Source organism: Pisolithus orientalis (genome assembly GCF_024613125.1).
Source record: "Pisolithus orientalis strain OTSU chromosome Unknown F5J12scaffold_51, whole genome shotgun sequence".
Lineage (NCBI taxonomy): Eukaryota > Fungi > Basidiomycota > Agaricomycetes > Boletales > Pisolithaceae > Pisolithus > Pisolithus orientalis.
Window position 1 is genome coordinate 1 of NW_026260832.1, and position 247,491 is coordinate 247,491.

Consider the following 247,491-nt stretch of genomic DNA (forward strand, 5'->3'; position numbering starts at 1 on the left):
GGTATGTTTTTAAGATGTATTTTAGTTGTATTACCAGACATGCAATAGACATAGGAGAGTCAGGGAAAGATAGTTAGTGCACTCTAAACAAGTCGCAGGGTGTCCCAATCAATGTGGACAGGGGCTTCGGTTCTGGATCAATGTTCATTGGTGTGGGTTGCTGTTCTTTGGTGTTCGATGGGGTTCATCCTGCTGTATGGACCTGTGGATGACCCAATTAGGTCGATTGAGGTGGTCCGAGGGGGGACGAACACCACTTCAAGTGATCCGGCATGCTCTGAGGAGGAGTGGTCAGATGGGAACATTGGTATGTTTTAAGATGTATTTTAGTTGTATTACCAGACATGCAATAGACATAGCAGAGTTGGGGAAAGATAGTTAGTGCACTCTACACAAGTTGCAGGGTGTCCAAGTCAATGTGGACAGGGGCTTCAGTTCTGGATCAATGTTCATTGGTGTTTGTTTGTGTTTGTTGCTGTTCGTTGGTGTTTGATGGGGTTCGTGCTGCTGTATGGACCTGTGGATGTCCAAATTAGGTCGATTGCAGTGGTCCTAGGGGGGATGAACACCACTTCAAGGGGTCCAGTGTGCCATGATGGGGAGTGGTCAGACAGGATCATTGGTATGTTATATCATGTATGTAGGTTGTATTACCAGATATGCAATTGACATAGGAGAGTCAGGGAATAATGGTTAGTGCACTCTAAACAAGTCACAGGGTGTCCCAGTCAATGTGGACAGGGGCTTTGGTGCTTGATCAATGTTCATTGGTGTTTGTTCATGTTTGTTGGTGTTCATTGGTGTTCAATGGGGTTCGTCCTGCTGTATGGACCTGTGGATGTCCAAATTAGGTCGATTGAGGTGGTCTGAGGGGGGACGAACACCACTTCAAGTGATCCGGCATGCTCTGAGGAGGAGTGGTCAGATGGGAACATTGGTATGTCTTAAGATGTATTTTAGTTGTATTACCAGACATGCAGACATGCAATAGACATAGGTGAGTCAGGCAAAGATGGTTAGTACACTCAAAACAGGTCTCCGGGTGTCCCTGTCAATGTGGACAGGGGCTTCGGTTCTGGATCAATGTTCATTGGTGTTCGTCAGTGTTCATCAGTGTTCGTCCTGCTGTATGGACCTGTGGATGTCCAAATTAGGTCAGACTTTGGTGGTCCTAGGGGGGACAAACACCACTTCAAGGGTCCAGCATGCCATGATGGGGAGTGGTCAGACAGGATCATTGGTATGTTATATCATGTATGTAGGTTGTATTACAAGACATGCAATTGACATAGGAGAGTCAGGCAAAGATGGTTAGCACACTCTAAACAAGTCACAGGGTGTCCCTAGTCAATGTGGACAGGGGCTTTGGTTCTGGAACAGTGTTCTTCAGGTGTGTGTTGGTGTTCGCCCTGCTGTACAGACCTAGACATGTTCAGAACAGGTCAATTGCAATTGAGCTAGGGGGGATGAACACCACGTCAAGCAGCCCAGCATGCTCCAAGGGGGAGTGGTCAGATGGGAACATCAGAATGTTATAAGATGTATTTTGGTTGTATTACCAGACATGCAATAGACCTAGGAGAGTCTGGGAAAAGTGATTAATGCATTCCACACAAGTCGCAGGGTGTCCCAGTCAATGTGGACAGGGGCATTGCTTCTGGAGTGATGTTCATTGGTGTTCATTGGTGTTCGTCTGGCTGTATGGACCTGTAAATGTCCTAGCAAGGTCAATTGCAATTGATCTAGGAGGGACAAACACCACTTCAAATGGTCCAGCATGCCATGAGGGAGAGTGGTCAGACAGGAACATTGATATGTTATCTGATGTATTTTATTTGTATTACCAGACATGCAATTGACCTAGGGGAGTCTGGAAAAGCTGATTAATGCATTCCAAACAAGTAAACAAGTGCTCCAGTATGTTTACTCAGGGCCATCCATGCTGGACTGATGTTCACAAATGTTTGCCCATGTTCATCAGTGTTTGTCATGGTGGACTGGACCAGGACATGGTACTACAAGACCCATGCAAGTGGGCCTGTATGGATGAACACCATTCCAAGTGGGCCAGCATGCTCCGAGGCAGGGTGGTCCAGTGGGCATACTGGTATACTATCTGATGTAGATTCTCTATTTCATTGTAATACATGCAGTAATATAGACATACAGGAATCTGGGAATGATGATCAATGTGCTTGAACCAGGTCCCAGGGTCTCCCAGCATTTGGACATGGTCTGGATAGGGGCTTTGGTAAGGGGTTGATGTTCGCTGGTGTTCATCTGTGTTGTCTGTCATTCCCCATATTGTATGGACCTGTACCTATCAACCTGAGAGCAGAGGAAGAGGTTTCCATGGTATGAACACCATTTCAAGTGGTGCAGCATGGTCTCAGCAGGGGTGGTCGGGTGGGCACACTGATAGAATATCCAATGTAATTTATTTGGATTACATGAAAGTCGATCGACCTACCAGAGGCTGCAAATGATGTTCCATCTGCTCCAAAATGAGTGACAGGCTGTCACAGTCAATTTGGACAGAGGCCATGGTGCTGGCTCAATGTTTGCTGGTGTTTGCAAACAATTTCCCATTAGCAGCAGACTGACATGGGCCAAATTGTCAAGGACCATCCAACTGCAGCCTTGGTTGATCATGCAGGACTGGAAGTGGTTGGCCCAACTGTCCAGTCTGGGGCCAGTGGTTGGGAAACTTTTTGTTCTGTTTACCTGTCAGCTTTGGATCCAGTTGGATGCAACTTGGCTGAGAGGTTCAGAGGGAAAACCAGAGCCAACATCTTTGGAAGATGCCATTCAGAGTTGGACTCTGAACCAGACCTTTGTTGATATAGATTGTGGTTCCCATTCCTGTGGAACTGAATCCCAGTGTTGCCTAGTGTAGTCTGATCAGGTAGCAACATGTTTGGCATCTTGGGATGATACCTGGCCCAAATGTGAACCCCCCTCTTCAGCTTTGCTCCATCAAAACAATTCCAGATCAATCCAGCTGTCCATACCATGTCTGTGCCACTCGAATGACATGGCAGGACCATTTGGATCACACCAGAAAGGACCCTATGTGTCATTCCCCTCCTCTTATCCTGGGGGTGCTAATCCTGTAAAGTTTAGCAAGCATGAAACCTTGTCAGGAATGGTTGTCCTGGAGGGCCTGAAAGTCACAATGGATGATGACAATGGTTGCAGCATTTCTAGGTGTCAGAATATCCATGTAAGATATGTTACCCTGCCCTCCCCATGTTCACTCCATCAAAACAATTTCAGAGATTGATCTAGCTATCTGAATTATGTCTACCCCATGGGGATGACATTACAAGACCATCAGAATTGTGTTACAAAGGTCCCCATATTTGTTTCATCAACATACCTGATCCCCTCCTCATACCCCAGGGATGGCAATCCAGTAACATCAGGAGGGGTGCCAGCTTGCCAGGGATGGATGTCCTGGGTGTTATCAATGCCACTGAAGACAATGGAAATGATTTCCAGCCTCCCAGAAGTATTTCCAAAGAGATACCACTTTGTGGTCTGACCATCCTTCTACCCCCTGTAGATTTTTTTTCCGACCACCAATTTCATTCAAATTTCACCTGGGACATCCCAATGGACATATCTATCGACTCCCAGCATTATTTCCCCCAAATTATGGTCAGGAGTTTGTAATTATAATTCCCCCAGGGGCTGTATAGCCCCTATTGATGCATGCATGCAACAGCCCCTATTGACGCATGCATGCGACAGCCCCAATTGACGCATGCATGTGACAGCCCCTATTGACACATGCATGCGACAGCCCCTATTGACACATGCATGCGACAGCCCCTATTGACACATGCATGCGACAGCCCCTATTGACACATGCATCCCCTATTGATGCATGCATGCGACAGCCCCTAATGCGCCGGACTCTGCGCAGGGTCCAGGAAGTAGATTATTAGGGTCTCCCAGCATTTGGACATGGTCTGGATAGGGGCTTTGGTAAGGGGTTGATGTTCGCTGGTGTTCATCTGTGTTGTCTGTCATTCCCCATATTGTATGGACCTGTACCTATCAACCTGAGAGCAGGGGAAGAGGTTTCCATGGTATGAACACCATTTCAAGTGGTGCAGCATGGTCTCAGCAGGGGTGGTCGGGTGGGCACACTGATAGAATATCCAATGTAATTTATTTGGATTACATGAAAGTCGATCGACCTACCAGAGGCTGCAAATGACATTCCATCTGCTCCAAAATGAGTGACAGGCTGTCACAGTCAATTTGGACAGGGGCCATGGTGCTGGCTCAATGTTTGCTGGTGTTTGCAGACAATTTCCCATTGGCAGCAGACTGACATGGGCCAAATTGTCAAGGACCATCCAACTGCAGCCTTGGTTGATCATGCAGGACTGGAAGTGGTTGGCCCAACTGTCCAGTCTGGGGCCAGTGGTTGGGAAACTTTTTGTTCTGTTTACCTGTCAGCTTTGGATCCAGTTGGATGCAACTTGGCTGAGAGGTTCAGAGGGAAAACCAGAGCCAACATCTTTGGAAGATGCCATTCAGAGTTGGACTCTGAACCAGACCTTTGTTGATATAGATTGTGGTTCCCATTCCTGTGGAACTGAATCCCAGTGTTGCCTAGTGTAGTCTGATCAGGTAGCAACATGTTTGGCATCTTGGGATGATACCTGGCCCAAATGTGAACCCCCCTCTTCAGCTTTGCTCCATCAAAACAATTCCAGATCAATCCAGCTGTCCATACCATGTCTGTGCCACTCGAATGACATGGCAGGACCATTTGGATCACACCAGAAAGGACCCTATGTGTCATTCCCCTCCTCTTATCCTGGGGGTGCTAATCCTGTAAAGTTTAGCAAGCATGAAACCTTGTCAGGAATGGTTGTCCTGGAGGGCCTGAAAGTCACAATGGATGATGACAATAGTTGCAGCATTTCTAGGTGTCAGAATATCCATGTAAGATATGTTACCCCACCCTCCCCATGTTCACTCCATCAAAACAATTTCAGAGATTGATCTAGCTATCTGAATTATGTCTACCCCATGGGTATGACATTACAAGACCATCAGAATTGTGTTACAAAGGTCCCCATATTTGTTTCATTGACATACCTGATCCCCTCCTCATACCCCAGGGATGGTGATCTAGTAACATCAGGAGGGGGTGCCAGCTTGCCAGGGATGGATGTCCTGGGTGTTATCAATGCCACTGAAGATAATGGAAATGATTTCCAGCCTCCCAGAAGTATTTCCAAAGAGATACCACTTTGTGGTCTGACCATCCTTCTACCCCCTGCAGATTTTTTTTCCGACCGCCAATTTCATTCAAATTTCACCTGGGACATCCCAATGGACATATCTATCAACTCCCAGCATTATTTCCCCCAAATTATGGTTGGGAGTTTGTAATTATAATTCCCCCAGGGGCTGTATAGTTTCCTGCAGTGGCTGTACAAGTTGCCCTCTCAACTTGATAGTTATCTTCCATCCAGATAAGCAACTGGTTGTTTATTTTTGCTAGTCATATTCATCAGGTAGTCAGTAGTCACTACTATGTCTGCTTTTCTGCTAATCACTTGCTAGTCATCTTGTGTCCAGAATAAGCAACTGGTTGCTTATTTTCTCTGCTAACAGTGACTGTGGCTTGTCTTTGCCTGCTATGTGGTTGCCTTTAGTGGCTGTGTAGGTTGCCCTCAGTGGCTGTGAGGTTGCCTGCAGGCAACCTTCCATATAAGGCATGTTGCCCTCAGTGGCTGTGTAGGTTGCCTTCACCTACTATGTGGTTGCCTTCAGTGGCTGTGAGGTTGCCTGCAGGCAACCTTCCATATAAGGCAGGTTGCCCTCAGTGGCTGTGTAGGCTGCCTGCACCTCCTATGTGGTTGCCCTCAGTGGCTGTGAGGTTGCCTTCAGGCAACCTTCCATATAAGGCAGATTGCCCTCAGAGGTGAGGGTGAACTCCAGAAAGTAGAATATTAGGTTCCCTACAGATTCCTCTCTGGGTTTCCCTCTGCAACCCCACAAACATCTTCATGTTGGCCCTGTCCTGTAGCTTAGTCTTGTTACCAGTGTTAGGTTGGCTATAATACTCATATTCCTTCATCAATGCATGCATCTACAGTAGATCATCACAGACAGAATGCATGCCAAAATTTGAAGTCATCTCAAACATTTCACAGTGCATTTACACTTGAAATCTGGTCATTCATCAAATGATAAACTACATTTCAAGTACAGCATTCACAGTCCATTCATCATTAAAAGCAACCTAAAATCTGTGGTGTGAGCAGATGAACAAGAACAAAATTAGGAAATTTCAGCAGCTACAGTATCCAAACCACGGACATCACAAATTGAACTTTACAGTAATCCTAGATAAACATCTGTTACTCCGAGGGTACACAACCACCAGGCCCACGAAACAAACTGGAAAGCTTTCCCAGAGAAGAGCAGCACATCAACGAGGTGGCTGATATCAGCCATTGTAACCATACCCATCGAAAAAACCAGATTCGCGCATGAACGATGTCCATCGCTGGTCAAGTCCTGATTCGTGTGCAACGAGACCGAGTTGGGCGAGTTCGGGCGGGGCAAGTGGTACAGGTTGGGGTTGGTGTGGACGAGGGTGTGTGGGTTGACGTGCGTATTGGTGTGGAGGTTGACGACAAGGAAGCGGTTCCATTGGCTGGTGAGGGTTTGGTTGCGTGTACAGATGTGTGGAGGTGGATGGATAAGCTTGGGGCCCGCTTTGGTGATGATGCGCACTGGTGCTAGCGAGAGGATGATCATAATACGAGGATACAGTAGATGACGTGGAAGGCGTCAAAGGATAATGCGTTTGTTGGTCGTACCGGTGTTGGTGCGGATGATGCCCTTGTGAATGGCCCTGTGCGCCAAGATTGGCCATCGGGTACGGATTGGATGGCTCGGATAACCACGCACGCGAAGATGGTCCCGGGATAGGCCCACCATGCGACGGCATATGAGCAGGAGATATTTGCAGTGATGCTGGTGGTAATTTCATGAGGGCAGACTGGGATGAAGCATCCGGATAAAGCGACCGATCCCAAGTTGGCGTATCTTGCGAGTGCCCAAGACCAGCCGCAGAACCAGGCTGCTGAGCCCATGCGGAACCCAACTGTTCACGACCATACGGCCGTGGCACTGAAGTCTCGACCTGATGTTGCTTTTGCGGCGACACGGGTGGACTAATACTCGACTGCCTGATCGACCCATCGGATTTCGGGGATCGCTCCGACGCCCCACCTGTCGCCTGACTTTTTATTGACACGAACTTCATCCGGCCCGCAAAAATGGCCAATTCATCATTATCCTCATTTTCAGTGACACCCCACTGCTGACCCAACTCGTTCGGCATATCGCTCTGTGCATGGAGTAGAGCATTATGTGCCTTCTCCGTCAATCTGGTGATGATGGGCTACCGCGAAAATGAGTATCCGGGTACAAGCAACAAGACCGACAGCTTACGAGTGCTTTTTGTGCTCTCCGACTATATGACGATGCTTTGGAGAAAAGAATACAAGCATCACGAAGCTCTTTCATCGCTTCGGATGCCATAGGTGACCGCGGACCACGTGTCACGATCGTTCCGAACACGATCTAGCGTAACCATCATGTAAGCATCAAAATGGCAGGAAGACGACAAAAATGTGGCGAACTAACAGCAGCCGAAAAGGCATACGTCCATATAGGCCAAAGCCTAGCAGTGAGTTCCGGATGGAGGTCATATTGTGCCTTGACAGTATGCAAGATCGTCAAGGACGCCCGATACGCTGCAAGGAAAGATGGTGTGTATACACTCTTCAGAGGATTGGTGGGATTCTCGATGATAGCTTGTGCAAAGTAGCTCCGATGGATGTAAAGCAAGACTAACCAGACAGACCCATCATTGTCAACTGAACACACCTTACCAAAAACATGAATGAATGCGACTCACTGACTTCCCGTGCATTGGACATGACGTAACGACCCATAGACTCCATCACACCAATGTCCTTGTCTACGGTTCTCGCTGGGGTAGCGCCAGACGCAGCAGCAACAAACTCTTCAACAACTTCAGTGACGGGGAAATTGCGCACTTTATGGTCGAGCTCGAGGATAGTGGAATAACTTGGGGCATCGCAAGTCAGTGTTCGTGCAGCGACATCTGCAACACAATCTGACGCGAAGCGCAAAGTCCAAGGTCCATCTGTACGAACGCCGACCAATATGAGTGCCAAAGCAGCGAATAAAGAGGGAAACTAACAGAAAGCCTGTTTATCAGAGCCAGTGTGAGGCTTATCATGTGGTGACCCGCCTCCAGGGAACTGGCAATCAATGTATGGAAGAGAGAAAGTTGGAGGTCTCCCAGCTTCGAGAGACTGCAGTAGCACCGCCACAATCAGCCAGTACATAGACGGACAGAGACCCAACTTACGTTCCAAACATCTGCCACAAACAGATCCCAAAACACGATCCGTCGCCTTTCAGTAATCTTAGGCGATAGCCCCCATCTAAGACTATCGCGGTCTTAGAACAACAGAGCCTTGGTCAGCCTGCGGGTCTGTCCCTCATCTCCACCAATACTTACGAAGTCCAAGCTGACCAAATGGTTTGTAAGTATCATGTACAATCAAATCAGAACACTGGCGAACTCACCGTGTGAGCAAGATGCGCAGCCAGGGTCACCAAGGACCAAGACGTCTCCATACTCGTCTCCTTGCCAGCGAACTCATTCCCGCTCAAAGCATTGTATATGCTGAGAAGGTGCAACGCTTGAATCGTCTCCAAAGATGGTTTCTCCATCACAGACTGAAGACAGATTGCAGCATGCGCAACCTGGTGGTAACGAGCTGCCTCCGAGGTCCTAGGTTCCTGGTTTGGATCAAGCAAAGCACCAATCGCAAGAACAAGGAAAAGGAGGCCGAGTAGGTGAGGGTTATTGCCCGCTGTCGTAACATGACGTGCGCCGTTCATATAGTACGCGGGCAGCAGCTCCTCCGATATCTGAGCGTGGGACACGCTCTGAAATAGCCAGCTCGCTTGTTCGAAGTAAGCGTCTCTCAGCACACACGCTCGTTCCCAGGTAGGAAGGCAGTCGTTGACCAGGTCTTCTACGCTCAGAGTCGAATCAGCGGGTTTAAATGGGAAAGCTGGGATGAACATTTCGATTTTATGAGGTAGCTCTGGACTTTTCGAGTCCCTCGCCGAATCAGATGAACCGTCCGTAAAGTCTTGCAAGGGTAAATTATCGCTCTAGAAGGCATCATCACAGATGCGATAGTATAAGCTTGGATCTAGCTCACCATCAATAGACACTACAGAAGTCAACTTTGAGAAAAAGTATACATACGACTTGTAACAATACTTACATGTGAACCCCCCGTGGCTCCAAAGAAGCGAGGTGCACCACTGTCCGAGATGGACAAAGTACCCAATGCTTCCACTAATTCAGGAGCGCGCTCTACGACTGCGGGGTCAGCAGCAGAGGAAAGGCCGAGGTCATCATCATGTTGAGATGCCCCCAAGAGGTCAGGCCGAAGAAGCGGGTGTAGTTCTTTGGAATGCCGGGCCTGGAGCTCACCCAGTGCATCTTCCAGTTGCCGAATTCGTTCGCTCATTTTGGCTATCTGACGGTGGAGGTGTTCCGTCGCCGCAAGGACGAACCTACGGTATGGGCGCTCAGAAGATAATTCGGCGTCAAACAGCAATAGATGGGTCATACCGAGTTCCTTGACCCGTAGAAAGGCTTCCTGTGGACAAAACGACGGATGAAGCCATGGGAGTGGAAGGAAAAGGGACGTACCATTGGGACATAATGCTGCACAACCCCTTCGCTATGAATATGTGTGAAAAGGCGTTAGTGGTTACCGTGGCGCGAGAGTGCCGAGGGACGGAGAAGAAACGAGTGCACTCACCCGACAAGACTGACAAGGAATCTGCTTGTCACACTTGATCTTGAGTCTTCAGATATGCATAGCGGGCCAAGTAGAAGTGGTGTGGAAGTCAGTCAACAAGCTTCACACAGTGTACCCGAGTGACGCGCGATGATCGCACACGCACCTCCTGCATTCAGCACACGAGATCTGTCCACTGTTCCTCTTTTGTTCGATCTCCCGTGCATGGCTACCGTCGAATCCGAGCTCCTCGAGGTCTCTGCGAGTCGACTTGTGCTTTGACTTGGGCTTTGTTGGCACAGGCGGCATGACTGAAACTAGCGAAGATGGGAATTTGTCCGACCTGGGCTCGGATAGGCTCCTTGGGAAAATAACAAAGTTTCAGGTGGACAATTCAATTTCCCTAACTCTCGTATGTACTTAGACGCAACGTGGTGAAAGTACGTGTACATACGACCCTTTCCACAGCAAAACCCTAATATACTGCCAATGAAGACAGGTCGGAATCCACATGCCAATTGACACCTTGGCCGTGTGCCTCCCTGCAAGACTGGAGGCATTCGGTGGCACTTTGCTGCCGCTAGCCCAACATTTGCCAAATCGTTTTCTGATTAGGTGTAAAAACTTATTCCACAGCCAGCGGCCCTGACAGAAAGGCGGTACCGGTGACACGCGGAAAGCCGAAAGTAGCAGGTAGTAATAGCTGTACCGCCCACCTACAAACTGACTTGAAATACAAAGGCGCCAAGAGCCTGAAACAATCACCTGGACGACCCATCCGTGATTGTGCCGTGTTTCCTTGGATGGCAGTATATTAAGTAGCAAGTCATGGTCGTTGGGCCTGCCCCTCATGATTGACTGGCATTACATGTATGTATCGAAGACGCTTACCGTACAGCGCAGGGTTGGTGGATCATGAGAACGTGCAAGGGGAATGGAAGAGAATTCCGTCCTTTTCAGGTCGAGTGCTGCTGATACTTACATTCATGATCTGAGCTACTCGTACACGGTGAGCAATATCAGCGCAACACCATTCCGAGAACGTAAAGCCCCGTGCACATCGACAACATCGTGGAACGCAGGTTACAGCATATACACCATACCGCTGTGGACGGTGAGTCATACTACATGCTGCGGGACCACCGTTCTAATAGGATACCTGTCCACGTGAGTGTACTTCCTGTGCCGCACTTACAGTGGAACCCCTTGAAAGCCGATTCGACATTTAAGCGTTAGGTGGCATGGTAAGGAAGAGGGGAAGCAAAGTCACTTCCCATCTAACTAGAAACAGAACCAAACCCAAGTTATTCCCCAGATTAGCCCGGTCCTCTACCAGAGACTTCTCACTGAGAAGAAAGAGCAGGTTGCTTGATGTCGCGGCTCACCGTATCATCAATTGCAAAGTCAATGACTGTACTAGAGGCATGTCATTGCTAGAATGAAGAAAGGGCATGTCCGCCTGTTAGAAAAGGCTATGCCATACCCTAAATTCGTCCGCCGTCCATATGTCTGTCTTCGATCAATCTAGAAATATGCTCCACTCTGCGGGGATTACATGCCAGACCCACTGGTCAACCGACCGTGATCCAAAAGAAAGTTCTCTCATTGACTCACATATCAATGAACACAGATCTTTGATTGTCAGACGGTGACATCGAGTTCCGAGTTGCAGCGGGTGATTTGGGCATGTCACGTGCACGTGGCCAGCCGTATTTGGCGGTGGCCCCGTTGGACTGGCAAGTCGTTGACGATGGCCCCCTCGAGCTCTCCGCATGTCCCTGGGGTGTTCTCAGCGTCCAAAGCCAATGACATTCCCGACTGCATCAAGCCCTACAAAAACGAGGCCCTCATCCGTCTTCGCAATTCTACCGTTGGCTTGGTCGCGCTGGTCGTGACCACACATATTTTACCTCTTCCTTCGTTGTGGACGGCTGCCAATGTCGTGCGTGATCGTGGACAAAGCGATATAGGGTTTTTGTGGGGAGTTTGCGCTACCGGTATGTGCCCATAATCCACGTCACCTACACTCGACCAAAGTTGATCTACTGCTGTCCAGAATTAGGTTTCTTAGCCCTTCTGATTCTGAACACCGCCCAAGCTGCCTACGCGCTAAGATACCCCCGAAAACCACACTCCACACATGTTTCTCCTGCAAAAGCCCTGCAAGTTACGCCTCAGAGTCAGAAAAAGCGACGTTCAATTTTATCGCCTGCTGTGTGTATCATGCCGTTTTTCTACTTTGGGTATTTGAGGCAATCCTTTGATTGATGAACGCCTTTTATTTTATTTTGTACGCGGGATGGATACACAGTCAAGTATGGGTCCCCGAGCCCCCCAGCGCACATCCTCCTTATACACCTCTTCACCACTCTCGACACCTTCGCGTACGCTCTACTATTCTATGCCCAGCACACCCTCGCCATTCAATGCGTCACTGACCTCCTCAACGAGTTCAATGCCACCGACGCCGTCGCCGTCGTTGGGGGCGTACCATGCGAGACATGGAGATTCGCCAGGGCGTAGGTGTTACTCTGGTAGAATCCTATGTCGGTGTCGGACTAATATTTTCTTGCGTTTGTCCGGGTGTAGAACCGTTCGATGGGCTGACGTTGAGCAAGCTCACGGATGCTCAGAGTGACGAGGAAGATTGAATTGTAGATGATCAAGGGACGAACTGGATGGTTCGTGTCGGATTGTCGCTGTCGTCGATGGCTGCTTTTTTTTTCCTGTTCGTGTTGCTTTTTGTGCATTTACGGGTTCGTGCACTTACTGTAACTAATGGCTATATACACATATGAGCATGTTTCAATATCTGAATGGGTTTACTGTGTGGGGTTTAATCGACCCCCCGACTGAGGGGTGCAGTCACTGCGCAGTCTCTACTACTAATGACTTACCAGCCAGGATGCTGTCGACCAGGCATCTATTCAGATCTGCTCCGGCTCGACCCTCCTCAGCTCCAGGCCCATCCATGTCATCACCCTTGCAACCACCAACATCTGCCAGTCGCAGATCACCCAGCCATGCAGAACAAAGACCGACCTTGCCAGAGCTCGAAGAGGATCTTCCCCCAGCTTATACTCCCGCTGCAGACCCAGCTCTTGGCGAGGAAACAATAGAAGTAGGTCCGCGAAGGCCATTTCAACCACCACCATCCCAGCCATCAAGGCTGCCGCCCCCACTCCCATCTCGTACCATGCCAACACCGATGTCTACTCCAGACATCGTCCTGAGTCCTCCGACGGAACAACCACAATGGTACCAAGCACCCGGTCAAGCTTACCGCTCCGATCCTCCTCGTCCACAATCCCAATCTCGGCCTTACACCCCGCAACACCATACCTGGACCAGCTCTCGGATGCACGCTGTAAAGTACCCACAAGGACAGACACCTGGTAGCAGCAGCAGCGGTGGCGGGCTGATTGGCAACCTTGTCAATACAGTCAGAGATGTCGTCGACGCCCTATCGGGTGCGTACGATGACAGGGTGTTAGCAGCCCAGCAAGTGAATAGGGGTGCGTATGCATCATCATACCCGCCTAATCCCCAGGGTCCCTATGCGCCGTCGTATGCACCTCCTGCGCCTGCACGCGCACCCGGGCCTGTATCTCCCATCAGCCCACCAGCCTCACCGCCATCACGGCTTGACGTACCGGACGACGGGCGTCCGACAAGAGTACCTGTACCAGGCCATCCCTTGTTAAGGGATGGGATGTTGTTGGTCTATCCCAAAAGGCCATGCGTGTTGGAAATGTGCGTCTACTTCTCCTCGATATCCCTCCCTGTTCCTTCGCCAACTGACCCGCGTGTATCAAGGCCATAATACCGGGTATAAAGATTACGACCCATCACATCCCTGTCGAAAGTGTTGGGAAAAGTACGGGAAGCCGTACACGGGTGCACTTGCATATGCACCTTGGCCATTCGTCAGACTCGACTTCCAATAGCAGAATGCAACGGCCCCTCCCGCTTTACCTTACTAACCCAGCCTCGAGTGGTCGCCCTTCGAATGGGATGCATCGTTCCTCCCTCTAATCCAAACTCACCCCACATACAGCCGCCGCGTCCATCTGCACCACACCTCCGCTCCATATCGGAACCGCCCCTCTCACTCCCTCCCTCATCGTCGTATGCGTCAGCAGCCCACACCGCAAGCTAGCGGCCCATCCTACTATATCTACAATCCGTCTCTCGGGATGGGTACATCTCCACCAGTCCCACATGCCCAACCCATCCCACCAGGCGATCCCCGTCTCGGCGGACAAATGTGCTTGAGATGCGGAGGGGCGGGTACGGATGTCTCATTCTTATTTGATCTGACCGCGTGTCAGAGGTGTGGAGGTGTCGGGAGGGTGTGGACCTGAGTCATGTGAGACAAGGGGGTGAGTGCTTGGGGATATTTGATCGTACCTTGTACCTTGGTGGACGGATTCTCGAGTAGTCTATGTGGTTACTATGATTTATGCAGGATGTGATATGGGCGTTGTTATAGCCTGGTACTGTTTGGTGCAACTCACGAGCAGACAGTCCAAGTTCATTAGGAGTCCCAGAGTGTGAAGCATGCGGTGCCGACCGTGGAGACGTATGAGCTTGCAAGCAGAAAGTTGACCCCCTTATCGACCCCTTGTCTTATATTACCGGTGATGCTTCACTCCATACGGAGTCCGAGAATCTGAGCCTTGAAGATATAGCTTACGGCAGACAGGTCCTCAAATACGCGGAACAACTGAATCTGACCTTCCCACAGCGCGTGGTCTCACTATTTCTGCGTCAAGTCATCGAAGGCCTTGACCTACCCATGAGTCGACGATAGTCGACGTTTCGGAGAAGATGTTCCTTCCTATTCGTTTCTCTGGGGATGCGTCGCCATCAGCATTGTTGAAGCCGAAAGGGAGTACATCATAGACACCCAAGAGAGGTCCTAGAGCACGCAGGGAATCATTGTGTGGATATAAATATGAAACATTTACGTTCGCAAGAGTGGCGGCGACTTCATTAAATTTTCACAAGGTTTGAAATACGTACACTATCACCGAAGTTTTCGATTAAGTGCGGTATTGGCGCCACTGACGAGGTCGACAGCGCCCGCGTGTTGATTGGACGCGACAGAAGATCCATGTCGACATTTTCGCCGACCGCAGCTGGTACGGGTTTTGGTGCTGATACATCAGTGCCTTCTAATCTTGTCCAATGCAATCATCCGAAGCCGACCAAAATAACAAGAGATCGTAGATTACATACTTCTCGGGTTGGAGCTCGCTGAAGTTGTTGTCCTTTCCCTTGAGCTCCTGAGTGGTGTTCGTGGCTGCAGTGTCTAGCGGTGACCTGGTTCGAATTCCCCGATGTTCCAGAGCTCGAGAGGTTGCCACGAACGGGAGGTGGGGGGGAGCACTGAGACTGATATCTGCGCATGGATAAATACGATGACTGGTAATGAACCTGTTGCCTGGCAGGTAAAATTAGACGACGTAGACTAAGCTGGATAACTTCAAAAAATTATCCAGAAAAGTTTCGTCGGCTGCTTACTGGTCAATGAGAAGTAAATATTTCCTGCTAGTTCGAGGGCATCAGCGAGGGGACTGAAAGAGTGTTGGAATTGAATGTCATCATGCCAGAGACACGCTGCAACTCGCCGCACGGACAAGCTCGGGTCGATTTGCAATATCATCATCCGCACAGTTTTCGCGGGAGGTCAATCTCGGTACCCCCGGGTTGCTCAAGTTCGCTGGGCAATTGCCTTGAAGCCTAGACGCCCTTGAAGTTTCGAAAGGAGTAGTTCACTCGATTGCCAGCAGAACGAAGTGCCGCTGACGCGGGCTAATGCACATCGGGTACACCGCACCCCTATCCGATTGACCTGACACGTTGGCGGCACGAGCCCTACATCAACAATAACCAGTAGTCACTTGTGCTGCAGGCGATACAAGCCGTCAATTGTATAGTCACCTATAGACACATCCTCGATTGAACGAGTTAGAAACCCAAGGGCGCGGCACGGGCTAGCGAGACGACCACAGCCGGCGCGCGCTTCAAGCTCAAAACCGGGGTATGAAACGAACGGGCTGAAAAATAAGGTCCGCCAGCAACGGGGAATATCGCATGAGCCAAATCCTTCCTCGTCGATAGAAGGCCTCCTGTACATTCCCTACATAGTAGTAGGGGGCCATGCATGAACATCATCGCTCTATGTAGTTGCTGATGTAGGACTGTGGAACAATGCAAAGTAACTGATGGACATTCCAGGTCATCAATGATTCGCTTGGAAGGGAGATGAATTAAGTTACAAGAAGCGGGTACCAACTTCACATCTAACAGCTCAGAAACGAATCGGACAAGAGTCTCACCGATATATCAAGCACGCACTAAGTACTAGCATCCAGAATGCCACTGGTCAGTTCATCAGTAATGGTAAATTCTGCTTCTTACCTAGCCGCCAATACTCTGATCCGCGTCAGGCACTACACCCCACCCTCCGTTGAGCTCCACCAAAACCCTCTTGTGTTCCAAACCATCCACAACAATAGAAAGCCTCCGACGACGTATGCGATGATCCGTGTCTGTCTAACACCCCCTGTGGACGACAAGCCGAAGGCGTGCGCGGCGCGGCGGGAGGAGTGGGAAAGTGAGGCAGTGAAGGAGGAGAAAGTGTCGTTCTGATTTGTCAATGTCATGGACCAGTAAGCAAGGCCGAAGGAAGAATAAGTGGAGATGCAGACGTACGGTATCGTCTAGCATGCGATTCTGTCTCTCTGCATCGTCGTATATGTCGGTCGTGACCTGTGTGTTCAGCGTCGAACGTTGAGATTTAACATATCAGCATCATTCATTGTCTCAGGGCGCACCCCTCGTAGCGTTTGGAGCTTTGAATGTAGCTGGTCGAGTCGTGCGTCATTCTGTGACTCGTAGGTTGACTCTGACACGGAGGAAGCCATCGTGGAGAGAAGCCAACAGTACTGTGGCTGTGCCCCTGAGCCATAATCCTATTTCACGATCAAGGGCACGAACTTGTTATCACCAAAGCAGACACCTGGCATGCACGGTCCCTGTTGTCGTTGCACTCTCCCGGGGCCGAAGACCCGTCAGGAAGATCACTGGTGACATGTACTAGTGCCAGACCAAGACCCTCCAACTAACGAGTCCTAATACGAGGATGATGATTACAATAACAATATGGGATCCCCCCCTAGTTCAGAGCCAATGCAGAATCGAAACGAGTACTTTTCATGCGCTGCTTCCGCTATTCATCGTGTTTTGTCTCGCTCATATCCGTGTCTTAGGCGCACGAAAGGCAAAGGAAATAGACAAGGAAAGTTGGCTCACATTTCTGCCCCCATCGAGTCAAGCGGAAGGCCGACTTGCCAATCAAGATCAGGAGAACCTGGGTGAATGACGCAGGAAATTACCCAAGACAACAAATGGACACGAAACGGAATTGGCGCGGACGCCCGCACCACCTACCCGTCCACATCGCAACTGACAAGCATGGATTGTTGTGCAGTGTCCATCGTTGATCCGGCCGAGCCAAGATGATTTTCGCTAAATCATTGCGCAACAAATCCAAGTCGACTGGGGCCACGTACATAATCATCCTCTCTCGCTGGCATTCCAGCCTCTGCAGACCTTTCCCCATCTCCTGTCCCTCTTCCGCGAGTTTTGGGAGACCCAGTCGGGACCAACATGAAAGGATTGTGTAACACCTATAATACTTTGGACAAGAGGGCAAGGCGCGCACGATGAAGACGGGTTGGGTAGACCACATCAGTTTGGATCTGTTGATGTGCATCTTCCCTTTTCTTTCGATTTTTTTCTTTTCGTCTCTCGTTCTCTACCTCCAGCACCCTAACGAAGCAACGGATTCCCCTGTTTCGGTGATAGGCTTATCCTTACACCCGTGACAGGACGTGGATTTTGTGCACGACCCCGGACCCGTTCTTTCTCCGCCGCCGCCGCCTCCACCCATTTCGAGCCCTCCGCACTTCCGCTCGTTTCAAGTTTCAGCGACTCATCGTACAGCCCTGATGCCCCTGTGTATAGCATCCCCGCGGACATCCACCCCGATCAATCAGCGACACAGCCCCACCTTGACGACGCCCAATAGCAATATTCGTGCTTCGCAATCCACGCCTTTCAGGATCGCGTTTGCAATGTCGGCAGCCGTCACATCACTCTCATTTACCATTCCCACACCGAGGCGGGAAGCGGCGCAGAACGTCCACCAATGTCACCGACGTACACTGATTTTCGCGTCTCCCCCGTTCCTGATGCAGATGACTCGTCTCCCACAGCTCACCAAAATACCCTGTTATCGTAAGGCTGATTGTGCTGCTGATCATACGCAGGGCCGTGACCCAGCTCCTGATCTCTTACCACCCTCTTCCTGCAACAACATCCAAGCTCCGCGGCAGCCCCAACTGAGAACGGCAAATAAGATAGGGGAGGATGTCCGTACTCGAGCTCGATGCATTTAAGGTTTTACGGATAGGAGTACTCACTAAGATGTCGGTGAGAATGCGTAGCTGACTTCGTCATATTTCTGGTAGCCGAATCGTCTGCTTTGGTTTATTCGTTTCGGTGATGAATTGGAGGAATGGCACCCTCCGGCATTGGTAGCCGGGTTTGGACTTGCGAATGTGGACTCCTGTGCTGCTATCTCAGCTCCAATCCCTACCCCAGGGCCACTCCCTGACCGATTACATCCAATTGAAATATATCCGTGACACTACTGTTACACGGAATTGCGTTGAGAGCTCGAACTCTGAAGAATCCCAGCCTCTACGAGAATGCACAGCCTGTGTCACATCGGAATGTTCTATTTTCATCTGTCCGTGTCATTTAGCGGTGGGCACTGGCGATAGTAGCTATGTTCCGTCCACAACACCCAAACCAAAACTGATTTCGCAAGCATTCAGGCGCTTGCTCCTATCCGCAGCTGTCACCCGACATCGATATCCTATTTCGGTGCCCAATCGCATCACGCCCCCATTCATCATTTGGGCACACTGGAACAGTCCCCTCTGCGCGCGTGGCTCGGTCGCTTCGTCGCATCCATACAGATACGCACCCATGGTCGTGGGTCTGACAGTAGTCCCATGTTGGACGATCCTGCCTCCGAAGGCTATCACCTCTAGTTCCGCTCGTCCACACGAATTTGCAACTACATCTGTACCACGACACCGTATTGCGAGTCCGTCACGAATGTGAATGCAGATGCGAGCGGATTTCCATCACCGCCGACGAGCATATATATCACCAGATGCCACAACCAATATCTCAGACTTTGTTCTCCAGGAAGATGGTCCTACTACTATCCGTCCGAGATCGGTGTTGGGAGTCCCTTATTCTTCAACAGCGTTCCACACCGAGTACGTGCCTGGTGATGCCCTACTCTTGGATCCTCGAGGGTGCCACCAGAGTAGCAGTTTTCGCAACGCGCCTCTGGACCCTACTTTTGAAGAAGTCGGTGTTGAAGAGGCACCACTCTTGTAGACTATACCTGGAGCTTATCAGGATCGCAATGGATACAATGTTAGCAGTCGTTCTTCCTCTGATCCAATGTGGAATTTGAGTTGGCGTTTGCACAGGAGAAAAATAATTGCAAGGCTGCCAAAGAGCAGCACTTCGTCGCAAGAGCGGGTGAACCAAGAATGCCACGGGTGCAGTGCCTCTGTGATTGGAGGAGGTACTATCAACGCAGTAGGGTGCGGCTGGTGGACAGGTGACCGTGGACGCTGAAAGGCAACTCAGATCCAGACATGTCCCTGACGATAATAATGGATTCCATTTCTGTCGGATCTGAACGGACGGTGCTCATCAGCCCCTAGGGTATGGGTAAAGCTAAACAGGGGAAAGGAAATAAAGCCGAACCTTCGATTCCTCCATTTCCGATATTTTTACACACAGGAATAGCACTATCCCAACATGCAATGATTATGAAGTCAGTATTTTTATCAAGTGTTTCGCACGTTCTCCCAAGTGTTTTGACTCTTCCTTTTACACTTTCTGACTGTGCCTAGTGCGGAAGGGGACTACGATGCGTGGGTTGTAGATATGGAACTCCCTTTATTCAACTGCTCAGTGGGTTTAGTTATTGTTGGTTCAGCAAATTGAACAGCGGTGGTGAAGGCTGTCTAGCATCTATAACACCGATGACTGGATTCTCTTTGTCGATCGCTCAGATAGTTCCGCGCGCCGTAGATTGCTCACGAGTACTGTACATTGTTCTCTCGGTCGTAGACAGAGCGTGTAGTTAGCATTGCCGTTCGTCCCAAATCAGCAATTATGGTTGAATTCGGTGACAGCCCAATTAGCGCTCGAGCAAAGAGCTTTTTGTTTTGAACGCCGGTACAGAGTATGACTTCGTCCGTTTCCCAAGAGACCAGGGAGTTGCAGTGGGGCAGAGGTAAGTCCATTGTGTCATTCATCGTGGATACTACGTTCTTCGGTGCTGCCGGGACGACTACCACGGTGCGAGGAAGAACTACTGATTGAACGCTTGGCAGTGTTGATCTGTGGAGGGACTGACTGGTACGGGTCATGCTTCTCAGAGAATGCTGCGGATGTACTTAGTTCTTGACGCGGTCTACAGGCCAAAACTTGGTCGCAAAGAACGCGGTGGAAAAGGCGAAGGCAACCCAGACGCGTACGGGCGTCATATCCCTCGTTCGCCGTAGTTATACTTACATAGACTTACGTGCATCGCAGGCCAGACCTCCTCGAACCCCACATCCTCCGCTCGCTCAGCAATGTCAAAATAACTTCCATCCATGGGTCCTGCTGCGCGTGCCATTACATAGTGATTGACATGCACGGCGCAGCATGGATGTTTGGTCGAAACGGACCCCAATGTGCGCTAGGCGTGACTGCGGCGGACTCGATATCCGAGAACGCACCCAGGCGGTTACTTCCGACCGAAATCGGGGCGAAAGCAGGCACGAAGTTCGTGCATGCTGCCTGTGGACGGAGTCATTCGCTGTTGGTGGATAGCACAGGTCAGGCATGGTCGGCTGGTGCGAATAATTTCGGACAAGTGAGAGATATTGATGGCCGTTCCTCTATTCTTCGGTAATGAATGCATTTGGATACAGTGTGGGCACGCCATATCGCCCCAAGTTGCGAGCTTCAAGGCTATTGACGGACCATATCTCGATGGACATCGCCAGCGAGTCGTCAAAGCAGCTGCCGGAATTACCTTTTCGATCCTTTTAACGGAGAGTGGAAGAGGTATGCTTGGGTAATCTATGTTTTTCCTCCTTTCCTAACTAAACACCCAATTATACTCTCAGTGTTTTCTTTTGGAAGTGGTGAAAAAGGACAGCTTGGGAATGGGAGGACGGGTGAACATATCACGACGGGTAACAAGACTGCCTTCGACATCGAAGCGAATCCGAGTTACGCGTCGTTTCTCGTTTGCAGGTTATATTCTTGCTGATGGATTGCGCCTTAGTACCTGTCAAGGGTCTCGACGACAAAGTGATTACGAACATCGCTTCTGGTCCACAACATAGTATTGCTATTGATTCTCAAGGGTCCGTAGGCGGTCACATTATGTCCCGTCTCTCTCTTTTCTGAAGATAAGTCTTCTAGAGTGGTTTATGTGTGGGGTTACAATGGATATTGTCGATTAGGCCTTGGGAACCAGCAAGATGCACTGATTCCCAAGGTTGTCCCTCAAGTATGTCATTCTCACGTAGTGTTTCCAGCACCGACCTTTTTTTCCTCCAAGTTTGCTGGCCCAAATGAGGTAACTATGGGAGCACAAGTGATTGCTGGGCCAACAAATAGTGTCGTTATAGACAAGCAACGGATGTATTGGATGACAGGCAAAGTACGCCCGGTTTTAATGTGAAGGAATTCTGACTGATGGTCGCGGCGAAAGTGGAAAAACAGCGGCGAAGGTAGGGACATTGAGGACACACGTGCTTGCTTGTCGAACAAATTATGGTTTTGTTGCAGGTTCTGCAGGTTCCCCCTACTCCTCGTTCCGTTTTATTCAGGACTTGATGTACGTGGACGTCCTTTTCAAATAGCGTGAACTCACCAGTTCGCTGCAGGGGGTGCAAGATATCGACAGCAAGTTGTGGAGGAGTGACTCACTTTGCACTGACCACGGATGAAGACGGAAATGCTATGACCGTTGCTTACGGCCAAAATGCTGCCAATGGTACGAGAGTCTGAGGTAATGACCCCTTTGTCTTCTCAGGGTACCTCCAGGCGAACTTGGTCTTGGCCCGGACGAACCCAAGAGTGCGACTAAACCCGCTCGCCACCAGCCCCTGTCCGGTATCGAGGTCTTCAGGTTGGTACTTATCTTTGCGTCGCCTTTATTTCCCACTGCACCCCTCTTTCTCCAGCATAGCAGCGGGGCAGCACACCACGCTGTTCTTGGCGAAGCCGAACGATGGCTTTTCCGAGCTTCCTCGGCACCCCATTGAAGTAGATGCTCCAGAACTCTGTTTAGTTTGTGGGAAGGATAATGGCGATGACGATTCGCCTTTGGAGTGCGACAAAGTCAGTGCCTACCATTTTCTGTACCTCCATTCACTGCATCACCTGCCCTCCAGTGCGACCACCCTTACCACCTTGGCTGTCTCAGCCCTCCACTTCAAACTGTTCCAGATGGTGAATGGTTCTGCCCTCAATGCACCAATGAGATAGGTGTCCTTGCAAGTTCTAACCCGAAGGGTGATGAAAGGGTGGGAACAAAACGCAAGGCACCAGCCGCCAAAGAGAGTGGTAAGTTTCATCACTTGGTTTGTCACTTATTGAGCGTCATCTCGTCACTCTAGCACCGAAACGCAAGAAATAATTTTGGACGCCATCCTTTACAAACAGTGTTTTTAGCACCCAATGCACGATGCTTGTCGCGGGAGATATATGTATACATATATAGGTAGTTTATAGCTCAGGATCCCATTTTCGAACGCAGGCCCATTGCTCGTTTTTGTGCAACGCCCTGCCCCCATAAAACTAAGCTTGTAGAGAATAAAATTGCCTCTCAGGCTCGGTAGCAAACCGGGCACCCGAGAATTGCCTCACCGTAATAACGTTAGCTCGGTTACCATACAAACAGAACAAAGCAGGCACGATCAGATATCTCAAGCGGAGATTCATGCGCCGATTCTGACTGAATTAACTTTGTTTACCCAGCGCGGATGATCGATATCTGCTGTCTGGATTTTTGCAACTGTAACATTGTCGCCCCAGCACTTCGTTTCTTTGTCAATTTAAACGCTTACACCTAACAGAATCTGTAACCCGCCACTCTATAAAATGTGTGGTTTATGAGTTGATCCCACTTAAGTAAAAGCGGTGCGTGTCAGTAGCAACTGTGCCCGATCAACCATTTATAACTATAAGTGAGAATGACCGAAATGTTCAACGGCTCAAGCGCCCAGCGCCCAGCCTGTACAGTGCGCACAAGCTCCTACAGGTTTCAGCTCTCCTTCGTCGCGCCAATCAGTCCGGTGTATGTCTGGCATCGTGGGGATGTTCCGACCTTGTGTACGTCCTACTTCGTGATCTTTATCAAACCCAAGCTATGCTGCCGTGACTTTTTTGCAACGTTCTTCCTCCCCAGGTCAAATTTCGTCCAACCAAAATAGTATAGCCTAAATGGCTGTAATGGCTGACATGTGGAGCCAAGGTGCTCCTAGCCGAACAAGCAGTGAAGCCGATCAGCCGCTTCAGTGCCGAGCGCCCCTGTTCCGAAGTCATGAAGTCGTTCGGTTAATGGCGGAGTACTTAAAGTACTTGGGTGAAAAATGATCCCTAGCATCCATTTCACCCGCCGAGGAGCGTTAGTGGCAGGCATCGCACAGTCGTGATGTGGGGGAAAGCTCTGAAGCATACCTCCTTCCTTGCCCTGGCAACTCTCGCCTCGGCGGCCACCAAGGATACAGAGTTCGTGATTAGTAATGCCGTGGTTGCCCCCGACGGCTTCAGCAGAAGGTGCGCGTCGCTGGCAACCGCCACTCTATCCTGCTGAAAATGTCTTCTAAAGTGCCATTGTCATCAATGGTTCTCCGGCCGTTGGACCTCTCGTCGCAGCAAATAAGGTACATTGATAACCAAATTTTCCCTCGAGCGCTCAATTCCACGACACACAGGGCGATAACCTGAGAATCAAAGTTACCAACGATCTCACTGATGAGTCCATGAATAAGAGTACAACTGTGGTATGATTCTTCTTTAGTTTATCCAGGCTTGGATTTAACTGATTCGGTCACAAGCATTGGCATGGAATATTTCAACATCATAGCAACGCTATGGACGGAACGGCTTTTGTGACGCAGTGTCCAATCGCCCCCGAAAAATCTTTCCTTTATAACTTCACCGTGGACAGTCAAGCAGGGACGTTTTGGTACCATTCCCATTTTAATCTTCAATACTGCGAAGGTTTGCGCGGCCCACTGGTTCTCTATGATCCCAACGACCCCTACAGTCACCTGTATGACGTTGACGATGGTAGGCTATTACAACGTGTCCATAGCAAGAGTGCTTATTTATGCACTTCTAGCTTCAACCATCCTCACCTTGATGGACTGGTTAGTCAGCAGAAAGAATTGTATGGCGGTGCCACTAACGTCCGTGCACAGGTATCACGTCAACGCCTATGATGTAGCAGCCGCCGATAACCCCGCTGGCATCCTCATCAACGGGCTCGGACGTTACCCCGGAGGTCCAAATGTGGATCTATCAGTCACGACCGTGCAACAAGGGAAACGGTACCGTATGCGGGTAGTCAACATGGCCTGTAAACCACACATTCTTCTCTCGATCGACATGCACAACATGACTGTCATTGAAGCTGACGGGCAGGAAACGCTTCCGCTCGTCGTTAATCAAATACCTGTTTATGTCGGGCAACGATACTCATTCATTCTGGAGGCCAACCAGCCGGTCGACAACTACTGGATACGTGCTTTGCCGGGAAGTTACCCCTCGAATTTTTCGGATGGACTGAACTCTGGAATTCTGCGATACGAGGGCGCTCCGGCCACAGATCCCGCAAACAGGACTTGGGTTCTCAATAATGTTCTCGACGAGACAAACCTCCATCCGTTAAATACGACGCTCGCCGTACCTGGTCTGCCGTACCCTGGCGGTGCTGACGTTTCCATCAATATCGTTTCCATTATGGACAACACCACTCTCCTTTTCTATATGAATGGTGTCATTTATGAATCACCATCAACTCCGGTTTTGTTGCAGATTCTTAGTGGTGCGGTTACTGCCTCGCAGCTGGCTCCTCATGGTTTGGTATACACGCTGCCGCACAACAAGGTCATCGAGCTATCATTCCCCACAGAATTCCTGAACACACCGGTGGGTACTGTCTCGCTCGTGCCTTGTAGTGTCTGATAATGGTACAGCATCCGTTCCACTTGCATGGCGTAAGTAGAATCTGGTCTTGATTTTTCTGCCCCTGATAGTCCCTTTTAGCATGCCTTCTATGTTGTGAGGAGTGCGAATAGCACAGCCTATAACTACGTCAACCCCGTCGTACGCGACACTGTCAATATTGGTGCCAACACGGACAATGTGACTGTTCGCTTTGTCACGGACAATTCTGGACCGTGGTTCTTGCATTGGTGGGTAGTGCTATAGCTCATCTCAAGCAAAATGCTGATAGTTATTGTAGCCATATTGACTGGCATTTGTACCGGGGCATGGCTGTCGTGTTTGCTGAGGATCCAAACGGAACCACGAAAGCGGATCCCGTAAACTGTATGTTTCCATTCATGGTATGAACTGTACGCAACTGAACTGCTCTGTAGCTGCTTGGCAGAATCTCTGTCCTGTCTATGATTCCCTTGCACCTTCGGACCAGTAGAAAATAGTGCTCTGCCTGCGGTGAAGAAATATTGAGAGCGATGCACAGACTTCTTGCGGGCTTTTCGGATTCTCTTAGCACAACAAGTTCCTAACCCACTCGTTTTTGTCGTTCGCTTTTTTAAGGATTCGCTCAATCTATGTAGTGTCGGACTATTAGTACCCGTAGGAAGTGCTACTGTCGTCGAGTACATAGGTTAAGTAAGTAATTGATTGCTTTGACTTATCAAGGAGAATATGGTTCGACCCGTTCAGACGTTTGCGTGGTAACTATTAGCCTGTGATACATACAACCCAACATATTAGCTCTCAATTCAGTTCTGGCACAACCAGCAAACAACATGTCTACTGGTATGTTCCGTATCCCCTACAGTTAAATCAGGCGCTGGAGGTAATGTAAAATATTGACAGTAACATGGTCGGTCCGCGCATCTCCAGCGGCGCAATGGGAATGACTGAAGCCAAGCCTGCTTTATCTTCGCAGCCCTATCTGTTCGCTGTCTGTTTCAGAACGTGAGATCAACGCGCACATAGACAGCGGATGCTCAGAGCACGTAGTCGGGAAGGACTCGAACTCGAACAACGCTCGGGCTTCCTCGCAGGTTCTCTGCAAGAATGATTCAGCAAGCAAGATTCCACCAATCTTTGTCAAGGGTCGCGAGGCTAAACAGTCTGCTCTAGACACCTCTCCAAAACATGCAGATGTGTCTACGGGAACTAAACGAAAAGTAGGGCCACTCGCTCTGACGCAGCAGTCCCAAGCGAAACGGGTGAGAGCGTTGGAACCCGTCGCACGGGCGGGTGTACCACTTGCGGATAGACTTCGTCCACAAGCCCTGAGCGAGTTTGTTGGACAAAAACATCTCACGAACCCTGGCTCGGTCTTGATGAACTTACTTGGTAGTGGAAATCTTGGCAGCATCATACTTTGGGGACCTCCTGGGTAAGTCTGTCAGTTGTCCAATGATCGTTGATCATGCTGAATACTTCATAAGTTGCGGAAAGACCACGCTTTCTAGACTGCTGGCTCGCGAGGCTGATTGTACATTCAAGGAGCTGAGTGCTACCTCATCAGGGATCAACGATGTTCGCGCGGTGTTCGAGGAGGCAAAGAGGATACTTTCTTTGACAGGAAAGTAGGGTGCATTCCAATGGTCTACCAGAGTTAACATTGACTATTTTCCAGGAAGACGGTATTGTTCTTGGACGAAATCCATCGCTTCAGTAAAGCGCAACAGGTGTGTCTGACTCGTCTCAAAAAAAAAACTCTACGTATGAAGTACGCCCAGGATATCTTTCTACCTTACGTTGAACAGGGCCAAATACAGGTGAGAGTGCCGATGTCCGTATTTGTAAATTCCAGCATGGTCACTCATGCCAAGACAAGTTGATAGGAGCAACTACTGAGAACCCATCATTTAAGCTGACCAGCGCACTTTTAAGTCGATGTCGGTATGTCGTACTATATTGAAACTTCATGTTTATACACCTGCAAAGCTAGCGTGTTGACATTAGGCCGTCTCACCGAGGAAGATATACAAGATATCATCACGAGAGCAATAAGGCGGGTTAATGGCATGCCCAGCACTGGAAAGCCTCACGACGTGGAGCCCTCGAGCTCACAGGACGTAGGTGGAAGCTCCCAAGCATCTAACAACTCGCAAGAGTCTACATGCCCTTCATTTTCCCAGATCACCGAACGGGTGATATCATCTATTGTTTCCCTCTCTTGTGGTGATGCAAGGACTGCATTATCCTTACTTGAACTTGTTCTCTATTCCAAAGACATCCCGGAAGATGATGTAATTGCCTCAATGCGCCACTCGGTGTCCACATCCTATGACCGCACAGGGGACAGTCGCTATGATATGATATCAGCTCTGCATAAGAGCATCCGAGGTAGCCATGGAAGCGCTGCCGTGTATTGGCTAGCACGGATGCTCTGTGCAGGAGAGGATCCTGTGTATATTGCGCGGAGGATGGTTGTCTGTGCCAGCGAGGACGTAGGGCTTGCGGATAACCAAGCTTTGCCCCTGGTGAAGGTGGACTACTTGGCAATGCCACATTTATACTAACCAACAGCTAGGCAATCGCTACCCTTCATGCCTGTCAACAAATCGGAATGCCAGAGTGCCGGATTAACCTGGCTCATCTCGTTGCATACCTTGCGGAGGCTCCAAAGAGTACACGCGCTTACGAGGCATATAAGCGTGCGGAAGAAGCTGCAAAATCAGATACCGGCTTGCCTGTTCCGATGGCAATGCGGAACGCGCCAACAAGTCTCATGAAGGAACTCGGATACTCTGAAGGATACAAGTATAACCCCTGTTATGCGTGAGGACATCATCTCCTCTACAGTGACTATATTGATGTACATCACCATCACAGACATCCGGTCCATAATGAGTACTTACCGTCACCCGTCAAACATAATACAATCTTGAAGGAGGCTGGAGACATGTCGGATAAACTCTGGGATGAAGTCGCGTTGCGACACTGGGAGATACAATGTAACGGCGGCAGTCTCTGGTGTGGTCGTCCCGTCCAATAGCTAGTACCATGGGGGTCGTTGGTCTTGTTGGATTATGTTGCATTTGATGCAGTAAACGGGCTTGTCACCTCCACGGATCGATCGAATAGTTGTCTCAACACCAGGTACGGCAGAGGAGTTTGTCTTGGGCACCAAGAGCACGCTCCTCGACAACCGGAGACACCCTCACAATTCCAGCCTCAGCCTTCAAGCAGCAGTTACCGTCTCGCTTCTAAGCATACGAGAACCTGTTGTATGACCATGAAAGAGTCTACTGCCAGGTGACTGGCGTCCCTGCATATATTATCACAATCTTCCACTGGGTGTGCTCTTCTCCAGCTTCCCCAGAAACACGCTACTCCGTTATGGGATCTGATTCCATCAGAGACGTGGATGATGCAAGGATTTGGTATGACTGATGCTGGCACTGGCAACATGTTGACAGGTTTATGTGACTTTTGGTGTGTCCATCCAAATCCCATCCCTCTGCGTCACTCCTTACACCACCAGCGCTGAAACTTCAGTCCGAAACCATTTTAGATATGTAGCTCTACACCCGTGCGAACCTTTTCTTTCCAGGCTCGGACGCTCATACTATCGTTTATACATGCAGGTAGTTTTCGCAACATCTGAAATGTCCCGTGCTCATTCCCCAGTCATCATTCGTAGCTGTTGGTTTCCCGATCTTAAACCAAGCCTCCCCTTTTCAATGAAGGAGCGCGTACGAAAGGCTTCACCCATGCCACACAATCCGTGGTTTGAAAGATGGGATGATCAAATACCCCTCCGTGAAATGAAGCAGCGCAAATCTTAAAGTGTCTTAAATCCAAGGTGAATTCCTGAACAACGCCAGGGATTGTGTTAGTGGCAGACTACCTGTTCTTCGGAGAGGCACGTGAGGCCGCCTTATGACTGGGCGATGCTTGTAGACATTTCACGTCGTCGCCTTGTGGCCAGTGCTTTTCGGCCACCATCAACAAGCGCTGTCCGATCAAGTTAACCACAGGGGATATTGTTGTTTCTGGCGTGTCCTCTTATCTACCCTTGCAAGGTTCCCGAGGTACTTGTCCGGCTAATCTCATTGGCTTAAATGTACATACTGAGAGTGTGTGCCTTCTCGAAGGCTACGAACATCGTAACAAGCTGTAATCCGCGGACTCACAAACAACTGTAGCATTGCCCAAGAAAGTGATGAATCGCCAGAATCCATGCATGGTTAATCCACTTTGAGCTGCTCGGGCTTGGGTTGTTCTGGCAGACGGACAATCTGTGTTCATCTGAGTCGGTGCCCGTCGCTCAACATCTCCATCCTCTTGGCTTTGTGTTCCGTCGTCCCTGATGCGGATCCAAATGTCAGTTTCAAACTTTCAGGCAGAAGCTGGGTCGGCTATTGAGACCTTCCAGCGTAATCCGTTTTCGGCATTCTCTTCGGCCTCGCGTGGTACCTTTATTGAGAAAGGCGATAACGCTGGCCATATATAAGTATGTCGAGAAATCGCATGCTGAAAAATGGTTTACTATGGTAGTACTCCCTCTCGAAATTCGCTGGCTTGGTATTTCAGCCGCCAGTATCAAGTTAGCCAGAGGTGCCCAACTCACTATCTCAAATGCGTAGTATCACCAGATGGTTACAGCAGAAGGTAAATTTCCGTTACTTACTCCAAACCGTGATCGGGGCATATTTTCAGCGCATTTGTTGTGAACGGAGACACTTCCGGACCAGTCCTTGTTGGAAGAAAGGTACCGTACATTTAATCCTCGGTGTATTCCCGGCACACTCAAACTAGTCAACCAACAGGAGTCTGCATTCAGTGTCATCATCGTCGACTCGCTCACCAATGAATCGATAAATAGGAGCACGTTCATCTTCGGTGCGGTTTTCGTTTTCCAGAAAACAAGGATCTCCTTAGGCTCCATAGCATTGGCATGGCATTTTGCAGCATCACAATAAATGCTATGGATGGCAACGCTTTCATGACTCAGTATTCAATAGCACCTGGTAACTTGTTTCTTTATAACTTTGCGGTTCCCAGTCAGGCAGGGACGTTTTGATCCGCCTACAGTATTGCGAGGGGCTGCGTGACCCATTAATTGTGTATGACTCCCACGATCCGTACTCGAACATGTACGATATGGGTCTCCCCCAATAGACGCCCCTTCGCGACGAACGCAGCAGACATTTCTCCACAGTGTCCACCGCTGTCGCATTTGTTGATTGGTTTGCGTCTCGGTTTCTTGAAACGGAGTTGAAAAGCTCACATTTCACAGGTACCACGTCAACCCTTTCGATGTCACGCCAACGACTACATCGGACAGTCTTTTGATAGATGGTATTGGGCGTCATTTTGGAGGGCCAAACTCTACACTAGCTGTCATCAACGTTGTCCAAGAGAAGTGGTATCGTATTCGACTGTTAAACACAGGGTGCAAACCTTGTGCAACATATGTATACCGCAATTCACCATCATCTGAACAATAAGGGTCTAATCCGTGTTTTTTTCTCTGAACGAATCACAACGTTAAGGAGAGGGGATTTCTTTGTACCAGTAATTATAGTCGCAGGCAGCCTGTCATATGATGTCCAATATGCACAGCATTGAGGCTCCATTTGCGTCGTAGCGAGACACAGGGTGGTTTATAACTCCGGTCTAATCACGGTGTCCACGCAAATGTGATTCATGCTAAGACTACCATCTTGCAGAAATCAATCCATAATGGAAACACGACGTAGGTATCATACGTTATACTAAGTCTCAGCAGGGAAAGAAATTTGCTACTCTCCATACACTTTGAGAACAACATACCCAACGAGGGCGCTGAGACTGATGACAAGGGCAAAGGCACCAACGATATAGGTAGCTAGCTCCCATGGGAGCATATCAGAATCTGATGGTGTCGAAGCCTCGGCCCGCTTTTCTTCCATCTTAATCACTACCGTCCGTTTGTCCGATGGATCGTAAGTGATGCGGTTCCCTTCCAGGATGATAAAGGATGGGTAGTTTTGTTCGCACCACAGTTCAATCTGAACACCAGAGTTGATAACGTGGGGATAAGCAACATAAAGAACCTCATACCTTGCCACACATCACGGATATGCGAAGAAAGTTGGGATCCTGTGGCTTCGCCTTCGCATGAATCTTGCGAGCGTATTCCCGGAATATAAGGGCGACATCCCTAGCGTTTGTAGACCGCATTATAAGCTAGAACACCCATAAGCACTGGCGCGGCGCACAACATCGAGTGGGGAACATACATCGGCAGCTTGCGCTTTTCTAATTTTTATGTTTCGCTGGAACATTTCAGGGTTCATGAAGCAAAGCGCAAGGGTCGCCATAGCCATACACGCCGGCACGGCACAGAATACGAACACGCTCTGATTCTTGAGCAGCCGAAGATAGTCCAAAGAGTCACAAGCATGTCGAAGAGCGTCCACGATCATGCCGCTTTGTATCCACGTTGCGTGTTCCACGTCGCCCTTTTCAAACATATCTTTCATCTCCTCGAACCCGTACTTGGCCCAGATCTCCCTTGGCCAGAAAAACCGCCGCTGCTCGACGTCTTCCCGAAAGTCACGGATGATGTTGGTCTTCTGTAGTAGAAGCCCCATAGAATTGGCGAGTTCCATTTGATCGCAGAGCCATGGGGATTCCTTTCCGGAGGCACCCCATATACGAGTGAGACCTTCACCCACGAGGCCAGCGACATAATGACAATAGAGGTCGTACTCGGCGACTGTCTCGAGGTATACCGAACCTGTAGTGGCAGCCTTATGGGCGTAGTCCGCCATGCCAACCTCCATTTTTTGGCAGATGTCAAGAATGATGGCCTTGTACCTAAGGTACCAGAAGTGAGGCAGTGAATGCATGCATGTGAAAAAATACGTACTGCGGAGCGAGACGGTTCACCTCCTCAACGACGGTATCATATTCGACTAGAAGTTGTCTATCCTTCTCGTCGGGGCCGTTACCAGAGAAGGACCAACCGGGCGTCACGGTCTTTTCGTGAAAAGCCCTAAGCATGGGTTGCTTGATTTCGTCCGCAATAGTCATATCATCCTCAATAGTGTCCAGACCCCGTAAGACCAAGTAGTAAATGCAAATCTGGTAGTAAAAAGAAGAAAAAAATCAGTTAATGGAGTGACCAGAAGCGGCACAATTCTGAAGTATGAAGCTAGCAGCGCCTGCCAGTTAGCGCGTAGAAGTAACTCAACTCACCGTTCGTGCAAGGTCTCCTTCCAATTCCTTTATAACTGCAGCAAAGCTTCTACTTGTCATGTCCAAGAATTCCCAACAGCGACGCATAGATGAGCGATCCCACCCAGAGGTAGGGTGCTCCTGCTTGGCGGTTATGTCGCGCTTCTGCTCGTGATACAAATAGAACTGAACAAGAAGTCTTAAACTCCGAAGGGTGGGTTAGGAGCAATACGAGTAACGAAGCGATCTTGCCCATGGCCGCAGAGAGAGGTAGGGGAGGATGGTGGTCAAGTCTGAAGGCGCTCCCGAGCAAGAAGGCGACGAACGGAACGCTCTGACTAAACCGGGATACCATAAATAGTAGTGACAACGGAGGTTCAGCACTCAGCCTACGAGCCTTAAGCAAGCACACCATGGACGACACCACCCGCCCTCCAGTGCGGTTGCAGGCTATCTCGTCTAAACCATTGTCACTAAAAGACACTCAACGCCACCTAGACGAGTTCCTAAGTGACCTGAAAAGGCGCAACGCGTTCGCAAAAGGCTTAGATTCCACCATTATCTCTCAATTGGAGAAACTCAATAATGCTCTTGGAGAAGAACGAGCTCGAGAACGCAATGACAGGTGATAACCAAGGCAAGTATGACAGCAGTACATTGCGTTTATCGTGTCCCAATGGTTTTTTCCCCCTTAGTCTTACAGGGTGCCAAGGTTCCCAGCGAATCCATAACCTCAGCGGTGTTCCACTGCTGATCGGTGTCGCATGATCCACTTGGAGGCTCGTTCATTGATCTTTGTTCCGGGTCAAGGAGTACTCGTTATTTACAGATACTGTATAACACTCATAGATAGCGAGCGTCACTCGACAATATACCTAATTCCTCTATCGGTGACTCTGGCTTGCTGCTGGTCACCGATCTGGACACGGTAAAGTATGACGTGACCTTCTACAGGCGCTTACTAAAAAAATATTATTGTTAAAAAAACCGGCTGTCAAGGGGTGCGAGGTTTGAACGAAGGGCAGCAAGTTCTTGTAAATCGGACCTGAGCCGAGTTCACCTGCATCTACATATCATAGCTGGACTTACTGTGAGTACTATCTGTCGCACGATAGTACTTCCACGAAAGGTTGAACCGTCTGATAGCGGATATGTAATTATCCCCTACAATTTACGGACGCTGCTTCGCAGCAGGAGTTTAACGTTCTGGAGAAAAAAGTTTTTAATCAGAGAATTTACATATTGTCTATAAATCCTTGCTAATTGGTCGTTAGTTTCAAGTGAATAATCTAGACGCCCAAGTTGACGTTGAATTCTGTAACTTGCGTTCAGGGTAGGCAGAAGCTCCGAAGTAACACGTTCGGCTAGAGCACTATTAAAATACTAGGGGCTCACAACAAGAATGCAAGCGAAAGCTTGTTTATGGCACTCCCACAAGTTCGACGTTGACCAGCGTTGACCTGGAATCCTTCCCTACACCACGTCACCCCTTGGAACGATTTTCCGCCTTTCGTTTTGATCATTCTTGCTGTACCAGTTCAAGGCTTGCAAGCCGCCGGTGATGTCGGGCGCCCTCGCAGAACTTGCTCACAAAATAGCCTATATCTGCATGTACGTTCTAATGAAAATACGTAGGGGCACAGTTGATCGATACCATTTACTAGGTGTTTCCTTAGGGCTGATGGTCGTGGAATTCGCTTGGTTGCTCCGAGACGAATTCAAATTCATTTGGCCGTGAGTTCCGTCAGCCCGAGCATCTGTCAAATGACGGACCACCGTTCACAGGGACGTCCGCTTCCGCAACCCATACGCGCTGGTATACATTCTAACAAGGTATCTAGGTCTGGCTGGACAAGGGTGAGGGACTCATGGACTCATTGCACTCCGTATGATTTGACACTTCGCAAGCTTTAACGTGTATTTCAGCCTGCGGATTGCTTCTGGTGTCGCCACCTCCCCCGCCCTTTGCAAGATGTGGTTCAGATATCAAGCCATGACCATTCAAGTACTTCTAGTTGCCATGGAATGTGCATTGATGCATCGAAGTAGGAATGCTCTCATTTGTGAGATGGCCCCGCTGATCGACGTCTAGTTTATGCTTTATTCCTCAAGAATCGTTGGATATTGGCTATTTTAATCATATTGGGCGCCTCTCAGTTGGCGTCCATGCTCGTTAGTGCACGGTTAGCAATACCCCAAGTACCACACTCAAATACCTGTTACGTCCTTAAGCCTCACGCTTCAACGATATACTTTGGGTGAGTTCTCCGGGCTTGGCCCTCCGCCATCGTTCTAACACAGAAAAACATAAGTGCTACGAGTATGGCGACGAATCTAGCTATTCTTTTCATGATTTCCTGGAGGTATCTGCGTCTACCTGTCACGTGGACGCATACCCCCCTCGGACATATCCTGCTACGTGACTCTACTCTGTCTCTTGTCGCCATCTTAGGTACGTCCCTCGTCCTGCAGCTCCTACTTTTTTTTACGGACTCTGTGATGTAGTTTTGCTTTTTATCATGATAATTTTAAACTCTGGCGTGCTGCAGACACCCATGAGTGGCAACATCCTGTACTAGTGCGTCTACCATAATCTTGTTTTCTGCGGAACCCAATTCTGATATGCCCTGCTCAGTTGGTTTTTTTGTACCATATGGATATCGGTCAGTTTGATTGACCTCCGTTAACTCGCCCTGACGACCGTTGTAGCTTGGAAGGCTAATTGTCAATCACTCCAAGGTTGTCCAAGCAGGCAGCGAAGAAAACTTGTTGACTCAGGTAGAAGTTGGCCAGACGAGCACATATGCGTCAACCGAGTCAAGCACTACTGGGCATAGGCGTACGACAGGCAGCCATGCTATCGACCTTACTGGGGCATTTCATGCTACCGACGCAGCTGAGAAGCAACCCTCGAGCCTGCAAAGTGCGCTGGCGCCTTGTATGGTTGGATCAAAAGTAGAGTCGCTTCAAGTGGGGACCAAGGAGAAACAGATTTCTATATCTTTGACATGCGAGGAGTCACCGCACGTCGAAACCAAGGAGAATTGAATACCCATGTCCCCGGTAGATGAGGTAAAACATGGATGCTCATGTACATAGTTGTCTATGACTAACCCACATTGATGGGCAACACTGAGGCACAATACTTGGAAGACAAGCCCAGGGTTCCCGTAAGAGAGCTTATCATATCCTTCTGATGACCCTGGGGTTGAGGCGTATTCTATTCTGTATTCCTAGCTGGCGGGTGGCTGGACTTGGCTTGAGAACTCAGGACAGCTTATCAACTACTTGAGTAATGTGTGATAGCGGCAGCGGTTTCTAGAGCACCCTGACGCGGTGCATGCACCCGATCCGCTGCAACTCTTTTGACTGCCATTATATTATGTGTCTGTAAGTTGTAGTATGATCTTGTGCAGTTCTCCTGGTGTGGGTGGCCGTAATTTATACCTCCACCCTTCACTCGCTGGAACTCAAGAGTTTTGTCAATTGTTTTTGAGTACATTGTCTTGGAATGTTTAGGGAGTGTTACACCTCCATCAACGCCTGAGCTACTTTTCGCGCATTAACTCTGAGTCCTTCTACCTGTAGTTCCAAGTTGCGAATTTTTTGCCTCGCCTCGCGAAGTTCATCATTAAGCCGGTTGACTTCTTGTTGAAGAGCGGTGTTTATCTGCACGAAGTAGGGGAGTACTTCTAAGCAGTCACGAACGAAAAAAAAAAAAGATTATGACATACTTCATCAGCTGAGGGAACATGTTGAGAATCAGTCGGCAGCGGCTCCGACCGGATAGGGGAGGAAGAGACCACCTGCGGTGCGATGATCGGAGGAAGAGAGGCAGATTTGGCAACGGTGGGAGTCACAGGTGGTGGAGGATTGGTAATGACCGGTTCTGGCACAGGTGCCATTGGAACCAACGTACGCACTATAGCCACAGGTGGAGGCACATGTGAAGGGACGTTGTCGCTAGCAAAGACCGTTCCGTTCTCAAGGCTAACCAAATTTACTGGTGCAGTCTTTCCTGCAAAGAACTCAGCTGCGGTCAAGGATGGTTCTGAGGAAGGCGCAGGAGGATATATATCCGATTGAAAGGAGTCGGACTTGAGAGACAGAGAAGCAGTCAGAATCAACTATGATCTTGAAGTCCAAGAGCCGAACAACTAACCCTTCTGGGCACGATAAATGCGATTGGTTCCACACCGTTATTGGTAACCTTGAAAGCTCGAGCAATCTCGCATTCGGAGACGTCAAGTGCGCGTCTCGGAAGGAAGCACATGCCACGTTGGGGCTCCCCGGTCTTGTGTTCAGCCAGCGCGTAGAGCGTGTCCGACTCATATTCGTAGTACCGGATGTTACCGTCGCTAACAAGGACACATTAGCTTGAAGGTCGAGGGAGGGTGAACAAGGCGAACCCTTTACCAGCTGCAGCACGACACGATCAGTCAGAGACACCTGTAACGTATTGTACCCCCACGTACCAAGGAATAATATTCCGTTATCGCTCCAGAAGGGCATCACGACCCCTGCGCTCTGATCCAGCGTGAGAGTTTTAACACTCCCAAGTCCTCCCGTCTCCCATATTCCAACCTGTCGATCACTCATCTTGCTAAAGCCAGTCGTTGCGATCCGATCCATGTCTCCCATCCAAACGACACGCGCGCCTTTGATCCCACCATGACCATCCGTGACGCGCATCGGCTCAGCACTCGCGCGCGCATCAAACAAACGTAGCTTTCGGTCACGACAAGTAGTGGCAATGATCGACCCTGTCGCATTGAAGGTAAGCGACTGAATCATGTCACCGTGTCCAGTCAACGTAGCCCTAGGTCGAGCTGGATCTGCAAGATCCCATAACTTTACACAATGATCCCCGGACGCAGTCGCGAGGACGTTTGTAGCTGTTGGGTGCCACAGGACTTGGCCTACCTTACGCGGACTCACGTCGACGCGTGCGACAGGTTCGAGATCGCGTGGTTCCCATCCGTCCAAATTCCAGCCATCAAACAAGCCATCGGGTACCTTCCAAAGGAGGCACGTGCCATCTTCAGAGGCAGAAGCGACAAGGGTATCGTTGGCCAAAGACCAAGCCGTATCGAGGACGGGAGCAGTATGTGTGCGTGCAAGTGGGATGATATCAGGGAGCTTGGAAGGCAGATCGTGGAGAGCTTGTCCAAAAGGCGAAGGGAGCGGAAGAATAGCAAATGCACCGCCTCCGGACGCCGACCAGTTGATACTGATGTAGCGCTAGCGAAGAAAACATTGAGCCTGTGGCCCTAACGGCGTGTAACCATACCACCTAAAATGACGCACGGTAGACGCAGAAATGAGGTTTGTATCCCAAGCGCTGTTGGATACTTTCACATTATCGTATCCGTACTCTCTCTTTCCTGCTTGGCCAAAGACGTGGCTAGGTTTTTCACGCAAATATCATTGCAGTCATTTAGTCAAAGATGTGTGAGGGCGGCTTGCGCGATGATGTGGTGATCTGGACATACCGATACTTGGACGCGCGCACGAATCTTGACATTGCCGAAAGATCTATCACGATCGAGTTGATGAGTGGTGTACGGTCTGGTGGTCAAGGACAGACAGTCGTGGAGACGGTTGCAGTGAATATATTGAGGCACCCACGCCGCAGCATCAACAGAGTTGTGATGCCCGATGGCCCGGCGATTATAATAAACCCTTGCAAAGTCAAACCAGTTAGATTGCGTGTGTTAGCTAAATAATCGATGGGTTGTAAATACGAAGGTGAGAGTGATACATCTAAATAAGCTAAATGATACAACAGGTTGCGCGGGTGAAGCAAAAGGCCTCGGGTGCTAAAGGACGACTGGTATATTGAAAGTGGAGACAATATAGCATCGGTTTAGCATTAGCTATGCTGCGTAGCATTGCACAGTTGCCACCAAGCAGCTGAAGTATGGTTCAGTCGTTGAAGTAGCAGGTCTGAAGACGCCGAGGACTCACTTGGGGCTAGTTTACTCTCTTGAATCGCAGCTTCAGAAGGCGCTTCGGCCATGACGACAGCGAAGCCACTGATACAACAATCAAAACGCGAAAGTGCATAATCGAAGGGTCACATACTTATGAAGGTGCCAATCGTTATGACTATTGTGGAAAGCACAATTTAGACCGATACCTAGCAAACAGGATCGACTCACCAGTGGAAGAACCAAGGTCCGGGGTTGTCAGTGACGAAGCGGATTGTCACATTATCGTTGGTTGCCTGGAGGCCGAGCGATACCGTGTCCCTCCGTACGGGATTGACGAAGTTGTATGAGCCATTACCTGCTACACGGATGACATCGAAGGCATGCTGAAAAACATTGGTCAGGCATTAGTGTGGACGCCAACAATGGGAACATGACTCACACCATGAAGATGCATAGCATGCTGAGGCAATGGTCAGTTACGAGCAAATTACATCGTTGAACGTCACTCACCGGACCTCCCAACGCCCCACCTGGCGTCAGATCAGTTGCTGGCATACTAATCTCCACGGTCTTATTGAACGGTAAGACATAAACGCTTCCGTTCGGTAGTAGCTGTGACGGATGGACTGCCCCACTAAGGATCTGCAAGAGTACCGGAAGCGACGGGTCCACAAAAGATACATTATTAATTGTGTACTGGGCTTGTCCACCACGCAGGCCGGGAATGAGATTGAGGTTGATATCCGCTTTTCCAGGTTGAGGGATGCCGGGGGCACCAGCCTTGTGGATCGGATGAAGCGCACTTTCATCGAACGGCAAGATATACGGCCCGTGTTGGGTCGTAGGGTCTTGGTCAGGGGCACCCTCGTACCTGAAGATGGCAGAACTTTGCCCTCCTTCGAAAGTCTGGTTCGGGTGATTGGACAAGGCGCGAATCCAGTAGTTGCCGACTGACTGGTTCGCAGTGATGACAACAGAATACCGCTGTCCAGCATAGACAGGTATCGAGTCGACAACTACTGGCTCAACCAAATTCCCGTCCGCTTCAATGATGGTCATCGGGTGTCCATCGATGGTAAAATTGAACCATGGGTCGCATGATGCACCAACAATCCTGAATCGGTAGCGTTTTCCTTGCGTGACGTTGACGACAGCGAGTGGAGACGCTGGTCCGTTGGGGTAACGCCCAAGGCCATTGATCAGGGTGGCATCCGGGTTGAAAGGACCAGTGTACAATTGGGGCGACAACGGATGGTACCTATAAATCCATAAGATTGAATCCGGAAAAGGAAGGGGAATTTCAGAACCCACCAATCAGAAAGTACGATCACGGTAGATTCTATTACGTACGATGAATCATAGAAATTGAAGAAGGGGGTAGACAACATACCGTCATCGACATCGTACATGTGAGCATAAGGGTCATTCGGGTCGTAGATAACCAGTGGGCCCCTCAACCCATCGCAGTACTGGGCAGAGAGATGCGAGTGGTACCAAAACGTTCCAGCTTGTTCATTGACAACGAACGAGTGTAGGAAGCTTCCGTTAGGCTGAATGGGACATTGGGTTACGAAAGCAGTTCCATCAGCCCAATTAGACTGATGCTGGAAGATGCCGTGCCAATGCTAGAAGACACTCATAAGTAATAGAAGGGACGAGATCTGGCGCGCGTCTACTCACGATACTCGTTGTCGTGTTCATAGAAGTATCGTTGAGCCGGTTGATAACATTGATGCGAAACTGGTCTCCCTGGCGTGCCACGAAGTTCACATAAGATATGATAGCCTGGCCAAAAAATCACCATACCTTTTGTGCAGCGATCAAGGGCCCGGGGAAAGTTCCCCCAGCAAGAACAGTCCTTCAAATTCAACAGCCGATCAGAAGTGTTCTTCGACATGAAAGGCGCTCACAGAAGCACTCACGGACGCGAATAGCCATCGGGCGCAATCACCTTATTCACGACCTCCAGATCTGTCACTGGGCCAAGAACATTTGCAGAAGAGCGACGATGCAGGGGCCCAATGACAGACGCCGCTGTCGACAAGTGGACAAAAAGAGATACAAGCGCGAGACTTGCCAAGGCTCGTAAAGAAACAGCCATGGAGACAATACAGGACTTTTTGGGTCCTGACCATCCCTCTCCCTCCTGCTTTTAACTTCCAAGTGTGCGGGCGGCACGGGGCTAGTGCGAGGACTTATGGCTGTTTCATCCTGAAAGTGTGTACCTCAGTAACCGCGCCGATTTGTCACCTCTGTGAGATGAGGAAAGCTGATTCATAGCAACAAAAGGGGCCCTGCTATGGCTGTTGCACAAATATGTAGCGAGGGAAGATGAAACAGACAGCTGACCAAGTGCGGCAAATACTTGCTTGCGACGCGTGGATGACAGACAGGAGCGCTGAACAGTGTGATACTTTCAGCAAGGTTGGTACAGGTTGATACTATTACCCTGTTATGTGGCGCATGAGGCGCAGAGATAATCGCACTTTAATCCCGTTAGAGTTAGACGGTACAGGCACAGCTTCCGTGCCAAGCCAACTCACAGTGCCAACCTCCACCGACTCAGTGGATGTTCAAAATGGACCCAGTCATGTCGAAATCTGACGAGTTGAAATCATTACCAAAAAGGTACAACTTTCAAAGGCTTTCAAAAACCACCCATGAAAGCTTTCCGAGCACACGGAGGGAATTTTGAGACCAACAAGTTCCCTGGGCGATGAGAGCCAAGACAGTTGTGTATTCTTGTTTGTAGTAGAAACTAAGGCCGACCAATAAGTGCCGCGCACAGCCGCAGCACAGCATGTAAGTCTGTCAAGATAAATATTTATGCAAATCTTTCTAGATGGCCTCCCTGACGTTGCGCGCCGTTAAGCACTGGGATCTCCTTAAAAAGTCGGACACCAACTGTGCCCGTGGCTCGGCAATAAAATGAAAAAGTTCAATAATATTCATGTGTAAAACCGGGTAATACCCCATGACTCGTTGCACGGGACAGAAATAAGCCCGTGCCAAAAGTGAGCGCATAGCTCCACCAGGGAGACGACAAAGGAAGGGAAACAAGATTCTAGACGAGAGCTTCCCCACCAACACATCCAAGCAGCGTAGCATCTACACTGCCGCCCGTCCTCTCTTCGAGCCACGCATCTAATTCCTCGAACAGTTTCATCGCAGGATTACCATCTGCCTCTAACTTTTTCGCAGGCCACATTCGCTTTTCATCAATGCCGATGAAATTGACTTTGAGACCTTGAGGCGATGCATTTGCCATTTGCTCAGGCGAACCCGGCGTCGGGTACTTGATCAGCATGGAGACGCCCCAAGTCTCGGTTCCGTAAAACGACGCTTCCTTGATATGGTGCCGAGCAAACTCGTCAGGTGGGTCATTGTCTAACGTCCACTCGAGAACATGTGCATCGAAGGCGATGACTATCCAGGACGTTTCAGTACCACACCCACACACTGGAAACGGGGACCACGGGAAACAAAGCACAAAGCCGTACCTGTCCAGATGATTCCAGGGTGGTCTATTTTGAGTGTCAATCGTCTTGTACCTGCGATGTCATCGACACTGTCGTTTGTGGCGATTACTGTGAACCGTCGTTCCGCCGGTACGGGAATAACGGGGGCAGGATCAAGTGGTAGATCAATTTTGTAGGGGGAAAGGAACTGTTCCGGAAAAAAAAAATTCCGCGGTGTGCGATTATTGCCACGTGAGTGCCAACCTTCGAGATGGCGGCGGCGGAGCTCACCGTTGAGAAGGGATACAGGATATCCCAATCACCATTATGATCGTCCATAATCACCCTTCTCGGAGGGACACCTTCCACACCGAACCTCTCTGCCATCGCATGGACGAGGGTGTCGAACCCTGGCGCACCATCCGCCGTGGCAATATGGAGGTGTTGATCTCCGGTCATCATCTAAACACCGCATCAGTCAGTCGTGGATGTCAAGTTCACAGCACGTCCGGCAACAAAACCAAAAATATGCTAGAAATATTTATTTGATTATTTGGGTTGCCGATTGCAGAAAAGAAGGCCATCACAAGTGCTGAGCGCTGAGCGCTTGAGCCCCCGTTTCCAGGAACACGCAATGCAATGGAGGGTTCATCAAGCCACGACACAGTGCCCACGGCCCCAAAAGGGAAAAGATAGGGGTGTCCACGATTCGCCATCCATGTGACGCGAGACAGGAGGTGGAAAGTCACCGAAATGTGGGAACAAAAATTGCAGGTGCCTGAAGCACGAAGCCCCAGATCGACCATAAAGGTAACAGGCACCACCACTCCGGACGGGTTTAGTGTAGGCGGAAAATAAAATGAATGAAGCTAAAGGCCATACACTCACATTGTCTTTATGGACCACAAACAACCGCCTCTGATGCATTCGATCGAAAGGATCCTGTACGTAAAAGAACGCCATGACCAAACCGAGGCTCACGATGGACAACCATAGCATTTGCCAAAGGAAACGCGGGCCGAAGCGGTGTGCAAGTGCTGGCGTGAAGGAGACAGAAAACGCACCGAGAATGGAGACGATGGAGGCGATGATGAACTCCGCCGGAGCATCTTTGCCGAAGCGGCCCGTCTATGCGTATGTGCGGTGCGTGAAGTGCATACATAGATGCCCAAGAGATGAAATTGTGAGCGACATTACCGGAGCGCCTGACCGCCTACGGGACGTACCAACGGAACGAACACAACCAGCGTCGCAGCCAACAATTGCACTCCCACCGTTAGAGGTATCAACATCGCAATCACGTATGACCACAGCGACAACTCTTGCCCGGCTGTTCCGGCTTGACCCTTTCGCGGATGGTTTGCAATGGGTTTATCCCCGTTGAGAGACGACAGTCGCGTGCGCGGTGCCAAGGCAGTGTCTATGCACAACGCTACAAAGAATCCGAGTGCGCCTAGGAACAAAGCAGCGCTGGATCCGATATTCAGAATTTGACCAAAAGCGGCTAAGAAAGACTGAAAGAGGAGTAGAGCCATAAAGATCGGACGTTCCATGGAAGGTTTCCCAGGTCCACTAAATGGTAGTTGTGCGATCAACATCCCTATCTCCACCATCAGCAAACTTGTCACGCATGGTCGCACGCGGGAGAAAGTAAGGGGCGAAGAACGCACCGGAAATGGCTGCCGGTGCATAAAGAAGTAGAGGATGATATTCCGCTTTGAACCAGCTCAGAGGTTTCTTCAATACGTACTTCATCAGGAAAGCAACAACGTTTGCTGCCAAAACGGCACCCGCGATCGCTGCAAACACCGCTCCAAACCCTGCTCCGATTTTCTGTACCCGTGCAATACGCCACAGGGCAAGCGACGCAATGAATAACGACACGTACATGATCTTCGCAGTCGTAAAAGAGTACATGAAAAACCAATGAAGACTGGACATGAACACGGTACGGGGGCGAGCATCGAAGCCTTCAGCGAGGCTTGGGATGGGGGAGTCACTGGAGGAGAGGTAGCGGAGGAGAGCGAGGGTGTTGTCAGCCATGTGTTGTGCTACGCCGGGCTGGATGTTCTCGACAAGGTCCTGGTAACAAGGATGACGCCTACGATCGACGGCGATGGAAGGTCAAGGTACGTACCCCTCGCATGTGATACATGTAACTGTTCCCGACCACTGCCATCTGAAAATGAATGTGGATGAGTGAGAATGTCGAGGATAGAGAGGGTAGTACACACGTCCAGACCGGTCACATTGAGGTACTGTTCAAACTGTCGGAAGTCGGTGCTAAACAGTGTCATTAGCCGAGAATGATAATGACCACAGGGCCGAAGTAAACGCACTCTGAGAGAAGAATGCCCGAACTGAATATTTCGTTTGCAAATATGGTGCCGTAGGGTCTGAAAGATAGTTAAAGGCGACACGTAGGGAGGGATGAACCTATCAGACAGACCTAGGGACATGGGAATACGCCTCGATCATCTGCTCCGAGGTAGCTTGGAAGAGCAGTGTGGGACCTGTAGTTCCAGCGGCTACCATGGGATCGCACGATAGATTAGGTCGTATGCAATGCCCCTGGTCGGGGATACGTACCCTCAAGATTAACGGCAGCTCTCACGCTGGGTGGCAATAAGAATAAGACGCCGACATAAATGAGTGAGAATGAAAGACGGACGTGGGTGCCGTTTCGTGCTGAGTCGAATACAGGTGGGAGCCATCTTGGAGAGACTCTTCCGCATTATTGAATACTGTCCAAAGGCATCAATGCAAAGCCACATCAACATCCTAAATATACGGGAGCAAACCCACGAAATATGATGGCATAGGTCGGTTCCCACCCTGGGGTTTCTATCAGTGTTCGTGCACATTCGAGCATGACCCCCACGGCGAGCGCATCGTCTGCTGCGCCGGGGCTTGGTAGGGTGCTGTCGAGATGGGCATTGACGAGGACTGCGTCGGATTTCGAGCGCTCAGTACCGTCAGATATCCGGAGGATGATGTTGGACAGATCGACGTAGGTTTTGTACAAACGTGTTGCCATTATGTCGAACCTAGCATAGTCCAAAGCAGACGAACGAGGACGTGAAGGGGTGGGAGCATTCCAAAGTTCCTGAATAAGTGATTCGTTGCCAAGAAAGACGCAGACTCACCGGTGACTCCCGCTACCCTGTTGTCTCCATACATTGCATTCTAATTTTCTACCAGGCTCTTTTTCTATGGCACGACGACAAAGTTCCTCGACTTCCTGGACTTTATGGTACCACCACGTGTCAGCTTGGGCGTGTTGGCGGGTTCCAGGAGTGCGATAGCCGATATCTTCTGAGAGATATTTGGCATAGGAAAGGATTGTTGATTCCGAGGGGTGGGGGAGAGAAGTGGTAGGGTCGTAACTGGGTGTTGGAAGGTCAGTGCTATGGAATTGGAGACGGGAGAGGGGAGACTTGCGGGTGGATGTTTGGAGTTGGTAATACTAGGGAGATGACGGGTGTCAGCGGTTGACAGGCTTGGGGGTCGCCCGGGAGGGAACTCACAAAACTGATGATAGAGGGTATACAGAGGTGCACCGAGGAGGACGGGGGCCAGAACAAATATGGTCCGTGCAGGACCCCAGCGGCTCACACCCATCAGACGGTCAGTGCGTGGTGGTATCGAGCCTAGTAACAGCTGGGCTTCGAGTGTACCTTTCCCTACGATGATATCAACTATCCAAGGGTAAAACCGGTGTCAGAGTCTGATGATGTCCTGCTAGTCCCGCGCCAACTAGTACTAAGTAGTCCCCACTGCTGCACACACACACACGCACACAACGCCAACGTGGCGTCGAATGATCCTCAATCCACCGTAGTATGATATATGATGAGACGCGCTAACAACAACCAGACATCGACGCCCAAAATCATCATCAGACCCCGCGCAGCCCGTGCCAGAACAACGGGCACGCCATCCACACGTCGCTCTCGCACGCCAGCTGCACCCACACCGCCACCGCTGCAGTCAACTGAACATGACGACGACGATATCCTCATGGAGGACGAGTCGGATGTACGCACAAAACTAGAAGAGCCGGAGGACATGTTGGATGAAGAGGAAGGTGAAGCCGAAGCCGACGACGGAGGTGCTGAGGAGGGAAGCACTGTCGGGGACGACCAGGGCGAGGGTGCGCCATCTCTCCCGCGCGGTAGGGGTAGACCGCGTGGTCGTGCCCGAGGTACCACTGCATCGACTCCCACACGTGCACGCGGTCGAGGGAGGGGCAGGGGCAGGGGCAGGGGTCGGGGAAGGAGTACAACAGGTTACGGCGGAGAAGCCGACGGCGACGGCGATGAGGGTGGCGATGAGGACGGTCGTCCGTGGCGCAAGATTGGAGACAGAATATATTACATTGAAGCAGACGAATTCGTCACAGACTCAGACGAGAAAGGCGACCAAAAGATCGACGCAGACGGGAATTTACTCGGTGGTGAGTGGTAGCTTCAGCTTACCCCCCGTTCGTGCAAGTCTCATTCTCATGCGTTTTACAGGCCGACGGTTCAAATGCAGCACCTTCATCCTTCCAGGTCGACATTCTTCACGGAAATACATGCTCGCCATCGACGCTGCTCGTTCTTCAGGATTCAGAGACTCGTTATACTACTTTCGCAAAAACCCTCTTGCTCTCAAGCTACTTGCCACACAACCCGAAAAAGAGTTTCTCATCCAACTTGGGAAACTCGGCGCCCACTTGAAAACGCGAAGCGTGACCCTCGTCACCGCGCGGAGCGCCTACAAGCTCCATGGTGCCAAGATGATCATCGGTACGTCTCTTTCCTTCTTCAAGACCCCCGTTTTACCCGATTTGTGTGCTGTCTTTGATAGATGGCCGATGGGTAACGGACGATTATTATGAGGACCGCGCCCTTCAAGACATCACCTCCAAAGGTCTCACACCCGGTTCACCCGTGGGCGAACTCCCCGACCCCCTTGCCACTTCCCAAAGCGCCCTCCAATCCGCCGGTACCGTACCTAACCAATTCTCCTCCGGGGTTTCGCACGGCGTCTATCGCGCCGGCGGACCCACGACTCTATTCGGGGGCACAGGGCTAGGGCCGTTCAGCGACGGTCCGCATAGTGCGGTCAGGAAGAGTCTGTTGACGAGGGAGGGCTTGACGGTTGAAAATTGGATGTGGGAAGCTGCAAGACGAGCATGTGACACAACGGAAGAGTATGGCAGGATGAGAAGGGAGGCAAGGGTTCCGTATGGAGGCGTGCTGGAGAATGCGCTTTCCAAGGTGAAAGAGAAAGACAAGGAAAGAGAAGGCAATGTTACGAAGACGGAAACGGAAAGCGGTGACTTTCCATTGGGAGTATATGAACCGCACACGGGCATCGTGCATTGTAAGCTCGTTCCCTTTACTTTCTGCCACTTTGCCAACGACACCCCGTTTGCCGCCCAGACCGTGCGGATACCCAACCTACTCGGTGTCGTTGGGAACAGGTCGAAACACACCGCGTGTTGGGAGGGACAAAAGTGGGAAATGGGGCCTGGGGGTTGGCATGGGTGGACACTTGTTTGGAGTCGCCAGAGTCGGGAAAGAGCACGACATGAACGAGTGCAACGCGTGTCGATTGGAGTTCCTCAAGTGCCAATATTGCTTGTAGCGAATTTTGACATGGGCCACATCCGGGCTCAACCCCCGTGAAAAGTAGACATGCGTCTAGACGCAGGTATGTATTTATATATATGGCAAAGTATGCACATCCACTGTAATAGTGCACCACAGTACTCAGATCATACGGTCCTGTGCTTCTGAGTGATTCAACCAACCACCCAGCAATTACTCCACTGTTAGCACGCCGGCTTACCTGAGTCCAGATAATCAGTATATGCGAAGCCTCAAACTGCCACCTCTGGTATATAGTACACACGCTGAGGAAACGAGGCGATTGTTTTGAGAAGCCACCAACGAAGCTGTGGACGGTCAGTCAGTCCTCGGCTCAGCAACGAAATCCCGCCATGGTGGATGCCAGTCCGAAATGGGCACACAAGCTAAGGCCTCTGGAGCCGCAATAGCGTTTCGACCCTCCTGATATTGAATATCTACTGCGATTGCAATTAGCACACGCACCCCACACCTCGTAATAAACACTCACGGGAGCGTTCCATCAAAGGACCTGTGAACCTAAACGTAATGGAACGTTACAGTACCTGATCGCCAGGTCCGGTATGCCCGATCTCCAACGAACACCTGGTCACTGAGTGGCTGAATCGGACTCACTACAACATCAGAGTATCAAGAGGAAGCGCATGGCTTGTAAGAGTTCACCAGATGTTGTTGAGTCTCGGCTCCATTCAGTGTCCTCCAATGTTCCCGTGTCATGATTCTGCGGTGCTTTTTTTTTTTTTTTGCTTTCCACAAAAGCTGCGATCTACACATGTAGTAGGATGCTTGAAGATGGTGCTGCAATTTGAATTTGATTGCCACTAGGCGTAAACAGAACCGATCAAGATCAAGTTCTTTATGTTATGTAATCTATGAGTCAGACGTCTCGGTACGCTCACTGTCAATACTATCGCTTACCACACAATTTGCCTCCCCAATAGTTGGCCGGTTTTTCAAAATGATGACTTCTTTCCTAACAACACACTTTCTGTTGGGTCACATGTCATGAAATATGTATCCTTAGGTACTACGAAGTTGAATGACATCGATTCACTGAGCATTTGTTGAGATAGCAAAAACAGTGTGACAAGCAGAGGAATCACGCCTGTGATGGCCAGACTTGAAACTTTGGGATGACGATGCGTTACATTCTGTGACATTTTGTGACGGCCAACTAGTGGGGAGGCAAACTGTGTGGTAGGCGATAGTATCCTTCAGTATCCTTGGCAGGCTGGCAGCGTAATCTGCACGCGTCCTAATAAACCCCCCGCGCGTCAGCTTCGGCCAAATTGTTACTCCGAGCCCATAGTACTGACAATGCCGCAGGACTTTAGGAAATTCTGTGCGCTCAAGCCTTGAATTTGACCAGAAAGGCTGTAAACGGTGGAACCTGTCTCGGAGGAGCCCCTCAGGGGTCATCTGGCAAGTGAAATGTCTCCGGGATGGATGGTGCTGGCTGTGCAAGCCCAAGACTCGGCACAAAATTGGAATCAGACTTAATAATCTGGTGACTGATGGTAGGAAAACTCGGTCCGAATCACACTTGCAGCCCCCCAGATAGATACCTCAGTCTGCTCATAGAGTTCGGGGGGAAATTCAGCCGATGGCTACTTTGGTATCTATTATCCTGGCGTTTTCCTGTGACTCGGCGTGTAACAGGCAACCCGTTGGTCCTTGTCTGAGCTGATACTAACTTGGTGTATGTATGCCACGTCTGCGGTGTTGTCTCGCTGCCAAGGACCGCTTAGATCATGACATTCGCCATGCGGCCCGTCTCCAACGTCGCGTTGGTGAGATTAAACGGAGACGGCTCACGCTCTGTCATGCACAGGTTGTTAACCGACACAGTACCCATACATAAGGGTCCTGCAGGACAGAGACCGCTCCTCACCAGCCACCCTTTCCCTCGTTGTGAGTATTTGGTTACGATGTATGCTGCCCTGGCGTTCGTCTTGTCGTCCGTCTTACAGGCGTATGCGGCAGCCATCGTTTCGCGCTCAGGCTGCCGGCCATTACTCCAACGATCAAATGTGATTGACCCAGTTGCGCATCTCAGGATCGTCAACAAATACATTGCGCCTGATGGGTTCAACCGATCGTGCGTGAGTTCTTAACGTGTTTCGCCTCTTAAATCGAACGAATTTACAGAACAACGCTGGCTGGTGGAACATTTCCTGGGCCTCTCATCAAGGCCACCAAAGTACGCATTGAATCCATCTCTTACCGTTAGTCCAATATTTACGCGTTACTTCAGGGAGACCGCTTTTCCCTCAATGTAGTGAACGAACTTACGGATCCAACCCAGTTCCTAAGTACCACCGTTGTAAGCATACACGTTCTACCGGTGGAGCTGCCTCTCATGCCTACTGTAAGCATTGGCACGGGTTGTTTCAGAATGGAACAAATTACGCCGACGGAGTGGCATTTGTTACTCAATGCCCCATTGCGCAGAATAATTCCTTCCTTTACCAGTTCGAAGCACGGAATCAGGCCGGCACTTACTGGTATCACTCTCATTACTCAACCCAAACTTGCGATGGGCTCAGGGGGCCCCTTGTAATATATGACCCTGAGGATCCTATGTCTTATCTATATGATGTAGATGATGGTATGCACTGAGAGTCCTGGCCGCTGCTCAATCTGACCTCCGTGCAGAAACTACGGTCATTACTCTCGCAGATTGGTAAGTTGGATCGATCCTTCTTTGTGCCTGCCTATATATAACGGATCATTTCAGGTACCACCTATACCGCGCCGGTACTCAATCACATTATCGGAGTTAATCCCAACTCGACTCTCATTAATGGCTTAGGGCGCTTTGCTGGGGGACCGCAGTCCGACCTTGCCGTCGTCAACATCGAATATGGGAAGCGCTACCGCTTGCGCTTGGTGGGCATGTCCTGCGACACGCACTTCATTTTCTCCATCGATGGACACACATTTACGGTCATAGAGGCGGATGGCGTCTTGACCGAACCGTTACTGGTTGATTCCATTCAAGTCTTCCCAGGTCAGCGTTATTCCGTTGTGTTAAATGCCGACCAATTGGTGGGTAATTACTGGATACGCGCATTGCCCAACCTCGCAAACGCTACATTTAATGACGGTATGAACTCTGCTATTCTGCGATACCAGGGTGCCCCTGTTGCCGACCCTTCGACCAACCATACGGCGAGTGTGATGCCGATGTTGGAAACCAATTTGCATGCCCTCAACCACCCCGGTACCCCTGGGGTTCCCGGCTACGGCAATGCGGATATCAACCTCAAGCTGTTGGTCAACAACACGGGTGGCGCATACTCGATCAATGGTGTCCATTACAAGCCTCCGAGTGTTCCAGTATTGCTACAGATTTTGAGTGGTGCTCAGACTGCCGTGGACTTAATGCCGAACGGCAGTGTAATAACCCTAGAAGCCAACAAAGTAGTCGAGTTGACGATGACTACGATCGGATTCGGCGGTCCCGTAAGTAGTTCTACACTTAAGTTCCTTAAATCACGCACTGATCGGTACTCCTTCAGCATCCAATTCATTTGCACGGGGTTTGTATATCTCTTCTCTCGCGACCAATTATATTGACGAGTACCCTATAGCACACATTCGATGTCATACAAAGCGCCGAGAATACGTCGTTCTTTAACTACTTGAATCCTGTGCGAAGAGACGTCGTGTCGGCTGGTTCCCAGGGTCAGCAGATGGTAATACGATTCGTGACGGACAATGCAGGTCCTTGGTTCTTGCATTGGTGAGACGATTTTCTTCGGTAAAGGACTTATGCTAACCTACAATCCAGCCATATCGACTGGCATCTTGAAGCGTAAGTTGAACTTTTCTCCGGCACTTACGCACACTGCTGACCTCTTTCCGGCAGTGGCTTTGCTGTTGTCATGGCCGAGAACCCTCCTGGTGTAAGTGGCCACGTCGGTAAACTTCCTAGTAAGTCTATACCGTCGCAATTGGGTCGGCACACGGAATGCTCAAACGTTTACCAGGCGCATGGGACAACCTGTGTCCGAAATACAACTCGTTGACACCATCGCAGGTAGGAGGAACTAACTCATACGAGCAGGCGAAGAATATCTCGACGCTTTTGTTCCCGGACTGAGTATATATCCGTACAGTGGCTCAGAGTATTATTATGGTAAATTGGATGGATGGACAGCTTGGAAGTTGTTATACATATTACCTATAAACAGGTACACGAATTATTTATTTAACATAATTTATCGTTGTAGCTGCACGGTGTACATACCAAAGCCCTCCGGGCGCTCCTGGACGCATTTGGAGGGAGCGTGTGGTGTCCATAGATAGTTATGAAGTCTTGCAAACGACAGCACTACAAGGAGGGAGTGTTACTTATCAATGTAAGAGATCTGTTGTCCATCGTGTGTGTGACGGAACGGGAAGCTGTATGGTAGTGGAGTTTTACGAATGAAACCATTGCGGGGAGGGAAAAGACCTGGAAGATAGGGGTGGGACGCATAATGAAGTTATGTCGCAAATTTATTTGGTCCATTGTCACGTGCCCCCATTGTAAGCAGCATGTAATGGACCACTTGCCATTATAATGGTCAGGGTTTGGCTAGATTATAGCAAATATGTGATATTTTATCTAAGATATAGTGCAAATGTGTAAAATATTATGTACAAATACCCATTTTTGGCAATCTTTCAATGACACATGGGTGGCATTGGCATGGCTTATAACGGAAGTGTGAACAGCCACCCTTAACATGTATTATAAGGTTCTTATCACGTGCCCAAGAAATTTGCGACATTGAGCTGCTGACTTGGCCCCCAAGTGTCCAAATAGCGTCGACGGTACCCACGCGACCCTGCATTTCACACCTCTGGATAGCTCTGACATTTGCAAGTTTTCTCTCTATCGAAGTAGCTGGCAGGTGCAAGACATAGCCCGTCCCCCCCCTCTGCACGTGACCGGAGTTAACGGTCCGGTATGATCGTGAACGACAAAGAGTTTACAGACCTGGGCCTTACGGCATCCAGGAATACCAAGGCACGTGACTCAAAAGATCGCTCCTCGTTGAACGATCCGCGTTGCCAGTATTCTTTCCTCCAATACCTCATGGATAAAACACCAATCACCAACTTTGCTCTGCGCCTGAGCTCGACCAAATCCACCGGCCAACAGAGCGAAAAAGGCTTCCAAGACGTCACGGCCCCCTTTCAATTCCTCACGGGTAATAACCAGGCGTCGAAGTCGCAAGGGTTTCACTTGGCCGGTCCCAGTTTTCTGCGCTCGAGTTTTAATCTAGCTGAGAACCCGAAGACACATGAAAACACGCCAACGAAGGAGTTTAATGCTGAAACCAATTACTCCCCATTCCGATTTCCTGGCCTACGTGCCGGCGGGAATCTCACCTCGACAGGTGAGGAGAAACCTACAGTACAAAGCGTGGTACGTATCGTGCTCTCCCTACACAAGACTTTTAAGTTGCCTTGGGATGTGGATACCGCAGTCTTGCGAGCAAGTGGTTCAAGGTGAGTATATGCGCATAAAATGTTTTGAAATCCTTCCGGAAACGCGTAAAAGGCGCTCACAAGCTCGTTCACGGCTTCTCGGCATTTCGGCATTCCACTTCAGGATTCGATCAAGGCCTTGTGAAGCCCAAGGAAGAGTCCGCGGAGACCTTGCCGACAGGGACTTCTGAACCGGAGGAGGACCTGTTCTTGACGATTACGACTAAGTATCGTCAGGCGCAACGGGAGGCAGCGAGGCAGGTTGGTGTATTTCTGCTGAACTTCAGGGGCGAATGTAAGGTCTCGTGTGCAGCGTGAAATTAGCGCAGAATTGGAAGCGCAACTCACCAAGAAGAGCGAAGAAAATGCAGCACTTTCTATATCCGTTGCAACTCAAAAACAAACGCTTCACAAGGTTACGGAAAAGAATGGATTGTTCCCGAATTTCCTATCCCCATCAACTCATAATCACTCCTACAGGTATTCTGAATTGAAGATTGAACTAGAAAACTTGAAGACAATTTCGACATCATCTGCCGCGTTTCTTACTGAAGCAAAGGAGACAATGCGCGGCTTAGTAGACCTGAGGGATGAGGCACAGTTCGGCCTTAGAGGTACGCTCTCGGTTGCAATGTTGTGGCTATATTAGACAGGCATTTCAGGCCTCGAATCCGCATTTGATGACGATGGAAAGCTTATACTGACTTACGAAACGAGAACCACGGTGGAGGAACTTCGCTTAGAACTCTCGAAAAGTAGGCAATGTCGTTTGGATGACCGGAGGATTATTTGGTGACAACACTCCGCGGCAGCCCAGCAAGTTGCTGATCTTCTACGCGACAAGTTGCATAGTATGGCTTCCGAGTTGGCCGAAGCGCGATCTCGGGTTTTGGAGCTGGAAGGTCTGGTAGCAGGTGATATGCGATCCGTCGAGAATATCACTTTACAGCTTCAGGATTCCAGTGCGTTAACAACTAATTTAAAACAATGCAACACTAACACGCATCTCAGCGAAGCACATATCAACATTGGTAGGTTATTTGCATGAACAGAGAAATGAGTCTGTCCGTGCTGCGGCGGAGGTATATGAAATGCTGCAGCAACTTAATCATGCGAGTGCACGGTACGTCGTGATGCGTTGCAGCAGAAGTCATTAATTTTGTGGCGTAAAGCGTGAAAGAAGTAGAATCCGAACTCGCGACGATGACACGGCGGTACATTCTTCCATTCCATTCCTCGCTTCGTCATGCTCATATGCTACACAGGTTTTCCGAGTGTCGAGACACTGCAGAGGAACAGAAAGTCCAACTGCATTTACTTCGGAACACAGTTGCCTTCCAAGAAAGTAATTTAAAGGATTTGGAAGCGAGGTGAATCGAAACTCGAATGTCACTCTTGTGCTTTTCTAAACTCTGTTCCCTAAACAAGAGCAGAGAAGGCTAGCGAAGATTTGCGCCAGGCGTTGGGTCAGTCACGCGAACTGGAAGTCCGATTGGATGCCGCCAAGGACCGTGAGAAGAATCTCCTTGAACAAAACCAGCTCCTTCTATCAGAAAGGGACACCGCCAACCAAACCTTGAGGGCCTTGCAAAATCAGACTGCCGAGGCGCACATGCGCGAACTATCACTGTCTCGTCAGTCGTCGAAGATCACAACCGAGTTGGACATCGTTGTCGCGAAGAACAAAGATTTGGAGCAAGAGGCAAACTTGTATCGCAGAAAGTGAGGCCACCGTCTCCCAGTGTACTATGTACATTCTGAATGACTCCCACGAGACACGTGGAATCTTCAGGCGCTCTTAAGGCATGAGAAATCACTTTCATCTCGTGCTCTTTAAGCTGAGACTAAAGTAGGCACTCCAAAAGCAATTTGATGAGCAATCCGTCGCGCTTGGAAACCTCCAGGTAAACTACTCGAGGTATCAGATATCTGCGAGCGCACTGACGATCAGTAGGAACAACTCCATTCCGCCGAACTGCGCACATCCGTGAGTTTCTATTCCATCCTGTAAGCCCTTCCAAGTAGATGGTCTTTCCAGGAGGTAGCGAGCGACTTCAAAAGCGAAATTGCCTATCTCCGAGAACAGAAAGGGTCGCTAGAAGCTAGGCTTGACACCGCCTTGCGAGAGGGAAATGCCAAATCAGATATGCTAATAGCTTTGCGGACGGAGGCGTCCCGCAAAGAAGGTGCCATTGAAGCCCTGTTACACGAGGAGAAGCAACGAGGAGATGAAGAACGCCGTCAAATCGTGGAGACCGAATCTAAAGTCCAATCACTTCACAGGGAACTCGACCTAAGGAACAAACGGGTACAGGACATGGAAAAGTGCCTGGCAAAACACGCGGATGAAGTGGCAAAACTCACATCACGTGTCGCGGAGTTGGCTGCGACGGAGCAGGCGTTGTCGATTAGGGCAATGACTATTACTCAACGCTACGCGAAGAATGACTTGGTGAATCCCTTCTATTCCTCGGTTTTCCCAGTGGCAACAACAGGAACGCATTTCCTTGTAGAACGATGACGAGAAAGCTCTGGTGACGACGTTGATGCAGAAGGCTCGTACTCTCCATGATCGGGAAATAGTGGAGAAAAGCAACGAGATTAAACGGGTAGGTTCGGAATAATATAACTTTCCTGAACAACACTACCGCTTGTGTGTACTCGTAGCGCGATAATCTCATCAAGCAATGTGAAGCAAGGATCTCGCAGCTGGAGCGAAACCTTGCGCGGCGCATTCACGAGGTCAGCTGAGTTGTTTGGGACTACATTCTTCCCATACATTTATCACTACACAGCCACAAATATACTCTACCTCGGAAGTCATCGCTACTCACACCCTAGTAGCAGATAGTCCACTGACAGATCCTGAAACGAAATCTGCAACAGGCCTAGAAGACCAACCCGAGGGCCAGCTTACACTCCCGAAGGCTAATCCCTTTCGTGATGTTCGCTCGTCCAAAGTGCCTATCCATCCCACAATCCTATCAACTTCTCCAAAACAGCTACCAAAGTGTCTGGGCTTCTCCAATCTGGCAACAGAAAGCAACGATAATTCCGAGTCGCCCCGTGGCAACCACCTTCTCGACACGCCTGTCCATCCTGTCGCCACACCGACTTCATCGAAACAACTAGCAGGTAGTCTGAGCTTTTCCGAACTAACAACCGAAAACGACAATAGCGCCAGATGTGGCGAAGGATGCCTACCAATGAGCAGCAAGCGTGCTACGTTTGCGGAAGGCGGAATTGAAGCATCGACGTCAAGGCCGGCCCGTCGTCGGGTGAGTAATTCCCACTGCAACGACAGTACCAGCGGATTTGAAACCATGTCTTTCGTTCCTAGAGGTGTTCTAAACCAACTGAAGGTGACAAATCGGTGGACAAGGTTGGCGTGTAGTGCATCCAAACAAGGCAGTTCCACTGTTGATTGTTGGGTTTCTCCCTTTAGGTTCCCCAACCGACGGCGAAGAAAAAGGCCACGAAAAGACGATAAAGCAATTCGCTGTTTATTTTTCCAGCCTATCCCTGACACACGTTACCATCTCTGATCAAGTATGCAGAGACTCCACGTGATGAAAACCTAGTGTGCTCATGGCGACGATAACGATGGATTACAATGTACAACTCTACAGGAATTGCCTCTGCTCTCTTGGAACAATTCTAGGGAATGCGACACGTAGGTAGAAGGCGACATGAAGAGGAAGCACGAGTATTGTATTCTTACATAAGCACCGTATGCGAACCATGGAGTATGTCCTCATAATGAAATTCTGGTGAATGGACTTCATACATCGCTAAATTCGTCGGACAGCTTCACCCAGCGCACGATGCTCGATGACAGACTAAGGAAGGCAACCGCTACTTCGACCGATGAAAATTTGAACACCCCATAAGGACGTCAGGCACTGAGGCACCACGAAACATAAACAACTAAACGCGGGTCATATGTACGTCGTGGATGCTCGTCCCGCGTTATAAAGCAATATGTCGACGAGAGTTAGTAAGAGCTGCTGTCCTCTGATACATGTCATTAGAATTACCAGAGAGTCAACATGGACCGCCTTCCACCCCCACCTTACGTAGTTTCCAAGGAAGTGCTTATTTCTACTGATTAGTACCTACATACACTTAAAACGGTCGACTGTAAGGTGTGTATCGACCTGACCATCCAGCGCGGGTGAGGCAGAGTAATAGTGGCCTCACGTCCGAGGATGATAGCAACTGAACCGCCTGCTTTGGCTGGAGAAGCAGAGATAAGCCGACTCGATACGGTAGAAGAGTGTATACCGTGCGCAGCAACTCGCACGGTTGGCTTTCGACCATGGCAACCCGATAATAGATGACGGTTTTGGTTTTTTTGTTCCTCTCTTTCCTTGCAGTAGTATTTCACCCGAACACGCTCATGTGAAGGCATAGGATCGCTAAACCTGACCGAAAGGTAGCAGTACATCTGATTATCTGGATCTAGGGCCAACGTGTCAGATCATGTAAGAAATCATGTATCTCTACCATTTGCATTAGTGTTACAGAACCGCTGAGGATGGGTTTGGTTCTCCCCTGGCCCATTCCCGTATCGTAAGTGTTGACAAGAACATCTCTGTTGGAAGCCGACGTCCAGACTGTGAGGATCTGTCGTGGTGAGGCCGCTGGTTCCGTTGGACTGATTGGTATCAAAAGGCAGTCAGCAGGACATTCTGCACTAGGTTTCTTCGTCAAGAAAAAAAAGCTGCACCGGACGTCCAGAAGTCAATGGTGTTGGCACGACGTCTTCGAGCCTTCTACTTGGTGGGTAGTACCGCGGCAGCTCCTGCTCTTGGTTGCAGATAATTCTACTGCCACCTGATTGGTTGTTTGGCTGCGTCGCACGTCTGAACATGTTAGATTTGGCCCCGGCGACCGGACGATGCAGTCAATGATAAACCATACGTCGATGCGGTCGAGTCAATGCACTGCGTGTCGCATTATCGCTTGCAAGCACCTCCGAATCATTGGAGCTCATTAGTAGTTTGGTCTATTCCAGACAAAACATGGGAAAGATAGTTAGTTTCCAAAATCCAAGTCGTCAATGTGAGAGTAGGGGAGAATATGTGTGTGAGGATGGCGTCCCAAGTACTCAAGTACTCAAGTCTTTGGCACTAGACCTCCGTTCACCGAGGGGTATTGTTGAGGCCGTAAGCCGAGACCACGCCCGCACAAAGAAATAGAGCAACGCCCGAAGGCGGGGTGGATGCGGCCATATCCCCAAAGGGGAGAAAACTACACATAGCGGGAGCAAGGGCGGACGGGCCCCAACAACGAACAGAGATATCAAATATACGACATAGATAAAAGGTAGCTACCGAACGGGAATAGATCCCCATGAGACAAGTTACCTCGTCGCTCCGCACGGTTGTCTGATTGTATCATTCTCGAGTAACACCACACGCGCCCAGCTCCAGATCTCTGCCTGAAAGAGTCATAGCCAGTTAGCCGCACACCTCGTTCCTAAGAGGTATATATGCATGTAATAAGGCTGGTCTGTCGGCCACGCTCGCTTTCCGTTGAACACTTGCAGCAAAGCTTCAGGTACATTACGTAACCATGTTTTCCCGGAGCTGGCAGACTCATGAGGCACATCGTCTGCATCGAACGTGGGCCTGGATTACTTGAGTATCCGTCGCTCCGGCCACCGTGGGTATGTCAGCGGAAGGTGTCAACCTCCAGGACCCGGTATATGTACCTACTTCGGTCGTGGAGTCCTTGAGCAAGTAAATCCGACTCAGGGTATCAAATTGACTCCCCTGTTATAATCGCCACCGTCAGCCTCTTGGAACGCGTGCGTACTGGCCCCCGTTGAGTCCGCCCCAGAGCAAACCACAATGCTGCAGTCCCCCCCACATCCGGAAATTTACATCGCCTCTCTCATACCTCGCGCGTCCCTGAATATACTTTGGAGACTGCCCTGGCGTCAATGGACTCTTTTGAAGGAGAACTTGTACGGGCTTTAACGTCGCTTTAAACCTAAAATGCCGGAAATTCCCGTTGTGAAACACCCGGTTCAAACCACGTTCTTTCGGAATCAGTAGGTTCATTTGAGAATGATGACTCGCTGTCCCTTCATTTTAGGCTCATCCGCTCCTCTCCTGGCAGTGATATTTCGCACATAAAATCATTGACTTCGGTATACATTCGCCCTAGTAGGAGATGATTCCGTTGGTATTGCCTGCGCATACTATCATTTCCGGTCTGGACGTGGCCCGCGAGGTACCCTGGTAGCTCTGTCTGCTCCTGTCCCACAAGCAACAGGTAGTGTCAACGATCCCGCCCAATCGCTGCACGCAAGTAGCCATCAATCTACTGGTCAGCAATAAGTATTTTCCAACGTGCGACGACACTCACGATGCGGAACGTGTATCTGTGGCTAGTAGGTGCTCGAATTCTTCCAATGAAACTGATTTAAGATTGGATGACTGATGCGCCACAACCCACACTACTGTCATGGTGGTTTGGGAATCTAGCAGAAGGGGCTCTCGACAAACGCTGTTTGTTCTTGTGATCCGACTGACGATACCACACTTCTGATCAGCAGCTGCGCTGCAACGCGAGGAAAATGCTGATCTAGTATTATTTTCCATCTGCAATGTTTGTCAACCGCTTTCCCGTGCCCTCCATGCACCACTCCCAACAAAGGTGTTATCACAAACCTCTTCTCCTAGCGACCCAACTGCGGATTGCAACTGCTATGGTAGTTCTGATAACATCGCAACACATCCCACAACCATTGCAAACGACGAGCATCTAAGCGCGGTTGGTTGGGGGTTTCTACCCTGGTTGATACTTTCGTAAGCCTCCGGGCCGTAAATTCATCTGAACCAACTTTACAAATGGCTGGTACTGCTCCTCGAGTCGTTCTTGATGGCTGACTAGCACGCTGTAGAATGCTGCACTGATAGGTCCAGCCTTGAGTCCTATTCAACGTTGCTGCCAGGCTCTCGGACGCACATCGCGTGGTACCAACCAATGGCGAGTGAGACAGATCGGCGAAGACATTCGTAGGTCAACGAGAGGTTGACTTTGTATGTGACAGCTGATGACCTACCGCAACCAACTGTATTGAAGTCGATCTCGTATCTCAGAATTGACCTTGTGCGAGTAGTCGAATGTGTCACAACGGAGCCCAGGCGGTCTGATTAAGTCCTCTCGCAGTAATGTGGACGTATGAAAATGCGAACCATGTGGTGCAGTCGGTTACGTACCCGCAGGAAACACGAACAGACAGGGGTGGACGTCATGATTGCGACCCCCTCGAGGGATACAGCAACGGCAAGTACATAATGGCGTATTGCGATTGAGATTGATCGGGGGACATAACGCGCGGAAGGAGGTTTTGATTTGATTTTGGTGAGACGAGGGTTTCATTCATGTCAAATTTTAAAGAATTACAAGAAGCCAAGGGGGTGGATCCGGAGGCGAAACGACGGTTGCTTTGGGGCAATTGATCATTGACTTCCAAGCAAGAAACGTAAAGAAACTGAAAAAAGGTGAATCGGGAGCCTTACTTTTGAACTTGTCTCTCTCCAGAAGCCAAAACCCGCAAAGGAACTGCGTTGTGCTTTGCGCCCCCTCGTCCACTCGATACCATGTAAGGGTTGCTCACTCATGTTAGTGGCCCGTCGATTGTCGAAGATTGCATCCATCACCACCATTAGATGGTGCACCCGCAATCCCAAACTTCCACCCCTCGAAGCGGACAACTTAGCTTTCCTTTTGTGACATCCGTGTTGGCATTAGCACAGTGCGCGGCGCAAACCAAATAGCCAACCGTCGTCACGAGTACCGAGTAGGGGATCTTGTGGGATCTTGTCGGACTTCATCTACACATTTATTCTCACCTTCAAACATGTGGCGGAGGGAGCACTGCCATAAATTTGATTTCCTGGGAATACAGCTGGTGCTTGGGCGCAGTATCCTCCCAACCTGCCAGAACAGGGGAAGCTTTCCATATTCGAGCTGATAGGTCCAAATATGGAAGCTCTCATCGCCCCCTGCTCTTCCAGAACTTTATCCAGCGAGAAGACGAAGCATAATGTCGAATCTTATAAGATGAATTTTGGCACTGAATCCATTCATGCGGAACTTAGAGAAACAATCGTTGCGCACAAAATAAGGAAGGCACCTCGTGGCGGCCGAGATGCTGTGAACTAAGTACCCCACGTGTTAAGCCGAAAAGATCGAGAATACCAGAGCGATGGCCATTACTCAACAAGACACGAGGAATAAGTAGGTTTGTCACTCCTATTTCCTGCATGACCAGTGGCGGCAACCTGCGGAACTTATTCCATTTTTGTGTATCGCGATGACAAGAAGGCGCCAGTGGCAACATCGTTACGGAAAGTCCTTCGTGATTGGGAGATAGATAGTGGAAAACAATAGATGACGAATTCTGGTGTATTTAGTGATCATGCTCAAAACCTTACTTGCTGAAAGGCACTTACCACCGGTGTGCTATTCTCATCAGATGCCATGAGGCAAAGATCTCGCAACTTGAAACAGACCACGCTTCGAACATATGAGGTCAGCTGACATGCTTCACAGTCACAAAGCAGATGAGGCTACCCCGGAAGTTAGTACCCCATACGCACCATGTGCATGATCACTGATCAGGCGAAGAAAAGTGTCACAATTAAGACGAGACTCTAATCGCCGATACCCCTTTCAAAATCTGTGTGCTTCCCCTCTTGTTTTCCGAATCCAATTCACAGGATAGACACACCCGGCCACCGAACTCCGCAGCACATCGTGTTCGCTGGACTATCAACCGCAAGACCGGCCCGTTGGTCGACAAGCACACTACCCTGACCATGCTATTTAGAACAACGGATTCCATTCTAGACCCTTTCCCACCGAGCTATTCCACCCCCTGCCGTAAGTACTTGCAAAGCTGATTGACGAGGTTGGCGTGTGATTCATCTTGGCGAGGACGCTTAATGCGGCTTGTTTTAAAGTTTCACGGTACTTAAGACCCCCAGTGGAATCGAGGACAAGAATGTAGGTTAATACAAGCGGCGATATTTCCCAAATCGTAATATTTACTGAGTCTCATCTGGAGCAAAGTTACGAGGCACATGTTTTCTTTGCCCCCACCTTGATCATTTGTTCTGTTCCTGCCACCTTGTACGTTCGTATGAAAAAGGGACTCTTTTTTCTGGAATGACAATGACATGCGCGATCGACTCCCAGTAGTCAGGAGAGCAAATGACCCGGGAGCAAAAGCACCAAGAAAAGCACGGATACGGCACAAGAAATATGCTATTATGGCAATACATGGTACATGGGCTATGAATCATGCAAGGGACGCGGACTGACATCGACATGCCAAACCAGAAGTCCCAGTCAAAGTAAATATATGGCGTGATTCGGCGACACCGGCACCGGTAAAGGCAAGGCTTACGAATGACATGAGCGTAACGTGAGCAGGCGGGAGTGTCCTAGTCGATGAACCAAGAAGACAGCGTACGGGACATGCGAAATAAATAAACAATTATGAATCTGCAAGTCCAATGCATAACAATCAAACGTGATGGATACCAAATAATAATGCATGATCTGAAGAATAAGGAAAGGGAGCAAGCTCTCTAAGCTCTGTCCTCTTCCCCGTCGCACGTACGTCCGTATTACTCATTCAGGAAGACGAAGCATATCGCCTTCGAAGATAATATCTCCTCGGTCATGTAATGCGGCAACGGCCTTGGCGACCTCGGCAGTGTCAAAGTCTTCATGTTTATCGGGCGGCATCGCTGCATTCAGATACGCGAGGAGGGCCGAAATTGTCATTTCGTCTGTTGGCTCATAGGTGGTCGCAAAGAGAAATGCGATGGAAGAATAGACAAAATTGAGACTGTAACGAGGGTGTGGATTTGAGCGAGCAAGCGACAAAAAGCAGCACACCACTCCAAGTAAGAGGAGAAAGAGGGACGTACCGGCCTGGGAGTGAGTCCAAATCCGCGAAACCAAGTGTCAGTCGCCGTGGTAAACGACTCGAGTGAACACCCTCGAGCGTCACGTGCGCCGACTCTGCATTACCTTTCGGACGAGCGGAACGTGTTGGGTGGATTTTGGTCCGTTCGCTGGCATTGCTTGACCCTGCACAACTACCCGCGATCCACGTCGGAGCTTTTGACTTGCGCTTCTCGTCCACATGACTTGGACTTGTTTTGTTACTCTCGGGCAGGCCATCAAGCGCTCTATCAGACTCAAGCTCATCTTCGGCGGAGCCATCAGACTCGATCTCGTCATCCTGTGGATCATCGTTTCCATCCCTCGATTCTGCGAGTTTGGCGGCCTTTTGGACACGTCTCGCGCTGATTTGACCAGTCAGCATCCATCATAAGCACATTCCGCCTCAAAACAGCTCTTTTGCAAGTACATGCACAAAAAAGACACGTACTGTCTAGCCTGACATTTATTCCGGTGTTGTACCCAAGGGTAGGCACAATAGGAACTGTCTTGTCGGAGTTGAACCCATTTCTTGCATAAAGAACAGAATACTCTGTTAGGCTCAACCTGCTCGATAAGTGGATCTGCCCGGAGTGTTGCCGCTCGTTGTTCTGCGTTGCGCCTGCGAGATTCGTGCACGGGAGGGAAATTCGTTGGTGTAAAATCTTTGAATGACGATTCTGGAGAGCTTGGAGGTATGTTGCTCGGCTTGGTCGTTAACGAAGAAGCCACGGGGCTAGGTGGTCTCTCTCTTATGTCTCTCGATTGGAAAACGGATAACTCCCTTTGTCCCGTGAGAGGGGGAACACTAATGTGCTCTGGATTAGCTGCTCTGCCGGTATGGTCGGCGTTGTCAGCGCCCATGATCCAGCATAATTTAAGACTCCGAACTGACCTAAAGCTAGATGAGGATGCTTCGGGTAGGCTAGGAGTCAGTGCTGACGGCCCTGCTGACTTCTGACAGGTTGATCGGTGATGCAGCCATTTTTGCACTGCTTGCATATGGTTTTCCGGACTCACGGCCACCCAGCGGTCGCATCTGTTACACAAAATACGTTCCGCATCGAACTTCCTGACATCAGGGTCTTTGGAAAGCAATGCATTGCGCTCGTCGAGCGCATAAGCATTCTTGGTAGTCCTGTGAGATAGAGTTATAGGATGGGTAGTCGCAGACAAAACCACTTGTTCTACTTACATTTTCTTTGATAAGCAACTCTTGCGGTGCGCATCCCAAGGAATGGAACAGTATGTGGAGTTAGGGCGCAAACGAATCCACTTATCGCATGAAGCGCACAATACGCGGTATGCCTCAAACTGTGCGACATATGGATCGGCACGAAGATAATCGATCCTCTCCTCCTCAGTGCGCTTTGCACGACGCCGTTTGGGGGGCGGATTTGCTAGAGCCTCTGCTGTGCTCTCCGGAGTATAAATGACGGGTTCTGGGACGGTCTGAGTGGTGTTTGCACTGTGGAGAGTTATAAAATCAAACGAAGAATTTGCAGAGGGGGAACCGGGACACACCATTGTTGGCGATGGGCATCCCAGTGTTTCAGGGTGAATCCGCCGCTCGCTTCGTCTCTGAAGGAGACGCCTTCTCCACATACTTCGCAGATGACACGACCTGTCTCGTATTCACCCTTGGGGACCGAAGGTGAACCTGGGACAGGGCCATTTGTGGCACTGGACGCGGCTCCCTCAGGAGGGGCCTTGCGTTTGCGAGCATTCCTGGAATAACGTGGGTGAGTGGGAGGGGGAAAGGGGGACCAACTTACGAGGGTGCTGAGGATGGTTCTGGAGACATGGAATGCCTGGGCACAACGTGGAATCGAGATCAGCCCGATGTACGGACGTGAACAGGACTGACCTCGGGTTGTCGATTTGTATATCGTGAGGCATTACTTATAGCCAAGTAGTGAGATGAAGGAGGGGGGGGGAGGAATGGACAGAGGGAAGGGGGGAGAGGGATTTAATATGCTTAAGCTAGTTCGGGTCCAAAGCGTATTTACAGAAACAGAAGAGAAAAATATGTCACAGATTCGATATTCGAGAAACATAACCCAATTCGCACGGACATATTTTGAAACCCCGACAGGCGTTGCCTAACTTCATAATTCAGGCACTAACGTCCTCGAAACATCCGCCGCTTCTCCGCCCCGCCTCGGCACAAGCTTATTTTCGGTCGGAGAAACAACACCGCTTCTCGCGCGGAGGCAAACTTGAGGGCATATGTTCCCTGTCAGAGGCCTGAGCAGCTGTCGCGCTATACTTGGGTTCCGTATCTATGACCTGTCCTTTGTTGTTTCCGTGATAGATTGACTGACGAGATCACGTTTCAACGCTCAAGTACTACTTGACAGGGTAAAAAGGTGACATGATTCCAGAAAGAGATATCAAATGGGCTGTTCTGTGAGGTGAAATCACATTTCATTCTTGTTTTTGTTGTCATGATGTGATGCGGAGCTAACCTTGCACTGCTATAGATGTGGTCTAGTTCCAGCTAAACAGTATCCGAGACGGTGTTTTCATTTCGCCCTTCTTTTACATATTCGCAATCTCTCGGGTCTAACGCGGAACTCTCTCCTCGCTTCATGTCGCCGCCCTATTCAGAATCACACCCACATGGTGAGTTATGTCAGCTCAGTGGGTCACGACTGCTCGAACTGGCCACTCTCACCATGCTGCCACATCTTATCGCTCCATCTCGATATTTATTAGTTCACTGTATCAGCCTCCGCCGGCATTGGAGGTAAGCGCAACGGTGTCATCTAATTTAGTCCCCATTGGAGTGTGGTTGTCGTGCCCTCCATGGACGTCGCCGTAGTTTCCAACATGGCGTGTGAAAGTGCAGAACGATTTTCTGGACTTGTTCTGAATAATCGTTGCACGGGTCAGGACCCCATTCGGAATTCTGTCTTCCTTGGGTCAACAGTTTCTATTGATCGCCGCTGACAGACAAGGTGAAAGAGAATAAGAAAAAGGACTAATATGGTCTTATCTCTCAGACTCAGCTCCCACATGATGACTGGCGTGTCCTATTCTTTTTTATTTCGCGAAATACCCCTGAGATACACTCTATGTTGTTTGTCCCAAGGGAGCCCCCAACCTTACCGTCGGTTGGAAAAGTTTATCTCCTCAATCGGGTTTTGTCTGTGTACGTACATTCTAGACACACGATACTGGTCGTCGATCGCGATAAGGTACGCGTCCTCGAGGCACGTCCTCAATCGGAAATGCTGGGCTCTGGTGGCGTCTTCTGTCTGACCATCTGATGATAACTACAGACGAGGCTTGAGGTGCGGATGGCACTTTAGGGGCCTGTGCAGCACGAAAGAAAACAAGGTAATGTATGATATATTGGTATCACCTTGGCATAGAAACCCTCTCACCTGCCCTAGCCCCGCACTGGAGGGAAACCTCTTTCCGGTTTCGTATTACATCACCAGCACTGTTCGCAGGTCACGTCGCGATTACGCTCGATAGGATGCGACGTAAATACGCACTTGCGGCGGCCTTCCATTCCGCGGACCTTGAGCAACGTCCCGGCAGTGTAATAAGGGTTCCATTTGTAGAGCAAGCTATGTAAAGTATCTCGCTCGCTCTATTAAACCGTCTTAACATCAAATGTGGTTTTTGACCGATTCGTCCGAAAAAATCATAAGACCATAATTTACTGGGATTCCCCATTCGACGTATACCGAAACCGCTCGGGCTCGTTCGTCAGACCCTTCCATATCCTCCTTCCTCGATAAATACCTTGAGACGTTTCGCGATGACATCCAACCCAGCGAGCCATCTTCTGAGTTCTGAGTCAAACTTTTCTCGGTCGCCACCCTGAGAAATGCGAGCAATGAAGTCTCGGCGGTATGGAACCGCGCGAACTGCGACCTAAAAGAGACCCATCTCAGTGAGCGCACCGATGGTAATCAACGAGCGTTGAAGTCCGGCACTGCCCAAACACGGAGGAAGCCATGACATGTGACGTACAACGGCTAACGAGCGCACGACGAAGGTGTGATGATGCCGCAACACCTCGTCGTAGGAACGTTTGAAACACACGTGTAGTTCGATGGAGGGCTCATTCTGCATGTGTTGCAATGCCTTGCACAAGAACATCAGCCCCCTGGAACGGTTTCGACAAATCGGGGTAAGTTAGTGCGTGAACACGATGCAAGAACAAACGAGGTATTGTCATTCACCGAGTAAGGCGCACAAGACAACCGGTTGCATGACGATGTTGCTCCGTTGACGTTTCGCTTCGGACTAGATTCTCAAGTGTGAGAGAACTGGCGGAAGCGTTCTGATACCGTGACCGAATACCCTGTTTCAATCACAGACAGAGTGAATCGGGAAGAAGAAGTGTCATGTCAGTGTGTGGCAGAGGATGGAAATCCGGATAAGAAAACACATTACCCCAATGTTGCCCCTTATGTCTGCCTGCACGAATCCGAACACACCTGAACCCAGCAGGTCTGCATGTGTGACCGCGCGTGTATGTGAAATCACCAGACATATCCAAGTTTGAGACAAGATGGCTAGATGGGACGTAATCAAGGGAAATGGCGTCGCACCGAATAGCTTGACTAGCCCGTCCGAGGCTTCCAGAAAAGAATGCGTTTCCACACCGTCTTCAGTGATTGGAACGTCCGCAAAGGACTAAGTTGGAAATGTTACATCCCGGCTGCTGCGTGTTGACAGAACGAGTTCATGGAACCTTACTTTGACGGTTTCGAAATACGGTTTCGACTCCATGGTAAGGAGAGGTGAGTTTGGAGGACAGACCAGGGGGTGGGATGCAACGTATTAGTAGGATGGCATACCCTTACTACTACTCGTTGAATCCTCGAGGCAGGGTGGTGATGCCATCGCCATGCGGAAAGCAGCTGGCACAAACACACCGTCGAGGCGATTTCATAAAACATTGTCCGATGGACTCGTCATTCTCACTTATAAACCAGTTGGCTTGTACTATCATGACGAAGACTCACAAAAACAGGTCCCAAGTTGGTGTAGAAGAAATACTGTACAATTAGCCCTACCACAGTGGGTGACCGTGAGACACGACGGATAGTACGAGTGCAGTGTCCCGTAGCCGACCTATTCCGATTCGTTGCAACTTCAAACCCTCGACGACAGTTGTTATCTGTCCCTCACATATTCGTACATGTGACACAGTTCGGAAAAAAAAAAGTCGTACGTGGTAGAGCTGGACGGATGGGCGATGCTGCCCGCGGTGCCCAACGATTACTATGTCCATGGTGGCAGTCGACCAGTACGTGGTTTCTTCTTATACCTTCTTGATCACGCCACTGCTTGGATAGACGTTCGTTTGGATTTCTTTTTCTGTGGCATAGCGATATTTCCAAGGTTCAGTGTCACGGGTCTGCTCGTAAAATTTCCCGTTCAATGCTGGAGCGGTAGCGATGTGTCCACGTCAAAATGAAGAAAGATAAAAGAAATCGCGGTTTTGGGAGTCAGCATCGGATACGTCGAGAAATGAATGGGAGTACGACTTACTGGGGAAGGGGACGTGGCTGGACGAATCTGTTTCCTCTTCTTCGTCTTCGTCAGACTCCCAAGAGTCGGGCCAGTCTTGTCTGCCGTAGGACGCGCTTGCTCGGGTAGCAACCGCCATGACCGTATTCCTTCCATCGTTGCGGTCTAATATCTCGGCATGCGACTCAGGCGCCACGCTGTCGCAGGATTCACCTTCTCCGTGGCTACCGACCGACTCAATGTCCCGTGCAATCGAGCCTGTAGGGCTGGATTCTACTGTGCTCGGAGGTGGCGGAGGCACAGACTCTTCAACATCTGGCAAATGCTGATTTTCGGTGTACTTGGCGACGTGCTGTGATCGACGCTCGGTATTAATCCATGCGAACTATTATGGTTGGGGGTGATACCGTACCTTCAATCTCTCAACGTCCGGACACTTGTTCCTGTGCTTGACCCACAAGCCAGGGTAGTACCGAGACCTTTTATCGAGGCTAATTTGTTTGCCGCAGCCAACGCAAGTGACTCTCGTCACTGTAACATTCGCTGTAAATTCGTCCTCCTCGAGTTCTCTTTTTCGTTGTTCCTCTGTCTTGCGCTTGCGTTCCCATCCCGCTGCTGTTGCCGAGGATGTATTTCTCGTTGGTCCAGAAAATTCCCGCTGGCTATCGTTCCTTTTCGGCATGCTCTGTGGCGTGTCATGAGCTGGCGTGGTGGAAGACACGATCGATGATGTCGAGGGACCGAGGGCTTTGGGTTGTGTCCCCGAGGTCAGTGGCGGTAGCTTTGCGAGCAAAACATGTGGTGATCCCGGACATGCTTCCCAGTGCATGCTCACTAATTTGTTGACCACGCCCCATGGCGCGCGGCTGTCGTGCTGGATCACAGCTTTACATCTGCCGCATGGAATGCAACGTAGTCTGGATTGAGAGCGATGCAGATGGTTAGTGCTACTATTGTCCCATTCGCCTTGCTGCACTGCGAGTCGTGGGGCGTTCCTGTCCGCCGTGGCAAGGGACAACATCCGTATTTTTTTTTTTTGATTCCCTTGATCGTTTGGAAGGTGGGTCGTGGGAGGGTGAGTTTCGAACGAACGGAAAGACGGATGAACGACAGGTTATTAACTTTTCTGCTTGTTTCTCTTCCTTTTGTGTTGTGTTCATTTTTTTTACCACCATTGTTTTTTTGCGGAAGGTGATTCTACGGACCGCGGAGTGGTTGACTGACGTTCTCTCCCGCATTGTTCTCTCGGACCACGGGTAGTGGACATCTCACATCGACAGAATCAGAAGGACGATATGGAAACGATGGTTCAAGGGTATGCTTTCCTTCCGCTCTACTCATTTCATATCATATCAAGTGTTGTCGCTCATTATTGCTATCTGCTGCTCCTCAGCGTTTTGAACAGTTCATTCGGTAGCTGCAGGTAGGTCATCTCCAACGCTTATAAACCAAGCCGCGAGGCTCATCGTCATCCCTCGGAAATAAGTCCGTCGTAACAGGGGCATGCGTGTTGCTAGAGTCCTTTGTAGCAGGTTTCTTACGCCAGAGCTAAAGTGGCTACAAACGTTGAGCTACTAGAACCAACGGCAATTTCATTTCTTCTGTTCAACTCGCTTCATCGCCACGCATGGCCTGCGCTGGGGGTTTGATGTGCTGCGCGCCCGTTCCACGATGGCGTTCCAGAATGGATGAATGAAATGGTAAGTTATCGAGAGAACTTTTTTCTTTTTAATCACAGTCGATTGATGTGGGTCCGGCATGTCCCCGCCGAGCGGAGCACTTCTCTCCGTGTTTCTAGATTGATCGAAGACAAACATATGGACAGCGGATGTATTTGGGGCATGGCATAGCCTCTTCTATCAGACGGGCGTATCCATTCTTCTTTCTAGTAAGTGAATTCTTGTTAATTACATATCTCTGGTAGAGTCGTTTTGCAATTGATACGGTGGGTCATGACGTCAAGCAGTGGGCCCTGTCTTCCCAGGGAGAAGTCTCCGCTGGAGGATCGGGCTAATCTGGGGGAGTAAAGTTTGGTTCAGTTTCTGGTTAGATAGCGACTTTGCGTCCTTTGATGCCCCTCTTCCTTACCTTGCCACCTGACGCTCAAGTACCTAGATGGCGTCCAATTCGGCGTCGGCAGGTTGGACTGTATGTGCATATGTAACTACGGCGTAGGAAGTACACTCACGTGGACAGGTATCCTACAGGATTGTCGTATGACTTACTAGCGGACATGATCATATGGTATGCTTGATGCTGTAACCGGTGCCAAAGCGGGCGTTCCACGATGGTGCCGGTGGACAGGGAGCTTGATATTATCGGGTTGGTATTGTGTTGGCTGTGATGCTCGCCATGTACAGTCACTTACTGAGGTCGTGAATAGTGCAAGTGTCAGCAGCGCTCGACCTGAAAAGCACGGAATGTTCCGTTCCCCTTGCACGTTCCCATGACCCACCCCTGCGCTGCGTGATAAGGGTCAGTGATCCGTACTAGCGGGCAGGCAGGGCAGGTTGCCAATCGACAACGATGAAGATGAAGATCCCGGAATCAAATCAATAACTTAGATATACAGGCAGCCGAGGAAGCACGGCAGTTTCAATCATCGATGGGCAGTCCATCTCAGGCTGGTGTCTATAAGACAAAGTTGGCTTGACGCCAGTGCCACGTGTCACCGGTACCGCGTCAGAGCCGCTGGTTGTGGATTTCACACGTGGCGCCGAGTCAAAAACGGTTAGGCACACAGGCTGGCCTGCGAAGTGCGTACTGGATGTCTCCTGTCTTGCAGGGATGGCATGCTACCAAGGTGCCAATTGGCATGTGGATGACCGATGACCTGTGCTCATTGTTGTACTTGACTTCTGTCGCCCAATATCCCTTACGTCATCATCTCACACACATTCCCATGCGTGTTCTCAAGCAAGCTGGCTACCGCCCGCGGCGGTCCTTCCCGAGTACAAATTGTAAAAAGAATTGAAACGTGATTTCCCCTACTTGAAGGACATCCGAGAAGTCCCATCTTCGCTGGTTTCAGTCATGCTGCCTGTGCCAACAAAGCCCAAGTTGAAGCAGAAGTCGACTCGCAGAGACCTTGAGGAGCTCAAATTCAGCGGTAGCCATGCACGGATGATCGAACGAAGGAGGAACAGTGGACAGATCTCGTGTGCTGAATGCAGAAGGTGCGTGGGCGATCATTGCGTGTTACTCGTCGGCTGACTTCCACACTTCTGCGTGGTCCCCCATGCATATTACTCACAGACTCAGGATTAAGTGTAACAAGCAGATTCCTTGTCAGTCCTGTAGGGTGCGTATATTGTTTTCTTTTCTTCTCTTTCCCTCAGCACTCTTGTACCACGGTAACCACTAACACTTTCACACGCATTCATAGCGAAGGGGTTGCGCAGCACTATGTCCCAATGGTTCGTTCTTTTTCCTTCCATTCTCATGGCTTCATCCGTTGTTTGTCCACAGGAAGCCTTTACACAGGTCAAGGAACTCGGTATGTCCTATCTATCATTGTTTGACGCCCGATTGCCATCTGACCCCCCCTCCCCCCACAATGTAGGTTCGTCCTTGCAGCGACGGAACACCTCCACCGTCGGGTGTCAAGAATGAGCGAACGAATTTGGCAACTGGAAGATGCACTGAGTGAGCTCCAAGCCCGGTATTCCACGGAACCGCACCCGCTTCTTCGGCCTGACCTCCTAGGGGCATCTCAACATGATAACGTCAGTCTCCCCTGTGCTAATAACCCCGAAGTTGCAGAGCCCACCTCTGAGTTGGTGGAATCGTTGGGTACATTGTCTATCTCGGACGGTGGTGCATCTCGCTTCTTTGGACCGACGGGAGGTTCACATGTAAGTATTGCTATAAGTCGTGTATATGTATGCTTTTGCTTAAAGTTGACTTTTGTAGTGTCTATTGATGGTGAGCAAGATCCAAGCTTACTCGGTCGCACCTATAACGATGCCGTCTAGAGCGATAATCTATCATCACAAGAATTTGCCGGCGGTTCGTCTGATTCGGCGAGGGACTCGACGGGTCCAGAGCTACCCCATGCAATTGAAAAATTTACCCTGCCACTCCTATTTAAGCCCTTTCATTCGACTCTCAACGTAGAAAACCTGGTCAGCGACTACTTGCCTACTTGGGAACAAGCACATCGTTTGGTAGAAGCCTACCTCGAAGAAGCCACCTGGCTATTCCATAATGTCTCTAAGGATCAGATCTTGTTTGAGTTGCTGCCTGCGTATTATGTGAACAATATACCTCATGTTGCGCAGGCGGACAGCAACCCCCACAGACTCTGCCTCCTTTTCCTTATTTTTGCGATTGGTGCTTTGCTTGACGCGAGCCAGAAACCTGGGAATGCGGAGGCAGAGCATTATCACCAGGTTGCGCGTGTTGCAATCTGTCTTCAGTCCGTGATGGAGAAGCCATCTTTGGAAACGATTCAAGCACTGTACCTTCTCAGCGCATACAATGTTATGAGCGGCAATGAGTTGGCTGGAAAGGAAACAAGTATGGAGACATCTTGGTCATTAGTGACTTTGGCTGCGCATCTAGCTCACACGGTGAGCTCGCTAGTGTTCAGATTTGACTGTGCATGACGCTTACAAGTTATTTGGGTTAGCTTGGACTTCGTAAGTATTGGCGAAGATGAGAGACAGACAAGCAGGCTAACTAAGGCTCTGTCATTCCAAGACCGAGATAGTCTCAGATGGGGGCTTTCTGCTGATATTATCACGAGGCGACGGGTGGTATTTTGGGATCTATCTGTGGCAGATGTTTGGAACGTAAGTTGGGTCTATTTCTAGTTTACGTACTTGCTGATTGTTGTGGTGCCATTGCAGTGTCTCGAAGCTGGGAGACCTCCAACCTTCTCTCTTCCATACATCGATTGCCAGTTTCCTGGAGGCGGGTCACCACAGTGATAAGGTTCACATCGGCTCCGATAGTCAGGCGTTCTGTTAAGTTCTCTCTTTGTTCACTGTTCTGATACTCATATTGGTTAGCATTCCTAAGATGGATGTTGGCCTTTTCGCTTCGCCTCAGATTGTGTCGCAGATGTCGCTGCACGAACACTGACTTACGATTTCCCAAGTTATTTCACTGTCCTCGAGCTCGACCGTAAAGTGCGCAATTTCCCTGTTACTGAAGCTGCCGAAGAGTTTGTTGCTGCTGCGTCTGGCGCTGTCCCAGCGAAACCCACAGATAGAGGCATTGGCATGATGGAGTCAATGGACCGTTTCGTGATGTCCAATGCACGGGAAGTCAGTGAGTCGTTTTCACTGAAATTTTTCGGTGAGGTTCGTTCAGCTGACAATGATGGTCCGTCTGATTAGTCTTGCTTCACGTCCACCGGAGCTACTTTGCAAAAGCTATCATCGAAAAGTCCCGCCAATCCTTTGAACAGTGCATATACACCATCTTTCCTCGCAGCGTATCGGGCATCCTTGACGGTCTTGCATACAATCAAGGTGCAATACGGGCTCCATCCGAAACTCACTGCCAGATTTTGGCTAATATGGACATTTGCTTTTTCGGCTGCTGTGAGTTTGCCACATTTGTTGTCTTGCCACTTCAATGTCGACGTGATGATGGTGCTAGATCGTGTTCGGAACGGTCGTGACACGTGGGCCACGGTCACCTATGGCATCCGATGCAATGAAAGAGCTTCGCGATGCTTGTATTCTTTTCTCTAAAGCATCATCACATAGTCGGAGGGCACAAAAAGCGCTCGTGAGCTGTCAGTCTTGTGCGCTTATACTCGGAGACTCATCGCGCGATAGCCCATCATCACGAAGTTGACGGAGAAGGCACATAATGCTCTCCTTCATGCGCGGAGCGATATGCCGAACGAGTTGGGTCAGCAGTGGGGCGTCACAAAGAATAAGGGCGATGATGAACTGGCTATTTTTGCGGGCCGGATGAAGTTCGTGTCTATAAGAAGGCAGACAACAGATGGGACGTCGGAGCGATGTACGAATGCCGATAGGTCAGTCGAGTGGTCAAATAGTCCAGCACCCGAGTCGCAGCAAGAACAAAATCAGGTTGAACTTGCATTGCCACAGTCGTATGGTCGTGAGCAGTTGGATCCTGTATGGCCTCACTGGCAGCCTGGCTCTGCGGCTGATCCCAAGCATATGGAAGAGATACCGACTGGGTCTACGCTCATGGAGCTACCTCCAGCGCTACTGCAAATATATCCTGATGTGGCCAGAGGTGTTGTTCTGCCTGGCCTGGAATTGATGCAGTTTCCAATTGAAATTAGGCATGAGCTGCTGGGACCACAGTTCCTTGGAAGTCAGGAGTCTGCTTGAGCACAGAGATGTCTTCTCTTGTGAAGTGCCAAGGCATATGTACTATCTCTTCATGGGTATACATCATGCATGGGGTATGGTTATTGAGTGATTGCACATTAGATTATCTACATGTGTTTGTAGGTTTGATTGTCTTGGCAAATGTGTCTCTTTCATGTAGCACATGCCACAGAGGCTATGCTCTGGCATGGTAAACAAGGTGCCTGCCAGTGCCACCAGCCATGCTCTAGTAATCTATTAGTGCTGGGAATTTACTTATTTGTGTGGGACAAATAAAGTCATGTGCAGGGTGGAGGAGATTCTGTGTCCTGCAACCAAAATTGATTATGTAAGCACTCACATCACACTAGCTTTGATTGTAGTTAGGCCTACCTGATGGCTTCATCTCCTATGCACAGATATGACTCATATACTGTATATATAAGATTCTAGTGGCACATTGTTATGACTATACTATGCTAAGACTGGCAGAAATTTGGTAGACATGAAGGGTTGAGCCAACTATGAGTCTGTTGTGAATAATAGTACCTCATTTTGGAAGTCACCCAGTAAAACTTTCATCATCTTCACTGCACTCTCCAATATGCATCATTATCCCACATATATCTCTTCATGATGTCTAGGACCTCAAAGCACCAAGATCTTGAAAAATGTAAGTCATAAGTCATGTGGTACCAGTATCTTACATGCATTTGTTGTAGTCTTTTCAGTGCTATGTATGTGCAGACAGTGTTTTCATAGCAGGCCTGGAGCAGAACTTGCTTCCAGATGATGCAGAACAGCATGTTGCATTGGCTGGACAGGAGGCAAATATATCTCAGAGAGAAGTGACTGTAAGTGATCCTCCCCATCTCTGCTTATTTTATCATTGACTCTGCATTTATGTAGATTGCTGATTTTTGGCACCTTACTAGTTGTCATAAACAGCTCATTCCCCTGCAGCTCACTTGGGCTGTGTGTTTATACAAGAAGGAGAAAGGGGATCAGAGCACTATTTGCTTTGAAAAGTGTTCAGTGGTGAGTGGTAATCTGTATAACCACAGTCATTGATGGTCACTAAATAAATTTCTAGGTCAGAGGTCTTGGTCTGTGAGATGTTGCTGTACCATTAGCTCAATGGTTGAGCAGAACCCTGATATTGCTGTTGTATGTGTGACTGTCATGTTGACACTGACTGCAAGTCCCCATACAAGAGGGGTAGGGTCCTCATTGATGCAGGTAATGAAGACTTGTGTCCAAGTAACATGCCTTCAGTCATTGTCCCAGCTCCTGGCAAGGAGTGGTATACTGTGGCTCCAGAGCAAAGTACCATCTTTGTCAACAGTGATGGTGAGTGGTGTACATTACATTTAAGCTTATACTAAGACATGATTCTGACCATCCATGGTAGGTGAAATTGAACTGGCTGTTACAGTGACTCAAAAAAGTGTCCCAATGTTGAGTGATTTTGGAAAGAATTGAGATTTATGAGGGAGCCAGTAGGATTCAGTGAAAGTTGCTGCAGGGCCAAAGATAGCACTAACTGTTGCCCTGACAACAAGGGGATGTTCATGTAGTTTGGTTGCTATGGCACTGAGATATAAGCATTTTAAAATGACATGTCATTGGGACACTTTTTTGAGCATGATGTTGTCAGTCATTATTTGGCAAATAACATAAGGAATTGGCAACTTCTGAAGGATTTTGTGCTTCAGCATTGCCTGATTATGTATTGTACATAATCCTGAGCCATAAAAATGGCTTGGGTCCCACTCAGCTAACCCTACTTCACCATGAAATGCATTTTTGCCTCTGCTAGAGCAAATATCTATCTTCTTTCTGAATCTGCCCATTCTGATCATCAAATTTCCTCTAAAACTGGTCTGGGGAGCTCTACTGTGGCCAAGGGTCATCAAAGGGTCACAGCTGGATAAGGAAAACCTCAAACTGGGACATCCTTAGCAACTTTCCTCTGCTGGCAGAAGGAGAATAGTCTCTAGTGTGACCTCTGGAAGCACTGAAAATGCTGTCCAGGCCACCTATACAATAAGAGTGGCCCTTTCCTCTCCTGTCACTTCCCAAACTGTTTGCAGTGTGCTCAATTCTGCATCCCTGAAGGCTGTAGTCAAGCAGGAGAAGCCACTCCTGTCTGGCAAGCATAGGCAACAGGGACTTGCCTTTGCTCTAAAGCACCAAAACTGGACTGTGGTGGTCTGGACTAGGATCATCTGGTCAGTTGAACCCAAGATCAATAGTATTGGGTCAGATGGAAGGAAATATGTGTGGAAAATGTTAGGACAGCCTTTGCAGCATAATTCTCTTGCTCAACTACAGCCTTCAGAGATGCAGAATTGAGCACACTGCAAACAGTTTGGGAAGTGACAGGAGAGGAAAGGGCCACTCTTATTGTATAGGTGGCCTGGACAGCATTTTCAGTGCTTCCAGAGGTCACACTAGAGACTATTCTCCTTCTGCCAGCAGAGGAAAGCTGCTAAGGATGTCCAAGTTTGAGGTTTTCCTTATCCAGCTGTGACCCTTTGATCACCCTTGGCTTCAGTAGAGCTTCCCAGACCAGTTTAAGAGGAAATTTGATGATCAGAATGGGCAGATTCAGAAAGAAGATGGATATTTGCTCTAGCAGAGGCAAAAATGCATTTCATGGTGAAGTAGGGTTAGCTGAGTAGGACCCAAGCCATTTTTATGGCTCAGGATTATGTACAATACATAATCAGGCAATGCTGAAGCACAAAATCCTTCAGAAGTTGCCAATTCCTTATGTTATTTGCCAAATAATGACTGACAACATCATGCTCAAAAAAGTGTCCCAATGACATGTCATTTTAAAATGCTTATATCTCAGTGCCATAGCAACCAAATTACATGAACAACCCCTTGTTGTCAGGGCAATGGTTAGTGCTATCTTTGGTCCTGCAGGAGTTTGCACTGAATCCTACTGGTTCTCTCATAAATCTCAAGTCTTTCCAATATCACTCAACATTGGGGCACTTTTTTGAGTCACTGTATCTGTGGGTGCTCTGGTGGGAACCTTGATGTACTTGAGTATGTGAATGTGGTCATATTAGAGGTTGTCAATGACTGTAAGGGTGTTTGTGTCTGTTGCATGTTACCTGCTATTTCATGGTCCAACTCACCCTTCATTCTAGCCCACCCATGGGGGAGAGATGATCCAGTATGGGTGGAATGCTGGGGCTTGTCCCCTACATGTCTTTGGATTGGTAAAAAATTTGAGGGATAGGAAACTCACAGATAATGAGCATCATGAAAAGAATGGGGCAATCTTGGATATCCTTGCACTGGCAAGGAACCTTCTGATCAGGACTCTGCCAGAGGAAGTGGTAGCTAGTGTTGCTGCAGCTTGGCTCCAAAGGCTGAGTTGCTCAACAACAAGCAGCTTAGTCACCATGACAACTATTACCAAATGTAGCCTTGTGTTGCCACATACCAAATCCACAATAATTATTTTAATACTTAATAATATACAGTGACTTCCAAAATTGATTCAATGTTTGCACATTTTGGGTTGTTTGTTGAATTTATCAAGAACAAAGGCAAATAATACCAAAGTGTAAGTTGATGACATAAGCCATTTGCACAGACTATCCATCAAAAAAAGGATTATGTAATTTGAATTAGTATCCATAAAGGTATATACAATTTAAATTGCCATGTCGTTGAATCAATTTTGGAAGTGTGTATCAGAGATATAGAAACTGATAATTTTAATACTTTGTATGACCTCCCTTGGCTTTTATCACCTGCTTAGACCCTTCTAGGCATACTTTCAATTAAATTCTGACACACCCCTGGGTCTATATTATTCCACACCACTGCCACTTTCTCCCAAACCTCCCAAACTCCCTTTGGCTGTGTTGAATACTTGTTGAGGTCCTGTTTGATGTGATTCCAGAGGTATTCAATGGGGTTCATATCTGGAGACTGTGGAGGCCAGTCTAGAGCATTGATATTGTTGTCCTCCAACCACTTCTTGGCCTTTTTGGAGGTATGTTTTGGGTCATTGTCCTGTTGAAAGATAACATCCTTCAAAGGAATTCCAGAATCTCCCAAGCTAGGAAGTAACTGGCTCTCCAAAATGTCCACATATTGGTTGGCATCCATCTTCCCCTCAATCTCTGCAAGGTGGTCAACACCTCCCCAGCCCATAATGTTTCCTCTTCCATGCTTGACTGTTGCCCTCCACAGTCCATTCTTTGTATTTCAGAGCAAAGGCCAATTACTTCTTCCTGTGAATTATAGGAAGGAGTGGTTTTCTTTGTTACAGCCTTGAATGAATGTTTTCTGAGGACCCTTCTGACTGTTTGTGAGGAGAGTGGATTGGAGATTATGGAATTGATGTTCTTTGTAACCTCAACAGCATTGGTGGCCTTGCCTGTGGTGATTTGTGTAATACAGTAAGTAGCATCCTGAGAGGTGGATGAAAGTTTAGCAGGACATCCAGAAGAAGGTGCTTGTTGATCAGGAAGAAGGTTCTTGAGCACCCTGGAAACTGTAGGCTGGCTGATGCCCAGCCTGGAGGCAATAGTGACCATTCCAGGCCAGAGAAATGATGTTTTCCTTCTGAGCAGAGAAGATGGGGTGCATAGTATAGTTAGGAAGCATTGACAATGTAGACAGTGGTTAAATAAGTTGGACTGAAATGGTTGCTAAGGTACAAGTAACCATAGCAACCATCTTTGATGATTTTTGAAATTGTTTTATGTGATATTGGTTGCATTCTGATGGATCCAATACATTGTTACAAAATTGATTCAATGACATGGTGATTTAAATCAAGTAATATTGCCATGGATACTAATTCAAATTACATAATCATTTTTCTGATGGATAGCCCTGTGCAAATGGTTTATGTCATCAACTTACACTTTGGTCTTATTTGTCTGTGTTCCTGATAAATTCAACAAACAACCCAAAATGTGCAAACATTGAATCAATTTTGGAGGTCACTGTAGATGTAGTATGGCCCTTGGCTTAGGGCAGCTCCCTGAGCCACAGCAACACTAGTGGTAGCACCAACTAAGGCTGCCATTGCTGCCTCAGGCTTGCCACTCCTGGCAAGTAAGTGAAGGTAAGTGGAGACTTTTCCACTTGATATTGTGCTAACTCTGAAACACTTAGAATGTGGTTACTACTTGGACCTCCCTGATGGCCATCTCAACTTTGGAAGTGCTGATCAAGCACCAGCTGGGGCATACATGACTCAGAATTATACTGTGTATGTGGTGCATATTTGTCTCCCACAATGCACATCTGAAATTGGCCAGTCCTATCCTCACAGGTCAGTTGGATGTAACCTATGCAGTCCAATTAGGTCACTGAGCACAGGGTCTGTGACAGCAAGATTGCAAAAACCAGTGCTAGGTCAGGTCAAAGTGGTCACCCAACTGGAGGTAATTATGTAGATGTCTCCCTCTGAGTTATTGTTTGCTGTGCATCTGACCTGCCATGGTAATGTCTCTGCTATTCTCTTATTTTCCTAGCAGTTAATTTATCTTCTAGTGTGTCTGGCCAAAGTTCCAGCTTGGGACAACTTTAGTTCAGCCTGGTTTCTGGCATCAGGGGACAGCCATCAATTTCTCCACACACATCAACACTGCCTATGATGCTGCTGTCCAGGCAGGGGGGGATTGAGTTACTTTGTGGTTGAGTTTGAGGTGGAAAGTTGCTACATAGAAAATTACTTTTCTACTCTCCTGTCTCTTCAAATCACTTGTGCAGCTATGTTTAACTGTCTAGCCTCCCTCCACATCCTGGTCATTACAGTGTATCATAATAGCCCTGTACAGAAGTGACAGCTCCATAAATGATGTTTTTCCTCAACATCAAGCCCACCACTTTCCACTACCTCACCAACAAACTGCCCCTTGCACTCTAGGTTGAGACCATCAGGATTCTTCTGCTCACCAGTGAATTCCACTAAAGAGTTGAGAGGAAGGGGATTATATGGGTGTGACAACTGATGTGCAATTTTCTGCCACCAAAAGCAAGCTCAGATATCTTTACAGTTGGAATGCTGGGAGCAGGACAGAGTGATGAGGAAGGGAGAGCCCAGGTGGAACAGCAGGAATAATGTGCCTCTCCATGTCCAAAGCTTCATGTGCTTTTTGCAGTGATTGAGTAGACTTGAATACATACATAGGCAGTGTGCTTCATCCTCAGTGATAGCTGATAAGAGGTTGAGCACCAAGAAGCAAACATAAGGGGGAACCCACTGTGGAATAATATACTTGCATGCCAATTTGAGCTTAGTGACAGTGGTTGAGGTGAGTAATCACCCAGTTGATACTGTTATCAATCTTCCAGAGTCATGACACCTTCAAGATCACCACAAGGGATGGCAGGTTCCTATCATGGTGAACAGAGCCACTGAAATACAGGATTATCAGTGTAATTCCATGCTGGACTGCTATGTACATGCAGGGTTACTTATACATGATACATACATGATAAAAAGTGCTTGAATTTTCCACCTGAGATTCCTGCAAGTTTAATGGGGTGCTCTTCATCCACACCATCATTCACAACCCCAGATGGAAGTGTGAAGATACTCTCCAGAGTGGGAGAGTGAACAAACAGTGGCCCCTATGAAGGCAAAAGAGAGTATCATCTGCCTGTTATCAGTCTGATCAGCACCAGTGATACCAATGACAATGATCAGATAGCACACCTGAAACACAGTATTACCATCTACATATAAGCTAATACTTTGGGTGCTTCTGTAGCATTGACTGTAGTTGGATCAATGGGCTATCAGTAGGACTATAAGAGATGATGGAGCCTTCAGTCACACCTGTACTTGTCAGCAAGAAACTGATTACATAATTGGCACTGTGGCCTTTCATGCTTGCATCAGTCCTGACTAATCAAGTCCTTACTGCCTGGCACTACAATACTCAAACTGCACCCACTGTCATGGTCCTTCCTAACCACCCTACTAGTAATACAGCACCTTCCACTACCTGGCCTGCTCAAGTACTCCAGGCAGCTGACAAGCTGGCACAGACTATGACTGAGCCAAAAGGGCTTTACAGGCACAGAGTGAGGTTCTCCAGCTCCAATACCACAGTGACCAGATTAACCATGAGGCCATTCCAATCTTACATGCATTGGAGAACATGGAAAACTAAGGAGAAGTCCCACTGGAATGGGTGTTGGAGTGTGCAGCAAGGTCCAGTATTCTACTTCAGGAACTGGAGAGTGCACAACAAGCTGCAACAGGACAGTGAGTACTGAAAAATTACACTTCATACACACTGAACATCACTGCCCACAGTGATTCACTTCCAGTAAGTTACATAAGGTCTGTGGATGTTTTGCACACCCAAAGGCCAGGTCACCCTCACAAGCAGTTGAATATTTGCCATTTTACAGCCTGCTATGGTTCAGGGCATCACATCCCCCTATCCAAACTATCCCATGCTCTTGGAATTTACCAACATACTTTGTACTACTATATGAAGAAGTTTGGCATTGATTGTCAGCATACTCTGATCTTGAATTCTGAGCTTGACACTCCCATCCAACATTTCTGAGCTTCTTGACCCCAATCAAGATTACATTACATCACTGGGTCATTGTGCAAACATGGCTTGCAGATACAGTGAAAGTGAGTTACTGCTTCCCTGCACCTGGTGAATCCTTTAGGCTGTGTCCTTTGACTGTGAACAGCTACTTGCCATCACAAATACAAAGTATCTCACCCAAATGCCCTCTGGCACATGGATGGTCACCACAAGCTTGTGCACTGGGGAATAGTTATCCATGCTATCATTGATGGATACTGCCACACAGTGAGTGAATCCTCTAGGTAGTGCTGTAGCATACTAAAACCTGCTAATCCCCTCAAGGTTGTCAGAATGGAGGCTCATACTAACAACCAATCATCTACTGTGATGGAAACATTCTTAAGTGCAGTCAAAAAGTATGGACTGCCTTCCTATGTGCATGGAGATTGTGGAGGGGAGAATAAAGAGGTTTTGGTGTTCATGATCATGACCAGGGGGCTGAACTTGGGTAGTTTCATGGGGGGAACATGAGTGCATACATTTACATGATTCATTGACTTTACAGCCTGTGTACAGATCCAAGCAGAATAGACACATAGAGCAACCCTGGCATGAAGTTGGCACATGCTTTGCATGACCATGGAGTGCCTTGTTCTATTGATTGGAGTGTGAGCACCATCTTGACTGATTCAGCCACCATCACCTGTGGCTCCTGAATTACCTTTTCCTTCCAGATATCATGGCAGACTGTGCCTCAATTTGTGAGGAATGGAATGCTCACCCAATCTCAGGTGAAGGTCATGACCAGAGCCCAAATGTGAGTGCAGTAATATAACTATGATATGATGTCCACCAAATTTTGACATAAACACTGGAAGGCCATGCATTTCATGGGGCAGCTGGTGCATGGAATATATCTCCAGAATGACATACAGCTCCACCCCAATGTCATTTCTCACTACTATGGCCTGTGACACCAAGGCAATGACTCCAGTCCAGGCCATCTGGCTGATTTAGATGATGAATGGGAGGATGTTGTAGATGACAGTGATGTTGCTACCCAGAATTCTGATCTTCCTTCTGTGATCACAGCTGATCAAGTACCTGAATTTGCCAATGATGGTGTCCCAGTTCCAAAAGGAGTCAGCCCATTTCCCTCACCTGCATGACAAGAATTGTTTCATCTGTCCATGCAGCAAGTACAGGAAATTGGACATATTCCAAGTGGATATGGGATCAGGGATGAGGGGTGGGATGGGGAGGGCTATCCAGAGTTGGAGACCATTCCCTCATGACATTGTGGCCAAAAGGAAATTATAGTCAAGCTTCCAGAATTTATCTGGAGACCATGAGCTCTTAGGTAGTGTCAGGCCATGGAAGTCCTCATCCATGTACTTGAAATTGCTAACTAAATGTCTGTACAGTAGGATGTGTAACTTGCATGCTTATGTTGAGTACTACTGAATTGTTGACTAACATTGCTGCAATCCATTATGTGATGGGAGTATTTGTGAAAACTGACATGTCATCTACAACTACACTCTCCTTCCATCCACTGACAACCAATTTGCCCACTTTTGTTTACTACTACATTCCTTTAATATTCTTTCTCTCCTTTTTTACTATCATGGCCAGAAAGTGGCTCTATAAAAGACCTCCCTCTGCCTCCTCTGAAAGCTCTGTCCAGCCATCCAGCAGTCAGCCACCCTCAGGCTCTGGGTTCACTGCATCTGTGCTACAGAAAGTATTATCTTGCCCAAGCTTCCCTGCTAACACAGCCTCCTCACAGCCAACATATGCCCCAGCCCCACTGCAGCTGGGAATGCCATCCTACAGGCAAGCAGACCTCAAGTCAAACAGAGGACTGAAGGAAAAGTCCAGGGCAGTCAGTGCACAGACAGCACAGACTGAAGGGGTGAGTCCTCTATGCTCTATCAGAATTACTGCACTATAAGCCTACCCTACAAAACTGATGAGGGAAGATGACAAGCCCTGAATTTTCTTAAGCTGAATCATCTTCCTTCCTCATGGCACTGCAGAAGTGAGTGCCTTCCCTCACATTGAGAGTTAATACCTAATGCATGCACAGCCTGAAGTTAGTGGCCATGAAGAGGACTCAGGTTCCACCTCTGGCCCCCTGCTCACACACTGTTTCCCTGTCATTCACTGCTCAAGAGTCCCATCACCTACAGACCTTACTAAACTTGAACCACTTGGGCTGGCCCATGCAAACTTTCAGGATTACTTTCAATTTGATTGTGACTGGTCCTACTCACAGGTAGACAACTAACTTTGTTCATTATTTCCCACTCTTTGCATAGCCTGACTCTCAATCTCAGGTGAGCTGTCCCTCTATCCTCTACCCAGCACTCATCAAAGTAATTGCAGGTCACAGGTAAGGTCCTGTACACATGTTAGCCTACTGAGCCAGACTCTCCCCTACCTGCTATGACTATGACAGCAACCCCTGAGGCAGAGTGTACCCCTTGTCCTCCTAACTCAAGTTCCATCACTATCAATGAGTCCATTGTCAATCCCTGGAAAGCCCATCACACTTTCAAGTTCTGCTCCTGACTTACATATGCTGCCTATCCACCCATTATATCTCTACTGTGATCACCCATTCACCTGCTCACTGTGCTATGGCCCTTGCATGCCATACCCCTGATGATCCTTTTTCATGCTACATACACACAGATTGTATCTTCCTATGAAGGTGCATGTCTATTGTGATGGTAAATACCCTATATAGTGGTCATTTAATATGAGCTTTCAGTGTTAAAAATGGCCTGAGTGTTGCTAACTCCACACATATAGTCAGACATCAGGCAACATACACACAGAGTCCAGAGAAAATTTATGTCAGGGTATATTTGGCTGTGATGTATATACACAAAGGTTGCCCATATGGTCTAGTGGTTAGGTGTGTTGCCATTGTTGCAATACAGTGCAGGACCTGCCATCACATGACTGCAAGCTGTGGTTCAAATCCCCCTAGTATCACAAATGTTGCACACCTTCACTAGACTGCCCTGGCACATTTTGTTGGAACTTTTTTTAATACATTTTTTTGCTTACAGTAAAATGTAACAATTTATTTATGCACTACTAGTGGATTATCTTCATGGGTCACAGGCAATAAACATTTGATGGTATGGTGTAGTGCAATGTGAGTGCTTACATAATCATCTTTGGTTGTGGGACACAAAATCTTGTTTGTCCTGCACATGACCTTGTTTGTCCCACACAAATAAATAATTTCCCAGCACCAATAGATTATTCCCAACATCAAATAATTCTTGTACAAATGCAACACCATAGAGGGGGGAAGATGCACTCATTCAGGAAGGTACTTTCATAGGAGGGGCAGGGTGGGATAGAGTTACGTTTCCTGCAACACTGGGAGAAAATATAGTGTTACATCTGCACAAATATGTATCAAGTGCAGGAAATGTGCATAAAATAGTGCAGGACAAACTTACAGTTGTGCAGGAAATAATGAGTTTGTGGGGGAAACAATCTGTGTGTGCTTATGTAATGATCATGTAATACACCTGTGGACTGAAAATTTTCATAGTGGTATTAGCTTATGTAATATGTTGGCATGCCATGAAAACTTTCATGCATGCAAGCTTGCATGCTAGCACAGACACCTGCCCCACATGAAGGCCAACTGATTAAAGCAATATTACTATGGTATGATGAATATGGGGCCCCAAAAAGGTAGAAGTTCAGTACAGAACAATGTAAGACCATGCTATCATATGAGTATGAGGAATAATAGTAATTATGTGGCAAATTATGGTCACTACCTGGAATTGAATGACAGACTTCATGATGACATGTTGGCAAGTCCTGCACAGCATTGCAGCAGGGGACACATCTTTACTGCTAGACTATATGGACATGTAATATGTATCTTTCTCAAGTAAATATGACCACATTTTGGACCAGTGGTAAATTTTTGTCAACTGATGACACCATGGTTGCTGTTGCACCACCCATACCACAAAGTTTCACACAACTTTTACAAGAAAAGAATGTATTAAATGGTAGTATCAACAAGAAATGGTACATGGGGAGGGGTCATATGTGTCAAGTGTAATGGATGCATCTTCTCTTCTTCTCTTCTCTTCTCTTATCTTATCTTTTCCTTTTTCATTTTATCTCTTGATCTTATCATATAGCTATGATCTAATTGACACAGAGTATGTCTCTTCCCTTTTTGTTTGGACTCATCTGGACTCCTACCATGAGGTATACACATGACTACTCTTGATGTCACTGGTGATGTCATACATACATGTGTAGTACACATGTAGGGATCCTGTAGTCATATATAAACCCTGATGGTAACACCCAGAGTCCTCATTTGAGTTCTCTTTTGGGTTTTTGCTCTAAAGACTTTGTCCTTTTCTCTTGAGTAATAGTAGAGTAGCCCAAAGGTTTTGTCTTTAGGGTTATCTCAACAGGGCAGGGTCATTTAATGGTGGATGGGGGGTTTATTCTACTCACTAGCATTGGGAGTGTGGATGGTTAGAAATGGAATGTATGATTCACCTTCCAACAATCAGTGATGGTGTTGTCTATCACAAAGGAGTTATTCTGCATGAACAGGAGACATGACTGGGGTGGATGGAGCTGTTGGTGGGGCAACTCAGCTGGTGCAGAAGTACCTGCAGATTCTCCCATTTCTGTGTCAGGGCTACTAAGGTCAATGGTGGTGGGGGTCATGGCTGGTGTGGTCAGCATATCATCAGCATCATCTGAATCTTGCTGATGTCAGACTCACATTGCAGGATGGGCTGTCCAACACTTACTAGTAATTTGCAGGCATTTTGCCATATCCATGGGGAACATGGCCAATTTAATGCACATGCTGCAAAGCCTGCCAGAATACTTCTTGCCAATTGGAGGAGGGGAATGGGTCAATTCCTTCTGGAACTGCAGCACCATCTGGTGCAAGTTCAGATGCCTGGTCACCTGCAATTATGGATGGAAGGTCACCATGGTCAACAGTCATGTCACTGTGATCCATGATATCTTCCCATCTATCATCATCACTATCATCACCAGAGGTGGGCTGGTTGGCTGGGTGCTGTAGGCCATAGTAATGGGAGACAAACATCTGGGTTGAGAGATACTTCCAGTTGGTAGAAAAAGGCATGCCAAGGACATGCAAAGGGAGCACCAACCTCATGTCAGAGGTGTTCAATGTGTGTATTCTGCTTTGACCTGCAATCCAATTTGCATAACAGAAATAATGACATAGACTGTAAATACTCATGTTCCCCACATGAAGATCCCCCAATTCAATCCCTTTGTCATAATCATGAATACTGACACCTCTTTATTTTCCCCACCTTGATCCCCACATACACTTGAAGGTCACCCATACTGGTCAACTGCATGGAAAAATGTTTCCATGACAGTGGATGATTGGTTGTCAGTGTGGGCATCTAGTCCAATGACCTTGTTGGTGAAAAATGGGTTAAAGTATGAGTATGCAGGTAATTTGCTTTCACTCACTGTACAGCAATACCCATCATCACTACCATGGATAACAATTCCCCAGTGAACAAGCTTGTGATGGCCATCCATGTGTCATAGAGCATTGGGGTGGGATACATGGTATTTGTGACAGTGAGTTGATTTTTGCAACCTGGGAACATGGCCTAAGGAATCAACATGATGAAGAGATGCTGGAATGTGCCTTCTCTGGATCCATAACCCATGCTTGTGCAATGAGCCAGTAATGTACTGTAAGCCAGACTGAGGATGTGAGGCATGGAAATGCTGGATAAGGTACAAGTTCAGCATCAGAGATAGGTGTATACTGGTAGTCAACTTGAAACTTCTTCAAGTAATAGTGTAATGTGTTGTGATAAATTCCAAGGACATGGGACTGTTTGGATACTGAAATGCTGTGGCCTGAAGGCATAGCAGCTTGCAGAACTTGGATGTTGGGCTGTTTGCAAGTGTGACTTGGTATCTGATTATGCACAACCTCTGCTGACCACCATTTTGGAAATTTCAAGCCTGAGGATGATGTGCCAATCAGTGTTGAACACTTACAAGCTGCAGCAGGGTCACCCACTTTCAGGTGTGCTGTATGATGGTAAGGATTCAGGATGGTCTAAGGCAATCACTTAGTGGATGCTAGACAACTCTGATTCTACCACATCATCTACATCAATTCAAGGACCATTTGCCATCATTTTTCCAGTTTGGGAGGTTGTTTATGATATGCCAAACAGTGTTGATGAACCTTACAAATGGCAGCAAGATCTCCCATTTTTAGGCATGCTGGATAAGGATAACAATTTGGGATGATCTCAGATGATAACCAGATAGATGTCCAACAGGTGTAGATCACATTTTAAGGCATGTAAATACCTGACAAATATGGGCAATTGTGATGTGCCCTGGACTGGAACAGTACTCCCCATACTCCCCATACCTCACTACACATGTATCCATATGTATACCACTACATAGTGACATCCAATGTGCTTGCAGCTTGTGAAATAGGTTCCCTGTGAAATGATACAGGTGTGTGTGGCTGACTTGGTACCCAATACCTGGAATACTGAGTGGGATGAAGTCTTCTAATTATCAATGGAGCAGTCTGAGATGATCTAGATATTGTGCATTATTGAAAACCACTGAGTTCCACTCTGGTGTGCTGATTGCCACTATGAATAGGGGCTATTAGGCTTTACCACATAGTCTACCAGATGCTCTTACCAAAATACCACATTATTCAGTATCACTATAAGGACCATTTGTCTCCATTTTTCCAATGTGGGAGGCTGGCTATGATAGGCAAAACAGTGTCAAACACCTACAAACATGCCCTGGTATTGGATAACTTTGGTCAGCCACAATTCAGAGCAGAGGGACAGGTTTCTGGGGAAGAATCAACATGCCATGTTGATGGAGGTTAGAATACAAGATTGGTTGACCCATGTGGAATCAATGAATATTACATACATACATATTAATTAATTTACCATATATCAGTCAGAATGACTCCATTAGAAGATGTATGGACTCTGGATGCTAAGTAGCCATTGTCTGAACACCATTGAAAATGTATCTGTGGGTGTTTCCATGGTATGGCCATTGTAAGCCCCAAGCCAGATGCTTGTTGTTGGTGTCCATTCTACCTCATTCATGAAGTATTCCACAGCCTTTCCCCTCTCCATCCATATTCCAATGTCCATCCTGCAAAATATGCATATTGATGATTTTCTGCCATCAGCCTGCATCTCCTGTAACACCAGATCTTTCCAGGTCATGACAAAGTCATGGAATTGTTGTTTGCCTTTCATCCAAGTGAGGTTTGTGCCCCCTTTCAGATTGATGATATCTGTTTGCAGGTCATGGAGTGTTTGACTCCCACAATCCATCATATCCCTGTGTTAAAACATGTTCTGTCAACACTACTATGACACCATATATTAGGATAGTTGACCTACTGAATCTCCTCCAGTGTTCAATAGAAGCTGACAAGTGTGGCCACCCATTGCTTCTTCTGCCAGTGTGTATGCATCACTGATAGGATTCTTCTGCCTATAATGAATACCCTCCATTCACCAACATCCACCAGGCTCTCCACAAATTCTTGTGCCATCCAGAATTCATTTGTATTGACATTTCTCTGCAGATATTCCAAAGGCTGGCATGACTTCAGTAGCTGTGGGAAGGATGACATGGATTCCACATTTGCTATGACTGCATTTCAGGACCACATTGGATGGCAATTCATCAAAATCCTCCTCATTCTTGAGGACCTTTGTCCATGGTGCAATAGTCTCCCTGTCATATGCAATGAGTAGCTGATGTTGTATTGTCATTCATTTGTCTCCTGAGTCAGATCTGTTGGTTTGAGGGCCAAAAATGGGCCACTTCTTCCAGCTGGATTTTTCAGTTCTTCCAGAGGACACACTAGAGACTATTCACCTTCTGCCAGTAGAGGAAAGCTGGTAAGGATGTCCCAGTTTGAGGTTTTCCTTATCTGGCTGGGACTCTTTGATGACCCTGGCCACAGTAGAGTGCCCCAGACCAGCTTTAGAGGAGATTTGATGGGCAGAATGGCCAGATATGGCAAGAAGATGGATATTTGCTCTAGCAGAGGCAAAAATGCATTTCATGGTGAAGTAGGGTTAGCTGAGTGGGACCCAAGCCATTTTTATGGCTCAGGATTATGTACATTACATAATCAGGCAATGTTGATGCACAAAATCCTTCAGAAGCTGTCAAATCCTTATGTTATTTGCCAAATAATGACTGACAACATCATGCTCAAAAAAGTGTCCCAATGACATATTATTTTAAAATGCTTATATCTCAGTGCCATAGCAATCAAATTACACAACCAAGCCCTTGTTGTCAAGGCAACAGTTAGTACTATCTTTGATCCTGCAGGAAGTTGCACTGATTCCTACTGGTTCTCTCATAAATCTCAAATCATTCCAAAATCACCCAACATTGGCACACTTTTTTGAGCCATTGTATTTCTGAAGCATCTGATCATCTAGGCCATAGCAATTTCCAGGATGCCTGAAGAATGGGCATGGCCATCAGATGCTGAGCTACATTTCATCTCCCTGTGCTCACCTATAGTTTATTGAGTAATCTATACCTCTGATGATGCAATCCATATCCCTGAGTGTGTTCCACTTCTCTGGCACAGAAGTTGGGTCAAGAAGCACCCCTCAGAATTCCTCCCAACTCATGTAGTTCAGTGAAAACACCTGTCCCTTGTCATATGTGTTCATGCAGTGTTATCCACAGCTACAATTTCAGTTAAGTACCTTGTGCTCATGTTATGAGTTATTGGACCCACCCATTCAGACATCATTACTTTCACACCATGCTTTTGCTTGCCAATCTTGTGTACACAGCCTTTCCAGTGCTCAGTGGCATCAAACTGTGTGTTAGATACCACCCTGTTTATCCATCCCAAATCTCCCTCTGCATCTACAGTGTATAACCTTGAATGACTGAGATCAGGGACAAATAGTATCTTCATCACTCTGTCCTCAGAAGGTACTATCAGATACCATTTCTCAGGATGTGGCAATGCCAATGTCAACCTTGTTTCACTTGGATAGCCTATGGTAAGCCTTGATGAGTGCATGCCACTGGATGATGATGGGGAATGCAATAAGCCAGGTCTTGCTTCAATTTTACAGGTTCCATCAGAGGCAGAGCTGCTGTCAACATCCATTTTGTCATCAACTTCCACTGGATCTGGGCCCCCCATGTTGACATCACCATGTTTGTTAGTTATTGGAAGTGAAAGTCATTTGAGTTCTTTGTTTGCTTCTTCCTCAGACAGATTTTCTTTAATTTCATCAATAGTGGGTTTGTGAGTCCTTTTCTGTGTCAAACCATGAATTGCCTTCCATCCCTTGCAATTCTCATTGAAATCTTGATGCTTGCATACCACCAATGCATGTCTTAGGGGGGTGCTGCCTTCCCTGGGCCATAGTATGTTTCCTTGCAAGTTTCTGCATTGCTTTGGCTGTGTACAGGTGTGGATGCATACTTCATATCCATTCATAGCTTGGTGGTCCATCTTGAAGACACACTGTCTGACATAAAGCAATTGAACTCTAAGGGTGAGCATCCAAGTGTGGATTGCAACTGCCAGTGGTTAGTTGAGGAAACAGAGTTGGGATGACTGTAAACCCAATGTACATTACCTGAGACAAAGAAATAGTTCAAAGTGTTCAGGGGGCAAAGCATATTCAAGCAGGGCATTTCTGATGGAGACATTGTGAGAGACAGTGCAGCAGGGCATTATGTGGTGTATCACACCAAATAGTAGGGAACAAGTGAGTGAGCAGTAGATGAAGAAATAGTCCAAAATGTTCAGGGGGCAAAGTGTATTCAAGCAGGGTGTTTCTGATGGAGATGTTGCAAGAAACAGTGCAGCAGGACACTACATGGTGTAAATAGTAGGGAACAAGTGAGCAAGTGGTCAGGGAACTAAGCAGATCTAAGCAGAGCTTTTCCAACAGAGATTTTGTAAGAGATGGTGCAGTAGGACACTACCTGGTGTAACACAGCCAGTAGAGTAGTGATGAGTGGTAAAGGCAGTAAAGTCATGTCAATCCTCTCTCCACCATGTGAGAGCTGCCAGACTACACATGACTGGTTGTACTTTCTGACTGATCTCATATTTGCATATACCACTTCCACAGCAAAATCTTTAAATATATGAGAATTACACAGATCCAAGTTCCAACTGCATCATAATTCACCCAGCTCTTTACAAAACTCAGGAAGGTGCAATGTCAACTCAATTGTTGCTGATGGAATCTTTTGTCAGATGCAGAATGCCTTTTTGGCTAAATCACCATAAATAAACATACATATTTCATGCCATATGCCATAAATTTCCCTGTGATTTTTGGCTTAATGAACCAGGCATATGTGTTGTGTATGGGCACCAGACACTTGTGACCACAACATTACTCAGACATAGTTGTCACTTTGTGAAGTCTCATGAGCTCACTCCATTACACTTCATCCCTATCAAAGTGTGTTGAACTGGTTGGCTAATCCACCTTGATTCAGTTCAGTTCACCTCATAGAAACACTAGTGTGGATATCAAACAAAGTCGTGCCACATGGCAAGCAACAGTATAAACATGGTGACAAGCTGATGACAGACAACTCAATACAAGTTGGTTTCTGAGCTAAAATATTTTAAAATCCAAGCACATGTGTTGTGGATGCATTTTTGGTGAGTTTCTATTGACCTTGACCTCACCCAAATACCCTAACTACTTGGAGTCTTACACCCAGTAATTGTTTACAGTGGGCTCTGACCATCTATCTGGTGTTTTATACCAGGTAGTGACATGCACTCTTGCAACACCTCTCATCACACATGTGCACTCCATTCCCTAACAAAGAAACTGTTTGTATCAAAATGACTAATTACTTCTGGCCCCACTCTCCTGTAACTGAGACACAACTTGATTATATAATGCAAATCCACTACTTGATCAAATTTGCCAATGAAGGAGTGTTTTCTGTCAATGTCACAAACCTTTATGACCAGGATCTGGTGGAAACACACCACACTTTCATTCCCATCATATATCTTCCTCATTTCTGTTGCTTGTTTTGGAGGCAGTACCTCCTCATAAAACTCTACAGCCACTTCTTAGAAGAAAAGAAGACCCCACTGATCCTTTCCTATATCCCCAAGGCCATTGGCCACCTGGACAATGTGATGGGGGCCATTATTCATCCCTGCTAATGTGATTCCATCAAGCACCTGCATTTGTGGCATTCACAACCCTTCAAAGAGTATCTTGTAGTGGAGTATCTCATCAGCCATCATGGTTGGGATATAATGGAGGATTTCCAGTGGCAGTGTGATAGTGATATTGAGCTGATATGGCTTGACAATTATGAGTTTGGTGAGTGCTCTTCTACTCCTTGCTGGTAGCATTCCAGTTACTGATTCATCCTTTTAGACTGGGAAAAATATGAGTGGCATTTGCCCATGGTACTGTGTGGTTCCTCATATCAGTATGACACTGGTAATATCCCTCTGAATTGTTCTCAAATATCTGGGATGCAGTACTGCAATGTAGAAAGGGCCACAACATTGAATGGAGTGAGTGTCATAGCTCTACTACTGCAGACATCTGACTTCAGCCATTGTTTCTGTTAGTATGTTCTCTTTCTCCAAAAGTGACATCATGCATGGAGTCATCAGAAGAGGCACAGCAGCCAGAAGTCTCAATCTTGACCAATTCCTCCATGCAGATTATGAGTTATTCTCAACTCAACTTTAGGACTTGATTGCTGATGAAGTCATCACCCACACAGGATGAAAACCCTATCCAAAATGAATTGACAGTCATGCATTCCAGCAAGTTTTCTGGTTAGCCTATGTTAACAACATGTGATTATAACCATATTTTCTAGAGGAAAACATAGAGATGGACCCCCCTCCACCCAATCAACTGGCATTGCTGAGGAAGCAACTGATGGAGGAAGTGGATGATGGTCCCCAACCAGGCAAGAGGCAGTCCACCACACCTAGAACTTCTGCCACTGAACCATGTGCCCAGATGCAGCCAAGGGGTTTTATTCCATCTTTACCCAGTCCACACCAGGGACCAAATATCTAGTTTCATAGCAATAGTCATTCAGTATGTGATTGTACTCAATACATATGAATGATCACATGTGGTTTTGTGACATCTCTCATCCTGCACAGATGTTCCACCAAAATATATTCTGCATTTTACCCTTACAATATAATGAGCACAAAATTTCCATTGGATGAAATGTTGTGAGAGGAAGCCACAGCGGACAGTATTCAGAGTCCCAGGTAAGTGCAATGCTCATCATCTGCATAGCTACTGGCAACCTTGGAGGAACCAAGGATGGGGTGGATAGGGGCTTGGACTGAGAGTAAGGACAGGGGTAATGTTGAGACTTCCAGGTCAACATCCATCACATCTGATGGGTCTGGAACTATCCCATATATCCTGAGAAGTTGGCTCTTGGATATATTCAGTGCATACATGAGAGCATCATTGGTCATAGTCTTTTTCCAGCAAACCTCTGGCACATGTTCTATGAAGCACCAATTGTTGCCCAAGTGTATCCAGTACAGAAGGGTGCAGAACCTGCCAGTGAAATTATGCAACAAAAGAACAATGTCATGACTGTGGGTATAAATATGAAGTCCTTAGTGTCACATTTCTGGGGATTGGTTCTTCTCTTCTGGTAACCTTGTTTCATGCAAGGAATAAAATGTGAAACATATGAAGTTTGATTTATACAGATATTATTTACCCTGAATACTATTGATTTAGCCTGAGTTAACCTGAGAGCTATTTACACCAAATACAAATACTTGTGCTGAATACAAAGTATTTACACTAAATGAATGCATTTATGCCAAATGGGAAGTATTTGCACTGAATGGGAAGTATTTATGCTGAATCCATGTATCTGCATGGGTGTGCAATGAAATATGCAAATTCTGTATGGGTAACATGAAAATTGACTTGCTCACACAAATTACAAGAAAATGAATGTATTCAAAGGCTAGTAAATGAGGTATAGGTTTTTATGTAGTGTGTGTGTAAATGTTACCTACAAGATGAAGTGGGCAATTATAATGTATTGATGTAGGGTAGCCATGGTACCATGGAGCAAGTGATGATAATGAAAGGAATGGTGAGATGGAAATGAGCAATGCCAGATAACAAAAGGGGTGACAGGATGGAAATGACAGTGATTAGAATATATGTTCTGCAAAGACAATATATGACACTAGAAATGAAATTCATGATTCACCTTCCATGGGTCAACTGACTCATCCATCTAAATTATCCTGAGAGGGGTGGACAAACAGGGCTAGCTGAAGGACTGGGGGTGGGAGTAGAGGTATCATTGGCAGGAATGTTTGCTGATGCTATAATACCATCTGATGATGGTGTAGGGGGAGACAATAAGGGCAAGAAAACATCTGAACCACTGTTGTGACCAGACTCATCAGAATTGTCAATGAGATCAATGGCTGCTGATGTAGATGGCCCAGCTGCACTGGCAGTATCTATGGTTGTTGTGAGATGGCTGGTTGGTTGTGTTTTGATCAGTGCTGATGACAATCATTTACCCATCATGCATTGCTGTTTAGAGCAATGAGGTACACTGGGTGGCTGATATCTTTTACTATCAATGGATAACTGATGCTCAGTAATGATATTGAGTTCAGAATCTGACTCAGCTCATTGTGAGTCAAATTCCTCAAGATTGTCAGAATCATCAGAAGAAGCTGAGGGTGATATACTGATTGCCTTCCCATTGCCTTTAATACTACCAGCTGTTTGTGCCCAACTAGCAAGGATGGCTTTTGGGATGGGTGTTTGGGTTGCTATCATAACATATCCATGATCAGCAAACTTTATCTGAGCAATGAGTAACAACTCACCCAGGACAATCACTCACTCATCATGTGCTTGTCATTTTCCACCCCTGATTGACATGTAGATGTCTTCTCCAAAGAAGTCCTTGCCATTGACAGGAGAGAAATGGTTGCAATTCTTCTCACACAGCACCAAAGGGGGTAAATACTGCTGGTCATCACAATCTTCCATCACATTGAAGTTCCCATTCAAAATCTAAATGTCAGTTGTCAGCCTTCAAACACAAGTGCAACACTTGCCTAGCTATGGACTCACCTTTGGAAGACCATCCAAATATACAAACAGATGGTTAGGGAGCACCTTGTGAAGGAGGGACTTTTCAAATTGTAAGTAAGTCCAATTTCAGTCAAAGGTATAGCAATGGTGATAGTCTAAGCAGCACAAGCCAAAGGTTTCAAGGCAGTTTAGGTCTCCAGGGTTGAGGTAAGGCTGGTTCAAGGTGGGAAATAAGCACCAAAGATTGGCACTGGTATCAAAGGCTTTGCCACTAACATCATCATCATCTATGGGCTGGAGTTCATACATCATTTACAGACACTCTGCAGGGATATGGTGATTTGAACATATATTCACTGCTTTAATCCCACAGGAAAGAATGATGATTTGTGAGACCTCAAACTTCATGTCCTCTGGTCAACCTTGTGGACCCTAGAAAGCTGAATAAGTAAAACTGAGGAAAATCAGCTGTGAAGCCTTACATCTTTCTGTTGAACACTCTGGTTGGTCATCCTCCCTTTTCCCTTCAGGCCTTTGTTTGTTTCAAGCTTTGTATGAGTAAAGGCATTTGAAAGGCATGTAGAAGCTGTTCAAGAGTGAGTAGAAGGGAGACCTGTGTGACAAGAAGTGCATGGCAAGACTCATTGAGAAGATGATATCAAAGAGCAACATGAGGAAGAGGAGGGAAGAGAGGAACTACTGAGTAGGCTCTGTAAAACTGCATCTACAGCTGAGTTGGATGAACAAGACTGCAGTGCTGGAGAGTATTCATTATCAGAGGATGAAAAGGCTACATTCCTAGGCCTCTTCACCATGATAGGCACCTATTAAAAATGAAAGGATGGGAGGAAGGAGTGTATAGTGTTGGAGGTGTAGACAAGGCAATACAGCAAAGATGAACACAAATTAAGCAAAGTTTACTTCAGTTTCTCACATCCAAGGCCTACTAGACAGCCACAATGCATGATGCCATTTGGCTATATACTTGGTGTCCATGACTATCTCCAATGTGTGATTCAGAACAGCAAGAGCTTGACACCACCTGAGTGCTCATGGATGCCAAATAAAATTTGGTAATTCCACAATAAGCTCCTTTTTACCTTATCACCTGCTGAGGATGACTTCAATCTCTGGGTATCCATCCTCACCCCATTCCTCCTCCAACATACCAAGGCATGAGGGTATATGTTCCATTTCTTGCAGCCTTTCCAAGGCATCTTTAAATATAACTTCAGTCTGAGGGTAGGGAAATGGGTTGTGGTCTTCTGGGACTTGTGCCCATTCATGTAAAATCTGTGCTGCCTGTTCTTCAGCAATGAGTGAGGCCACCATAGTGAGATCTGTGCTCTCCAGTGGGATGTCCTCCCATTCCTGGTCCTCAAGATCTGGGCTTGGGGACATTCATGGGGATTGGGTGGCCAAACCAAGATAGTGTCAAATGTCATTTGGCTTGATAGTCACCTCAGAGTCATGTGTAACATAAAGACCATGTGCTAGTTGTCCTGTGAAGCATACAGTGGCTCACAAAACTGTCCAATGTTTGTGCAATTTTGACTGATGGGAGTGTAGTATGTCAATGACTAAGAACTGGTCCAAGTGGTTAGTGTGGGGGTTGAAACCCATGGTCTGGGCTTTCTAACAAGTCCTAGGTGATGATGGCCAGGTGAAAACTGGTGGAGGTATGACCCATTTGGTGTGGTGACTCATTGGGACAGCCAATATTTATGGAGATTACTCTGAGCAAATGGCCCAGATGGACCAGGAGGATGGTGTCATGAGTTGTGGTAGAAGAGGGAGCCTTAATGGTCCCAAATCATTGTTTGGCATTGTTTGTATTCTGACTAATCCTTGAATAGACCATGTGATATATTATCTAAGCATTAGTAAGCACCCCACAGCATTTTAAACTTTGTTAAACTCAAAACTATGTGGACTGGGTTCAAGCTCAAAAAACTGTCCCAATGAGTCACCACACCAAATGGGTCATACCTCCACCAGTTTTCACCTGGCCATCATCACCTAGGACTTGTTAGAAAGCCCAGACCATGGGCTTCAACCCCCACACTAACCACTTGGACCAGTTCATAGTCATTGACATGCTACACTCCCATCAGTCAAAATTGCACAAACATTGGGACAGTTTTTTGAGCCACTTTAAGTCCAAACTAGACTTTGGTAAAAATACTGATGCCAAAAGGATAGGAGTATCAGGTGACATATTTCACAACATTATTTGGGGTTTACTGATCCCATAGTGCATAGGCAACCCAGGGGAGCAAGTAAACTGTCCAGTGGCCACATATGCCAGGTCAAGTAGGGGTACCAGCAAGGCCTTTTTACTTCTAGGTAGCACAAATATCATGAGTTTTCACTAAGATAATGGTAAAAACAACAAGTGGCACATCACAGATGGCTGATATCAACCTTTGTAGTCACAAGTCACACCCATCAAAAAAGCCAGATTCATGCACAAATGATGTCCTATCAGCTGGTCAAGTCCCTAACTCTTGTGTGATGAGACCAAGTTGGGCGAGTTCAGGCAGAGCAAGCAGCACAGGTTGAAATTGGTATAGAGGTCGATGTTGGCAGGAAAGCGCCCCTATTGGCTGATGTGGGTGCGATTGCACATGTCAATGTGTCGATGTGGATGGATAAGCTTGGGGCCTGGCTTTGGCAGTGACCAATGCCTGGGAGTGTTATTGCGATATGATACAGTGGACAATGTGGAAGATGTCAGAGGATAACATGCTTGTTGGCCATACGGATGCTGGTGCAGATGATACCCTTGAGAGTGGGCCTGCATGCTGGGAGCTAAAAGATCGGCCATCAGGTACGAATCAGACGGCTTGGGTACCACGAACACGTAGATGGTCCCTGGCAGAGGCTCACCATGTGCCAGCACTTGCGACAACACATCCAGTATGTGATTGTCAATTGGCAGATATTGTTGAGGATTCTATCAAGGACAGATTGGAATGTGATGACTGGACAGTGAGTCTTTTGGAGTGTTAAGTCTGGGTCATCACCAGTCCAAAGCCAGTCCAGAGTCTAGTTGGGGGTCAGGGGGGTAGATGAGATACTAGAGGACTATTGGACTTAGCAACTGAAGGCACAGCACTATTCCCTTGTGTGGGCTGTAGTCTGGTCAAGGGGTGGAGGACAGAGAACAGAGGGGACTGGGTTAAGATGAGACTAAGTTGATTTCAGACTGAGGCTAAACAGTTTATCCTATGGCTTAAATATGAAAGGTAAAGTAAGTGTAACATAGCACCAGTACAGCAGTGATTGGTAAACAGATTGGTAAGTAGGATGTTACAAAGAATATTACCAAGCAAAAGTATGGACAAAGGATTTACCAGGAACTGGGGCAGGACCTGTGGCTGGGCCAGGTATTACACCAGTCTGGTACCAACTGAGCAGACAACTTGACTGGGCACTGCCTTGCAGTGCCTCACAAACTAATACATTTCTAGGTTGAAGGGTTAAGGCCAGGGACTAGGGTGAGGGTTGGACAAGACCAGTCAAGACTGGGGTAGAGCCAGTCTAGGGTGGCCTAGACATGGTCATGACATGGAGGCAGATCTTGTGACTTTCCAATGTGATCAACTTTCAGCTGATCAGGTTTCCCACCAGTGACAAAGTGCTGTAAGTGCCAATTGATGATGTCATAAGCTTGCCATGGATCTTCTAACAGGTCATCAACATCAGTTGGCTCAAGTCTGTCCTCCACAGCTGCCAGTTGTGCAAGCATGTGGGTGCCTTGCACTGCTGTGATGAAGATGAATTTCATCACAGCAGATTACATCCTCTGTGCATATCTGAGGCTTACCCTCCAGCTAATGTCCATGGTTAATGTGGGACCTTTGTACTTCAAGCTCACCCTAGCCCTCAACCCAGTACCCCTGAGGTGGAAACCCACCAGATAAGAGGTGATTGGATTGTTGGTCATGATTTACAGTGCCAGATTAACCATCATGGCTTTTTCAGCATTCTCAGTACTGATTAGTTGCAGAATACAGTAGCTCACAAAATTGTCCCAATGTTTGCATGTTTTTCATTAATCATGGTGTAGCAAGTGAACTACCATTATGGAGTCCAAGGAGTTGGTGGATGGATCAAAGCAGCTGGTCTTGGTGCTCAGATGACCCATATTACATAGTATTTGAATAGAAACTGATGACAAAATACCCAAATGAAAATGAGAGCTCATTGGGACAATTATGTAACTTTGTGATATACTGTGGATGTAGTCCTTGGGAGCACATATAAAACATGGTGAGATGCTCACCAATGCTTACATAATGTATCATATGGTCTACTGAATGATTTGTCAACAGACAAATAATGCCAAACAGTGATTTTGCACCACTAAGCCTCCTTGCTTTAACACAAGTCAAGAAATCACCATTCTGGCTCATCAGGCACACTCTCTCAGGGCAATCTCAGCAAATGCTGGGGTACACTATAGTATAATCAATAGAATATGCTATCAGCACCATTGGTCTCTTCAGAATCCTGCTGGCCATCATCTCCTGCACTGTTTCCCCACCAGTGCCCCATGTGTCCTGGAACTAATCAGTATTGTGAGAGCTGAGAATGATGTGGAGGTCCAATCTGGCATTCATCCCATTATAAACAAACCATTCACCCACTAACTACTACATCATAGCTGTAAAAAAGCCTGCCTGAAGGCTCATGTGAAGCACAACCCTCCTGGGCACTCCCAGTATCATGGGAGGGTTGGCTAGACTGTACTCTGAGCTGAACTGTGGATCACTGGGAAGGAGTTATTTGGTCATATAAGACTAAAGGAAATATCCAGTGCCAGATAGAAGGCCAGGAATGTGCAACCTGGCATCACAAAGGTACATAATTGTCTCAATGAGCTCTCATTTTCATTTGGGTATTCTGTCATCAGTTTCTATTCACATATTACGTAATATGGGTCATCAGAGAGCCAAGGCCAGCTGATTTGATCCATCCACCAACACCCTGGACTCAATAATGATAGTTCACTCACTACACCATGATTAATGAAAAACATGCAAACATTGGGACAATTTTGTGAGCCACTGTATGTCAGGTATGGGTGGGGGAAACAGCAAGGAGATAACTAAAAGCAGATTTTCTAAGGGTTTGATTGTGTTGGACATATACCCTGATGACATTACTGTAGTGGACACCAATATTTATAGAGATTACTCTAAGCAAATGGCCCAGATGGACCAGGAGGATGGTATCATGAGTTGGGTAGAAGGTGGAGCCTTGATGGTCCCAATTCATTGTTTGGCATTGTTTGTATGATGACAAATCCTTCAATAGACCATGTGATATATTATGTAAGCATTAGTAATCACCTCACAGCATTTTAAACTTTGTTAAACTCAAAACTATGCAGACTGGGTTCAAACTCAAAAAACCATCCCAATGCATCACCACACCAAATGGATCATACCTCCACTAGTTTTCACCTGGCCAACATCACCTAGGACTTGTTAGAAAGCCCAGACCATGGGCATCACACCCCACACTAACCACTTGGACCAGTTCTTAGTCATTGACATGCTACACTCCCATCAATCAAAACTGCTCAAACATTGGGCCAGTTTTTTGAGCCACTGTACAGTCACTCACAGCCATTGATGCAGAGTCTAATGATGGGCTGACAAGCATGATACTGCTGAATGGTGCTAAGCAATCAGCCCAAACAATGAAAAGACTTGAGGAATACTGGCATGACAAAAGCTATCTTATCATTGATGAGATGTCTATGGTCTCTCAACCTTTGTTGGCCAAAGTGTCCAACACCATATGTCACACATGAACAGGCACAGATGCCATGTCAACCGACCTTCTGTTCAGTGGCCTGAACATAATCCTGGTAGGAGACTTCCATCAATTCCTGCTGGTGGCAACAAAAGTGTCTGCACCATTATTTTGGCTGTGTCATGTGGAAAAGAATACACACAAGGAAATTGTGGGTTGGCATATTTATGAACAGTTTGACATTGTCATGCACCTGAAGACTCAAGTTAGAGTCACTGATGCTGATTGGATTGATCTCCTGCATCATGTCCACAATGGCAGCTGCACCAAACATGAGATAAGGATGCTTCACAGCCTTGTGTTGGAAAGTCCTACATGCCCTCCAACTGACTTTAGTACATCACCTTGGAAAGATTCTGTGTTGGTGACACCACAGCATGCTGTGCAGATGGAGTGGAATTTGATGACAGCAAAGGAACATGCAAGCCTGGAAGGTTTATCACTTGTCTGCTGTCCAGCACTGGACACCATAGCAGGCCACATGCTCACCTTGCCAGAGAGGTTCACTGTGGCTGCAAATCCAAAAAGCAGGCAGGGCCACAACCAACTTGAGAGAGGAGGCCTGTTGGAGGAGGAGGTTCTTGCAATAGGCATGGATGTGATAGTGATGTTCAATGTCACAACCAATATTGACATGGTGAATGGGGCACAAGGCTGCATGGTTGACACTGCTTGACATGAAGGAGTCTGCCAACAGCATGCAGAACAATATGATTCAGCTGGATTATCCTCCTTTGCATGTGCTCAAAGAGATGAAGCATACCAAAGCAAAGGCTCTACCAGGATTGTGTACAGGGGTGCTGCCAGTTACACCTATCTGTAGAATGTTCACCATCACAATGGCTGCTGGCAAGCAATCAACAATATCCCATATGCAGTTGCCAATAACACCTGCCTATGCTTTCATGGATTACCACAACCAAGCACAAACACTGGAACACTGTGTCATCAACATTGGCACACCTCCTAGTGGTCAGCTGACACCATTCAATGCATATGTTGCACTGTCTTGTAGCCAAGGGCAGGACATGATCCACCTTCTAAGAGACTTCAATGATTGACTTTTCACACAGCACCCCAGTGAACACTTGCAAAGGGAAGATGAACATTTGCAGAAAATGGATGAGGACATGGAGCAATGGTGGGAATTGAGAAAGAGGTCAGCAGCTGTATACAGATGGATGGTAACTAGTTCTTGATACATAAATGTACACTTCACATGGCAGTTGATCAATCATTTGACAGAAAAGGCAATTGCCAAGTGGAGTGGATTTTGAGGTGACTGCAGATGTTGAAAAAAGCATCTCATTTTCAGGGTGGGGTGGCCTTGTAAACAAGGTGATTCCCAACATCAAATAATTTTTGTACAAATATCACACCATACCCCTCCACTAGCCACCAGGATGCAGTTCCTTGCTTACCCTCCCCACACAGTACTTCTCACCACAATAGTTGGCCTTATCAGTATGACTCAGACAATATTCCAATGTTCAGGTGCATACCTGCAGGGATCACCCAATGCTAATTACACTCATGCCCCCTAACAAGAACCATTCAGCAACTGCCCTGTCTGCCACTAGTTTGGCATCCATACTGTACACTACCAGTATCAGTGTCAGCAGCCCATCCACCTATTATGACCTTGATGTCAACACTGGCAGTTCAAACTCTTCCCATCCATCTCATTTCCCTCCCTGTCCCTATCCACATTGTTCATCACTGTTATGCCTGAGCATGGTGACTTCTTCAAATGGAATAGGCACGAAGTGCACAAGGGGGAGACTACAGGCTGAACTTGTCATAACCCCTATGGCTCAGTTATTACAGTCATCCAACAATGGTTCCTTCCTTCTGGTGAGTTCTTCTGAGATCACATGGAGGAGGAGACAAGGATGAGAGCAATGGGATGAAGCTGAGTTGCAAGCTATCAAAAAACTGAGGATACAAGGTAAAGTACAAGGGTTTATATACATCTAAACATGAGTACTGTACCAGTCACAACAGGACACATTGCAATGCATATCTGCAGTAATCAACAAAACAATCAGACAAACAGATAAGTCAAAGGGAGTCATATGGTGTCATTTGATGGAGATAGGCAAGGGGATGAAGGCTATACTGGCTGCACAATCAATACATGGCAAGGAGCCAGACACCAGAACTATAGTACAACATGTGAGCAACATAAATGAGTCAGAAATGAGTCACCAGAACTAGAACATAGCATGTTGTCCATCAAAGAGGGTGGTGGTATGCTGGATCAAGGTGGAGGCATGGTCTTGACAGGTATTGGAAATGCTGTGACAGCTGGAGATCTGAGCAAGCCTTGCAACATGCAAACCCCTAAGATAAATGATTATGAGGGATGCAACCAAGCACATGATGCACATGACCATGAGGAGTTGAAAAAGGAAAGACCCCTGACATGGGTGTAACATCACCCCCCCCTCCAAGGTCCTCAGACCCTTGAGGACAAGGCAGGCACATTGGTGGGACAGGAGGAAAGGGGTCTGCGAGTAGTGTAAACATGGGAGCAAGTGTGAGAAGCAATGGGTGACGATGGTGATGGAGTTGGCAGTTCCTCGAGGGCTGGGGTAAAACAGGAGCCACATCTGTTGCAACAAGACCAATGTCCCAGGTAATGGCATTGGAAGCATGCATGCTGATACAGGACATGGTCAGTGGGGACAGGGGACTGCCCTCTGAGGTAAAACTGGAGCTGGTTGAGAGGCATGGAAACAAAGGGAGCTGCAGGGAGGGGATTGGTGGTGTGGACAGCATTATGATAGTGTTTATGAAGTCCTGCCCATGACACATCCTGCAACAACACCTCCCAAGCAGAGTTGTAAGTCCCTGTTCCCAAGTGGGCACCAACCTCTTTATACAAATCACTAGCATCAACATAGCTCAGTTCTAGCACTTTCCACTTGTTCTCCCTTTTTTTGGTTCTCTTCAGCTTCCTTTTTTGATTTGCATGAAGCCAATGGTTCCTCTTGCTTCAGCCAAATACAATCAAGAAGTTGAGAAGCAGATGGAGTGAGGAACTCATCGATCTGCTGATGGAGAAGATGATGGTTTCTTTCCAGCATGTTGATCATGATGACTTCTGACAGGGGTGTGGTACCACTAAGTTTCTGGGTGTGTATCTTCGAGACAGTGGAGTTGATCACATCTGTCACTCTGTAGATTTCAGACAGCAACCCAAAATACTTAACTTGTTCTGGTGAGCACCCATCAATGTGGTCCCCATCATGGAAGATGTCAAGTGCCCTAACAACGTCCAGGTAGTCAGCTGCTGTGATTGGTAATCACAGCTCATCATCCCTGGCAAGGGCTGCCAAGGCAAGGAGGTCAAGGGCTGCATGGTGAGCACCATTGGAATAGGTGGTGTAGGTGGTGTGTAGGTGGGGAGATTGGGGAGCATTGGGGGGACCAGCCTGGGCTGCTCAACTATTGGGGTCATCATCAGCTTGCACCTTACCCTTTCCCTTGCCCTGCTGGTTACTGTCTCCACTGAGGGAGACTCTGGCCTTGGGGGTGGGGACCCTCTTAACCAAGAAGGATGTGTGTGGACATAATCTGAGAGGGTGGGCAAGAGAGGGCAATGTTGCACAAGGCTGTGAGATGGGGGATGAGGGGTACGAGTCAGGAAAGCTGGTGGTGGTCGTTGGGGGTGAGGCTGGGGCATAGATAGTGATGGGAGGGATGAAGAGGTCATCCCAGTCAGCTGCAAGGTCATAAACAGATTCTGTGAGGGGGAGGTCAGCATAGTTGTTCTTGGTATTGACAGAGCAAGGGGAGTCCATTAGTTCCTGAGGTGTCAGGCAAGCTTGTACTGGTCAAGTGCTTCAGAAGCATGATCCTTTATATTCTCCTCCAGTTCCCAGGTATTGGATGAATGAGGGAATCCTTTCCACTTGACCAGATATTTTCATTTACCTCTGTGCCCATCAACCTTGTGATTGATTATTGACTTGACCTCCCATTCAATTTCATCATCCACCAACTCCAGAAGTGGTGCAGGCAGAGCTTTTCTGTACATGTCATTTTCTTGATATGGATAGATTTGAGAGGCATGGAACACAGGGTGTACCTTCCAAGTCAATGGAAGATCCAGTCAGAAGGTGACTGGGGAGACAACCTGAGTCACTTTGAATGGTCTGAGTCTTCTAGGCACAATCTTGTCACACTGGTTCTTGATGTGCAGATGTCCAGTATCCAGGAGCACCTGATCTCCAACTTTGGGTGGCACATAAGACCCTTTTGAGCATGAGCACATCAGGTCCTGTGCTTTCTTATGTGCAAGAATGGCAACATCACAATTTGAGGCCAGCCTTTCTAACCTTTCATCTACTGAGGGGACCATGGTGAGCTGAACTTCTGCATAGGGGGACAGGTCATAACCCAAGAGGAGTGAAAACAGTGTCATTTGATGGACAGAGTGGACATGGGAATTGTGAGCAAATTCTGTGGACAGGAGTTTTGCTGCCCACAAGTTTGGCACCACAGCACAGTACAGCTGAAGGTATCCCTCCACTTCTTGATTGACACATTCGCTCTCTCCATTTGTTTGTGGGTGGTAACCTGTCAAAAGTTTAGGAGTCACCCCTATTGCTTTGTAAAGTTCTTTAGTGAACAAGGATGCAAACTGTGGTCTGCAATCAGAGATTACTGATTCAGGGATGCCAAAATGGGAATAAATGAACTGATGGAAAAGTTGGGTGATCCCAACAGAGTCAATAGTTTTATGGCACAGAACAAACAGGGCAGCTTTTGTTAGACCCTGATCAACAACCATGAGAACCAAGTCATATTTTTGTTCTCCCAAGACCGGGAGATCCATGATGAGATCCATAGATATTTGTTGGAACAGGAATGCTGTTTTAGGGGTTTCATGGGGGATGACTGGCAGGGTAGGGGGGTGAGTCACCACCTTAGTGGTCTGGCAGATGGGACACCCTGCAATGTAAGTTCGTATATCCTTTCCCATACCTTCCCACCAGACTTCCTTTCACATCTTTGCAAACATCACTTTTTGTCCCAGGTGTCCTGCCAACTCGTGATCGTGATATGAGTGCATGCAATGGCAACAGTCTTCAGGGGGAATGTATAGCTGAGTCATTCTGAACCATTTTGTTCCATCTTCTGTGATTGTGACATTATCCTTAGGTTCCAGACCTGTCGAATCCTTTGGCATATCATTCTTGATGCATTCATACAGGTCTGCTGCTATTGCATTAACTCCCCATGCTCCTTTTACAGGTTTCCTCAAAGGGCGAGCATCAGGCAGCCTATTCTCCTTTGATTTCTCCTCAGATGGGTGAGAATACAGCTTTGAGTTATCTTTAGACTGATGTATCCATGCAGGAAGTCATCCTATTCACATTAGGTGGTTAACTTTTAGTTGTTTTTGTAGTTTTGTAATGGAAAAAGTGGGGGAAACAAGATGAATTCAGGAATCCACCCCCTCCAAAAGCCAAAGGTCTGGGGGAAGGACTGTGGCCACAGGGGCAGGCTCCTCCACAGTCCCCTTCCAGGAAAGAGTGTCTGCCAGCACCTGTAGGTGACCAGCCTGCCAGGAGAACCAGATAGGGTAGGATTGGATAGTGGCAGCCCATTGGGCTTGCCATGGAGTGAGCTGTTGAGGCTCCCAGTAGTATTCCAGGTTCTTGTGGTCAGCAAAGACCACAGTAGGTTTGACAGGGGAGAGGAGGTATGGGCAGAAGGCCTTGAGAGTGTGAATGACAGCCAGCATTTCCAAATCATAAACCTGGTAATGCTGTTCAGCTCCAACCAAGGACTGTGAGAGATAGGAACACAGATGCCATTCATTGTTGGCTCCTTTCTGGGCAAGAACAGCCCTAGTACCAAGCTTCAAAGCATCTGTGAACAGGGAAAAGGGCTTCGAGAAGTCTGGAATAGTGAGGACTGGAGAGGAGCATAACAAAAATTTTAACTTTTTGAACACAGCATTGCATTCCTGAGTCCACTGGTAAGACACCCCTTTCTTGGTAAGGTCATGAAGGGGGTGTGTGATGCTTGAGAAGGAGGGGATAAATTCGTGATAGAAATTACAGAATCCAAGGAATCTGTGAAGCCCAGTAAGGTTGTCAGGGGCTTCCCAAGTACTAATAGCATCGGTCTTCATCAGCAAAAGTATACTGTGGCCTTCCTTGGTTTGAAGTCTTCACAAAGTCTAATTTCATGATCTAATCCTGGCTGATGTGCTGGGAGTGGTATATCATCTTCCATGAACACCTTGGTGAACTCCCTGTACATTTCTGGAAGCTTGACCTCCTCTGTGTTTGTTGCCAAGGCTGCTTTGAGTTCTGTAGACAGAGTAGTTTTGTTAATGGACACCTCAGGGATTTCACCTGAGCTCATTTTTATTACTTCCAGGGACAGACTGGGAGGTTCCTTCATACTGTCCATGCCTTTTGGCACCAGCTGTTTTATGAAATAGTCAGATCCTTCAGGACATACATACCCATCATCCCAGCAAGTAATCTTGCCAGTCTCCCAGTTCATTCTTGGTTTGAACTCCTTGAGGAAGGGCATTCTGAGAAGGACATGTTCTTTTCCAATGAGAGGGCCAACATAACACTTGACTTGAACAGTGCACTCCTTGATTTCCATTTTCAGGGTTACCTTGTGGGTGACCCATTCTTCATCTTTTCCAGTAAATGAGGTCATTTTGAACTTCTTCTCCACACAATATGTTGGGATCCGAAGTTTCTGAACCATCCTTTCCAAGATGAGGGAAACTTCTGTGCCTGAGTTGATACAGGCCCATATTCCTGCTTTGTAGTCTGGCAAAATGACAAGTCCAAGAGGGGAATGAATTCACATGTTCAATTCATCATCTATAGAAGTACATTTAGTGGACAACACTGAGATGGGACTGACTGATGCAGGAAGTTCATCAGTCCCCTTCAAAAACCCAACAACTTCTTTTCCTCTGTATTTGCTTCATGATCTCCAACATAGGTGGTCTTTGTTCCATCCTCCAAGAGGATGATGCAGATGTTAGATAGTTGAGTCTTGACCTTCGCCTTACAGTCATGTTTGATGTGACCCTCGGCACCACAGTTGAAACACTTAATTTCTGACCCAGAATGGCAAATGTTCCATTTATGTTTGTCAACATCCATCGCATCAGGATCTTGGGAACCTCCACAGTAATGAATGAATTTGCATTCATACCAAGATTCCTTCCCTTCTAGGATATGCTTTGTCACGCTCATGGTTCAAGCTTCTCCCATGCACTGAATCCATTCTATGACTGTAGATGGGGCATGTCCAGAATTGAGAACCCAGTCATGACACTCCTTATATAATCCTTTTCCAAAGAAAATCCCTGCTTCACGCAACTCTTCTTTAAGTTGAGCCTTGGTTACAAGTCCAGTGAACTCAGTGGTGTATGCTTCTAGTTCTCATTTGCCTTGTTGGATGTCCGAGAGATGTAAGATTGCAAGGGCAGTCTGATCTCCCAACTCAAAGGTGGACTTGAGCCTTTCAATGAACCTTTGAAAGGTGTCAGTGTAGTAGATCAAATCATCGAGCAACTTGTTTTCATTTTGATAGTTCTTGGCAAAGGACACAGCAGCACCCTTGGTCATATATGTGAGCACAAATGAGATCTTGAGTGATTCCGTGTTATAGATGTGTCTGTTCAGGTTCAAATATCCTTCGACCTGCATAATCCAGGTCTGAAGCCTGTTGTGGCTTCTGTTGTATTCTCCAGGATGCCTGACATTAAACTCCCAACCTCTGTTGGGTGGGTGGCTTGAGTAGTCATCATCTTCATCGGCTTTGGCTTTCCCCTTACTGCTACCACCAGTGGATAGCTCTGGGGGTATGGCCTTTCCAAAGTTCCTATGATACCATTCTCACAAAGCCAAGTCAGTAGGCATACCTGTTGGGAATGGGTCACTTGTAGTTGCATGCATAGCCTGGCAGAGCTCCTCCACCATTGTGACTCTTTGTTCTTCCAACCTATGTCTCAGTTCCTCTTCCAAAATGGTCCTTGGGGGCATTTCAGGAACCGACTCTCCATGACCAACAGTCATGGACATTTCTTCTTTATTATGTGCTTCTTGTTCTTCTTTGAGGATTGATCTGAAAGAAGTCTCAGACTTCTGATTGTCTTCTTCTTCTGAACTAAGTGCAATTTCTGAATCCCTAAATTGGGACAGATAAGACAACCAGGGGTTGGTTGCAGTAACCAAGGGACCAAGTCATCCTAGAGGGATGGGTGGTAGAGGAGGGTCCAAGTGGGTTAGGATGAGGAGGGACTGGAGGCCCTGATCTCTGTGGGTTAGACACTTTTATGGATAGTGACAACAAAGGCTGAGGGAGGATTTATTTCTTGAAAGAAACCTGTCAGTGTAGGGTGATTGTGTGTGAGTGACTTTACATGTAGGGAGACACAAGCATCGACTCTAGGGAGGCAATCTATTAAAGCCTAGTGGCTGCCTGTAGAGTGGTGAAACTGATTGAGGGTAGAGGGGTGTTTCTTGATTTTTATTAAGGCTGAGAAATGGGATGGAACTGGTTTGTTGAAGTTCAGTAACCAGGGATGAGTAGACTTTCACAAAGAGGTCAATGAGTCCCAAAAGCTGCACAGAGTTTTTCAATTTTGTTATGCCTGAGTGCAGTGACTTCTTCAAATGGAATAGGCACAAAGCACATGAGGGGGAGACCACAGGCCAAACTTGTCATAACCCCTATGGCTCAGCTATTACAGTTGTCTGACAACAGTTCCTTCCTTCTGGTGAGTTCTTCTGAGATCACACAGAGGAGGAGACAAGGACAAGAACAATGGGACAAAGCTGAGTTGCAAGCTATCAAAAAACTGAGGATACAAGGTAAAGTACAAGGGTTTATATATGTCTAAACATGAGTACCATACCAGTTGCAACAGGACACATCGCAATGCATATCTGTGGTAATCAACAAAACAATCAGACAAACAGATAAGTCAAAGGGAGTCATATGGTGTCATTTGATGGGGATAGGCAAGGGGATGAAGGCTATACTGGCTGCACAATCAATACATGGCAAGGAGCCAGACACTGGAACTATAGTACAACATGTGAGCAACATAAATGAGTCAGAAATGAGTCACCAGAACTAGAACATGGCATGTTGTCCATCAAAGAGGGCAGTGGTACACTGGATCAAGGCAGAGGTGTGGTCTCAACAGGTATTGGAAATACCATGACAGCTGGAGATCCAAGTGAGCCTTGCAACATGTGAACCCCTAAGATGGTGACAATTATGAGGGACACAACCAAGCATGTGATGCACATGACCATGAGGAGTCAAAAAAGGAAAGATTTCTGATGCAGGCATAAACATCACATTGAATGAAACTGTCATAGGGAAGCTAGGAGGCTCCCACATTTGGTTTGGTATAGTGGAGTCAATGAGCCATACCTGGCTTTTGTACAGTCTGTGACCCATGGAACAGGCAACTGTAGAGGAAGTCTTGCATGGTACAAGAGGCTACTGAGTCGATGTGGATAAAGATGCAGCCAAAAAAAGTACGAAGAGGACTAGATGATCATGATAGAGACAAATTCTTCGATTCCCCACCTGCGGCTGCCAACCAGGCTGGAGATATGGGTATCCCGCCCATCAGGGGACGATGGTTACAGATGAATAGTGGAATAGCTGTCGAGCATGTTCAGCGAGCTAAGCCGCATAGGCGAGGCCTCCAAAGGTTAAAGCGTGTTGTGATTGTCTGTCTCATGGTCGAGCCCGCGAGACTTCATTTGCAGCCACCCGATCGCAGTGCGTCCCCATTACGCGGAGGCAATAATAAGTATGGGGAGTGGTACACATATGTATTGAACACGTGGAGAAGATTGATAAGATGTATCTTGGCAATTGAAAGGTGCACAAAACAGAAAAAGAAAGGGTCCATGAGCGTCCATTATTACGGAGATATACCTAGGTATATGTACGCAATGGCACCACCGTGGTCGTCCAAAAACTTTTCAACATCAGGATACGTCTATCTAACTGCGCACGTACCTTACCAATACGAGGACGGGGTGTGCGCGCGCACGGGATGACAAAACTTGTAGCACCAACCTGGGATGGATCCTTGTCGGATTCATCTCTCAAGTGGGAGGTTCATCCAAGTCGTTTATTACCCCTCTTCTTTCTTCCTCCCACTTGCACTTGTGCTGATACCGATACCCAACGGGGAATGCCTTTTCCCCTCTTCGATACATGAGGTTGTGCGGGGTCGTTTCCTCGACGCCGACGTAGGTGACATCATCAATCCCCCGCCACCCACACCACCCCCTCCTATACCCACCCCAGCCTCCCGCTCCGACCCAGACATCCCGCTCGTCGCATTCGTATAGTCGCGTTCAGCGGAGGGAAGGGACAGTTGTAGAGGATGTCCCGAATTTGATGTGCCATGGGAGAGGAAGTCAAGCCAGGATGTGTTGTTCGGCGGTTGCCCTGAATGTGAATGCGCAAAACGACGTACGCCGCGTTTATCAATATGTATACACATGGAAAGGCACGGGGAGATATGGGTACCAGGCCCAACTAGATTGAAAATACATACCTGCTATCGGCTCCTGATGGCCTCCTTCTTGGGGTGGCGTCTGCCGCGGTGCTGCAGTCGCGGGTCCATGAGTCGGCCAATCCATAGCCGTGAAATGCGGTAGTTGGGATGATGACGATAATGGCCGATGATGAGTTGAGTGATGTGCATGGCCGTCAGCGGATTCCAGCATTTCAGGGAAAAAATCACTTGGTTGGGATTGGGATTGAGACTGGTTTGAGTGAGAGTGCTGACCGAGAGAATGACGCATTGAGGGGTGGTGGGGTTGCTGCTGCTGATAAACACTTTGCAGTTGTCCTTGAGGGTCGTGATTGTGTAGAGGTGGGTACGTCGAGGAACGTTGGCTGTACAAGCCGTCCCGAGAGATGGGTACATGCCCGCCTCTCGGCGCTGATGACGAAGAAGGAAAGTCGAACGACGACCCGAGAAGAGAGGAGGCCGGCGATCCTAGATAGGGAGTGTATGATAGTGATTGACCGTTATGGCGATATCCCGATGATGATGCGGACGTAGGCGAGGGGATGTAACTGCTATTGAGAAGGGCTTCGTCGCCCGAGAGTTTGGTGGCGCTGCCTGGTGGCCGGTTCACATTAGTGGCCGAACAGAAGAAAGGCTGAGACTGACCATTGGTAGATAGAGGCAATCGGGAAGAGGTGTGTCTCTCCGTAGATATAGGCAGAGATGGAGCTGTTGGGGCGGATGGAAGCTGGGAATGGGGATGCAGTGGTGGTGCGGGTAGTGCGGCGTGTCGATGTAAACCATGCAAGCTGTAGTCTCCGACCTGTCCAGTAGGATGAGCGTATGGCAAGAGAAAAGTGACATTTGAACCACATACGTCTACGCTACCAAGGTTCGAGTCGGTAGGAGTGGGCGGCACAACTGCCTTTCCATTGTTGTTGTACTCCTGCTTGAGCTTAGGGTTAGATGACTTTTTGACGGTACTGCACGACTCGTGCTCTTCTTCTTCGGGATCTTCCTCCTCGGCGTCAGCGGCGTCGCCTGCCTTGCCGCTGTTGGCGTTGTTGGCAAAGTCGTGGGGGAAACGGGTATCCTTTTCGCCGTCATACTAGTTATAAGGGGGAACCGACATTAATGAATGAGCGAAATGGAGAAAGGCGGAAGGAAGGACATGCCCTGATATGACGTTGAACAATGTCTTGGACGTCTCCTGAGCAGTACTGGTAGAGCTTTACGTGATGTCCTGGGCGCTCCTCTGTAGAATATATCCGACATATGGACGACTCGTGAACTGGAAAGGGAGGCGGCAGAGGAGATGGAACATACCAAATATGATGACGGCAACGTCTACGGAGCATAGGACTCCTAGTTCGTATGCTTTCTTGAAGAGGCCATTCTTTCGCTGTGGGGTAGTAGTGGGCAGGTACGGGACGATAATAATAATTGAGTGCCAAGACTCGCTGAGCAAAAATAGACTCAACAGGTTTACCTTTAAAAAAGTGACTGAGCGATTACGCTCGTGCTATGTTTATGGTGGTCAGAGAGGAGCAGTTTAAAGATGGAAGAAGAACGGCGCAGAAAGAGGGTCAAGTGTAAATATGGCGATGGCGGGTTGGAAAAGCGCAGCGCAGTCAGTCAGTGATTACAGTCATCGCCCTGCAGACAAGACAAACAGCGTGGGTTGACACTCACTGTGATGGGTTGAATTTCGATCTTTCGCCTGCCCATGACTAGTAGCAGGAAGAAGAATTGGATGGGGAGGGAGGAGGAGCAGAGGGGGTCCCGGCGTGTTTCTATCTTAACATTTAGCCCTCTCCTCTCTCCCTTGTAAATTCCGCGAGTCCGGGTGCCGAAGAGCGCTCAGATCCCATCTCTCCGGATTCCATTTCCTTTTTGTGCCCTCAGATTCGAATCGGATTCTTCCTTACTAACCAGGTCTACGGAAGTTGGTTTACCCACACCTCCTCGACAACCAACCACAATAATATTGCTATTCCCCACTTCACACCCTTGTCACCCGTGAGCGGAAGCAACTCAATCGGAGTTATCGGCATGCCAGCGACCACACCAGAAACCTGGATGTGTTTTTTCTTCATGGTCTATCTCTCTTTCCTTCATGGCGCTCGATCGCATCCAATAGCCCGGTGCGCCCTTTTGTTGGAAGCCCTCGCAGTCGTGTGCCGCGATGCCGCAGGGACGGCTCGTCAATTTGTACCTGATCGATTAGTAACCGACGTCATCACCTGTAGTCAGACCGTGCCAGCAACAAATTAAAATATATATAAAAATCTCCCAAAAATAACTCGGTCCCAAAAATAATGTCTGGCATAGAGCTCATACTACTATCATGGCTGCGTACTGCGCAGGTGAGGTTGGGAGACCACATAGACAGAGTCCACATGGGTCTGTCGACGAGGGAACGTTGGTCCTCGTTGGTCTCGGCGGCCTATTATGACATGCCAGTACTCCACGGTTTTTTCCGTGTGACGGCACTGCATTCGAGTGTATTTCGGCGGCCCTTGCATGTATTCCCATTCCTGACCCACGAAGTTCTTCCTCTCCACCTCCCCACGGTGCTATTCCCATTCATCAAGTACCACCGTGTCGAAGAAATGTTCGCCGAATACTTTATACTGTTTTATTTTCGGACGGTGCAGGAGTATTTTCGGCTTGCAAGAATACGCGTGCTGTATTTTTACGCACTCTACGTCGTACATATATTACAACTTACAATAGTCTCCTCTGTCTTGTCCTTTCTTCCCATCATATCAGCCCACACTTCCATCAATGGTCAGTCCCTCGTGGCGCTCAGGTCTCATCTATCCCATCTGTCCATCCATCCGATATCGATATTGTGATATATCGATATTAAATCCCTTCCCTGCGCCCTATTGAGTATCATCAACACGACCCATACATACTACCAAGCAACTGCTTCCGACCATTGATTTCTAACAACATGCATGCTACTAGGGATCGAACATCTTATGGCGAAACAACCTCCAGCATATTTCTCTCCTTCCGAACATGCGGCAGGCCGCTCGGTCCAGGCCTGCATCCGTGTTTCGAGCATTTTTTGCCGTGTTAGGTAGATGTTTACCCACTCCATCGTCAGCCCACAACTATCACAGCCTCGCGTCTTCTCTTCCCATCTTCTGGAACGTCATGCTTCTTCTTTTTATCCCACAGGTGGTGGAACGCTACTTGCGGTCGCTCTTGGCTTGCACACGACCTTCCCCGCCAGTTTATCATCTGTCTCCTCGGACTTCACAGCCCCGAATGCCATGATTCGTCATACATTAGGGTGGTCAATATCACAAGCAAGTCACCCGTGACAGATTAGAGATTCGTTCGGATCCTTGCGGCCTTAATCATGTGTGCACGCTGCGCGTGCTCGATACTTCACAGGAACGCGCGAAAAGGCAAATCAGCCCTTATCTTGGCTTCTTCTGTCCTCGCGTCTTAGGGACACGTCGGTCCTGTTTTGCATATGATCATGTTTCGAGTACTGCTATTGCCACGACGGAACTGAACCCTTGTCTAACACAAGTTGGATGTGTGCGATCAATGCATGCCCCGTGCACATGCATGCAATACCCCGTCCATCTGGCATGTGACATTGGAAGTAGCCATCTTACCCACTCTTGTCAGTCGCCCGCGCATCTCCCCTGTCAAATTCGCCGCACCTTTTTCCCGCAATGGCCGTGGATAAAGCTGGTTCAGCTTCGTCTGTCAGGCGGACCGCGATAGATAACATATACTCGTGTGGTCACTCTTGTCTGATTATCGACCGAGATCAGCAGTGCCATGTACCCTTTCTACGTTGCTTACCGAAATCCGCATCGTGTGCTGGTATCAGACGGATAGAACGGACCACCTAGGGCAACACCGAGGGCCAGGGAAGTAAAATTCCCTCATACACATGTGGTCTTGGCAATCGGCCTCCAACCTTACCGAAACCCCGAAATGCCCACAACGTTCCGTGTGCGGATAACACTGACCCCACCCCATTCACACGCTTCGACATTTCCCAACGGTTGTCATACGAGTTCGTATGACCTCGTCGTGACACGGTTCCTTGCGGCGACGGTCGCTGCCTCTCAAACTCCGCGGTAGTATTTCTCCCTATTTCAAATGCGCCGGAGGGTTGTAAAACGTGCGTACACGCGAACGCCATAGCCCGGGGCGTGGGGTGATAATGTCATCGATATCACCGCGGTTGGGGTCTGGACTGACCATAAGACAAGGACGCAAAACTACCCGTGGGTAAAAACAATAAGAGGTAACAAATTGGTCGATCGTGTGATTACCACTACTCGCCAGGGCTACTGCACTTTTCCTCCTGACCCTGAAATCGGCTAGTTAACCTATCGCACTTTCCTGGAACGGTGGATCCCTTGAGAAGGACGTCTTAAGAAAAAGGAGATATGAAGATGCAGTGTCGGCGGGAAATGCCGAACGTAACAGCTGATCCTGCTGCTTCTCCTGCTCCGCCAGTGGGCCAGTGGCAAGTCGATGCTTATGACGAGATCGGAATGGATGTTTCGCTAAGAAAGGTTAAAGTCGTGGGTGTGGAGCCTTGGCGTGTGCGCATTGCTGGTTGCCACTTGCCCATTGAAACCGTGGTTCAAGTGCGAATCAAGATCGGATAAAAAGACCATCAGAAAAAAAGAGGTCCAGAGGTCAGTAATTACATAATGTGTGTGCTGCAGGAGTCCATCCACCACCAGGGTCGTTATCATGCGCGGCCGTGCGCATGCACCTCCGCATATGGTGAGACTTTGCAACGAAGTATCTGTCACAGACATCCATAATGAAAATATAAGTAAGCGCATACACACGCACCCACACAGCAACAGAGTACATACAGCATCCGCGAAGTAGCGCGTCATGTCATGTGTCACTGATAACCGATCTAATGACTCGCTTGTGTGGTCACGGCGACCGAATGTCTAATGGATTTCGGCAATTTGCTACTCCGCGTCGCCACGGGTTTGTAGACCTCTTGGTTTTATCCGCACATATGCAAGCTCTTCAGTGCCTGTTAGATTCGTTGGACGGAAGTCTGTGGAGGTGGGACGAAGTGAGTTGATGTGCCGCTAAAAACAAGGTTACCGGGTCGTGTTCAAGGTTCCTCGTGTATCTGAATTAATCGTCCTAGGTGCTTCCACCAGCATACTATCTAGAAACCTCGTTGTCAGAGGCAGATGATAGGACATGGCATATCTTTGCACCATAGCTTCGTGGGCACTTCAGGGTTCCCATGGTCCCAAGGTCAGTCATGTGCATTCCGTACGCCCGGTACGTACCAGGTTGGTGCGTGGCAGATGGATGACAATAGCAGGTTCACTACAAGCTATGAGTGTAAATGGGGAGAATGGACATGACGGCGACCTTTCTCCGTGTGTGTTTACGGGATGGCAATGACAGAGAGGGTTCTCCAGGGCTTAATTAAACGAAGCTGCGCGGTGTTGCGAGGGCTCCTAGTGGTAGGTCAGGGCGCAGCCCGAAGACAGGGCTGGTACGATCCATCATCATGGCTTTATGGCCTAGGTCTGCTGTTGTCAGGGATACCACAGGAATCTTGGGAAGAAAGAGTAAGTCCAAGGACGGCGAATGCCTTGTTGTGCACAGTCAGTCAGTCTAGCCCTGCATCTTCGTTATCTCTATGGTTCTCGCAGTGGAATATGCACACTAACACCACTCAATCGACGGATCGGTGGGACACATAGTATGGGCGACCGTCCCCCATTCCACTGCTCCTGCTTCTAAAAACTTTTCAAATCAAGATATTCGGTATACACAATCAAATGTGCGTGTGCGTGTGTGTACAGCACCTTGGTTGAACTGGTTTACGATGGGCACGTGAGAAAGGGAAGCCGAATATCGACGAAGCAGATGTGGTGGTGGAGAAGAGGGAAACCTCCGAACGCGGAATGGATGGTGGTGCACAGGTTCTTGAGATAGATGACCGATCAAGCGGGACTCCATGCGGACTCAGGGGAGAGTCACGTCAGCGTATAGCAGCATAACCGCGGTAGGCAGGGGATCACAGATCCATGGATGGACTCTGAGGGGGGATCAAGCCAGGATTTCTTGTGCATAGCAAGAACGTTCCTTGGGTTTGGAATCCGTCGAGCTGTGTGAGCTGCGAGCACGCTGTAGGGGTGATATCCGTCGGACGATATCCACCTGCCGGCTATTGCAAGCGTTACAACCACACGTTTTAATTGATGTTTGAGCGATTCAATGTAGCATGATTGTGAACTGTAAGTTTGAGCGTGGCGCCTGGCTATGTCGATACTTGATATTGCAAAGTTCTCCCACGGCGGAGAACGGAGGTTTCGAGTGTACTAAGTCCCAGCGAGTAATCTGTTCGTGACGAAGAAATGTTTGTTACCGCAACCCATTCGAACGCATAGCCATGATCGGGCTACCAAGCCGATTCGCCGATTCAGAAAATCCCCAACGGAACAGAGGGCTGAAATGTTAGAATACCGTTCGCACTAGCAGTTCAATCACCAATGTCACGGGCCTCTGTTCAATGAAAACTTTGATAGCCTATGATTCCCGAAAAAAACTGTATTCTGTGAGCGCATTCGCAGTGTATAACGGACAAGAGAGGTATGCACACACCTTTTTTTGTTTTGCATTTTGTTTTGTTTAAATCCTTGTTTACGGTCCTTAAGGGGCTTAGCCCTATGGTAGACCTTACACGCGTGTTGTAAATTGTACGGTATCTAACGACAACCTAAGGGTTGTGAAAGTGGTCTTGGCTATCGGAAGCCGACACGGAGGTCAGCGTTGTGTACACACCTAGTTTGAAGTACACGCTCATGCTCGAGTTGGTGGCACAACCAGATTGAGTGTCTATGAGTTTTACGGCAGTCGGCTAAGGCTTACCCGGAGGAATATTGGTATTCCCTCCCTTCGATGATCATTCATCTTCAATATTCAATCCCCACTACCGCTGTATCACTAGCACCGACATCCCTATCAGATCGGAGGGATCACAGGAACCAAGTACGCTTAGCCTCCCCTCAACCCCTCGAGTTTCAGGCCCCTTCGGAAAGGTCTTCGTGCCGTGCAGTGCAGCCGGCCTCTCCCACCGATCAATCAGCTAGTCTGTGTTCGGTAGTGTCGAACCTCCTTGGTCGGAATCACTTACTCCTATTGGTGTGACTTACTTTTCCTGCTCACACTGGGGACACATCGAATGTTTGGGAATTGGAAGACGGTGCCGATGTGGTTAAGTTGTGTAGAGAAAAGACAAGTCCAGGGAAGGTTGCTACAGAAGTATGTACCATCAAGGTAGACGATGATACTAATCCCGCCGACTCACTTGCAACTTAATTACGTGCTGCGTTTTCCATGTGAAGATGCCATCAGCATCGCATTCGTAGGAATGAGTTACTGGATGTGAGCAAGGGGCACGCATTACTTTATCCGACAGCGGGGGCTACATAAGAGCGTGAATGGAGGATGTACGATAAGCGGGTAATGCATAGGGACTTTTGGTAGTCTCTCAGAACTATTTCAAAGTCTAAGGAAATTCAGTGCTGCGACAACTATATCGATGATACACAGCGTGTGATGACAAGATGGCGCGACGGAACAGTCGGCACGGATGACATGTATACCCCAATGAATCGATACTCGACACGTGTAAGTTGACGATGGTCTACCTTCCTATGTCGCAAGTGCTACTAGAAGCGCTACCGAGTTGTTCCGTCTGGGAGGGTCGATTCCCTCTTGCAGACCTGCGCATTCACGTCAGCGATCGTGGCGGATAAATAACGAAAGAATTGGAAGATGAATTAATTTAAGTCGGATTAGGAAGAGAAGGAAGTGGTGTGGAAGAAGGGGAGGGGGAATCAGATGAACGTACAACGCGTGCCGTAGGTAGAGTAGTTACAACCTGGAAAAATGAGGCCAGGCATCAGTTCCCATTTTTCTCTTCCAGAGAAGAAAAGAAGCGGACGTTGTACATACAGGTTTTGCAAACGGCTCTTCTCCTTCCGGCCGGGCTTCCACATTACGATACTCAGACAGTTGTGCCTTCGTTCCCGCCTGAGGCAGCGGGGTTGAAGGCGATGCGGCAATTGCGGCGGCGGGGCTGTTAATACGAATTGGAGTAGAGTGTGTACTCGCCCATTCAGTAGGCGATTCGGGTCTTTTCGGTGATACTTCACCGACTGAACTGCGAGCAGGCGATTGTCTATAGGAAAAAGGAGCTTCCGATTGTGGAGAATCTTGCGGTCGTGGTCGAGGTTCCTGCTGCCACTGCCTTTCATCACCTGGGGACGTTAACAAGTGTACGTCCGTGGGCTGTCTTTGTCTCCTCGACGTAACGCAGAATATAGCTGCGATGGAAATTCCAATTGTAACTAAAGCGGAGTTTAGTACGTTCCGAATGCGAGATGGGACACTAATATCTTTCGTGCACGGACTGGAAGGGGCGTGGATCACATCAACGACGTGGAATGACGTACTGACTACCACGCCGGGTATCGCCACAAATATGGCGGGGGATTGTTGGGCAACGCTAGGCTGACTAGAAGGCGACACCGTTGGAGGTAGATGTAGCACCACGGTACTGACAATGTAAACGGACTAGTTTTGCAGTCGTCGAATAGGTTGAGTAGCGGGGGGTAAAGTACGGTGGGGGACGGTGACAAGAACCAAGTTCGTGTGCTGTTGGCCATGATAATTATTACAGGAGTGCTTGGCTCGCAGAATGGGGAAGACCGAGTCCGGGCCAAGCATACGGTATGTCAGCAGTATGTCTCGGCGTCCTTCGCACACGTCCATGGCGCCCGTCACGTGACAACATTGCCCGCCACAAGAGATTCTGGGCACCTGAATCGACCGCAAATGTGATAGCCTGAAATAAAAAAGCCGAGTACAATTCCGAGAGTTTCCTGGAACAGGAGACACGTTGTGCGCATACTCTGGCGGCCCTTAACGACCGCGAGCCGGTGGATCTAACGGAAAGCACTTCTTGGAGCTAGGGTACTGACGCATAAAGGACGACAGTAGTACGCGACAAGAAAACGACGACGACTCGTGGCGATCTGCTGACCTATCACATGCAGAAAACGTCGGTTCCATCTAGTTCATTTCCTCTGAATGTTGCTCGGAGTCAGAATGGTCTCCAGGCTGTTTTGCATGTCGTCTCGTGATTGTTCGCCTCTTAAACGGCTCCCCCCGTTCCGCCTCATACTCCTGTACAAGTTCTCTAATATGTCTGCGCCGCTCCATACCAAATTCCTGCGCTTCTTGCTGAGCTTGGGCCAAGTTGGCAGCTGCGCTTCGGTCACGAGTTCTCCCTGGTGACATGGTAGGTGCCAGCAATATGGCAACGCACTTCATGCCAAAGAACGAGTATGAATCTCAGATCTCCGCAGTAATAGATGCACATGGCAGATGGGCGAACTCACCAGCCCTGCTATACACATACCTTTCAGGATAGCACTTATATCATCTGGCGCTGATGTACTGGACGTATCTGAAGGCTTGAGTAAAGTCAATGATATGTGGTTGTAACCCGGCTAGGCCAGAGTGGATGTATACTCGCCTGTGCGTGCATATCGTCAAAATGCATGCTCCCCATACCCATGCCCACACCGCCAGGAGATCTACCGTACTGTCTGGGTCGATGTCTCCGAGCGATCTCAGCTTGAAGCAGATCATCATACGTCCCCGTTCCCGCCCGACGGGGGCGTCGGAGTGCCTCGTAGGCGCGTTGAAAAGCTTGGAAACGGCTCGTGCGCTCGGAGTGCGGAATATTCTGTGCACGAACGGAGTCGGGATGGTATAGTTTGACGAGTTCGTAATCTGTATGAACAAAGGGGTACATGAGGTGTGGGATGATAAATCAGGCTGATGCGACGCTTGAGAGAAAGCGTGGCAGAGGGTGCGACAGCCACACCAAAGAGTAGACGTTGCTTACAGGCCATGATACTCACATCTGGCTTTAATTTGAGCCTGAGAAGCGTTTGAAGGCAGATGGAAGATTTCTTCGGGTGTCGGATTGCGGCGTGTGGGGCAAGGATACTGACCGGTGCAGCTCGTAGAAACCCATCTGGAGTCCAGTAGCGTTCGACGGTTAAATATGACTGAACATTGACGACGACATGTTGGTTGCAATTGCATCGGGCGTCGTGGAGCGTTTAGGTGGTCTAGCGATACGAGTGGTAAAACAGGTGACATCAGTTCGGAGGTGCCGGTCCAAATTTGTCCGCGGGCCGTCCGCTTCAAAGCCTGAAGAGATCTTCCACGAGCTTTTCAGATACATTCACGACAAAGAGCCAATTAGACTGGGACACGCGTTGTCTCGCCAAACGTTTCATCGACCAGTGCCATATATCATCTGGAAAACTGTTCCTCACTTGATGCCCATATTGCAGTGGCTACACTGTCCGGGGGAGGGTCGGCCCTTCAGTTTCAGGTCTGGACACCCTATTAGGCGGCACACCCAGCATCCTTTTTGTACATGTAACCAACTGTTAGGCCCGTCTGACCTGTACCTTCTGCAATTTTCCTCTCTCCGGTATCCTTGAGAAAGGGGAGGAGGATCGGGAAATATCACGACGTCTTCCGGGTTATCTAGGTTTAAAAGCAGCAACTTCTCTGGTACGTATGTCCATCACCTCTCGAGTGCAGAATCCGGTACGGTACCAGACGCTGCGCACGAACCATAATGGATGGTGGGATGTACCACCTTGACGTATCTTTTCCCAACTCATGTACGCTGTCCTTATACTTGGGATCCCTCGCGCCCTGTTATCCCTGGGGAATTATTAGGGTCGCTCAAAGTTGGCGCCTACGCCGCTGCCAACACCTAAGCCTACAGCTCATTTCCTAATTTCATGCTAGGCGTTGGCGTAAGCACCGACTTTGAATTTGAGCGACCTAGTAACTAACATTGTTCTACCATTTGTCAGCACCTTGATTTTGCCCATACCTCTGGGCGCTCCGTCTTGCTTAACCACCAGCAGCAACATTCTTTCAACGCGACTTGCCCCTACTCTCGTTATCTTTTCTTCCAGGTTTGCGGTGCTTTTGGCATCAATGGTGATATTGACTCTTCAGAACCTATTGTGGACGTTGGAAGCTCTCCAAACTGAACTCACCCCCTTCTAGTTCTACATTGAAATCTCTAACTGCGTTGATTTCCTGTAGGCGGCTGGTGTAGCATATCCCTCCAGATAAAAAGTTCGTCTCGCTCTTCTGCTGTCCCATCACACAGCCTTGTTTATTCCCCCACGGGTTGAGGACATCGGAATTGTGATCAAGATCGTTTCTGTACCTACATCTGCTGAAGATAAATGTGGTTTGATGATTCCCCTGGACGAGGAATCCGGGCGTGTGGAGGCGATCGTGAACGCGCACGGACTCATCTTGTATATACATCCTCTAAGGTCCTGGAAATGCTCGTGCACCTATTATAATATAGGCTCTGTCCTCGCAACACGCTTATTTTTCTCGGAACCGCCTGGCTCGTTGGTAGCCTTTGGCGCTGGGAAACAGGTTAAGGCCCATGTGGATCTTCATATCCGTGCATTTCGGTCTATTGAGTGATTTGCGATCGTCAGTCAATCAAAGAATACATGTTTGGAAAACCTGCTGTCTGTGCTTCGAACCGTGCATGGTTAAAATGGACAGGAGATGTGATGGTACTCAAGTCGGTAGGTGTCGGGTTATAAGACATTGCTTTTGTGAGGCATGTGGTGTCCAAGGCAGAGGGTATCAGAGAGATTGTGGAGGATTTCCATGCCTCAGGGTAATTGAGACTTGCCCTGCTTTGGCCTACATGGTTTTTGCAGAAAAGATTATTCAAAGGTATAGCCTTGATGTTATTCGATGCTAGAATCGACTGGTACACAAGCAGCACACCTCTTGCATCACATAGACATTCAAGAGACTTCAGGTTGTTGAGGCAACATGACAAGTCTGAGCTCTCAGGAAGGTGTCACTGACACACCCAGTATCATTGGTGACAATGAGTCTCCCAACTTCAAAGCCTGCATCCACTGATCTGCAACAGCACAGGCCCAGTGGTGGGTGCACTTTTGGGGGGATTGCAATTGGTGAATGGGGTGACTCACTCCTGGGGTATGTTGGGGACAAAAGCCAACCATTTCATCCTTCCTGTACCCCTTGCTTGTATCTTGTCAATGTCAACCAGTCTGTCAATTTGTGTCAATGATGGCTTGTGGCATGATGCAATAATTTAGCTTGTACATAAGGCACTGGCATGAGTGTGTCAGTACACCAAGGATCCATATTGTAGCATAGCTCTTGAAACTGGGATGCACAATCAGCAGGACTATGTGTATGAAGATGGGAACAGGGGATGGTATCCATACAGTTGTCCAATGTCATGTCCCCATTGAAGGCCTATACTGGTCAGGAGAGGGTCACACCGAAATTGCACCAAAAATTGCCAAACTGCTCACCGTTGCCTGCATCATTTGTAATTGACCACCACCAACTCTTCCCAGTCCCCCCATCGAAGCACAACAACATCATGCAATGCTGCTTGCTTTTGTCCCCTTCGCACACTGTGTTCAGGTCCATGGAGATGAGGTATGTCATTCCATTCATGAGGAGAGAATTTGTTGGTGGGAATGGGGACATTGATGCTGCAGTAAAAGCATTCAACGACATGGATCCTATTTCGTGTATTGGTAAAGGTGCTGTTGATGTTGTTGGTTGGGCAGACACCACAGTTATTGAGGCTCAAAATATGAACAATACATTTCTCAAGCCTTTCAAAGTCTTCAACCAAGTCACCACCACTCTTGCCCATGGGAGTGCTTCAGTTTTGCATCATTACAATGATTGCATGAATGTTCCAGGTCCACCCCTATGCCCAGATTGTGCTGGTGGTCTTAACATTTGCTTCTCAGGTGCATTTCAAATTACTACTCTCATTCCTCATCCCACATAGTAGTCTATAGTTATTCATACATCATGCAAATCTAGACAATGCTGTGTCTGGCCTTCTTGATACAGTCCAAAATGTCTATGATTTTCTATCAGAACTAGATACTATTAACCATATTGAAAGCATGAAAGATACCCTTGTGAAGATTGCATGTGTGATAAGCAAGTCTGCACAGTTCATCAAAAACTATTTTGAGATGAAGAGCTTTTGTAGGTCTTATACTCTTTTCAGCTTCAGTTTTTGATGCAATCCTTAGGGTTGTGGGCTGGAAAGAATGTCTTCTCTGAAATGCAAACTGTCATTGATGGTTACATGGGGGCTCTGGCTAACTTGATGCAACAATACTGTGACCATGCAATTCAAGACACTCATATCAACATGTACTGCATATTGGAGGACCTCAGCCTTGATGGCATGGCTTATGCAGATGGAGTGGGCTTCATTATGACAAAGAAGTGCCTTGACAGTACAAGGACAGAGATCTTGCAGGAGATCATCAGCTGGATTAATGATTCTGGCATTGATACTCCTTGCATCTTGTGGCTTCATGGGCAGGCTGGAAGAGGAAAATCAGCCATTGTGCATACAATTGCATCATGGATCACAGATGTTGGGGGACTTGGGTCCTGCTTTTGCTTTGTGCATGACAGGCTCACTGTGGAACCATTGTCCCAAGTTGATGGGGCAATAGTTGGGGATGTTGTCATAGTGATTGATGCCTTGGATGAAAGTGGACCAGACACATTGAGAGAGCACATCCTGTGCCTTCTTGCATCAAAAGAAGCTGCTTGTTTACCCTCCAATTTCTGCATCTTTCTGACATCAAGGTCATTGCCAGACATTGAACATGTCCTCCATGTCACTTCTCATGTGAAGGCAATGTCATTAGACAACATCTCTGCAGTGTCTGTGGAACACAATATCCAACTATATGTTTCCAGTGAACTTGGCAATCTTTGAGAGATGGGTGCTGCAGAAATTCAGATGGTCTATTTGAATGGGCCTGTCTAGCATGCAGGTTCATCCAGCCAAATAGGCTGGGTTGAATGATCCTGGAGTGGTACAATGAGGTCATGTTCCCCTGTTCCAAAGGTGGAAGAATCTTGTTGGGCACCATGTACAGAACAATCCTTGAGGACACTGTACCAGAGGACAGACCATGCTTGCACAGTTTTGCTCCATGATGCAACAGATAATGTCAATTTCTGCACCTCTGTGGCTGGATACCTTGAATGAAATGTGCAGTTGCTTCCCCTTGGAGGAACCATTTCAACATGATTATCATTCTTGAATTCATGGTGCCACTGCTGAGTGGAATATCAGACAGGTGCTCTGTTGTCTGACCTCTCCATGCATCATTCTATGACTTCTTCACTGATCATTCATGGAGTGGGGTGTATTTTATTGGTGGGGTGGGCACTGGCATGCATGGTAGCCTTGCCTTTGCATCATTGCAAACTCTTCACAGTAACCTAAAATTCAACATCTGTGGATTGGAAAGTTCATACATCAGCAATGCTGCCATTGCTGATTTGGAGGAGAGAGTCAAAACAAATATCCTGCTCAATCTCTCCTACTCTTGCCAATACTGGGCTGACCATCTGGAGAAAACTGTGTTTGATGCAACACTTGCATCATTGGTAAAAACCATTGTTGGAAGTGAAAGGTTCCTCTTTTGGGTTGAGACCTTGAGCCTTCTTAGTGGACTTGGACATGCTGCAAAGGCACTTGCCATCACCATAGCATGGCTACAGGTGAGTAAATTACAGTGGTGGTTGATTGTATCTAATATGACTTGCAAGGGCCAAGATAATTTTGAAGATACTTTGGCATTAGCATTGGATGAGAGCAAATTTCTCCAGCATTTTAGCAGTATAATCTTACACAGCACACTGTATCATGGTCATGCCTCAACCCTGGTTGGACTTGGTCTCACACTTGTTCAGTGTGGCCTCAGCCTTGCTAGTCCCTTACCCCAGATGTCCTAGTGCAGTGAACACTGCTTTGCAGTGTGTGTCACTTCGGATAAGTTCTGCCCAGCCTTGTCCCCAGTCTTCCCTGTCCTGGTCTCTGTTACCTTAGTCATACATTACTAATACTTGTCTTACCAATCATCTTAGCAATCTTTGTGAGACTGGCATTACCAGTCTCCTTACTATAGTTGTCTCTGGTATATAAACTCATAGATACCCAGCCTGTACTCTTCAGTCTGAAATCAACAAAGTTACTCTGATAATCTTGCCTTGGCCTCAGACTCAGACTGAGACCCATGCAAGGGAATAGTGCTGTAATCTCAGTCACTAAGTCCAATCAGTCCACCCCCCTGTATCTTTGACCCTCCTCCTGATCCCAACCCCTCAGCCTCACACCCTCTTCGGTCTCTGGTCTGGCCTCAACCTGGACACCATGAACTTGACAGTATTTCAGACTGCCACTTGGTGGGTCTAGCACATCATGGCAACCAAGACTTGTTTCCAACCTCCCTGTGGCCATTCTGCCACCAACCCTGACTCCACCTCAGCCAGTGGAACCCACTGCAAGACAGCACTAGCTGCCTTGGGCACCACTGGGCACTCTCCAGATCCTGTTAGTCCTCTCAGGGGCTTTTCAGCCCAGACATCCAATACTCCCACCCCATGTCATCCCACTACTCCCATCCCTGAGGATGACCCTGGCAATGATGGGCCAGGCAATGGTGGTGACAACAATCCTGATGATGATGACCCCAGCAACAGTCCTGGTGATGATGGGCTTGGTGATGATAATCTGGATGAAAATGATCTGGAGGATGAACTAGACTTCCCAGACCCAGACACTGAACCCACAGTTGCAGTCTTCAACAGTCTCACAAAGGCCATCAAACTATTGGCTCACAATACCCACACTAGCCCCAAGTCCTCAAGCAGGACTAAGCTGCACAAGCCCAATATGTTCGATGGCACTGACCCCAAGAAACTTTGTGCCTTCTTCATTCAGTGTGAGCTGAATTTCCAAGACCATCCTCAGGCTTTCAGGACTGACCATGCCAAGGTCATCTTCACACAATCTTACCTCAAGGGCATGGCTCTTGAATGGTTTGAGCCAGACTTGCTCAGACTTGACAACCCTGATGACCAGCCTCTCTGGATGGACTCCTGGAGGGAGTTCATCCTAGAGCTGCAAACCACCTTTGGCCCTCATGACCCAGTTGCTGATGCCAAGAGCCAACTCGATCATTTACACATGAAGGATGGTCAGTGCATCAATAAATACATAGTGGACTTCAATTGGCTTACTTCACAAGTCTGAGGCTATGGAGATGGTGTGCTATGCCATCACTTCTATTCTGGGCCCCCAGACTGGATTAAGGATGAAGTCTGTCAAGTTGGAAAACCCTGGACTCTTCACAAGCTCTGCCACCTTGCCCAAGAGATAGATGCATGCTATTGGGAGTGCAAGGAAGAAGTCCAACGGGTGAGTAAGCACCAGGGCTTGTCCTCCTCCAATAATGATAAGTCTGGAGGCTCTGGTGACAACAGTTGAGCTGAGACTGGCCAAGATAGGACCAAGCCCAGTAATAACAACAACACTGGCCCCCTGTCCAAGCCAGCTTCATCAAAGCTGGGCAACAGCTCTAGCAACTTGTCCAAGCTTGGGTCTAGCAAACTTGGTAAGGATGGGAAGCTCACCCCAGAAGAACACAAGTGTTGCATAGACAGAAACCTCTGCATGTTCTGCAGAGGGTCCAGTCATTTTGCTGATAAATGCCCCAAGAAAGCTGCAGGAGCCAAGGCTCATACTGTGGCCACCCCCAAAGCTGCACTGGCCTTGGGCTTGGGTCCTACCCCCAAGACAAAAAAATAGGTAGCAGCTCCCAGGACTCTGCACAATCCAGGAGCTGCATTGACTCTGGTTGTGAAAACTTGGAGGCTCATCTCAATGTGTCTGCTCTTTCCAGTCTGAACTCTTTAACCCCCTATGTCACATTAGAAACCCCAGAGTTACCTTGGCTTCATACTTTAGTGGACTCTGGCTCCACTCATTGTTTTATAGATAGTCAATTTGCTAATCAACACTCTTTTACCCCATACTTGGTCTCGCCAATCTGACTCCAGTTCTTCAATGGAATGTCCACCTTTACTATAACCCAAGTGATAGATGTCAATATCCATTTCATGTCCAGAAATGTCACCCCAGTAACCCTGTTTTTAGCCCTGTTGGATTCTGAATGTAGGATGGTTCTTGGACATGACTGGCTCACCTGCTACAATTTGTTGATTGATTGGGTATTGGGCAGTCTAACATTCCAGACTCCTGCACAAGGAATGCTAACCCTGTCAACACCCCCTGTAAGCCCAGTCTCCACCAGCCTCCCTGACTCCAGTCCTAGTGACCAACCCAGCCTTGTGTCATCTGTACTGGCCTCCAACTCCCTGGCTCGCACCCCCCTGAAGGCCCCTCTCATTTCCCTAATCAATGCAGCCACTTTTGTGTGTGCCTGCAAACTTGAAGGGTCTGTCCAGTTCCAACTTCAGCTCTGCCCCTTGGACTCAGCTCAAGCCCAATTGGCCTTGGATTCCTCTCCTCCAGCCTTACCCAATGTACTGGAAGAGTACCATGATTTTGCTGATGTCTTCAGTAAAGCCAAGGCCTCAGCACTCCCACCTTACTGGGAGTATGACCTGAAGATAGAACTCAAGGAAGGAACAACCCTGCCATTAGGCACCATCTACTCACTGTTCCAGGTTGAGCTCCAAGCTCTCTGGACTTTCATTGATGAACACCTCACCACCAGTTTCATTTGCCCAACCTCTTCCCCCTATGCTGTGCTGGTCCTCTTCATTAAGAAGAAGGATGGATCCCTTCAGCTCTGCATAGACTTCCACAGCCTGAATAAAATCACTAAGAAAGACCAATACCCACTACCACTCATCTCCAACCTCTTAGACTCACCAAGCCAAGCCAAGATCTATACCAAGATTGATCTCCAGCATGCCTACCATCTTGTCCAGATTGCCCCAGGTGATGAATGGAAGACCACATTCCAGATTCAGTATGGTTCCTACAAGTGGTTAGTGATGCCCCATCAGTAAACCACTTTGTGTGCCAGCAGTCCTAGGGAATCTGTCCAGTGCTGGACAGCTCTGGACAGCTCTGGCCAGCAAAAGTGATTTACTGATGCCTTTGGCCTCACTAATGCCCCAGCCACTTTCCAACACTTCATGAATACCATCTTCGCAGACATGTTGGATGTCTGTGTAGTTGTCTACCTAGATGACATCCTAATCTACTCTGGAGATAAGGAGTCCCATAAGCAGCATGTCCAAGAGGTACTCTGCCAGCTTTGGCTTCATGGCCTTTATGCAAAGCCAGAAAAATGTGAGTTCCACTCAGACTTGGTCAAATACCTCAGGTTCCACCTCTCCCCTGCCAGCCTCACAATGTCAAAGGAAAAAGTCCAGACCATCTGTGATTGGCCCAAGCCTTGCAAGGTCAAGGATGTACAATCCTTCCTTGGCTTCACAAACTTCTATTGCCATTTTATTTTCAACTACTCAGACATCATTGTACCACTGACTCAGCTTACCCACAAGGGGGCTCCTCAGAACTTCTCTGAGGAGTGCTGCCAGTCATTCAACAACCTCAAGGCTGCCTTTACTACTGCACCAGTCTTAACTCACTTCATCCCTGGGGTCCCCATTACCATGGAGACTGATGCATCAGACTATGCCATTGCTGGCATTCTGTCTATCACCTGTGGCAATGGCCAGATACATCCAGTTGCCTTCTACTCCTGAACTCTAACCACCCTGGAGTTGAACTATGACACCCACAATAATTTTGAATTGCTTGCCATCTTTGAAGCAATCCAGACCTGGCATCACTACCTTGAGGGTTCGGCCTCACCAGTCAATGTTGTCACTGACCATAAGAACCTTGAATACTTCTCTACCTCCAAGGTACTCACCTGCTGCCAAGCTTGCTGGTCAGAGTTCCTCTCTCAGTTCAGTATGGTCATTAGATTCAGACCTGGTAAGCTCAGGGCTAAGCCTGATGCCCTAACTAGATGATGGGACATCTACCCCAAAGAGGGGGATAGCAGCTATGCCTGAGTGAACCTGCAGAACCTGAGACCAGTCTTCACCCAGGAGCAACTAGCAGTCTCCCTCCACACTACTTATCTCGAGTACCCAGTCTTACAAGCAGTCATGCTAATGGACATAGAGAAACTACACAATGATATCCTGACCACACTGCTGGATGACCCAGTCTCACAAATCTGCCTGTTCAACATGTCTGATCCCCAGTGGTCAGTAGATGACACTGGCTTCCTTCAGCTTGATGGAAGGATCTACATGCTGGGCTCAAATGACCTCCACCTTAGGGTCTTGCAGCTTAAGCATGACCACCCTCTGTCTGGCCACTTCAGCCAAAACCAAACTCTAGAGCTCATCTGGCATGAGTATACCTGGCCTGGCCTCAGGACCTTCATCAAAGACTACATCCAGTCTTGCATGGCCTGTGCTCAGGCTAAGGTCCCCCACCATTGGCCTTACAGCCTCCTCAAACAACTCCTAATGCTGGAGAAGCCATGGAATTCCATCTCAATGGATTTTATTGAGCAACTCCCAGCCTCATCCAGCTTCACAGCCATCCTTGTAGTAGTTGACTGGCTTTCCAAGCAGGCCATCTTCATCCCCACCCATGACACCATCACAGCCCCAGAACTCACCAAACTCTTCTTACTCCATGTCTTTTCAAAGCATGGAGTACCAGCCCATGTAACCTCAGACCGAGGCTCAGAGTTTGTCTCACACTTCTTCCAGTCACTCAGCAAGGCCCTAGACATGAAGCTACACTTCACCTTGGGCTACCACCCTGAGGGCAATGGCCAGACCAAAAGGACCAACCAGACACTGGAATAGTATTTCTGAGTCTATTGTAACTATCAACAGGACAACTGGGCCAACCTCTTACCTTTGGCCAAGTTTGCTTACAACAATGCCCCTAGCACCACTACTGGTGTCTCTCCTTTCTTCACTAATAAGGGCTACCATCCCAACATCTCAGTATACCTGGAGCATGACCTTACCTCCACTTGGGCTCATGATTATGCAGTTGACCTGGACTCACTGCACCAGTACCTATGTGAGGAGATGACCCTTGCACAACAGCACTATCAAGGACTGGCCAATGCTAAACACATGCTGGCACTGGACTTTAAGGTCAGTGACCAGGTGTATGTCAAAGCTAAATACTTCCAGTCAGCCTGGCCTTCCAAGAAACTCTCAGAGAAGAACCTTGGGCTGTACCCATTCATAGCTCAGGCTGGCACCCACTTGTTCACCCTGCACCTGCTGGACTCAATGTGTGCAGTACACCTGGTCTTCCATGTTTCCCAACTTGAGCCAGCCTTCCCTAATACCATCCTGAACCAGACTCAACCACCACCCCCACCAGTCAAGGTTGATGGTGAACTAGAGTTCAAGGTAGCAGAAATCCTTGACTCCAAGGTAGACCAGTGTCACCAGTGCTGGCTTCAGTATCTAGTCTGGTGGACTGGCTATGAGGGGACTGATGAAGAAACCACATGGGTACTTGCCATGGAACTAGAAAATGCCTCTGAACTTGTGCAAGAGTTCCACTCCCACTACCCCAGCAAACCCAGCCCATACCAATAAGGACTGGTCTCAACTGGCCTCAACTTCTTTTTCTGTTTTTCCTATTGGTATCTAGTCTTCTCCTGATCTCTTACTTACCTTGTTTTCTTCCTCTTGTTTCTCTTACTTCACTGTATAACACCAGACATGCTGCATTTGCAGAGAGGAGTAACAAAGGCACTACATTATGAACACTACTTGGCCATACCCTCATCTTCCCCTTTGGCTGCCTCCTCCTTGTCTTCACTGTGGTGCTTCAACCAGTCAGCTTCCTCATGCAACTCATCAGAGTTGAGCTCAGATGAGCCCAAGTCCAAGGGGGAGACTGCCATGCCAAAGCTGTAGGACTCATCAAGTATTGACTCAAGGGCATCAGCAATTTGGCCTGGGTTTTTGACTGCAGTCTCATGAAGTTCAAAGAGGCTGGCCAGGTTGTTGGCAATCAGCCCTGCAGCCTTGATCAGTCTTCTAAGCCCAAGTACCTATCTGCACCAGCCTCAGGCTCATCAATGTCCAGCACCTCAACTGGCTTCAATTTCACCTGCTTCTTCTTGCTGGGCCTGGGATTGGGCAACTCTTCATTGGCTTTCCACTTCTTCCCCTTGTCAACCTTGGTAGTGGCCTTGGGACTGACCTCAGTACCCTTCCCATCTCCAGGCCACTGACACTTGCCCTTTGACTGGTTGCACCATATGCAGGCAACCTGCTTCTTATTACCATCCATGAGGAACTTGCAGATGGTCTTCACCCAGGTGCAGCAGGTACAACTAAAAATGGGCTTCAGACAAAACATGCAGAGTAGAAGAGGCTACTTACCTGGGGTCCATGACCACCTTTTTCACCCCACTAGCCTCACTACTACCAGCCCCAGTTTCATCACTCCTCTCAGCCTCAACCTTATGTTTCCTCTTGGCCTTCTTTTCCTCTCCTTCGACTTGGCCTTCATCACTTCTTCCTCATTGTTGGTATCATATCTGCTGGCATCATCTGGCACCTGGGTCCAGTCAACAGCAACCCAGCCTTCACTGTTGTGGTCAGTTGTGCCGATTGGCCTCAATTCAGACATGATAACTAGGATGTGAAAGAAAGATGCAAAGGGCTTAGCAGGCTACAAGTATTGGTTTTTCAAACTCAGCCAAAGTTCAGACTCAGCCTACCACTCTTGCAGGGGTCTCATGGGTTCAACCCCTAAGAGGGGGATACTGTCATGGTCATGCCTTGACCCTGGTCAGACTTGGTCTCACACTCATTCAGTCCAGCCTCAGCTTCACTAGTCCCTTACCCCAGATGTCCTAGCACAGTGAACACGGCTTTGCAGTGCATGTCACTTCAGATAAGTTCTGCCTGGCCTTGTCCCCAGTCCACCCTGTCCTGGTCTCCATTACCTTAGTCATACATTACTAATACTTGTCTTACCAATTGTCTTAGCAATCTTTGCAAGACCAGCATTACCAGTCTCCTTACTATAGTTGTCTCTGGTATATAAACTTGTAGATACCTGGCCTGTACTCTTCAGTCTGAAATCAACAAAGTTACTCTGATAATCCTACCTCAGCCTCAGCCTCAGACTGAGACCCACACAAGGGAATAGCACTGTAATCTCAGTCACTAAGTCCAATCAATCCATCCCCCTGTATCTTCAACCCTCCTCCTGATCCCAACCCCTCAGCCTCATGCCCTCTTCAGTCTCCAGTCCAGCCTCAACCCAGACACCATGAATTTGACACACTGCACCTTTACATTTCTGCACTGCCATTTGCACCAACAACCACAATGCTTTCAAGAATGCTCATGCCAAAATTCTCTCACCTTGCTGGAATGCCTACAGGAGGACTTGAAGGGTGGCCAGCTGCTCAGGTGGCAATGCAAGGGCATACTGATTGGGTTTCATCAGTTTAATTTTCCTCAGATGGAAAGAGGATTGTCTCAGGCTCAAAAGACAAGACTGTGAGGGTCTGGGATACTGAGAGAGCTGTCCAGATTGGCAGCCCTCTGGAGGGGCATACTGATTGGGTCAAGCCAGTTGCATTCTCCTCTAATGGGAAGAGGACTGCCTCAGGGTCAGATGACAAGACTGTAAGGGTGTGGGATGCTGAGGTGTCCAGGTTGGGAGCACCCTTGAGGGGCACACAGATGTGGTCTGGTCAGTTGGATTCTCCCCTGATGGCAAAAGGATTGTCTCAGGCTCTTTTGACAAGACTGTGAGGGTGTGGAATACTGAACAAGGTGTCCAGATTGGAAACCCTCTTGAGGGACACACTGGTCATGTTTGATCAGTTGGATTCTCCTCCAATGGCAAGAGGATTGTCTCAGGTTCTTCTGACCAGACTGTGAGAGTCTGGGATGCTGAGAGAGGAAACCAGATTGGCAGCCCTCTTGAGGGGAATACTGGAGTGGTAACATCAGTTGGATTCTCCATGGATGGCAAGAGGATTGCCTCAGGGTCAGATGACAAGACTGTAAGGGTGTGGGATGCTGAGAGAGGTGTCCAGATTGGCAGCCCTCTTGAAGGACACTCAGCTTTGGTCAGATCAGTTGGATTCTCCTCTGATGGCAGGAGGATTGTCTCAGGCTCAGATGATAAGACTGTGAGGATCTGGGACACTGAGAGAGGACATGTCCAGGTTGGCAACCCTCTTGAGGGGCATACTGATCATGTCTGGTCAGTTGCATTCTCCTCAGATGGAAAGAGGATAGTTTCATGCTCAAGAGACAAGCCATGATGGTCTGGGGTGCTGAGAGAAGTGACCAAAAGGGAAACCCTCTTGAAGGGCATACTATGTGGGTCTTGCAAGCTTGATTCTCTTCTGATGGCAAAATGATTGTGTCAGGCTCAGCTGACAAGACTGTGAGGGTCTGGGATACTGAGAGAGCTGTCCAGATTGGAAACCCTCTTATGGGGCATACTGATAGGGTCTTATCAGTTGGATTCTCCATGGATGGCAAGAGGATCATCTCAGGCTCTTCGGATGGGACTGTGAGGATCTGGGATGCTGAGAGAGGTGTACAAATTGGCAACCCTCTTGAGGGAAACATATTTGTGGTCCACTCAGCTGGATTCTCTTTTGATGGAAAGATGATTGTATCAAGCTCATTTGATTCAGAGAATACTGTAAGGATCTGGGATGCTTGGAGAGGTGTCCAGATTGGCAGCCCTCTTAAGGGGAATACTGATTGGGTGAAATCAGTTGGATTCTCCCCTGATGACAAGAGGATTGTCTCAGGTAGTGTTGATAAGACTTTAAGGGTCTGGGATGTTGAGGGAGGTGTCCAGATTAGTGGCCCTCTTGAGGGGCATACTGCTAAGGTCATGTCAGTTGAATTCTCCTCTGATGGCAAGTGTTATGCCCGAGCACGGTGACTTCTTCAAATGGAATAGTCATGAAACACGCGAGGTGGGAGTCTACAGGCTGAACTTGTCATAACCCCTATGGCTGAGTTATTGAAGTAATCTGACAGAGGTTCTGTCTGCTGGCGAGTCCCTAAGGTTGTTCATGTGGAGAGAGAACAAGGATTAGATCAAAGGGATGAAGCTCAGTTGCAAGCTATTGAAAAACTGCAGATACAGGATGGAGTATGTAGGACTATATACTCCTAAGTATGAGTACTGTACCAGTCGCGAGGGATGCATCGCGACGCATATCTGCAGTAATCAACAAAGTCATCAGTGAAATAGAAAGGAGTCATATGGTGTCATTTGATGGGGGTAGGAAGGATACGAAGGCTATACCGGCTGCGCAATCAATGCACAGCGAGGAGCCTGATGCCGGGTCTATAGTATAACATATAAGCAATATAAACGAGTCAGAGGCAAGGGATTGGAACAAGAAATGAACAAGTCGTCCATCAGTGGGCAGTGGATGTCAGATCACAATGGCAACACGGTCTCAGCTGGTATTGGAAATACCATGACAGCGGGAGATCCCAGCGTTCCATGGAGCATCCGGGCCCCTAGGATGGCAATGATTATTAGGGACACAACGAGGCACGTGACACATGTGACTGCGAAGAGTCGAAAAAGGAAAGGCCCCTGACCAAAGCATAACATCACCCCCCCTCTAAGGTCCTCAGACCCTTGAGGATGGGCCAGAAGTCACATTGGCAGGGCGAGTGGATAGGGGTTGGCGAGTAGTATAGATGCGGGAACACGTTCAAGAGGTGATGGGCAATGAAGGCGATGGAGTCAGCGGTTCCTTGAGGGCCAGAGTAAAGTGGGAGCCATGTCTGTTCTGGCATGACCAATGTCCCAAGTAATGGCATTGGTAGCAGGCATGTTGATAGAGGACATGGTCAGGCAGGATGGGAGACTGTCCTCCGAGGTAAAACCGAAGTTGATCTGCAGGTACGGGGACAAAGGGAGTCAAAGGGAGAGGGTCGGCGGCATGGACGGCATTGAAGTAGTTTTTATGGATTCCTGCCCATGACGCATCCTGTAACAAAACCTCCCAAGTGGAGTTGTGAGTCCCAGTACCGAGGTGTGAGCCAACCTCTTTAAACAGTTCCCCTGAATCAGCGAACCCTAGCTCCATGGCACGCCACTCCTTCTCCTTCTCCTGATCCATGATAGTCTTCTTTAATTTATCTTCCGAAGCCGATGATTCCTCTTGCTTTGGGATGATGTGATCTAGGAGCCAAGTAGCTGGAGGAGTCAGGAACTCACCTATCTGCTGCTGATGTAAATGATGGTAGGCCTCGCCTGTCACTGCTTCGGTAAGATCCAAGGAAGCCTTCTCCAGCATGTCGATCATGATTACTTCAGACAAAGGGGCTGTACCGCTTAATTTCCGAGTGCAGATCTTGGACACAAGTCCATTGATCATGTCTGACGCTCTGTAGATTTTAGACAACATCCCAAAATACTCAACCTGTTCTGGTGAGCACCTGTTAATGTTGTCCCCGTCATTGAAGACGTCAAGCGCCCTAACAATGTCCAAGTAGTCACTTGCTGAGACTGGTAATCACTGCTGGTCAAGCCGGGCAGTGGCAGCAGTTGCGAGGAGGTCAAGGGCTGCGTGTTGAGCGCTGTCGGAGTAGGTGGTAAAGGTGGTGTGAAGGTTGGTAGGTTCAGTAACATGGGTGCCACTGGCAGAGGCAGCTGGACTATCAGGGTCATTGCCAGAGTGTGCCTTTCCCTTTCAGTTACTGTCCTCACTGAGGGGGACTCTGGCCTTTGGGGCTGGGACATGTCTGACCAAGAACCCCTTGAGTGGACGTGGTCCGAGTATCCTGGTGACAGGGGGCGATACTGAACGGGGTTGAGAGACGGGCAAGGAGAACCTGGAGACATGAAAGCTGGTGGGGGATGTTGGAGGTGAGGTTGGGGCATAGACATTGACGGGGGGTACGAGCCCGTCATCGTCAGCGTAGTAAACGGATTCTGAGGCAAAGGGGATGTCGGCATAATCGCTTTCGGTGTTGGTGGAACGAGGGGAGTCCATTTAGTTATGTAGGTGTCGAGCAAGTTTGTACTGGTCGAGGGCTTCCGATGCATGATCTTTTATATGTTCCTCGGGTTCCCACGTGTTGGACAAATGGGGGAACCCTTTCCACTTGATCAGATAGCATCTCTTACCTCTACGACCATCAACCTTGTGATTCAATATTGACTCGACTTCCCACTCAATTTCATCATCCACCAATTCAGGTATAGGAGCTGCAGGCGCAGCTCCATATGTATTATTTTCAATAAATGGGAAGATGCGGGAGGCATGGAACACTGGATGAACCTTCCAAGTCGGGGGGAGATCCAATTGGAAAGCAACAGGTGATATGACATGAGTCACTTTGAATGGTCCGAGTTGTCGGGGCGCAATCTTGTCACACTGGTTTTTGATGCGCAGGTGACTTGTATCCAGGAGAACATTATCTCCAACCTTAGGCACAACATAAGTCCCTTTTGAGCAAGACTTCATCAACTCCTGTGCTTTTCGATGAGCCAAAGCAGCGACATCCCGGCTTGAGGCAAGGCGTTCCAGCCTTTCGTCAACCAAGGGTACTGGTGTTAACTGAACCTTGGGGTACTGGTGTTAACTGAACCTCAGGGTAGGGGGAAGGGTCGTAACCGAGCAGAAGGGAGAAAGGGGTCATTTGATGAACGGAGTGGATCCGGGAGTTATGAGCAAATTTGGCAGAAGGCAATTTCAATGCCCAAGAGTTTGGGAACTCCACACAGTACAAGCGGAGGTATCCTTCCACTTCTTGGTTAACTCGCTTGCTTTCTCCATTAGTTTGAGGATGGTATCCGGACAATAACTTGGTTTTGACCCCTATTGCCTTATACAGCTCCTTGGTAAATGATGACATGAACTGGGGTCCACGATCAGATATTACTGACTCTGGGATTCCATATCGAGAGTATATGAATTGATGGAACAGCCGGGCGAGCCCAACAGAGTCAATAGTTTTATGGCACAGAATGAAGAGCACAGCCTTTGTCAGGCCCTGATCGACAACTGTGAGAATAGAGTCGTATTTTTGATCTCCTGAGACAGGAAGATCAGTGATAAGGTCCATGGATATTTGTTGGAACGGGAATGTGGTTTTCAGGGTTTCATGCAGGATGACCAGTGGCGTTGGGGGGTGTGTCACAACCTTGGTGGTCTGACAGACTGGGCATCCTGCGATGTAAACCTTTATTTCCTTTCCCATACCTTCCCACCACACTTCTTTCCTCATTTTTGCAAACATCACCTTTTGTCCAGGGTGACTGGAGGACTCATGGTCATGATAGGTTCGCATACAATGTTGGCGGTGTTCAGGGGGAATATATAACTGCGTTGTTCCATATCTTTTTGTCCCATCTGTTGCAATGGTAAGATTATTGCAAGGTTCCGGACCCAATGGGGTTTTTGCTGCATCATTTCTGACACGTTCGTACAGGTCGGCAGAAATCACATAAACACCCCTAGCTCCTTTGACGGGTTCCTCAAGTGGGCAAGCATTGGGTAGCCTATTCCCTTTTGACTTTTCCTCAGGTGGGTGGGAATATGGCTTGGCGTTTTTCTGGGACTGCAAAATCTGGGTAGGAACACGATTAATTCTGCAAAGACGGTTTATTTTTAGTTGTTTTTGTATTTTTGTTATTGAAAAAGAGGGTGAAACAAGACGAATTTGGGGAACCACCCCCTCCAAAAGCCAAAGGTCCATGGGAAGGACTGTGGCAACAGGGGCCGGCTCCTCAGCTTCATTCTTGCGAGAGAGAGTATTGGCAGGGACCTGTAGGTGGCCCACCTGCCAAGAGAAACAAATGGGATATGACTGCACAGTGGCAGCCCAACAAGCTTGACGAGGGGTGAGCTGTTGGGGCTCACGATAGTATTCCAAGTTCTTGTGATCCATAAAGACCACAGTTGGTTCAACTGGGGAGAGAAGGTAAGGCCAGAAGGCCTTCAAGGCACAGATCACAGCGAGCATTTCAAGGTTGTAGACCTGGTAACGCTGTTCTGTGCCAACCAGCAACTGCGAGAGGTAGGAACAGGGGTGCCACTCATCATCCGATCCTTTCTGGGTGAGAACCGCACCAGTTCCGAGCTTCGAAGCATCCGTAAATAGCACGAAGGGCTTCAAGAAGTCAGGGATAGTGAGGACCAGAGCCGAGCATAACAAAGACTTTAATTTCTGGAACGTGGAATCGTGTTCCTCGGTCCATTGATAGGAAACCCCTTTTTTGGTTAAGTCATGGAGGGGATGAGCGATGCTTGAGAAGGAAGGGATAAATTTGCAGTAGAAATTGCAGAATCCAAGGAAACGATGGAGCCCAGTTAAATTGTTGGGGGCTTCCCAAGTACTAATGGCATCGGTCTTCATCGGCAAAGTTTCCATACGTCCTTTTCCTATAATCATTCCCAGGAATTCGATTTCTTCGGCCTCGAAGACACATTTGCTAATCTTTAGGCAAAGTCCTTCTTCCTTGAAAATTAAAAGGAACTTGCAGACACAGGCCCTGAGTTCTTCCTTCGTTTTGGCATGGATTGCTACGTCATCCATGTATCCTACCTGTTTGCCACGTTGGCGTGTGAAGGTTTGATCCATATATCTTTGAAAGGAAGGGGGTGAGTTGCATTGTCCGAAGAACATTACCGTGGGTTCGAACAACCCTCTCAGCATTATAAATGCCCCTTTCCATTCATCTCCTTCTTTGACCCACAGGTTAGTAAATCCCCAACGGATATCAAACTTGGCGTAATATTTGGATTTGACCAGCTCATCAAAAAGCGCTTGCGCATTCAGCAGAGGGTGTGCGTCCAGGATGGTGAATGAATTAAGATAGCGATAGTCTTGGATTAATCACTTCTTTCCATCCTTTTTGGCAACAAAGAACACCAGTGCTGCTTGTGGCGATGTAGAGGGTCGAATCTTTTTGCATTTTAAGTTTTCTTCAAGAAATTTGTCTAGAGCCTTGAGTTCATCTGGGGACATCAGGTATACCATTGCCTTCTTTGGTTTGAAGTCGTCCTTCAGTCTGATCTCATGGTCGAGACCAGGGCAATGGCGAGGCAGCAGGATGTCCTCTTCTGAAAACACTTCAGCGAATTCTTGATACTCCTTCGGAAGTAGCACTTCCTCCTTTGTTGAGGATAAGGCAGCCTTGAGTTCTGTGGAAAGAGTAGTTTTGTTAATTCTACTTTCCTGTTCCTTTACAGAACCATCTTCATTAAACTTGACAGCATATCCATCGTAAGAGGGGACCTGTTCCTTAATATAGATGTCGTCAGTTCAGTTCAGTACAAACCCGTCATCCCAACAAGTGATTTTGTTGTGCTCCCAGTCCATTCTTGGCTTGAACTTGCGAAGGAAGGGCATTCCTAGAAGGATATGTTCCTTCCCATTCGACATCTTTACTGGTGAACGAAGTCGTCTTGAACTTGCTCTTGACCCGATACGAAGGGATCCATAGTTTTTGAACAATTCGCTCTGAAATGAGCGAAACCTCTGTGCCCGAGTTGACGCAGACCATTACTCCTGCTGTATAATCCAGCAACCAAGCCCTTCCAAGAGGAGATCCGACTTGCATGAAGGATTCATCATCTATAGAAGTACAGTTGGCAGACAATACAGAAGCAGGACCTGCCTTAGGAGTGTCGGCGGTCCCATTTAAAAATTCAGCCCATACATCCTCATTTCCTCAGTTGTCGCCAACCGATCTCCCATATAGGCCATCTTCATTCCGTCTTGGGAAAGCACGACTCTAATACCAGGAGGCTGAGTTTTAGGCTTTGATTTGCAGTCACGCTTGTAGTGACCCTTTGCTCCACATTCGAAGCATGTAATTTCGGAGTTAGAACGTCTAACGTTCCTTCTTCTTTTGTCAACGTCCATTGCATCAGGATCTCTGGAACCTCTGCGGTAATGAATGAATTTGCGTTCATACCAAGATTCCTTTCCTTCAAGGACATGTTTGGTAGCGATCATGGTTCTTGCTTCTCCCACGCACTGGATCCACTCGATTACCATGGAAGGGGCACGTCCTGAATTGAGAACCCAATCGCAATATTCTTTGTTTAATCCTTTTCCAAAGAAAATCCCTGCTTTGTGTGACTCTTCTTTGAGTTGAGCCTTGTTAACAAGCCCCGTGAACTCGGCAATATATGACTCGAGTTCTCATTTGCCTTGGGAGATATCTGAGAGATGTAGGATAGCCAATGCAGTCTGATCGCTGGATTCGAAAGTAGCTTTGAGACATTTGACGAATCGCTGGAAAGTATCAGTGTACCAGATTGTTCCGTCGAGAAGCTTATTTTCATTTTGGTAATTTTCGGCAAAGGAGACAGCAGCTCCCTTGGTCATGTACGTGAGGGCAAACAAGATCTTGAGCAATTCCATGTTATAGATGTGCTTGTTCAGGTTCAGGTAGCCTTCAACTTGCGTGACCCAAGTCTGAAGCCCATTGTGGCTTCCGTCGTATTCTCCAGGACGCCCAACATTAAACTCCCTTCCTCCATTGGGTGGGTGGACATCATACAAGTCGTCAGGATCTACTGGGGCCTTACCCTTACTGGGCCCACCAATGGGGTCCTCTGGGGGAATTACCTTTCCATAGTTCCTGGCATACCAAACTCGTAGAGCCGAGTCTGTAGGCATTCCTGTTGGAAAGGGGTCACTTGACTGTCCACTGGCTATCTTGCGCCAGTCTTCTGCCAAAGAGCGCTTTTGTTCTTCCAACTTTTCCTTCAGTTCCACTTCGGAGAAAACCTTAGATGGCATCTCAGGGACTGATTCTCCATGACCAAGTGTCATGGACATAACGGGTGATTTGCGCAATTCTTGTTCTTCCTTGAGGACTGATCCGAAAGAAGTATCAGACTTCTGATCATCTTCTTCTTCTGAACTACACGTGACTTCTGATTCCCTAAAACAGGACAGATATGACAACCGGGGATTACTAGCTGTGGCTGACAGCCCTAGTCTTCCTGGTATCAGGGGTAGAGGCAGGTTCCTGCTGAGTCCTAATGGTGTAATTCAGGGAGGGACTGGAGGACCTGACTTCCGAGGGTTAGACACTTTAACGAGAAGTGATAATGAAGGCTGAGGGAGGATTTATTTCTCGAAAGAAACCTGTCAGTGTAGTGAAGTAGTGTGCAAGTGACTTTACACATAGGGAGACATGAGCGTGGAACTCTAGGGAGGCGATCTATTAAAGCCTAGTGGCTGCCTGTAGAGCGGTGGATTTGATTAAGGGTAGAGGGATGCTTCTCAATTTTGTTATTGGTGCTGAATGGAGTCCGAGTTGAGAGGCAGATGGAAAAAGCAAGTTAGTCTTTACACTGAGGGAGACCAACGAGCCTTTGGAGAGTTGAGTTCAGTTTGTTGAAGTTCAGTAACCGAGGGACAAGTAGACTTTCGTGAAGAGGTTGACGAGTCCTGAAAGCTGCGTAGAGTTTTTCGATTTTGTTATGCCCGAGCACGGTGACTTCTTCAAATGGAATAGTCACAAAGCATGTGAGGTGGGAGTCTACGGGCCGAACTTGTCGTAACCCCTATGGCTGAGTTATTGAAGTAATCCAACAGAGGTTCTGTCTGCTGGCAAGTCCCTAAGGTTGTTCACGCGGAGAGAGAACAAGGATTAGATCAAAGGGATGAAGCTCAGTTGCAAGCTATCGAAAAACTGCAGATACAGGATGGAGTACATAGGACTATATACTCCTAAGTACGAGTACCATACCAGTCGTGAGGGACACGTCGCGACGCATATCCGCAGTAATCAACAAAGTCATCAGTGAAATAGAAAGGAGTCATACAGCATCATTTGATGGGGGTAGGAAGGATACAAAGGCTATACTGGCTGCACAATCAATGTGCAGTGAGGAGCCTGATGCTGGGTCTATAGTATAACATATAAGCAATATAAACGAGTCAGAGGTGAGGGATTGGAACAAGAAATGAACAAGTCGTCCATCAGTGGGTGGTGGATGTCAGATCACAATGGTGACGCAGTCTCAGCTGGTATTGGAAATACCATGACAGCGGGAGATCCCAGCGTTCCATGGAGCATCCAGGCCCCTAGGATGGCGACGATTATTAGGGATGCAACGAGGCACGTGACACACATGACTGCGAAGAGTCGAAAAAGGAAAGGCCCCTGACCGAAGCATAACAGCAAGAGGATTGTCTCAAGCTCAGTTGATAAGACTGTGAGGGTCTGGGATATTCATGCCTATGAGGGTTGCATGGCAAGATGGGCTGCCTACCATCCAGACAGTACAAGTGACCCATCTGATATTATCAATGGTGAGAACTGTCCCCCTTGTGATGTGTTGTCTTCAATTAACCAACTTCCATCTACTGCAGCATACTCAATCCACTTTTCATCACTCTCCTCACATGCACTGCATGATGCTCAACAACTGCTTGATGGCCTTCTGGGGGAAGATGTCCATGTGATGTGTGAACCAGTCAAGCTTTTCAATGATGGCCGGATCAGAGGCCCAAAAGGGAAATTGTTGCTTTGGGTCCCTCCAACATTTTGGGAGCCATTTTACTCAATGTGGAACCCAGCAATTATTTCAAGGGGTGGTTGTATAGAACTGGACTTGAGCCAGATGGTTCATGGGGATAAGTGGTATCAATGTTTCACACCAGTCATTTAGCCTTAGTATGACCTACATGACTTTGTATTCTATGATTCATAAGCAATGGTTACTCAATCACACTGTCTGACATTCAGCTTTACATGTCCTCTCAGTACCCCACATCTGCCTCCTGCATCACTGCCTCTCTGCTGCCCACACCACATGTACATACATACATGTCAATCTTCGAGTGGGAAGGTCCAGCACTCACAGGGATGGCTACAGAAACTAGTAACCAATATGAAACTGATTAGCAGAGGTATGGTGGAGCAGTAGTGGATGGAGTGAGCATAACCCATGGATTGGGAGGGGTGTATGTAGGCAACATGTCACTGACTTTACTGTCTGCTTCATGTCTTACTTGTCTGTTAGTCTTTGATGATCAGTTCCCCAGACCAAATTGAGATGATAACATGAATACATGACCATCCTACAGATCATAAGAAAGCAAGTATAGTATGCATGACAACAATGTATGGATGACACCCTATCCACATTTCACTTGACCACTTTCATTCCATGTACTTCGAGAATGTGTTATTCCTGTCATCATGCATACCATCAGTACAGATGATGTGTGCATGCATAGGATACATGACAAGAGTGTCAACTCACGTGAATGCAAATCCGATACAGTTGTTATCTGCATCAAAGACCTGTGCATTGTAACAAGAGATCCATTAAACCCTCCCCCCGAAAATCAGAAGATCAGGAACCACTCACTACATAATACCTCTCCATGAACTTCTGCCCAATAATAAAGTCCAAGCCCTGCCCACTCAATGTTCCCAAATTTGCGACAACGCCATACTGTTTCCCGGCGACACCACCCCATGCCTCATTCTGATCAGTGGGAATGAGTTGAACAGCAACATCCATTGAAAAGATGGTATCGCCAATTGTAAAGTTAAGAGGTTGCATGTAGGGGATGGAACTGGGAGGAATGGTGATGAGACCAGTGAACTTGTCAAGTGTAGCACCAGGGATGGAGGAGCGGTACACATCGAAGGAGTCGTCCGCAAGAAGGACCTCTACAAAGATAGAAGGTGTCTGCATATGTACATGGAAGGAAGGGAAGGGGGCAGACATACGTGTTGTACCAGTGTCGACAATCCCTGCTGTAGATTCAGAAAAGACAATTTTGTTACCGTAGGTTGCAGAGGTGATGTTGATCCCCCAATAGTAAGCAGAAGGAAAGGTCTTCGTCACAGGGGTATATGTCAACTCGCCTTCATATTGTCGCCCTCACATCAACATCATTGAGCATGTTCTTCATAAAGGACGTGTCATAGTGGAGACACCTTACCTGGGACGAGTCGATGCCGCCGTACGTGATTGCTCTATCTGATTGATGATTCGGTGCTCAAAAATGATATAACACGAACGAAGACGGTTGGGCTCACTGGTGTCACTGGAGTTATTTGCAGGCGCAAAGTACATGCCTAAAACTTGATCATAGATCAACCCCTGCGAGACGGCATTGTTCATCACGGTCGGGATGGTTGCGTTGGTATCGGGAGAAAGGGTGCCCTGAGTAAGAATGACAGGTCCCACACCGATGATACCGTCGACGCCTTCAAAATCAGCATAAGAGAGTGCGTCACCAATGGATTGGTTGGTGATGACGAGGTTAGGTGCGAGAGTGACTTGGTCGAGGTCTACAGTCTCGTGCTAGGCATGCACGTGTGCAGGGCGAATATTATGCACGTGCATTCTATGCCAGAGATGTAACCTAGACCGTATGTGACGTTGACAGTCTCACCAGTAGGAATGCTGGTGTTCGTCCGCACGTACTTTATTCCACTCCCACAAAATGTGTTCGAGCTGCCAGTGTCGACGACGAGGTTGTAATTAGTGGGCGGACTGCCGATGCCGACACTGGTAGTATACTGGACGTACGCCAAGTTAGTGGCGGGGACAATGGCTGCGCCAGTCGACACACGGTTCTTCAGGAAGGAAGCGCGGGCACGATCGGCATCGGGCAGTCCCTTGAGATATGCACCTGAGCGTTGAAGTCTTGTGAGAGGTATGCTGACGAAGGCCGGATACCGAGGTAGCGAGAAGCACTATGGCAGAGAGGGTCGCAAGGGATCGCACGCTGGTGGCTAGCTGAGAGAAATCGGTACTCGATGCTCATGGAGAAACATCCATTTATAAAGGTGGACACATGAACGTCGGTACGGGTGATGCATGTACAAGGGGCAAGAGTCACATTGTTGTTCTGGGAGATCTGAACGTTCCGCCTAAGGATGGCGTGTGGGCCGCACTTGTCGTTACGAGGTTCCTGCCACCCCGAACCACTCACCTATCAAGGTCTCAGAGTTCCAGCTTTATATCCAAGTATCATAAATGCCTTGAGATTGCGATATCCAGGGAGGGAGTGACACATACCATACGGCGAAACATCGGTGTGCTCGACTTTCGGAAAAGAGCAACACGGACACCGTCTCTGGTAGGGAGGCCCTCTTATCACTGCCAGAGCACACGACGTTCAGAGCCGTTTTTATACGCAAGCGCTGTAGTGGCAAAATGTCAGTTGCTCAGCCAAGGAAGTCTTTTGGAGTCAATCACCGGACCGGCTATCAGTATTATTGATGGATCGTCGACAGAAGACGGACCCAGTCACAGTCCGCCCTTCTGGTGTGGCAATAAAAAAAAGTCGCTCGACGGCCGACTAGCTCAGTTGGTTAGAGCGTCGTGCTAATAACTCGATCCTGTGGTGGCTCGGCCTGATCATCCTGAGCTGGCCGCAGGGTTGGTACGCGAAGGTCGTGGGTTCGATCCCCCCGTTGGCCATGGCCATTTTTTTGTTATTGTTGCCCCTGACTCCCTTATGTAATCCACACTATAAGGTCGAACGTTGAACATTCGGCTTTCACTCCCAGCTTTCTCCAGTACTTGTCGACGACGATGGCGACCTACTCTGCCTTTTTCTCGTCTGGTCTTCTTGCTCCTGGGATCACTAGACCATCTAGCCCAGTCGATCCAGTCGACCGGGAATCCTTACAGCCACCGATTACACCAACCACACCACACGCGAAGCCTGTCGCGGCGAACGCGGGTGGTGAACGTCCCCACATGCGCAGGCGGCGCTCAAGCATTAATATCGCTGCCAGTCCAATGGCTGCTATTAAGTCCCCCAGCCGAAATGCCACCAGTGCATTCCAACGGGCTGGCATCATGTCTCCTACACGCAGCCGCGCTGGAAGTGTGAACGAGGCATCTGAGAACAATTCTCTCTTTGGGAGAATGAGAAGTGGAAGTGTCACTGTAATGCAATCTGTTCGGTGGGTCCCTTCCTTGCCCATGTGTTGCACGGACTGAGGCATACTGCAGGACGCGTCGCGTCGTTCGTCGCACAGTTCCTACTGCCCCTCCACCGAGCGTGCCACTCCCAGCAGTCCCTCCGCCATCTCCAACATCCAAATGTTCAGGTGGACTTCTTCCTCCACCGACAATCCACCTTCCGATCCCACGCCAACCACTCTCGATTCGCGGCGCTGGGTCATGGACAGATAATACATATTCCACATTACCCTCTCCCACCCTTCTTTCGCCGACGTTGCTCAGTCCGGATTGCCCTCCAAAATTGCCATCGAGGATGATGCCTTCTCGCGCATCCAGCCCTGCCATCCCGGACCACGCCCAATACTTTGATGGTTCTATCGACATAGACATAGACATGAAAGAGCATTAGATCATCGCTGCAATATCCAACTAGACAAGAAATGAATTGACGAGGACTCGATGTCCTCTCCGAAGCTGCTGTACGACGGGTCGTACACGTTCCCCATCACCGCTCTTCTACCGCTTCGATTCATTCTTCCGGAATGCACATGAACGCTGCATTTCATTCACTTCTCACCCCCCTTTCACCCGGTTTGACTCTATTTATAGTAACTACTGTGCTAGACCTAATAACGATCCTCTCGCAACCATTGTTTCCCATACATCTTTTCGTTCTTGTGCTGACTTCTGTCTTGTTCTCAGTTTCAAAGGCCGGCCCTCGTATATCCATGTAACTCTTTCCCTGTGCTCTCTCATGCGTTCCGATCCATGTTTGGAATAAAAAGCTAGACACGTTTCTACAGTCGTGTTGGTCGCCATCGAAACCTGGGACTCGTGGTGATGGATATGTGACATTATGTACATTGTTCCTGCAACGTGTTCCATGTCTCGACGCATGTCCCGGAACGCGTAGTCGATCACGTGATGAATATCAATACATTCTCGGAACTCATGTCGTAATCTCGAGAAGCGTAGAATGAAGAAAAGAGATTGATATACATGATAAACACAAGCATATCATATATACTAGATTATTCCTTTCCCCAACTAACGCCTGAGGTACGTACGCATGCAGTGTACAAAATCAACAATCATAGAACATTATCCATCCGTGTGAGGTCGGCTCGCCCACCCATATACCTACTGCGTCTTATTATGATACGCGAGAAGTACTCCCTCCCTCCCTTCCTCCGCGCTGTTCGACTGAGGATAACAAAGGACAGTCCTAACTGACATTACTCTTCCTCGTCTTCAAACCTCAATATCTGCGCATCCTCATCGACAGGTACATCTCTATACCCTCTTCTGGATCTGAGCCCACCAACAAGGCTGTCGATACTCGAAGAGACATAAGCGTATGCGATACCTGCCAATCCGAGGAGGAACCAAGGTACGGACGCGAGCGTGTCAAAGGCGTTGCCTGAGCTAGTGCCAAGGGAGCCGAGAGGCTGATAATCGGAGGTGGAACTTGGAAGCCGAATCGTTCTGCGCGCGCAAAAGTTTAGTCATCACCGCGGAAAAACGTGACAACACGTACCCTCTGGCAAGTCCACTCTTCTTATACCACCACCACACGACCAATGCCGTCACCGCAATCGGGAACATCAGAATCGTTAGCCAGAAGAATGTACTATGACCTCTCAACCCCGGACAACGATGGCTTGAGCCTCGATCGGGCCTATATCCACCTTCACAGCTGGAATACGGGACTTTGCGGTACGCAGTCCTTTCGTACCAGTACTCGTCATTGCCGCGACATGAGTTGTCCGATTCGAGAGGTGTCATCCCAGAGATAAGGACGCATTTGCCTTCGTCGTTTTTGGCGTAGTTGAACTCACTAGAAAAAGGAGATGAGGAACAAGAAGAGATAATCGTTTGCAGAAGGCACAACGTACCATTCGAAGTCTTCTTCCGTACATGCACAGTTGCGTACGATCTTCTCTTCGACTTTGGAAATCTTGCCCACAACGCAATTTGCGTCACGCTTACGGCGGTGGTAAAGCGTCTATCCGTTGCCGTCGATTAGAGTTCCAACAACGAAAAACGATAAGGTAAGACCGTACCTGACGGCCAAACAGGCAGACTTCTTGTCTCTCCTCGCTCGGGCTCCACAGCTCAAAGTCGTCGTGGCCCGGATTGTCCTCCTTCAGTTCACCTAGCGAATAAAAGCATGTTAGTCAACGGCGACCTCCCACCGAAATCTCGAATATTCACATTGCCGATGGGTGAGCGATGTAAAATCGATATGTACGATCACCGACGATACCGAGGACTGCGGTCTATACCCGATCAGCATAAACTTGCGACTCGTATCTTCCTGCACCGTCACGATTGCCCTGATCCTTAACTTGTCCTTACTAAACTGATACTCTCTCCATGTCAACCCTTCGTCCGTAGTGAACAAGACATGATCTGTCGGCTCTTCGTCGTTCACAAGTAAAATCACCGAGCCAGAATCTCCGAACTCCCAAAGGTGCGCGTCTTTATGCACTTCTTGCCAGGTGAATCCGCCATCTCGAGAGAGGAAGGTATCGCTCTCGGTGTAGGGTGCAAGAATTTCACCAACGTTTCCGACCGCCATGACGACCCCTACGACCGCGGGACTGCTGTACGTCGCACGGGCATCGGTACGTTCGGTGTACCCATGCACGTGGAGAGCACACTTCTGAAAAATGTGTAATTGTCATTCGAAAAGATGCTAGGAGGATCTACGGGATTGAACTCACCGTCGTCGAGCAAGAGTATGGCTGTCCGAGCGAATCCGATTGCGGCGGCGTTAACGGTTTCCAAGTCCCACCTACCATGCGTTTTATGTAAATCCACCACCAAAAGAACCACGCACGAAATGACACTCACCATCATTGTGCGTGATCCTTGTCTGCAAAGCTTTCAATCCCGTTAGGGCCGCCTCTGCAGGGTTCGCAACGACATTTGCGAGCGCGATCCCGTCCAACCCAGCAAACTTCTCGAAATCGACGAACCCATGTTGATCGCGATTCACGTTCTCAACCGACAGGCCGAAGTAGGTCCCGTTAGAATTGGATTTGAGGATGTTGCCCCAGTACGGAGCCGGGTGTTCACTCATGGTCATGTGTAAGAAGATGGCGTCCGTGCTGGATTCGAGGACGGTATATGCCTGTTTCGAGGAGGGCCAAGTGAGATGGATAGTAGTGCGGCGAACGCAAAGGAACGTACGTGGGTGTTGGGGTGCATCCCAGGTGGGAATTGTCCCTCTGCGAACGTCCGACCGTCTAAGGACACCTGAAGATCCAATGCATTCCTTTGGGGAACGTACTACGCACCAAAGTCAATCCCACAGGTCCATAATACATCACAAAACGACGCACCTCTGCGACGATCAAAAATTCAGAAAACTTCGTAAACCCAACGACGTGATCAAATAGCTTGGTCTGCTTCCCATAGTAATCGCGACCAGAGATAAGTTGCAATGGGTTATTCCTTCCAAACATACGCTGGGAACCTTCTTTGTGGAGATACGACTCGCATAGAATCTGCGTCATGTCGATCTTCAGTTCGTCGTCGCGCGCCCATGCACAGTTGACGACGTAGTCATCGATGAAATGCCAAGTCCGTCCGTGATCTCTCGTGTACTGAGCTTCCGCACGACACCGTTCACCAGAACCGTCACATCCGACATCTCCAACCCAAATCAAATAGTCCGAGCGTGGCTGGAAACTCAACACACTCGCGCGGAATGTGTTCGGTCGGGATGGAGCGTTGGCTTCGTGCCAGAATCGTCCACTGCTGGATGTGTAGTAGTATTTGGAGGTGTCCGTGATGAGGTAGGCGCGATCGGATGTGTGAGAGTTCATGTAGAAGGCGAGGAAACGTTCGCCAGGGTATTTTTGTTCCCAGGTGAGGCCTTCATTACTGGATTGCCAAATTGTATGGTCGGAAAGGCGAACCAAAATTGTCTGTGGGGGTACGCACACGTCAGGTATCCAATTAAGATGAACAAGAAACTTACGCTGGAATCCTTAAAGAACTCGTACTGAATGATATCAGCGGAGAATTCATGCTGGGTACGACAAGTCATCTACACCAGGATACGGCAAGAAAAATGCACGCGCTACTCACGATCTGGCTCGTAACCTCCCCTTCTGCAGGTTGGGCTTTACAAGACGAAAAGAGAGGACGTCAGGTGACCTCCCAAATCAGCGACACGTACATAACCAGGAACTCACCTTGCGAACACGACTTCGACACGGGCTCGTCCTTGCGCAACCCACGACCCTTGTCACATTTATCCCCCGCGATCAAGCGATACCCCGACGAACCCATGTAGGTCTCCTCCGGCCGACCTGAGGTGCACATGTTACTCGGAATACGTTCCAATCCTGACGGAATGCATTGGTCGCCACTTCGGATGTAATTGTAGTCGCTGAGATAGAGGGAGTACCAGTGAGTGATGGCCAAGAATGCCCAAGAAGCGCATGTACTAACCACTCGTAGTCGTGATCCTCGCAGGGACATGGTTCGTCATGTACGACAGGATCGATGAACTTATCACCGACATAACAGTCCGCATCGGCCTTGCGCCGCTTATACCATTGCTTCAATCCATCCCTCTTTGGTCAGCCAAGGCGTCGCAAAGCAGCTGGTTGAAAACAACGCACCTTGACGCCTAATAGACACTCGGTCTCTGGCTTCGCACGTGCATACCACTGCTCAAAGTCGTTATCCCCGCATTTGCGCGACCGAATTCCTGCAAAGTCGAGGTGGATGATCGCATACCGACCTTGCCCCGCTTTCTGGTCTTCTCGTGCGATCTGTACGAGGAGTATGAACTTTTGAGAAGTAGCGTCTGAGACGCCGGTAAGACCTCTCGCGCGGACGGACATGCCGAGGTTGTAAGATTTCCTGTTGAAGAGTCAGAACGTACACTACGGTGCGGCGAAATGCGATAAGGTGAAGGTGATATGAGAAGCGTCACGCACCAACTTCTACCGAAATCCAAGGAGTATAGCACCGTGTTTGTTGGGCCCTCGTCGTTCACAAGTACAATGATGCTCCCAGAATCTCCGAATTCGTATATATGCGCATTGCGTTGGATCATTTGCCACGACAGACCTGCATCGGTGCTCAGAAAAGTATCGCATTCCTCGTATGGGGCGAGTTGTTTCCCAATTGAGCCTATCCCGATGGCGAAACCAGGTGCCGACGAGGAGAACACCCGACCAAAGTTGTGTGGGTTAGTTACAGAGTAGAAGTGAAGCGAGCAGGACTCTTCGTCGTTAGGGTTGCAGGATATACCATTTCCATCGACGTCACGAGACGGGGCACGTAGGGGTGCCCACGAGCTCCCTAGGTCAGAGTTGAGTACACACGTTAGATGAAGGAGAGATAGTGGTACCGTCGTTAAGGGTAATCATGGACCTCAGTTTCTTGGGCTGGCCCTTCCTTTCCACATCCAATGAATTGCTCACGACATTCGCAATCCCGACGCCGTCAATGCCATACACGTTCTCATAATCGACATACCCAGCCGGGTTCCTATTCGTATCGCGCAACGACTCGACAAAGTAGGTTCCGTTTGAGTTGCTGACAAACAGAGTGCCGAGGGCGCCTTGGTTCTGGCTTAAGACATCGACGGCGAGAGAGTGTACGGTCGATTCGACAATCGTGTACGCGTTCTCACGTAGACGTGCTTGCGACGCGTGCGGGAACTGGGCTTTGGCCCATTCCTTGGTGTCCACTGTGACGTAGAGCATCATTGCACCGTCTGCACCTGGGGAGAGGTCTTTGAGGGCCACGACGGCAAATTTGGAGACTATGGCGAGTGCGACGACACCCTTGGCGCCACGACCCATGCCAAGGGTTTCGAGAGTGGTAGTGCGGAAGAAATCAGTGCTGGAGTAGAGGCGGCTTGAGGAAATGGAGTGGGATTCGCCTGTGGAACTGGAGTCGAAGCCGACACAGTAGATAAGGTCGGGGTGGGCGTCATGTTTGAAGTCTTTACTGCTATGCGCAAATTGGCAGCGCGTTGTGTCTGAAAGGAGTTCTTTTGCCTCAGATGAGAATCCGTCGGTGGTATAATATGTCTATGAATTGGAAGAGATGTTAGGCTGTAGCATGAGAGCACACGGTCGTATGACGTACGACGTCCGTGCATGACCTTCCCCATCCTGAGAGGGTGCATTCGGTGCCCTGGTAGAGGATATACCCCCATTTGGTAGGGTCCGAATGGAAGGACAGAGGGAGAGGTGTAAAGGCAGGGGCTGAAGGGACGGAGAACGAACGCCACGTCTTACCGCGGTCTTCTGTGCGGTAGTGAGTCGTGCCCTCTGTCAGTACGAATGCCTGGAATTGGTGTGAGTGAACGCAACGAACGGGAGATGGACACAGACGTAGCGCGTATCGAAAGGGTGTGCTATGACCATGAGTGCCTCGCCTCTCGGAATGCCAGACGCCCTATCCCAAGTCTTGCCCTCGTCTTGGGTGATGTAAACGTCGCCGTCGACAGCGTCATAGTAAACCGCTGTCTAAACAGATTGTGTGAGGGGAAGACGAACGTATACCAATGCAACCGGGACACTTACTGGCGTGTCCTCGAAGAAGAAAAGTCTGCCGGGTAAATTGTCAAAGTAAGATATGCTCATCTGTGGGTCCTGGGCCAGTGCGAACCCCATGTAGAGCAGCAAGCTAAGGGCCGCCCATAGAAAAGCAGCTGTCCTGTGAGCTGGGGCCATTATCGACGCACTGCACAGTCGGGTACGCGTATGGGGAGACCCTTGCCCGCAGTTACCACAGTCGCAGTAGTGACACAGCCACAGCCTCGTCTGGACTCTGTACGTCACCACGGCGAGCACAGCATATCTCTTAGCGTCAGACATTGGGCACCACCCTCCATGCAACTCGATCTCAGTAAGTTGTCAGTATGGATGCCATGCAATTACGACTGTGACGACTGGGTAAATAAGGGGATCAACACTGCGTCTCCTCAAGTCCAGATGAAGTAAGAACACGACTCAGGGCCCTATGCTTTGCCTGGCCGTTTCGAACGGCGCTAACATTACTTTATCCATGCCGAATCATGGTCCTACAAACGCGTTCCTGGCCATTCCACTTCATCTGGCACTCCGCTTGGAACATGATGCAAAGGAAACAATGGTTCCTTACAAGTTCACCTTGAGGGATGAAGTTGTAGATGGTAAGTGATTGCTCTGAACTCGAAGCTTGAGGATTGCAGCTCTACGCGGACCGTGTTACGCTATGCATGGTCATCTTGAGGTCTGGAGATGGAGTCCACCAGCGTAAAATAGCCATCATAGAAGCTCTCAAGTTCACTGCAACTTAGTCGATTTGTACAAAACGTTGAATATGTTGCCCCGAGCTCTGCTTTGACTGGTAAACCAATTTCTACTTTGTCTTCCATGTGACCAGATATGGTGCGACTCGCCCTCATTCGGCGCCCAACCCTTACTTGTTTGGCTAGCAGGTAAGCTCCAGTACTCGTTCGAAACCCCAAGGTTAGCAAGTGGAGCGTACTCGCCGGGCTGCCTTGCACCGTTGTGCTCCGGTCAACCTACAACGGACCTGTGAATGCTGACGAGAAAGGGGGGGGTTAGGAGAGGTCGTTGGCTTTATGGGATGATACGCCACAAATTTAATTCGCTGACTTCCTTTATTATCTACCATTCAGGAGTCCCGCGACGAGATAGATTAGACATGTCTCTTGGGAGTATATCTACTGTTGCCCGAGGCACGTAGATCCATTCTCCTCAGGACGTGTACTCTGATGCGGATGCCAATAGCTGTCTAAGCAGACGCCCGTCTCCACTATCTTATAAGATGAGTACTTTGGCTCTGCGTTCGTACCAGTCATGTTCCTTGTCTTCACCGTGGCCCTCTTCAGCACGCTGGCTCTGCCCTCGGCAGGCCAAGGCATCACCCCCCTGACAACCTCTCAAATCGATTACTTCACGCCGTACACCTACTATGTCAGTGCTGCCTTCTGCGACCCGGCTACGGTCCTTGCTTGGAATTGCGGTGGTGCGTCCCCGAAAGTGACCCTTGCGGACCGACGAAGCTCAGTTAACGCACGTTTTGGTTCACAGCCAATTGTCAAGCAAACCCTAACTTTCACCCAGTCGCCTCTGGCGGAGACGGAGATGCCATTCAGTACTGTGAGTAATTGACTTGCTTTGTATGTTGCGGCATACGTGAAGTCGTTCCACTCCAGGGTACGTTGGATACGATCCCATACTAAACACTGTGATCGTTGCGCATCAGGGAACCAATACTTCTAACTTGTAAGTCTCCATCCCCTTTTGAGAGTTGAGCTTTGGAGTTGATGGTGCGTGACGACATTACAGATTACCTATTCTCACTGACCTTGACATTATACTTGTGCCGCTTGCACCGGATATGGAAAGGTTTCCGGGGCTGGATCCGTCCATCATGGTCCACAGTGGCTTCAATAGTGCACAAGCGAGGTAAGACCGTTACCACTTGTCAGATCGGCATCCTCAAGCAGTGATCCGAATTGTGCCTAGAGCCTCCGCGGACGTGCTGGCGGCTGTGCAAGCTGCCTTGCCAAAGTATGGATCTACTTCGGTGACGGTAGTTGGTCACTCCCTTGGTATGTAGCAACCAGAGAGAATAGTGTACCAGAACCTTGATGTTTTCTTGTCTCTAAAGGCGCAGCTATTTCGCTTATAGACTCGATTTACCTGCCATTGCATCTCCCTTCGGGAACGACTTTCCAAACCATTGTCTACGGACTTCCCCGAGTAAGCCACTGATTCCCTTTCCTGGTACGCACTCTCTCACTCCAACCTTCTTTCGCGAACGACCAGGTAGGGAACCAAGCCTTCGCCGACTACGTCGACACCCACCTGTACCTTACCCATATCAACAATAAAGAAGACCCCATCCCGACGCTGCCGCCCATGTTCCTCGGGTATGTCCATCCCTCAGGGGAAGTACACGTCGAGGACTCTGGCGCGTGGATGACTTGTCCCGGACAAGATAATCCAAGTACGGAGTGTATCGTTGGAGATGTCCCGACTGTCTTTCAATGGAATGAAGCGGATCACGATGGACCGTATAATGGGGTTACTATCCGGTGTTCTTCCTAACTATAGGGGAAGGAGCACGGATGGGTTTGACGTGTAAACTGGGGTATAATAACTAGCACATAAATCTACTTCGGAGATCCCGAACACCAATAGTCATGAGAAGTGATGATAAGTGTTTACACTTGTATTTGTGTGGCCATCATCTCTGCGGAGGCTGACTCGCACCGCCGTACGACGGATCGGCGGTCCTTTTCGAATGCACAATATGCCGATCCGATCCCAATCAATTACATAATAAAAATATCCCGTTCCCATGGATGTGAAGATTTCTGACGTGGGCATGCAGCATGAACAAGATTCGTCCAAGTCAGCTTGCATGAATCGGGACTGCTTAGCATGCCTACGCAGATTCCTATGCTCACGCTTCTGAGGAATGTCTGCCATGCGCGTTCACCCAGGTTAGGTTCCGAGGCCCCGAGTCCACCAGGATCCATGGGGTGTCAATGCATGTCCAACATCAAAAATGACCGAAATTGTCGCTCTCCGGTGCTGCGTTGGGATCAAAGAAGTAGCATTGGCCGAGATCCGTCACTTTTTTACCATGTGGACCACGATAGACGTTGCCATCTTCGTGACCTCTGTGGTGCCGTACAGCTTGTTCATATGTTGCCGTGGGTTGGCTGATGACGGGTTAATGATCCGGCAGAACGTTGGGCCTCCCGGTGCGTCTTATGTCGTCACTCCATCCCAGTGGCGGAAGAGGAAGTTAATGACAATAGAAGAATTCAGACTATAAGCTGCATTGCAACTACGTATTCAACAGGGCTCTATAACAATAGGTCAGTAAGTGATCGGGGGAGAGTTCGGTTAAATCCCACTGATATGATTGGATTGATCTATTAGATCTCTTGCGTTTAAAATATGCTGCCGACTTCTTTGATCGATCCTTAAGTGCACGAAACCTGACATAGGGTCCTTTTCCCGCACCTCTTCCTTTTTTTCTCTTCCCTGTTATCAGGGCACCATGTGCCGCGGCCTAACAATGCGCAATGCACGTGTCCCCTCGGCTGATTGTGGGTTACTCGAGGCCAACGCCCCCATAAAGACCCTGACAAGGAAGGAATGGGGCCTCTCGACTAGCACTCCTGGGGCATAAACCACACCGAACATCTACGGGACAGCTAGCAAGCCGTACGATGTCGTGTTTCATTGTTGTTGCTGTCCTTTTGGCCACATTCGCTCGCGCCCTCACCACGCGCCAGACCATCACTGGTCTCACCACATCCCAGATTGATTCCTATACTCCATACACTTACTACGCAAGCACTGGGTACTGCACTGCTGCTCAGACACTCGCCTGGGACTGTGGTGGTATGGCTCACCCATCTTCCACACACGCTGCAACCTAACACGTGTCTTGGCTTGCAGCCGACTGTGAGGCTAATCCCGATTTCATACCTGTTGCCTCTGGGGGTAACGGTGACTCTGTTCAGTATTGTAAGTATCCCGTTTCGTTTTCTCGTTCGGGAGAATCCATGGCCATACACTATTAGGGTACGTCGGATACGATCCTTCGCTCAGCACTGTGATCGTCGCGCACCAAGGAACCGACGTCTCCGAGATGTGTGTTCTCTCGCACTCACCATATTTCTTTTTTGGCGTGACGATTCGTTTCCGAATGTGAAATGAAAGTTTGCCCCTGCTTACCGATCTTGACCTCGTCCTGACGAACCTCGACTCTTCGCTGTTCCCCGGAATCCCCTCAGACATTGAAGTCCACAATGGTTTCATGAGTGCACAGGCATCGTAAGCTCTCCGTCGCCGCCATAATTGTCACTTCTACTCAACACCAATGATATCTCTATCATCGCCCAGGACTGCAACGCAGGTTCTCACGGCTGTGCAGACGACAATGTCCAAGTACGGGGCAACGAAGGTAACCCTGGTTGGCCATTCCCTTGGTGATTTATTGTGGACTGCTTGCCGCGCAATCAGTTTTCTGACATTGTCGTTTTCTGCCCACACTGGCAGGGGCGGCAATCTCCCTCCTGGATTCGGTCTACCTCCCTCTTCACCTCCCTTCAGGCACGAGCTTCCAAACCATTACATATGGTCTTCCTCGGGTATAATTCTCATTCCCAGACTCACTTCGTGACATTCCAAGCTGACGCATAAGCAGGTTGGTAATCAAGCCTTTGCAAACTATGTAGACGCCAATTTGCACCTCACCCATATCAATAACAAGGAGGATCCGGTCCCAATCTTGCCAGGGATGTCCCTCGGCTATGTCCATCCCGCCGGAGAGGTCCATATCGAGGACTCTGGGGAATGGGCTGCATGCCCTGGACAAGACAATCCAAGTACCCAATGCATCGTTGGCGACGTGCCGACGATATTCCAGGGTGATGAATCAGACCACACTGGTCCCTATAATGGAATCGAGATGGGTTGCTAGTCGTGGGTAAACATTTTACCTTGCGAGGGTATGCGGCAGTAGGAGGACAAAAGAGTGAGAACTCGCACATTCGTGACCGTGAGAGAGGGTAAGCGATATCGAGTCAACTCATTGTTATTTATGGGCCATTTTGGTATCTGGTTATGTCGGGCAGGCTACTTCTTGTCTAACATTGTTAGCAAACGAGCGCATGATAATAGGGCTTGTTGTACTGTTATGTAAGTGTTCGAGTGGTACTTTGGGATTTGGTACATACGTCGAGCCGCGACCTCAAAGGGAAGCAGTTTCGAAAGGATCTGTCAGCTGAATCCAGGACTGCTTGTGCTTGGTCTGGAATGTGAGAAATGCAGTCACCGTAGTCACCAGCGCCTCCGCAAAAGGATTTCCGTCCTCGGTGGCCACTAGCGTTTGTTAGAGTTAGCGCCCGCCTGCGCAGCACCAAGCCTTGCATAGGCTCGCTTATTCGGTTCGCGAGCGACGATCCCGGACCGTCAAGATTTCAGTATGTATGTCGTGAAACCATAACATGATTTTTTTTTCTTTTCTTTTCCTCTTCAACGTTTTCACTCATTCTCTAATGATGATCCTCGTTGCGGGGCTTGTCCTCATGCTTGGACTAGTCGAGGTTTGCGCTGCGCCGACCCCGACCCCAACGCCTGTGGATCAGCAGAACATTACGGTCCTTACTTCATCACAAATAAATACTTTCGCTCCTTATACATGGTATACAAGCGCTGCGTATTGTGCACCGGACAAAATTATTTCCTGGGACTGTGGAGGTATGTCACTCTCGTGAAAACGTACAAAGCATAGCCAGTAGTGGCGGGTTTATGCAAGGGAATCTGACGCATTTGTCTTGCATTTGACCGATTATATCTTACAGCCAATTGTGACGCTAACCCCAACTTCAAACCTGTCGCATCGGGTGGGGATGGTGCAGGGGTGCAGTATTGTAAGGCATCCCGTTTCTCTGCGCTTGGGTTTTTTTTTTATGACAGGCAACCCTACATCTCAATGGCAGGGTACGTTGGTTACGATCCCACATTGGACACCGTCATCGTGTCCCATCAGGGTTCGGTTATAGAGCACGTGTAAGTAAACTAAAGTTACATATTCTTGTTGAAACAATTGTAGGGAGATCAGTGGGAAACTGACTCCATTCCTCTCGCCGAAGGGTCCCGGTCATCATAGATATACAATTTTCTTTGGTTCCCCTGGACGACAGCCTTTTCCCTGGTATTGGTGACGATATACTAGTTCACCGTGGATTTAGAAATGAACAAGCGGTGTGCGTGTCGCTGCACACGTGTTACAAGGGGAACTCCCACCTCACCTCCTTTCCACAGGACAGCGAAGGACGTACTCGATGCAGTCACACGAGCCATGTCGGAATATGGCTGCACATCAGTGACGATGGTCGGGCATTCACTCGGTTAGTCAGCCCATTCCCCTTCCGGATAGACAACAATGCTATATGTCATTTGTAGGAGGCGCCATCGCACTGATCGATTCCATTTACCTCCCATTATGGCTTCCCAGCGGGACGTCTTTTCAAACTGTCACATATGGTCTACCCCGTGTAAGCTCCCTCATTCCATGCTTCGCTGAGGACATGACGTGCCCGGAAACGGCTCACTCTGGATTTTTAGGTGGGGAACCCCGCATTCGCAAACTACGTCGACTCCCACACCCGCCTTACCCATATTAACAACCAGCACGACCCCGTTCCGGTTGTTCCCTTCATGTCAATGGATTACGCTCACCCGAGCGGGGAGATACATATCGAAGGAAATAATGATTGGGCTGTTTGTCCTGGTATGACGTTTCGGAAAGCTCGTCTGGTGTTCAAGGACGATGACTTGGACTCCGCAGGACACGACAACCCTAGTAGACGATGTATTGTCGGCGCGGATGATCAAGTTCTGAAAACGACATTAGCAGACCATTGGGGTCCTTATAATGGTGTTATGCTAGGGTGTCCGTATAACCCCGTGTGGGACGCTGCGTAAAGCGCACTCGGGTGTTAGTCCATGTGTCTCGCAAGCCCTCATAATATGTCGGTGGCTGCTACAACTAGGCGTTAACGTAATGGCAGGTGTGAATGCAAGTAACAAGAATATTAGTATCAGGTGAGTATTTCTCACCGTGATCCTAAGTTGGTGGCTCCTATACTGTCGGTTGGAATCTGAGCAACTACTTTGAGCACTCGTACGCGTATCCACACAATCGGAGGCGACTGAACAAAAAGGAAGAAAAAATACCAAGACCTCGTAACGTACAGTCTGCCAGGCACTGGCGGACCCGACGCTTGGTATGGGCAGCGACCGGAGAGATGACAGCGTATGCAGTCGTGACCTCCCCCCCTTCCTTGGCGACTGAGTCTGCGACTTAGCTTGTGTACAATGTGAGGCCTCCCCGGGTCTGCACCAAAAAACTCTCGTGCTGCCGAATGTTGATGGCAAATCACAACGTAATACATAGACAGACGGTATATTGGTACCAATCAACAAACTACATAGCTTTTCGCCTGAACTTCAGGCTTGCACTTATGTACACATTTTTTTGGCGATCGGCCAGCGATACTCGTCAAAGAAACCAAGTCGGACCGGCCAGGGTCGCGTCGTGGTGACTCATAGTAAGCGATGGCTCGAAATTCTCGATAATCGCCGTGGATGTTAATTGACATTCTCAGATGCGGGTCGCAGAGTATCGCATGCGTGTACTGTGTCCCAGTCATTGTAGCTTACTATGACGGTGTCTCACCAAGAAACAGACGGTATCCATAGCTTCCAGTGTGACATTCTCATGTACATTGTAGAAGGGTACGTACCATCACATCCATTATACGTATACACAAGGAGAAGTATACGTTTGACTTTGGGGACATAATATTCCCTCTGCAGGTGCAATGCAACGAAGTGGAACTTCTTGCCGTTAGCGGGAGTTGTTAAATAAAGAGGCAGCAACTTAAGTTCGGGCTAGCGAGTGCCAAGACCGATTTTCGAATAAAATCGTCCCAATTCAGAAGCAAAATTGCCCATTGCCAAGGTATACGTAGCAGTTGTGTTCTTTGAGGAAGCAGGGAGATGATGTAGGAGTAGAGGGTGGTGACGGTGAAGGTATAGGAGGTGGAGCAGTTCTTATAAGTGTTGAACTCGCGGGGAGTGAAGGGAGACATGTTGTACCGTGAACCGATTCGACCTTGGTCACGGCTGCTTAAAGGTTTTAGACCCTTGAAAATTTTGCTACTCATACAGGAACTCACGAGACGTCGATTCCTCGCCAAATATCTGCGAGTGAGGTTCGGGAAGCACAGAATTAGGCACACCCGGCAGAGAATTAAGAGCTTGTGCAATGGCAACTCTATCATGTTCGGTGGAGGCACTTGGTATGACAAATCCGATCACGGGCTCGTTTTCTGATACTTCTTTTAACATGTCGCGGGTGCACTTCATCAGTTGTATGAGTATGTATAATGTGGTATAATTTCATACCTCCTACTGAAACCACGCTACTTGGAGATAGCGCATAAATTTGTTTCACAGATTTAGATGTGCTCTAGTGGAACTTCAGGCACGGATCATCGGATATATGGATTTGCCGCACATGGGGATACCGAGGGTGTCTTGGAGAACTTGTCAGGGAGTATGTCCTTCTGTTCCCGAACCCTTCGTGAGGTTTGTCGGATGAGTTAAGAGTATGTCAGGATATGATTCAGCCTCACGTCTCAAGTTGGAGCTGTATGTTACTACAGTTAGCACTGCAGTCACGGTTTCCATGTCTCCAAAGCAGTTCATGTATGATATCCAAATCGTCCACGCTTGCTTGGATAAAGAGACCAGCTTCCTCCGACGTGGGTGCAGTTTTTGCGAACGGCAACCTATGGCCGTAAGTTCGTCGAAAATCCGATACCGAACCTAGTCCTTTGGTGACCACCACGATTGACTGCGAGCACATCAGAACTTGTGAAATCCTGATCGGATCAGCTCATGATTATTTACTAGTGGCTTATGTAATAATGTTCCTGCTAGTGCAGTTGATCAAAATACAATCTCATCTCGATCAAAATCCGGCTGTAAGGCTCATCACTAGAAAACCCATCGGGTTCACCAATGATGTTTGTTGGTTTTAAGCAAGGACAACACCACCCGATGTAGCTGTCTCACATCGCCATGATATCAATATTGGGAAATAGGCGTTCGAACCATCGCCTAAAAACTACGACCAGGAAGAAAAATCACACGTATGTATAGCGTAGGTCAGTTATATATAAGCACAAGGATGGCAACAGAAGAAGACGGGGAGTCGCATGGGACTGACCAAATAGGTGGTAGCCGATATCCATCGACATATTGTGTATTAGATTGAGTCCGAGTCAACTGGCCGTTGAGAGTGACCCTCATCGGGAAGGTGACGACCACGGGTTACATTACCAAAAAGTGTGACAGCCAATGCAACTCGGTGCGAGCCAGAGCTAAACGTGATATGTATGATTCGAGCCCAATGATAGTCGGATGTTTCGGGACAAGGGCACACTTGCCTTCCATAACAGCTTACCGGACTGTAATTGGCGTGATGGTGGCCAGGGTTTCAGTGCTGAGTGCAGTGTTTTTGACGCTCCAGCGAGGCATCGATCACGCCCTGTGAACGTTCGAACTCCGACAAATGCGACTTGACTGTGGCTGGGGCAGCTTGTAGAGCTATCGAGCTACACGCAGAAATTTTCATTTTTCCGTGTCCGACTACTTAAGTGTGCCATGAAGAACTCCTTGGTACGTGCCGTTTTGTCATGACGATTACTGGACTGTTATGGGCGTATCAATGGAACCTAACTCCCTATCCCACCAGCGATTACTGACGCAGCTAATGTCTGGGTGACTTACAGGATGAACGGTGCTGAACCTCTGACGCTTACAATACCAGACGGAGCCTCCTTCCGATTACGGTATTAAGGTAAGCGCGTCCAAGTGTCCACTCCGGCCGTCCTGAGTAGCTTGGCCCCGCATTCTTAAACACCGTGCGTCGTCGTTCAGTGTTAGGGTCAATTCACCGCCTTAGCTCACCCGCAGCTCTGGCTAACTCCTACCGCATCACCTATGGTCGATGACAATAGGAGATGCAGATGAGCATGGCCAGATCCAGTCACTGTCACGATACGCAAGATGCCATTTCTATGCCTTTTTGCGTGTGGATTTTGCGTTGTTGTATATGATTCAAGTGAACCGTTCCCATCTAGTTGCGAATGCGAGTTCCACACAGATGATTTTTTTCATTGCTTTATGTGATATTCATACTCGTCCCAGGACGAGGCCGGTTTACCCGGATCGTTTTCGCCTGAAAAAAAACTCGCCCTGTAGGTTGTTCTTTCACTGTTTAAATGTAAAGCCAATAAAACATACACTTACCCAGGGGGTCTTTCCAACTTAGGATACCCAGCCTGAAATCTGCTAACCGAGAGAGGTAAGCAAGGACAACACCACCCCACGTGATGTCTTGGTCGGTACAATATCTGGTGCTGCTAAGGTCGTCTCGTATAGCGAGGGGAAATAAGGGCGTTCGTACTTGCTAGGTGCTCATCTCACAACAGTGACAACCAACACGAAAAATCGCACGGATGTACGCATCGCGCATGTCAGTTACACAGAATCCCAACAAAAGACGCACGCCCAGTGAGCAATATTGGCGAGTAGCGGGGTCACTCCCTCCCTCCCCCTCTTAGTGTACCTAACTTCGAACTTCGCTCCAGCCAGGTACATGTCTCAGTCACGATATGGTTCAGGCCAATTCAGGCCATATGAACTCTGCCCTAAGCGCCCAAAGTACACACCCTGACGTTTGCTGTGCCTCATTGCAGGCAAGGGCATACTTATAAGAGGAAAAAGCTCGGCCGTATCAGTGCCGATCCACTCCGTATTATCTTCTCCCTTACATTCTCACTCATCATGCCGGACGACCACGACGAAGACAATAGTACCACTCCCGGACTTCCCAGATGTGCGTGATACTAGACTCACAACTCTCTCCTTCTTATTCGTCATCTATTCTCTGGATTCCTTGGCATTCTGTCAGTCGTATGTCTTGTTTTATTCGGCATGCCATCGTTGGAGGGACTTTTGGACATCATTCTCGCCAATGATAAACGATGGGAAACACAAAGGCAGCTCATGATTGATCGAACCACTAATATTAATACTGTTTCCGCTCTGGTACTACCGTACGTCTGGTTCTCAACTCTGTGGACTATGTATCTCACTCGTTCTTCCGTGCGCAATCGCACTAGTACGGCTGCTGCGTTCTTAACAACTAGCAGTCCAACAGCTATCGTCAATTGGAGTCACACTCTGCCATACGTGTGTTTCTTAGCCGGCGGCGTCTTTGCGACATTGTCTCTTCTGAGTGGTCTTGGTGTCTTAGGGTTCGTCAACACTCTGCAATCCGATGCCGTCAAAGTATGTTTTAATTTCTCATTCCTCATCCTAATGTCGTGCCACTTCCTCAACGTCTTATGCTCTACATACAGGAAATGCTCTACAACAAACGGAAGTTCTTCGAGAGAATTACGCTACTAATGATGCCCTTCCTCTGCTTGTTTATGGCCGGACTGATATTGGTCGTTGGGTTTGTTGGTGCAGTCTGGCTCGGAAACAGCACATGTGCAAAGACGGTCATCACGACCGGGTTCGCATTCTTCATTCTCATGATATTCATGACATTCGATTCACTTTTTGTAAACAAAGTCAATGTACAAGGCTACGAGAATATGGAGAGGTCGCGAGCCACGCAATGAAAGATGGCGCAGGCCACGTATTGTTCATCAGCGCAGGATATCAAGGGTCGGATGTCAGTTGTCCCCGACATATGTACGCTACCAAGGAAAAGGAGAAGCCTGCGTGGGCGTAGGAAACTGAAAGATGAATCGATGATCACGGGTACACCGGAATTTCCCTGTTTTCCCTCTACTGGTGGAGTTACTACACCTGTACAATGATACCCCCCCAAATTGTATGCAACTCTGCAGAATGGTTTACGTACTTACTCAACTTTACAGTGGACTCATGCGTAGGGTAGAGCTGGTGTCGATGCGGGGAAACAGTGTACATTTCGCACGAGCCACTCCTCTTGTACGGAGTGCACAGAAGTATCACTTGTAGCTGGCTCCTTCTGGCATCCCGGTGTTTACATGTATTTGGTACCCCGCTTCGATACACCCAACACACTATGTGAGGATGCTGTCCTGCATACCTTGGAAGGTTGTGGTCGAGTGCTCTGAGCGAAGCTACCCACAGGCCTGTGTACTTATGTAGGTGTTACTGGAGTGGAAGCGATTCTCAGCTGGCAAGAATCTGGATGGAGACGGGATATTCGGATTATCCTCCCTCGACCAAGATTTTTGCTTTCTGGTTGCCGATTCTGCTGAACGAGCAGGGAGCCGCAGCCAACCCCAATCCGGCTATCCAATTCGAATGTCAATATCGGCCCAGGTTATAACCAATGAAAACGCCTCTAACTTTCTCAGAAGATGTCACTGCTCCTGATCCGACAGTCCAGGATGGATGGCTTCGCGAATGTGGAGTCTGTAAACTTTGTTAGCTACCAAACCCAAACCCTGAGCGCCTCTACTCTTAGCGTTACCCAATCATATTCTTCTTTCCGGTTTCCGAATGTCGAACTTCGCTTCAGCTGTCACTCCAATGGCCAATTGCCAAGTCAGGTTATATGAACCCTGTCTTAAGCGCCCATAACACACACCCCTACCATTTTCTGAGCCTCATTGCAAGCAGAAGTATGCATATAAGACGAACAAGCTCTGGAAGCTTCTCTCCTTCCTTCCTTCACCATCCATCCCATCAGTACCGATCCACTCCATATTTCCTAGCCTCTGCACTCTCGCTCATCATGCCGGAGGGCCACAAATCGAGGATCACGTCTGACATCTCTAGGATAGACGGTTTGGACGAAGACAATAGTACCATCCCCAAACTTCGCAGACGTGCGTGATACTAGACTCGCGGCTTTCGCCTTCTTATTTCTCGTCTATTCTCTGGATTCCCTGGCACTTCTGTTAGTTACATTTCTACTTTTACTCGGCACGCCGTCGTTGGAGAGACTTTTGCAGATCATTGAACAGGAAGATGACACGCAATGGAAAGAACTAAAGACGCTTTTGGTCGATCGGACATCTAATATTAATGTTGTCGCCTCTCTGGCAATTGGGTACGTCTAGTTCTCACCCTTGTGACCTACGCATCTCACTCGTTCTTCCGTGCGCAATCGTAGCACATGTGCTTCGTTCTTGGCAAGTAGCGGTCCGACAGATATCGCTAATTGGAGTCACCCCTTTCCATACCTTTGTATCTTAGCCGGCAGCGTCTTTGCGACATTGTCTGTTCTGAGTGGTATTGGTCTCTTAGCGTTCGTCAACACTCTGCGACCTCAAACCGTCAAAGTATGTTATAATTTTTAATTTCTCTTTCCTCATCCTGATGGCTTCTTACGACTATCATATCATTGACGCCGTCGTCTCATGCTTGACGTACAGGACATGCGATCCAGCAATTTGAAGTTCGTACTGACGATTACGCTACTGGCGATGCCCTTCCTCTGCTTGTTTATTTCCGGACTCGCGTCTGTCACTGGATGTCTCGGCGCAGTCTGGTTCGGAAACAGCACATGGGCAAGGACGGGCGTCACGGCCGGGTTCGCATGGTTCATTATCATGATACTCGTAATATTTGGCTCGCTTTATTAGATGACCGTATCGTGAGGTCTTTTTTCCCCTAACATTCCTTGGCATAATATTTTGACGATTACTGACATTGTGGATATGTACTCGACACACGAAGGGGATAATGGACATGAGCATTGGGAGCGCATGATGCTGCGAATAGTGCATTCACCAGAGGTCGTAGCTGACGAGACGTTTGGCGAATTCAGGAACGGATCTCATAGATACTGGTGGCACAGTAAATTTGCCAAAAAAAAATCTTTCAGGCCTGGTTTCGAGCCTGCTAAACTGGTTGTGATCCCATCAATTGAAGTACGTACACGAAGCAGGACTACCAGTTCTCCAGACATGCATTGGCATGTGCAGGGACCGCCACGTATAAGCACCAATCGCGTCGTGTCTGTGTAGCCCTACGTGCTGATCGCTATCCTTTGAGGACAGACGTGTGATTAGTCGGGATCCTTCGGTGTTCCCTCGTTAAGTACGTCAGGGTCCTGAGTGACACTGTCAATTAGGGGTCATAGTCGGCGGGGCTATATGCGATGCCCGTTGACGTTGAGTAACAGGAGCACGTAACACGTTCTGTGATGTGAGCTGCGGAGAAAAGTCATGGGATACCAACTTACACTGGTCATCAACGTACGACACCGAGATAGGAACGGGGGTGCATGCCACGAAATGAAAGACGGCAGAGGCCACGTATCGTTTTATCAACGAAGGATATCGAGAATCAGATGTCAGTAAGGAAATGTCTGCGTGAGGTGTAGGGTACTGGAGGATGAATCGATGACCAACGCCACAGTTTCCCTCTGCCTTCTAAAATGTCAGTGTACTTACAGGATCAGACTACGCCTAGTGCCCAAAAAACGCATGTCAGTTTGCAGAAGGGTTTATGTACTCACTCAACGTTACGGTGGACTTCTGAGTCTGGATGCCTGGAGTAGAACTGGTGCCGATGTGAAGAAACAGTGCAGATTGCGCACGGCATATCTATGGCTCATGCCAGTACTACGGACTGCACCGAAGGATCAATACATCACTTGTGGCAGGCTCCTTTCCCATCGTTGCTGGAGGGCTGTGGGGGACAGCGTCCGTGAGTTGCATGCATTTGGTACAACTACTTCAAACCACATCGTTGCAAGGATAGCGGCTGTTCTGCATACCCTCCAGCAACCCTCCAGCAACCCTCCAGCGAGGATGGGAAGGTTGTGGTCGAGTATCCTTAGCAAAAGCTACCCACAGGCCTGTGTACTTGTGTAAGTGTTGATGCAGTGGATTGAAGTGATTCTCAGCTGGCAAGAATCTGTACCGATGGAGTATGTCGGGACTATCCTCCCTCGACCCAGATTTTTGCCTTCTGGTTGCTAATTCTGCTGAACGAGCGGGGAGCCAACCCCAACCTGGCTATCCAATTCGAATGCCAATATCGGCCCAGATCATAGCCAATGCAGACGCCTCCAACTTTCTCGGAAGAGGTCGCTCCTGATCCGACAGTCCAGTATGGACGACTTCATGAATGTGGAGTCCGTATACTTCGTTAGCTACCAAACCCAAACCCCGAGCGCCCGTACGGACTCCGGCCATCTCTACATAGCGTTGTCCACTCATATTCGGTCCTTGTCATAATTGATACACCCTCGTTGCAACAACTCGCCGAGATCATAAAGCAAGATGTCGATTTCCAATGGTAAGTTCTTATGTAAAGCCAACTTAATCACTTGTATGTCGAATCTCAACATCGTCGCCTCTCTGGCGCTTTCGTATGTGATTCGTTCTTCCATGTGTGCGCTCCGCATGTCTACCGTATACTTTACGCTTACCCAACACCAACTCACCTGCTGTAGGACATGCGCTACCTTCCTGACCAATGTAGCGCCGACATCGACTGCAAATTGGAAACACTCGTTTCCATACATTTCCATCATGATTGGTGCGATATTCTCCACCTTAGCTGTGGAGAGTGGTGGTCTCGTCTTGCTGGTATTCATTAACACTTATTAAGGTCTCAGTCCATCCGAGTCCACGCTCCAATTTTGTTCACACAACAAAGTGATGTATGTACTACGTCACCGGTTTCCCGACCACGAAAATGCACATGACCTTACGCTTTGCTACTTTAGTGTAGTTACCGGTTGCTGGCGTGCATGCTGGGCCACTTCCCAGTGGACGTAGGTGATCTCACATTTTGCAAGAACAAAGAATGATCTCCGACATTCTCGAAGACCACAACTACACTATTGAAAGCAGATCCTTAGCTCTTCCCATTCCAATTCGTCAACGATATTGAGTATGATAGACGCTCTTGGGTCGACCTCTTGATGATACATATGCTGGAGTGAGGAGAACTTTACAATCGGTCTTGCTAATACTGGCACTCCTATTAGCTGGATCTTATCATTAGCCAAACGAGTGATGCGGAGATCTCCGACAAGTCGACAGGCTTGCACTAATAAGTCAGACGCGCCAGGTCAAAGAGGGACATGTCTGCGTCGCTCATCAACACCGTCCGCTCCAGTGCGTATCGCTTTCTACAGACAGACCGAATTATCTACAATAACAACGTCTTACCCCCCAGCATTCCTGCAAGAAATCCGATCCGTCAATCCAGAGGGGAGATGGAAGATCCTCGTCGTCGACGAACATGTCCAAAAGCTGTTGAGCACCGTGCTGAAGCAGTTTGACATCTTAGAAGAGAACGTTACCCGTGAGTGCGCCTACATCTTTCCTTCGGTTTGATGTAAGCGCAGGACGGACCGACGATAACAGTCATCGAGTCAATATCAACGCACCGGGAGCCGCAACAATTTGAAGCGGTCTACATGCTCATGCCCACGACCCAAAATGTCGATAGAATCATTCAGGATTTCTCGAACGGACGTCAACAATACCTCGGAGCGCATCTCTTTTTCTTAGATGGTGTGCACCCTCCCACTCATCGAAGATCATCAAATTGTCGTTGATAGGAGTCTCGTTCTAGGTCTCGCAGAGCCTTTATTCCAACGGCTGACGTCCTCCCCTGCCGAACCGCACCTGAAATCCCTCAAGGAATTGTTTGTCAACTTCTGGGGTAAGTCTCCGCGTCAAAGGAGGGCTTGCCAACTTTTCGTATTAATCAAGTCATATCTGGCCGCAGTGACGGAAGCACAGACCTTCTCCATGAACGCACCTGAGCTTTTCTTCCACATATACAGTCCGCCCAGGAACGAAGCCTCATTTCGAACGGCGCGGTCACGATTGGAGGAAGAACTGCGGTTCGTAAGCAAGCGTGTGGGTGATGCTAACCTGCATTCGAGTTGCGCGTGCTGACGTGTTGTACTAACCGGTTCACTCCGATATGCAGATCGCAGATCTGTGCATCACACTGAACGAGTTCCCGTATATACGGTACTATCTACCGAGTCATCACCACCCACTGGGTCCACTTCAGCCAAATCAGCAAACGAGGGCGCCGCCACCACCAGAGGGAAGCAGTCGATGGAGGACAAATCTGGCAAGAGGCGAAGCGGCGCGGCAGTACGAAACTGCAGACACGGAGTTCGTCACGAAAGTATTGGCGTCCATGGTACAGCAGTGTCTGGAGGAACATAAGAAGGCGAACCCTGATTTTCCTGTGTGATGTCTCTTTTTTCGCGTCTCGTCTCTTGGGAAAACTGATATCGTTGGGTTCTTGGGTTGTATTGTTAGAGTGCTTCGGATCCACCTCGGCCCCGTGGGACTCTCATCATCACCGATCGGGCCATGGATGTCATCGCACCCTTTATTCACGAATTCACTTACCAAGCCATGTGCAATGACCTACTCCCCATCCAAGATGGGTCCAAGTACTCGTGCGTCTCTCTCACTCGTTTCCTGTACTCTCTCGAGCGTTGCACAGGTACAAATTTCAATCGTCAGTGGGTACATATGAAGATAAAGTAGCGACGTTGTCGGATGCGGATTCGGTGTGGACGACCGTCCGGCATATGCATATGCGGGAAGCTATCGATAAGCTTATGGCAGACTTTAACAAATTCATGGAGGATCATGCTGGATTTAAAGGGTGTGTTGCGCTGGCGTACTGACACGTGACCTCAGATGGTTAACTGATCGTTCGTAGCGGAGGTGCTGCGAGTCTGAATGATATGAAAGACATGCTTGCGAGCTTGCCGCAGTACCAAGAGCAGCGGGAAAAGGTGCGAACCCCTTTTCAATCTCGGGGATTTAGGTATCCAAAGAGGATTGATGACAGTTCTCATTGCATCTGAATATGGCGCAAGATTGTATGACAATATTCGAGAAAGACAAACTTCCACTGGTTGCTAACGTCGAGCAAGTGTGTTGTTCTGTTGTGCATTTGTCTTTGGGGTTCGCTGAGGCGTGAATAGTGCTGTGCAACAGGACTCACTGCTGAAGGGAAAACCCCGAAGACGCTTGTCGAAGAGATGGTGCCGCTACTTGACGGCCGGGATGTCAGGTAATGCATCTCCGTCAATGCGTTCGAGTATTTACATGTGCTGAGACTATCTTATTGCGAAGCAACTTCAACAAGGTGCGCATCATCGCACTGTACATCATGCACCGCGATGGCGTACCGGACGAAGATCGGCGACGGCTGTACCAACATGCGAGGTTGAGTATGGTGGAGCAGGATGCAGTGAATGCGTTAGTCCATCTCGGCGTGCGAATCACGAGGGTAGGTAATCTCATTTCTATTTCTTGGACAAGGCTGATGGCCCCTTCCGTGTAGGGTGCTACGGATAAGGACACCAAGAAGAAATTGAAGCAGAAGCCGCATGCAGCTGAGGAATATGAACTTTCAAGATACAAACCATTAATTCGTACCGTGATCGAGGTGTGTGCGGACCGTTGGCATAGATGGCATGACTAAAGCGGGATGCTTTTAGGATCATGTCGGCAACAAACTTGATCAGACACTTTTCCCTTACGTCAAGGATACGCCGTTGGCGGTTACACCTGCAAATGGCGTTCGTCAATCCCCCACACCGACCACGTCTTTGCGCAGTGCAAAACCGAGCTGGCATAAGGCTGTACGACCAACTGCACCGGCCGATAATCGCCAGCGTGTGATCGTATTCGTCGCTGGCGGGATGACATATTCAGAGGTCCGAGAGGCATACACACTCAGCGCATCGCTGAACAAGGACATCTACATCGGTACGTCTTGAGCCTTCTTCGCAGTTGAGGGGTAGGTGTTCAAAGGCGTCGCTAGGGTCGACGCATACTATCACTCCCCGTCAGTTCTTCGACGATCTCAAGGTTCTCGAGTTGTCAGGCGTAGGATCCCGTGCAGTTCCCAATGGCATACCTTTGTCCCAGCCACATAATTCGTACCAAGAGTACTACGACCAGAAGTACTTTATCCCCGACCCAGCACCACCGCGGCGCCCTGAACTCCACGTCCCGAAAGACACGAAGACGAGTGGAAAATTGAGTAAGGCACACTCACCAAGCTCGCCATATGCTGCTAGTTCGACCTCTGTGAATAGTTATGGAACAAATGGACCGGAGAAGGAGGAGAAGAAGAAAAAGAAGAAGGGTCTGTTTCATTTTTGAGATGTGATCTCGGGTGTCCGGGGGCGGCACTACCGTTTCTTTCCCTTCGCTACCCTTGCTTTCCTCTTCGCGCACTTACCTTTTAACCTTCTCTTCCCTGCCACACGTGGTCAGTCAGTCACCTCGGCAGCCGCTTTATTTCTTTTCCGTTTGTCCTTGGTCTGTATACGTAAAGCGCCCGCGCCGTGATTGGTGCACAGTTCTAACTTTTGATACGTGGAGTGTACATATTTTTTATTGCCATAGGGCGCCACTTAATGGACACGCTGGTTTTGCGGACGGGGTGGAAGCTGTGTGGTCGTATATTGCGTTTCTGGGTGACCTTCAAGTAACGACTCCAGGCATCACGAAGCATGCCAGTACAGTACTCTTACCCTTTTCCTGGACAAGCAGTTACCTGTTGCGGACTTGCCTGGAGATAATGGTACGATCGATGCATCGACCAAGGTTGTTCCAATCTTTTTGGATATCGGCTCTCGACGCAAACCCAACCACGTCCTGGCTCCGGGCCATTTAACTGCCGGTCAGTCTACTGTGTCGTGCATGCGCCACGCAGTTTGTAGTTTCATCGACGGCCTTTCAAGCGTTGGAAAACTTGATAAAACATGGCCGGCATCCTATCTGTCTTCTCGTGCCAAGGTACGACGGGCGGCAATCTCACTACTTCCTTGGAAAGCATCTATATGCCCACCCTGTCGTCTATCCCGGATTGGAAATCTAGAAGTCAGCTGTGGGTGAAACAACTTCTACAAAGCCCGAGTGGCGTCAGCTGAAGCACCCAACGGAATAATCACTGCCAGACAGCTAAGTGATATATCGTGAGATGTAGGATACGGAGGTGGGTCACTATCGACCCTTCCGCGTTGGTTGAAACAGTGAGTGGGCTTTCGCTGGCAAGTTCGAAGGATGGCGATGGTCTACTCACCTGACCTTTGATACATTATTGTAGAATCCGAAGTGTATACATTCGCATGATCGGAAAGTAGGATACTATGCATGGTCGCTGCGGGCCAGCAGGGTGACCGTCAGAACTGAGAATGAAAGTGTAATGAATACATACCAGTGTCGGTCAGCATCCCCCAAACTGCGGTGGAGGAGAGGGGGTAAACCGGGACAACCTCCATATGTCCGCATCCACCAGATACTTCCTGTTGGTTACCTTGAAATTATTTTCCCGGTCGTTCTGACGGCTTCTAAGACCCAATATGGAAACACTTCATAAAGCCCGGGTTAGCAATGTCTAGGAATCATGCCGGAATACGGATTGTATTGATCACAGCACTCTCGAGGCCTTGGAGAATGCCCCGCGTGAACCAGCTACCCCAGTACTCAACGAACAACTAGTCTACCGTATCAGAGTATGTCATCGTGAAATCATTATTTGACGAAGAAAAGTACTGAGGATGCACGCTGAGAATGGGAAAACGCATACAGACAACTCAGACATTATACACTGCATCCTGCCAACCGATGCCTACCCATTCTGAAAATATCAAGTGTTCAGCAATGGACAGATTTAAGTACGTACGAGACAAGTCACTATGTGGCAGCATCCGGGAATTGAGTAGTGTTTGAAACACCAAGGGCACGGGATATAAATATGCATCCGGTACTTACCTGGATATAAAGGTGAATGCTAACGGTATGGCGGCCACCTGAAGGGTGGTGGAGATGGAGACTTTCACGTCATCCTCATCATCGCCGGAAGACTTGGGGTCGTGATCACCGGTTCCCAAGGTGATATTAACGACCTGTGGATAGCTAGGGCTAGCGGGATCGTCGGTAGTGATATTGAAAACGGAGGATCAGGAGAAGGATGTGATTGGAGGACAGATATAGACATCTTGGGAGACTGTAGTGGTGGCGTGGGAAAGAATGAGCAGGTGGGGCCAGCAAGGAAAACACCGAGAGAAACGGGGAATGACAGAATCGCGGTCACGACCAGTCAGTGACGGGTTTAAACAGGTCTAAACCATTTTTTCGCTTCCTGATGTAGGGTACAGACGTTTTTCACTTCGGGATGTTCCGAAGACCAGCATCTACCACACTATGGAAAAGCTTGCTCCAGTCCCTAAGTCCCTAAGATCATTTAGCATGCCCGGAGCCACGTTGATGCTGGAACAACCAAAGAGCGAGCACGAGAAACAGGAGCACGAGAAAGTGTGCAAGCATATCCAAACGCATAACCAATGTTGTCGGCTATTCCCTGCCGGTTGTGAAAGCGGTCTAACTATATGTGCATCCGTCTGGCTTCAATTCGGCCGGACGTGATGTCCGGGACTTCATGATCCCTCGAAGGGACCACTTCTCTGGCTAGCGTGCGGTTTTCGTTACATGGCTAACAGTGATCAGGCTACGGAGGTTCCGGGTGCCGGACAGGACGAGTCGACTGCAGAGCTCCTCGCAAGGTATTGACTGTTGTCAATGTGCAGAATTTCTCCGTAACACTTCGGCACCCTTCGTGACGCTGGATACACACGGGTAAATTGCCCCCGATCGCATACATGACCACTTACATAAAGAACAGTTTCTCCAAGCACTTCTCTTCCGAGTCCCTTCTCACTGTCATTCTTTTTCCTGTCGGTCGTTTCTTTGGCTAGGATCCGAGAATGAGGGGACTTCTTTGGTTTCCGCTCTTGGTCGCGGCCGTTCCTCAAGTATTCGCCCAACTACCAGTTGAGAAGATTTACGGCGTTAACCTTGGATCATGGTAAGTGGTTCTTGCTGCTTTCAAGCGATTTTGAATGTGGAATGGTTGCGAAGGCTTGTACTCGAGCCTTGGATGCTTCCACAAGGTGACAGGTCTCTCGACCATAATCGTGACGATACCTGATTCCTTGATTTTTTATATATAGCTTGGACAAATATGGGAGGGCAAATCTGCTCCGACTGCACACAGTGTATCGAATGCGAATTGTGCGCATGCTCTTTTCATGTCCCTCTTTAGTTTCTTATTTGAATAGTGATTTCGCGATGGCATACCCCGACACAGTAGATGAGATATTTGCCGACCACTGGGATAATTGGTTCACACAGAGCGACCTTCAAGACCTTAAGAATGCTGGGATCAATACACTGCGTGTCCCGGTAAAACATCTTTTATCCGAGATACAGCAGGTTCTGACGTGTTTCGACCAGCTTGGGTATTGGATCGTAGAAGCCCTCGTTGAAAGACCAGAAGAAAATTATCCTCGTGGTGGTCTGGAATATTTGGGGAGTGCGAATGTATGTGTGAAGATCTTCCCGACTTACCTCCTCTCCAGCGCCGCGGTTTGGGTTGGATAAGGGATGCTGGAATGCACGCTATCTTGGATCATCACGCCCTTCCTGGAGTGCAAACTCCTGGTCAGATGTTTACCGGACGGTACGTGCCGACTCGCTGGCTCCATTCGAATGTCGTGTTTCTCATTCAATATCTTTAGATGCACAGACGACGTCCAGTTCTATGTTTGTTGTCACACTCCGAGAACTGGCAATTGATAACTCATCCGTTCAATCACAGACGCCGCACAATTATCATCGTGCATTGGTCTGGACAGCTGTCATGACAACTTTATCGCACCTCGACCCCCAGTTTTCAAATGTCTTTGCAATTGAGGCGGTTAATGAACCTATAATGGACGCTGCGCAAACACCCGGATATGGCGATTGTGCGTATTCCTTTACTTGTTGAGTGTTGTAGTTGCAACGATGATGCATTTATGGTGTAGTCCAGAAAAACTTTGTGAAGACTATCCGTGCAATTGAAACCCTTCTTGGTATCCGCGTTCCCATTTACAATCCAAATCTTCCGGGTTCCCTTCCAACTACCAATTTCACTGCGGCTCTCCAACAGGCATGTTCTTTGTCTCTATTCGATGCGGACGTCGTCGATGCGCTCCAAGATGCCATCCCGATCCTTATAGGCATTGGGTCTCAGTATGGGCTTTCCGGCACTCTTACCTCCGAACCCTTCAACAGTCGCCGTTCACCATTGGTTACCAGGTAAGCAAAATTAGTTTTATTGTTAGGAAGTTGTATCACGCGTCTACAGTTTCATGGACGTTAACTGGCAGTACGACAATCCGCCTAATCCGGCAAATGCCGCTATTGGCCCTCAGGGATACGACAACCATCTCTACTATTCGTATGTGTACATCACATATCTCATGTGTCGAATGGCTCATTCCCGCCCACTAGGTTCGGTGTAAGCCTTATTATCATGGAATCTGTGATGAGTGTTCAGCTTTTCCTTTGCCGTGCATAGGGTGTGGCCGCTGCCGATCCCACAGCGTACTATGCAAAGCATTTGCAGTAAGTAGCTCCTCGAACAGTGGAACGAAACCTATATTGACTACGGATCTCTCAGATCTTCAGCGTATTCAGATGATGCTGCGCTTGGCGATTCACCTCTCTGGTTTGGAGAATGGGGTCTTTCCACCCAATTTGTCGCAACCGATAGCTTCTTGAAACAATGGGGTGACGCTCAAAAATGGGCCTATAGCCAGAGCGCCGGATGGATAGTAAGCACTTTAACGACAGAATTCCGTGTAGAATGAATGATTCATTGGGCGTAGTATTGGAACTTCAAGACGGAGGTCTCGGACTTGACAAATGGGACCGAGCTGGCTCGCCAGTGGTACGTGGCATTCTCAAATCTTTTGCCTCGGCCTGGTGATAGACGTCGATATAGGTCTTATCTTGAGGCTCTGAGCATGGGTTTACTTACTCAGAATCCCGCTTCTTACTACGATGACAACGTTTGCCAACCATACATCAACAAGACTAGTTCGAAGAGCAGAAGTGTGCCCGCCGCCGTCCTCGATGCACCTGTTTTAAACCAGTCTGTACCCAATAACCCGCCTTCGCCGAAGTTATCTGCCCATGGGAGAAGGTTCATGAAGAAGCACCATTCTTTCTGAACTTTCTTGGTATAGAGTTTTTGTTCTCCTGGCTGCCGTGATGGGAGTCATCGCGAGACACCCAACATCCAACGTCGCCAAATCACGTTCCTTTCAACTTACGTTCCTTTCTTCGCACTTTCGTTTCCGTTGCCTTTTATTTTAGGGTGTCTGTAATTGAGAATACTCGTAATACAAGGTTTGATTCAACTCTGGTTGTGAGCTCTGGGTAAGCAGTTATCTAAATCACAACTGTTTGGCATCCGGTCATAGGTGAAGGAGGTATACCATTCCAACGGGACAGCTTCGGCCTTCAACTAAGCCTGTAGGTCATGACAATGGCGTCGTCGTACCTGCTCGTGCTGGAACATGCGGCTCTGTGGTTAATCTCGTGAGTCGTTTGGAACCAATCATCTCCGCACCGATATAACTGAAACCCGAGAGCGCTGCGCAAGCAGCAGACGGATCAGACGACATCGAGGGCCACGTCCGCCAGTTTGGCACAAGTTGAAAAGCTCAAATCGGATGGTCGATCACTGCCTTAAGAGACCTCCCATTGCTTTGTCGCATGGGAACAGTGTTGAGATCAGGCGTCCAACCATGTAAACCGGTCCACAGGCAATGACGCTGCATGTAGCGTCATAGGTGACCGGTTGTTCCAACCTTTTTGGACATCGATTCCCAACACAAACCCATTCAAGTCCTGGCTTCGGGCCATTTAGCTGCCGATCATGCGCCGAGCAGTTTACAGATTCATTGACATCAATTAGGCCTGTATGAGGATTATCTGAGCCATGTGGATATTGCCATCAGCCTTCAAGCCATCATGACCAAGTGCACTGCACGTATCATATACTCGGAGGTTTGAACCCTGCAAGCTCTGCCCTACCCACAGGGATATCGTGTCACACATCAAGCCCTTTGTTATCGCGTAGGTCCTCTTCGTGAATCTTCTTCGTCGTCAAACTAGACTAACACAGATTGATGGGTCCTACGGGATGCGATGTCACTTATCGATCGGACCACGTGCGTACGACCGTGGAACAGCTAGAGAAGTGAGCCACTGAGTTTGTCAGATTTATTACTCATTAAGACCAGAACAGATGCCGCCAAGGGGTCAAACTGACCGTCATTATCTACACTCATGGCATAACATATAAACGGATGTAGAGATCGATGTGCAAGAACCCCGATATGTTTGCCAGGTTGCGTGGAGACAGGGCTGCGGAGCGCGTGTGATTGATGTCCACCTTGTGGGATAAGGCGAGAGATGTGAATCTCGTAGAGAGCGGAGTGTCGCATCTAGGAACAAACATCGGAAGCCGCTGATTGGCTGTGGGGCTCGTCACGAAACAATTCAACGAATCCTCGAAATCCGCGTAAGAGATTGTCACAGGCTTCGAAGGAGAAGAAGCGCATTTGGTGCAGAAACAGCTGGTTGATGCAGGAAGGAAATTGAACGAGACAACTGCCGGTAAAGCCCCCTATACGCAATTCCAGAAGCTCCGGCACGGCCAAAAGGAAATAACCAAACAACTGCAGGAAGATACCAAGGCACGAGAAGATCCGGGGTTGGTGAGGCGGCTCGAGGTGGGGCAACGGCACTCGGAAGCCGAAATGCAAAAGACATGGGATGATGTGGACAGACTGAAGATCCCCGGGTCCCCTTTCAGCACCTCTTTCCCAAAATGATCCAGTTGGCGAGTCCTCCGTTGGACCGTTTTTCATCGACAGAGCTCGTGTAAATTCACAGCGGAAGATTGAACTAAGATAGGTTCCAGAATTCTGCAGACTTCTGCGCACCTGTGTTTCCTTCACGCGCTGACTCGTTCTGTAGTCGACTTCGTCTGGGACCAAGCATCTTCTCCACACCAAATCAAACACAATTGAAACCCGAAAGCACAGCAACATCGAAGACCACACCTGCCCGTTTGTTAAGAAGGAACGACACTGATATGGGGCCGGAGATCGGAACCTAAGTTCAGCGGGAGTCAAAAGGATGGTCGCCCGCCTCAAGAGACCTTGTATCGTTCGGTCGCATGGGGAACCATGGGAAATGCCCAAAATACAGGACCACATATAAATGCTGCGTTCACGAGGTGGGCAACGGGTGACAGAACACCGTTTTGGGATCAAGCGCCCTACCTTAGTAGACTGATCTATAGGCAGAGTCAATTGCAAAGGCTCAGAGTTTGACATCTACCTTTATGTGCAATAATGTTATGGTGTCATAGTAAACCATTATGTACGCGTGTCATCATGAAGGACGCACAGAACTAACCCGGTCAACTACAATAGATAGATAAATCCGAAAACCTTACACTACAATATCCCTTCTGATTCCAAGATACTTGCCTTCCTTTTACCACGCTCTCCGCCGTCCTGCCGTCTACTCGTTCGTTGCCCTTCCTCGATAAGGCGCACGCTCTGCACCACTAACAACCCATTTCGACGGCGTTATATGGGCCATCATGGTCTGATTCGTTACCATCGAAGATATTTGGCACGTCGCCAACAATGCACTGAGTGCTCAGATTGTCCTGTCCAGGACACGCAGCCCACTCTCCAGAATCGTCAATATGAATCTCTCCAGCAGGATGGACAAAGCCGAGGGACATTCCTGGACAGATCGGGATTGGATCCTCCTTGTTGTTGATATGGATGAGATGGAGATTGGCATCCACGTAGTCGGCAAAGGCTTGGTTACCGACCTGTCAATGCCTGAGCCAAGCGTTTTGGGAGACAAGAGGAGTGAATGCGAGGCTTACTCGAGGAAGACCATACGTGATAGTCTGGAAAGTCAAGCCTGAGGGGAGGTGAAGCGGAAGATAGACAGAGTCTAGAAGGGATATGGCCGCTCCTGACGAAATGGAAATAAGGCCGTAGCATCAATGAAAACCATCCTGAAGTGCAACATTCGACCATCACTTACCGAGGGAATGACCGACCAAAGTGATGCACGTTGTTCCATACTTTGACAAAGTTGTCTGCACAGCCGCGAGAACGTCTGTCGCAGTCCTGTAATATGATGATATATCGTTGATGTTTGAAGCAGCAGCGATGATGATGGCGGAGAACCTACAACGCCTGTGCGTCGCTGAATCCGTTGTGGACTTTGATGTCAGAGGAAATCCCCGGGAACAACGAGGAATCAAGGTTCGCAAGGAAGAAGTCGGCGTCAGTGATGAGGGGCAAACTACCATTCCACGATCGAAATGAATTGTCACGCCAAGATGAAATGGTATGAGTGTGAGAGAACATACATCTCGGAAGGGTCGGTTCCTTGGTGCGCGACGATCACAGTGCTGAGCAGAGGATCATATCCGACATACCCTAACGGTGCATTCCCATGGACTCTCTCGCACGTGAAAACGAAACTGGATGCTTACAATACTGAATAGCGTCGCCGTTTCCCCCAGAGGCAACAGGTACAAAACCAGGATTAGCCTCACAGTTGGCTGCAAGCCAAGACACGTGTTAGACTGCAGAGGATATCGAAGGTAAGTGAGACATACTGCCACAGTCCCAGGCGAGCGTCTGCGCAGCACTGCAGTACCCAGTGCTGGCGTAATAAGTGTAAGGCGTGTACGAGTCGACTTGGGACGAATCCAGAACAGCAATGGTCTGGCGTGTGGTGAGCGCATGAATGGACGAAGCACCAAAAAGCGCGACTGCGAGCAGATACAACATCATACGACCTCCGATAGTCCACTGAGCGTTGAAAGTACTGCGTGGCCGCCGCGCATTCGAGGCAAGCTCCTGGACATATCCTAAGCCATCTGCCTTTATAGAATCAGTAAGATGAGCATCTGTTCTTGTAGTGCCCAGAAATAACCGGGCACGCGTCCCAAGGATCAAGTGTTCATGCTATAGTACATGATGCCTGACCTATGCAGGAACAGCAAAGCATGAAAGAATCAGCGTCGACCTTTTAAGGACGCGTTTCATCAGGTTTCATCAAGCAGGAAACGATATGGAACTTAGGAGTCCGCGATACATCCATTGATGATCAACGAGCACTGCCCGGATCGCCGATCCAAGACCTTGCTGTGTATGAGGTTTGTAGCGCATCTTGGCCTGTGTGCTTCTGGGAGTTCGTTGCCCCTCACGACTGGCTCAGATTATGAGGCAGGGCATGACACAAGTTGACCTATATTGACCTCGAGGCTGCATGGGAACTTGCTGAAGGGGCTTGCCATTGCAAGGACGCTCCCTCACCTGAGTCTAGATAATAAAGAGCATATATACTGTGCACGGCACCGAAGAGAGGATCTTCAGCACTGCTCCCTTTTGGGTTGTTGGCCATTTTCTCTGCATCAAGAGTTAGCTAAGTCCAAAAAAAGGTCATCGATGACTCAATCGAGTTGTCAAATTACCGAGTGGTTATGAGGCTCGCCCAGATCTAAGTAGTTGGCAGAACCTGACCAAGGACGTTCCATTTCGTATACTCCGCTCTTCGAAGGGTGTGTTTCTCCTCGGCGGCACGTCCTCGCTGCTGCGTTGGTTACCAGAACATTTGGACCGTGCAGACGGCCGAGACTCCCAGGCTGCTAGCGCACTGCAAGCAGTAGTGTGCCATCAACCATGTATTTCACATATACCTGGTGCGTGAGGGATTGACGCGAAAGTCATTCACTGTGATCCGACGAAGAAACAGGGCGGGAAACGAGGTGAGGGAAGACACTATTACACCATACAGGTTCATTGAATGTAATACAAGCAATCTTGACGAACTCCTGTCTCAAGTCTGCCCCAATCCAGAAAATAGATGGTCAGTGTTATTGATATGACATACTAAATGAAAATGCAGGGAAATACTTCCCGTGTGGTCGTCGAGGCTTTCACTCACCTTGTCAGAACAGCATAAGTAGGTGGCCTATACCTAACCACAAGGTACGGCAATCTCGAGGATAACCACATGTTCCTTGAGAAGATTCACACTCACTCTATCCCTGCTCCGTCACGACTGACTAGGAAACAGTATAGTTAGTCATTGGCGACCGCTGAGAGGAGAGTTTCTAGTGGTTAGGAATGCTGAACAAAGCTGGTCAAATGGTCGTCACTATTCTGAACTGATGGGGTACTATTTGAACGAGCACGACCCGCGATCGAGAACTGCTTGTATCAGTCATTTTCCTCTAAACGTTGTACCTCCACCACAATGCCAGGCACGGCCGAACGCCCAGCAATCCGAGACTGTCAGACAGCGTGAACGGATGAATATACCTTGGTCCAGCTTCAAAGACAACACTGGCCCTAGCCCTTGCTGTGCGAGCCGAGCGACTCAGGCCAAGTGCGCTTACAGCTATGTTGACTGTTTCAAGGGTTTGCTGCAGGCACATAATCCCATTGTTCTTAAGCAGAAATGTTTCCGTTCCATCGCTTTCGTCATGAATGTAATGAAAACGAAGGCGTACCAGTGGAGTCAATCGGCAAGCGTTAAGTACGTTCTTTGAAAGTCTTTCCCGATACAGTGATTGCACGCGGACAGATTTCATCTGGCTATTGCTGACCACGAGGCTATGACAGGCTGTAATAGGTGGCAAATGTTGAGACGTTCACCTAGTGTATTCTAAAGCTATTGTAATTTCCTCCAGAGCTTATAGTTGCACCTGTGAACCTGATGCCAAGTTTCGTCAGACACCGTGAACTCAATGAACCCATACTTACTGTGCAGTCGTCGTATTCAGAAAGAACGAACTTGTAGCCACCCACCCAAAGAATGTGCTGCGTTTCGCGTACATCGGGGATTAAACGAACCCACCTGCCGTTCCAAGCCATTCCTTACCAAACAAACAGGCGATCCGCAGCTCTGGTGGAGCTGGTGATGAAATTCCTCGTGTTGGTTCCCGCGTTGGAGTGCATGACGGGAACGATGCCGTGCGGCAGGTGATTCAGGTGAGAGTCGCAGTCATCTTCGGCTTCTGATTTCAATCTCGTAGTCAGAAATGACGCTTAGCCTAGTCGCTCAAACGACGACAAGCATGAAGGCCGTTTAGATAGATAGCTGGGTCTATAAACGAACATAGTTAGTATTGTGAAGTGCAAGGAAGGGTAGCTGTTACTCCCAGACCCACGGACCCACACTACTATCTCGCACCCGCCCCTTGCAATCCACGAGTTCATCACGGATACTCTCCTCGAAGGCTCGACTGCGCCGCCCTGTAGTGGAGACTTGGAGCCATCAGACTGCTTGTCCTCGTGGGAGCTGAGTGCCACAAAAAAGCGAACAAGCGTATTTAGGGCCTGTGCCAAGGGCGCGCCTTATATAATCATTTTCTTGGCGTTTACCATATAAGGCAGGTCCTGTGGTTGGACCAAGCGACGCTGTCAAGGCCAAGTCAAGGTCGGAAAACTTCTTGTTGCCGTTGTGTCGCTCGTTCTTTTGTGTTTCGATTTTTCCCTGTTCCCTTCTCTTATCCCCCCCTGCAGCGGTCTAATCCGTCACTCGTTTTCCGTCCGGTCGGACATTGTCGCAATGAAGATGCGCCTACATCAACTTATCGCTCTCTTAACGTTCGTCAGTGCCGCCAGCGCAACTGAACACCATGCCCGTCTCGCAAGGAAATACATCTACCCCAGGGATACCACGACACCCTCAATGACAGCAAGTACTGGGACGTCCTCGTTGACAATCTCTTCTGGTTCTGCCGCCACATCCGCTGCTACCACGACAGCTACCACCACGACTGGCGCGTCCGCGACGGGCCCTCAGACTAACACTTGGGGAACTACCATTCCCCCATTGAGCCAGATCACGTCGGGCATGCCTTCACAGCCGACTCTACCGCTCACAGCTACATACCCTGCCGGTGCGACGCCCCCGATCTCGGGCGCACCTGCCTTGCCGACACCCTGTAGGTTACTTGACGACCGTTCACACATTTCACGTGCTCACTTACCACAGTCGTCTTCCAGGCCGCTAGCTGGCCACCTCAAGACCAGATTGCCCCCACTGGTTGGTACTCTGTACAGTGAACGTGAAACTGCTACTTATTCTACCTTTATAAACAGATTCAACTGAGGTGGCGGAATGGATGCAGGAACTTGATGGCTTCGATATCCCGGATATTCCTCCCACCGCGGACGGTACTTGCGTCGGGGACCCCGCTGCAGCTGCGGATGCCGCCAGCCGTGGCTGGTGGACTTGCGGTGGTTATACCCGTGATACTGATATTGTAGCTTGCCCCGACAAATTAACCTGGGGTGTTAGGTATGTCCAGTCATGTCATTTATGTTTGTTCGATTCCTGAGCCGTCCGTTCCACAGTTTTGACGACGGTCCAGCATTTTACAGTAAGTTAATTTCGTTCTGATCTGCAGAACCCGTTCACTCATCATTTTTCCCTGCAGCTCAGTATGCAGGACGTTCTCATGGTTCCGTATTCGTTACTAACCAGATTGCAGACAACTACTTGATTATCTATCTTCAATTAACGTTACTTCTACTTTCTTCGTGGTCGGTTCGCGTGTTGTAGAGCGCCCTCAAGTGCTTGTTGAGGAGTACATGACTGGCCACGAGATTGCTGTGCATACTTGGTCGCATAGAGTTGGTTTCAATCTTTTTCATTTCATCCCTCCGTTACTCATGCGTACAATTCTTAGCCGCTCACTATGCTTACTACCGAGCAAGTTGTCGCTGAATTGGGTTGGACACGTAAAGCTATCAAGGAGGTCCTTGGTGTAACTCCAACCCTGATGCGCCCTCCTTACGGAGACATCGACGATCGTGTCCGTGCTATATGTCTCGCTATGGGTATGATTCCCGTCATCTGGACTCGAACTCCATCTGGTGCGACGTTTGATACCAATGGTAAAATAACTCGGCTGTCATCATGCAAGTACATCCCTGAAATGTCCTACAGATTGGAAAGTTGCTGGTGGCGTTGTGAATGGCTCGCAATCCTTTGCCACATTCCAGGCTATCCTAAATAATGCAACTCTCCTCGACACTGGGTAAGTTTGTCTGTCTATCTCAAAGCATGTCACAAACTTCGTCTAGTTTTATTGTCCTGGAGCATGATCTGTACCCTCAAACGGTTGACCTTGCTATCGGCTATACCCTCCCCGCAGCCTTGAACTTCACTCCTCACCTAACGGTAGGTTCAGGTCCTCTTTCAACCCGCTGTCGCTTATTCTTCTTTTGAGATGGACTCTATTGGTTACTGCAATAACATCCCGACTACGAACCTGTACCGTGAGACTAACCAGAACACCAGCTTCCCCTACTCAAACAGCACGAGCGGCGACTCCTCAGTTCCAAGCGGCTCAGGTGGAACGTCTGCTAGCAAGAGTAAGACCAGCGGAAGTATCCCAGCATTGAACATCGATGCAATCCCAATGACGATCATCGGCACTGCAGTAATGGCAGCTGTCGGTGCTCTGTTGTTGCAGGTGTGAAGTGTCGTCTCGATATAACGGCTGCATTGCCTATACCTTTTTTTTCGTATTGATGCTAGTAATGAATCCCTGGACGGACTCTAGGCTATAGTGCTCGCCGAGCGATCGTGTGTGAATATAACTTGAACTTAGCCACGAGTTGGCCTCTGGTAATTCCTTGCGCCCGAACGCACGATCTCAGGCGTAGGTGAATTTTGTGATCGTACGACCGAATTTGATGATTCTTTCCTAGATTTTACTGGGAAGGGGTTGTGGTACTGTAAGATAAATGACAAGAACAAGGCGATCAGCTATCAGCTACCTTTTTTTCTTTATCTTTTTCCCTCCATCTCTACCTCTAAAACGTACATCACCACCACCACCACCACCGCTACCTCCGCCACTACTACCTCCACCGCTATCACCTCCACCACCACCTCTGCCACTACCACCTCCTAAAGCACCAGCCACACCCAGCGGCAACCGTCTGTCTCTCAGAAACGCTAGATCAAGCGCCACCTGCCCCATAATTTAAATTAAGTTGACGGACACCTTTGATTTTTGTTAGTAGACGAAGCTCACCTTTGAGATTATATCTTCGACTTTCTTTGTCAAGAGAATAGCGAACTCTCGCATGCCTCCCGGTGCCACGGGGCAACAATACGGGCAGTTGCGTTGCAAGACAGCTTTTATTGCCTTCTCAGTGTTTGACCGGATCGTTTCAGCACAAGGCTTGTTCTGCAGATCCAAAAAAGTAGAATTCATGTAGTCCTCCCACCATCGAGCAATTGGCTCTTCAAATAGCTTTTTCCCGGACGTTGACTGGGGACATCCGCAAGAGTAGCCACTGGGAGCCATAGCAACCATCCATGGGACCGCGCTCGACTGGCAATATTCTACCGTGATCCAGGACAGATTACGCTTGAGCGTTTGAACGACCTTGCCACATTTTTGATGGTACGATAGTAACGAAAGAAGTTCGGTTGAAGTGACCAGCCTGATCTCCTCGAACCATCCCGGAACCAGAGGTTCCCTGAGGGTGTATTTAGCAGCAAGAATACACTCCTCTGGCATGCGATAGTGACAGGAGATTGCGAAGCAATCCAATGAATTCACCTCTAATATTTTTGGGCTGAACAGCGATTTGCGCACGGTCCGGTTTATCGCATCAAGAGAATACCTTTTGGCCGCCTCGAGAACACTAATGACCTCCCCGAAATCCTTGAGAGAAGGGTCCTCTGCTAGAGTACAAGGATAGCAGAAACGGAGGAGTAAGTCTAGCGTCCTACTGTCTTCTGAGACGCAGATGACTGGGAGTCCGTCGCTGATCTCTGCGGCGATGCTGGTTTCCCCAGACGGTTGGAAATGGTTGAAGAGGGACTCGAAGGCCGGTGATGCAAGGGCAAGGAAAAGTTTGAAGACGCGGAAGTCAACGCCGTCAGATGAGCGCAAGATCGCATCTGCCTTCACGTGGTCGAAGGGCGGTGATGCAGACATAGGTGTGCCGGGTGAGTTGGACATGCTATGTTACAACAGCTAGAGCATTTTGTCAGACTAGATTCATCTGGGTAACGAGTGAAACAAACACGAACCTGAAGTGTGGTGCGAAAACCAGACTACCTTCGTCAGTCACATTAGAGGCCTTTATAGATCAACCAAGGTGCACAGGTGCTTCGATTTTGAGGTGTTCGTCGGAGCGAAGCAGACCTTTCCATCATTCCCTTCACCCTTCCGGTTCCTCTTTTTGCGGGTGCACGTACAGAAGAAAGGACTACTAGATGTGTAAAATTGGTGCATATACCAGATGTACGGTTCATCGATGTCTGCAGGTAAAATTTCAATATGCAGCTTGCCGAATATACCAGGGTGAACGATATCCGGCACGGGTGCCTTCGAAATGAAATAAAAACTTTGAAATGGACTCACCACGGCTAGCCTTTATCCCCAGAATCTCGACTTGTGACCACCTTTTCCCTTTGGGGCCAGGACCAGGGGGGATCTTGATGGACGACGATCCATTTCTGCACTCACATGGGGCAAAAAAACCTGACACTGAGCAAATCAATAAGTCCGGTCAGATAGAGGGCGTAGGAATGCCGATGGCCTCCCGCTGACGTATGTATGTACAAAAAAGACTTGCGGCGCGAGTTCTGGTGTTACCATGGTCATGCGCATCCGAGAGGAACGGCGCGAAGAACGTTTTGATCCTGATGAGAAGGTTATGTGAAATGAACTCACTGCCACATGGGAAAGCAACGGAGAGGGGTCTACGTGCGGTCCTTATTGAAGCTACCGCATGTATTCTTCATGACGAAAAGGAAACCCGGTCACATACCTCCGAATTGCCCTCATTGATGAGCAAATACCTCCCATGTGCAGTAGAGGTTTACCGTCGGTCACAAGTTACAGCGACCCCCGTTCCCCGCTGCTGTGCAGCATACTGGACCATCGCATGCACCATCTCGCATGCGAGATTCTAAAATACTCACTATAGTTGTGCGGTAACCCGTAGGGATGTGAGTGACGAAGAGATCTAGTCAGGAGAGTACATGGAGTGGGAGTTACCTGCGGTGACGCTATCGCCCATGCCTGACTCATCCGGAGAGTGGCCATGGCAGAGGAATAGGAGACGACGAATTCAACAAGTCGATGACTAGCTTTCTCTTTCTCTACGTCCTCATCAACCTTACGAATTGGCGAACTGTCTGTGAATGGGTACGACCTCACTACTGACACCTATTCTGAGCAGGGTACAAGCCTGTATGCTTGCCCAATTAATTTGGGTCTGAATAGTACGGACGAAGTTGCATATTCACAGGTACAGGCAGACTATCCTACACGCTTATCGATTGACATGTTTGGTCCCGTAAGGTAAGGACGAGAATATGCTAACTCTCTGCAGCTAGCAGACTAGGAACCTTTGACAGCAGACAAAAACGTATCTCAGAGATCAGAACTTCAGGTCCAGTTCGACCTAGTGGATAGTTGACAGGTTAAATGACATCCGTGGGTTTCGTTGCAGAAATGCTCACCTTTGAAGTCAGCTCTTCAAGTTTGTTCGTAAGCACGGTGCCCAAATCTCGCATGCCTGCTGGCACCACGGGGGCACAATGCCTGCAGTTACGCTGTCGAACAGCATGTATTGCCTTTTTGACATTTGACTTAATTGTCTCCGCACAAGGCTTATCTCGCAAATCCAGAAAAGTCGAGTCCATGAAGTCCTCCCACCATTGGGCAGTCGAATATCGATCTCCAAATAGATTTCTCTCTAACGATGATCGAGGGCAGCCGCAGTAGCTGCCACCGGAAACCCTAGCAATTACCCATGGGATCGCGTTCCACTGATGATATTCGTTTGTGATCCAAGTGAGGTCGTCCTTAAGCGTCAGGAGTGCGTTACTGCACTTTCGATGGTATGTCAATAACGAAAGGAGTTCCGTGGAAGTAATCAGCTCGATCTCCTGGAACCACCCCGGAACCAGAGGCTCTCGAAGGGTGTACTTAGCAGCAAGGACGCACTCATCTTGCATGCGGGAGTGGCAGGCGATCGCGAAACAGCGCAGCGAGTTCACCTCCAAAATCTGTGGGTTGAATAGAGACTTGCACACCGTCCGCTCGATTCCATCAAGAGAGTACTTTTTGACTGCCTCGAGAACGTCAACGACCTCTCTGAAGTCCTCGAGCTTAGGGTCCTCTGCTAAAGTGCAGGGATAACAGAAGCGAAGGAGTGAGTCCAGGGTCCTGCCATCCTCCGAGACGGGGATGACAGGTAGTCCATCTCTGATCACCACATCTGTGCTGGTCTCCTCGGATGGCTGGGGAAGATCGAAGAGAGTCTCGAAGAACGGCGATGCAAGAGAGAGGAAGAGCTTGAAAACAAGGAAGTCCATGCCATCAGACGAGCGTAGGATCACATCTGCCTTCACATGATCAAAGGGCGGCAGTGCGAAAGTGGGCAAGTCTTGTGAATCAGACATGTTATAGTCCCACAGCTAGAACGTTTCATCCTGTCAGACTGGTTTAGGTAATAGGGGAATTCTTCCACGTACCGGAGATACTGTGCGAAAGCTCGACAACTTTCATCACTCGCTGTAGATGTCACTTTTATAGGTAGACCAACGTGTACGCATGCCCGATTCTGAGGCATGGCCAGAGCGGGAAAGACGATGATACCGTATTCTCCGCTTCCTTCGATTCCGGTTTTCATCATTGCACATCCAAACGGGAAAGCGACGGACGAACAATTTGTATTCGCGGAACCAGGAGTGCGATTCATGGATGACTATGGATGAAAATCAGTTGGTATGTGAAGGCCTCGCGTAGGACATAACACACGGTCAAGGCTAGATCCTAATGCACGCACCTTGGAATTATATCTGCTGCGGATTCCATCAGATTGATACTCTGTAACCAACCATACAGGAAGATGAAGATGCTTTATCCGACAGCCTTTCTGCCCCGACAGATGTCAATTTTGTAACCTCCTCTCCCATCGGGGTACGGCACAGGTTTATCGATAGACGAGGATCCATTTCTTTGAGAGTACGGAGACTCCGCTGCCGACATACGGGGAGCACCCGTGCAGTGGAACAGGAGATCCTGATCGGGATGCTTATATAATCATACATAGAGTCTGCATAGTCGAGAGGGAACGACTTTGTTTTCCGTTGAGTCTTCTTCCAGTGGCTAAACATCCGCCCTTGCTCTATGGACTTGTGATGGAACACGCCTAGTCCCGGGCTGTCATGTTACTGTCATGTTCTTACTTACTCCCCCAGTTTCGACCTTCTAGCTTTCTTCAGGTGTGTCCCTTTGTTGTGTTGGGTACGATACTCTATCTTTCTTCAGCCTCTGTACGTTAAGTCGACGATTTATAAACCTCGTTCCGACGCACCACAGACGGCTGCCGTGACAAGACTCATGGATGGAATAACATCAACTCCGGAGCACTGCTCATGTAGTAAGTGAGATGCATTGCAAAACAAGAGTTTGTTCGGACAGGTACCCTTGGACACTTAATCTTCTGATGAAGTTATAACAAGGAGCACCGACTGATGACGCCACTGGTGATATGAATCACCCCAATCGGGGACCAGGTTTGAGCTTCATGCAGTGCCGTCGCAGCCGCGAGCTCCGGCATGTATGCATGCATAGGTGTGCCAATGGTCCAATGTCATGTTCAATAATCAGACCTAGTTGGCTTGACCGTAGCAGATATTCACTAAGAGACATCCGGAGGCAACGATCGCAGATCGGGTTCTTTCTTACGTAGCCAAAGTAGGCGGAATTTGATGATCACAGATACTGACAGGCTAGCGCGACGAACACGGTATGATTGAACCAGATCAATATTAATATTGTCCTCGTCATTCGCCAAGTCGGTCTAGAGGTGTCGATAATCTCAAGAGGAAGGTATCCAGATTTGCAACCAGCGCGACGGGCGCTTTCGGTCCTCGGTCCTCGGTCCTTGACACCTTCATCGGCCTCGGACATTCCACGCCAGGTCAACCGTACTGCGAAAAATTTTAAAGCACAAATTCACGTTTACAGAACACCAGCGTACTATCTTACACGTTTGTCAGCCAACATGTCAATGATAAGCCCACGAGGTAACGACGAGAGCAGAATTGCATTTTACATGACAAAGCACGCGTATGAGGGAACTTGAATGTATCTGAGACGTCAAAACTTCAAGCCCAACTTAATCTACCATAAAGTTAGCAAGCGGAATGACATCTTCGGACATTGTAGCCGGAAAAGCTCACCTTTGAGGTCACCTCCTCAAGTTTCATCGCAAAGACGATGTTGATTTCTCGCAAGTAGCCTGGTGCTACTTCGCGACAGTTTGCACAGTCGCCTTGTCGAATAGTTTGTATTGCATTTTCAACGTTTAATTGGACCGTTCCTGCGCAGGGCTTGTCCACCAAATCCAGAAAAGTGGTGTCTATGAAACCCTTCCACCATGCAGGGGATCTTAAAGTCCCCCATGCCATTCTGCTCGAGCATTGACAGGGGTTACTCGGTTTAAGTCCGGCTGGGACCCACGAAAGATTACCCTTAAGGGCATAGGCGGCGCTGCTGCACTTTTGATGATATGTCAATAACGAAAGGAGTTCCGCAGAAGTAATTAGCTCAATCTCCTCGAAACACCCCGGAATCAATGCTCCCGGAGAGTGTATTTAGCAGCAAGCTCGCACTTGTCCTGCATGCGGGTGCGACAGGCGATCGCGAAGCAGCGGAGCGAGTTCATTTCCAATATTTTTGGAGTGAATAGAGATTTGCACACTGTCTGCTGGATCGCATCAAGAGAATACTTTTTCGCTGCGTCGAGAACGTTGATGATGCCTCTGAAATCCTCGAGCACAGGATCCTCTGCTAAAATGCAGGGATAACAGAAGCGGAGGAGTGAATCTAATGTCTTTCTGTCCTCTGAGACAGGAATGACAGGGAGTCCGTCTCTGATTTCCATGTCGGTGTTAGTCCCCTCAGATGGTTGGGGAAGATCAAAGAGAGTCTCGAAGAAGGGTGGTGCGAGGGAGAGGAAGAGCTTGAACACGCGGAGGTCTACGCCGTCGGATGAGCGCAAGATCACATCTGCCTTCATATGATCAAAGGGCGATGATGCGCGATCAGGTGAGTGGGACATGTTATAACTTCGCAGCTGACTCAAATCTTCCATTCTGTCAGACTTGTCTGGATAGCGGGATATATACGCGCGCACCTGAGATGTAGTATGAAGGCTCGACGCCTTTCGTCGTTCGCGTTACACGCCGCTTTTATAGGTGGAACAAGGAGTGCCTATGCCCTTATTTTGGGGTATGACCAATGCGAGGCAGATCATATCGACACTCCTCGTTGCGATTCCCACTTTCGTGTGCGCATACAAAGATAAAAGGAAAAGACTAGCGCGATAGGTATTTGCGGCACCAGGAGTACGGTTTATCGATGCCTATGAATGAAATTCAACTGGCACTTGACGACCTCGTGTTAGACATAACGCACATCAAGGCTGGTAGCTGCATGTCCCCCGGAATTATATCTGGCACGGATTTCATCGGTATGAAATTGCCAGCTCTGAAATGGGCCCACCGGACCGCAGAAGGAATGCTCCTACTGCCTTTTTGCCTGAAGCATCCTGGTTTTGTGACCCTTTTTTCTCTTCGAGGCAGGGCCAGGAGGTTTATCGATGGGCGAAGATCCACTGCTGCGCTCGAATGGGTGAAAGTCAGAACATTCGAGCAGGTCGATAAACTTGGACATACGGGGGTTGTATGTGTGCCGCTCCCCCGCCGACACATGTGAGGCAGAAATTTGTGGAGTGAATTCTGCGGTTGCACGGCAATAGGATACATGCGCCCGCGAGAAACGGGAGGTGGAACACGAGCCAGTTGTGATTCTGACAAGAGGAGACCAGGGCGTCGTCACTGGTCACGCACGATGGAGCAAATCTAGAAAACCCGGGGGGACATATATATAGTGGACAAGGGTGAGACCCCAAAATCTGCGATGATCGCCGGGAGACGTAAACGCTCGCACCTTGCACCGAGAAGGATTCTGAGAATTGCAGTGCCATCATTAGGGGCTCGTTGCGAAACCTGCTGGAGGAGGGAGTTCCTCCAATTCAGTGCGGCGAGAAAGGTTTTGCCGCCTTCAGGGTGAATCTTACTCCCTTTTTCTTGGGTCTGTCTAGTACTGTAGGTGATCAATCCCGGGCGGCGGAATCAGAGAACATGAAGCGCCCCACACAGTTGTGAAATAATGAACGCGACTCTCTCTTAATAGCTTCCCAAGAATGACAAACAAAAAAAGACGGTTAGTTTCCGAGATCCCATTTTTCTTAGCCCTGGATTCCGAGCGCTGGAAGTCTCAGCGAAAGAATTTGTAGCTCGCTTCACACAAGCGGATAGAGTTGCGGATGTTGAAAAGACTCAGAAGAGCACAATAAGGCATCCAGAAGTACACAACCACAGATGATGACATACTTGCTAGTCTTTGCATGTACTGTCAGGTAACAAGTTACCATGGGTACACGAGTAAATGGAACTTCGGGGCGGCACAGAAACCTTAAGGATGGTTCTTGTATGCGATTACCCAGGATAGCGTCTGGCAATATCAGTTATCACATCGGTTTATAATCGACACTTCGCGTTTGCTTAGTTGGCTCTTAGTATGCGTCTCAGATGAACCGTGACGCGCTCGACCTCGTCGAGAACGACACCAGTTCAGGCTGAGCCAAACCAGTTGCCGCAACAACAGAAAAAGCAGTTAGATACCTCTAACAGCAGCTCCGACGGAAAGAAAAAAAAAAAAAAAAAAAAAAAAAAAAAAACTTACCAAGGAACGTCGACTTTCGCTTGTCCGAGGGTTGACGATATGTACTCACCTCTCAGAACGCAGTAGTTAGAAATTACATAATATTTGCCGCGTCTTGAAGCTTCAAGACAGATCCACATTCACTCAGAACAAGCGCACTACTAATCTTACACGTTTATCAACTACAAAAATGCTACGAGGTAAGCCGAGAACATAATTTCTCTTATGATTATTTTCTTTTTTACCTGCCAGTGACCAAGCGCATATATGAGGGAACCTGAACATATGTGTCTCGGTCCATTGCATACGGCTACCTCGGACGTCAAAACTTCATGTCCAGCTCAACCTACCATATAGTCAGCGAGCTGAATGACGTCTTGAGTATCGTGAAGTGGGAAAAGTTTACCTTTGACGTCACCTCTTCGACTTTGTTCGTAAAGATGATGTTGACTTCTCGCAGGCGGCCTGGTGCTACTTCGCGACACTTGTCACAGCCGCGCTGCCGAATAGTCTGTATTGTCTTTTCGATATTTGACCGGATCGGTTCTGCACAGGGCTTGTCCCGCAAATCCAGGAAAGTGGAATCTATGAACACCTGCCACCAATCGCCAAGGCCCGGCCGACCTCCATAGGGTGTGCATCCGCAGGAGCCGCCATAACCTTGTTTAAGTTCATTTGGGATCCAATAAAGGACATCTTTAAGAGCCAGGACGGCGCTGCTGCACTTTTGATGGTATGTCAACAACGAAAGGAGTTCCGCAGAAGTAATTAGTTCGATCTCCTCGAACCACCCCGGAATCAATGGCTCCTGGAGAGTGTATTTAGCAGCAAGCTCGCACTCGTCCTGCATGCGGGTGCGGCACGCAATCGCGAAGCAACGCAGCGAATTCGTTTCCAATATTTTTGGAATGAAAAGAGATTTGCGCACCGCCTGCTGGATGGCATCAAGGGAGTATTTTTTCGCTGCGTCGAGAACGTCAATGATCTCTCTGAAATCCTCGAGCACAGGATCCTCTGCCAGGGTGCAGGGGTAGCAGAAGCGGAGGAGTGAATCTAGCGTTTTGCTGTCCTCTGAGACAGGAATAACAGGGAGTCCGTCTTTGATCTCCATGTCGGTGTCAGTCTCCTCAGATGGTTGGGGAAGATCAAAGAGCGTCTCGAAGAAGGGTGATGCGAGGGAAAGGAAGAGCCTGAATACGCGGAAGTCTACGCCGTCAGATGAGCGCAGGATCACGTCTGCCTTCACATGATCGAAGGGCGGTAATGCGAGAGCAGGTGAGTCTTGTGAGTCGGACATGTTATAGTTTTACAGCTAGAGTGTCTGTCAGACGTGTCTGCATAGTGGGGAAATTCATGCACGCACCTGAGATACGGTACGATGAGTCTATGCCTTCCATCGCTCGCTTTACACGTCCCCTTTTATACGTAGGACAAGGTGCACACGTGCCCTGATTTTGGAGTATGGCGGATACGAGAGAGATCGTGTCGGCATTCCTCCTTGTCCTTCCAGTTCCCGCTTTTGTTTGCGCATACAAAAACAAAAGGAAAGGACTAACGCAATAGGTATTTGCGGTACCAGGAGTACGGTTTATCGATGCCTATGAATGAAATTCAACGGGCACTTGACGACCTCGTGTCAGACATAACGCACATCGAAGCTGGCAGCTGCATGTCCCCCAGAATTATATCTGGCACGAATTCGATCGACATGAAATTGCCAACTCCGAGTGGGCGCACCTAGGCCGCAGAGGGAAGTCTCCAACTGCCTTTTTGCCTGAACCATTTTGGTTTTCTGACCCTTTTTTCTCTTCGAGGCAGGGCCGAGAGGTTTATCGATGGGCGAAAGTTGGAAAGTTCGAGCAAGTCGATAAACTTGGGCGTACGGAGGTTGTATGGGTGCCACTCCCTCGACTACACATGTGAGACGGAAATCTGTGGCGTGAATTCTGCCGTTGAAGGACAATGGAAGACGTGCAGGCACGCGTGACGAAAGAAACGGGGGAAGTGGAAGAGGAGCCGTCCCTGATCCTGATGAGAGGAAATTAGGATGAACTTACCAGTCACTCGCGGTGAAAGAGGTCTAGAAAAATCGTTACGGGATGGCGGACAAATACACCAGCGTGAAAACACAGCATCTACAAGGGGTCGCCAGGAGACAGATAAAGGCCACTTATCAACCAAAAGATTCAGTGAGCCGATGCGAGTACCCATCGCATGGTGTCGTCGTTTTCGGCAACTGCACTTCACCAGACGACCTGGAGAAATCGCAGTGCCAGAAATGTTTCGTCAACACCTGCAGGGTGGGTCCTGGTAGCAAATAAGGCTCGTCTATCATCCCTTTTGTACTGGGCCTGCCTAGTATTACAGAGGATCAGTGAACATGTAAGGGTACCCGCAGTTGCGAAGTGATGAACGAGTATTTTTCTTATTGGTTTTCCTAGGCGGAAACGAAGTTCCGAATGAAGAACGACAGCCCTTGCTTGAGATCCCATTCTCCTCAACTCTAAGGTTTCCGAGCGCTGCAAGCGTTAGCATTTTAGCAATACATACATCTACCTGAGAAACACTCGAAGTTCCTCCCTCCCGTACCACATACCTATGATGGTAATCGCAACGGTATCAATGAGTGGTTCAGCGCCAAAAAATATTGATGAGCGCTGAGCAAACAGTTGACAATTCAGGAGAGTCCTCACCAAAAACCATAAGGGTATCCAGTTTTGGATGTTCGAAGAGGACGGTCATTGAAACCATAGATATAATACAGTTGGGCCAAGCTTATAGTGTCAGACCTGATGCGCTCGTTCGATATGGAGATTGTCGCCACAGATGTGCAATAGGAGAAAACTACAAAGTAATGACAACTGGCCCGGTAGTGTATCGGATTGTCCAATGAGGGCTAACCACCCGCGACGACGGCCCAGCTTCGCCGAACACCATGGTCCACATGGTTTAGCACGGTTGCTTTAGGTGTATGTTTAGCCTGGCAGGTCTAATCGGATGATCCGGAGTCCTTGCGTTTCCTTCCTCGTGCAGCTGGGATGACATGCTCGGACGGCTGTGGGATGCGGGTGTAACTAGTATGGTCTCCATGCCTAAATGGCATGATCTTTGCACGCATGGTCGGTCCCGACGGAATGCGGAGGACGCAGAGGTGCTCCCACCCGTGTGTAGATGGAGTTGGACCATGGGTGCGCTGGTCCCATCGATGACTTCAGTGATCTAGACAGGATGGCGTCAGTGGCTGTCAAAAGTGAGATCGTGGAGCCTTGTCAGTTAATTTAGCACTTGCGTCGTTGCGGTCGTCATCGTCATCATCGACGGGAGGCGAGTTTGTCGGACTGGGCAGAGTTCCAAAACGGGCTGAACAGGCGTCCGCACACCTCCAACCGTGTCCACCCCGTCGCCATCGTCCTCAGCGACACGCTACTAACAAATCTGCAAATGGACCGTCCAACTGGGCCACGACACCCGCCAGACAAAAGACACGAAGCATACGAGTCCATCTTCGGGAGACCATCCACCTCGCACCATCTGCTTCCCCAGCAGGGCCAGTACTACCACCCACCGCTACCCGTCCTGTCTATCATCAGCCAGGGTATCAGCCAGCAGACAAGCGCACGTCCCATGCAGCCTCGATTCGCTCGCAGCAGAGCTACTACAGCCAGCCAAGACAGTCTCAACAATACCAACACCCCTCATATCACCATCATCACCCGCAGTACCCTTCCTCAACACCCCGGCCACGCCCTCGTTCCACCTTCAACGCATGGCCGGGCCCCATCCGTCGTCAGTCTCCCCCCACAATGCAGCTGGTATCATCGCTCCAAGGCCAGGCGACCCACCCAACCCCGACCTCGATGCACTCACGAGGGCAGGACTCACCCCTGCACGGGCTTATCTGCGGGCCAAGGTCAATATTCTGCTCTTCCTCCCACAACGGTCCCGCGCAACGGTGCACCCCTCGGAAAAGAGATCGGTCGCTTGGGTCCCAATTTCGCCTCTCAGGGCGACCCTCACGACAGCTTATCGTTTAACGAGCCTCGTATCAAACTCCCGTAGTCACAACTGACTCCAGAACACTCACGTGCATGTGCAATGTCCATCACATCTATATCTGGTTGGCGACGTGATATACTAACAATAACCGAAGGTTGGTTGATGTAACCAGCTCAATCTCCTCAAACCACGCACGAACCAGGGGCTCCCGAAGGGTAGATTTAGCAGCTACAATGCACTCATCGGGCAGGAGATGGTGACACGCGACCACGGGGCGGCGCAACAGATTCACCTCTAATATTTCTGGGCTGAACATAGATCTACACGCAGTCCGCTTGATCGCATCAAGAGAATACTTCTTGGCTGCCTCGAGAACGCCAACGACCTCTTGAAATTCTCGAGCTTGGGATCCTCTGTTACAGTGCAAGGATAACAAAAACGGAGCGGCGAGTCTAGTGTGCTGGAACACCGGCATTGGACACTACGGTCGAGCTAGTCTCCTCAGACAGTCGGGAAGCGTTGATAAGGGTGTCGAAGACCGGTGATGCAAGGGCGAGGAAGAGCCTGAAGCCACGAATGTCAGTGCCGCCAGGTAAGCACAAGATCGCGTCTGCCCTTCACGTAGTTGAAGGGAGTTAGGCGGTCACAGGGGTGTCTGGTGTATCGGACGTGCTATGTTGCGACAGCTAGAGCATTCCGTAGTGTTGTATCCATCTGGGTAATGGGTAAAACAAACACGAACCTGAAGTGTGGTGCGAAAACTTGACTGCCTTCGTTCCTCATATTAGAGGCCTTTATAGATCAATCAAGGTGTACATATGTGCCGATTTCGAGGTGTCGATCCGAACGAAACTGATCCCGCTATCATTCCTTTCATCATTCCGGTTCCTCTTTTCGCAGGTACATGTACAGAAGAAAGGGTTGGATGCGTAAAATTGGTGCATATGATACCAGATGTACGGTTCATCGGTGTTTTGCGAGTGAAAATTCAAAACGCACCTTGCCGAACATACCAGGATGAACGATATCTGGCATGGGTGCCATTGACATAAAATAACAACTTTGAAATGGAGCAGCCACAGCTAGCCTTTATCCCGAGAATCTGGGTGTGTGACCGCCTTTTCCTTTGAGGGCAGGACCAGGAGGATTATTGATGGATGACGATCCGTTCCTGCATTTGAACAGGCAAAAAAAAAAAGACCTGACAGTTTGGGCAAATCACTAGGTCCGGGCGGATGGAGGGTATAGGGATGCCCGTTGACAGCCACGGGCGTCGAGAGGAACGTCCTGAAAGTGGAACAGGAACGTTTTGATCCTGATAGAGGGGTCTGCGCGCGGTCCTTGAGTTAGTGTATGCCCTCCATGATGGAAAGGAAACCGGTCTCATACCTCGGAACTGCAAATAGCCGTGACGAGGCATGTGCAGCAGTGCCACTGTCGAAGGAGAAATCGACTGTCAGTCACAAGTTTAATACATCGACCCCAGCCTCCGCTGTCAAGTGACGTACTTGACCATTGCAAGCACCATCTCGCAAGAGAGATTCTGAAATAATTACTGTAGTTATGTGGTAACCTGCAGGAATATGAGTGACGAGGGAATAAAACCGGAAGAATCCCTGGAGTGAAGGCCAGATCACCCATACTTATGCCTCTGACTCAGTGGCAGAGGAATAAGCAATCAATGAATTCAGGAATAAATCGATGAGCAGCGTTCTCCTTCCCTACAGACTCATTACTGACACCTGTTCTGAGCAAGGTACAATCCCGTATGCTTGCCAATGTGACCCCAACATATTAATTCCGAATAGTAGGGACGAAGTTTATATTCACAGGTACAGGCAGACTAATATCCTGCACGCCTATCGATTGATATGTTTAGTCCAGTGAGGCAGAGCCGAGAATATGCTAACGCTCTGCGGCTGTGTCACAGACTAGGAACCTTCAACAACAGACCAAAGCGCATCTCAGATGTCAGAACTTCAGGTCCAGCTCGACCCGATGCATAGTTGACAGGTTAAATCACATCTTTGGGTATCATTGCAGAGAGGCTCACCATTGAAGTCAGTTCTTCAAAATTATTTGTAAGCAGACTACCGGAATCTCGCATAGTTACTAGTACCATGGGAGCACAGTATCTGTAGGTCGATACGCGGCCGTTGATTTTTGAGGATTTTGGTGATTCTGCAAAAACAGCAATATTGCAGGATGAAATAGACATTATTGCAATGTCGCACGTGTTTCACCACCAACAGCATAGGAGCGAGAATCCTTGTGCAAAATTCCCAGCAAAAACAAAAACGACCAGCAAGAGCTTGCGATGGGGATGACAACGATGACAGCCACTCATCCGGAAACCGGAAATGTCCACGCACTGCTTTTGAAAGCTATACTCCAGCCATGGCAATGTGAAAGCGGGTGAGTCGTGTGAGTCGGACATGTTATAGACCCACAGCTAGAGTGTCACGCCCTGTCAGACTGGGTTAAGTAATGGGGAAATTCCTCCACGTAACAGAGATACTGTGCGAAAGCTCGACAGCTTTCATCACTCGCAGCAGATATCACCTTTATAGGTAGACAAACGTGAACGCGTGCCCCGATTCAGAGCCATGACCAGAGCGGGAAAAACTATGATACCATATTCTCCGCTTCCTTCGATTCCGGTTTTCGTCGTTGCGTGCCTAAACGGGAAAACGACGGACGAACAACGATTTGAATTCGCAAAATAATGGGTGCAGTTCATGGACAACGGATGTCTACGAATAAAAATCAGCTAGTATCTGAAGACCTCGCGTAAGACGTAACACACAGTCGAGGCTAGATCCCAACGCACGCACCCTGGAATTATATCTGCCGCGGGTCCCATCGGCATCAAGATTAGCACTTTGTGACCAACCGAGGGTAGTAAGAAGATGCTGCATCCAACAGCCATTTTTCCTTGACAAATGTCGGTTTGATGACCACTTCTCCAATCGAGGCATGGCCAACAGGTTTATTGATGGACGATGGTCCTTTTCCGAACAGCGACAGGAGAGTTCGAGCAAGCCGGTGGACTGGGGGAGTGCGGAGGCTGGATGAGCACCGTTCCGCTGCCGACATATGGAGTGCACAGACTTTGGGCATGAATTCTTCCGTTGCAGGAAATATACAGAGCACACGTGCAGGAGAGGAAGAGAAGAGGAGCTATTGCTGATCTTGATGAGAGGAAATCAGTTAAGCTGAACTTGCTGGCCACGAAGTACAGTACTTACATATTTGGATGCCGAAGTATGTAGAATTGTCGCACGTGATTATTTTCAGATGCGCTCTGCGTGGGAGGATTGTTATCATCATTGTAGCTCAGCAGAGGGTCAAGAGCACACGCGCCTTGTAATATCTCTATCGAACAAATTGACCATCCTGCACATTTCCCTCTCGTTTCGTTAGATCAACCTAGTGATCGTGGCACTCGAGACCTCACATTAAGTGTGTGACATTGGGATCGTTGCAGGGTGGACTTACTCATCGATTACAGTTACACTATGCGACTTCTTGACGCTGATGCTCTACTCTGCATTGAGACAAGTATCGACAAAGGGGAGAGGGTTGACCCTACAACTAAAATCCTCGCTGAGCTCCATGGCAATGCCCTCATAGAAAAGGGATATGCCATACTGTCGCATTGCTGGGGCGAGGTAGACCAAGAAGTGTCTTTCAAGGAGGTGAAGAAGTTCTTGAGTATGACCCAGGAGAAGAGGAATGAGATCAGGGAGCGCCCTGGATACCAGAAAATCATCCTTACCTGCAGGCAAGCACAAGAGGACGGCTTGAAATGGGTGTGGGTCGACACATGCTGCATCAATAAAGACAGTAGCGCTGAACTGTCAGAAGCAATCAACTCGATGTACCAGTGGTATGAAAGTGCAGAAGTGTGTTATGCCTACCTCCACGACGCTGTTGGGGACTGGATGAACCGAGGAGAATCGATGCTCATTCCAAGGTGGTTCTCGCGAGGCTGGACACTGCAAGAACTTATCGCACCCAAGGTTGTCTACTTCTTCGATCGGAGGTGGGAATGCATAGGTGACAGAGAAAAACTTGCAGACATTCTCAGTGACACTACGCGAATTCCGAAGTACGTCCTGAAGCATGGACTAGATCCAAGGGTTCGTCCCTGTGTAGCCCAGGTTATCTCCTGGGCTGCTGACCGCACGACAACACGTGAAGAGGACCGATCGTACTCGCTATTGGGGCTCCTCAAAGTGCACATGCCGATGTTGTATGGAGAAGGGAAGAATGCGTTTCGTCGTTTGCAGCTCGAAATCATTCGCACATCTAACGATCAGAGCATCTTTGCTTGGGGCCACTCGAGGGAATTTGGATGGTCCAATAACTTCTTGGCGGATGATCCAAGCTACTTCAGTGATTGCGGTGATGTCGAGTTGTTGTCACCCGACGAGATCATCAAGGACCTCGAGGAAGACATCCCTAAAGAAGAACTCAGCAAAACTCCCGCAGAACGATTTCGCACGTTTACCGTGACTAATGACGGCATACAAATGTGGCTACCCACCACATCCTTCGGGCCACTTTCCGAGGTCAAGTTGGCATGCCGCACCAAATACAGCGGGGAGATAACCATACGCCTGGCGCTTTTCGGATCCACCTCTCTCAGAATTTTTGCCATTCCATACATCCGTAGATCTGGGAAGCTAGAACTCAAGCAGCACTTCCTTCCATATAAAGCAGCCGAGTACCCGACTACATACACTTCCGAATTGCGTGAAGAGGCACTTTTCCATTGTGGCTTCGTCCGGGACCGTGTCCTGCCTGATGGCATAGAAGTAAGAGGAAATCAAGTTTCCCTCTCGAAAGACAAGGATTTTGCTGCCATTGCTTACATCTGCAGGAAAGACAAAACTCGCTTTTTAGTCCTTCTCAGATATTGTGCCGGGCGTCACTCTGCATTTGCCACCTTGTGTCCAGAGAATTTGGAATGCAAGATGGCATTCTTGCGGTTTCAAGCCTTGGAGATACTGTTCAACAGTCAGCTGAAGAACCCCAGAAAATTTACCCGGCATATCCACCTTCGTCGATCTATTGAAGATGTCTCTGTTATGGTTAATAATGATTGGAGGGTGGAGGCTTGTTTCGTTGCGATCAATATAACCAATTGTCCTGGCATGCTTGGGTCCCAAGTACATCATGTGAGTGTGCTTTCTGTATTGGGACCCCCCTCTGTGCATTACTTAATAACACATACATTTTTGCAGCCCAATAAACTGACTGATCAACAATGTCTAGAACATGGCGAAGTCATGGAGATGCTCCAGGCGATAATGTAGGTGCAATGCTTGTTCAAGTTGGTAGTGCTGATACTTATATTACCTGATTATGTAGACATAACTTCTCAGTTTTAGTTGGATGGGTAAGTCTCCTATTAATTCCTTTTCACATCTGGTCAGTTTGTGGCTCATGAATGTCTCCTAGACAGAGTTGTATAAGCCAGGGCATTCAAGTGGGGTAGTGACCTGTGGGGCTGCCATTAAATTCTTTTTGGGCATATTTGGTGGCAGTGACTTCAATGATTTTGTGGGCCTTTACTTCCTGTTCATATTGACCTCCTGAGATTCTGACCTTGTTCTATCCACTCAGATTGGGGAGATAGCTTTCTTTAATGAAATACCCTTCACAATGGGGGCAGGAATCTATGGTGAGCCCTGCACAGAAGCAAATGCCATGTGCTCATTTGCAATGAACCCAGAGCCTTTGGGTAGCACCTCTACTGTGGTGCCATGGAAGCTACGCATTCAAGCACTGGTCAATTTCTTGATGCAGTTTGATGATCGGAGGGTTAGATTCAACCTAGGAACAGACTCTGACTCAAAGTTCAGCAACCATCCATCCCTTTGCCATATGAAATTGTGGGAGAAGGCAACAGAGTTGAGGTTGGCACCCTTTTCTGCAGAGGCAAGTCCATTCCTATTCATTAATTTGAGTGACTCTTGTTCATTACAAGGTGCGAAGATTCTTCAGGTCATTGCTACCACCTACAGTGACTGGAAACCTGGGTAAGGATAACATTTATCAACTTACAGTGTAGCTCACTGCCAATTAGCTCTTGCAGGTTGGGCACAAAGTTTGATAGGTCCTCATCATTTACCTTGTTCAGTGGCATACTATGCTGATGACTGACCTTCTTCAGGCAGAAATTTCTCTCTGGGGTAGAACAAGTCTGGACACTCCGAAAGACACTTGATAGAACAATAAATGACTTTGAAAGGCAGGCACTGGTGGAAGATATTGCTGGAAAGGTGGCATTTCAGCAACTGTTGTTGTTGGCTGGCTGGCTGAAGGCATGTGCACATCAGATCTTACTAATATGCTGGCATGGAGTCACTTCTGAAATTGTGCAAGTGTTGAGAGAAGCATGTCAATTCTCTTGTCCCCTGATGCTGGCTGACATTGGTTGGAAGGTTGCTGATCAGTATGTGAAGCAAGGAAAACAGAAGGTTTGAGCCACTCTGCCACAATAACCAAGTTGGTAATCACTTCCACTAGGTTTCCACTTTTGGAAGGGTTTTTAGGGAAGTGACTAATTATGTCCCAGATCATGGTCCAGTGAGCCCACTCCAGCAGTATGTGTTCTCATGTGTTGTAATTATTTGATAGCTCACTGGATTTCTTGCTAATCCAGAATGATGAATGATGCAGCACATGGTATCTCAAAGCATCAGTTATCACTCAATAAACAGGCTGAGTGGCTGGGGGCCACCCAGGATAGCAGGGTTCCCTGGGATATGTTCATTCCCCTCATTCCAAGAACCTTTGGCTGACAAGGGGTAATTCAAGCAAGTGGTTAAACTTGGGTGAAGGGATGTTGTATGTACTACTCCCCTGGTAATACACATGAGATGGAAGTTGGCAGCATGCTACAGGATAACAGGGGATATGTGCACACTGGTGAAACAAGACTGAGGAATGGGATTAGGATAAACTTGCTGGTCATATGTGGTAAAGCAGGTCTAGAAAACCATCACAGCATGATGGACAAATATACTAGGATGAAAACCCACAATCTGAAGACTGAAGGGTCTCCTGCAGACAGACAAAGCCCACATACTTGTCAGCCATAAGTGTTGCAATAAGGATTCAGTGGACCATGGCAGGTCTCCACAACACCCTGTCATCATTTTCAACAAATGTATTTTACATCAGAAGAGTATTACAGAAATCACAGTGCCATCATTCAGATTGTGAAGCTTGGAAAAAGGTGGAATCACTTCAGTTCAGGGTGGTTTGGACAGGATGCAGGAAAGGTTTTTTCAGTGCTGCCAGGGTGAATCTTGAATGCTCAACTCCTAGCCAGAACTGATGTTCTGAACCAAGAATGACAATACTTTCTTGAGAAGGTCTCTATACATCTATTACCCAACAGACAATCAACAGTTCCTCCCTCTTGCACCACATACCTATGATGGAAATGGTATCAATCAATCTTTGGGTGCCAATAGCATGATGAGTGTGAGAAAACAGCAGACACATTAGGGGAGTCCTCACCTATCAACAACTTTAGTTTTGGACATTTGGGGACAGCACCCATAACTGTGTACAAAGCGAAGGCTGATATATTGATGGTTGAGGACCACCACAGATGTGCAGTAGGAGAAAATTATGAAGTAGCAGATCCATTCTAACAACCCACTGTAGTAGTCATTGGAATGTCAAAGGAGGACCAACCACCCACAATGACAGCCCAGCTTTGCAAAACACCATGGCCCACATGGTTTAGCATGGTTGCTTTAGGTGTATGTTTAGCCTCACAGGACTAATTGGATGATATGCTCCAATGACTGTGGGATGTGGGTGTACTGTCACTAGTATGGCCTCCATGCCTAAATGGCATGATCTTTGCATGCATGGTTGGTCCTGACAGAATGCAGAGGATGGAGAGGGTCTCCCACCCATGTGTAGATGGACACTGTAAAAAGTAAAATCACAAAATAAATGTCTAAATCACTTCTATTAAATGTTGGAACAGCTGAAGATCAGTATCTGTCATTGAATTTCAGCATCATAATGTGATGCTGAAGTGCCCATCTGGTCTAGTAAAAAATAGTGTCTTCATCACTGAAAAAAAAATGTCATAAGTACTGAATAACAGTGCCTTGTAGTTGTTTTTCCATGTCGTGACACTGTAATAAGTTGATGCAAGTGCTCATTTTCCACTTCACTAGCACAGATTTTCATGCTTACTTACACATGTCCCACTTGCCATGGAAATAACCAGGCAAATCACAAAATTGCAATTTCAAATGCTACCTGAGGTTACAGAGACACCTACAGCACAGTCATATAACAGGGTATTCCATGAAAGTGTCAGTAATCTGTCACAAGTCCAGCAGGAGCTAACAAGACTGAGCAACACAGTAGTGATAGAAATGAAAACAGTCTGGCAAAAGTGATTGAAATTTGAGGAGGAGCAACTGGCAGTGCAATGATAGCCAAATGAGAGTGGTTGAGCAGCAGCAATTGAAAATGTGTGAGGGAGGAGGATTTAGATGTGGACCTAATGTTTTGATCATGCACTTTGGGGTGCACATCGAGCCTGTGTCTGAATTATGTCAGGATGGACCTTGTTAGCAAGCCAACCAAGAGGTAAGAGAGTGGGTTTACCACCACTGCAGTGTCCCCAGCCTGAGGATCCTGTTCAACTGCCTCAGGGCCTTCTTACTTCACCAGCCATGAGGCTTCTTCCCCAGTACTTGAGAATGACTCATAGTTGTGGTTATGCAAGCACCACTAGTGCTTGCAGTGACCTGGATGGTTGAAATGTGGTGTGTAGTAATTCTGTAGTCAGATTGCTATGTTTCAATGGACCTGAATGGTTTCTTGCTGACCCAAAACACTAGATGTGCAAGGGGCTCCCTCCTTTGGTGGATGAAGCACAAGATGTGGTTTTGGGCAAGCATTTGACTGATCCTATTGCTGTCAGCTCTATGAGATCAAAGTAAAAAATGCATGCCACTTGTGCCCAGAACATCAGTTGTTTTTGCATACTGAAGTGCAACCAGTGCCTTTGCAGCATCATGGATTGTTTGACCCTTGAGGTTTCTCTGTTTAAGAGCAAATGTCATTGCATGTTTGATCTGATTGAGCTCATCATCATCATCATGCTTGGGATTGATCAGTTTGCCAACATTGTTACTTTCTACCATGATATTGTGTGTGGGCATGGTTGACAAAAGGCTGAAGTCTTGAGTGACAAACTGACACATGACATGGGGAATTACAAAGTAGGTTAGGTACTGCAAAAGTGAGAGAGGCTGAAAAGCATCAGTGGACATCATTGGTGGAAATAGCTGGAGTAGTGTGTGCATAACAATTGCAGTGCCTTTCAAACTGTAGCTGTGATGCCATCAGTTTTAAATGTTCTCAAGGCACATAATGCAGACTACTTACTACCCACAGCATGAGTTTTCCCATATTGCTGAAGACATTGGAGGGACATGCATTCAAGAAAACTGTGGTAATGTGTAATGATTCACTTCAGGGTCAGCTTCAAAACAGGTCCAGAGCCAGAGGTTCTCGTGTGCTTCCACATCAAACAAGAGTTTCTCAAGTTCATCGTACATTTCCAAAATGCAAGAGGGAATATTTTTGAACTTGATTTTCATGGCTGGCCAACCTTTTGCCTCTGCATCCTTGAGGGCTTTGAGCTGATGGTGCTCTCATTTGATTAAAATACAGATATCCATCTCCAAATGAATATTGGTCTTCCTTTCCTTGATGAGGCCAATGTAGGTGGACAAGGCAGTCTTGAGCTGGTTGGAAATACTGTCAGGGATTGCATCTTTGCAGTCCATTCCAGGACACATCTTTGGCAGCTGGTGACTTGTGATGGGACAGTCATCAGTGGCAGTGAGGTTGTGATAATCAGTGTCATCCTTGTCCTCATCCTCACTTGGAGGCAATCTCACATTCATGATCTTGATAGAGTGTCCTACAGTGGTCTGTAATGCTGGTGTCAGTACAGGTGTGTCATTAGCCCACATAGAATACCTTTGAATTTGAGGGTGCCTTGGTTGCTCAAGCATTCTGCTTTGGTGAGTATGACTGAACATCAGGTAACACTTCCTACACTGTCATTGAGCTTGCTATACTCATTTGCCTTGGGGCCAGGCTTGGCCATTACTGCCATTTGCTTTTCAGCAATGTCAGCTCACTCCCACTACTGCTTCTGCAGATGAAGTTTGCTATCATCTAGTGAGATGAGAGAGAGAGAGTTAGTGACATATGAGGTCTGATCTGTGAAGCTCACCCAATAGTCACCCAGAGGGCTTGGACATCTTGCTATGCTTAGTGTGTTCCAGTGAGGCTGGTGTGATGGATTTTCTCTTGACTGGTGCCAGATTATCATCTTTGTCACTTTTGCCACCATGCTCATCTTCTGATTCTTCTTTGCACTGTTTTTTTTCAAGGATGACTTGGAACTTCATTATGATCTATTACAATGGTCTGTAGATGATTAGTACATAACAAATCATCTATGCTACTCACCTGATGATCTGCATGTGCCAGACTTGGATATCTTGCTACATACTTCTGAGGCTGGTAGGTTTGTAGACTTTCTCTTGACTGGCACTGTGTTGTTGTCTTCATTGTCATTGTCGCTGTTGTGCCCATCTTCTGATGGGTCTTCACTGATGTCATCGTCACTTGCTTCACTCAGGCTATCTATTTCCAAGCACAGACAATCAAAGTCAATGATGGATGCATCCTCATTAGTGTCCCAAATATCTGACTAACAATGAACTTCTTGCCTTGCAATGCATGGGTGTGGGCCCCAGCCTTCATAGCCCAACATGAATGCTCCAAGTGATCACCTTGAGTACAGGCCACACACTCCATGACAAGATCATTTGACAGTGTCTCCCACTCAAACCCACAGGAAGTGGGCATTGCACCTGCATCAGGCAGGTGTGTAATTTGCATCCCAGCCAACAAACCCTCCTCACCATCTCCAACCACCAAGGACTCCAAAATATCCTGCAAAAATGTGACACTGTTTGCCTTATACCACATGTTGTGAGCAACAAGCCATTCAATTAACGTCTGAACCCTGCCCTTACTCACAAGCACCAGAGGAAATTTGCATAAAGCATCCAAGGTTGGAAGATAAGCACCACCAGCAAACACAACACACATTGCGCCCTAAATCTCAGCAGTGGATGGGGGGAGTATCGTTCACAATGCACTGGGATCCTGCAGTAGTATTGCAACATTTCCTCTATTAAATTGCTGGCTCACCTTCTCTGGAAAACAACCACTGTGTGCACCCTTCATCTGATAATGATGTGTAATCACAGTCACACCAGCCAGCATGGATCTCACCTCCACAGGTAGCTCACTGAGCCCATAGTACTCAAAGTTCACAATTGTGTCTTTTGGCTGCCTCGGATACCATCTGCTCAGCAATCTGCAACAGCAGGGGCACATATGAAGGGCCCCAATGTTGTCCACACAGTGCATGCCATGACAACACAGAATCACACCCTCATATTTGGCAACATTGTATGTATGAGGCCATGTCTCCACAGGCAACCAATCATTGTTGAGGGTCAATAACATCTCCTTACTCAGAATGACATCAACAAGCAACTCAGCAGCAAAAACCTGAGCACAGACAGTGCAAACACCCTCCTGCAAATGGTAAGAGGACATCTCTGCCTGCCACTCTCAAATAATCTTGTGTTTCACAGCAAACAACTGTAGTGGTGGGAATGGGGTAACCAGTGTCACACACCAAAGGTGTTGTGGACATGGTTACAGCTGACTCTGCCTAACTTGTCAATGAGTTGCATGCAATGTCCATGCCATGCAGATGAAGACTAAAGGCCTCATATGTAGAAAGACTGCTGGATGTTAACAGTCATCCTTCACACAAGAACAAGTCATCAGTGCTAAAGAGAAAAGAGGAAGTGAGTTAAGCATGCATTAAAGGTTTTTTAGCACCTGTGTACAGCATTCCAGTTTTCACCATATCTCCACCATTTCCAAAGATATCAACTCTGTTCTCACACTTGCTTGAAGTGCTCAGCCATGCAGTTCTGCCTTCCAAATTTGGAGAGGATCCTTGCACCCTATGCATTTCTACAGCACTCCATCCATCAGATGCTCATTTTGCTAAGTCCATCAATCATGGCCACCTCTTTGTCAATCATCTCACTTGTCTCATTTGCCAGAGACAGTGGCTATGTATATCTGCCAGGCATTCCCACCAGCTTCCATCCTGAAGCCCCTTGGTTCATCCCATTGTTGTCAGCCCCATCTCATCCCATGCAGCTTGGTCAGTGTGTTCTCCTTGTCAGTATGACTTCCAGAAGGACATTCTTTGGTTGCCTCAGGTCTGTCACTTGGTTAGAAAGGTCTTATGTGGTTTTTTTGGTCTCCCTGGTTGATGAAGCATATGGATCATTCCTCCCTGCTCCCTGCACTGTCTTTATTCCAATCTCATCCATCATTCTTCCCACACTGTGACAGCTGCAGCATAGTCTACTGTTCTCCAGCCTCCCTGATCACATTCATGATGAGTATGACATGCATCTTGCCTTCTTACTGCAAGATCCAGCAGAAGATGTCCCCCCTTCTCCTCCTCCTCTGTCAGAGCCCTGTTCATGAAGCTTTTGTTAACTTTGCTGAGAGGATGAAAGGGTGGGAGATGTGATCACTTATGCTCCTATTGCCCCACAGACCCCCAATGCCCTAGCCCCTTTGATGCCTGACTCATGCCCTTCAATTCTGGAATTAATACTTCCCTATCTGGAAACACCATCCATCTGTCATGCCATCTTTGGACCTAGAGATGTCTCTGCCAAGATCTGACTTGCATTGCCACCCCCTAATGTGATATCAGTGCACTTACTCAGTTTCTGACTCCATTTGACTCATTCTATGATATTCTGACTATCCTTGACTTATTTATTGCCAATCTTCTTTGCTTGCTTACTTTTCATTTCTTGCTTACTCATCATGATTACTCAGTCCTTGCTCATTACTTACCAAGCATTTGTGCCTTGTTTGTCACAAGCTGTGCTCCCCCCACAGTATATAAACCCCCTGTACTTAGCTACAAAAAAGCAATAAGAAGAAGTCACCCAGTAATCAATCAGTTCATCTCAGTCCTAACTTGTCATCAACAGTTGAGGCTCATTCAGAAGAGTCTATCTGTCATTATTCATATCCTTGGTAGTTGATGCTCATTCAGAAGGGTCTATCTACCTCTAGTCATCATCAGCAGTGTCATTCATGCTTAGTCAGCAACTCTCACTTAGTCATCCTCTCACTCCTGTGTAACTTGACATTGACTTGTGCTAGGAGCTCATTCTATCCAAGTTCCTTACTGCAGTCAGTGTCCCTCCCACAGAGTACTTTTGGCTGAATACCTTCACTCTGTTCAGCCTCCTTCACCCTCTCATCATTCATTCCCTTTGTCTGGTGTAACTTGTCAACAACTTGTGCCAGGAGCACCTACCTTTGAAATCCCCCTCACATTAGATTTCTTCTGTACTCCAGGTTCCACAAAGGCAAACCACCACTTGCCTATTATTTGTCTCTTGTGTTGGTTTTGGTTGGTTTATACCACCTTTCCACACTTTGACTCACACCAGGGGGGGGGTTCGGCAGCAGTGCCCACCAGAGCCTGACCCTCCAGTGCATTTGCCACTCATCACTGCCATTGCTTCTTAGTGTTTTCCTTCACTTTCATGTAACACTCATTGAAATAAGAGCTGCATGGCTGATGCAGGTTGGGCATGAATATAAAATTCTGCCAAGGATGCTTAAGGACATGAAAAACATACATCACACATGGACAGGATCCTGCACAGTCATGCAAGTGTAGAGCATCTTTACACATCTTCCACTGCAACCTTCCATGCAATGACACACCATGAATCTGCACAATTGCCCTCACATGGGCTACCAAAAAAAAGGGAAACTGTTCAACCAATTCACACATGCTTGAAGGAATGCATATGAGGAAGGGACCTAAGGGATGCTCAGAGAGTCGGTTTATCACACCTGTAACTGGAACACGATCAAAAGAATATTCCTGATGAAGAAATTCATAGGATACAGCATGTGCACTGTCTAAATCCCAAGAGTTAACCACCAAGTGGTGTGCACCACTGTCCTGTCCACATGGACCTAAGATGCTTGCATATCATAGGACATCATTAACACTAGTGCATGCAAAGATCCCCCAAATGCCTCGCCACCCCCATAAATCCCATGCCCTCCCAAAATGGATGACCTGGCATACTGGTCCAGCAAAAACATGGGGGGCAAAACAGTTTTCAGACCTGGACCAGGATGTGTCCAGGAAAAAAAAGGAGAAATGCTGACATGATTTCTCCTATATCTGCCATACCACAAAATCAGAGCACATGCACACCTTGTCCTACATATAAAGGGAACATGTAAAGCAAGCAATGAAAGGCATCAACTCATCATACCTTATCTCAGGTGTGTGCATGAATTTCCCCACTATGCAGACATGCCTGACAGACACTCTAGCTGTGAAACTATAACATGTCTGACTCAAAAGACTCACCTGCTCTCACATCACCACCCTTTGATCATGTGAAGGCAGATGTGATCCTGCACTCATCTGATGGCATAGACTTCCACATCTTCAGGCTCTTCCTTTCCCTTACATCATTTTTCTTCAAGATGCTCTTCAATCTTCCCCAACCATCTGAGGAGACTAACACTGACATGGAGGTCAAAGATGGACTCCCTGTTATTCCTGTCTCAGAGGACAGCAAAATGCCAGACTCACTCCTCTGCTGCTGTTACCCCTGTACCCTGGCAGAGGACCCTGTACTCGAGGATCTCAGAGAGGTCATTGATGTTCTCAACACAGCAAAAAAATATTCTCTTGATGCCATCCAGCAGGCAGTGTGCAAATCTCTTTTCATTCCAAAAATATTGGAAACAAATTTGCTGTGCTGCTTCGCAATTGCCTACCTGCATGCAGGACGAATGTGAGCTTGCTGCTAAATACACCCTCCGTAAGCCATTGATTCTGGGGCGGTTTGAGGAGATCAAGCTAATTACTTCTTTGGAATGCCTTTCATTATTGACATACCATCAAAAGTGTAGCAGCACCATCCTGGCTCTTGAGGGCGACCTTTCTTGGATCCCAAATGAACTTAAACAAGGTCATGGCATCTCTGGCTGATGCCAACACAATGAAGATTGGGGTATGCCAGCCCTTGGTGATTGGTGGCAGGCATTCATAGACTCTACTTTCTTCAGTTTGCAGGACAAGCCCTGCACAGAAACAGTCCAGTTAAACATTGAAAAGACAATACAGGCTATTTGGCAATGCAGCTGTAACAAGTGTTGCAAAGTAGCACCAGGTCACCTGTGAGAAGTCAACATTCTCTTTACTTGCAAAGTTGAAGAGGTGACCTCAAAGGTGAACATTTTCCACTTACAATATCTGAAGACATCATTCAGCTGGCTAACCACAGGGTAGATTGAGCTAGATATGAAGTTTTGATGTCTGGGACACAGTGGATTGAAATACATTCAGGTTTCCTTATACTTCTGCTTGGCCACTGGCAGTTTTTTTAAAAAAAGCAAATGATTATAAGAGCAATTCTGTTCTCACCTTACCTCAAAGCATTTTCATGGCTGATGAATGTGTAAGATAGTGTGCTTGTTCTGTGAATGTGGATCTGTCTTCAGAGCACAGATATGGTGTGGCACTATTACCTATAGTGCTACATTCTGAGAGGTAAGTGTGGGCAGCCTTTGGACAACTGAAAGTCGACATTAGTTCATTAGTTGGGTGTGTAACTTCAATTGTGATTGATGTGCTGTCTTGCAATGGGGTAGGTTTTTACAACACTAAGGTTTTGAATGACAAAAAAAAAAGATCTAATCATGAACAGACCATTATTCATCATGCAGAACTTTGTTTCTGCCTAGGAAAACTAATGGGAAGATCTTATTTGCTAGCAAGATTCACTCTGGGGGTGCTGATGAAACCTTTCCCATACCCCTGTCCAGGTTCCACTGAACCAAAGTAATCCCCTCCTTCTCCAGGCTTCACAATGAAACTTAATGATAGTGCTGCATACTCTTCTGGTGCAAAGTACAGTTTGCTGAAAATGACAACAGCATATGATGGATACTTGCCATAGCTCACTGAATCTTTATTGCAACATTTTTGGCTCATAGGTATGCACTATGGCCTTTATCTGTTTCCTAATGGCCTTTGGGTTTTCATACTGGTATACTTGCCTGCCATACTGCAATGATTTTGATTGTTTCTAGACCTGCTTCACAGCTCATGGCCAGATAGTCCATCCTAATGATCTCCTCGCATCCAGATCAGAGATAGCTCCTGTTCCATATCCCTGTTCTTTCACAGTGCATGTGTGCATGTCTTTAATTACCCTGCAACAGCTGAATTCATGCTACAACTTTCCCCCTCACAGGTATCATTGGGGAAGTGGCACACATACAACCTCTGTACACCCTAAGTTTGTTGGCTCGCTTGGATGTCCCAATAGTTGCCCATTTAAGCTTGGCAGTGGATCTTTCCCCATCGATAAACCTCCTGGCCCTGCCTCCAAAAGAAAAGGGATTGATGAACTGAAAGGCTTCAGACAAAAAGGCAGTTGGAGCCTTTTCTCTGCGGTCCAGGTGAGCCCATCCCAGAGCTGGCAATCTCATGTTGATCAAATTTGTGCCAGATATAATTCTGGGGATGTGCAGCTGCTAGCCTTGATGTGGGTCATGCCTAACATGAGGTCTTCAAGTGCCTGTTGAATTTCATTCATAAGGATCAATAAACCATACTCTGGTGCCTCAAATACCAATCATGTTAGTCTTTTCCTGTTGCTTTTACAGGCACAAACAAAAGTGGGAATTGAAACCAGAAGAACCTCGCATTGGTCATACCCCAAAATTGGGGCACACACACCTTGTCCCACCTATAAAGTCGACATGTAATGTGAGAGATGAAAGACATTGACTCTTCATATTTTACCTCAGATGCGTGCAAAAATTTCTCTGCTATCCAGACAAGTCTGATGAAAGGAAACACTCCAGCCATGGAACTGTGAGATGTCCAACTCAGAAGACTCACACACTTTCGCATTACCCCCTTTGATCATGAAAAAGCTGACATGATTCTGTGCTCATCCAATGGCATAGATTTCCACATCTTCAGGCTCTTTCTCTCCCTTGCATCACCCTTCTTCGAGACTCTCTTCGATCTTCCTCAGCCATCTGAAGAGACTAACACTGACACAGGGATCAGAGACGGACTCCCTGTCATCCCTGTCTCAGAAAGCAGCAAAACACTTGATTCACTCCTCCACTTCTGCTACCCCTGCACCCTGGCAGAGGACCCTGTGCTCAATGATTTCAGAGAGATAGTTGATGTTCTCGACTCAACAAAAAAATATTCTCCTGACACCATCCAGCAGGCAGTGAACAAATCTCTTTTCATTCCAAAAATATTGGAAACAAATTCACTGCACTGCTTCGCAATCACTGGCTGCACCTGCATGCAGGACAAATGTGAGCTTGCTGCTAAATGCACTCTCCAGGAGCCATTGATCCCAGGGTGGTTTGAGGAGGTCGAGCTAATTACTTCTGCAGAACTCCTTTCATTATTGCCATGTGCAGCAGCACCATCCTGGCTCTTAAGGGTGACCTTTCTTGGATCCCAAAAGAACTTAAACAAGGTTATAGCAGCACCTGTGGATGCACACCTGGTTGAGGTTGGATGGGCCTTGGTGATCGGTGGCAGGTCTTCATAGACTCCACTTTCTCTGATTTGCAGGACAAGCCCTGCTCAGAAACAATCCAGTCTAATATCGAAAAGACAATCCGTACTGTTTGGCAATGCAGCTGTGAAGACTGTCATGAAGTAGCACCAGGCTGCCTGCAAGAAGTCAACATTATCTTTACGAACAAAGTCAAAGAGGTGACCTCCAAGGTAAACTTTTCCCACTCACAATACTTGAGATGTCATTCAGCTTGCTAATTATATGGTAGGTTGAGCTGGACATGAAGTTTTGACATCTGAGGTAGTCATGGCCCATACACAGTAGATGGACATGCATTTAAATTCCCTCATACATGTGCTTGGTCACCAGGAGGTAAAAAGCAATTACATAATTGAGAGCAATTCTGTTCTTGCCTTATCCCATACAGTAGCATTTTCACAGTTGACAAACATGTAAGATAGTTTGCTTTTGTTCTATGAATGTGGATTTCTCTTCGAGCTTCAGGATGTGGTAAATATTACCTAATTTCTATCCTGGGAGGCAAGTATCAACAACCTTTTTGTCTGGCAGGTGTTGTGGTCCAGTTGGATGGTCCATTTGCAGATTTGTTAGTGGCATGTTGCTGAGGATGATGGCAACAGTGTGGACACAGTTGGAGGTGTGTGGATGCCTGTTCAGCCTCTTTTGGAACTCTGCCCAGTCTCAATCTTGCCTCTGTTGATGATGATGATGACAATAGCAACAATGCAAGTGCTAAATTAACTGACAAGGCTCCATGATCTCACTTTTGACAGCCACTGATGCCATCCCTGTGTAGATCACTCTACCTGAAGTCATTGATGGGACCAGCACACCCATGGTCCAACTCCCACTGTAGAAAGGAAAATCACTAAAAATCAGTGTCTGTGACACTAAAGTCATGGATGCATCTTTTCAGTGTCATTGATCTGACATTGATTTTAAGTATCGGTGTAAATTGCATGTATGATTTTCAATGTTGGTCAGGAAAATCAGTGTCATAGCATTGAAAAACAGCATCAAGTGTAAAAAAAGCTTGTCTACATCTTCTGTCTCATTCTTGTTCTCCTCTGGGGTGCCCTCTCATGTCCCCATATCCACAAAACCTCATGTGTATGCTGCTGACATTTGATCAATGATACCCCACTGTTTACCTACAGGGACCAGGCCCACCACAGCCTTTAAGCTTTGCATGTCAGTGACAATTGTTGCATGGTGGGACAACAAGTAAGTATTCTCACTCATGGTGTGAGTCAAAGTGTGGTTCAGTGGTGAAAACCAACCAAAACCAACACAAAAGACAATGAGAGTGAGTGGTGGTGTGCCTATGTGGTACCTAGATGGTAGAACCTGTTATCTGGGTGGGTTTTTGTGAGCTACAACACTCAAAGACAAGTGCTGAGGGTTGGGGGTGCTCCTGATGAAGAAGGAGCAGGAATGTGAGCGAATGCAATAGGGTAGACTGCTGTGAGCCCACAGAAGGATGGATGATGACTTAATTCAATGCTCTGAGCTGCACTGAGCTCAGGGAGGACTTGGAGCAAAGTAGATTGATGATAAACAACAATAAGCAAAGTAGACAATAGTTAGACCCTTAATAAAGTCTCAGCTATCAAAGCTGATGGAGGATTTACTGAGTGATGATAAAATGTGAGCAAGAGGGGCTCTCTGACATCTTCTTCCTTTTCTTTTCAGCTATCTAAGTACAGTGATTTATATACAGTACAGGGGCATTGCCTATGGAAAACAAGGTGCAAACACTTGGTAAGTGATTGGTAACTGATGAGTAAGGAATGTAAGTGATGGGTAATTGTCTTAGAAAGCATTGGTGAACATTGGTAAGGATAAGTAAGCCAAAAAGTGAAGAATCAGTAAGCAAGGTCAAAAGATTGGTAAGTATTGGCAATAGGTGTGTCAAAGACAGTCAGAATGTCAAAGTATGAGTCAAGTAATGTCAGAAACTGGGAAAGCGCACTGGAATCACATTAGGGGGAGGTGTGCATGTCACATCTTTAAGGGATTGCTTCTGGGCCAAAGTGGGATGACAGAGAGGCAGCACTGATCTGATGCTGATATAGTACATCCAAAAGCAGACAGGGTGAGTCAGATGTCAACAGGGGTCAAGCTTTGGGGATCTGTGGGGTGACAGGAGCATAGGGGATCACAACCTTCCCCCCCTAACTGTCCTCTCAGTGAAGCAAATAAAAACTTCATGAATGAGGCTCTGTTGGAAGAGAGGACAAAGGGGGAGTGTCTTCTGCTGTATCTTGCAATAAGGAGGCAAGATGTGCATCATACTTGTCATGGATGCAATCAGGGAGAGTGGAGAACAGTAGATTATACTGTAGCTGTCACAATTTTGGAAGAATGATGGATGAGACTGGTATGAAGACATTGCAGGGAGCAGGGAGGAAGGATCCATATGCTTCTTTGACTGGAGAGACTGAAACAACCACATAAGACCTTTCCAAGTGAATGACAGACCTGAGGCAACCAAAGAACATCCTCCTAGAGGTCATACTGACAAAAAGAACATGCTGTCAAAGCTGGATGGGCTGAGAGGGGGCAGACAAGGATGGGATGTACCAGGATGCTTCAGAACAGAAGCTGGTAGGAACTCCTGGTAGATATACATAGCCATGGTTCCTAGCAAAGGGGACAAGTGAAATTATTGATGTGGAGGTGGCCATATCAGAAGAATTAGCAAAATGAGCATCTTTTGGAGGGAGTGCTATAGAAACATGTGGAGTGTGCAAATCCTTTCCAATTTGGAAGGTAGGATCATGTGGCTGAGCACTATAAGTGAGTGTGGCAATGGTGTTGGTATCTGCAGAATTGGTGGAGATATGTCAAAAACTGGAATGCCATACACAGGCACTTAAGAATTTTTATCAGCACTTAACTTGCTTCCTTCCTTTTTCTTTGGCATTGATGACTCATTCTTGTGTGAGGGATGACTGCCAACATTTCTGGCTGTCCTTCACATGAGGGCTATGGTCTTCATCTCCATTCATCAGCTGTATCCATGTCCACCTCACCAAACACCTTTGGCATGTGACAGCAGTGTCCTTTCCTTTGGTATTCCATGGTGTGGTAAGAGCAAGGACAAGTGTCTTGCCACTCAGAGAGGCAAAGAATTTGTTTGGTGGCCAGGTGAGCATGAATAGCTTCTCCAGATCACCATACCTGATAACTTGAACCAAATGATGATGTGCCTCAAGAATTACTTTGTACTGGTCATGTAAGATGTCATTAAACTGACTGTGTAGTATTAGTGATATCAAGCACACCTTGACATAGCAGTTCCTCCTTGCTGGAGCTGCTGGTCTATGTGAGACAGCTGCTGTCCAGAAGAAATTGCCACCTCCATGTATCTGAAGCTTTCCAGCAAATAGGGTTGGGAGTGGCAAATGGATGTTTACCTCGCTCTCTCACTTTCCTAATACCTGAGCCACATATTGAGTGATCTTTTGCTGAAGTGAAGGATCCTGCTGAGTGACCCTCTTGAATGGAGGGCAAATGATATGGTTGGGGTCTGATGTTGGTGGCACTCAGTTACATGTCATGAAACCAGAAATGAGGGGTACTTACATCCCTCAAATACATGTTCAAATGCTGTTGGTCCATCATCTCCACAGTCATCCCACAAAGCAAGTTCAGCCAAAACATCATAGTGCACAGAAAGCTGCTTGAGTATGATGGAGTGCAGTAAAGTGTTGTTCAAGTTGCTCCATGGCTGGCATGGGATTGCATTGATCACTGCAATGTCCCATGGTACCTCTCCATGAAGAAGCTCCACATTGTCCAAGCTGGACCACAGTAATGGATTCCCTCAGCAACATGAAGTAGATTGTGGATGGTGAGTGTGCATGCTGGCAGACATTTGATGCAGTACTGATAATAATACCTGGCAAACAAAAAAGAATTTATGAGTATTGCTGTTGCACTTGACATTGAAGGGAAAAAACAAAACACTAACTTTTCATATTTTTGTACCCATTTTTGTAACCATACTTTGATGTCACCCACTTCTTCCTCTGTCATGTGAAACTGTAACATGAGCTTCATCAACACACTGAGTTCACACACATGTGCATAGTACTTCTGATTCAGAAACCAATTTTCAAGTAAGATGGGTGCAACATACAAGAACCAGAAGCATCACAAATCAGCTGTGAATTGTGAGCAATTCATGGCAATGTTTCCTAGAACTTGTATGAATGCTGTGGGTATATGTTGCACAGCAGCCATCATTTCTTGTGCGATCTCTTCCCACACCTTTGCTGCAATCATAAATTCATCAGTGTTGGATTCAAGACCTTTGAACTGTCCAGTCCATAGATTGATGAGGTTTGGGATAACATTCTCCAACAGGAGGTGAAACCACTCCCAGGGTGCTGAGCATGCATAATCCAGTGAAGCAACTCTACACAGTCCAGGTAAGCCACAAATACCTGTCTTCTTCATGATCCTTCCCCTTGCAGCCTTTGATGGTGCCTCACTGATGTTCTGAAAAGTAGAGATAAAGTCATGGTGGGTGTGCATTGGGAGATGTTCTGGATCCCAGATAAGGGGGTTTGGGGTGTTCTTTGGGGGTTGCAGCATGGTGTAGTGAGTCTTCCCTAAACCATACACTGCCTTTATCTTGCACAGTTGGCATGGAAAGATGGAATTATGGCCTTTGATTTCCAGGAATTTCTGGATTGCAAGGATGTCTCCCAGTTTGAAGATGATGTACACATGTAGGTCAAACAAGACCCTCTTGTCAGCATCAAATGTCAGAACTCCATATGCAAGTTTGGCCAGCTCATCATCAAGAGGTGAGAGGAAAGATGAAAGCTCCTTTGGCTGCCTTGGACTGGGAATGATCCCAACACAGATTAAATGTTCATGATGAGTGTGTCGAGTTGGTGGAATATTATAGTTTGCAGTATAACTGGTGTCACTGTCGGTTTGCCTCAATTACTCTTGTACAACAGATAGCTATCAGTGCAGAGAGCAGGTGCAATGTCATGGTGATCACAAAAGTAATGATGCAAGAGCCTTTTGCCATCCACTTCAATGTATTCCCCTACCAATTTCCTGTAGTGAGTGCCATCAAATACATCTGAGATACTGCCAGGGGTTGACTCATAGCTTGCTCAATAGTCCATCAGGTGGATCATTTGAGGGCTCTGGAAGAGCCCTTGCAGTCATGGGACAAGAGGAAAATATGTGAATTGACAGCAGGGCTTTTAATTAGGTGTGAACCATGGCTGATGACAATGTGGGCAAATGAGGAGCTGTCAGTATTTCCCAGAATAGAGAATACATGATTCAGGGCAACAATCATACTCAGCTGTGGTGACAGCTGCATGGCATGTGATGTGTTTGAAGATAACATATTCAGAGTTAAGGTTGATTTTGTGATGGAACACCCAACACATTTGCTTGAACACAGTTTATGCAATCCTTCCCCTCACAAGCAAATTATATGTTTGGATATTGTCCCTGTCGCTGTCAGAGAGGATGTCATTCCCTATCACAAAATTCATTTACAACAGTTGACAGACCAGACATTTTTTATTTACAAATTTCAAAGAATTCCTCTGCAAACTTTTGTTTCTCAGCACACTCTAGTGTATCCATAAGCTCCTCCATGCTCCAAAGCTCCTTGTCCAAGTCTTGGTCCTCCACCCAATCCCAGGGACCAAACTCCTCATTTTGCACAACCAAGGGCTCCACATGTGAGCTTGAGCTTGAGGATCTATCATTGTTGTCATCAGAGAATTCTGGATTGGGACTTGATGAGTCTGCAATACTGTCACCATTATCTGACAAAGGTATCTGATCAGTTAGCTTGTGAGATGGTTAGGCAATTACAGGAACATGAACCTGAGACTTCAGTTGCAGTGGCATCATGCTCTGCATCCAAGTTTGATGGAATGCTCTCTGACACTTGTATCTGCCCCACAAGGCCATTGTTTACTAGGTCCCTGTAATGCCAGTGCTGCTGCTTGAGGCTAAGAATTTTTCTACATGTTGGGAGACAATGACACCATTTGTGATAGTTTCAACCAGGATGAGTCTTCACCCTGCACTTGTGCTGCATCATGACAGCACCACAGAAGTTGTATGTGCAGTTTAGAGACTTAGAGACTTCACAGAATCTTCATGTTGTCTGAGCACATGACTATCATGTGACCTACCTCATGAGCTGTTTCATGTCTTCCCTTTCCACCCCTAATGGTTGTTAATTCATGATGGTCAAAGCACCCAAACCATATAATGTGAAGCAAGCACTGCAGCTATCAACCATCAGTCAAGTGATTGCTTCACTACAAGAACAATTGGACTCAGTATACTCATAAGTCAGATCTTGTGCTGTGTGCCATCTGAATGATCGATTGCATTTATCTTTGTACATAGGAAACCAGCATGCTGATGACTTGGACTGTCGCAAAAAGAAGACTAATAGAGAACAGGACTCCTTGATAAATGGTAGTAGTCAGGATTTGATTCCCTGACCAAAGGGCTGCCCAGGATGAAGTGATGGAAAGGGCTACAGCATTGTCAAGGCAATGGGCCTCTCAAAGAAGGATTTTTTTTTTTTTTGTTTAGGTAGGAGGAAAACTCATAAGTGAGTACTGGTTGTCAACCCTGGTGATGTCAGGTTAGGCTACCCATGCTGAAACCAGCATTGCGCTCAAGGTGTCAAAGGGGCCCAACTGACTAAAAACCTCCTGGTTAATAACACAGACCCTGACAAGGGGACTGCTAACTGCACAGGGAGCCAATCCAGAGGGGTCAAAACAGCCAGACACCACACTTCCTGGTGCGCCTTTGCCACCCTCTTTGGGGGATCACCTCCGATTTGCATACGAAGGTGTCAGGATTAAGCAGGGTGGCTGACCAAATATCTATGCCAACAGAAACCTCCTGCAGAAGGGCCTAGACCAAACAGCTCCCTCCAGCACCCCAGGCTTGTACCCCCAGCTGTACATACCTCTAAAGGCTCAGTGATTGTTTTTAGTGTTGGCTCAGGGGGGCTTGACACCCATCCTTCCAGATGGAGGGGGTGAACTAGTTTCACTTTGAACACCTGATGGGGATTTCACCCATATAACTCACTTCTTAGGCAGTGGGGCAGCCACCACACCAAGCCTCTGGACCTCATCAAGGTCTAGTGAGGGGAAAGTCCATCTCCCACCAGAGAAAGAAGGAATTCTTTAATCACCTAAAGGTTGTATTCTTTTTCATATGTGACACTGATCTTGCTGATAAAAGTAGTGTGGTATTCGCAAACTTGGAAACCAGAAACTTGATACAAGTCGAATGATAATGCAGCAAAAAAACAAGCTACTCATCAAGAAAGTTATTTTTCAGGTATGTCATTGTCATATATATGCATATATGCATTATAATCTCTATGTAGGTGCAATTAGAATACAAGATATTCCAGAAATACAAGAATGCATGGCCAGTGTGAGATCTATTGGTGCAATATCTGTGCAATAGTTTGCAATTAGAGAAGAAAGCTACATCAAACCATGAGGTGTGTGATGCAATAAATGATTTTATCTGATTCACCAGGACCCATTGCAACTATACAAAACACAGTGCAGGATTGGGAAATGAAAAGCAGAAGAGATTTGTGGTGACAAAGAATCTTTCAGAATTAGAACACAAGAGCAGGGCTCATAGCCTAATGAAGGTATGAGTTCTCAGTGCACACAGTTGTCACTGAGGTGGAAAATAACAGTGTGGAAAATTTATAGTACTGTAATTACTAAGTGGGTTGACATTGGAATTTAATTCTGAATGTTGGGGAGAAATTCCAAGCCCTCTGGGCAAAACTCTGAGACACTACTGTAACTCCAGAACACATACTCAATGGGCTTGGCATAAATGGCCAAGTAATTAAGCTGTAATAAGTTGTAATTAAGTAAAATTAAGATGGCTGTAGTTCTGCTGATGCAAAACATGGTGTTATTGTTTGCAGCACATTTCTGCATAACATCTTAGCAGATAAAAGCAAAGGATGGATCACACATAAAAGGTGAGTGGGACCTTCTCCAGTCCAAACCCCAGGCCACAGCCAGTACTATGTATCATTCATAGATGACCACACTTGTTACACCACCTTATATTTGCAGAAGACAAAGGCTGAGACCTTCAAATCATACAAAGCTTACAAAGCATGGCTGAACACGCAGTTTGACACCAAAGTCAAGTGACTTCACTTGGACTGAGGGGGAGAATACCTTAGTGTGGAATTTTCAGAATATCTGAAATCCCAAGGCACAGAACAATGCATAACCATCCATGATACCCCCAAATGCAATGGAGTTGCAGAATGGCTCAACAGAACACTTGTTGAGCATGTATGAGCAATGATTCATGCCAGCAGCTTACCCAAGAGCCTCTGGGGGGAGGCCATCAAAATTGTCCCAATGTTTGCATGTTTTTCATTAATTGTGGTGTGGTGAGTGAACTATCACTATTGAGTCCAAGGTGTTGGTGGATGGATCAAAGAAGCTGGTCATGGCTCTCTGATGAGCCATATTACATAATATTTGGATAGAAACTGATGACAGAACACCCAAATGAAAATGAGAGCTCATTGGGACAATTATGTAACTTTGTGATATACTGGGGATGTAGTCCTTGGGAACACATATAAAACATGGTGAGATGCTCACCAATGCTTACATAATGTATCATATGGTCTACTGAATGATTGTTCAACAAACAAACAATGCCAAACAGTGATTTTGCACCACTAAGCCTCCTTGTTGTAACACAAGTCAAGAAATCACCATTCTGGCTCATCAGGGACATTCCCTCAGGGCAACCTCAGCAAATTCTGTTGTACACTATAGTATAATCAATAGAATATGCTATCAGCACCATTGATCAATTCAGAAACCTGCTGGCAGTTATCTCCTGCACTGTTTCCCCACCAATGCCCCATATGTCCTGGACCTAATCAGTACTGTGAGAGCTGAGAATGATGTGGAGGTCCAATCTGGCATCCATCCTATCATAAACAAACAAATCACCCATTAACTAGTGCATTTCTGTGAAGGGGAAACTGGTATGGAGGTCAGGGTGAAGCTAAACCCTCTCTCACTCCAGGTACCATGGGGAGGGATATGCTACTGAGCCACCAGGTTGCACATTCCTGGCCTTCTATCTGGCACTGGATATTTCCTTTAGTCTTATATGACCAAATCACTCCTTCCCAGTGATCCCCAGTTCAGCTCAGAGTACAGTCTGGCCAACCCTCCCATGATACTGGGAGTGCCCAGGAGGGTTGTGCTTCACCTGAGCCTTCAGGCAGGGTACAAGTTTGGAATAAAGACAGTGCAGGGAGCAGGGAGGAATGATCCATATGCTTCATCAACTGGGGAGACCAAAACAACCACATAAGACCTTTCTAACCAAGTGACAGACCTGCAGTGACTGAAGAATGTCCTTCTGGAAGTCATACTGACAAGGAGAACATGCTGACCAAGCTGCATGGGATGAGATGGGGCTGACAACAATGGGATGAACCAAGGGGCTTCAGGATGGAAGCTGGTGGGAATGCCTGACAGATATACATAGCCACTGTCTCTGGCAAATGAGACAAGCAAGATGATCAACAAAGAGGCAGCCATGATTGATGGACTTCACAAAATGAGCATCTGGTGGATGGAGTGCTGTAGAAATGTGCAGGGTGTGAGGATCCTCCCCAAATTTGGAAGGCAGAACTGTGTGGCTGAGCACTTTAAGTGAGTGTGAGAATGGAGTCAATATCTTTGGAAATGGTGGAGATATGATGAAAACTGGAATGCTGTACATGGGCACTAAAAACCTTTAATGCATGCTTAACTCACTTCCTCTTTTCTCTTTAGCACTGACAACTCATTCTTGTGTGAAGGATGACTGTTAATGTCCAGCAGTCTTTCTACACATGAGGCCTTTAGTCTTCATGTGCACAGCATGGTGTTGTGTGCAACTCGTCAATGAGTTAGGCAGAGTCAGCTATAACCATGTCCACAACACCTTTGGTGTGTGACAACAGTTTTACCATCCACATCCCAGTCAGATCATTGGGCATGTCTGCTATGTAATCAAACCAATGAATGAGAGTGCATGGGTATGATAAGCCATTGGTGCATGGTAACAAAAAAAAGCAAAGAACCTGGGCTATGTTCATGCCCTCCATCCCATCATGTGTGTCATCCATGTTCACAAACACAGTGTCATAACATTCAGGACCACCATACCAGGATGGTGTTGCTTGAATCTGTTCACAGCATGTGCTCCTGATCCTGCAAGGATCACTTGGCAAGACAAATGTCACACTGGCAGAGTGGAAAACCTTGATATGACCTGTGGGAGTTGCCAAGCACTGAAGCTCAGCATCTGGTGTGTTGAGTTGGTGAGACAAAAACTCCTGAAGGAGGTTGGGAAATGCTGGAACTCTGAGCTCGTTTGCAAGTGAGAGGACTTTGGTGGCATGGTTTCTAGCTGTTACCATTAGTGAGATTAAGACATGTAATAAGACACCAAAGATTGATGAGATACCTGGCACTTGTGCTAGTTTGACAATGGAGTGAACAGTTTCCAACCTTTCATCTGTGATGCCAGGATCATTGACATCATCAAACTGGTTGTGTTCTGGATCCATTTCTCCAAGTATGGGAGCAGAATCAATGTGAAGATCACCTAGCTTTGAATTAGTCCAATGGCTGTGAAGCAGTGAGAAACAAACATATGTAGATAGTGGGAATGGCTTAATGCAATTGAACCCTTCAGTGTTCCACACTTTTTGAAGTCAACAGCTGCTGCTGTGAGTTTGTCTAAATGCTGATTTGTTAGCAGCATTTGACCAAGTGCCTTATACTTGTTGGAATGTCTCCATGGCTCTTTCACTGCCTTGATATGTTTTGATTCTGTGATCAATGTACAGAGGCCATTTGGTGCACCAAATGATCTGATGAGTGCTACATAGTGGACAAGCAAGTGTTGATGGGGAAGAGAGAATCCATCTGGGCAGACACCAGTAGAGCAAAAGATTTCATGATAACAATGGAATCAAGTGAGAGCATCCTGAATCTCCACCAATGTTTCATCAGTGATTGCATCCCTCCAAACAAGGTAGCAGAATTCCAAAAATGCCTGAAAGGTACAAACAATATCATCTGGGACATGGCCTTCAATGGCAGGGAGGCAGACCTTCATGAATGTCAATGCAATGAAAGGAATCCAGCATGTTGGACAAGAAATGAATGTTCATTAGTGCTTTTGAGTCATTTCCTGTCCATTGTGAAAATCCCTGTCCCTCAGGGAAACATCACAGACCTGAAAAGGATGGAACAACTGCAATGCTATTATTCACATATTGGGTTAGTAACAACATCAACTCAGAGTAAAATGTCTTACTGCTGATGGATATCAGCTAGAATTTCCTTTGCTCCAGCATTTCCATGAGTTTGCTCAAGGTACTTGGTCACCCACTCAACCAAATGATCCTTAAATGTCCCTTTGATCAGTTGATGTAGGATGTCAGGTGCTAATAACAAGTAGATGGTGGCTGGAGGGAACTTGTCAGTAAATGGCTGCAATTGCAATGAGTCCAAATCACATCTAAAATCCAAACTTTGTACCTTGATCTCCACATCCATCCCCTGTTCATCCCACAATTCAACAAGTGAGAATGCATGCTTCAGCACATCAGCAAGTAAGTTGGAATGGGGCACACCACCTCCATCCAAGTTATCTGGGGTTGCCATACATCTAGAATGGATCATCAGCCCCATCCAAAATGCCTTGAATTGTGTCTACTCACCAGCCACACCAATTCTGCACAATGCCAGCAAGTAAAACCTGTTCTGGATAGTTGGCAATATGTATAAGGCCCAAGGCCATAAATGATGTGATGAAAGTGGCAATCTGGGCAGCAGAGAACCTCTGGGGTCATCATACCAGTCTTGAGCAGTCAAAGAATTCATGCAAGCACCACATGAAAAGTTTGTTTCTTGCACTTGCAGAAGAGGATATCATCTGAGTGTTTTTTGCTGGCTGCATTCAAATCTCAGATCAGTGTGCAAGGGAGAGAAGTAAATAGTGTAACAACTTTTTGGAATAGGTAAGAAAGCTAATAGGATGACAGCATTGTGATGTGCATGCTGAACATGGTTATGAACATTGCTGATGGAAAGGTAGACAGGCCAGTAGTCATTCTGGCCTGTAGCAACTGATATGGTTGTTTTGTCGCTGCCCAGGATAATCAGGATGAATGTTGCACCATATGCTTGGGGCTCTTTCACAATTTCATCCTGGAAGAATGGTTAGTAATGAAAGCCACCAGTAGTGTCACTAAGGTATGCACTACCTGTTCCCAAGCCCACTTGCTGGACATGAAATCCTTATACCTTTGTGAGTGACTGTCCACTGAAAATTCATGATATGGAGCATAGTCAATTTCTGCATTAAAGTTAGTATTGGAAAGAATATTCTTGATGCCAACTTGGGGGTCCTGGAACCAGACATTGTATGACTTATTCACCCAGGAAGGAACATCTTCTGATGGTTTGTTGCCACTGTACTTGAGCCTGAAGCTCTCCCAAGGTGTGTCACCTGTTGGGGTCGCATCAATGGTTTTATAAAGGTTGGTGTGGTCAGCAAATGGTGGGGTATCTTGATGAGGTGTGAGAGATGATCCCCATAAGTGAAGTAACTGGTCAATTTTACCTGCTGACAATTGTGCTTGAGAAAAGAGGAGTTGAGCAGTCTCAAACTCCAGGCAGTTCCAATATGGTGTCCAGTTGTCTGGACTTTGGGGAGTGTGGAGGGGAGGCAGAGCATCTTGAGGGATGTCCAGACCATTCTCATCACAAATCCTTCCTGTGCAACAAAATTTAAGATGGATGTAAATAGAAATGAGCCAACATACCTGTCAGTTTGTTGTGGTATTCCTGCACAACATTGGGGGGAGGGCATGGTTGAGCATCTTCATGAGCATTGGGTGCATCAATATTGAAGTTATGGGCTGCATGTAGGTGTGTCCTGAGACCAGTGGGTGACATGAGCCAGCAGTGGCAGCTTGAAAACTTGCAGGGAATCCGATGAGCAGTATATGCTTGCTGTGCAGAACACATTCCAGTCACCAGTGGCACCAGTGGCACTGAGTATAAAAATGTTACTTAACATTTCAGCACAAGTTAGAGGAACTATTTCACAGAAATCTATAGCAAGATCTCAGTCAAGTGTGCAGAGTGGCAAATGTCTATATTTGCATTACCTATAGCAAGATCTAAGGTAATCAACGTGAGCGCGAAGTACATGAACATGGGAACAAGACACTATACCCACCTCAGTCGAGTGCGCAAGCGGCAAATGTCTGAGGTGGTGTTACTACAGTAATGAGTTAAATACACTATATGAAACAAAAGGGTGAGACACGGGTGTTGAACCCGGTATTGAAACTACAAGCACGGTCATAGTGCGAGTGCTTGTACCATTAAGTATACATATGAAACATTTGGAGACAATAAACCAAAAATTACCATGCTGTATTGTCAGCACTCGAAACAACTAAGTACAGTGGTCTTGTAGACCCATAAATGGGAAGTGTTTCCCATGGTAAGGAAAAGTAGCATCAATTAGTGAATGAAGGCTACAAGCGACTTGCCAAATCTAACACTCCCCCTCAAGTCGGGCATAGGCTGAGTTCAACTGCGAAATGTTTCACCTTCGGAGACGGTAGCACCTTCATTAGCATATCAGCGATCATGTCTGCAGTCGGGCAATATATGAGGCGAATTTTGCCATTCTCTACGACCCAGCAAATGAAGTGAAAATGGATATTGATGTGTTTGGTGCGTGCGTGATACTGATGGTCTTTAGTGAGCGCGATGGCTGATTGATTATCAGAAAACAACATGGTCAGCTCGATGAATGGCTGAAAAAGCTCTCCGATGAGCGACTGAAGCCACAAGGCCTCCTTGGCCATGTGTGTGGCTGCCATGTACTCGCTCTCAGTTGTTGAGAGTGAGACGATTTCCTGTCTTTTAGAAGACCATGACACTGCTCTGCCATCTATTAGAAAAGCATACCCTGAGACCACTCTGCGGTCTTCTGCCATGCTGCCATCTGCATCTGCATACCCAGTCAATGCACTTGGTGATCCCCCATACATGAGTTGTAAGCCTTTTGTCCCGAGAAGGTACTGATAAATTCTCTTTACAGCTTCCCAATGAGCAACTCCAAGGTTGCCCAAGAAACGTGAGACAGTCATTACGGCATATGAGATGTTGGGACGAGTGGCAAGGGAGGCATACATGAGCAATCCTATGGCTTCATGATAGGGTACATGGCGCATCATAGCGAATTCAGCACCAGTTGACAGCGACTGCCCAGAATGCAGTTTGGTACTGGGTTCCATCAGGTTCAACATGGGCTTGAGCTCATCAAAGCTGAAGTGTCATATGATGGACTTGATGTAGGGGCATTGGCACAGGGAGATGGTACATTCGTCTCTATTTCTGGTTACTTCAATGCCAAGCAGCCAGTGAAGTTCCCCAAGGTTGGTAATCTCAATGTATTTTCTGACATTGCACTTAAGCTCCTCTATCTCGTTTAGGGACATTGTGGCGATGGTGCAATCATCGACATGGATGACAACGATGACAAGCTCACCAGTGGTGCGTCGTCTGAAATAGATGGCCTGGTCGACCGAGCACTGGGTAAGGCCCAGCTCATCGATGAGGATCTCCACTAATCTTTGGTACCAGCGATGGCCACTCTGCTTCAAACCATACAATGTCTTTCAGAGGTGACAGACTTTATTGGGGTGATCAGTGGATTGGAAGCCTGGGGGCTGTCGCATGTGGATTACTTCATCATTGGTAAGTGTACCGTTCAGGTATGTGCCTTTGATATCGATCTGATGGAGTTCCAGGTTTGATTACACTGCCATGGCAAGGACGGTTTGAATGGATGCAAGCATTGTGACTGGGGCGAAGGTATCGAAATAATCGACACCTTCGACTTGAGAGAAGCCTTGAGTGACGAGTCGGGCTTTGTACTGTACCACATTTCCAGCAGCGTCTTTCTTCACATGGAACACCCATTTGGATCTGACTATGTTGGCACCATGAGGTGTGTCAACGAGTTCCCAAGTACCTGCTGCATGTAACGTTGCTAACTCTTCTCTTATCCCAGCCTCCCACTGCGGCCAATCCGGCCGATGATGAGCCTCAGCCAGTGAGGTAGGCTCAAGGGCTTCAGACTCAGTGGTGACTTCGTTCATGGCCATAGCGAGGTCGATATTGCAAAGGGCGTCGTCAGGATCGTCTACGATGGATGCAAGCAAAGCTGTGGCTCTGTCCTCCCCCTCAAGTCTGGTGGGGTCGGCTTCATCTTCGACTGTAGTGGGGAGCTGGACTCCTTTTGGTATATTAGGTATACTGTGACTGTTTGTATTGCCTTTACCGGCGAGGATATCAGCAAGTTGTTGGCTAGGCTTTTGAATTCATTTCGTGACAGGTGGTTCAGCTGGAGGTGATGGGGGCATGGGATGAGCTGGGGTGATGTGTGGAGGCATTGGAATTTCTTTTGTCTTTGGGACAGGAGCTGGAGGTGTTAGCATCGCATTCGGTAAGTAGCTGTCTTCTTCCTCCCCCTCGCGAGGTAATGACTCAGCTGAGGAGGGATTCCAATATACATTCCTTTCAACAGTAACTGACTTCTTTTCAGGCCAGTACACGCGACAGCCATTGGGGCTGTTATCATCGATCCCAACCCATCGGCCCTCTGCAACACACCCTCCAAGTTTGGTTCTACCCTCGATTCATACCCAGATGCTCAAGCCCCATGCACGGGCTTGACTGAGGTCTGGTTTCTTCCCGGTCGTGGCTTCGAGGGGTGTCCCACCGTCAAGCACTCTGGTGGGAGTCCTGTTCTTTAACCAGATGGTGTGGCGCACTGCTTCACCCCATAGAGCGCGAGGCAAGCCGCTCTCGTGCAGCATGGCACGGACATTTTCAAGCAAGGTGCGATTGAGACACTCAGCGACTCCATTGTGCTGTGGGGTATCATGTATGGTGAGCTTCTGTTTCATTCCAGCCGCCTTGAGGTACATCACAAATTCTTTTCTGAGGTACTCACTGCCTCAATCAGAATGGAGGGTCTTCATGCAAGCGTTATGCTGGGTGCGACACCAGGCCTCGAAATCTTTGTAGGCTGTGAAGGCTTCACTCTTCTGGTGAAGGAGATGAATATAGGTGAGTCACATCTTATCGTTGGTGAAGGAAATGTAGTAACACCGTCCACCGAGAGTTTCTACAGGTGTGGGTCCCCAGATGTCACTATGTACTTCTTCAGCAAACTCACAAGCTCATTCTCCAATGCGTTCCTTCGTGACAGGCTTCCTGGTTGCCTTCATGTATACACAGGCTTCACAGAAGGTCAGCTTGTCTTTCGACAAGTTGAACTTCAAACCTGATACAAGTCCCTTTTCAGCTAGGCAATGAGCAATGGATGGAGAAATGTGTCCCATCCTACAGTGAAGTTCCATCACAGTTATTGATTCAGCTGCTGTGTTTGCACTGTCATGATCATCATTGTGGACGATGCGATAGAGCCCGGCTTTAGACTTAGGGATGCGACCAACAACATCATTGGCAGGGTTCCTGATGGTACAGGTACCTTCAGCAAAGGTGATGGAGTAGCCTAGCTGGTCAAGGCAGCCGACGGACATGACGGTGTATCTGACCTCAGGTGAGTATAGTACTTTGGTGAGTCGCAGTTTAGTTACATCGTACCCATTTGGCACCTCTATGACTAACTCCCCCATAGCCATAGTGTCAAAGAGTTGTTTGTTGGCAGCCGAGAATGACTTGGGTGGTATCGTCACCAATGTCTCGAACTTCTCCTTGTAAGGGGAGATGTGTCGAGTGGATCCGGAATCGTAGAGTTCAACGACAGGCATACCAATGTCACACACCAAAGGTGTTTGGTGAGGTGGACATGGATATAGCTGATGAATGGAGGTGAAGACCATAGCCCTCATGCGAAGAAGGACAGCCAGCAATGTCGGCAGTCATCCCTCACATGAGAACAGGTTATCAATAGCAAAGAAAAAGGAGGAGGCAAGTTAAGTGCCAATAAAGTTCTTAAGCGCCTGTGTACAGCATTCTGGTTTTTGACGTATCTCCACCAATTCTGCAGACACCGAAACCATTCCCACACTCACTTGTAGTGCTCAGCCACGCGATCCTACCTTCCAAGATTGGAAAGGATTTGTGCACTCCACACGTTTCTACAGCACTCCCTCCAAAAGATGCTCATTTCGCTAGTTCTTCTGATATGGCTGCCTCCACATCAGTCATTTCGCTTGTCCCCTTTGCTAGGGACCATGGCTACATATATCTACCAGGAGTTCCTACCAGCTTCCGTCCTGAAGCGTCCTGGTACATCCCACTCTCATCTGCCCCCTCTCAGCCCATCCAGCTTGGACAGCATGTTCTTTTTGTCAGTATGACCTCCAGGAGGACATTCTTTGGTCGCCTCAGGTCTGTCTTTTGCTTGGAAAGGTCTTATGTGGTCGTTTCAGTCTCTCCAGTCCAAGAAGCATATGGATCCTTCCTCCCTGCCCCCTGCAACGTCTTTATACCAGTCTCATCCGTCATTCTTCCAAAATTGCGACAGCTACAGTATAATCTGCTGTTCTCCACTCTCCCTGATCGCATCCATGATGAGTATGATGCACATCTTGCCTCCTTGTTGCAAGATACAGCAGAAGACGCTCCCCCTTCATCCTCTCTTCCAACAGAGCCTCATTCATGAAGTTTTTATTTGCTTCACTGAGAGGATGGTTTGGGGGGGAAAGTTGCAATCCCCTATGCTCCTGTCACCCCACAGACCCCCAAAGCTTGACCCCTGTTGACATCTGACTCACCCTGTCCGCTTTTGGATGTACTATATCAGCATCAGATCAGCACTGCCTCTCTGTCATCCCACCTTGGCCTAGAAGTGATCTCTTCAAGATGTGACATGCACAGCCTCCCCCTAATGTGATTCCAGTGCGCTTTCTTGGTTCCTGACATTGCTTGACTCATACTTTGACATTCTGACTGTCTTTGACTCACCTATTGCCAATACTTACCAATCTTTTGACTTTGCTTACTGATTCTTCGCTTTTTGGCTTACTTATCCTTACCAATGCTTACCAATGCTTTCCAAGACGATTACCCATCGCTTACATTCCTTACTCATCAGTTACCAATCACTTACCAAGTGTTTGCACCTTGTTTTCCATAGGCAATGCCCCTGTACTGTATATAAGTCACTGTACTTAGGTAGCAAAAAAGAAGACATCAGAGAGAGCCCCTCTTACTCGCAATTTATCATCTCTCAGTAAATCATTCATCAGCTTCGATAGTTGAGACTTTATTAAGGGTCTAGCTATCATCTACTTCGCTTATCATCATCTATCCTCCATATACTTCACTCCAAGCCCTCCCTGAGCTCAGTACAGCTTAGGACATCGAATTAAGTCACCATCCATCCTTCTGTAGGCTGACAGCAGTCTACCCTATCGCTTTCTATCACATTCTTGCTCCCTCTTCGTCAGGAGCACCCCCAACCCTCAGCACTCATCTTTGAGTGTTGTAGCTCACAAAAAAACCCTCCCAAAGAACAGGTTCTACCATCTAGGTACCGCATAGGCACACCACCACTCGCTTTCATTGTCTTTTGTGTTGGTTTTGGTTGGTTTTCACCACTAAACCTCACTTTGACTCACACTGATGGGGCTGTCATTTACGAGGTTCGCGAACTCTGGGGAGGTGTTAGTGGGCTCAACGTGATTTGAAGCGTCACCATGGGGTGAGTGCTCATCATCCACATCCCCCATCTCGCTGAACCAGTCTTTGTTGGTGGTGATGAAGCAGTGTCGATCAACGTCATCATCGTCTGACAATACACTCAGCAAGTCAGGGAGTGCACCCTCATCATCGAGTTCATCCAGGGTGTGCACCGAGAAGGCACCCTCTTCATCAGAATCGAGTGTTACAGCATGCACAGATCCCTTGGTGGCAGCAGGTAAGCTTTCTTTCTTTGTTTTGTCAGGATCAGGACATTGAGATTTGTAGTGTTCCCTCGACCCACAGTTCCAGCAGGGGCCTCGCTGGCGAGCGTGCCCTCTGGAGCTACCCCCTCGACTATCATTTCTTCCATTTCCTCTCCCCCTTCCGAAAGAATTCCCAGGGGTCAATGACATGGCTTCATTGCCATCGCAATTCTTGGCTTTGGATCGCATGTGCCAAGTCTCTTTGTGACTTCTGTGCTCAGACTCTTCGATGATCAAGGAGATGAGAACGTCGGGGTCAATAGTTTGTGTCAGGCTGTACAGGCGTGCGGTTGCTAGCTGTCCAGACGTGAAGCTGGCGAGGTACTTAGGCAGCGATTGGATGATGGTCAAGCAGTAATCCTTTTCTTTGATCTGTATGCCGATGGCAGCTAACTCGTCTCTCTTTGTACGCAGATTGTCCAAGAACTGGCAGATGTCACTGTCAACAGGGCACTGCAAGTTTAGAAACTTCATGTGAAGGTCGGTCTGTGCATAAGCACCCTTCTCTGTGTATTCACAAACGATTTCATTCCACATAGCTGTGATGCTGTTAAGGCTATGCACCTGGAGTGCAGTGGAATCAGGGATCCATTGGGTAAGTAAGTGTTTCGCCATATTTTCGCTTTTTTGCCACTTAGTGAGTTCGTCAGTGTCGGGAGGGACTACGGTTACAAATCCATCCTGATCAGTGGAGGTCATGCCGACAGGGCAAGGAGAGGTGCCATCGAAATGGGACCACAATTCCTTAGCTTCGACGGCAGTCTGGAAGCGAAGGGAAAAGATTGCCCAGTTCACACCTTTGATGTCAAGTTTCGGGACATTGCCCGGTGTGAGTCAAAGTGTGGTTCAGTGGTGAAAACCAACCAAAACCAACACAAAAGACAATGAAAGCGAGTGGTGGTGTGCCTATGCGGTACCTAGATGGTAGAACCTGTTCTTTGGGAGGGTTTTTTTGTGAGCTACAACACTCAAAGATGAGTGCTGAGGGTTGGGGGTGCTCCTGACGAAGAGGGAGCAAGAATGTGATAGAAAGCGATAGGGTAGACTGCTGTCAGCCTACAGAAGGATGGATGGTGACTTAATTCGATGTCCTAAGCTGTACTGAGCTCAGGGAGGGCTTGGAGTGAAGTATATGGAGGATAGATGATGATAAGCGAAGTAGATGATAGCTAGACCCTTAATAAAGTCTCAACTATCGAAGCTGATGAATGATTTACTGAGAGATGATAAATTGCGAGTAAGAGGGGCTCTCTCTGATGTCTTCTTTTTTGCTACCTAAGTACAGTGACTTATATACAGTACAGGGGCATTGCCTATGGAAAACAAGGTGCAAACACTTGGTAAGTGATTGGTAACTGATGAGTAAGGAATGTAAGCGATGGGTAATCGTCTTGGAAAGCATTGGTAAGCATTGGTAAGGATAAGTAAGCCAAAAAGCGAAGAATCAGTAAGCAAAGTCAAAAGATTGGTAAGTATTGGCAATAGGTGAGTCAAAGACAGTCAGAATGTCAAAGTATGAGTCAAGCAATGTCAGGAACCAAGAAAGCGCACTGGAATCACATTAGGGGGAGGCTGTGCATGTCACATCTTGAAGAGATCACTTCTAGGCCAAGGTGGGATGACAGAGAGGCAGTGCTGATCTGATGCTGATATAGTACATCCAAAAGCGGACAGGGTGAGTCAGATGTCAACAGGGGTCAAGCTTTGGGGGTCTGTGGGGTGACAGGAGCATAGGGGATTGCAACTTTCCCCCCCAAACCATCCTCTCAGTGAAGCAAATAAAAACTTCATGAATGAGGCTCTGTTGGAAGAGAGGATGAAGGGGGAGCGTCTTCTGCTGTATCTTGCAACAAGGAGGCAAGATGTGCATCATACTCATCATGGATGCGATCAGGGAGAGTGGAGAACAGCAGATTATACTGTAGCTGTCGCAATTTTGGAAGAATGACGGATGAGACTGGTATAAAGACGTTGCAGGGGGCAGGGAGGAAGGATCCATATGCTTCTTGGACTGGAGAGACTGAAACGACCACATAAGACCTTTCCAAGCAAAAGACAGACCTGAGGCGACCAAAGAATGTCCTCCTGGAGGTCATACTGACAAAAAGAACATGCTGTCCAAGCTGGATGGGCTGAGAGGGGGCAGATGAGAGTGGGATGTACCAGGACGCTTCAGGACGGAAGCTGGTAGGAACTCCTGGTAGATATATGTAGCCATGGTCCCTAGCAAAGGGGACAAGCGAAATGACTGATGTGGAGGCAGCCATATCAGAAGAACTAGCGAAATGAGCATCTTTTGGAGGGAGTGCTGTAGAAACGTGTGGAGTGCACAAATCCTCTCCAATCTTGGATGGTAGGATCGCGTGGCTGAGCACTACAAGTGAGTGTGGGAATGGTTTCAGTGTCTGCAGAATTGGTGGAGATACGTCAAAAACCAGAATGCTGTACACAGGCGCTTAAGAACTTTATTGGCACTTAACTTGCCTCCTCCTTTTTCTTTGGCATTGACAACCTGTTCTTGTGTGAGGGATGACTGCCAACATTGCTGGCTGTCCTTCTTCGCATGAGGGCTATGGTCTTCACCTCCATTCATCAGCTACATCCATGTCCACCTCACCAAACACCTTTGGTGTGTGACACCGGGAGCATGTTGGTGGTGACAGGGATGGCAGTAGTCATTTGTGGGGGGGGGACAAGGGTCGGTTGGCAGTGAGAATATTGAAAACAATGGTGAGACATCATATACGCTATTAGAGCTTGGGGCTCATAACCTCACAGAAATCTATAGCAAGATCTCAGTCGAGTGCACAAGTGGCAAACGTCTATATTCGCATTACCTATAGCAAGATCTAAGGTAACAACGTGAGTGCAAAGTACACAAACATGGGAACAAGACACTATACCCACCTCAGTCGAGTGCGTGAGCGGCAAACATCTGAGGTGGTGTTACTACAGTAATGAGTTAAATACGCTATATGAAACAAAAGGGTGAGACATGGGTGTTGAACCTGGTATTGAAACTACAAGCATGGTCATAGCGCAAGTGCTTGTACCATTAATTATACATATGAAACATTTGGAGACAATAAACCAAAAATTACCATGCTGTATTGTCAGCGCTTGAAACAACTAAGTACAGTGGTCTTGTAGATCCGTAAATGGGAAGTGCTTCCCACGGTAAGGAAAAGTAGCATCAATTAGTGAATGAAGGCTACGAGCGACTTGCCAAATCTAACACTATTAGCTAAGGATGCTGACAGTGGGTGGGAAAGACTCAGTTGTGGGTTAATAGAACTTGAAGGCACACAGAACCTAAACATTCCCTCATCCCCTCATTCCTACTCAAGGTGCACAAGCATGTCCTCATCAGATGTCATGTCCAGTCACCTGTGCCACGAATGCCAATCAGCACCCAGGCCAAATTATCCTGGACATGACATGAAAGAAGCATACCTTGGAGCAAAAATGTCAAGATGACACTTGCATGGAACAAGAGAAGTATGAAGAGCAAGTTGCAGTGCCATAAAACAGGTCACTGAAGTCATCAATGAAGGAACTGAGGCAGAAAGGAATTTACTGACATCCTGTCAACAGCCCAGGACTCACAGGGCACCTCTATCACTAGGGCAACTTGTTGTAAGCACTTATAAAGTTATTTTGGCTAATAAAACTTACCAAATCCATTTTTCAGCTGCTGTTGGGCAAGATGTTGCCAATGGTGTGGAAGATGTGGAAGAGATGTTTGGTGATGGTCCAACTCAGGAAGAGAGCCTTGGAAACAGCACAGAAGTTGCTGATGAAGCTGTCACAGCAAGGAAGTGGTGTGCACAGAAAATAGGAACATGTGACCTTGTTGAGGCAGCATGAAGGACTTCTTCACATCAACATCCTGGGAACAGCACACCAGAGTTAGTCCTTTCCCATCACTATACTCCACATGCTTTTACTCACCAAAACTGTCCTCTTCTACTGGGACTTCCTTGATGTACAATCTAGCTCTGCAAATGGTGATGTTGCAGGAATTGGAAAGGTAAAGGACTGGGCAGAGAAACCTTTGAGCAGCAAGGCCATCCACTCTCCAAGAGTCAGTGCTTCCAGTGCATCACATTCCCATGCTTCTTCACTTTTGAATGTGATGTCCCTTGGGCTCAAAGGGAGCACAAGGTCTACTCATTCAAGTGCCACTCAACCACTGCCCACACCTGCAAGTGTCAGCAGTAGGGTTGTGCCTGTTTTGTACCTGGGTGAAGACAGCAAATTGGCAGAGTTCAGGAACTACACACAGGAAAGCATCAGTAAGGGAAGCAATGCCAGTACTGGGGTAGGTTGCATCCATAATCATTGGCATAATATCCTGTGCATTGACTCAGTGGAATAGGTATCTGGTGAAGTGATTGACAACATACATACCCTGTCCATCACCCCACCACCCCCATCCCAACCACCCATCATTGCCAAAACTGCAGTGTCAGTGAAGCCTGTGAAGAGTGAGCTATTGATGTACTACAACAGGTTGAGCTCAGATGATGAGGTGATTGAAGTAGATGAGGTGTTGACTCCTGATAGATGGAACCCTTGCAAATGAGCAGCCTGCACAATATGCAAGGTTGATATGGACTGTCTTGACCTGCTAACATGGCATTTGATGGATCCTGATAGACAGAACCCTTCAAAATGAGTGGACTGTGCAAGATGCAAGGCTGACAGCAATTGGTCATCAGATGCAAATGCAAAGCAATATTCTCATTGCACTAACATAGGATCCAAGGTATGCCCATAGGTGGGACATGTGCAAACAAATGGAGTGTGAGATTTGCAAGGTTCAATTCAGGGAAAATGTTGCATTCTGCTATTGCAGGAGCCAATGTATTTGGATAGGCAGAAGTTTGGCAAATGAGCAGATAAATATTCCTCAGCAGACAGAAATGCAACCAAGGGCATTCAGCCAGTCACTAGTGCCCAAGTTCACCCTCTGCAGTGAGCAATAAATATTCTGTTTCCCAACAATGGTGTGTTGCCATTCATCTCAGCCCACAGATGCATGAACCTTTCAAGACAAATGATATACATACCCATGTCAGACCAGACATATCCACAATGGAAATAAAACATGCTGAAGGTGATTGAATGGCTAGCTTGCCACTGGACATCTCCTGTGATGTATCTTCTGACCCACCCATCAGCTACAGGGTGGAATGCAAGGGCAGGGAACAGAAACTGCAGATTCACATTAAGCTAACATTTAACTACAAATCTTTCTCCAGGAAAAACTGAATATCAGTTGCATTCATGGCCTCCCATTTGCATTTGGCATGCTCTGCCACCCTCAAATACATCATCCTCTGCCTCACTGCATAACACTGCACCCCAGGAGCTCCAATAGTGCTGTTTCCCATCTGTATTGTATGCCATTCTTTTGCTCAAAATCTGAAGAAACTTATAGCACATTGAAATTCTGATTTTATGAACTCTTCTTCTTCTTCCTAATGATCTTTGACAGATTTTGCTTGCAGCCAATGAATGTGATAAAGTAATTGAAGCAAATTCATCAACCTTGAAGCACTGTTGAATGGTAAGGTTGACATACATTCAGACATTCAACTCTTTGATTCTGTGTCCCATGGGACATTGATTGACCAAAACCATGGAAGATGGGTTCCACAGTGCTCCTGTGCATTTTGGGAGAAGGCTGCTGTCTGCACAGCCAGGTCTTCTTTATGAAGCTCTTGATAACATCCTAAGATATCTGCACCCACACCAAATGCAACCATGGCATCTCTGCATTGATTATAAATTGTGGCCTGTTTCTTTACTGAGACATTGATAGTGCAGATCATATCCCAGGCCTGAGTTTGTGTAGAATAGCTCTTAGCTGGGTGCACCACCCCCCAAAAGACAGCTGCCTTGTCTGCCAATGTAAGATGGAGGCCATGTAGTGCATCATTAGCTTGACTCGTGTGAAGCTTCAGCTCCATTTCTGCAAGATTTTGAAGCCCTCAAGCTTGACATGCATCAATGCCAAGAGTGGATGGAAGCAGCAATTTGTCCTGCAGTCCTGCCAGGTCCATCTGAAGCAGGCAACTCATCCCCCACATCATCCAGCCAACCATCATCCAAAGCATAATCCTGCTCTGAATTTTTGTCAAGAAATGCAGTCTGCTGTATGGATTTGCTGGCAGAAGTGTCAGAGCCCACTTCAAGGTACAGCTTCAAGTAAATCATGGCATCCATGATAAAACCCAATTGTTCAGATGCAATGCAATCAGCACAGCATGCCATAGCCAATTTTTTCAATTCTGATGCCCATTCCCTGACATCCTTTCTGTCCATGTGAAATGAGGTTATGGCCTCTTCTAAGCATAAACTGTGCACTAGCCAACTAGCTGCTCCATGTAGGCTTCTGCTGGGTCTGGGTTCCTCCAATAATGCTAGTTTGATGGCATGCACTGTTGGTGCTTCTTGTGATATGTACTGTAAGTATTTTGCATTTATCCAAAAAGGCAGATGCCATACCTGCCCTTAATTGAACTTCAAAGATGTCCATGACAAATGGGTTGTTGATGTGATCACACAGCATATGAATCTCTTGCATTCACCAGTTGTTTTGCTGCTCTGCAGACAAAGCTTCATCTAGCTTGATGTATGCCTGCCTCACCAATGGCACTGCTGCTCAAGCTGCTTTGAGCTTCTGTGATAGGCTATCTGCTTAATCTTGGATGCAGGGGTCCTCAGACTAACCAATCCAAATCATCTTCATGAAGTTGGAATCATTCATCTAGAAATCCAGCAGTTCTTGGCAGTGTGGTGAGGTCATCCCACATGCAGATGTGGATGCCCCATTAAGGATGGACCACAACATTTCAATGATTTCTCCATCTACCCATCCAGCCCCCTAATATTCTACTTTCCGGACCCTGCCCCAGGGTCCGCATGAAACCTGCCTTATATGGAAGGTTTCCTGCATGAAACCTGCACAGCCACTGAATGAAACCTCACAGCCACTGAATGAAACCTACACAGCCACTGAATGAAACCTACACAGCCACTGAATGAAACCTCACAGCCACTGCATGCAACCTCTTAGTGAGTGAATGAAACCTACACAGCCACTGAATGAAACCTCACAGCCACTGCATGCAACCTCTTAGTGAGTGAATGAAACCTACACAGCCACTGCATGCAACCTCACAGCCACTGAATGAAACCTCACAGCCACTGAATGAAACCTACACAGCCACTGAATGAAACCTACATAGCCACTGAATGAAACCTCTTAGTGAGTGAATGAAACCTACACAGCCACTGCATGCAACCTCTTAGTGAGTGAATGAAACCTACACAGCCACTGCATGCAACCTCTTAGTGAGTGAATGAAACCTACACAGCCACTGAATGAAACCTCACAGCCACTGAATGAAACCTACACAGCCACTGAATGAAACCTCACAGCCACTGAATGAAACCTACACAGCCACTGAATGAAACCTACACAGCCACTGAATGAAACCTCACAGCCACTGAATGAAACCTACACAGCCACTGAATGAAACCTCACAGCCACTGAATGAAACCTACACAGCCACTGAATGAAACCTACACAGCCACTGCATGCAACCTCTTAGTGAGTGAATGAAACCTCACAGCCACTGAATGAAACCTACACAGCCACTGCATGCAACCACCATATAAGGAAATAAATACACAGGGACCAGAAAGTTGGTGAAGGGAAGCAGCACAGCCACTAAGAATGCAAAAAATAAGCGACCGGTTGCTTATCTGGAGACAAGATGACTAGCAAGTAATTAGCAAAAAAAAGTGGAGTTAGCAATGACCACTGACTACCAAATAGCAAAAAAAAATAGGTGAGCAGTTGCTTATTTGGAACAGTGGACTATGAAAGGATGTAGTAGTGAGCATGCACCTACTGACTACCGACTGACTTGAATATGACTAGCAAAAAATGAGGGACTGGTTGGTTATCTGGACACAAGATGACTAGCAAGTAATTAGCAAAAAAGGGGAGTTAGCAAGAACCACTGACTACTGATGAGGGACTAGGAAAATAAGGGACCGGTTGGTTATTTGGATTGAAGATGAGTAGTGAGTTGATTAGCAAAAAAAGTGGACTAGCTACGAAGGGATGTAGTAGTAACTACTGACTGACTAGGGACTGACTTGAATATGACTAGCAAAAATAAGGGACTGGTTGGTTATCTGGAGTGGTAAGACAGACTAGTAGTTTGTATGATGAGTAGAGATTAGAGATTAGTGAGTTGGTGAGAGAAGTAGGAAAAGTAATGGGGAGTGAACTGGGATGAAAATGGCAGTAGAAAAGCTGGAGATAATGGGCATTAAAAGGCTGGTAAATAAGGCAGAGATAACGGCCATGAAAACCCCAGTAAATAATGTGGAGATAACCCAGGTGAAAACGCTGGTAAATAACCCGTCGATAACCCGCGTGAAAACCCCGGTAAATAACCCGTCGATAACCCGCGTGAAAACCCCGGTAAATAATGTGGAAATAACGCCGTGGACACCCCGCGAGTGAGAATAATGGTAGTGAGGGTAGATTAGTTGGTAATAGGAATAATAGTGTAGTGTGGGATGAAATTGGTGGTAGTAGTGGTGGTGGTGGTGGTATTAAGAGTAATAGTAATGGTAGTGTAGTTGGTAGGAATAGGGTAGTGTGGGATGATTTGAGTAGTAGTAGTAGTAGTAGTGTAAGTAGTGGTAGTGGTGGTGGCAGTAGGAGTGGTAGTAATGGTAGTGGTAATAGGAATAGGGTAGTGTGGTTGGTAATGAGTGGTGGTGGGGGTAATGGTAGTGTAGTGTGGGAAGAAAATTGAGGTAGTAGTGTAAGTAGTGTAGGTAGTGTAGGGTGGGAAGAAAATTGTGGTAGAGAAAGTAGGGTAGTTGGTAATAGGAGTAGTGGTGGTAATGGAAATAAGAATGTGGTGTAGATGGAAAAAAGAAAAGTTGGTAGTAGGAATAGGAATAGAGTAGGGAGTGAAGAAAAGAGAGGTAGTAGTGGTGTTGTAGGTAATAGGAATAGGGTAGTGTGTGAGAATGTAAGTAGTAGTGATAGTAATGGTAGTGTAGTTGGTAATAAGGAAGTGATAATGTGGGAGGAAAAGAGTAGTAGTAGTGGTGGTGGTGGTGGTGGTGTAGGTAGAATTGGTAGGGTAGTTGAGAATAAGAGAGTAGTGTAGTTGGAAATGTGTTGTGTGGTTGGTAGAGTTGGTAGTAGGAATAGGGTAGTGTAGGGGGAAATGGGAGGTGTTGTAAGTAGGGTAAGTAGGGTAGTGTTGGTAGTGATTGATAGTAGTAGTGTAGGTTGTGTAGTTGGTAGGAATGATAGGATAGTGTAGGATTGGGAGAGTAGTAGTAGTAGTGTAAGTGATGTAGGGTAGTTGGTAATAGGAGAATAGAGTATGGAGTAGATGGAAAAAAGAAAAGTTGGTAGTAGGATTAGGAATAGGGTAGAGTAGGTGTTGTAAGTAGGGTAGTGTGTGATAGGTAGGTGGAGTAGTTGGTATGGATGGGAATAGGAATAGGAATAGGAATAGGGTAGTGTAGGTAATAGGAATAGGAATAGGAATAGGGTAGTGTAGGTAATAGGAATAGGAATAGGAATAGGGTAGGTAGTGTAGGTAATAGGAATAGAATTAGGAATAGGGTAGTGTAGGTAATAGGAATAGGAATAGGAGTGATAGTGTAGTAAGATTGGGTGGTAGAGTTGGTAGTAGGAATAGGGTAGGATAAGTGGTAGGAGTAGGGTAGGTAGTAGGGTAGGTAGTGGGATGGGTAGTAGGATAGGTGGTAGGATAGGTAGTAGGATAGGTGGTAGGATAGGTAGTAGGATAGGTGGTAGGATAGGTAGTTGGAGTAGGGTTAGGGGGAATAGGATAGGTAGTTGGAGTAGGGTTAGGGGGAATAGGATAGGTGGTAGGATAGGTAGTTGGAGTAGGATTAGGGGGAATAGGATAGGTGGTAGGATAGGTAGTTGGAGTAGGATTAGGGGGAATAGGATAGGTAGTTGGAGTAGGATTAGGGGGAATAGGATAGGTGGTAGGATAGGTAGTAGGATTAGGATTAGGATAGGTAGTAGGATAGGTAGTAGGATTAGGATTAGGATAGGTAGTAGGATTAGGAGTAGAGGGAGGTAATGTAGTTGTGATAGGATTAGGGGGAGATAAGTGTAGTAGGGGATTATGTAGGAGAGATAGGGGTTGATTATGTAAGATTTGATTATTTATTTAAGAGAAGTTAAGTTAAGAGGGTTAGGTTAGGGTTAGGTTAGGTTAGGTTAGGGTTAGGGTTAGGTTAGGTTAGGGTTAGGTTAGGGTTAGGTTAGGTTAGGGTTAGGTTAGGTTAGGGTTAGGTTAGGTTAGGTTAGGTTAGGTTAGGTTAGGTTAGGTTAGGGTTAGGTTAGGGTTAGGTTAGGGTTAGGTTAGGGTTAG

The 247,491-nt window shown here is 47.9% G+C and overlaps 55 protein-coding genes and 1 non-coding gene across 56 annotated transcripts; 31 read left to right on the forward strand and 25 right to left on the reverse strand.

Annotated features, from left to right (window-relative positions):
- Window positions 1-111: 111 nt before the first annotated feature.
- F5J12DRAFT_786178 (uncharacterized protein) lies at window positions 112-1,538 on the forward strand (the record flags this gene model as incomplete). Its single annotated transcript, XM_051743385.1, has 10 exons — window positions 112-307; window positions 354-377; window positions 404-622; window positions 645-692; window positions 852-937; window positions 981-997; window positions 1,035-1,240; window positions 1,263-1,310; window positions 1,348-1,390; window positions 1,442-1,538. 10 exons carry the CDS (start codon window positions 112-114, stop codon window positions 1,536-1,538), a joined length of 984 nt encoding a protein of 327 aa, XP_051595602.1.
- Window positions 1,539-6,161: 4,623 nt separating this feature from the next.
- F5J12DRAFT_747473 (fungal-specific transcription factor domain-containing protein) lies at window positions 6,162-10,285 on the reverse strand. The gene is made up of 14 exons (XM_051742089.1): window positions 10,066-10,285; window positions 9,921-9,966; window positions 9,809-9,839; window positions 9,728-9,755; window positions 9,375-9,669; window positions 9,309-9,320; window positions 8,662-9,258; window positions 8,594-8,603; window positions 8,441-8,532; window positions 8,270-8,384; window positions 7,961-8,212; window positions 7,687-7,892; window positions 7,492-7,623; window positions 6,162-7,441 (listed from the first exon to the last, which is right to left on the reverse strand). Exons 1-14 carry the CDS (start codon window positions 10,206-10,208, stop codon window positions 6,479-6,481), a joined length of 2,922 nt encoding a protein of 973 aa, XP_051595603.1. The 5' UTR covers window positions 10,209-10,285; the 3' UTR covers window positions 6,162-6,478.
- Window positions 10,286-11,471: 1,186 nt separating this feature from the next.
- On the forward strand, window positions 11,472-12,720 carry F5J12DRAFT_860110 (uncharacterized protein). Its single transcript, XM_051746839.1, has 4 exons — window positions 11,472-11,896; window positions 11,956-12,113; window positions 12,211-12,418; window positions 12,489-12,720. The coding sequence occupies exons 1-4, from the start codon at window positions 11,650-11,652 to the stop codon at window positions 12,548-12,550; spliced, it is 675 nt and encodes a 224-aa protein (XP_051595604.1). The 5' UTR covers window positions 11,472-11,649; the 3' UTR covers window positions 12,551-12,720.
- A 61-nt stretch (window positions 12,721-12,781) lies between these two features.
- F5J12DRAFT_860112 (uncharacterized protein) lies at window positions 12,782-14,429 on the forward strand. The gene is made up of 5 exons (XM_051746840.1): window positions 12,782-13,266; window positions 13,288-13,620; window positions 13,766-13,825; window positions 13,888-14,033; window positions 14,059-14,429. Exons 1-5 carry the CDS (start codon window positions 12,805-12,807, stop codon window positions 14,261-14,263), a joined length of 1,206 nt encoding a protein of 401 aa, XP_051595605.1. The 5' UTR covers window positions 12,782-12,804; the 3' UTR covers window positions 14,264-14,429.
- Window positions 14,430-16,357: 1,928 nt separating this feature from the next.
- Window positions 16,358-16,831, reverse strand: F5J12DRAFT_727051 (uncharacterized protein; the record flags this gene model as incomplete). The annotated part of the gene is made up of 3 exons (XM_051741772.1): window positions 16,358-16,552; window positions 16,620-16,676; window positions 16,742-16,831. 3 exons carry the CDS (start codon window positions 16,829-16,831, stop codon window positions 16,358-16,360), a joined length of 342 nt encoding a protein of 113 aa, XP_051595606.1.
- Window positions 16,832-20,201: 3,370 nt separating this feature from the next.
- On the forward strand, window positions 20,202-22,842 carry F5J12DRAFT_860138 (regulator of chromosome condensation 1/beta-lactamase-inhibitor protein II). Its single transcript, XM_051746841.1, has 16 exons — window positions 20,202-20,298; window positions 20,399-20,423; window positions 20,485-20,538; window positions 20,601-20,925; window positions 20,984-21,119; window positions 21,182-21,286; window positions 21,343-21,424; window positions 21,483-21,570; window positions 21,622-21,723; window positions 21,775-21,793; window positions 21,852-21,900; window positions 21,950-22,059; window positions 22,110-22,194; window positions 22,250-22,406; window positions 22,460-22,631; window positions 22,685-22,842. The coding sequence occupies exons 1-16, from the start codon at window positions 20,250-20,252 to the stop codon at window positions 22,702-22,704; spliced, it is 1,578 nt and encodes a 525-aa protein (XP_051595607.1). The 5' UTR covers window positions 20,202-20,249; the 3' UTR covers window positions 22,705-22,842.
- Window positions 22,843-23,589: 747 nt separating this feature from the next.
- Window positions 23,590-25,971, forward strand: F5J12DRAFT_965547 (laccase). The gene is made up of 10 exons (XM_051749992.1): window positions 23,590-23,846; window positions 23,899-23,953; window positions 24,005-24,073; window positions 24,128-24,362; window positions 24,415-24,442; window positions 24,494-25,223; window positions 25,271-25,291; window positions 25,341-25,489; window positions 25,540-25,625; window positions 25,676-25,971. Exons 1-10 carry the CDS (start codon window positions 23,722-23,724, stop codon window positions 25,729-25,731), a joined length of 1,554 nt encoding a protein of 517 aa, XP_051595608.1. The 5' UTR covers window positions 23,590-23,721; the 3' UTR covers window positions 25,732-25,971.
- A 13-nt stretch (window positions 25,972-25,984) lies between these two features.
- On the forward strand, window positions 25,985-28,342 carry F5J12DRAFT_860158 (uncharacterized protein). The gene is made up of 11 exons (XM_051746842.1): window positions 25,985-26,081; window positions 26,142-26,148; window positions 26,215-26,357; window positions 26,412-26,673; window positions 26,726-26,866; window positions 26,917-26,968; window positions 27,020-27,058; window positions 27,118-27,182; window positions 27,232-27,766; window positions 27,817-28,064; window positions 28,119-28,342. Exons 1-11 carry the CDS (start codon window positions 26,072-26,074, stop codon window positions 28,279-28,281), a joined length of 1,665 nt encoding a protein of 554 aa, XP_051595609.1. The 5' UTR covers window positions 25,985-26,071; the 3' UTR covers window positions 28,282-28,342.
- Window positions 28,343-30,320: 1,978 nt separating this feature from the next.
- F5J12DRAFT_727039 (uncharacterized protein) lies at window positions 30,321-30,739 on the forward strand (the record flags this gene model as incomplete). Its single annotated transcript, XM_051741771.1, has 2 exons — window positions 30,321-30,396; window positions 30,507-30,739. Coding segments are annotated over 2 exons (309 nt in total), but the record flags the coding sequence as incomplete, so codon positions are not given.
- A 65-nt stretch (window positions 30,740-30,804) lies between these two features.
- Window positions 30,805-32,709, reverse strand: F5J12DRAFT_922675 (squalene synthase; the record flags this gene model as incomplete). Its single annotated transcript, XM_051749323.1, has 6 exons — window positions 30,805-31,282; window positions 31,335-31,460; window positions 31,514-32,093; window positions 32,146-32,360; window positions 32,475-32,639; window positions 32,686-32,709. 6 exons carry the CDS (start codon window positions 32,707-32,709, stop codon window positions 31,034-31,036), a joined length of 1,359 nt encoding a protein of 452 aa, XP_051595611.1. The 3' UTR covers window positions 30,805-31,033.
- A 135-nt stretch (window positions 32,710-32,844) lies between these two features.
- On the forward strand, window positions 32,845-33,322 carry F5J12DRAFT_458895 (uncharacterized protein). The gene has a single exon (XM_051739538.1). It carries the CDS (start codon window positions 32,867-32,869, stop codon window positions 33,080-33,082), a length of 216 nt encoding a protein of 71 aa, XP_051595612.1. The 5' UTR covers window positions 32,845-32,866; the 3' UTR covers window positions 33,083-33,322.
- A 467-nt stretch (window positions 33,323-33,789) lies between these two features.
- Window positions 33,790-35,606, forward strand: F5J12DRAFT_860184 (uncharacterized protein). Its single transcript, XM_051746843.1, has 9 exons — window positions 33,790-34,084; window positions 34,118-34,187; window positions 34,239-34,310; window positions 34,362-34,498; window positions 34,546-34,711; window positions 34,766-34,905; window positions 34,959-35,031; window positions 35,089-35,116; window positions 35,163-35,606. Exons 1-9 carry the CDS (start codon window positions 34,015-34,017, stop codon window positions 35,499-35,501), a joined length of 1,095 nt encoding a protein of 364 aa, XP_051595613.1. The 5' UTR covers window positions 33,790-34,014; the 3' UTR covers window positions 35,502-35,606.
- A 230-nt stretch (window positions 35,607-35,836) lies between these two features.
- Window positions 35,837-38,123, reverse strand: F5J12DRAFT_860187 (microtubule binding protein). Its single transcript, XM_051746844.1, has 7 exons — window positions 37,946-38,123; window positions 37,761-37,857; window positions 36,929-37,694; window positions 36,863-36,872; window positions 36,616-36,811; window positions 36,188-36,550; window positions 35,837-36,122 (listed from the first exon to the last, which is right to left on the reverse strand). Exons 1-7 carry the CDS (start codon window positions 37,975-37,977, stop codon window positions 35,979-35,981), a joined length of 1,608 nt encoding a protein of 535 aa, XP_051595614.1. The 5' UTR covers window positions 37,978-38,123; the 3' UTR covers window positions 35,837-35,978.
- Window positions 38,124-38,325: 202 nt separating this feature from the next.
- Window positions 38,326-40,487, reverse strand: F5J12DRAFT_727033 (laccase; the record flags this gene model as incomplete). Its single annotated transcript, XM_051741770.1, has 10 exons — window positions 38,326-38,488; window positions 38,538-38,561; window positions 38,615-38,769; window positions 38,826-38,846; window positions 38,897-39,644; window positions 39,698-39,725; window positions 39,777-40,011; window positions 40,067-40,135; window positions 40,193-40,244; window positions 40,309-40,487. 10 exons carry the CDS (start codon window positions 40,485-40,487, stop codon window positions 38,326-38,328), a joined length of 1,674 nt encoding a protein of 557 aa, XP_051595615.1.
- Window positions 40,488-41,317: 830 nt separating this feature from the next.
- On the reverse strand, window positions 41,318-45,597 carry F5J12DRAFT_860198 (uncharacterized protein). The gene is made up of 16 exons (XM_051746845.1): window positions 45,372-45,597; window positions 45,286-45,310; window positions 44,991-45,230; window positions 44,650-44,891; window positions 44,516-44,588; window positions 44,434-44,459; window positions 44,294-44,372; window positions 44,184-44,240; window positions 44,079-44,127; window positions 43,982-44,023; window positions 43,515-43,926; window positions 43,071-43,444; window positions 42,733-42,972; window positions 42,136-42,306; window positions 41,887-42,052; window positions 41,318-41,812 (listed from the first exon to the last, which is right to left on the reverse strand). Exons 1-16 carry the CDS (start codon window positions 45,463-45,465, stop codon window positions 41,451-41,453), a joined length of 2,652 nt encoding a protein of 883 aa, XP_051595616.1. The 5' UTR covers window positions 45,466-45,597; the 3' UTR covers window positions 41,318-41,450.
- Window positions 45,598-45,864: 267 nt separating this feature from the next.
- F5J12DRAFT_727054 (chromatin remodelling complex Rsc7/Swp82 subunit-domain-containing protein) lies at window positions 45,865-47,425 on the forward strand (the record flags this gene model as incomplete). Its single annotated transcript, XM_051741773.1, has 4 exons — window positions 45,865-46,300; window positions 46,362-46,634; window positions 46,696-47,214; window positions 47,274-47,425. 4 exons carry the CDS (start codon window positions 45,865-45,867, stop codon window positions 47,423-47,425), a joined length of 1,380 nt encoding a protein of 459 aa, XP_051595617.1.
- A 1,983-nt stretch (window positions 47,426-49,408) lies between these two features.
- Window positions 49,409-51,585, forward strand: F5J12DRAFT_965595 (laccase; the record flags this gene model as incomplete). Its single annotated transcript, XM_051749993.1, has 12 exons — window positions 49,409-49,578; window positions 49,629-49,680; window positions 49,735-49,803; window positions 49,854-50,088; window positions 50,136-50,163; window positions 50,218-50,237; window positions 50,260-50,945; window positions 51,002-51,022; window positions 51,074-51,225; window positions 51,274-51,297; window positions 51,352-51,416; window positions 51,473-51,585. 12 exons carry the CDS (start codon window positions 49,409-49,411, stop codon window positions 51,583-51,585), a joined length of 1,635 nt encoding a protein of 544 aa, XP_051595618.1.
- A 1,614-nt stretch (window positions 51,586-53,199) lies between these two features.
- F5J12DRAFT_860252 (uncharacterized protein) lies at window positions 53,200-56,877 on the forward strand. Its single transcript, XM_051746846.1, has 17 exons — window positions 53,200-53,222; window positions 53,275-53,575; window positions 53,624-53,716; window positions 53,774-53,923; window positions 53,973-54,084; window positions 54,134-54,175; window positions 54,227-54,331; window positions 54,390-54,683; window positions 54,737-54,764; window positions 54,815-54,865; window positions 54,916-54,948; window positions 55,000-55,413; window positions 55,475-55,570; window positions 55,629-55,703; window positions 55,757-56,239; window positions 56,302-56,343; window positions 56,407-56,877. Exons 2-17 carry the CDS (start codon window positions 53,527-53,529, stop codon window positions 56,449-56,451), a joined length of 2,112 nt encoding a protein of 703 aa, XP_051595619.1. The 5' UTR covers window positions 53,200-53,222; window positions 53,275-53,526; the 3' UTR covers window positions 56,452-56,877.
- A 5,395-nt stretch (window positions 56,878-62,272) lies between these two features.
- Window positions 62,273-64,737, reverse strand: F5J12DRAFT_965605 (uncharacterized protein; the record flags this gene model as incomplete). Its single annotated transcript, XM_051749994.1, has 6 exons — window positions 62,273-62,835; window positions 62,918-63,298; window positions 63,385-64,071; window positions 64,129-64,401; window positions 64,458-64,661; window positions 64,709-64,737. The coding sequence occupies 6 exons, from the start codon at window positions 64,735-64,737 to the stop codon at window positions 62,616-62,618; spliced, it is 1,794 nt and encodes a 597-aa protein (XP_051595620.1). The 3' UTR covers window positions 62,273-62,615.
- A 1,775-nt stretch (window positions 64,738-66,512) lies between these two features.
- Window positions 66,513-67,941, reverse strand: F5J12DRAFT_860308 (glycolipid transfer protein domain-containing protein). Its single transcript, XM_051746847.1, has 6 exons — window positions 67,653-67,941; window positions 67,505-67,589; window positions 67,347-67,405; window positions 67,133-67,254; window positions 66,921-67,056; window positions 66,513-66,821 (listed from the first exon to the last, which is right to left on the reverse strand). The coding sequence occupies exons 1-6, from the start codon at window positions 67,683-67,685 to the stop codon at window positions 66,654-66,656; spliced, it is 603 nt and encodes a 200-aa protein (XP_051595621.1). The 5' UTR covers window positions 67,686-67,941; the 3' UTR covers window positions 66,513-66,653.
- Window positions 67,942-68,692: 751 nt separating this feature from the next.
- Window positions 68,693-69,858, reverse strand: F5J12DRAFT_459758 (uncharacterized protein). The gene has a single exon (XM_051739540.1). It carries the CDS (start codon window positions 69,448-69,450, stop codon window positions 68,818-68,820), a length of 633 nt encoding a protein of 210 aa, XP_051595622.1. The 5' UTR covers window positions 69,451-69,858; the 3' UTR covers window positions 68,693-68,817.
- A 1,604-nt stretch (window positions 69,859-71,462) lies between these two features.
- Window positions 71,463-74,749, forward strand: F5J12DRAFT_786194 (uncharacterized protein; the record flags this gene model as incomplete). Its single annotated transcript, XM_051743386.1, has 14 exons — window positions 71,463-71,605; window positions 71,685-71,730; window positions 71,768-71,845; window positions 71,898-71,925; window positions 72,006-72,283; window positions 72,342-72,353; window positions 72,404-73,000; window positions 73,060-73,069; window positions 73,177-73,222; window positions 73,280-73,383; window positions 73,482-73,703; window positions 73,869-73,978; window positions 74,037-74,168; window positions 74,219-74,749. 14 exons carry the CDS (start codon window positions 71,463-71,465, stop codon window positions 74,747-74,749), a joined length of 2,337 nt encoding a protein of 778 aa, XP_051595623.1.
- Window positions 74,750-87,136: 12,387 nt separating this feature from the next.
- F5J12DRAFT_786196 (uncharacterized protein) lies at window positions 87,137-87,870 on the reverse strand (the record flags this gene model as incomplete). The annotated part of the gene is made up of 3 exons (XM_051743387.1): window positions 87,137-87,504; window positions 87,614-87,674; window positions 87,799-87,870. 3 exons carry the CDS (start codon window positions 87,868-87,870, stop codon window positions 87,137-87,139), a joined length of 501 nt encoding a protein of 166 aa, XP_051595624.1.
- A 5,347-nt stretch (window positions 87,871-93,217) lies between these two features.
- On the forward strand, window positions 93,218-94,433 carry F5J12DRAFT_786197 (uncharacterized protein; the record flags this gene model as incomplete). Its single annotated transcript, XM_051743388.1, has 5 exons — window positions 93,218-93,520; window positions 93,566-93,713; window positions 93,771-93,913; window positions 94,129-94,183; window positions 94,228-94,433. The coding sequence occupies 5 exons, from the start codon at window positions 93,218-93,220 to the stop codon at window positions 94,431-94,433; spliced, it is 855 nt and encodes a 284-aa protein (XP_051595625.1).
- A 1,212-nt stretch (window positions 94,434-95,645) lies between these two features.
- F5J12DRAFT_897314 (uncharacterized protein) lies at window positions 95,646-97,862 on the reverse strand (the record flags this gene model as incomplete). Its single annotated transcript, XM_051748009.1, has 2 exons — window positions 95,646-95,872; window positions 97,631-97,862. 2 exons carry the CDS (start codon window positions 97,860-97,862, stop codon window positions 95,646-95,648), a joined length of 459 nt encoding a protein of 152 aa, XP_051595626.1.
- Window positions 97,863-112,024: 14,162 nt separating this feature from the next.
- F5J12DRAFT_965627 (uncharacterized protein) lies at window positions 112,025-114,558 on the reverse strand (the record flags this gene model as incomplete). Its single annotated transcript, XM_051749995.1, has 9 exons — window positions 112,025-112,763; window positions 112,873-113,319; window positions 113,350-113,445; window positions 113,476-113,653; window positions 113,708-113,938; window positions 114,006-114,085; window positions 114,157-114,232; window positions 114,320-114,352; window positions 114,523-114,558. 9 exons carry the CDS (start codon window positions 114,556-114,558, stop codon window positions 112,444-112,446), a joined length of 1,497 nt encoding a protein of 498 aa, XP_051595627.1. The 3' UTR covers window positions 112,025-112,443.
- A 603-nt stretch (window positions 114,559-115,161) lies between these two features.
- F5J12DRAFT_860341 (uncharacterized protein) lies at window positions 115,162-115,872 on the forward strand. The gene has a single exon (XM_051746848.1). It carries the CDS (start codon window positions 115,230-115,232, stop codon window positions 115,686-115,688), a length of 459 nt encoding a protein of 152 aa, XP_051595628.1. The 5' UTR covers window positions 115,162-115,229; the 3' UTR covers window positions 115,689-115,872.
- A 5,866-nt stretch (window positions 115,873-121,738) lies between these two features.
- On the reverse strand, window positions 121,739-123,038 carry F5J12DRAFT_459827 (uncharacterized protein). The gene is made up of 4 exons (XM_051739541.1): window positions 122,799-123,038; window positions 122,408-122,667; window positions 122,271-122,345; window positions 121,739-122,196 (listed from the first exon to the last, which is right to left on the reverse strand). Exons 1-4 carry the CDS (start codon window positions 122,983-122,985, stop codon window positions 121,942-121,944), a joined length of 777 nt encoding a protein of 258 aa, XP_051595629.1. The 5' UTR covers window positions 122,986-123,038; the 3' UTR covers window positions 121,739-121,941.
- A 23,160-nt stretch (window positions 123,039-146,198) lies between these two features.
- On the reverse strand, window positions 146,199-147,627 carry F5J12DRAFT_907426 (acid protease; the record flags this gene model as incomplete). The annotated part of the gene is made up of 6 exons (XM_051748936.1): window positions 146,199-146,521; window positions 146,582-146,714; window positions 146,797-146,834; window positions 146,894-147,148; window positions 147,223-147,492; window positions 147,540-147,627. 6 exons carry the CDS (start codon window positions 147,625-147,627, stop codon window positions 146,199-146,201), a joined length of 1,107 nt encoding a protein of 368 aa, XP_051595630.1.
- Window positions 147,628-148,158: 531 nt separating this feature from the next.
- F5J12DRAFT_t192 lies at window positions 148,159-148,286 on the forward strand. Its single transcript has one exon. It is a non-coding gene; the product is annotated as a tRNA-Ile (tRNA).
- Window positions 148,287-148,400: 114 nt separating this feature from the next.
- F5J12DRAFT_907427 (uncharacterized protein) lies at window positions 148,401-149,187 on the forward strand (the record flags this gene model as incomplete). The annotated part of the gene is made up of 2 exons (XM_051748937.1): window positions 148,401-148,777; window positions 148,827-149,187. 2 exons carry the CDS (start codon window positions 148,401-148,403, stop codon window positions 149,185-149,187), a joined length of 738 nt encoding a protein of 245 aa, XP_051595631.1.
- A 532-nt stretch (window positions 149,188-149,719) lies between these two features.
- F5J12DRAFT_860387 (uncharacterized protein) lies at window positions 149,720-155,573 on the reverse strand. Its single transcript, XM_051746849.1, has 19 exons — window positions 155,339-155,573; window positions 155,147-155,281; window positions 154,899-155,099; window positions 154,153-154,840; window positions 153,737-154,103; window positions 153,416-153,659; window positions 153,243-153,352; window positions 152,984-153,180; window positions 152,877-152,911; window positions 152,767-152,817; window positions 152,126-152,713; window positions 151,974-152,072; window positions 151,635-151,914; window positions 151,505-151,575; window positions 150,993-151,443; window positions 150,842-150,933; window positions 150,674-150,783; window positions 150,316-150,615; window positions 149,720-150,263 (listed from the first exon to the last, which is right to left on the reverse strand). Exons 1-19 carry the CDS (start codon window positions 155,486-155,488, stop codon window positions 150,014-150,016), a joined length of 4,419 nt encoding a protein of 1,472 aa, XP_051595632.1. The 5' UTR covers window positions 155,489-155,573; the 3' UTR covers window positions 149,720-150,013.
- Window positions 155,574-156,622: 1,049 nt separating this feature from the next.
- On the forward strand, window positions 156,623-157,879 carry F5J12DRAFT_897330 (Alpha/Beta hydrolase protein; the record flags this gene model as incomplete). The annotated part of the gene is made up of 7 exons (XM_051748010.1): window positions 156,623-156,791; window positions 156,857-156,925; window positions 156,982-157,051; window positions 157,115-157,234; window positions 157,295-157,380; window positions 157,440-157,531; window positions 157,598-157,879. The coding sequence occupies 7 exons, from the start codon at window positions 156,623-156,625 to the stop codon at window positions 157,877-157,879; spliced, it is 888 nt and encodes a 295-aa protein (XP_051595633.1).
- A 942-nt stretch (window positions 157,880-158,821) lies between these two features.
- Window positions 158,822-160,352, forward strand: F5J12DRAFT_460187 (Alpha/Beta hydrolase protein). The gene is made up of 7 exons (XM_051739542.1): window positions 158,822-159,190; window positions 159,248-159,316; window positions 159,373-159,442; window positions 159,512-159,625; window positions 159,695-159,780; window positions 159,851-159,942; window positions 159,999-160,352. Exons 1-7 carry the CDS (start codon window positions 159,016-159,018, stop codon window positions 160,272-160,274), a joined length of 882 nt encoding a protein of 293 aa, XP_051595634.1. The 5' UTR covers window positions 158,822-159,015; the 3' UTR covers window positions 160,275-160,352.
- Window positions 160,353-160,709: 357 nt separating this feature from the next.
- Window positions 160,710-162,526, forward strand: F5J12DRAFT_860432 (Alpha/Beta hydrolase protein). The gene is made up of 9 exons (XM_051746850.1): window positions 160,710-161,053; window positions 161,158-161,226; window positions 161,296-161,365; window positions 161,449-161,562; window positions 161,621-161,706; window positions 161,762-161,853; window positions 161,924-162,089; window positions 162,147-162,403; window positions 162,478-162,526. Exons 1-8 carry the CDS (start codon window positions 160,801-160,803, stop codon window positions 162,281-162,283), a joined length of 987 nt encoding a protein of 328 aa, XP_051595635.1. The 5' UTR covers window positions 160,710-160,800; the 3' UTR covers window positions 162,284-162,403; window positions 162,478-162,526.
- Window positions 162,527-163,073: 547 nt separating this feature from the next.
- F5J12DRAFT_860436 (uncharacterized protein) lies at window positions 163,074-164,247 on the reverse strand. The gene is made up of 5 exons (XM_051746851.1): window positions 163,999-164,247; window positions 163,891-163,942; window positions 163,769-163,832; window positions 163,540-163,701; window positions 163,074-163,486 (listed from the first exon to the last, which is right to left on the reverse strand). The coding sequence occupies exons 1-5, from the start codon at window positions 164,229-164,231 to the stop codon at window positions 163,296-163,298; spliced, it is 702 nt and encodes a 233-aa protein (XP_051595636.1). The 5' UTR covers window positions 164,232-164,247; the 3' UTR covers window positions 163,074-163,295.
- A 2,119-nt stretch (window positions 164,248-166,366) lies between these two features.
- Window positions 166,367-167,061, forward strand: F5J12DRAFT_897334 (uncharacterized protein; the record flags this gene model as incomplete). The annotated part of the gene is made up of 3 exons (XM_051748011.1): window positions 166,367-166,488; window positions 166,555-166,723; window positions 166,795-167,061. The coding sequence occupies 3 exons, from the start codon at window positions 166,367-166,369 to the stop codon at window positions 167,059-167,061; spliced, it is 558 nt and encodes a 185-aa protein (XP_051595637.1).
- A 1,109-nt stretch (window positions 167,062-168,170) lies between these two features.
- On the forward strand, window positions 168,171-169,023 carry F5J12DRAFT_897335 (uncharacterized protein; the record flags this gene model as incomplete). The annotated part of the gene is made up of 4 exons (XM_051748012.1): window positions 168,171-168,264; window positions 168,341-168,488; window positions 168,552-168,720; window positions 168,814-169,023. 4 exons carry the CDS (start codon window positions 168,171-168,173, stop codon window positions 169,021-169,023), a joined length of 621 nt encoding a protein of 206 aa, XP_051595638.1.
- Window positions 169,024-171,479: 2,456 nt separating this feature from the next.
- F5J12DRAFT_965647 (Sec1-like protein) lies at window positions 171,480-174,608 on the forward strand (the record flags this gene model as incomplete). The annotated part of the gene is made up of 15 exons (XM_051749996.1): window positions 171,480-171,513; window positions 171,575-171,703; window positions 171,766-171,915; window positions 171,977-172,066; window positions 172,133-172,266; window positions 172,340-172,609; window positions 172,684-172,826; window positions 172,874-173,038; window positions 173,096-173,171; window positions 173,228-173,311; window positions 173,364-173,452; window positions 173,515-173,671; window positions 173,726-173,830; window positions 173,883-174,153; window positions 174,209-174,608. The coding sequence occupies 15 exons, from the start codon at window positions 171,480-171,482 to the stop codon at window positions 174,550-174,552; spliced, it is 2,241 nt and encodes a 746-aa protein (XP_051595639.1). The 3' UTR covers window positions 174,553-174,608.
- Window positions 174,609-177,161: 2,553 nt separating this feature from the next.
- Window positions 177,162-179,453, forward strand: F5J12DRAFT_727062 (glycoside hydrolase family 5 protein; the record flags this gene model as incomplete). Its single annotated transcript, XM_051741775.1, has 14 exons — window positions 177,162-177,262; window positions 177,316-177,347; window positions 177,408-177,468; window positions 177,516-177,639; window positions 177,691-177,777; window positions 177,816-177,916; window positions 177,975-177,999; window positions 178,055-178,202; window positions 178,263-178,536; window positions 178,586-178,682; window positions 178,799-178,845; window positions 178,901-179,054; window positions 179,109-179,170; window positions 179,225-179,453. The coding sequence occupies 14 exons, from the start codon at window positions 177,162-177,164 to the stop codon at window positions 179,451-179,453; spliced, it is 1,542 nt and encodes a 513-aa protein (XP_051595640.1).
- A 795-nt stretch (window positions 179,454-180,248) lies between these two features.
- F5J12DRAFT_860491 (uncharacterized protein) lies at window positions 180,249-181,684 on the reverse strand. Its single transcript, XM_051746852.1, has 2 exons — window positions 180,560-181,684; window positions 180,249-180,495 (listed from the first exon to the last, which is right to left on the reverse strand). Exon 1 carries the CDS (start codon window positions 181,629-181,631, stop codon window positions 180,735-180,737), a length of 897 nt encoding a protein of 298 aa, XP_051595641.1. The 5' UTR covers window positions 181,632-181,684; the 3' UTR covers window positions 180,249-180,495; window positions 180,560-180,734.
- A 112-nt stretch (window positions 181,685-181,796) lies between these two features.
- On the reverse strand, window positions 181,797-183,122 carry F5J12DRAFT_965651 (Alpha/Beta hydrolase protein; the record flags this gene model as incomplete). The annotated part of the gene is made up of 7 exons (XM_051749997.1): window positions 181,797-182,143; window positions 182,201-182,292; window positions 182,365-182,450; window positions 182,515-182,628; window positions 182,696-182,765; window positions 182,822-182,890; window positions 182,948-183,122. The coding sequence occupies 7 exons, from the start codon at window positions 183,120-183,122 to the stop codon at window positions 181,868-181,870; spliced, it is 882 nt and encodes a 293-aa protein (XP_051595642.1). The 3' UTR covers window positions 181,797-181,867.
- A 2,794-nt stretch (window positions 183,123-185,916) lies between these two features.
- F5J12DRAFT_965661 (carbohydrate esterase family 4 protein) lies at window positions 185,917-187,954 on the forward strand (the record flags this gene model as incomplete). The annotated part of the gene is made up of 9 exons (XM_051749998.1): window positions 185,917-186,289; window positions 186,340-186,390; window positions 186,447-186,645; window positions 186,702-186,731; window positions 186,839-186,980; window positions 187,037-187,244; window positions 187,297-187,387; window positions 187,434-187,530; window positions 187,580-187,954. The coding sequence occupies 9 exons, from the start codon at window positions 185,917-185,919 to the stop codon at window positions 187,829-187,831; spliced, it is 1,443 nt and encodes a 480-aa protein (XP_051595643.1). The 3' UTR covers window positions 187,832-187,954.
- Window positions 187,955-188,076: 122 nt separating this feature from the next.
- F5J12DRAFT_460694 (uncharacterized protein) lies at window positions 188,077-189,487 on the reverse strand. The gene is made up of 3 exons (XM_051739543.1): window positions 189,403-189,487; window positions 188,393-189,346; window positions 188,077-188,329 (listed from the first exon to the last, which is right to left on the reverse strand). Exons 2-3 carry the CDS (start codon window positions 189,329-189,331, stop codon window positions 188,129-188,131), a joined length of 1,140 nt encoding a protein of 379 aa, XP_051595644.1. The 5' UTR covers window positions 189,332-189,346; window positions 189,403-189,487; the 3' UTR covers window positions 188,077-188,128.
- Window positions 189,488-190,595: 1,108 nt separating this feature from the next.
- Window positions 190,596-192,203, reverse strand: F5J12DRAFT_860519 (uncharacterized protein). The gene is made up of 4 exons (XM_051746853.1): window positions 192,176-192,203; window positions 191,860-192,054; window positions 190,843-191,802; window positions 190,596-190,784 (listed from the first exon to the last, which is right to left on the reverse strand). The coding sequence occupies exons 3-4, from the start codon at window positions 191,785-191,787 to the stop codon at window positions 190,761-190,763; spliced, it is 969 nt and encodes a 322-aa protein (XP_051595645.1). The 5' UTR covers window positions 191,788-191,802; window positions 191,860-192,054; window positions 192,176-192,203; the 3' UTR covers window positions 190,596-190,760.
- A 1,746-nt stretch (window positions 192,204-193,949) lies between these two features.
- F5J12DRAFT_915537 (uncharacterized protein) lies at window positions 193,950-194,758 on the reverse strand. Its single transcript, XM_051749156.1, has 2 exons — window positions 194,532-194,758; window positions 193,950-194,482 (listed from the first exon to the last, which is right to left on the reverse strand). Exon 2 carries the CDS (start codon window positions 194,454-194,456, stop codon window positions 193,968-193,970), a length of 489 nt encoding a protein of 162 aa, XP_051595646.1. The 5' UTR covers window positions 194,457-194,482; window positions 194,532-194,758; the 3' UTR covers window positions 193,950-193,967.
- Window positions 194,759-196,392: 1,634 nt separating this feature from the next.
- F5J12DRAFT_460768 (uncharacterized protein) lies at window positions 196,393-197,752 on the reverse strand. Its single transcript, XM_051739544.1, has 3 exons — window positions 197,487-197,752; window positions 196,530-197,435; window positions 196,393-196,469 (listed from the first exon to the last, which is right to left on the reverse strand). Exons 2-3 carry the CDS (start codon window positions 197,418-197,420, stop codon window positions 196,446-196,448), a joined length of 915 nt encoding a protein of 304 aa, XP_051595647.1. The 5' UTR covers window positions 197,421-197,435; window positions 197,487-197,752; the 3' UTR covers window positions 196,393-196,445.
- A 1,812-nt stretch (window positions 197,753-199,564) lies between these two features.
- On the forward strand, window positions 199,565-200,182 carry F5J12DRAFT_897344 (uncharacterized protein; the record flags this gene model as incomplete). Its single annotated transcript, XM_051748013.1, has 1 exon — window positions 199,565-200,182. One exon carries the CDS (start codon window positions 199,565-199,567, stop codon window positions 200,180-200,182), a length of 618 nt encoding a protein of 205 aa, XP_051595648.1.
- Window positions 200,183-203,442: 3,260 nt separating this feature from the next.
- On the forward strand, window positions 203,443-205,722 carry F5J12DRAFT_460862 (heterokaryon incompatibility protein-domain-containing protein). The gene is made up of 3 exons (XM_051739545.1): window positions 203,443-205,302; window positions 205,369-205,436; window positions 205,496-205,722. Exons 1-3 carry the CDS (start codon window positions 203,638-203,640, stop codon window positions 205,572-205,574), a joined length of 1,812 nt encoding a protein of 603 aa, XP_051595649.1. The 5' UTR covers window positions 203,443-203,637; the 3' UTR covers window positions 205,575-205,722.
- F5J12DRAFT_860559 (uncharacterized protein) lies at window positions 205,505-207,147 on the forward strand. The gene is made up of 10 exons (XM_051746854.1): window positions 205,505-205,687; window positions 205,751-205,808; window positions 205,860-206,065; window positions 206,123-206,166; window positions 206,214-206,243; window positions 206,301-206,409; window positions 206,467-206,523; window positions 206,572-206,607; window positions 206,657-206,733; window positions 206,793-207,147. The coding sequence occupies exons 2-10, from the start codon at window positions 205,790-205,792 to the stop codon at window positions 206,929-206,931; spliced, it is 717 nt and encodes a 238-aa protein (XP_051595650.1). The 5' UTR covers window positions 205,505-205,687; window positions 205,751-205,789; the 3' UTR covers window positions 206,932-207,147.
- A 3,685-nt stretch (window positions 207,148-210,832) lies between these two features.
- Window positions 210,833-211,306, reverse strand: F5J12DRAFT_727077 (uncharacterized protein; the record flags this gene model as incomplete). The annotated part of the gene is made up of 1 exon (XM_051741776.1): window positions 210,833-211,306. A coding segment is annotated over one exon (474 nt), but the record flags the coding sequence as incomplete, so codon positions are not given.
- A 36-nt stretch (window positions 211,307-211,342) lies between these two features.
- Window positions 211,343-211,834, reverse strand: F5J12DRAFT_727016 (uncharacterized protein; the record flags this gene model as incomplete). The annotated part of the gene is made up of 1 exon (XM_051741769.1): window positions 211,343-211,834. A coding segment is annotated over one exon (492 nt), but the record flags the coding sequence as incomplete, so codon positions are not given.
- Window positions 211,835-214,687: 2,853 nt separating this feature from the next.
- Window positions 214,688-215,339, forward strand: F5J12DRAFT_897346 (uncharacterized protein; the record flags this gene model as incomplete). The annotated part of the gene is made up of 2 exons (XM_051748014.1): window positions 214,688-215,056; window positions 215,136-215,339. 2 exons carry the CDS (start codon window positions 214,688-214,690, stop codon window positions 215,337-215,339), a joined length of 573 nt encoding a protein of 190 aa, XP_051595653.1.
- Window positions 215,340-217,272: 1,933 nt separating this feature from the next.
- F5J12DRAFT_727057 (uncharacterized protein) lies at window positions 217,273-217,938 on the forward strand (the record flags this gene model as incomplete). The annotated part of the gene is made up of 1 exon (XM_051741774.1): window positions 217,273-217,938. A coding segment is annotated over one exon (666 nt), but the record flags the coding sequence as incomplete, so codon positions are not given.
- Window positions 217,939-229,334: 11,396 nt separating this feature from the next.
- F5J12DRAFT_897348 (uncharacterized protein) lies at window positions 229,335-230,984 on the reverse strand (the record flags this gene model as incomplete). The annotated part of the gene is made up of 6 exons (XM_051748015.1): window positions 229,335-229,514; window positions 229,563-229,675; window positions 229,745-229,787; window positions 230,103-230,234; window positions 230,291-230,802; window positions 230,852-230,984. The coding sequence occupies 6 exons, from the start codon at window positions 230,982-230,984 to the stop codon at window positions 229,335-229,337; spliced, it is 1,113 nt and encodes a 370-aa protein (XP_051595655.1).
- Window positions 230,985-240,504: 9,520 nt separating this feature from the next.
- F5J12DRAFT_786221 (uncharacterized protein) lies at window positions 240,505-241,548 on the forward strand (the record flags this gene model as incomplete). Its single annotated transcript, XM_051743389.1, has 6 exons — window positions 240,505-240,562; window positions 240,626-240,667; window positions 240,723-240,852; window positions 241,028-241,352; window positions 241,410-241,518; window positions 241,544-241,548. The coding sequence occupies 6 exons, from the start codon at window positions 240,505-240,507 to the stop codon at window positions 241,546-241,548; spliced, it is 669 nt and encodes a 222-aa protein (XP_051595656.1).
- Between the last annotated feature and the right edge of the window lie 5,943 nt (window positions 241,549-247,491).

Coding starts and splice junctions, on each gene's coding strand:
- F5J12DRAFT_747473 (XM_051742089.1), bottom strand. CDS start 10,208: ATGCCGCCTGTGCCAACAAAGCCCAAGTCAAAGCACAAGTCGACTCGC. Junction 9,756..9,808: donor TGCAGCATTATGTCCCAATG/GTACGTCCCTTT, acceptor TTTTGTCCACAG/GAAGCCTTTCTACGGGTCAA. Junction 9,670..9,727: donor TCTACGGGTCAAGGAACTCG/GTATGACCCATC, acceptor CCCATACCGTAG/GTTCGTCCTTGCGGCGACGG.
- F5J12DRAFT_860110 (XM_051746839.1), top strand. CDS start 11,650: ATGGCCCCCTCGAGCTCTCCGCATGTCCCTGGGGTGTTCTCAGCGTCC. Junction 12,114..12,210: donor GTTCAATTTTATCGCCTGCT/GTGTGTATCATG, acceptor ATGGATACACAG/TCAAGTATGGGTCCCCGAGC. Junction 12,419..12,488: donor ACATGGAGATTCGCCAGGGC/GTAGGTGTTACT, acceptor GTCCGGGTGTAG/AACCGTTCGATGGGCTGACG.
- F5J12DRAFT_860112 (XM_051746840.1), top strand. CDS start 12,805: ATGCTGTCGACCAGGCATCTATTCAGATCTGCTCCGGCTCGACCCTCC. Junction 13,826..13,887: donor CATATGCACCTTGGCCATTC/GTCAGACTCGAC, acceptor TTACTAACCCAG/CCTCGAGTGGTCGCCCTTCG. Junction 14,034..14,058: donor CCTCCCTCATCGTCGTATGC/GTCAGCAGCCCA, acceptor ACCGCAAGCTAG/CGGCCCATCCTACTATATCT.
- F5J12DRAFT_860138 (XM_051746841.1), top strand. CDS start 20,250: ATGACTTCGTCCGTTTCCCAAGAGACCAGGGAGTTGCAGTGGGGCAGA. Junction 20,299..20,398: donor GGAGTTGCAGTGGGGCAGAG/GTAAGTCCATTG, acceptor AACGCTTGGCAG/TGTTGATCTGTGGAGGGACT. Junction 22,407..22,459: donor CGCCTTTGGAGTGCGACAAA/GTCAGTGCCTAC, acceptor CCTGCCCTCCAG/TGCGACCACCCTTACCACCT.
- F5J12DRAFT_965547 (XM_051749992.1), top strand. CDS start 23,722: ATGTGGGGGAAAGCTCTGAAGCATACCTCCTTCCTTGCCCTGGCAACT. Junction 23,954..24,004: donor CTCTCGTCGCAGCAAATAAG/GTACATTGATAA, acceptor CACGACACACAG/GGCGATAACCTGAGAATCAA. Junction 25,292..25,340: donor ATCCGTTCCACTTGCATGGC/GTAAGTAGAATC, acceptor AGTCCCTTTTAG/CATGCCTTCTATGTTGTGAG.
- F5J12DRAFT_860158 (XM_051746842.1), top strand. Junction 27,059..27,117: donor TTGAACAGGGCCAAATACAG/GTGAGAGTGCCG, acceptor TGCCAAGACAAG/TTGATAGGAGCAACTACTGA. Junction 27,767..27,816: donor ATAACCAAGCTTTGCCCCTG/GTGAAGGTGGAC, acceptor ACCAACAGCTAG/GCAATCGCTACCCTTCATGC.
- F5J12DRAFT_458895 (XM_051739538.1), top strand. CDS start 32,867: ATGGACGACACCACCCGCCCTCCAGTGCGGTTGCAGGCTATCTCGTCT.
- F5J12DRAFT_860184 (XM_051746843.1), top strand. CDS start 34,015: ATGTCGGGCGCCCTCGCAGAACTTGCTCACAAAATAGCCTATATCTGC. Junction 34,085..34,117: donor GTACGTTCTAATGAAAATAC/GTAGGGGCACAG, acceptor ACCATTTACTAG/GTGTTTCCTTAGGGCTGATG. Junction 35,032..35,088: donor AGTGGCAACATCCTGTACTA/GTGCGTCTACCA, acceptor TGCCCTGCTCAG/TTGGTTTTTTTGTACCATAT.
- F5J12DRAFT_860187 (XM_051746844.1), bottom strand. CDS start 37,977: ATGTCAAGATTCGTGCGCGCGTCCAAGTATCG. Junction 37,695..37,760: donor ACCTCATTTCTGCGTCTACC/GTGCGTCATTTT, acceptor TTTCTTCGCTAG/CGCTACATCAGTATCAACTG. Junction 36,551..36,615: donor CATTTATCGTGCCCAGAAGG/GTTAGTTGTTCG, acceptor CTGTCTCTCAAG/TCCGACTCCTTTCAATCGGA.
- F5J12DRAFT_860198 (XM_051746845.1), bottom strand. CDS start 45,465: ATGGGTGTGAGCCGCTGGGGTCCTGCACGGACCATATTTGTTCTGGCC. Junction 42,307..42,732: donor TTGTGGTCCATAAAGACAAT/GTGAGTGTATGG, acceptor TGCGGTGTTTAG/ATGATGACCGGAGATCAACA. Junction 42,053..42,135: donor TCCTGTATCCCTTCTCAACG/GTGAGCTCCGCC, acceptor TTTCCGGAACAG/TTCCTTTCCCCCTACAAAAT.
- F5J12DRAFT_860252 (XM_051746846.1), top strand. CDS start 53,527: ATGCGCGGCTTAGTAGACCTGAGGGATGAGGCACAGTTCGGCCTTAGA. Junction 55,571..55,628: donor AAAGCAACGAGATTAAACGG/GTAGGTTCGGAA, acceptor GTGTACTCGTAG/CGCGATAATCTCATCAAGCA. Junction 55,704..55,756: donor TTGCGCGGCGCATTCACGAG/GTCAGCTGAGTT, acceptor ATCACTACACAG/CCACAAATATACTCTACCTC.
- F5J12DRAFT_860308 (XM_051746847.1), bottom strand. CDS start 67,685: ATGGAGTCGAAACCGTATTTCGAAACCGTCAAA. Junction 67,590..67,652: donor CGTATTTCGAAACCGTCAAA/GTAAGGTTCCAT, acceptor TTTCCAACTTAG/TCCTTTGCGGACGTTCCAAT. Junction 67,406..67,504: donor CGGGCTAGTCAAGCTATTCG/GTGCGACGCCAT, acceptor TCACACATGCAG/ACCTGCTGGGTTCAGGTGTG.
- F5J12DRAFT_459758 (XM_051739540.1), bottom strand. CDS start 69,450: ATGTTGTCCCTTGCCACGGCGGACAGGAACGCCCCACGACTCGCAGTG.
- F5J12DRAFT_860341 (XM_051746848.1), top strand. CDS start 115,230: ATGGGTCTGTCGACGAGGGAACGTTGGTCCTCGTTGGTCTCGGCGGCC.
- F5J12DRAFT_459827 (XM_051739541.1), bottom strand. CDS start 122,985: ATGCAATTGCAACCAACATGTCGTCGTCAATGTTCAGTCATATTTAAC. Junction 122,346..122,407: donor TTGACGATATGCACGCACAG/GCGAGTATACAT, acceptor ACTTTACTCAAG/CCTTCAGATACGTCCAGTAC. Junction 122,197..122,270: donor GTATGTGTATAGCAGGGCTG/GTGAGTTCGCCC, acceptor TTTGGCATGAAG/TGCGTTGCCATATTGCTGGC.
- F5J12DRAFT_860387 (XM_051746849.1), bottom strand. CDS start 155,488: ATGGCCCCAGCTCACAGGACAGCTGCTTTTCTATGGGCGGCCCTTAGC. Junction 153,353..153,415: donor AGTGTCTATTAGGCGTCAAG/GTGCGTTGTTTT, acceptor GATGGATTGAAG/CAATGGTATAAGCGGCGCAA. Junction 152,912..152,983: donor GTCGAAGTCGTGTTCGCAAG/GTGAGTTCCTGG, acceptor CGTCTTGTAAAG/CCCAACCTGCAGAAGGGGAG.
- F5J12DRAFT_460187 (XM_051739542.1), top strand. CDS start 159,016: ATGTCGTGTTTCATTGTTGTTGCTGTCCTTTTGGCCACATTCGCTCGC. Junction 159,191..159,247: donor ACTCGCCTGGGACTGTGGTG/GTATGGCTCACC, acceptor CTTGGCTTGCAG/CCGACTGTGAGGCTAATCCC. Junction 159,626..159,694: donor TTCATGAGTGCACAGGCATC/GTAAGCTCTCCG, acceptor ATCATCGCCCAG/GACTGCAACGCAGGTTCTCA.
- F5J12DRAFT_860432 (XM_051746850.1), top strand. CDS start 160,801: ATGATTTTTTTTTCTTTTCTTTTCCTCTTCAACGTTTTCACTCATTCT. Junction 161,054..161,157: donor TATTTCCTGGGACTGTGGAG/GTATGTCACTCT, acceptor TATATCTTACAG/CCAATTGTGACGCTAACCCC. Junction 161,707..161,761: donor GATGGTCGGGCATTCACTCG/GTTAGTCAGCCC, acceptor TGTCATTTGTAG/GAGGCGCCATCGCACTGATC.
- F5J12DRAFT_860436 (XM_051746851.1), bottom strand. CDS start 164,231: ATGTGCTCGCAGTCAATCGTGGTGGTCACCAAAGGACTAGGTTCGGTA. Junction 163,833..163,890: donor AGTTCTCCAAGACACCCTCG/GTATCCCCATGT, acceptor AAGTTCCACTAG/AGCACATCTAAATCTGTGAA. Junction 163,487..163,539: donor TGGCGAGGAATCGACGTCTC/GTGAGTTCCTGT, acceptor ACCTTTAAGCAG/CCGTGACCAAGGTCGAATCG.
- F5J12DRAFT_860491 (XM_051746852.1), bottom strand. CDS start 181,631: ATGTCAAACTCTGAGCCTTTGCAATTGACTCTGCCTATAGATCAGTCT.
- F5J12DRAFT_460694 (XM_051739543.1), bottom strand. CDS start 189,331: ATGTCCAACTCACCCGGCACACCTATGTCTGCATCACCGCCCTTCGAC. Junction 188,330..188,392: donor TCGAAGATATAATCTCAAAG/GTGAGCTTCGTC, acceptor ATTATGGGGCAG/GTGGCGCTTGATCTAGCGTT.
- F5J12DRAFT_860519 (XM_051746853.1), bottom strand. CDS start 191,787: ATGTCTGATTCACAAGACTTGCCCACTTTCGCACTGCCGCCCTTTGAT. Junction 190,785..190,842: donor TTGAAGAGCTGACTTCAAAG/GTGAGCATTTCT, acceptor ACTATCCACTAG/GTCGAACTGGACCTGAAGTT.
- F5J12DRAFT_915537 (XM_051749156.1), bottom strand. CDS start 194,456: ATGTCCCACTCACCTGATCGCGCATCATCGCCCTTTGATCATATGAAG.
- F5J12DRAFT_460768 (XM_051739544.1), bottom strand. CDS start 197,420: ATGTCCGACTCACAAGACTCACCTGCTCTCGCATTACCGCCCTTCGAT. Junction 196,470..196,529: donor TCGAAGAGGTGACGTCAAAG/GTAAACTTTTCC, acceptor ACTATATGGTAG/GTTGAGCTGGACATGAAGTT.
- F5J12DRAFT_460862 (XM_051739545.1), top strand. CDS start 203,638: ATGCGACTTCTTGACGCTGATGCTCTACTCTGCATTGAGACAAGTATC. Junction 205,303..205,368: donor TTGGGTCCCAAGTACATCAT/GTGAGTGTGCTT, acceptor ACATTTTTGCAG/CCCAATAAACTGACTGATCA. Junction 205,437..205,495: donor GAGATGCTCCAGGCGATAAT/GTAGGTGCAATG, acceptor CTGATTATGTAG/ACATAACTTCTCAGTTTTAG.
- F5J12DRAFT_860559 (XM_051746854.1), top strand. Junction 206,066..206,122: donor TGGCACCCTTTTCTGCAGAG/GCAAGTCCATTC, acceptor CAAGGTGCGAAG/ATTCTTCAGGTCATTGCTAC. Junction 206,734..206,792: donor CCAGTGAGCCCACTCCAGCA/GTATGTGTTCTC, acceptor TTGCTAATCCAG/AATGATGAATGATGCAGCAC.